The sequence below is a fragment of the Eleutherodactylus coqui genome, chromosome 2 (assembly GCF_035609145.1).
Source record: "Eleutherodactylus coqui strain aEleCoq1 chromosome 2, aEleCoq1.hap1, whole genome shotgun sequence".
Lineage (NCBI taxonomy): Eukaryota > Metazoa > Chordata > Amphibia > Anura > Eleutherodactylidae > Eleutherodactylus > Eleutherodactylus coqui.
Window position 1 is genome coordinate 247490780 of NC_089838.1, and position 288358 is coordinate 247779137.

Here is a 288358-nt window from a genome sequence, read left to right on the forward strand (position 1 = left end):
GTGTCCAGTGATTGGCTGCAGTAGTCAAAAGTCCTGATCAGCAGCAACCAGGAAGTACAGAGTAGCGCTGAAGCAATTTTAGGCAGTGGGAAAGCCCCTTTCAGTTTTATCAGTAAGAGTAAACAAAAAAGTTGTACCAGTCCTTGTGACTGCCTTTGATAGTGCTTGCCCAGCCCTTGTGGATCTGTTACGGCACTCTGCCCCCCAAGCGTCAGGTGGGGTGCCCTGATCTTCCCGCACCCCACTGTTCCTGCCTACTTGCCTTGGCCCTGGCTATCCCCAGGCGGCGGTCCCTGCTCTGGCTAGGGACCTGGCAACTACCTAGGTGGAACTAACTAACGGGGGCAGAGTGCCAACAGAAAAGGCAGGTGGAACAGACCAACAGAACTTACAAGGCAGAGCAAGGCTGGAGATGGAGCTCACAGGCAAACTGGAAGGACACTGACTAGCAACTAGAGCAGACTGAGACAGACCTGACTAGAGGCTAACAGAACCAATAACTGGCAGTCAGCTCCGGTCACTGCCAGCCTTTTAACTTCAAGCCTCCGCCCATGGGCGGAGAGTGGGAGGAGCCGACTCCCCCACTGTTGCATATGGAAGGTGGGGGAGAGCGGGCGGCCCCCTACGGGCGGACACGCCCACGCTGCCGCACGCTGGCTGCCCCACGCTGCCGGGAGAGCCCCGACTGCTGAGCTCCGGGACGCTGAAGCCGATATCGGAGCGGCGCGCGCCGGCCGCAGGACCCAGCGCCGCCCTGCATGGTAACAGGATCCTTTCTATGTATAGTGATATTGAGGTAAATAAGCTAAAAAAAAGCACCATTGGTATGGTACTAAAGGGATACCCTTCGTGTATCACTCAGTTTGTCACATTGCCTATATCAGTTGATTGCTGCTTTGTATTCTCTATGTTTGTACCATGGGATTTGAATGACTGACCAGTCGATTGTAGTTATTAACACCATCCTGTGTAATTAATATTTCTGTGGGTATTGTTGCTTACCTGTTCCTTGATGTTGTTAGGGGTTCAGGTAGTTGTTTATATTTTTAATCATTTTACATTTCTCCTTTTTTTTCTTGACATGTTTTGTGCTTTTTGCAATAAAAGTTTTTTTCCATATTCTTTGCTATTTTGCTGTGCCCCATGCCTTTCACGGTGATCACAGTGGATTATTCCACTCTCCAGACTTCAGTAGTATTCTGAGGAGCAGTGGATAGCTATGCAAACGAAAATTTGGGGGGCTCAAGGCCCCACTAGGGTTAAATGGTAACCAATCACAACACAGCCTTTGCTATAAGCTGAAACCTACAGTAGGCTCCCCTTAAAAAGAAACTTTTATTGATATGTAATAAAATATATTAGAATAGCAATGAATTAAAAAGATCAGAGTCTCAATGTAGTGTGAGTGACTAATACAATAGACAAAACCGGTCTAATAGAAACAATATCCTGCCTAGCTGATTATGCACAAATATCAGGGTCATGATTAACACTTGTTGCAAATGGTGTGCTCATTTGTAGTGGCCTGGGGGGTCCTAAAGGGTAGTCACCCAATCTACAGTCCTGTAACACCTATCTATGTGCTCCTAGGAGACATAGAGGGTGCAGTACGTCAGAAAGACCCTATCTTTTCCCTTTTGTTCACAAGCTTAAAGGGGTTGTCTCACGCCGAAACGTTTTTTTTTTTTTTCCCCATAGGCCCCCCCGTTCGGCGCAGGACAACCCCAAAGGATGTGTTAAAAAAAAAATTTTTTATTACTTACCCGAATCCCTGCTCTGCGACGTCTTCCTTCTTCTTCCTTCACCAAGATGGCCGCCGGGATCTTCTCCCATGGTGCACCGTGGGCTCTGTGCGGTCCATTGCCGATTCCAGCCTCCTGATTGGCTGGAATCGGCACACGTGACGGGGCGGAGCTACGAGGACCAGCTCTCCGGCACGAGCGGCCCCATTCACCAGGAAGAAGACCGCACAGCGCAAGCACGTCTAAAAAAGCAAGAAGACATCAGAATTAGACGGATCCATGGCGACGGGGACGCTAGCAATGGAGCAGGTAAGTGAATAACTTCTGTATGGCTCATATTTAATGCACGATGTATATTACAAAGTGCATTAATATGGCCATACAGAAGTGTATAACCCCACTTGCTGCCGCGAGACAACCCCTTTAAGCTAACTACGTGGCAATAGCTGGCTGCTGATTGGCTGCTTGTCATTCTATCTCTGATTGATAGAGGGGGAAGGGTCAGAGCCAAGAAGAGGAAAATGAGCAGGGCGAGGCAGGATGTGGAGAGGAGTTTGGAGAAAGCGGGGGAGAGAGGACAGGATGTGAAGGAGGAGTTATAGGGAGTAGTGAGGAGGTTGTCAGCAGAGTAGGACATGAGAGGAAGTGCACAGCAGTGTGGAGAGGATTAACGTTGTCCGGAGGAGGAAGCAAGCATCTACAAGCTTCCCAATTCAAGTGCAGTGTGGAGTAAAAAGTTTGCGACCTATCTTCCTAACAGTGAGGTTCACGAGCCCCTGTTAAAACTAAAGCCAGGGAAAGTGAAAGAGGCCAATCTTTAATCTAACTTTATCAATTGCATTATCATTAGAGATGAGCGAACGTACTCGGTAAGGCCGATTTCGCAATCGAGCACCGCGATTTTCGAGTACTTCACTACTCGGGTGAAAAGTACTTGGGGCGCTGTGGGGCGGGGCGTGGTGTGGTGGAGCGTGGGGTAGCAGCGCGGAACAGGGGGGAGCCCTCTCTCTCTCCCTCTCCCCCCCACTCCCCTCTGCAACCCCCCGCTCACCCCCGAGTACTTTTCACCCGAGTAGTGAAGTACTCGAAAATCGCGGTGCTCGATTGCGAAATCAGCCTTACCGAGTACGTTCGCTCATCTCTAATTATCATCTTATAGAAGTCAACCCTCAGGTAACTAGGACTGTGGGAATTCTGCTGCGTAACCTTTCAATGCACAAAGAGAGAGAGTGTTGAAGTTTAATGTGTTGTTGTACTAAACTGAAACCTGGAGCAACGTGATTTAAATGCAAAGCAATACCTCTGCACATTGATGAACTGTACCTTTTGTTTTCTCAAATGTACAAAAGCTGAAGTAAACAGAGTACCTCTAGTTTGTAAATCAAAGATACCAGGATTCATGTCAATTATTTTCTCTGTTAACCCTTTGAGTCCCTTAAGGAAGAGGTACTGGCGTCACGTGACAAACCACCATTGATAATTGCTAACCATAGTAACCCTTTGCCACTGTGCGCTACTGAACCAGGCCTTCACTGTCTTTTCAGGGAGAGATTGCAGAGACACCCATGACATCCATCTTGTTTACCCGTGGTCTCCCCCACATTAGCGCGCTCCGCTCAGGCACTGCACTGCCATGCAGCAACACACTGCTATGTGCTAAAGGTATCCTGCAAAAGCTCATCTCAGACTTAGTTTATCTGGCAGGATTTATCACACATGCTGGCAGTTCATGCATTGATCCAATAACTTGCCATATTTTTAGCACATAGCAGTGTACTGCTGCATGGTAGTGCGCACCATTTGCAGCAAGTATTGGTCGTGACCCTGATGTTTGTGCATAATCAAGAGGCAGGATGTTGTCTATTGTATTACAGTCACTCCCACTACATGGAGACTCTGATCTTTTTAATTCATTGCGACTCTAATATATTTTATTACATATCAATAAAAGTTACTTTTTAAGGGGACCCAACTGAGGGTTTCAGCTTATGGCAAAGGCTGTGGTGGGATCAGTGGATAGCTATAACTTCTGTATGAAGGAAAGCTAGTACATAACATTTATGGTTATGGTTATGAACGTCAGTACTGGTTGCTTTTCTATTAGGCCAAGATAACTCAAAAATGAATTAAATACTTGACAATAAAGTACTCAAGAATTTATAGCTATAATATTTCTAGGCCAATTCATTGGGAGATGCCCTTATAAGTAACATAGTAACACAGTATGTAAAGCCGAAAAAAGACAAAAGTCCATCCAGTTCAGCCCATTGCCCCCCAATGTTGATCCAGAGGAAGGCAAAAAAAAAAAAAAAACAATGAGGCTGAAGCTCATTTTCCCCATTTAAGGAAAGAAATTCCTTTCTGACAACAATCTGGCAATCGAAATAATCCCCGGATTACTGACTCTTTTAAAATTATTAAATTATTAGTAAAACATATAATATTGTATCGCTCAAGAAGGACTTCCAGGCCCCTCTTGAACGCCTTTATCAAACCTGCCATCTCCACATCCTCAGGTGAGAATCTATGCTGTCTATGCACTTTATATGTAATTACTGGTGGATTATAAGAGAGGCAATAGGGGTGTCCGCCCTAGGCCTGAGACTCCAGGGAGCCGACGGCTAGTCAGACCTTCCCTATTGCAATCTACCAACACCCACTCCTAGAAGTCCAAGCACTACTAGAGGAAGAGGTTAAAGTCAAGAATATACACACACAGGTTGCTCTCTGACACTGAGGGCAGTCTTGGCAGGTGCATAGCATGATGTCACCACTCCCCACCCCGGCTTCAATGCTCCAAGTACAGTAAGTGCGGGAGCCAGGAGAGGAGTGATGATGTCATGCTGTGCACCTGCCAAGACCATGCACAGCATCAGAGGGCAGCCTGTGTGTGTATACTTATGATTTTAATCTCTTCTTCTATCAATGGTCAGACTTCTAGGAGCGGGTCCGTTGTGGCTGTGTATGAAGGTAATCTGCCTGTTACGGTATACTACCCTTGATACGCCAGCCCGGGTTGCCCTGGATCTCACCCACAACCCCTGTTTCTGCCTGCTTGCCTCCACTCCTGGCTAACCCCAGGCGGGCAACTGGGCGGCGGTCCCTACTCTCACTTGGAACCAAGAAGGGACGCTGGCATACCTGATGGAAGGGTAGAATACTGACAGAAAAGGCAGATGAAAGGCAACCAACACGAACAAACTAATCAGAACCGAGGCAGAAGGGATAAAAGGTTTCAATAATGACTTATGAAAAACCCTTTGAACCCTCCATGTAGCTGACAAATCAAGTTCATAAGCAAGCGGATTTACTACATGCGTGATGACAAAGGGACCCATGTAACGCGACACCAGTTTCAAAGACGGAACCTTCAATTTGAGATTTCTAGAAGACAAATATACCTTCTGTCCCATCCTGTAAGGTTCAGATACTGACAGACTCTTCCCACTACACAACTGCGTACGAGCCCCCATTGCTTCCAGGTTCTTCTGTACTTCCTTCCATACTCCCTGCAGCGCATCTGTGGCGACATCAGCTGCAGGACAGGCCGACGGAGTAGTAATACATGTAAGGAAGCAAGGATGCTGATCATATACACAAAGGAATGGAGATACCCCAGTGGAAGAAGAAGTACGGTTGTTTAGCGCAATCTCTGCCAAGGGCAGGAATTCTGCCCACTGATGAGCCTTTTCGCTAGCTTTCCCTAGCTTTACGGGCCTGACGTTCCTCTTTTCTAGATCTCAGCCTCCTGTCAACTTTGACTGCCAATTCCATCGCATCATTGAGTGTCACGGGGGCGGGATGAGAAATGAGTAGATCTTTGACAGCGTCAGAAAGACCCAACAAAAACACGTCTTTAAAGGCGCTATCGTTCCAAGAGGTTTCACCTACATACTGTCTAAATTTAGAGCAATAGTTCTCTACCCACTGCTGCCCCTGACGTAGAGACATGAGATGGGATACCGCCAACCCTGCACGGTCTGGCTCATCAAAAATACCTCCAAGTTCCCGAAAAAACAAGTCAACTGACTGCAGGCAAGCCGAACTCTCGGGTAAGGAGTAGGCCCATGTCTGGGGGGAACCCCGAAGTAAGGACATAATCAACCCAACTTTCTGGGATTCTGAGCTGGATGAGCGCGGCCGCATCCAAAAATACAATCTACATGCCTGCTGAAAAACAAAAAACTTGCTCCTCTCTCTTGAAAACACCTCAGGAAGAGGACACTTAGGCTCAGGAATAGAAGGGGCGGCAGAAACAGGCATTAACTCCCGCTGCTCCTGGGCCACCATACAACAGGACAGGTCTTGGATTACGATCACCAAATCCTGCAACTGACTGGCAAGGGTACTCATGGCCTCCATTGGAGAGCAAAAAACCCACTGAGTAATTTTTAAGGTCCAGTTATTATGTTGCAGCATACTACCCTTGATACGCCAGCCCGGGTTGCCCTGGATCTCACCCACAACCCCTGTCCTTGCCTGCTTGCCTCCACTCCTGGCTAACCCCAGATAGGCAACTAGGTGGCAGTCTCTACTCTCACTAGGGACCGAGAAGGGACGCTGGCGTACCTGATAGAAGGGTAGAATACTGACAGAAAAGGCAGACGAAAAGCAACCAACACGAACAAACTAATCAAAACTGAGGCAGATGGAAAAACCTGGCAGATGGTAGCAACTATAGCAGACAAGCTGATAAAGGCAGGAGACCTACAGAGGCAGACTAGCTAGCACACTGAGGGAAACCAATAACTGGCAGTGATTGCAAGTCCCAGCCAGACCTTTAAACAAAAGCCTCCACCCAGGGGCGTAGAGAGGGAGACAGCCCACTCCCAACAGATCATAATGAAAGGGAGCTCGTGCACGGCAGCTGCACTCACAGGTCTGCGCACGCTACCAGCACACCGCTGGCCAGGCACCCGCACCCCCAGCAGCCGGACAACAAGCCGGGGGGATGCGCCCCAACCACGGGACCCCGCACACTGCCCCCCCGGGAGGACCAGCAACTGTCGCATGGTAACACTGCCATCTCTACCATGTGCCCTAGAGGGTCATATTAATTGGGGCAAACAAGGGGTACTATTACTACCGTAAGTGGTGGCACAGTAGGGGGTCCCTATTACTAAATGGAGCACCCATGAGGTTCTTTTACAATGTGAGGCACAGAAGAGATCTTACTATATGGGCTGCACATAAGGTTCCACCAGTAAGTGGTGCCACAGAGGGAGTCACTACCAATAAGTGGGCCACAGGGGGGTGACTATTACTAAGTGGAGCCAAAGTGGGCATATTACTACTATTGGAAGTGCATTGAATAGTTGATTAGCTTTATCAGCAGCAGATTCAGGAGAGTGTGCAGAAGTGAGTCATGGATGATACAAATCTCAATGGCCCTCTGGGCCAAGAGAGAAGAAAACCGAATGCGAACTACAGAGATGACATCACCTATCATCACTGGAGGTAACTGCACTGTAATCACTATCGCTGCGTAAAGCTCCAAAATATGTACAATATACATTTTTTCAGTGTGGGGAGCCAAATTCTGCTTTTAGCTATTGTACACCTCTGCTACTACTCTCAGCCTACTTACTTCACATATCTACACTGTGAGTTTGGGTCAGTAGACCTACAGGCAGGCTGGGACACTCATCTGTAAAATGCGCCAGTAACACACTCATTTGAAACTAGACATGGTATTTATGCTCTGTGTGTACGTATGCCTGTGTGCCCATGTGAAATGTATGTATCTAAAAGCAAGCCTGTGTGTGTGCATGTATGTGTAACAGTGTTGGTAAGGCTGGGTTCACACTGCAATTCAGTATGCGTATAGCATTTCCTTCCTGTTTTGTCTGAATCACCAAAGCGGCATGCAGATAGAACCCTGCACAAAACCATAGACTTTCGTTAGTGAAATGGTGACCAAGTTGGTCTCCGTTTTGGTAGGATTGCAATATGGTCAGTGTTTCATCCAGGGCTCCGTCTGCGTGATGTTTTCAGTGATTCACATTGAACCCTGACACGGAAAATCTGGGCACACACTAAAATGCAGTGTGAGTTCAGCCCAAGACGTGTTGCTGTGTGTCATCTGTGTGCATGTAAAGTGTATCGCCCCCTGTGTGCGAGTAAATAAAAGTGTACAATTGTGTAATCACGTATTCAGATGTTTAGAACATATTTACTAAATCTGTACTTTTGGCGAGGCTTGCACCATGATTTCTAATATATAGATATAGTACGAAAAGGGACACAACTCTGTCATCTATATGCTGTTTTTGATGGATTTGTTTTTTTAATTTAGTTTTGTTTACACTGGGAGAAAACCTATTGGGCTAGTGCTACATGGTGACATTTGGTTTCAACAGGGGGTCATGTGACCCAAAAAGTCGCTGTCTAGTCCAGCAACCTCATGCCATAGCCCCTCTGATCTTAATGAGATTGCACTGGGCTACACAGCAATCTTTGGTCATTCAACCCCTGTTGTGATTAAAAGTCATAGTGTAGCTCGGTTCTGGTTTCTATGTAATAAGCTTGGTTTAGTTATCGTATCTATGTAGTAAGCTTGGTTCCAGTATCGTTTCTATGTAGAAAATGTCAGATTATTTTAGATTTTTAGCGTAGTTTGGGGCCAACAATTTTCATACAGCGCCAGGCCCTTGGTAGCTTTACATCTGTTCCTCCTGACTCCCCCACATACATACATACATGCTTGCTTGAACCAAGCGTACACATTTCTTCAGCAGGGAACGGAAAATAAGCTGCTGCCAGACATCTCTGGAAGAGGCTAAAGGCCCATTTACACACAATGATTATTGCTCAAATTTTGTTCAAATAAACGGATTTGCACAATAATCATTACATGTAAATGTGGGCAGTTGTGCACTGTTCGTTCACTTGTCGTTTATGGCTGGTTTATAGTTCAATATTCTTTCCATTTGAATGGAAATTGTTTAGTCTTTTGAGCGGCTAGAGGACATGAGGGGAGAGGTGAATGTTTACCTTTCCAAACACAATGAGTACATTTTTTACTCATGCCTGCTGAAGACAATGGATTTCTTCACACTAATTAAAATCCTCCTGGCCAGATAACCACACGTACACCTGAGCAGATAACTAAAGGACCATTTACACGCAATGATTATCGCTCAAAATTTGCTCAAAAGCCAATGTTTGAGTGATAATTGTTGTGTGTAAATGCTCCCATCGTTCACTCTTTGGCTGAATGATGATTTTTAGGTGAGCATAAAATCCCTTGTTCAGTCGGAGAGAAGATAACACAGACTGCATGCTGTGTTTGCTGTCCATGGTGCTGTATTCTTCATGGGAGTGCTGAGTACATTGAATTCAGCTTGCATCCCCTGGCAGAGCAAAGGAGCTGAATGCAGAGAACAGACCACCTGCTGTTCTCTGCATATAGCTCCCGGAGGCTCAATTACATGCAAATGAAGGTGATAAGCTGCTAATGGACATTAGAGTCCTTTAGCAGTTTATGCAAAATGATTGCTTAAAACCTATCTTTTGAATGATTTTCTTTGCGTGTAAATGGTCACTAATATTGAATTTACTTTAGCTTTTGAAGGAAATAGAGATGATTTCATGCAATTCTATTTTATGCAAAAAATTGTTGCGTGTAAAGGGGCCTTTAGTTCTCTTTGGAAAAAAAGATTTGGCATGTAAAATTTCAACACACCTTATCCTTCTTTCCTCCTGTAGTCAAGAAACTCCCATACCCATCATATAGATGGATCCTGCTGAAATCGGTGAATTCGTTCTATCCGTCCAACCTTCATTTAATGTATATGCTTACCCTAAATTTTAAATAGGTACAAAAAACTTCCTGTGACCTAAGAAACCTTCACAGTTAGTACATTTGCCATTAAACGGCAATTGTTTATATATTTTTTTTGACCATAAAGATTTTCCCTTGAAGAATAAATTTGAGCCTAACAAATATTCCAGCAATCCCACACTTGCATTGCTTCACATAGGAAGTCCTTGGTCTGTTTTTATATGACCACCTACCTAGAGACATTTTCTACATTCCTGATTTCTCTGACCAATTGAATCACTTCTGTTGTAAAGAAACAGGAACATTTGTTAAAATAGACTCTTACACTAAAGGCGCACTCATCATTATACTAAACCGTGACTGGTTTCTGACTTCCAACATGTTCCCTGCTTGGTCTCCTACACATTTTCTTGGATCTCCTGATCAGCAAAAGGCCCGTTCCTGCTTAGAATCAATCAGTGTCTACGATTTCTAAATGTGGTCATGACCCTAGTTTGAGAACAAATGCTGTCAAATTCAGCAATTAATTCTGTGTTGACAGAAGAAAATGTGAAAGTGATTGCACTTGAGTGTGACAGCCTGACATTTGCTATACATTAGAGCGACCCTGATATGGCCAGAGCTGCTGACAATGCTGTACTCAGGCGCAGTATCATTAATCTCCATGTGCTGCTACAAGAAACGTCCTCCACAAAGTTTCTACAGAGGCCAGAAATAAAAAGTATTAGCTATTTTAATGTTTGACAACCAGATTACTGCAGGCATTTAGTATATGGATGATACTTCATTATGTTTAAAGGGAGTTTCCAGGACTGTAACACTGATGGCCAATCCGTATCCCGTTGAAACCCGAAAGATGTTGTTACGTGTACCCGGAATAAAATTGTTACATTTGCCTGCTATTCAAGAGTCTTCAACGTTCCTGTTGTGTCGTGCCGATCCTGGAGTGATCCTATCCCTATTGTATCCTCAGGATAGGCCATCAATATCTGATCAATGGAAGGTCGGGTTCCAGCACCCTCGCTGGTTTACCATGTAGTGTCTTTGACTGCATGCTGCAGCTCTGTCCCAGTCACTTGTACGAGACTAAGCTGCCGTGAGCTGCGCCAAATAAAGCAAGGGGGAAAGATGGCGCTTAACCGAGCAGCATTGTAGAGGGGGTCTACAAGGCCCCTTGCTTTTATTGGACTGCATGAAGTAATGTATGAAACAAAGGAATTCCAGCACATCCAAGGATAAAATAAAACTTCTCCTTTGTTGAATCATTAAAAGACAGCAAAAGAGGTCCCAAAAAACATGAAAACCTCTAATGTGTTTTTCTGGTCAGTATGACCCTTGATCACAGCTTAAAAAGCGGAACATTACTTGCAAATATATTAGAGCAAGAGACCAATGGAAGCCATGATATTTGTATATATTGACTATACATTATTCATCATCTGTCAAGTGCAACAAGAGCACATAACAAAATATTTATAATACTATATAATGATACAAAAAGCTAATAAATATACAATAAATCACTTTTATAGTTCATCCCATTAGGAAATCTGGTTTGTAGATTTTAAATGCAGAAAGTTTCTCTATTTTGCACATGTTCACGCCAGTCACCTCCTCTAGAGGGCTTGTTAACCATTTCAATGCCCCTTAAGCTGAATCCCTGAAGGAAACCGTTATGTTTTGCAATAAAGTGCTTTCATGCACCAGACATGTACTGTAGTCTTCTCTCTATCCCAGTTATACATTCCGATATCCTGACTTTTAATTTACGGATTCTGCATCCAATGTACATTATGTTGCACAGGTTGCAAGTTATCACATACACTATATGGTGCAAATCGCAGTATAACATTTTTTAGATTTTATATGTTTCTTGGCTGTCACTAGATGTAAAAACCTGGGATTTACCAACATATCTGCAGAGAATATGCCTAGTGCTGCCACAAGAAAAAAACCTTGAAAACTTAACTAGGTTTTGCCCCACTAAACAGAGGATTTAAAGTTGCTATTTGGAAGTATATTGCCCAAAGTTTTCCCTCTCCTACTGTAGCAATCACTCGAACTCCTTGGTCCAAAATGTGTTTTTACTTACCATCCGGTGGAAGCAGGGGAAGATGTTTTAAAAACATGCCGCGTATCTGTTTGAAATTATTACAGTAGGGTGAACAAAAAACAATTCCCATATTATTTCTATGCATTTTAGGTTTGGTTTCATTTAATAAATCCAACCGATTCAGATCTCGCATCCCTTCTTTAGCCCTGTCTATCATCCAGGTTTTATAGCCATGCTTAAGTAAACACTGTTGTATGTCTGTGTGAACTAGATGATAATCTGACTCACTTGTGCATACTTTTTTTGCCCTAATCAATAATCCCACAAGGATAGATCGTGTATTGCGTTTAGGATGATAGTTCTCTGCACTGAGAATGGGATTCTTAGATGTTGGTTTGTGATATAGAGATGTGATAACCTGATTAGTGTGGACATTACCCAAAAAACTTAGATCCAAAAAAGTCATGTAGGAATGATCAAAATGGCCTGTGTTACTCAAATTACAAGAATTCTTGTTAAAATAATCCAAAACCAAATGAATGTCTATGGCACTCACAACAGAACCCCAAACAAGTAACAGAATGCTAATGACAAATGGATTAGTAATGAAAAAAATATAGTTCCCCTCCCACCATGCTATGTACAGAGTGGCAAGGAAAAGGGAGAATTTCGACCCAATAAGGGCTTCCTTAATCTGCAAAAAACTTGTCCATTGAAGCGAAAAAAATTGTACTACAAAAGATATTCAGCCGTTTGAGCTAAATCATGTGCAATACATATGTATAAATTAATTGCAATGCATGACATCCCCAAAAAATCCTTGGACCAATTAAAATCTATAAAGATATTGAGAACCGGTTACTGATAACTGAGTAGCCTATAAACTGGCGGTTGTAGGAGACCATCAACCCAGGCAGTCAGACCCTCATTCAGGGATCCAGCTCTTGCAATGATGGGTCTGAGGTGAGGTGGAAAAAAAACCCTTTGTGAGTTTTAGGGAGCCCATAAAATATAGGCATATCAGGATGCTATGGTAATAGGAACCTGACTTTCTTACCAGATAACACATCTAATCCTACAGCCTCTGATAGCAAATGTTGCAATTAAGTTAGACATTCTGAAGTCATAGTCATATTGCCCATTAATTTTCTGAGCACGCTGAAGTCATCAATGCTGTTATATGCTTGTTTCAGATTTATAGCTTCATCTAAGAATACTTCTGGGCCCCCCTTGTCCACATTCTTTATTACCAAGTGCTTATTTTCCTATAAAGTGCGTAGTTGAAGAGAATGTTGAAATTGAAAACCATTGGTAGATTTATTTAGCAGCGTAGAAGGGAAAATAAAGTTAGAAAGAGACTTCAGACCCCATTAAGTCAAAAACTGAAAGTCATCTACTATGGAAACTCTAGAGCTAATAGGATAAAATGAAGAATTAGATATCTTTAAATTTACCCTCTGATTAGCATGATCTAATATGTCATCACTTTCCATCTGTAATTGTTTAAGTAGAATAATTGAAAATTGATCTTTGAAACAATACACCAGCAAATTCATTAACTGGAATATTAGAATTACCTGCAACATTGTAACTTTCATGTACTTGAGATGAGGAATAAATGTCATCGCCAAGAAAATGTCTCATAGTTGTTAGCACATGAACCAATTTGTTAGGATCAAGAATGGTTTGAAACAGATTGAATTTCTGTGAAGGAACAAAATTCAAACCTTTCGCAAGACCCTCAATCTGCTCTGAAGGCAGAACCGAGGGGGTTAAGATTATAATGCTTGGAACTTATTTACACTCTCCTGTGGGTCAGATATCTTTTTATTTTTCTTGTTTCTGCCTCCTCATCCATTTTTTGATTGGGGAGTAGAGATATATAGTCTAGAGGATATTTAGCACTACTGTCAGAGTCTGCACCATCTGTATAATCGGGTGATTCCATGTCAGTAGAACTAAATGTCACTCGTGAATTATTACATGGTTTAGTGGAGCTTTTATTGGATTTCTTTAGAATGGATGTAGGATTCCACCTTTTCTTCCAAATATATACCTGACTGCTATTGCAATCCTCAAGATTCTCTTTGTATTTGTTGTGTTTAATTTACATAATAGTAGATTCCAATTCGTTGATGTTGGAGTGCATTTTTCCTCATATGTAACCTATTCATTATTAGCAGCAAACTTGGAAAGAGATTCACATATATCCACAATAGTTTGCTTTAATTCCACACATTTCGCAGCCTTAAACTCCACAACTAAACTCATCAGGACAATTGACCAGTCAGTTCCACCATCTGTCCATGATCTTCTGAGTAGGAGTCTTTTAAAGCCTTGGACGATGTGGAATCATTCTTCTTTTAATGTAGGTTTTATAGTCTTGAAGTTTACAGTATTGTGGTCCCACTGTGTTTTAACTCCAGGCTTGTGGATTTTTCAAGTTTATAAAATAAACTCTTGCACCCGGATTGTGAATTCAAGGCAAGCAATGAGTGATGATACACACTGCGTTAATAAGATGGCACATGTGTATGGGTCCACGGCCTCGTATGTCACGAAAACATCGGAGTGCAAGAGTTATGTTTATAAACTTGAAAAATCCACAGGCCTAGAGTTAAAAACATGGTGGAACCACAATATTTTAAGACACCTACATTGAAAGTAGAATGATGACTCCTACTACTATTCATTTTAGCACTTCTTTAATGTAACTGAATTTACATGTACTAACACGGTAGTAAGTTGCTAAGTGAACAATATATCTTTAACACGCTGAGGTAAACTATATATATATATATATATATATATATATATATATATATATATATACATACACTGTAGCAAGTGGGGTGCACTTGCCTCGGGATCGCTGACCTCTCGTACATGAAATGGCGCACCACCTGTGTAAAAACAGCTCAGGCGGTGTGTATTTCTTTGTCTGGCTCCTGCCAGCCTTTATTCCACAGCACATCACACAACGTCAATATATACAATGCAAATAAGCACCCCAACTTGGGTGGGAGTCCAGGGGCGTCATCCCTGTCGGACTCTGGCCTTTGCTAGGCCACCAGCCTGCAGCACCTTTCTATGCTGCACTGGTCCTCTCTCTCTCTCTCTCTAACTTGATTCTGGCAGGAACTGGCCCTTTTCTAGTTCCTGCTCCACTCCTTTGTGTTAATCCTCGCACCAGAAGTCCTGTCTGCAGCCCTCTACAGGCCCTTCTGTGTACTGCACTACTACAATACACACACACACACACATATATATATATATATATGTATATATATTTTTTCTCTGAAATGCGTTGCAACTATGTTTGCACTTGCATTCTGAATAAATTGACTTGGACTCTAAGAACGCGGATATAAGATTGCATATCAGCATATATGGCTCTAGGAGGGCTTTCCCATCAGGAGCCCCCCTATTAAGTAAGTCCTTTCTCTATTCATTGATTTTAAACTGACTCCTATTCTAACCCTCTTACTTGACCTCTGGAGCGCTAGAATTTATTTTCATTGTGATTCTGTACGCAGTGATGCCATTGACATTCATTGTTATTTCTGTTTGGTTTTGGATTATTTTAAGGAGAATTCCTGTAATTTGAGTTTCATGGGCCCTGTTGGTCATTTCTATAGGATCTTGGCCTTTTGTGTGATGCTTATGTTAATCAGGTTATTATCACATTTCTACATCGCAAACCAACATCAGTGGACAACATGTGCATTTAGAAAGATAGTTTTAAAAAATCGCTGTATCGTTTGAATTTGAACGCTATTCTTTCAGTGTAAACACAGCCAATGATCGAACAATGAATGATAATTTGTTCATTTATCGTTATTGGTTCATTTTATGCAAGCATGAAAATCATTGTTGGCTCGTTCGCTAATCGCTCGGTTTAAATACCGATCGTTTAGTGGTTTTCATTCACTTATACAGTGAATGTGAATGACTGAACAATTTAGTAATTAAATGAGCAAATGATTTATTTGCCTGTATGAAGAGGCTGCATGAGTAAACTATCGAACTCTGACATCGTTCACTCGTTTGTTCATCCCATCTTAGGGTCCCTTTAGACACGATAAATGTCGGGCAAACGATGCCCGACACTGGTCCCTGTGTGTCCTCACTCTCGTGCACCTGCACAGGAGCTAGTATCGCTGGCTCACAGTGGGGCAGCAGGAGGAGATTTCTCCCTTCGCGCTCCCCCGCCCCTCTCCATTGACTTAACATAGCGGTCGTTCAGTACTGAACGGCTGCTATTTACACTGCAGCATAAACAATGGACTATGAGCTGATCGCTGATCGTTCAGTGTTGAGAGCAGCTGTTCATTAGTGAATGGCCGCTATATTAAGTCAATGGGCGAGTGAGCGCTAGGAGAGAAATCTCCTGCAGCCGCCCCGCTGTGAGCCAGCGATACTATCTCCTGTGCAGCAGCAGGGGAGTGAGTATGTGCGGGAACGAGGGGTGGGCATAGTTTGCCCGTCTAAATAGGCCTTTAGCGCAGAGAACTGTCATTGTAAGCGCACTACACTATCTATCCCTGTGGGATTATTGATTAGGGTAAAAAGAGCAAGCTCAAATGAGTCAGATAATCATCTAGTTCACACAGACATACAACAGTGTTTAATTAAGCATGGCTATAAAACCTGGATGCTAGACAGGGCTATAGAAGGGATGCAAGATCTGAATTGTTTGGATTTATTAGATGTAACCAAACCTAAAATGCATAGAAATAATATGGGAATTGTTTCTTCTTCACCCTACTGTAATAATTTCAGATACACCGCATGTTTTTAAAACATTTTCCTCTACTTCCACCGGATGGTAAGTAAAAACACATTTTGGACCAAGGAGTTTGTGCTGCTGCTAGGAGAGGAAAACTTTGGGCAATATACTTCCAAACAGTGAAATTAATTTCTCTGTTCATTGGGGCAAAGCTTTGCTACATTTTCAAGGTTTTTTCCTTGTGGCAGCACTAGGCCCAATCTCTGCAGATATGTTGATAAATCCCAGGTTTTTACATCTAGTGGTGGCCAAAAAACATATAAAATCATAAGTTTTTTAAATGCGATTTGCACCATACAGTGTATGGGATAACTTGCAACCTGTGCAACATAATGTGCATTGGATGCAGAATCCGTAAATTTAATGTCCGAATATCTGAATGCATAACTGGGATAGAGAAAAGACTACAGTACATGTCTGGTGCATGAAACTTGTCAGGTTTTAGCTTTAGGGACATTGAAAGGGTTAACAAGCCCTCTGGAGGTGGTGACTGGCGTAAACATGTGCTAAATACTTTAAGGATTTCACATCTACAAACCAGATTTCCCAATGGTATGGACTATAAAAGTGATTTATTTAATATTTATTGTATATTTATTAGATATTTGTATCATAATAAATACGCAGGAAGATAGCAGGTCCTATTTTTTTGTGTGTAACAGAAATGGGCGCAAAAAAATCGTTAATGTGAAAGAACCCATTGACATGCGTGGGTACTGTTCTTTCGTGTATTGTGCATGCAATTTTTGGATGCGCAAAGACGTGAGCAAATACATCCGTCTGAAGCAGCCCTTAGAGTTAGAACATTTTCACATGGCAGTATTTTGGTCAGTATTTGGAAGCCATAATGTGGAGTGAAACCTACAGAGAGGAAATGCACCTATTCCATGTTTTGGACCCACTCCTGGTTTTGGCTCAGAGACTGTTCAGCTCATGTTTTCAATGTCGGTTTTAGCCTATATGTCAGGAAAAAAACAGATGGGCGCGTGTGCTAATACGCTCGTCACCGCGAAGCGTATTAGCTAAGGAGCTGTTTCGGTTTTTTTACACATTCAAACTCTGCGCTAGTGCAAATGAGTTTCACAAAAAGGTAGGAAGATATGTCCTGCCCTGTCTTCCTCACACATAGTTTTACTGCGTGAGAATCCCGATAGTGAAACGAAACCATTGAAATCAGTAGTTTTGTTTCGTCCCGTTATGTGGCCATGATTTTCACGGCCGCATAACTGGACTAAAACACACCCATCTGTTTAAGCGCTTAAATGTATATTTATAATTTCACATGTTTTTGTCCATTCTAACGTATAAATGTTTACGGTTTTCACTGTAAAGTCTTTATTTTTAAAGTTTTGGAGTTTTGAATGCTTTTTTTTCTTTTTTTGAGCAACAAAAAAGTATACATTAAAAATACAGAAATTCAAAGCGTTACATGTCCATATGTTTCCTACTGACTGTAATGTGAAAAAAAAACACAGCACATACTTTTTTTGTGGGACAGGGAAGTGTGTCTCTTGTATCACATAAAAAACACACACAAACATAAGAGTGGACAAACAGAGTCAACAGTATGCATTTTTGAACTACTCTTGACCAATTAATCTATGGGTACATCAAACAATATGTATTAATACGTGTTTTGTATAAAAACATACAGGCTTGACACCTGACTAAACAGTGATGTAAATAAATATCCCCTTACAAATATCGCTGCAAAATGCTATTGTGGCTTTATGTTTATTTAAATAAGAAAAAATTCTAAACACATTTTTTATTTACATTCATTAATAAAACATTCAGTAAAAAATTATGACATTTCCTTCCAAAGTATAGCGCCACCTGGTGTTCAAAATGTATAGCAATGTCATCTCCACCCAATTAGCCCAGTGCTGGTGGACATACATGGGGAGTAACTCTTCCCACAGTCAATATTTTGGGAAGTGACCCTCCATTGACTGTAGGACAGCCCAAAAAAATGACATTCCACCCTGCTTGTCAGAGAAACACTGGAGTCTCTATAGTAAGATGGCGATGTGGCAGAGAATACTCCTTCTCATCATGGTAGCATTGTAAGACCCGATTTGGAAGTAAGAACAGGCAATATGGTCAGCTGCCTGAGGGAGACGGAAACCAATTCTGGCCAGAACCTACCCCCAGAAGCACAGATAAGCAGCACCAATGGGGACACACGGAAGCAAAAAATGCTGAAAATGTATTTTATATTCTAGAAATATTGTAAATTACTTTAAAACAGCAGTTAAAGAGGTATTCCCATCTTAGACATGGGATATGCTATAAATGTCTGATAGATGCAGTTCCTCTGGAGAATGGAGTCCTGCAAAGGTTTGGGCCATCTGGTATGGAAAGTCATGGATCCCCAGACTCCCATCCAGCCTGGTGAGACCCATTTTCAGTTCAAATAAGTATTTATTTGGACGGGAGAGCATGTAACAATAATCAAGACAGAAGAGCATCGCATGCGTTGGTACAATTAATACGTATACATACTTTTTGATGCGCCCACTCTCCCACTCCGCTACCTCACCTTCGTGGAGTTCGTTACTGGCCCGCCTCCGCCCAACCTTTTTCTTTTAACTAACAAAATTCAATCCCACCTCAGGGTAGGGGTCCGCGAGATGGAGTAGAGAGAAACAAAGAGAAAAACGAAGAAGGGTTAAACAAGGAAGAGGCTCCAGGGAGCCCGTTGGGGGGGATGGGGTGTGGGTGGTCCGGGTAATAGGTTATGCCCACATGTTAGAGACCAATTTGCGTAAGCCTTATAGTCTGGTTAGGCATCTCCACAAGTGGGTGGGTTCCGGTATCGTCATGTCTGATACCCCCTGCGCCAAAGGGAGAGCAGTGTGGCCCGTTCAGCTCGCGAGGGGCTATCAGGATACTGAGTGCTTACGACGCATTTGTCGTCCTGGAAATCCAGTCTCCCAGACCAGGGGACGACCTAAAGTCTAACCATGGCCTCCATGTTGCGTAGAACTTCTCCACCGTAGCATCCTCCTGTGCCCTCATCTCCTCAAATCTGGCCAGCGTGTTTACTGCCTCGACCCAGTGAGTCTTAGTCTGGTGAGACCCATTTTGCTGACAGCTCCTGGTTCTAGAGGTGCAGCCTGCATCTATCTCCGATATTCTCTGGGTATGCCTTACATGTTGAAGATGGGAATAGAATTCTATGTTCTCTGGCCGAGAAGTGCTCTGCTACTCCCTGTGGCTGCTCGGCCTCTGAATAGACGTCTATGGGCTCCACTGGACTCAACTGAAAGCAATGGGGCCCTAAAAGTCTATTGACAGGCCGAGTTTGTCTAATCAGTAGCAGAGCTCATCTTGACTACAAAAAATGTTCTTGGAGGAAAAGAGAAGAGTTGATCTGAGCAGCCTTGGCTATCTTATGTTTCTATTAGCAAGATGGAATCGGAGTATCCCTCCCACTTTCTGAATTGACCCAGGTACACTTAAGTCTCAAAAACAGTACTTTTTAAATACAAAAATTTACAAAGCTATTAAACTTTTGAAAAGGGAATTTATTAAGTGTATTTACATTAATGGGAAACCCCCTTTAAGTGATGTAATTAATTCAATTTGAGATACAGTAGTAGCTGATATAATGGTAGCCGATAAAAGTTCTCATCTTTAGATTATATTTACATGGTAGATCAGTCACTTCATATATGACTGCTGAGCATCACTCAGACATCAGGACTTCCCTTCTTGTATCTGAATTCACTCTTATCACTTTCATTGGCAAAATAAAAAGCAGAGCCAATTTTTATTTTATCATGATCCAGGAAGTCTGTCTGAAAGACCCGACACCTCTGAGTTCAAACAACATGAGGGGCCGCTGTCAGAGGCTCCAGCTAATCAGTTCTGTCAGCACTCAAGAGTGTTTCTGCTGATACTTTTTTGAGGGGTCTTCCTCCCTTTATATCATGCCAGGAAATGGGCCAGTTTAGGTCTGTAAGGAATTCCGGGCTCTGCACGCTACAGGATGCTAACATTGTATATCCACTTGTAAGAGTCTGACCTGTCAGAAATGGACTAAACATCTATTATCAAATGATTAAAGGGATTTCCTATTATGATTTTTATTCCCTATCCACTGTGTAAGGGACAAATGTTAGATTCCTGGGATCTGACCGTTGGGTTCCCTGGTGATCCTAAGATCTATGAACCCTAGATTCTTCATGAGAATGGACCGGTGGTATGCATGCATGACCATCGTTCCATTCGCTTCCATGGGATGGAGGAAGAAGTGGATAGAGTAATGGTGACGCATTTGTACCACTACTCCCCTTTGAAGGCACACAGATCTCTGGATCACTGAGAGTTCAACTGATCAGATTCCCAATGATTGGGGGTTTATTCCTATCCAGTGAATAGGGGATAAATGTCATTCGTGGAACAACCCTTCTTTGCTGGCAAAGACATATAAAATTGTAATGTCTAAAAATGATGTTATTCACCTCTTTGGATGTTTTCAGATTTTACTGTGTAATCAGATTAAATCACAGTGAACAAAAAATGTAAAAGCTTAAAGAAATCTATACAAGTGACCAATAGTCAGTAGCAAATATTACTTGTGTGTTCACTGATATTAAAGTGCCTTTCTCTGTCTATCAGTGTATAAAAACTTATAGGGAACCTGTCACATCCCCAAGCACTTAAACTAAGTTATGGTGCTGTTAGAGGAGGTGACACGGAGGCGGGCAATGTATCTTTTATACTCCCCCACTCCGCCCATCCAGCGCTGTCACCTGGTGAAGCCGGCACATTGGGCACATTTTAATCGAGCATTCTTATGTATTTTCAATAGTAAATCTGCCCCAGTGTTCATACCATAAAGGCTCTAGCTTCTACAAACTAGGAAATATCTATTCATCCCTAGACTGGGAGTATTATGAGAAAAGCTTAGCAACCTCTTGAGCTCCTCCAGCTGGCTCAAGGCATGGATGGGTGTTGAGTGAGCCCACCCTTTTCTCTCACATTCCAACATCCAGGTTCTATTCCGGTTTTAGACCCAACCCAAACTCCAGAGAACTGTCTTTTTTTCTGTTGCATACACCCTGGTTGTGTGCAATACCGCAATCGTAGTGGCACAAACATGGTTGGCATGCCACAGTATACAAGACATGCGGTACTTAGATTGGAAGCTCCATTGAGCACAACGTGTAAATGGTCACAAGCTCTTTACAGTCCTACAGAATATTATGGTACTATATTAAGGGCAAGTAGTAAATAATAATGCTGTATTTCAGTCCCCAGATGTCAAGGGCTGCTACTGTAAGGGGGTGTATATGGTCAAGCATGTGCAAATAAATATACACAAAGGGTGGCTATGAAGATCTTGGTTTCAGGCACTAGAGTGGAGCCTCAGGTGTAGTAGCTGCATGTCTGAAGAGTAATCGGGAGAAAGCTGGAGGTCGTCAACAGGTAGTCATGGTTTGCAGTACAAATGGAGGAGGTGGGTAGAGTAGTCAGAAGGGAAGCCAAAAGTCAGCAACGGGAGGTCTCGGTTTGCAGTACAGATGGATAAGGTGGGTAGCGTAGTCGGAAGGGAAGCTAGAAGTCAGTATCAGGAGGTCTTGTAGAAATAGTGAAAAAAAACAGGCAAGTGGAGCTTGATTAAACGGTGCTGTAGAGTAGAATAATCATGCACTAAGAGAGTGGCAGGGCCAGGCTTTTATAGGAAGTGCAATCAAGATAGAGGCGGGGTCAGAACCTGGAGGCAGGAACTAGGTAACAGAAAACACGGCTGAGAGTCATGCAAGGGAACTGTCCACATGCTGGATAGCTCAGTACTGAGATCTACTGACTGGAGCACAGGAGGTCCTGGGTTCAGTCATTGACAATCTTTATTCAGGGGTTCAACTGCAGTATCATGTAAAAGATAAAGTTCCAGTGTTTCTGAAGAAACTCCCATTGATTGCATGGGAAGCACCTCCATTGTTCCAGCTTAGTTGGGTTTTTAACATGTTTGACTGCCATGTCACAATAGAAATGAGGAATTTAGGAAAAATGTTTCCTTTTAAGTGTATATTACATCCTATCTATAACTTTATGAATGGCATAGTCTCTGTTTTGTTTGTCCAAACTTCCAAGTGCAATAGTTGCACGATTTACTCAAAGGCCCCTAGCCTCTAAAATGCCTAGTTCATGATAGGTCATTAGATGCTTTAGGCTGTGTTCCCATCACCATCTGAGATCTGATTACACAGGTTTTGTCAGATTTGTTGGGAACACTGATTTATAGCATATGACAGATGCCACCAGCACCCAGTGGACACTATTGACTTTTGACCCAACAGGTTCCATTGTGGTGTCCATCTATTGACAGGGCTATTTTTCCTATCAAAACGATGGACACCACCAGAGGCGCAACGTGAAGCTCCTGGGCCCCAATGCAAAATCTGTTACAGGGCCCGAACTATAATGGTTTATTCATAGTACTGGGCTTTTTATATGGAGAATAGAGGCCTTATGGGCCCTCTAAGGCTCCTGGGCCCGGGTGCAACCGCATCCCCTGCATCCTCTATAGTTACGCCCCTGGACACCACAATGGAACCTGTTGTCCCAAAAGTCAATGGCGTCCACTGGGTGCTGGTGGCATCTGTCATATGCTATAAATCAGTGTTCCCCAAATTCCATTGCGACCTCCCAGCAAGACATGTTTTCAGGATTTCCTCAGTATTGCACAGGTGATCATGTAATTATTGTCAGTGCCTCATGTGTTCTTTCTATAGGATATTCTCAAGTCATGACCTGTTGGGGGTCATGAGGACTGGAGTATGGAAAACACTGTTACAAATGCAAACCAACATGCAGATGTGAAGAGAGTAATAACTCAGTGAGCCATATTTAATTATTGCCTTGATAATCCACAAAATGATGGTTCTGAGAAGATCTGTGGTTGTGTTTTCTGAATGTGACAGTCTCATGAGTATAATTATAATTACTACCATGTGAGAGCTGTTAGCTTCTGCTCTTTATTAATTTACTCCTAATAGAGAACAAGCCAAAAACTATGAATTATGTGAAAATATGGAGAGAGACACGTTTTACCCTTGGAACATATAGCAGAAATCCCACTAAGGGCTCTTTCACATGGACGTATGTGCATACTCCAGCACAACGTATTAGCGCTATGAACGAGGCATGCAGGGCTTGTTCATATGTGTGCGCTACACACCCCGCTCTGATATAAAATCCTATTTAGTTTAATGAGGGGCACGTGTATTATTTTCTCAGCGGTTTTGCGCTGCATTTTATGCATCCGCTTGTGTATTGCATGTGCATTTGTGCACCTAAGGCTTCTTTCACATGAGCGCATATCGGCTTGACGTTTTCACGGGGTGGGGGTGGGGCGAAAAACCTGGTGAAGGGGAGCACAAATCAAACGTTTGTGCGCCCGCTTATATGGCCTGGTGAGGCCAGCACAAATGCACCGACCTCACCAGGCCATCTCCCATTTCCCCTCCCTCCCTCCCCATGACAGGTTTACCTGTCTTCCTCCCTGCTTGGTCTGTGCAATGGGAGGGGCCGGGAAGCTTAGCTCTGCCCATGTCCCAACCCTTGTCTATAGCCATCAATGGGAGGAGGCGGGGCAGATTGGCGCTTAGCTCCACCCCTCCCCCTCCCATTGCACCGAACGAGCGAGGAGGAAGTCAGGTAAGCCTGCACGGGGAAGGGGAGGAGAATAGAGGGAGGGAGTTTAGCAGCCAGCCTGCTAAACTTCCTCCCACCTACAGCTGATGCAATGAGCTCCCATAGGAGCCCATGCAGCGGCCAATGTATTCCAGCCCAAACATAGTTCCAGAACTATCTTTTGGGCCCGACGTAAAAACGCCCGGCGCTATATTGGCCGGCCGGGTGTTTTTACATCTCGCAAATATGTCCATGTGATCTGATGCATTGGAATCCAATGCATCCGATCACAGCGCATATCGGACGGCCTTTTTCACGGCTGGCCGATATGCGCTCGTGTGAAAGAGGCCTAACATAGACTTGCATGTGAAAAAAAGGAAATGAGAACAAATGAATTCAAATCAACGGGTTCTTTTCTCTGCGTATTGCAAATTTTGCGTGCACAAATACACCCTAACGCTTCATTCACACGAACATTTTCACACGGCTATTTAGCCGCGTTTTTACGCCGGCCAAAAATTGCAACCATCTGAGGCATTGGATTCCAATGCATCCATTCACATGGGCAATTTTCCAGCACGTAAAAAAGTCGTGCCGGAAAAAATAGTACATACGCCGCCAAAATCGGCAAGCAGAATTATACACTGATGGAAAAGATAGGTCTTGCTCTATCTTTCAATTGGTGGCTCCCATATACTTCTATGGGAGCTGGAAAAAAGTGAGGGGATGTATGCCGAGCGAGGGCTTTCTGGGCCGCAGCGTATTTTTTTTGATAATATGTCACACCTGGACGTTTGAATGGATGAGAAAAAACTAATTAAGGTCAGGACTTAATCACGTCTTTTCTTCATTCACGCGATTTAACAGAGTGTGCGGGCGGCCGTAAAAATGCATACACTTGTGTGAAGGAGCCCTGAGGCTCCTTTAACATGGAGTGATTTATCATACGCACCAGTGAACCATGACGCAATTCCCTCGTTTGCTTGTGTAGGTTGTTTATACAGGCAGATAAATCATTCACTCACAAATCATTTAGTTGTTCACATTCATTGTATCAGTGAACGACTTAATGATTGCTGTTTACACGCAACGATGTGTAAACAAGCGAACAATGATTTTTATGCCTGCATAAAATGAATGACAGACGAGAAGTTATTGAATTCTCTTTCATCATTCAATCGTCAATGATTACCATTCAAATTCACGCGATCCATTGATTGTTTTGAACAATATCGTTCCATGTAAAAGGGCCACAAGCAAGTATGAACTTGTGTTTAGTCTTCAGCCAACTTTTCTGTTGACTGATGGAACTATAAAGGACAGCTAATTAGCTAGTAACAATACGGTGCAAGTAGGTAAAGGCAACTGGAGCCTTAACACTAATAGTAGATTACTTTGGTAACCCCTTGTAAGTGGTCCTAATAAACCTGACAATGTGACAGAGTAAATATACTTTCCCTTGATAAGCACACACACGCTGATCAGAGTCAATAGTGGTACTTATAGGAACTGTGAACCCCAATGGCCATGTAAACGGAAATCTATCATTAAACTCCCAAGGCGCCTAAAACTGAGAAAAATATTTCACCCCTTTTGCTACTTTGAAATCTTAAACCTTTGTTGGTAAATTCTTGTGAACCTAAAAGTGTAATTAACTACGTTGATACAGCTGGACTGTGCAGACTCAGCAAATACTGGCCAAACGTACTCAACGATTGGTCTAAGTACCTTGTATGTCCGAGTTAACAGCTCGCTTCATATCTAAATACGATTTGGTTTTTTTCCACAATGGGACCAATTTTTGAAACTCTTCTACGTGAAGGTCCAGGGTATATAAAGGTAGTATAACATCCAACATTGGCTGTCTGGCGTGCTGGGAGTTGTAGTTTCGCCACAGCAGGAGAGCTACTAGTCAACAAACCTTTAAGCAAAAGTCTACAAATATATATTTTGTATGTTGCAGACAGACATGAATAGATATAAGATAGATAGACAGACAGACAGACAGACAGATATGAGACAGTTAGACAGATATGAGATAGATAGATAGATAGATAGATATGAGATAGATAGATGGATAGATAGATGGATAGATAGATAGATAGATAGATAGATAGACAGATAGATAGATAGATATGAGATAGATAGATAGATAGATGACATAGATAGATATTAGATAGATAGATAGATATGAGATAGATAGATAGATAGATAGATAGATAGATAGATAGATAGATAGGAGATAGATATGAGATAGATAGAGGGATGATAGATTGATAGATATGAGATATATAGATAGATAGATATGAGATAGATAGATGGATAGATAGATAGATAGATAGACAGATAGATATCAGATAGATAGATAGATGACATAGATAGATATTAGATAGATAGATAGATAGATAGATAGATAGATAGATAGATATGAGATAGATAGATATGAGATAGATAGATAGATAGATAGATAGATAGATAGATAGATAGATAGATAGGAGATAGATAGGAGATAGATAGAGGGATGATAGATTGATAGATATGAGATAGATAGATAGATATGAGATAGATAGATAGATAGATATGAGATAGATAGATAGATAGATAGATAGATAGATAGATAGATAGATAGATAGATAGATAGATAGATAGATAGGAAATAGATGGATCTGAAACATCACACTGACACTGATGGGGGAATAAAACACTCACTTTTTTATCATCATAGATTTGATATTACCACAGCAGGAGAGCTACCAGTCAACAAACCTTTAAGCAAAAGTCTATAAATATATATTTTGTATGTTGCAGACAGACATGAATGGATATAAGATAGATAGATAGATAGACAGATATGAGACAGATAGATAGATATGAGATAGATAGATAGATATGAGATAGATAGATGAGATAGATAGATATTAGATAGATAGATAAGTAGATATGAGATAGATAGATAGATATGAGATAGATAGATAGATATGAGAGAGAGAGAGATAGATATATAGATAGATATGAGAGAGAGAGAGATAGATAGATATGAGAGAGAGAGAGATAGATAGATAGATAGATATAAGATTGATAGATAGATATTAGATAGATAGATATGAGATAGATAGATAGATAGATATGAGAGAGAGAGATAGATATGAGAGAGAGAGAGAGAGAGAGAGAGAGAGAGAGAGAGATAGATAGATAGATAGATAGGAGATAGATAGATCTGAAACACTCACTTTTTTATCATCATAGATTTGATATTAGCCTCTTTTTGATTTTGTATTATTGAAGAGACCCGATGTCAGGGTCCTGGGGCATGCATCCTTATACTTATCAAGCTTTCTATACTGTTCTAACAAAGGTAATTGGACAGCTGAGCAAGAATCAAAAGTAGTATTTATCTCCACATGTTAACACTTGTTGATACTTTTTGTGGCATACAATACTTTCTGCTCAGGTCTGATACACTTCAGCTGGTATTTCCCTCCATTCATCCTGCAAACATCTGGCGAGTTCCCTCAGAGAAGATGGACCCTGTTCATATCGCCTGGCCCGATGTTCCAGTTAGGCCCAGAGATGTTCTTTAGGATACATGTCAGGACTTTGTGCAGTACAGTCACATCATGAAACATGCATATCCCCAAACCAGCTTGAAACAGTGTTGGATTTGTGACTAGGTGCGTGTATCTTGTTGGAAGTATTGTTGACCATTCCCAGAGTATTCTTGGCAGTGCATTATTTTCTAGAATGTCATACTTATCCTCCATGTTCTTGCCACTACAACCAACAGACCGAGACCATGCTACATAAAACATCCCCAGACCATAGTGGTACCTCTACCTTACTTAACTGCTGACACAACACACTCAGGCAAAAGGCATTCCCTAGGCCTCCTCCATACCCAGTGACATCCATCTCATTCGAAGACGTACATGATTCATTACTCCATAGAATGTTCTTCCATTACTCAATTGTCCAATTATGATGCTCCTGCCACCATTGTAGATGGAGCAATGCATCTTTTCTCAGAGAACTCACCAGACATTTGCAGGACGGATGGAGGGAAATACCAGATGAAGTGTATCAAACGTTAGTAGAAAGTATGCCACGGAGAGTATCTGCTGTCATTAGGGCCAAATGAGGCTTACCTAAGTACTAACAATACTTACTACTTTTTGTTCTTGCTCATGTGTCTAATTACTTCTGGCAGGATAGTGCAAACAGCTTGAAGCAGGCATTCTATTCTGCTGAAATGTTACATATTACTGTACTGTGCCCTTCTATTACATCAGATTCTTGTAAATTGCATTCTACGGTTATTTGCACAGCAGGGATATGTCCTTGTGCTGTCCTTTATACCTGTACTGTGGTAGGTAGATATTACATAGATACAATGATGTTTATGCCCTTTCAAGTGCAATGCAAGCAATATTCTATTGTTCTATGCCTGCTACAGTAGGGAGGTAATTTCATTACATACAACAGTAACTTACTCACATGAAATTGATTTTCAGATTCTAATACTCCATATGGTAATATATACATCTTGTTCCTGAGCTCTAGAGAACAAGGTCATAAAAACATGTTCTGCAGTACAAAGAAGACAGCGGTAAAATGCCAGTGTCATAACCCTACAGCCCCTAGAAGTAAACCCTGCCTGAACTTGCACATTCCATGATTCTCCCTTTCCTGCAGCTCCGGCCCATGGTCTTCATACCAGCTGTTACTTGGGCTGCACAAACCTCCTGGGGGCACCACAGTCAGTAGGCATGCCGACTATGCAGAACGGAAGTCATTGAGCAAGGATTTGGTGTTGGTTCATGCAAGACAAAGAATTTTAGGATTGCTGTGGACAAACATAATCGTAACCCCATTAATTGGGAGAGGTCAAGAGAAGACTCCAGTGTCACATGGGGAAGTAGAAGAATATGCCATGGGTGTCCCTCAGAGGTTTTACTTACAATGAATGGGGTATTTATGTCCACAGTTTAACCTTTTAGATACTGAGACCGCATGATTTCAGTTTCACACGTTTAGTTGACTTTTCATGTTAGGGCTCCTTCATACGTGCGTATTTACGTGCGCACAATTTGCACGTGCAATATTAGAGAATAGAACCCGTTGATTTCAAGGGGTTCGTTCTCATTTCCTTTTTTGCATGTGCATTTCTTACACCCACAAACAAAATAGGACCTGTTTGCACACAGAAGTCTATGGGAGGTGCGCAAATGCGTGTATAGATGTGCAAGACGCTGCGTGATTCTATGAAAAAAGAACCCATCTGGGACCCAATGGCTAAATAGCCATTTAAATTGGCCATGTTTGTCTGCTGCGCGCAAATGAACATGCCATGCGTGCACAAAAAGTACAGTGAAATACGGTGATATGCGCACAAAAAAGTCAGATACATAGCACAAATATGCTATGCTGAGGTGTGCGCAAGAATGCATACGCCCGTGTGAAGGAGCCCTTAAGGTACTTTCAGATGGAACGATTTATCGTTCAAAAAATCGTTCGACAAGCGCAAGTGAATGACAATCATTTACTTTTCGTTCGTTGCTCATGTCATGCAGGCATAAAAAACATTTTTGGCGCGTTCACTTATCTTTCGGTTTAAACAGCAATTGTTCAGTCCCGCTCATCCACTTATACAGGGACTGAACGATTCTTGTTTGAATGGGCCAATGATGCATTTGCCTGTATAAATAGGCTGAACGAGAGCAAAAGAGCTAACGATGATGTCCCTCGTCTCTCAAACAGGAATCGGCTCGTCTAAAAGTCTTCAACAGAGAAAAGTATGCGCAAATACGCTCACTGCAGTGGAGTGTTCTTGTGCATGAGCAAGGATTAACCGCAGGGTCACACCCTTCACCGTGATTGTTTTTAACCTGCCATAGACTTCCATGATAGATTTTTGCGGAACACACAGGAAGACAGAGCAGGTCCTATCTTTTCTCGCACGCTCATGAGAACGAACCCATTGAAATCAATGGGTTTGCTTTCTGTGGGCATGGGTTTCACACGTGCAAAAATTTGTGCATATTGAGCACCCCTTCTGAAATTTAAATGGCTATATAACCTAATGAGGTCCGGATGCATTCTCTTCCCTGTGGGTTTGCGCAGCCTATTGTCCATTTGCACACGTATTGAGTGCACATTTGCGCACTTCCAAAAGACTTGTATGGGACCTTTGTTGCGCACAAAAATAGAGCATGCTGCAGAAAAGAGAATGGCAGGGCACCCATTAAAATGAGTTAAACTTTTCTACATATTGTGCACACAAATACGTCCGTGTGAAGCCGCCTAAGCGAACGAATTATCGTTCATCGTTTAATAATTGGCTGTGTTCACACTGAACGATTATCCTTCATTCTCACACTTTTAAACAATTTTTTGAACAATATCATTCCCTGAAAAAGAGCCTATAGTGGAGGACTATAGCATTGGCATAGTCCTATCACACAAGTGCTATCACAAGGGTATATGGCAGAGGTAACCGACCTGGTAGGAATTTAGTCAAGCATTTTAGGTTTGCATAGTTAGATCTGGCAGGATCAGCATCATGCAGGAAAAGAACTTGTAACTGTATATTCCCACGCCAGTAAGACGTCACATGAATGGAGACGGACTTTGGATAAGTTGCGCTGTCTATTCACCCTCCTGGCTTGACTGGCTAGGTATGTACATCACCACAGGACCTATCTGACACATGCACAGTGAAGCCATGCGTAGTTGGGCCTTGACTTCATCGGTGTACTTGGCTTGTGTCAGTGCAGCTTGGGATGAGATTCACGGACTGTGGGATATGAATTAAGAGGTACTGGCCATCATTACGTCTTTGGAGGATCTCCGCCCCTGTAGTGGAATACATAGTTCAAATGTCTTTTGGTGCATAATGATGATCCTTCCAGAAAATACAGTAGAAGTACATCCTTTGGAACCTGTTACAGTACTAAATAACGCATAATTGGTGGATTGGGGCCTAATATCCCATGATGGGTTTCCTTTAAGTGTTTGCAGACCAAACAAACACAACCACAGTCTGTTTAGATATACTACATGACAATGGTTCTTCCTTTGGGATGTACAGCTGACTAACGGCACAGGTATACAGTACCAATGAGATGTGCTCTTTTACACATATGTTGTATGTTCTTTTTGAATTTTGTGCTCTACTTTAACTTTGGCTATTAACATTTAATACAATCTCAATAAACAGAACATAATGAAGAAAGAAATAAAAATACATGAATTTGCATTTGTTTAAAAAGTAATATAACTCACTTTTAGTGATGGTTTGACTTTTCTTCACTTGGGGTAAGTATTCAGTTCACTGCCCATTTAACTACCAGAGTAAGTCAGAGTGTTTTTTTGGCTATCCCCTCTTGCACCCATAAACACAAGTCCGGCGTATTCATATTCTGGCCTTGGTATAAAAGTAGATATTTTGAAGCCAAACATTTTGCAATTTACCGTACAAGTCACAAAAAGTGAAAAAGTCTTGTTTTCATTAGCACAAAAATACATTCCTAATCCAATCTGTTTCCAGTCAGGTTCACCTCTTGCTACATACCTATTAGGCATGCAGAAGGTTACAGGAAGCCTTTGAACAGTATGAATCATTTATCCACAATCAGAATGCCACATCCAGCCCCTGGTACATCTGGACAGGAATCACTGGTTTTTATATATTTTTTTCACATTCTTGTTTCACTCAAATCTATTATTTAGTGAAAACTTCAGGAAACCCATCTCTGCAATCATATGGGAAAGGTCCCAACTAAAGCCTACATTTTTTCTTTACTTGGAGATTCCCTGGAATGATGGCACACACCGACTGCCCGGAATATCCACTTGTTTCCAGGTAAGACGTGACAGTCTAGACATTAACACACAGGATCCAATAGATCATCTAACTTTATATTAGGGAATGGAATGTGGAGGCAATTCCATCTAAGCATTAAGCATACACTGCGACATGAAGGGAAATCTGAAGGAAGGCTCAGCTTTTTCTTACAGTGAAACAATGGATTGACAACTTTTGTACTGATGACATTTTATACTCCAAAAATAGAAGGATTTCCTGTTAAAGGAGCATCAAGTATATATATATATATATATATATATATATATATATATATATATATATTCCGGAAAATACTGGGACCAACTAAAGGCATAAATCAATGTCTCCTTTTAGAACTATAGTATAACCCAAGCATCACCTATCTCATATATGTCAAACCTAAGGCTCATGGGCTGAATCCGGACCGCCACTTCTTTTTATGTGGCCCACCGCCTGTGCAGCAATCTAATAGGCATTCCACTCACCCAGCCTGCAGATCCGGGCCGGCGTTGGCAGTGACCTCTGACCTCACCTCTCGGCATCTGCTCGCACCCTGCTATACGCAGCACAGATGTTGAAGGGAGAGGTCTGCCATACCGGAGCTGCATGCTGGGTGATCGGAAGGCCTGATGGGATGCTGCCTGGCGAGATGCCAATAGGAGTGGTCGCTATTACTGCTGTGACTACTATTAATACTGAGGCCAATATAATGGACACTGTTACTAATTGCTATTACTAATGGAGCCACAATGGGCATCACTTTTACTACTGGGGATACTATGGGGGTCATTATTACTACGGGGGCAAAAATGGGGGCCTTTTACTACCAGTGCGACTATAGGGGTTCCTAGTATTACTAGGATCACAATGGGGGTCACCTTTACTACTGGTGCCACTATGAAGACCCTAATACTACCGGGGGGTCACTATGGGGGTTCCAAGCATTACTGGGATCACTATGGAGGTCGCTATTACTACAGGGGCCACTATGGGGTCACTATGTAGGTCACTATTACTACTGGAGTACTATAGAAGGCAACTACTAGTATACAGTCTAAGGCCTTATTCACATGATTGTATATACGCAGCTATTTAACTGCGCCCAAAAATTGGGCACAAAATGTGACCACTTGAAGCATTGAATTCCAATGCATTCATTCAGATGAGCGATTAGTAGCCATTTAAAAATATTGTGCAGGAAAAAATAGCATTTTATACGCTGCGTCCAAAGATTTTGCCCCCTCCTTGGTCAAGATACGCTGGAAGCTCCCGTAGGAGTCTAAGAAAAAGAAGGGAGGGGGAGGGAGTTTAGCCATGTCCAACGTTGGGAAAAGGAGTCAGCTGGCTCTATTTAAGCATTAGCAGTCATTCCGAGGATTTCTGCCAATTGAGGGATTGCCGCTCTGCAGTGTATTTTCTTGCTGATACGCTGCAGTCGCCCGCGTGAACGGCAGAAAATACGCGGGCAAAGTTCGGGACTCGATTGTTGCAATTCTTCATTCATGCGATCTTACGGCGTGTACAGGAGACCGTAAAAACACATACAATCGTGTGAATGAGGCCTAAGGTTGATGTGGCCTTCGGTGAAAATGAGTTGGACACCCCTGATCTATCTAATCTGTCGGTCTAACCTAATTTACCTCTTTCTCTCTCTTTGTTGTGGCAGTGCCGTAAAAAGTTATAATTTCCATTACCATTACAAAACTGCCATGTTCGTTTGCCTGTACACTATCTTTGGTTTTGTAATCATCTTCCATGTCAAATTGGTTAATACCGGTCAAAAAGATAATTAGGACACTTGTGACTTATGGAAAAAGATGTATGTAAGGGCCTCTTCACATGAGAATATGCGTTTATATGTTCTCTCGGCCACACTTTAAATTTGCATGAACCGGCAATTTTCCGCGATCAAGTCCCGTGCTTAATTAGCGAAATAACACGTTGCACCCCAGAAATCCCTCGCTCGGCATAAATCCTCTGAATGCCTATACATGCCTAAATAGAGGCACCTGTAAGCTTTTTGCGCGTTGGATGATGCTAAACTGCCTCCCCCCCCCTTTTTCCCCCAGCTCCCATAGGAATCTATGGGAGCTGCCAGCGTATATCGGTCAAAACATAGAACCAGAGCTATCTTTTTACCCACTGTATAATAACCGGCCAGTATTTTGGTCGCGTATGTTCCATTTTTTACGGTGCAACAATTTTACGCGCCGTAAACTTGACGTGTGAACGAATGCACTGGAAACTAATGCCTCAATGTATATCGGTCGGCCATGAAAACGTGGCGACATAGGCGCATATATGCGCTCGTGTGTATAAAGCGTAATTGTTATACTCATAGTTTATTTGACATCTCTTGATATATAGAATCTTCAACGTGTGTCTTTTGCCTGTACACAGAGCCCCCCATTACTGTCCTTGAAGGTTCTTTTACATTGGCCAATAACTGAGCCCAAATGCTCCTATGAACATTCGTTTGCCTGACGATTGGGCCATGTAAAAGGGTGAAGCCAATGAACAAGCAAACTCTTCATCAGCTGATTGTGTTGTTTAGGTGAGCATGAAGATACTCGCTGGTCATCTACACATCTCCGGTCGTGCTAATAATCGCCCGTCCCCATAGCGTAGATATTCTGCCAATACATACGTTGAGGAACAAGCCCTGCCGGACATGCTCATTGTCGGTCACTGGTTGCTAGCACCAGCAGATTATCTGTCCATGTCTTAGAACCTCTATAGATGGCATTGCTTGTGTAGAGCAATCCCAAAGATAACTTTGTAGACCCGGCCCCACCAGCCAAGGTCAACATGACCAAACGGTTCCAGATCTGCCTCAGTGACAGGAAAACATCTGTCACAAACTGATTAAGGTCTCGACTGCTGGTTTTACACTGCAACAAAGAAAGTGAGGGATGAAGCAACCCATGTCAGGCGTGCTGTTTATTTAACTTTATGGTAAAACCGGAGATGTGTCCGTGATAACTGGCAGACGCCACCAGCGCCACATTACCTGTTTATTGTGTAACGTAATCTTGTTTTCTCTTCCCATTATTAGTGTCCCTAATCCTCCTGAGAAGTCCGCACAGTGATGTGTATCTAATGAACAGATTGTTCTCATACCAGAGGTATAGATAGTCTCTGATGTGTACCGGGCCAGTAGTGATTCACTCATCAGTCAACTCATCATTTTCAGGCCGTTTTACACGGCTGAGAAACTCACACGAGATTTGTACATTGCAAAGCCTTGTTTCACGCATGTCAGAGGATCGGCAAGTGTTTTTCATTGATTTCAATGGGAAACATCACATCGCACTCGCATACCCATCACACAATGTGCTTGACTGTCCTATTGAAAACAGAAGCTTGCAGTTTTGTTTGATTTCCTGGTATTTGGGTACTGGTGTATCTTGATGCCACCGGAAGCTAGGGGTTTGACAGGGCTAGCATGGAGGGATGCCCCTGTCACACCCCTAGCTCCCGATTGGCTGTATTGCAGAAGGTCCCATGAGCTGCCCTGCAGGGTTATGTCTCCAGCAGGACTGTCTGGTGGTGACAAGATACAATAATTGTGTGTGACAGGACAGCCACTGGGAGCAGGGTGACTACAGGAGAGACGGGGAGAATGACAGCGGAGCCAACAGCAGCACACGTCGACACGGACAGCGGGGAGGGTAAGGGGAAGAAGACAGGCGACGGGAGTGTGGCCACTACAGGGGAGATAGGGCGAGTGACAGCGGGGACCGCAGTTGGGAGAGGACAGCCGGCAGCAGCGGCACCAGTAAAGGGGAGAGTGAGAAGGGGAAGTGGTGTTGGAAGAGGACTGGTGGCGGCAGCGCGCTCAGTGCAAGGCATTGTGACAGCAGGGAGCGGAGGTGGCACAGGACTGCCGGCAAGAGCGAGGCCAGTGTGTGTTACTGTTCACCTGCCTCCTGTGGGAGACAACAGCTGGGGGGAGCAGGAGGAGTACAAAAGGCAGTGTGAGAGCGGTGAGCGGAGGTGGGACAACACTGCCGCCAGAATTGAGCCCAGTGTTTTGTAGTGCTCACCAGCGTCCTGTAGCTGCTGCACCTCTGAACGTCGGTGCTGATTTCCACGACGCCCAGGCCGACAAGTTTTAGCCTCGCTGCCAGGACCTGTGAGCCTGTCAATCAGCCGGCCAATCAGCATCAGGGGGCGTCAACCCCCTGTCAATCTTGTCTCCACCAGGACTTCCTGGTGGCGTCAAGATACACCAGTACTGTTCTCTTGTCCACTTCTAAGGGCTTGGTCAGATGAGCATATGTTTTGCTCATGCACAATGCTCACTTCTAAAAGAGCACAGGCAGATTCAGATTGTGGATTCTGGGATCGCCATCCGCGCAGGTGATCCATGGTAAAACGCGGGCATCTTGGATCTTCCGCGATCACTCGCAAATGATCGCAGGCCTTTTGTTCTACAGAAATCTACATGCAGAATCCGACTCGTTCATGTGAGCTGAGCCTTACTGTGAATGGAAGTAGGAGGGCCCAACTGATTCCCAACTACTCCACCTTCATTCACTTGAAATTTGTAAGACAAATGGTATGGCTGTTGGGCGCTAATACTCCCAACAACTGTACCATGTAAAGGCTTCCTCACATGGCAGTATTTTGTGAGCCAAAACCAGGATCGTGTCAAAAATATGGAAAAAATGCTAAACTTTCCATCATACTTTCTCTCTGTACGTTCCACTCCTGGTTTTGGCTCAAAAATACTGATGAAAAATACTGCCATGTGAAGGAGCCCTAAAGGTATCTTAGGGTAACAATACACATAAGATGCTTGTTCATATGATAGATATCTTGCTGTAGTATCCCATGCACATACATGCTCGGCTTGATTGTGTGGGACCTGTACTTCTATGGGTCTCCAGAAGCACACAGCTGCCAGTGAGGATGATTTGGCTGTCTGATGTTGTGGAGTTCTCCAACCAGCCAGTCAAAACTGGTCTGCTGCATGTAAACACCAGCCCATCTTACTAGAGGGTGCTGTTTTTTTGTCATTTATCTTATTCCCTCTCAGAACCCTGTTGCTTTGTGTCATGCATGTTCTGCTTTGGTTTGATGGATGAGGTTCTGGGTGGATTCCCTGTTTGTTGCTGTATGTCCCTTGTCTGTTTGTGCGTGTGAATGGTGTCCTGTTCAGCATATATGTTGTACTCCATCTATGATGAACCAGGCCCCTAGGTTCCAGCGTGGGGCCGTCCCTATTGGGACGATCACCCCACTTGAATGCAGGACTCCTGATGGTCTTGTTAGAGTAGGGTTTAAGAGACAACGGGGACCCGTGATGCGGGCTCGTATGTACTTTGGCGAAATTACTAACTAATATCTTATACTTTAGCTGTTTCATCTGTTTATACGTATTGGAATTATTGGTGTTTTGTCTGTTGTTGGTCATTTGCTCGCACGTCCGGTTTATCTGTCATAACATTACAGTACAGATTGCTGTTGGTATCTGTTTGTGTTGTTGTGTGGGCTCATTCTCTTTCCCTGTGTGAACACAACCTTATTCTCATCCTGGGCGTGGTGCGTCTTGCAATCTTTGTGAACGTAACGGTATGTCCAGCCCTTGTTTGGGTTGTGTCCATGTAGGTCGTTGTCCCCAGGGCCTCCACGGATGTGACCGTGTGCATGTGTTCTGAATGGGGAAAAGCTGCTGGCAGACCCCTCTGGCAGTGACTTATCTCCTGAAAACAAGAAGAACGCACAGCAGAAATCCAACTGTCTGATCCTTATTTTCCCTGATAACTGTTGTCATGGGGAAGTCAGGAGGCCCTTTTATACATTAGATGATTGTATAGAACCTTACAAATTGCAGAGTTTGGCTGATCTACATCTAATATGCCTGATCAATATCTTAAAGCTAGTCTTCTTGCCCTATACAAGGGGCTAACTTGACATATATGAAACACCCTGAAACTGATGTCTTGTACGTAACCTTTAGGACTACATAAGATAAGCATGTTACACTATACACACTCTCCTGTGCAATTTGAATGAGTGTATTTTGCATGCATGCCTGTGCAAATACTATGTATTTGCGCAGGCAGTGCTCATTCACATTGCCATGATTTAAATGCCTAATTAGCCTGATGTTTTGCATACCCACTTGTGCAAATGAGCATGTTTGCACGGCTCCCATAGACGTCTATGGGGCTCTTTGGTGCGCAAATAAGCGCAAAATAGAGCAGGTCCTACTGTTTTCACAATCGCGAGAACAGTAGGGGCAAAAATGAAAAGTAAAAGAGAAATCAATTCTCAGTGTTTTGCAGACGGGATTTTCCCGCGTGCAAAGACGAGCAAAAACACGCTCCTATGAAGATGCCCTTATATAGTATTTATTTCTACATCTCTTCATCCTAACCTTACTAATCCACTTTGTTCCAAAGATGACACAAATTTTGGCAGACAGAATTTACCCTGGGACAGAACAGGCTCCATAACACAAGTCATGGAAATGACACAAGGGAGACTCGGTCTTAATTTTACATCCTTTTTGCTCTTCTTGGTATTGTTATGCATTTTGGCTCTAACTAGAAGCTAACTTTAACCTAAGCCAACCAATGAGGACAGTGGCCGTCTTCCTAGGTCGATGCTACAACTCTGTGCATCAGATTTATAGTCTGTAATAACAATTGACACTATGCAATTGACCTAGTTAATAACCCTTAAGGGAACTGACTATACATTGCTAATGATCCATGTTGCAAATGTTCATTACTACAGTGGAATATATTTACAGGATCATGCGCCGGTCTCTGATATTCTTCACATTACAGCTGCAAACTGAAATCTCGCCTGTGTGGACATGAATCAGTCCAAAGAAAACAGTCTTGCAGCAGATTGAATAACCTATGGCAGTGAGAACTTTCCAGCCCGTACCGAGATGCAATGCCATATGGCAGTCAGGACTTTCTAAGAGTCTTCTGCAGTATTTCTCAGTAATGTATGGCCAGAAGAGAGATGTGTAATTCAGTTGTGTTATTTTTGGCGGATGCAAACTGAATTATCTCTTGGTATAACCATTTGCGCAAATCCAAAAGATACGAAATATATTTACTTACTGGACTCTGGAAAGAAAACACAGTTGTGTAATAAGAGTAGTGGCCAGAATGCAGTCAGCACCCAAAGTGACGTGTACTGGCCCGTTTATTTTTAAAGGGAGTAAAGGAGTCCTTTGTTTTATGTTGCACCTTATTAAGTTTGCAAGTGCTTATTATAGGGTCTCTCTGGTGAATTTTTGTATTCATTCATTATGCAGCTGTCCCCCAGTATATATAAGTGGGCTAGTGTTACCTTGGTTAGTTAATTCTTTCTGTCCGAAACTTCCTTCTCAGATGGTCATGTGATCTCAGTTCTGACCAGCTCAGATCTACTTGGGGTTATGTGTGTAGTTTGTAGTCAATTTCTTAGTTTGGCTGGCTGCACACGGCCGGATTTGCATTGCGGAATCGGAGCGGGCGTACGCCTCTGCATTCCGCAGCAAATACTGCCCATAGCATGCTATGGAAAAGCGTTTTTTCCTGTACACGAGTGGAAATCAATTGCGATTCCCGCCCGCAGAGGAAAAATCACAGCATGCTCTATTTCAGTGTGGGTTCTGCATAGACGGCTTCCATTGAAGTCAACGGAAGCCATCTGATCCGCGTCCCTTCCGCAATGACATTGTGGAAAGGTTGCGGGTACCTGCCTTGTTGCCTAGGCATAATGAGGGAAAAGCAGGGATTAAAAAACACCCTGTACTGTGCATGTCCAACGGCGAGCCGTGCGGACCATCCGCAGTACAGAAAGAAGAAAGAAATGATAGGTATGCGCGGATGATGGCTGGGCACAGGGTCAGAATCCGCTGCAGGCTCCCGCATGTGGAATCCGACCTGCTCGAGTGCAGCTGGCCTTTGTGTGATACTGTTACATGAACCTACCAAGAAACTGCCTAGAGGGGCTCACAGACACTCCTGTTACAGTTACTGATGATGATCATACAGTTATAATAGAGGAGATCACAGCTCATTCTCCTGACTATACTTATGGTCTGTGGCTTATTTAGGTGAATATGGAATGTAATGGGAATTAAATACTCCCTTCCCAGCAGGCAGAAATGGTATAGTCTCTAGTTAAGGCTGTGCTCATGCATCATGGCGTTGATTAAAAGTGAAGCAACATTTTCAACAACAAAGCACATTCTAAATCCATAACATGTCTACTTATGACATGCCTTTAAGCAGTACGCAGAGAATAGAACCCAATGATTTCAGTGGGTATTTTTGTGCACATTTGCGTATCTAAGGCCCCAATGTGCACCCAAAATCTGTGTAATTGCACATTACGCTGTGTAATTCCGTATGAGTAAGAACACATCTGCAACTAATAAGGCTACATAGCCTTTTAAATCATGTCACGGTGTGTCCCGCGCCCAAGTGAAATTTCCCTGTCAGTGCAAAAAAGTACAGTAAAATGAGTCAGATCCATCCAACCAAGATCATTGTGATGCATCCCGGTTTATGACAATTCCAGTGTCATGTATCAGTGTTGGCTCTAATATGTTACCAGAAAAAAATCCTATAATACTTAGCCACAATCTGTAAAATAAAATTGCCACGCAAAGACACATTCAAAGGGACCCTGTCATCAATTCTACAGCTAGTAAACCCCGTACACCAATAAGAATGACGTAATGCACATTTATAGAGTTATTTTGTTAGACATCTTTGACAAAGCATACCTGGGCAAACTAAGGTATTTATATTTCCTGCGCCAATTGCAAATTATTACCTCTGAACAGTCCAGTGGGTGGACGAGTCTGTCTGTGGTGGGCTGGCTGGACCATCTCTTGAGGCCTGCGTACCTCCCCTAACACTATTCCCAGGTCCGGCGCACGCGCAGTTGAGTCTACTCAATCTGCCCACAAAAGGGACAGATGAGCTGCACATGCTCTGGTCCCAGATCTCTTGACACACGCAAAAGAGTTTGATCTCCTCGTTGATGATGTGGAGGACATTCATGTCATAGTAGCAGAGAGGGGCGGCATTAGGTAAGGTACATAGGCCTGCAGAGATGGTCTTACCAACCCACCAGAGATGCAGTTCGACCCATCCAATGGAGTGTTTGGTGGTAATTTGCAAGTGGGAAATGTAAATACCTTAGTAGTAAAAGTATGCTAACAAAATAACTATAAATGTGCATTACATCATTGTTTTATCAGTGTAGTGGGTTTAATAGCTGTAGAACTGATAACCGGTTCCCTTTAAAGGGGTTGTCCTGCGCCGAAACGGGTTTTTTTTTTTTCAACCCCCCCCCCCCCCGTTCGGCGCGAGACAACCCCGATGCAGGGACCTAAAGAAAGCTTACCGGAGCGCTTACCTTAATCCCCGCGCTCCGGTGACTTCTATACTTACCGGTGAAGATGGCCGCCGGGATCCTCTTCCTCCGTGGACCGCAGCTCTTCTGTGCGGTCCATTGCCGATTCCAGCCTCCTGATTGGCTGGAATCGGCACGTGACGGGGCGGAGCTACACGGAGCTACACGGAGCCCCATAGAGAACAGGAGAAGACCTGGACTGCGCAAGCGCGGCTAATTTGGCCATCGGAGGGCGAAAATTAGTCGGCTCCATGGGAACGAGGACGCTAGCAACGGAGCAGGTAAGTATAAAACTTTTTATAACTTCTGTATGGCTCATAATTAATGCACAATGTACATTACAAAGTGCATTATTATGGCCATACAGAAGTGTATAGACCCACTTGCTGCCGTGGGACAACCCCTTTAATATCTAACAAAGTAACAGTATGTAAGGCTGAAAAAAGACACCTCTCCATCCAGTTCAGCTTATTACCCCCAATGTTGATCCAGAGGAAGGCAAAAACCCAATGAGGTTGTAGCCAATTTAAATAAAATTGCATAACTATTATATTTACTAACCACATAACAATGTAAGGCTGTTAGTGCACATTTTGATCAAACTATGTGAGCCCATCTGCCACATAAAGGTGACCTTTATTTAGATGGGAACCTGCACTGAAAATCAAAATCACAGAAAAGGGAAATATAAACAGACAAAACAAATGCCATATACTTACTGATATGCTGATACAAGAGGGCAGGAACCCCCCCCCCCCCACATCCCAAACATGCAGGTGGCCAAACTGCTATATGGAGGAGCAATGGCACAGGTGAAGGTATCGATGAACAACCCCTCACACACCTTCCTTATATTGAGGGGGGCGGCTGCTTAGCACTATTTTTTCACAAAAAAAGGGCATTTAGAAGTGTCCAGCCACATAGTACATTTAGCTTACATCCTATTAATGATGCCATCTGTGCAATTGCTCCTCCGTACAGCAGTTTGGCCATCTGCATGTTGAGGGATATGTGGTGTTTTTTCCTGCCCTCTTGTATTTGTATATCAGTATTTGTATATATGGCCGCTTTCAGGAACCTCCACTGAGACTCACCCCTCTTTGGGCTTAGGCCTGCTAAAGCATTCAGTGAAAGTACAGTATGACCCATCTATGTACTCTAGTTAAAATTTATAACTATAGCTTATAACTGAGGGGCGAATATAGGGATCACAATAGATATGAAGGCAGGAACTCTTCCACAAATGCAAATGCAGCAAAAACAAATTCAGTCAGCACTTCTGGGCTTAGATCCAAAGAGAGGTGGGCCGTGGTGTAGGTTCCCATCTAAACGAAGGTTGGCTTGAAGTGGCTGACGTGTTTTGATCAAAAATGTATGCTAAGAGCATTGCATTTTTATGTGGTTAGTATATATAACAGTTATGCAATTTAATTCGGATATCACTGTGTACAAGTGCTGATGCTACCTAGTTTTGCTTGTGCTGTATTATCGCACCCGTGGCATACATCAACCTGCACAATGAATTTGTAGGAAATATAACTTTTTTGTCTTTTTTTAATTGCCCACCTGAACCAGAAATCTGTTAAGTGTGCAGGTGATTTTGGCAGCATCTCTCTTGCACTTGCTGTCCCTCGATCTGCAAATATGGATGGAAGGAGCTGGCCATTCATGTTAACTGGTTTCAGAGGGTTATTTGGCTAGCAGAGTCTACCTGAATTGACATGGCTTAAAGATTTTTCATGCTGTCTGGTTCCTATTTACACATCACTCAATTTATTTATTTTGGGACCCATCCCCATAGGGGTTCGCAATCTATATTTGCTTATTAGTATGTTTTTGGAATGTGAGAGGAAACATGAGTTTCTCTAATAAACCCATGCAAACACGTGGAAAACATACAAACGCTATGCAGATGTTTCCCTTTCATCAGACTTGAACCCAGGACCCCAGTACTGCAAGACCATCGGGTTACTATGTAAAAAAATGCAAGATACAGCAGTGTTGCATCATATATGCATAGAAACGCAGAAACATAGAAGATTGATGGCAGAAAGAACACTCACAACGCATCTACTCTGCCTTTATATTGTTTCCTTTTTATTTTTCTCTCTTAGGATAGACAGCTCTATACTTATCCCTTGGTTCAAAAATTGACCAGGCTGTAGAGTTTATGCCAGGGATAAAACGCAGGATAGCATTGGGGTGAAGCTCGATGCTAAACATGGACAAAATCTGGAAAAGTAGTGATATCGGTATAGCAACTAAATACAGGATAGTGCAAACCACCGTTCTCCTCATAGCCATGTATGGATGTGAAAGCTGGACTGTGGAAAAAGCTGATAGAAGGAGGATTGATGTGTTTGAGCTGTGGTGCTGGCGAAAGCTGCTGCGTATGCCCTGGACAGCAGGAGTAACAGAGAGGTCCTGAATCGTATATATCACTGGAGGCCAAGATGGCCAGACTCAGACTCATGGATTTTGGCCATGTAATGTGAGCAGAGTCACTAGAAAAATCTATAATGCTTGGACAGATCAGTGGCAAAAGAAGACCGGACCACCAAAGAACACGATGACTGATACTGTCAGAGCTGATACTGGCATGGATATCACACAACTGAAAGAAGCAGTGTAAAACCAAAAAACATGGAGGGAGCTCGCCTTTAGAGTCGTGGAGGGTTGTGAGTGACTAAACGGCTAACAACAACCACAATATACTTATCCCTGGCAACCTGACTTTATTTATTGTTGATTTCCCTGAGAAAGACCATAGACACTTTGGTCGAAACGTCGCTTTTCATGTGGACTACGATTTAAGAAATGTATTTTGACATTTAAATGACTGGTAAGGAGATTCATTCCTACGTGCTGCCTCTCATCGTGTTTCACTCAACACTAGTTGTGACCACTGGTGTACAACAATATCTAAGAGCCATAAAAGTCCTGTATAACACTCTCAGTGTTATACAAGGCTTTTATGGTTCTTAAACAGTGTTATACACCAGTTTTAGAGTTTTGCTGAAATTCCAGTTCGGTTTGAACTAATCTGAACCAAACCAAATTTCTTTGCAACAGTTCAACGAACCATCTGAATTGAACTTTTCAAAAGTTCGCTCCTCACTACTCTATGGGCATAGGCTGAGGGCCTTTGCAGGCACCAGTTTTAGGTAATGTCAAGTCTCCCCTTCCTGTACTTGTCATCTTTGTGGCTGCGACACCTTCCATTGCCACTACTGGTGCTGGCGTGTCTCCTACAGTGGCCCAGGCTGGGGCCTCTGCATGACCTGCAGTGTAGTGTATGGGAAAAGAATTTGGATAATTCTTCTCGATTCATGCTGGAACTGGAACACTTTTCTTGCAACGGATTAGCAATTGGCATACAACTTCCATTGATTAGTGTGAAGAATGCAGGTGGCTTGAACAGATAGTCCCGTTTTCCTCGGCTCCGGATAACTGCTGCGCTGCAGCTCATTCCTCTACCACTCTCTACCACGGTGCTGCGGTAGTCAATGGGGAAGCATTCACATAGCCAACCCCTTCTACTCTAGTAAAGGAACCTTCAGTAACAGATATGCTCACTTGAGCGACTAACGCATGACTATACGAACAACATGCCATCTGCCCAACTTCCTTTTCTGGTCCCTCTGTCAAATCACCTGCACAACCTCCTTAAAGCATATTTTTAAAGTGACATACACCTGATAAAAAAAAGTAAATTTAACAATAATTAGGAACCTTATACAGCAACATGATATTTGGTTTTAATTATAGGGTCCTTTTAGCTTGTTTACATAGGCAAATCTGCTTACAAAAGAAGATCTAAATCTTATGAATTGATACTGAAGGCAGAAAAAGCCTTTGCTTATATTTGTTGTAATTTGGTCCACAGACATGCAACTTTCTTATTTAATTAGATAATTAAAATTCCTTTTTTACATTGCTATGTTTAATATATGAAATACTGCAAAGTAAACACATAGATCATAATCATCCCCTCGCCGAGCCCCATGAACAGAAAAAAAGAAAGAGAAAAAGTGACTGAACGTTTCAAACTTTGATGCTAATCATTCTGAAAGACTTGTTCTTATAAGAACAAAACTTTTAAGACGTATTTCTTACAAAGATGAAAAGCAAATATATTAAGAAAATAGAAAGGTGTATTCACATGGGGCAGAATGGTGCAGTGCAGTGGAGAGCTAAAACTAAGGCTTCATTCCCACGAACGTATATCGGCTCGGTTTTCACGCCGAGCCGATATACGTCGTCCTCATGTGCAGGGGGGGGGGGGGGAGAGGATGGAAGAGCCAGGAGCAGGAACTGAGCTCCCGCCCGCGTGAAAACCGAGCCGATATATGTTCGTCGGAATGCAGCCTAATGGTGTGGCTCCATGTGATTGTACCCATACTTCTTGATTTGAAGTCTTTTGTCAACTACTAATTGGTTCCTGAAAAGATGGTTGACAACCAATATAAATGTCAGTAATGCACTATTGTGGTCGCCAGTTATCCATAAGTTGGTGGATACTTTGTAAAAATAGGGGACTTTTGAACACCATCTGTAAGGAAAGAGGAGAAAGGAAGTCCTCAATAGTAAATCTGCCTAATAATGTAATGATACACACTTTTAGGTGGCTCAACTAAAGTATCAGAAATGGCACAGGTGAGTTGAAAGAGCTACTGAATAGTACAGTATGGGAATTGAGTAGCACTGTAAAGATCCTATTCAGGGTTGGAGTCTCTTAGTCGTAACCAGTGCAGATCAGTAGAGTAGTCAGGAAAAGCTAGAGGTCAGTACACAGGTAGTATCAATTCGCAGTATAAGAGGAGCAGCTGTGTAGCATAGTCAATGGAAGTCAGAGGTTGGTACATGGGTAGTATCGGTTTAAAGTACAAGAGAAGCAGACAGGTAGCATAGTCAGTGGAAGCCAGAGGTTGATACATGGATAGTATCAGTTTGCAGTACAAGAGGAGCAGGTGGGTAGTGTAGTCAGGAAAAGCCAGAGGTCGGTACACAGAGCAGTATTGGTTCACAGTACAAGAGGAGTAGGTGGGTATGTTGTGAAAGAATCTTAAAGCCTTTATTTCCAAGTGTTTCACATATAGTTCGGTACAATATAGTTTGTACTGGACTGTGTGTGAAACACTTGGAAATAAAGGCTTTAAAATTCTGTCACGGCTAGGCAGCTATTCTTTTTTCTTCAAATATATCCTACATAGAATGCCAATGCGGACTGAATGGCAGGGCTGCCAGTTCGTGTGGATCTAGCCTACGGAACATAAAGGTGCCAGATCGAGTGAGGTCGTGAGCATTTCCCCCTTTTTTTTGTTGCTTATGAGTAAGAAGGGAGTGTAGTCAGTACACAGGTAGTATCAGTTCGCAGTATAAGAGGAGCAGGTGGGTAGCGTAGTCAGTGGAAGCCAGAGATCGGTACACCTGAAGTATCAGTTCGCAGTACAAGAGGAGAAGGCAGGTAGCGTAGTCGGGGAAAGCCAGAGGTTGATACACATAGCAGCTGTTTGTAGATAGAGGAAGAGACGACGACTGTAGCATTGGAGTTCCCAGGTTTGAACCCTGACAAGCGCTATAGTGGCACTGTATGACACTTAATATCCAGATCCTACTATTTATATGTTGATATATATAGCATATAGACACATTACATAGATTCGTGTATTACCTACTAAGACATTACATATTGAAACAATGTGTATGCACCTTCAATGACATTACATACACAGATATTATTTACACTTACTATAAAGATAGACATCACAGATCTTAACTACTGTGTAATCTACCAGATTAGACTTTCATGATTCATTAAGCTGCATGACAACAACCTTTGGAAGCTGTTATTGGCAATCATATTGATTGTCAGCCAACTTTCCAATAACTGGAAAATAGTTAAATAGCACGAAGGGCGCAAGAACTGCATATCCCAATCCATGGCCAAAAGTGAGATTTCATCAGCAATGTACTCTTCCATCATGTATAGATTGTGTTAAAAATAGAAATAAATCAGTTGGCTGCACGCACTACATGAATACTTACTTCAGAAAAACTTTTAGTACACATTTCTCAATAAACAGTCTGAGTTGGGATGGGCCATTAATACACTGAGCCCCTCAACTTCACAGAAGGGGCAAATCAAAAATGTGCAATGTTTGTGTTCAATATTGGTAAACTATATTAATATATGATATTTATCCTAATGCATTGCTATAAAACCCCCATCTGTATATACCTTTAGTCCTATCTCTGTTTCTCTTCAGTCCATTTATCGGCGACTGACTCGAGCTATTCCCTCTCTCACTTGACAAGCAGCAGGATAACAAAGAACGCTGTACACTGCATGGTATCTCATTTCACTCTTGAAATTAGCATTATCACCCTTGGACCTTCCTGTACCACAAATCCAGTCTATGCCAACTATTGTCAGAATAACAACAAGCTGAAGGGTTTGCGAGACAGAAAGAGTCAGACACAGGAGCAATAAAATAAAGTGACGGAATATAATAGCTTCATTGAAAATAAAGCGAAAATGTGGAGAAATAGAGCAAAAGATAGGTAAACAAGGAATATATGTATTCGGGCCAGGAAAATGTGAAGAAATGCTGAGCATCATACTTTTATTGTTCTTTGCTGGAGCAAAATGCCTTGGTTTCTGATGAATGATTGTCCTCTACTGGAGAGGTCTTCGTGGTTGCATAGGTCATAGAATACTTCTCGCGTTAATCACTAGTACAATAGCTCTCAGCAGATGAATGGTACCTGTATCCTGCAACCACAGGAAACATCAATTCCCCTTTATAACCTGATTGTAAAGATAGAAATGTAAATAATTCCTTCTTATTAAGGACTTACCAAGCAATTCCTTATTTCCTTGCACCTAACCACCAGCAGTGGTGATAAGTGGTATGTCCTCCAAAACTGGAAATATTCTTGGTAACACCTCTGTATGGGGGCTCCTCTCTTTTAACTTACATGCCTTAAAGGACATTTTAAAGGTTGTCTGGTTTACACAGCCCATTTTCAAATAGTGTTTTAAGTCGATTTATAATCTTACAATGTTATAAAATGGACTGATTGGATGTCAAGTCCTATGATGTGGCTGTTCCTCAAGTATTGTAACAGCTTCATTTAAAGGGATCGTGTCATCTGCCTAAAGCATCATAAACTAAGTTATGGTGCCTACCTGTGAAGTCCGCATGCGGGTGAAAATCGGACTCTTTTCAGAGTCCTGTGCACACACTCTCTTATACAAGTCTAGAGGACAGCGTTGTGCCTCAGATTTTCAGCCGTCATGTGGAACCAGGAAGCCAGTATGAAAAACCCATTAACCCGCTCCCTGTCACCTCCCCTAACAGCACCATATTAGTTCATGGTGCTTTAGGTTCCCCTTAAATACATGTGTCAGCTGCGGAACTATTATTGATTAAACATTGCCGACCTTACGTAAAGTCACTGATGCAGATTAGATATGTCAATAGTCCACATGTGTTGTAGCAGCATCCAGGGGTATTTCCAAAATATAACTTACTCACATCATCCGGTGAGGATAGATTTTATTATGCCCATACATAGCGGCAACGTATCGACCGCATTGTCCGCGGTCTTTGTCAAGTCCATGCGTATACAAGACCCAACCACATTAAATACAAAACAGACATAGACCATACAACCAATCACCACCGCTAGTGCGGTCAAAACAGTTGTCTATCTAATATGTGTGGGGGCTTTCTAGCTATTTCCCCACACACAGTGTCAGGGGAGAGGAGGAGTGGTTCATGTTACATTTCAATGTCTGATACTTTTGCTTTGGCGGGAGAGGAGCTGTTGCCAGAGGTGTTTCGTGGTGGTTTAGGACCCTATAATCGTTCAGCGAATGAAAGATGAATGGTAATTTGTTCGCTTATCCCTTGTCATTCAGTTTTTTGCCAGTATAAAAATCCTCATTCAGTTGCTTGCAAGTTGCTTCGTGTAAAAGTGATTATTTAGTCATTTCCATTCGCTGGCCCAGTCCTATGAAAGACCAATGATCGAGTGAACGAGCGAATGATGAAAAAAACCTGTCTATGCCAACTGACAGTATTTTAAAGCAAACAACTCTGTCAACATTCACTCATTTCAATCTTTTCTCGTTTTGTGGTAAAACTTTAGTACCGTGTTAGCTAGTAGAACAAAATGTGATTGCTCACAGTAAGAGAAACCAAGTAAAAACGAAGCTACAGCAAGCTTTCAACTCTACTTAGGATTCTTCTTCAGGCATAATAGGATAGCTCGGAAGAAATATATATATAGGCACATGTATCTAAATTGGTGTTAGGGGGTCACCAGGCCTGTGTGTTATCTCTGCTCTGCATTTCTCAAACCTTTAGAAATATTCTGACTTGTGTTGAGGGTGTCAAAGATGGTTATAAGATCATACTCCCAAATTCTCCTATGACGTTGAGATTTGAAGTTGCCTTTTAATATAGTAATTTTAATATGTTCTAAGTTATGTCCATGGCTATAAAAATGGTCAGTCATAGGTTATTCGGGCTTTCTTTCTTTAACTGTGTGGTGATGAGAGCTCATCTTTGGTAGAGAGTTATCAAGACTAGTGCAGTTGCCCAAAGAAATTTTGCCCACTTTTTAATGTTACTGGAGTCCAAAATAATTACATCTTTAATACTGATCTGAAAAACTATACAATGTAGATCTGTATTAGGGCTTATTCACACAAGCGTATATCGGCCTGCGCTTTCACAGCCGGCCGATATACGCTACCATCTGATGCATTGGATTCCAATGCATCAGATCACACAGGCGTATTCCCGTAACATAAAAGTGACCCACTGGGCGCTTTTACACCGGGCAGGACAGATAGCCCTGAAACTATCTTCCTGACCAGACTACGGCCACTGCTATAGACTCTTATGGGAGCCAATGACAGCACCCGGAGAAGAGAGGTGGGAGTTTAGCAGCGTGACTGCTAAACTCCCTCCCCCTTGTCTCCTCCTTTCTCCTCCCCTCCAGCTGTTTGCAAACAGCCAGAAGGGAAGGACAGAGGAGGTGAGCCGGTGAGTGGGAGGGAACGGGGAGATAGCTTAGCAGGGCAGAACTAAGCTGTCTCCCTCTGACCCGACAATATATACGCCCAGCCCGTGCATCACATGGTAGCGTATATCAGCCGGCCGTGAAAACACCGGCCGATATACGCTCGTGTGAATAAGCCCTTAAGGTGTATTCACAAGGCCAATTTTTCCATCCGATTTTCAGACTGAAAACATCTGACCGAATTTAAATGGAGAGAAAGTACAATATTTTAAATAGTTAAATTCACATCAGTGATTTTTTAAAATCTGATGAACAGTCCGAGCCAAAAAAATTGCAGCATGTCCTATTTTGTTGCGCTTTTTGGATTTAAATTGCCTATTCAAGTCTATGGACGCATTAAAAAAATGCATTCCACTTGCTTAATGCGATTGCAATCGGTTTTTAACCAGTAACAATAAAATAAAGAAAATCTGGCAGTGCCAAGCCTAGACACTTATACATTTTTTTAACGTGTGTTAAAACCGGATGCGAAACAGATGAAAATTGACAGAAAATTGCATAAACACATAAAAGTCTCATGAAAGTTGTAAGAAAAATCTCACTAATTTTTCAGGACTGAAATAAAAATACCTGAGTGCATACTGCCTAAAGGCTCCTTCACACAGGTGCAAACAAGTCTTTTTTGCACGCATATCAGTGTATTTTACTGTACTTCTGGCGCTCGCAGAACATGTTCATTTGCGCGCAGAAGATGGACACGCCCCAATTTAAATGACTATTTAGCTTGAGTTCCAGATGTGTTCTTTTTCCTACAGAATTGTGCAGCGTATGGTGCATCTCATTGCATTTCTGCACTCCCATAGACTTCTGTGGAGACCTTTAGTGCGCAAATGTGCACAAAAGAAGAGTAGGCTGTTTTTTGCGCACAAAAAAAGGAAGTAAGAACGAGCCAGTTGAAAACAATTAGTTCTACTCTAAGTGTATTGCATAGAAACTTGCCCTTATGTAGCTTCCCTTAGGGTGGATTCAGATGAGCGTATTTATGTGCGCACAATTGTGCACACAAAACCACGCATGTATTAGAACCATTGGTTCCCTACGGTGTGCTCACATGTCAGTGTTTTACAGGCATGCAAGCACGCACCTATAAAAGATAGGACATGTGTGTATGCATAGGTCTGTGGTGCATGTAAATATTCCCCACAGTGTTTAGTGGCAGCGGATCACGATGTTCTCCCATTGCTTTCAATGGAACCAGCGCTTCTGCAGCCCCATTGAAAGCAATGGGCTACCGACAAGCCCTGCAGGGATTTTTGGGAAAGGGTTTTAAATATAAGCCCTTCCCTGAAAATCATCCCTAGAATGTGTTAAACATACAAAAAATATATACTCACCTCTTCTCAGCTGCCGGGGCTTAGGTGCATCCAGCCTGTCTTGAATTGAATACAATGAATGGCAGAGTGCTGCCTGTGATTGGCTGAGTGCTGTGACCAATCACAGGCAGCACTCAGCTGTCATTCAATAAATGGCTTAGTGCTGCCTGTGATTGGCTGAGAGCTCAGCCAATCAGATACAGGCCACTCAGTAGGTGGGGATTTTAAATCCCTGGCTACCGAAACAGATTCAGGGCAGTGCAGGGAAAAGACAGGCTGGACACGCTTGAGTCTCAGCAGCTGAGGAGAGTATATATATATATTTTTTTTTTAATTTTTATTTTTTTAACACATTCTAGGGATGATTTTCAGGAAAGGGCTTATATTTAAATTTCAATTGGGCTGCAAAAGTGCCAGTCCCATTGAAAGCAGTGGGGGAACATCGCGATCCTCTGCCGCAGCTGTGACAGGGGATTCTTTACTCCCTGTGGGGAGCCCCCTTGTCACTGAACACTGTCACAGTGTTCAGTGACAAGGGGACTCCCGGTGGGAAATATTTATATGCACCATGGACCTGTGCGTGCACGCATGTCCTATCTTTTGCAGGTACGTGCGTTTGTGTGCCTGTAAAACACGGGCATGTGCACACACCATAGGTAACCAATGGCTCTAATAGATGCATGGTTTTGTGTGCACATAAACACGCTCATCTGAATCCACCCTCACGCGTGTTTGTGCACATATGTGGCTGTGCGGTTTTGTGTGCACCAATGTACGCATACGCACATGCTCGTGTGAATGCACCCTTAGGCCGGCTTCACACGAGCGTGACGGGCTCCGCAGCGGAATATTCCGCAGTGAAGCCCGTCACGGCGCCCCCCAGAGACCCCATACTTACCAGCGGAAGATAGCGTGAAGACGCTTCCCCACCCACCACCGTCGCGTCATGTGACACGCCCACCGCGTGTCACATGACGCGGCGGCGGTAGGCGGGAAAGCGTTTTCACGCTATCTTCCGCTGTGTTACAGCGGGAGATAGCGTGAACGGACGGCTTCCATTGACTGCAATGGAAGCCGTCAGCGCGTACACCCGCGGCAAATAGAGCATGCTGCGGGTGAGGACGGGAGATTTCACGCTGCGAAATTCCGCGGTGGAATTCCGCATCGTGAGCATTGAGCTATTAGGTTCAATAGAACCTAATAGCAGGGGGCAACGCAGCGGATTTTTGCCGCAAATTTACGTGGCGTAAATCCGTTCGTGGGAAGGAGGCCTTAGGCTGTATGCAAACCGGGGAGTGCGATGTTAGGTCAGTGAATGATTGTTCTACCTGCAATTTTACTACGCTTTTCCTGTATGTGCATTGTGTTCTTGTGATAGAAATACACAATTTACATGCGTTTTTCATGCACATGTGGTTCCAAATGTAGAATGCTTTAATTATGGATGACACTTTGCATGCAAATCACATGGCATGTGAGCGCAATGCATTTTTTTTTAACACTCCCATAGCAAATAATGGGCAATTCTTGAACATGTAGCGATATTTCAAACTATCGGTCTGAGTAAAAAATTGCTTGTGGGAATTAACATATTTAAATGAATTCTCTCCCTCTCGGAATCAGACGAAACTCGTGCGGGAAAATCACCCATATGAATACAGCGTTGGTATTATGTAAGTGTGGGACAACAGAGAATAGATTTTTGTATTATTTCTATGAATTTGTGCAGATAGAAAAACAATCCGATCCAACGCAGATCTAATACGGCCCAAATACAGGCATTACATGGACATGCTTATGTAACTTAATACATATGAATATAGGTCTGTCTTTTCAGGGTGCCATAGAGGCTATTTTCATACAGTGTGAATTAACTATCAGACTCCATGTATTGCATCACTGGACTGAATGATACTCTTCGGTCCTGCCCTTATGTTTCTACAAGCATGACTGAAGACCTGTCTGTAAAAGCATTCCCAACCAGAAAGTATCACATTACATTCCTCACAGTGATAAACTTACTAACAAAGGGAAAACAAGCTGCAAATACCAAACCCTGCCAGTAATAACTGTTGATTTACCTGCAGCTGCCTAAAAGTAACAAGTTATCCACCTATAATGCCAATACAGCCAGCAGGTACCCATGTACCATGCCCAGCACACCACATCTAATAATGAAAACCTTCCCAGGTATAAGGCACATTAACCCTGTGCTGGAGGGAATCAGTGCAGTGTAGGGTTACATTACAGAGGGTGATGGCACAGTGGATGGCTGTGGTCACTGGCACACACCCAATCTCCACCTATCCATTCACAGCAGCTCTGGAAGGAGGTATGCTTTCTGTGAAGGGGCTGTATCTCAGAGCTGACTTGGGGCTTGGCTTGTGCTGACGTCCTGTGCTTCCCCTCATTAAGACTAGAACCCAAACATTTTACTACAGACCTGTAGAGCCAGTCACAGAGGAGGGTGCCCAACACATACCCCTGATTTACCCAGAACTGTGAGTATATGGCTGCTCAGATCTTCATCCTCTGTAGCAGCCTCCTATGCATTCATTCTTTTCTAGTCAATGGCTGCATATTCTTCTGGATACTTGCGGCTCTTCAGTAGATTGCTGCATTCCAAGCAATCATGGTGACAATAGCAGAATCACAGTTAATATGCATATATAGATTTGCAAAGACCCTCTTATGCATAAGTAGATTTGCAAAGCCCCTCTGCAGTATGTTGCTGAGCTCATGTTACAGCTGATTCTTCTATTTTGATACTATTAGTTATTTGTTATTATTTATAACATCATATTTACATTGTTGTGTTTTTATTATGTTCACTTTTAGTTGCTTCTATTGTTACTATGTTGCCTTTATAACAGCAGAGCAGATAATGCTCACACATCACTGAAAAAAGGCTAAATTACTAGTAATCTGTTTGTTTTACAGGGGCCGTCCACACTGGCACTTTCACGCACGTTTCACATATGCAAGACGCGTGCATAAACAATACATATAAAGTGCAGGCTTTTTAAGCATAAGTTGATGTTTTTAAAATCCCTTGTGCTGTTTACTTTTCTCACAGTTTTCTTTTATATGTAAACTCTGTTTTTTTTAATAAGGTTTTAGAGTTTAACAGTTTTTCCGTGATCACCAAAAATGTATATGCTAAGCGTACGGAAACGTAAAGCCATATGTTGCCATACGTTTTTCATTGACTGCAAAGTTAAGAAAAAGTCTACATTTATGAACGTTTTTTTTTGGTGGGCACAAAAGCAGGCTACAATCCCACAAAAAGTTGCACAGAAACGTATGCAAGCCAAACGTAGTCAAACGTATGCATAGTTTGACTATGTTTAACCCCTTATAGCTTATGGATCTGTGAAATGCTACGTTTCCAAACTTTTTTTTAGTGTGGATGGCCCCAAAGTTAGGAAAGTATCTTTTAATATTTCTATGAACAAAAGAGATCTTGTTCTCTATAATACTTTGTACAGAGAAGACAAGCATTTGAGGAATTTCGGATACTATGTTTGATGTCTTGCGTATTGCAGGCTGCAGTATCTTTCTGCTACTTTTAGATCTGATTTCCCTCTTTTTACTCATTGTGAATTGTTTCCTGAGTAAATTTCACCTACTATTTCAAACAGATGTCATTTTGGTTGCCCAAGAGATGGGAGGACTGTGAGAATGTGTCCCCCTCTACTGGTGTGACGCTGGAAGCTAAGGAATTCTTATGTATGTGTGCACAGGCAATTTCTAGTAGTGTGATCCTCCTTGTTTGCGATTAATTGTGCTTTTGAACGAGCATACGCGCAGGTATGCTTGCCTCATCGCAACATATTTGCACAGTGAACTAGATTGATTTGCGCGCTTATTGGCGCATTGTATTTTACTTTTTTTGTGCTCACAGGGCATGCTAAAACGCTATGTAGCCTAATAAGGGCCAGATGTGTTCTCCTTTTCAAGGAATTGCACAGGGTATTGCTCATGTTCTTGCATTTTGTGCACGCATTTGCACACCTCCCATAGACTTCTATTTGGCCCTCGATGCGCAAATACGCAAGAAAATGAAGCAGGTCTTATAATTTTGCACGTGCCAGAAATAAGCAGGCAAAATAAGGAATTGGGAACGAACCCATTAAAAAAATCAATGGGTTCTATTTTCTGAGTTTCTCACATGCATTTCTTGCATGCGCAAAACCAAGCACAAATACAGCTGTCTGAAGTCGCCCTAAGGGTGGTTTCACATTTTCGATGGGGTTCGTATTGCATATCTCCTTGCATATTGTGCATGGATTCCCCCCCCCCCCCCCCCCCACACTTCCACAGCTCACTACCATAGACTTCGATGGAGACCTTTGGTGTACAAATGCGCACAAAAGTTGAGCATACTGCATTTTTATACGAGCATGCGGGAAAGGGGGTGGGTGAACGAGCCCATTGACATCAATGGGTTGCGTTCTTTGTGAATACAAAAAGGAAAAAAAGAGTTTACATTAAAAATGTATACATTTTTCATATAGAAAAATCAAAATGTATACTACATATGTGATTTAAGAAATCTGAACGTATGCTTTTACCCATTTTTGTCACATTTGTTTCTTGCATAAGTGAAATGTATGTGAAAGTGCCAGTGTGGATGGGCCCTTCCATGTATTTACTTTCATTGGCAGGCCTGTAATCTTATTTAAATTGCAGGTCTGTCAGACTATGGTCGATGCATCTCAGGGGATTCTTGTGGCATGGTTGTAATATCTGAAATAACCAGAGCCACTTATGCAATATATTTAACAATCTCTACTTCTGGAATCAATGCATAATGCACTCTTGACATTTTTTACAGGTTATTAATGTTCTTTCAGTTTGCTCTTCACCAACTAGGATTCCAACTATGGCAACTCATTAAATCAACTTTTGTAACATTCCACCATAACTAAAGGGTGGATCACTATTTGTCACCCAATTTCCTAAAATATATGGTAATAAAATTTGATCCCTGATTGCTGATATCAGGGACTGAAGCTGCAGGAAGAAAGAGATTATACAGGGTGTGGTCAAAAAGACTGATTCAGCGTTATATCTCCTACTGGTGTCCTGTAGTAACATAATAGTGTACTTGAATAGGAAGGCATGGATGTGCTACATGATGGCAGGGGCATAACTATAGATGATGCAGGGGATGCAGTTGCACCCGGGCCCAGGAGCCTAAGGTGGCCCACGAGGCCTTTCTTCTCCATAAAGGGAGCCCAGTACTATGAATAAAGCATTATAGTTGGGGGCCCTGTTACAGGTTTTGCATCGGGGCCCAGGAGCTTCAAGTTACGCCTCTGCATGATGGTATGTATGGCACATGAGCCCCTAGGTGGCCCGGAAGATGGATTTCATTATTGTGTTGTGGTGTCTGTAAGGGTAAAACCCAATTCGAAAGTTGAAAACTAGTATGTGGGACCAGTGCTTTGACTGAAGTAAGGGAAGTGTACTGGAAGTGGCTTCCTTCTGCTATGATATATGCATGGAGTCATTGTTGGACCTGTGCTCATTCCAGGGACTCCCAATGTGGATCGGTACCTGAATATCCCACAGACAATGGTGGATGACATCTTGGATGATCTCCCCCTACCAAAGCAGAAGGATATTGCTATTTCAGTATAGGACACCAGTACTGGGATATAGCGCTGGATCAGTCTTTTTGACTACACCCTGTATATTTATATAGTATGGCTGAAAAAAAAAAACTAAGTTCAGCAGCGAGGAGGCACTTGCATGTATGACTTTTAAGATGCAGCCTCTATGGATATGTGTGTATAGTATACCTCTAGCAAATGAGTTCAGGGATAAAACAGATGCATGCTGAAGCTTTTTTTTATATCTCTTTAAATACTATGATGATACAACCATTGCACCCTCATTATGACAGCCAGAACCCCTTGCAGTGTATTCTGTAATAAGAGTCCCAGCCAATGTCTAGTGATATATAAACAGCTAATGAGTGGCTACATGCAGGTAATGTTCTCTTCCTGAAATATGCAAAGAAAGATAATAGCAGCCCCAGGAACCAAGGAGACTCGCGGTCAGGAATGCACGGAGCCCTCTTCAACCACGTGAATAAGCTCCAGAACATCAAACAATGCAGCGTGGAGTTTAGGGAGTTACTCAGAATTCCAAACTTTATTGTACAACATTAGAAGATAGAATCGAAAAAATTATTGCTTACACGTTTCAGACATAAGACACAAACAACCTTAGTCCTAAAATAAAGATGTGGTTTTTGTCTGAAATGCAAAAGCGACCATTTTTCTTGTTGAAAACTAGAATTTTTTACGCTCTCACTCCATGCTGCATTGTGTAGTTTTCTGAATTTTCCCCTCCTGCACTGATTTCTGTCATCAGATCAGCGCATCAAGAAGCAAAAGATTACCTATACCATTGCTGTGTGGCAAGTTTGTCTTCCTCACTGCTAGTTTGAGGAGTTCATTTTATTTTGGGGCTCTTCCAAACAATCTCATAGAGAAGTCAAGTAGATGTAAGCAATCCCATCAGAAGCTATAGCCTCCAAGATCTACACTTGGGACCAGATATTAGCACTTTGTAGTCAGGAAACTAAAGCCTGTGTATTGTTCTGTCATTTTAGCTTTATTAACCCATTTAATTTCACTTTTAATAAGTGTTACAATAGGAAATAACTCCATGAATGGGGACCCAGCATGCCTGGCTTGTATTATATGGGAGTGGTAGTGAGAGACTGTTCAAAAGGCTTGCCCTCTGGATATAGATGAGTTCATAGATGAAGGCTGAACATCTGCATTGCATACCAAAGGTTTTCTCCAAATTCTGTCATTTCGACTGTTAAAGATTGAAAGTTTTTACTACATTTAGCAATTAAAGGGGCTGCTTGTCTTGGTTAACCCCTTTTCTCACACTGAAATAACAGAGGGATCTAGCATACATAAGATTGCATTCTTCCATTCAAGACAGCAGATGCCTATTAATGTCAAAGTTTGGCCTGCAATACTTTCTTTCCCTGTCGTTAAAAGGAGAATTTTCTTTTTTGGTATCCCATTGCCAAAATGTTCAGATCTCAGGAGATCCCAACAACAGGACCCTTCACTGTGAACTTTTGGTAACCCACGAATTGACAGCCCATTCAATGTGCAAATGTTTACAGTTGCAATCAAAATTGCTCGACCCCCAATGCAAATTAGGTTTAATTGCCAAATGTACAACATTTCAGCTGTTTGCAAAAACAGAACAATCAGATAAGAACATCTTAAATAGCAAAGCAAGTGGTTTCACGAAATTTAATACCAATGCCACTTTTAATGACAACCATAATCTCAGAATTAATCAACCCCCTAAATAGAATCCCTCATAAAAACACATATTTGCAAATTAGATGTTGTCTAAAGCACAACTGATGCAACTAATCAGGGTCTTCATTAGTTACATCAGGTGTGATTGAGATTAAACACATCAAACACTTGGACGGTATTTAATGTGTATTAGGCCTCTTTCACACAACCATATGCGTTTTTGTGTTCGCCCATATGCGCTGTAAAATTGCATGAATGAAGAATAGCCGTGATTGAGTCCCGATCTTTAGCCGCATATTTTCTGCCATTCAAAAAGGCAGCTTCTGCGTATCGGCAAAAAATACACTGCAGCACGGAAATCCATTGATCAGCAGAAATCCTCGTAATGACTACTAATTCTTAAATAGAGCCAGCTGTCTTCTTTTCCCAATGTTTCACGTAGGAAAACTCCCTCCCCCTCCCTTTTTTTTCAGTTTTCATAGAAGTCTAACGGAGCTTCCTGCGTATCTTGGAAAAAGATAGAGCAAGACCTATCTTTTAACGTGACATATAAAACTGATGACCAAAAAGGTTGCCAATGTGCTATCTTTCCCAGCGCGATTTGTTACGTGTCCCAAAATCGTTCATCTGTCTGAATACATTGGATTTGAATACTTCAGATGGTCACGATTTTTGGACGCTTTTTTTGACACAGCTAAATAGCTGTGTATATACAGTCATGTGAATAAGGCCTTAGGGCTTTGTTGACTGTAACATTTGATTGTATGTTAGAAATATAGCAAAGGCTGGCTTTACATGGGACAAATCACTGAAATTAATGATTTATGGCGTTTATGCGCTCGACAGTCGTCACATGTAGAGCCACTCTATGTTGAGAGAGTGGTCCAAAAAGTTGAAAGAAGCGATCACTTTCTTGCACAAGGAAAAGGATACAAGAAGATAGCAAAGATACCAAATATTCCTAGAGATACAGTTGGAAACATAGTTCAGAGGGGCAAAGTTAGAGGAAAACCAGCTACAGTACTTGGACGTGGCAAAAAGAGAAAGCTATCACCGGCTGCTGCCAGAAAGCCAGATGGTCAAAAAACCCTAAGTGACGGCAAAATACCTGCAGCAAGATTTGGTGGCAGCAGCACTGAGGTTTCTGCTTGTACAGTAAGGTACATACTAAGTGCTGAAGCTCTTCATACCTGAACTCCAAGACGTTCACCCAGAGGCGTAATTTAAAGCTCCTGGGCCCCAATGCAAAATGTGTAGCTGGGCCCCTAATTATAATGTTTTATTAATAGTATTGGGCTCCCTATATGGAGAATAGAGGCCCTACGGGCCCCCTAAAGCTCCTGGGCCTGGGTGCGACTACATCCCCTGCACCCACTATAGTTACGCCCCTGCGTTCACCTTTACTGATCTAAAAGCACAAGAAATGTCAGCTCCAATATGCTCAAACCATATAAATAAGCCACAAAAGTGTTGGGATTATGTTCTACGGAGTGAGAAAACAAAAATTGGACTTTTTGGGCCTATGGATCTGCGGTATGTTTGGAGGAAGAAGCACCCTACCTACAGTAAAGCAAGGCGGTGGCTCGGAGATGCTGTGGGGCTGCTTTGCTTCTTCTGGCATTGGAAACCTGCCTTCTATCAGGAAACCTAAGCTTGTTTGCCAATAGACCTTACAACAGGACAATGATCCTAAGCATACATGAAAGTTTATAATGGCTTGGTTTCAGAAGACGTCTTGGAGGATTCTGGAGTGAGTGTTGCTTGACTTGAATCTTATAGAAAATCTTTGGTGGGATTTGAAGAATGTAATTGTAGCACACAAACCCAGAATATTAATGAAGGCCATTGTCCATTAGGAATGGGCTAAAATTCCTGAGGAACGCTCTCAGAAGCTGCTGTCTGGCTATGTATCACGTTTGCAGCAGGTCACAACAGAAAAAGGTGCTGGTCATGAAGAGGTTGATTAATTCTGAGACTATAGTAGTCATTAAAAGTGGTGTTTTGTGTTGAATTTGAAGAAACCACTTGTTATATTAGTTGTGTTTAACTATTTAAATTGTACATCTTTGTTTTTAACCCAGAGGGAAGGAGTGAGGAGGTGAGCGGGCGAGGGGAAAGGGAGGCAATGGCCTCGCAGCCTTGGCGTATATGCAGTGGGGCCATGCCATCTGAACGGGCGCACGTAAAAACCCCTATGGCCATGTGAAAGAGGCCTTACGCATATACTAATACAAGAGGGCAGGCACATACACCACCTAACCCCCAACATGCAGACACTGAGACTGCTAAATAGAGGACGAATTAACACATGTGGAGGACACTAATGAAACAGCCACTAACAAACCCTCCTTATATTAAGGGGGTGGCTGTTTGGTGTTTATTCCTGCACAAAATTTGAAAATGGGGGTTGAATAATTCTGATTGCACCTGTATATATAATATGACATTTTTGCTACATACATAGGAGCATAAGGCTTCCTGTCCATTGGCGGGTTTTTATTGCATTCCCCGCGGCCATAATCCGGCTGCGGGGAAGGCAGTGAAAGCTATCCATAGCATTGCTATGGAGAGTGCTTCCCCCCTGTTCATGAATGGAGAATCATTACGATTCTCCGCTTGCGGACGGCAATTCGCAGCATGCTGCAAATTTACTGCGATTCTCCGCGGAGATCCAAACTGCCGGCTCCTGCTCCTGGGCGGTGGTATCCCGCGGTGGATCTACCGCAACGCCCGTGGACAGGCAGCCTAACTGTAGGGGGTGAAGGGTCAAAAAAGGTTCCTCTAACCCATACGAGGATATACTGTAAATGATGCTTGATCGTTGGAAGGCTGTGCAGATCGACAGACTTTGCACAGCCCTGCAGACGTGGAAGAGTTAAGTGTGTTTTTAATTAATAACAATATATCGTAAAATGTGCTCTATGGCAATAGATAATAACAGAGATATTGCTGTGTTTGTTCACATTATGCAAGTTATAATGGAATACACATGACTGAATTCCATCTCCTCCTAGCATCCTCATCTGGAATGATTGTAATTATATGGCAGGGGGTGCTGGTCTGACCTTCGTGTGTCAGTCTCTCCACTTAAAATTCCTTGGGAAATAACTGTGTTGTGCTGGTTATACATTGGCCAGCTTTATCTGCCTTCTTTTCCTCTTGGTGTGCATAGGTCAACATGCCGTTACCATTATCCCACCTTATTTATTCTGCATTTGTTAGGAAAAGAATATGTGATTTTCACCTTTCACATTATTATATAAAGACACACCAAGATATGTCCGTATTTCTGTAAGGGTGACTACCCACTAGCGGTTTTTTTTTCTGTTGCGAATTTGCTGCGTTTTTTTTTCCAGGTGTCAATGGGACTTTCTAATGTTAAATTTGCAATGTAGCAAAAATGCAAGTTGCCGTTTTTGCTGCGTTGCGAATTTAACAGTAGAAAGTCCCATTGACCTCTGGAAAAAAAACGCAGCGAATTCGCAGCTGAAAAAAAACGCTAGTGGGTAGTCACCCTAAGGATGGAGTGGATTGCAGCATTAATTAGTATAGTGGACATACTATACTGTACTGGTTTATACAATTCAATAAACTTCAATTTGCTCTGTATAATTCATAGGATTCTCTTGGATAATATATTTTCTGTTTCTCCAACATATTCTGTAGTGCTGGACATGCTCAACATCACTCAATTACTCACATCAGTCCCGGTTCCTCACTCTTACATTAGGAACAATTCCATCAGAAGCCAAATAGCCTATCAGTATGTATCCTTTAAAATATAAAGTGCCAATGATGAGCATCGATCAACAATATCAGCATTTTTATGCCAGGCCTTCACTCAGGCGGATTTAAAGGGGTTGTACCAGAATCAAAAGTTATCCCCTATTCTAAGGTTAGGGGAAAACTTGCTGATTGGTGTGGTCTTGTCGCTGAGACCCCCACTGATCCTAAGAACGAGGTTCCTGTATCCCTCGTTTTTCTCACTGTGGGTTTATTACACCACCTGTAGTGAGCTGGAAACGGAATGGAGTAACAGTTGCGCAAGCGCATTGTCGCTCCTTTCACTTTCAATGGGACTGTGAAGACAGCCGAGGGGCAAGCACTCAGGTATTTCGGTCAGCTCCGTTGAAATAAATGGAGCGCTGACTGAGCCTTCTTGGACAGGACTCCATTAACTGTGCTGTCACTGCCAGGGAAGAAGCATCTCCGTAGTGATGAAAAGTAGTGGACATAGGACCCCTGTTCTCACTATCTGTGGGGGTCTTAGTGGTAAGACCACCACCGACCACCAGGTTATTCTCTATCCTGTGGATAGGAGATAACTTGTAATTGTTGTACAACCACTTTAAAGACTGAAACCACCGCCGATATTGAGAATGGAGTTCCCGTGTACCGCGTTCTCCTCACTGCTGGGGGTGCAGTGGTACGCCACTTACCTTCAAAGGGACTGCAGAGATACCCAAGTGAGTGCTGCTCGGTTATTTCTGTGAGCCCAATTAAAATAAATTGAGTGCTGACCGCATATGCTTGGCCAGCACTCCATTCACGGTGGCATCACTGCAGGGGGAGAAGTGAGAACTGCAGTGACAGGAGGTCAGTACACAGGAATCTATGGGAGAGTGCGCGCATGGGACTCTAAAAAGTGACATATTTTTGAACAGCGTTGGATTGCGGGAGCGGGTGAGTCACCACCTGTCACGACCCCTAAAAGCATCATAACCCTTAGTTCATGGAGGCCTTGGGCTAGTTTCACACAGGCAATCACGATTTTGCCCCGAGAAAATCGTGGAAAATCGCATCTTGGTTCCTGCGATTTTGAGTGTCAGCGATGCTTTTTTAAAGAATAATCTCGAATTGCATCACTGCCACCCGCATTAAGATCGCGTGAGAAAATTGCGGGTTTTTTTAACGCAAAAGTCAATGCTCCATAGGGAATCATGGAAGATAAAAAAAAACGCACATCGCTGAAAGATAGAGCATGCCGCAATTTTTTGTTCTCTCAACATTGCATTAGTGAAAACATCGCAGATAAGAAGGAAAGCATTGAAAAGCATTGGTTTCATAATTCTGCGTTTTCCCTGACTCTTTTATCAGGCAAAAATCGTGGGAAAATCATGCAATTTTCTCGCCCATGTGAAATCACCCCAAGGGCTTATTAAGATGACCATATATCGGCCGGATATTCACGCCGGCCGATATACGGCGTCCCTCTCTGCAGGGGGAGGAGGCTGGAAGAGCCGGGAGCACTGCACTGAGCTCCCACCCCCTCTCCGCCCCTCGGCACTATTTGCAATGGGAGGAGGCTGGACGGGGGCAGAGCTAAGTCCCGGAACTGCAGTGTTACGTTGGTGTGCGCAAGTGAGCACTGGGCTCACACGAACAAGACCTAGAGATGATAGGGAACACCAGGTGAAACTAGTACAGAGTAGCACCTCTCCCTATATTCTACTAGGGTAAGTGACACAGGCCTACCTGAGCTGGAACATCGCCCCAATAAAGGGTTGCCCAGTGGTCTTCAGATCTGGGCCCCTGCTGGTCCACTGGGTCGCTGCTGGTCCACACATGCAGGCTAGGACACATTCACATGCCACCACCGATAGGGACAACTAGAAAGAATAAGAAGACACACAGAGCCATAATCACACTATATAGCGGCCAATATGCAACCATTAGTTGCAGATGTAAATGCTATAAATGCCAGGAATTAGTTGACATTTTGATAAAAGTGTGGAAGCTACTGGGCCACGTCACGGCTCCTGAATATACCGCTAGTCCCTACACTAACCAGGAGTCCAGCGCCATAACCAAACAAACACAAACCTTTCTTGCAGCCACTGCACATAGAACCTGCTCACTCCACACACAGAGAATAAGAACAGAGAAAGCTGACCGCACCCACACCTGGGAAAAGTGATTGGCTGACTGGAGACACACACACACAGCCAGCACAATCTCCACACCTGAGCAGGAAACCTCCAGAGAACCTGCAAAACCACAGATCTCAGGAGACAGACATGACATGCAGATTACAAAGTCATATCACTGCTTGTGAAATTCCATGGAGCACATTTTTCCAGATTAGCAGTGGTGGTGTTTTTGAGGCATCATCATCTTCAAATAGCCACATAATTTGATCGGTTAGAAAAAAGACGGCTGAGGGGCGACCTAATAACTATGTATAAATATATCAGGAGACAATACAGAGATCTCTCCCATTATCTATTTATACCCAGGTCTGAGACCGGGACAAAGGGGCGCCCTCTACACCTAAAGGAAAGAAGGTTTCTACACCAACATAGAAGAGGGTTCTTTACTGTCAGAGCAGTGATACTATGGAACTCACTGCCTGCGGATGCGATAATGGTGAATTTGATAGGAGTTCAAGAGGGGCCTGGACCCCTTTCTTTATCGATACAACATTATATCTCATAATCACTTACGACTTCAGAAAGGCTGTTGATCTAGGCATTACTCCGATTGCCAGATTGTAGTCCGGAGGGAATTTATTTCCCTAAGATGAGTACAATTGGCTTCTACCTCATTGTTTTTTTTTGCTTTCCTCTGGATCATCATTGGGGGTAATAGGCTAAACTGGATGGACATGTCTTTTTCAGTCTAACATACTATGTTACTATGAAAATGTTGTTATAACACGTTGTATAAGTACAGTTCACAGAATCGTGCAGGAACGTGCCCCATCCTCATTTAAAACATTTTTGAAGTGTCAGTGATCACGTGTTAGACGTAATGTAGGAAAGAACTAAGCCTGCGGATGCATATAATGTAAGAAACTGGAGCATCTATGTTACCCTTGAGGTAGACTGGATGAACATATCCTTTCATTTGTACAGCTGTTGTGGTTTCATTAAAAAACATGTGGGTGGAAGAATATGTGAAACCTCGTCTACTGCTTTTTCTGCTTCTCCTCATTTCCTATAGTGAAAATATAATTAGAGTGATGTGGCCTTATGCCGTTCCTTGATATTTGGCGCAGACAGTCTTGCTGTCAATTATTGCATCTGTGCACGACAAAATGCACAGTTATCCCACGGTTCCAATTACACAAACAGTCCATAGCAACCAGTCATAGAATGCTTGCATCAGCAGAATCGTACATATTTTTTGCCATCGGGTTTCAGTTTATTTCATGTTATTAAATATGAAGGCGTTTGGGCATTGAGAAATCACACCTTTTACAACCATGAAATAAAAGAAAATGTAGAACTCTGTGCCAGACTTAGCTTCTCTTTAAACCCATTTTTGGAAGCGGCAGTAGATGTTCCATTTCATAGTAGTGTCTCAGCTTTCCAGTGCCCTTGGGGTAAATGGGTAGTGAAGCCAACTATCCTCATTGTCTATTATACAGTATCTTCAGTTTCATACTATCACTCAATGCTTTACTGTTGATTTTCTTCACATACCGTGAACTTTGTGACAACATTTTTCCATGTTGTCAGATTAATTTTTCAATGTGCTTTGTCTTTTAGTGGAACAAGCGCTAAGTTGGGATCTTAAAGTTAATGGGGCACTGTGTTTTGTGTATATAAGTCAATGTAAGAGCATTGGAACAGATGTACTTTCTTCAATTCTGTAAACGACTCCTTAGAGGATTCGATTGCCGTCTGCTTCTTGTCAGTAAGGCAGTGTGTGTGATGAGAACATACGGGATACACCCTTCCAGGTTATAACCTTTACTAGTAAAAAAAATATATAGATTTATTATGGAAATGTAGTCGATATGACATCATAGCGGTTGATTGGAGTGGAGCTTGGTTGAACATATGTTAAGATTATAGGTCCTGGAAGTCTATTAACAGGGTCCTTAAGCTTAAACACGAGTGTAACAATTAACAGCTGAGGAATTCGGATTGACATCCTGGGGTGGAACAAGGGAGAAGAGGAATAGATGCATATGAAGTCTGTTACCTCTACTACAAGTAGGGTCTTGGTGGACTATTCAAGCATAACTCTAACTTGCAAGTCAGATCTTAATTTTTATGATAGAAGGGACACTGGATTTTTTTTTAAGTAAGTAAGACCAGTATACTTCTTAAGGGGCCTACATATCAGTGTGTTATGGTAGAGATGGAGAAATACAATTTGTTGTGGTTCCAGCAATGGGCAAATATCCTATTAAGGAACCATATTTCCATCATATAACATTATGACGACAAACATGTACTTCAGCGCCCACACATTTAGTATCCCATTAAAAATGCTCTTTTTTCAGATATTATTCTTGTATGAGTACTGACGCAGATGCTTCGGTTACTGTATTTGTTGCAACCAAAAATGTATTGACTTTGTTTTTTGTTACATATAAGAATGTAAAGATGGAAATCTTTTAAAACACATCCGTATATTAACTTCCATTGCCTTAAGGAAAATAGCTCTGTAATCGGATCCTCTCATCATTAGCTTATTGTTAGTTAATGTGTTAAGACAGGGGTGGACACAGAGTGCAGAGGGCCCCTGTGTAAAGAATGTGGCTGGCCCCCTTTCCCCATAGCAAATCTACTAAAACAGGTGATGCCGCCTCTGATTACAGCCAGTTTTTCCTTTTGCTTTCTATCAGGGTTCAAACCACTATGAAGACTTGTTCATGACTTGTCTCTATACATTCTCCCATCCTGCTGCTGCTTGCAATGCCCTTCTCAGGCTCAGGCCTCTTTCACACAAGTGGCTATTAATAAGGGCAATTAATAATAACCATCTAGATTTCAATGCATTTGTTCAGATGGGTGATTTTCCGGTGTATATTCCATCCGCCCGCTTTTACACGTGACTTGAAACGATAGGACTTGCCCTATCTTTTGCCAAAATACGATGGCCGTTCCCATAGACTCCTATGGGAGCCTATGAGAACCATTAGCAAAAGGGAAGGGGGAGGGAGTTTAGCAGTGGCTCATGTTGCTAAAGTTCCTCCCCTTACCGGTAGCTCCCATAGGCTGGGAAGGGAGGGGGGGGGCGGATTTAGCATGGCAAGCACTGCTAAAGTCCCTCCCCTTGCCGGCAGCTCCCATAGGCTTCTATGGGAGCTTCTATTGCTGCCATCAACCAGTAAGGGGAGGGAGAGAGACCTTAGCAGTGCTAAGGTCTCTGCACCCGGCCAATGAAATTCCCAGCTGTGGTGTATATAACCCCCAGCCTCGCCGTGTGACTGGGTGAGAAAACAGGAGATTTAGCCGTGACTTTGTCAAGGCTTTCTCCCATTCATGCGATTTTTAGCTGTGATGCGGGCGGCCAAAAATCGTGATGCCCGTGGGAAAGAGGTCTCACACAGTGATCACTCTCACATAGGCACTTGGAAAAACGCTGCATTTTTTACGCAGCATTTACTGCGTTTTCAGTTGCATTGACATGTGTTTTGACAGCGTCTGACTGCTTTTTCAGCACAGTTATGAACGCAGCCAAGCAAGCTGATAATACTGGAACTGAAAAGACGCAGTCAAAAATGCGGTAACCACATTCTACCGCATTTTCGGCAGTGCTGAAAACACACTCCATTCATTTCAATGGGCAAAGCATTGCTTTTTAAACCGAAACACAAATTTTGGAACCTTGTCTGCAGCATTGAGTACCTTATATTGTACAACAGTTGACTTGTTACCAGGACTTATACTGTATATATGGGTATTGACAGATTGCATTACACATTAGTATTACCAAGCTCTACTAAGTTAGAACATGTTCTATAGCATTGTATACGTAGCTACTGAAGAATACAGGGAAAGGCTTACAGGTGCCTCTATTAAGGTATTAGAAGTCATTCCGAGGAATTCATACCAACAGCGGGATTTCTGTGTTGCGGTGTATTTTTTTGCTGATACGTTGCATCCGGCCGTGTGAATGAACGAGAAAACGCTAATTATTCTCGAAATTTTATCGCGGCTTTTCTTCATTCACACGATTTAAAGCATAAAAATGCATACGGTCCCATGAAGGAGGCCTAAAGCTTTGCTAGTTTATGATTCAAGAGAATGAGACATTTTTGACATAGGCATGTAAGCAGTGAGTGGTCTGTTTTCCCATCTACAGCACACTGGATAGGAATACCCCTCTAATGGCATACTACTCTGTCCTTGTCTATTTCAGCTACTGCAATTGAATGTAATTTAAATATTTGATGGTGATAAGAAAATAAATAATAACGTGCATTTGATACATTTTCCAGCCAATGGAGCATATTGATTAGAAACACTCATTATTGGTTACTATTAGTTATATAGATTAATTAATGTTTCATCTGTGGTCATCTTTCAGACTAATCTCCACTTTTAAAGGAGCTTTCCAGGACTAAACTATTGATGATCTATCCTCCGAATAGGTCATCAATAGTTGATTGGTGGGCGTCCACCGCTCAGGAACCCTCCTGATCAGCTGATGGAATTGACAGCATTACTTGGGTGAGTGCCATACCAGGCACATTGCCATACATTGCAACGGAACTGAATTGCTCTTAGGCCATGTGACCAATGAATGTGACATGATCACAACGATCACCTGAGTACTGCAGCCTCTTCAATTAGCAGATCAGCAGGGATCCCGAGCTGTGGACATTGTTTAACATCGAATGTCTTGCTCAGCCCTTCACATTCGATGTTAAACACTGACCGGGCAGCGTTTAGATGCAGCAAGAAGTCAGTGAAACAGCAATGATTTTTATGCTGGTTGAAAGTGAGTGACAAACGCAAAGTAAACAAATAGTACCCGATGGCTGTGCATTTAGATGGAATGATTTTTGCTTATTTTTGTTCGTTTGAACAAATTTTGCGTGATAATCAACCCAGATAAAAAGCCCTTACGAGTGCATTTACATGGGTAATTCCCCTTTTAGATGGGCCAAGAATCTTGTTTACTCAAGTGCACTAAAGGCCCATTTAAATACAATGATTATCGCTCAAAATTCGTCCAAACGATGTCTTTTGAGCGATAATCGTTGCGTGTAAATCCTACCATCGTTTGCTTTTCTGCTGAATGATGGATTTCATGTGAGCATAAAATCCACAATTTCTGATAGCAGGGACTGCACGCTGAGTTCTTTGTGGGCAGCACTGATAACATTGTTATTAGCCAGCAGCCCGCAGCAGAACAAAAGACATGTATTTAAAGAACAGACCGCCTTCTGTTCTGTAAATACGTCTCCCGGAGGCTCATTAGTATGCAAATAATGTTAATTAGCTCCTAATGGACATTATTGCCCATTAGTAGCTATGTAAAATGATCACTTAATACTCACTCAAACTGTCTTTTGAGCGAATTTTGAACGATCATCTTTGCATGTAAATGGGGCTTAACTGGTGACATTATCACTTGCTCGAGCACGCTTGGGCAGTCTGTTTAGACTGCACAATGCTCATTGAGAATGGTGCAGTTCTCATTCACTAATCGTTCAGTGTTTTACATTAGTATGTGAAACACTGAACAATTAGTACTTAAACTGCACTATAAGTGCACGAGCCGGCGCTGGTTCTTATGCCGGCTGAAGCTGAACAATCAATGAGAAGCTGGCAATTCTTGGGTGCAACTCACATCCCAACCAAGTGCTGTGTGAGACTCAAAAATAGGACCTTCTGAAATGTTTCAAAGTCGGATCATCAGTTCGAGTAAGAAAAAAAAAAAAATTGCTTGCGTACATGAACCCTTTTAAATGAATGGATTCTTTACTCATATGCGAGTTCCATCTGTATTACATCGGACGGAATTAGCATGAATTTCTCACCTGCACAAATAGAGCCCTAAGTAATTGAAAGGGTAACCAATCCGTGGCACAGTGTTAAAATTATGTTAAACTTTGCAGCAAATGTAACACCCTGTCTTGACTCTCCTTGCAGAGACCGTCCATCTGGAGCACCGCCCTTTTGAGCCGCCATGCAGACTGGAATAGCCGTCTTCCTCGTACTAGTCAGCACGTGTCACTGCCTTCCTTTCTATAATGGCTTCTACTATGATCATATCCTGAATAACAAATCTGGAAATGGCAATGGAGACGGTAAGACTGTCAGCAACACTACATGATTTAATTATGTCTTGTCACATGAGGACATGTATTGGGCACGTTGTTTGTGAAGCGGATTGACTGCACGCATCTTGTATATAGAGTCAGTTAATATAAGCACAGTAGGTAGCACTAACACTATGACAATGCACAAGCAAGTACATCTTGTACAGAATTCCATTTCCAAGATCCGAGTTGAAATTCAACTAAGGAAATTATAACTGGAAGTGCAGATTTGGGTTTGTCAATGTACGTTATGGAAATATATCATATATACTCGAGTATAAACCTAGTTTTTCAGCACATTTTTTGTGCTGAAAAAGCACACCTCGGCTTATACTCGAGTCGGGAAAGGGTTAAAAAAAACAACATAAAAAAAACCCTCCATACTCCCCTCCCAGCCGGCGTCTGTGTCCATGGTGGTGGTGCAGCAAGCTGCTTGAATTCCTCTGTTCCCAGCGGCAATACGGCAAGTTACTGGAAATCTCCCTGCTGTCATCCCCCACCGTCTCCTCTGCTCGGTTCTGTCATCCCCCGCCGTCAACGCTGTGATTGGATCGAGCGCCAGCCAATCACAGCCAGCGCTTGATCATTCACAGCCAATTAGAGATGAGCGAGCATACTCGCTAAGGCTAACTACTCGAGCCAGTAGTGCCTTAGTCGAGTATCTTCCCGCACGTGTCTAAAGATTCGGGTGCCGGCGCGGGTGACAGGTGAGTTGCGGCGGTGAGCAGAGGGTAGCGGTGGGGAGAGAGGGATCTTCCCTCCGTTCCTCCCCGCTCTCCCCCGCCGCTCCCCACCCCCCGCCGGCACCCAAATCTTTAGACACGAGCGAGCAGATACTCGACTAAGGCACTACTCGCTCGAGTAATTAGCCTTAGCGAGTATACTCGCTCATTTCTACAGCCAATCACAAGCTGCTTTAAAATTTTCCCTGCTGTTATCTCTCTGCTCGGCTTTTAAATCCCCTGCCCTCAGTGCTGTGTAAGTAAGCTCTGTGATTGGATTGAGTGCCGACTGTGATTGGCTGGCACTCAATCCAATCACAGCGCTTGCTTACACAGCACTGACAGAGATGACAGAGCCAAGCAGAGAGAATGGCAGGGATGACAGCGGGGAGAATTCACGCAGGTTGCCACACAGACACAGACGCCGAATATAGCTTATACTCGAGTCAATAAGTTTTCCCAGTTTGTTGTGGTAAAACTTATTGACTCGGCTTATCCTCGGGTCGGCTAATACTCGAGTATATACGGTAGTTAAAATCCCTTAAAAATTCCTTAATCAATGATTCCTGAGAGGTGTCAAGTTATCAAAATTTGCTACTATAAATCCCCATGAGAATGTCTCTGTTTTGTACCAAGGTGTATTAGGGCACCCTCAGTAGTGCATGACGCCTTTACTGTACCTCCATACATCTCTGATTTCAATTTCAACAAAATGCAAAGTAAATGAACAACAGCAAAATCTAAATAAAATCAATATTTGGTGTGACCATGCTTTGCCTTCAAAACAGCATCAGTTCTTCTAGGTACATTTGCACACAGTTTTGGAAGGAGTTCGGCAGGGAGATTGTTCCAGACATCTTGGAGAACTAAGCAGAGATCTTCTGTGGATGTAGACTTGCTCAAATCCTTCATTTTCTTCATGTAATCTCAGACTGACTCAATGATGTTGAGCTATGTGGAGGCCATATCATCACTTCCAGGACTACGCACTGAAGATAGTTCTTAATGACATTGGCTGTATGAGTCGTTGTCCTGCTGCAGAATAAATTTGGAGCCAATCAGACGCCTCCCTGATGATACTGCATGATGGATAAGTATCTGCCTACATTTCTCAGTATTGGACACCATTAATCCTGATCAAATCCCCAACTCGATGTGCTGAAATGAAGCCACAAACTTACAAGGAAGCTCCACTATACTTGACTGTTGACTGCAGACACTCACCATTGTACTTCTCTTCAGCCCTTTGGTGAACAAACTGCCTTCTTTTATAGCCAAATATTAGTCCCAAGCACCTGCTGCCATTTTTCTGCACCCCAGTTCCTATATTTATGTTCATAGTTGAGTCACTTAGCCTTGTTTCTATGTCAAAAGTACTCACTGGTTTCTGCTAGTTCTGAGTTGATGGCATTGCTGAACATTTTCAGATTTCGAAGAGAAATAAGCATGATGCCTTTCACTTGCTGTAGTAACTTTCCTTGGACGACCACTGGGTCTATGGTCCGTTTCTTTATGCTTCTTAGATAGAGCATGAACAGCACATCATGAAACCCCACTCTGCTTTAAAATCTTTGCCTGGGAGAGACTTTGCTGATGCAGTATAACCACATTGTGTCTAGTTATGTGCTCAGTCTTGCTATGGTGTATGACCTGTGACATGAAACTGTCTTCCACTACCTCACCTTTGTAGCACAGTTTTACTGTTCCTCATACAGTTTTAGGCCTGTTTCAATTAATAACTGTATTTCAACTTGCATATGAAAATGATTGTTATAGTTTGGTATAACTGCTTAATCACACACCTACAAACCCCCCGACTTTGTGCAAGTGTACCTAGAAGAACTAATGCTGTTTTGAAAGCAAAGGCTGATCACTAGAGATGAGCGAGCATACTCGCTAAGGATAATTACTCAATCGAGCATTGTCCTTAGCGAGTATCTCCCCACTCGGAAGAAAAAGTTCGGCTGCCGGCACGGCTGAGAGGTGAGTTGCGGCAGTGAGCAGGGGGGAGAGAGGGAGAGAGAGATCTCCCCTCCATTCCTCCCCGCTCTCCCCCGCCGCTGCCCACCCGCCGTGAGCAGCCGAATCTTTTCTTCCGAGCGGTCAGGTACTCGCTAAGGGCAATGCTCGATCGAGTAATTGCCCTTAGCGAGTATGCTCGCTCATCTCTAGTGATCACACCAAATATTGATTTAATTTAGATCCCTCTTTTGTTCAAAGAACAAAAACTTTTGCACAGTACTGTACAATGCAGTACTCTACAGTACATACGGCACCTCACAGAGTCTGTATGGCAGTACACAGAGGTCATGTTACTACATATTAGGCAGCCATGTAGTCTTTGTGCACTTCCATAAGACTCCATGCACAGAGCACTTTATGGTGGCTGAGTGGCGCCTAGCTGTTGCGAGGGGAGGCCTCAGGTTAAGATTGTATTGTCAACGGTGGCTCCGTAGCCTCTCCTACTGCAATGGCCGCGCAGGGCCTAACTTGACTGCCCGCAGTGGTAATAACATAGAATGGTATTGGGGTATGCGAGTGTAATATTATGCGATGCCAGTACCTTTTGAGGGGGAACTTGTGTTGTCTGAGGATGAAATAATGAGAGGAACCCACGTAGCTTTTGTGGTAAACTGAAGGTACACAGTTTACTCAATGCTGATAACAGTAGTACAATACACAGCTCACATTTGGTAGGTTTTAGTCATTGACTCTTACAGTAATCCTGAGGGTAGGAATATCTCACAGACTTCCTTTTACTCTCGCTCTCACTGTTAGTAAGGATGAGCCTGCCAGTCTCAGTTATCTGGGGGCTTCCTCCAAAGCGTTATTTGTAGAAGTATGGGGTTGATTAAAACAGGCTGACTCAACTGAACTTCCTCTGATACTTGACAATTTCAGGGGCAAGTTAAATTCACAGTTATGCAGACTTGGTTTAGTCCTTTTTCTTGTTCTCTGTGGCTTGCTCCTAGTTTTTTCCTCCTGCTTGTAACCTCTGTTAAGGTGAGGGTCTTCTGTAGCTCCCCAGACTACCCCCTCTCCTGATCACCTCCATACCACTAACTATTCTCTGACTTCTCTCTGACTCCTCCTTCACTTCCTGTTGTCTTTCACACACTTTTCTCCCATTTCCTGACTCAATTCCTGCCTTGCTCTGCTCATTTTCCCGGGCTTGTCTCAACTCCTCCCCCTCCTACCAATCAGGAATTTATTAGTAAACAGACAATCCGAAGTGAGCCGTTGCCGGGCAGACTAGTTTTAGCCCGTAATTTGAATGTACAATATGTGTATATATATATATATATTACTAAACCGAATGCCCAGATGATTGGAAACTAGGAAAACCATCTGTCTACAGTAAAAATCAGTTGTGGGACAATTACTGTAATACTCTTTTGTGAGAACTCCAGTTTCCATGTACATTATGCATTTTTCCTATCATTACTCGATAAATTTCCTCCTCAATAAATGGCCCTGGCAGAGGACAAATAGATCATAGCAAATGTGGCCACTAACATTAGGAAACAAATTGGATTGGATAATTAGCATGTGTCATCTTATTTGGCCGCTACATGGGCTGCTATATTAGACTATTTGTATGCTTGGTTGGCATGAGCTGATTTGACAGAATATTATTGGAGACAGACAATAATTTGGTGCTTTGAGGGTTAGAACTAAAAACCCAACTATTGCATAGAAGTCTGAAGGGTGCAAAATATATTGGTCCCAAACTCATAAAATATTGGTCCATAAATCTTAGTAACTTCAATCTATACAGGTGTTAGATTGTCAGCGGTTCATCCAGCTGCCATAGTAAACTCTAGTATTTGTAATGAAATTACATGCATGTAGGAGCCGGGTTAGAGCCGCTGCAGACGAAGCAGTAATACCCTGACCCCGCTACCGCATAAGAAGGTATCAGTATTGTAAATAACACCTGGAAATTAGGAACCCCATTTTAGATTTTGTATTGGGCTCAGTAGCTGCATTCAAGTACCAGTAAAGCACCATCTGTAACTACATCTCTGCACACATGAGGTATTAGTGTATCTTGACTCCACCGGAAGCTAGGGGTTTGACAGGAGGAATGCCTCTCTCACATCTCCAGCTCCCAATAGGGTCAAGCCTACAAGGTCCTAGCAGCACATTGTGCATTGCTTGTTGACGGCTGTGGTGGCTTAGGGTGAGGGTAATATTTCAATGTAGGCTTACATTATGAGCTGTAATAAGAAAATGAACCCTCACCCTAAGCCACCAGAGATGGCAAAAAGCAATCAACAGGCTTCCCCTCAGACTCGCTCACCGCTCTTGTCGTCGGGCTGCTTGTGTGTGATGGCTACTGGCCGGCCGGAGGATGAGGGCTCAGTGACGCCTGGCGGCAGTGTATTGCGTGCGTGTCTCCGCCTGCCTGCTCCGAGCAGCCCGCTGCTGCAGTGGTCCATTACTTCACTTCCTCTCGAGCATACTTACTATGCATGTTTCGGCGCCGGCGTAGACTGTCCTGCTGCTGTACCGCGCCGCACTGGGATCCCTGGTGTCATGCTGCTGTCCTGTGTGTCCGCCCGTCACAGTGGCTTCCCCCGTTGCTTTGCCCTCCATTCTGCGGCCGTGATGTGAAGGTGAGATGCGGGTGGGAAAGGGGTCCGCTTGTGGGCCGCAGAAAAAAAAACTTCACTGTACTTTTGCTTCGGTGTTTTGTAGGCCGCACTCCAGTAAAACAGGGGCTGCAGCGGGGCCTGCTGCATGGCTTTTAAGCACATGTCTAGTGCCCTTCCAGGACCTAGAGCCTTTGCATCTGGCCAGCCAATCAGATACAGGGGGCGTCACCCCCCTGTCAATCTTGACTCCACCAGCACTTGCTGGTGTGTCAAGATACATTAATACTGAACTTGTGTGCCAACAAAGAGTCATAGTCATGTCCATTTGATGCTTCTTGGTTAATCAGCCCAGCAGCTGTCATAATTACCATACAACATACACTGTTGGATGGTGTTCTAAACAGGAGTATAATACCAAAATGCAATTGCACCCGCTAAGCACATTACCATGAGGTTCTTGTTATGAGAACAGTTGACAATGTTGGAGTTGGAGTTAATGATGGAGTTAAGAGATACAGCTATTAGACAATTGAATGTTCATTGACAGCAATCTTAAAGGTTTTTTCCCAAAATTTACTTTTATCACCAATTCATAAAATAGGTGATAAAAGTCTGATTAGTGGGGTTCCCAAGAGTGAGACCCCCACCAATTCCGAGAACAGGAGTCCTGTGTCCCACTCTCCTTCTCACTGTGGGCTTAGTGCACCCCCAGCGGTGAGGAGGGGATTGACTAGACTGGTGGTTGAGCATGGGCGGAGCCACTTTATTAAGGTTTAATTGGATTGCCGAGGTAGCTGAGCGCCTGTACTCTGTTACTTACATCAGCCTAATTAAAAAGGAATGTTGTGGCATCGTGTATGCTTGATCTCTGCTCCATTCAATCTGACGTCACTGCAGGTAGAATAAGAGGAGAACAGTGGACCCCTCTTTTCAGGATTGGTGGTGATCTCAGCAGTAAGACCCCCACTAACCTGTGTCAATTTTGGGAATACGACTTTAAGGTTAGTTCACACTAGCATTTTTTGCTTCTGTCTAGCTGTTGTCTTGTGAGAGCAGCTAAATGGAAATAAAATGGAAAGGAAAAACATTTAACATAGTAATATAGTATGTCAGTCTAAAAGAAGACAATATCCAGTTAATTCAGCCCGTTTGTACTCCTTCTTGTTGATCTAGAGAAAGGCAAATAACCCTAAATGAGACAGAAGCCAATTGAACCCATTTGGGGGAAAAAATTCCTTCCCGACTCCATAATGGCAGTCAGAATAATCCATGGATCAATGTTTGAAAGTTCCTATCTGACTGCAAGATCAGATCAACAACTTTGCACTCTAAAAAGATGTCTACTCTCCTCTTAAACTCCTATTGATTTTGCCATCACTGCGTCCTCTGGTAGAGAATTCCACAGTCCCACTGCTCTTACAGTAAAGAATCCCCTTCTGTGTTGGTGATGGAACCTTCTTTGCACTAACCGTAGCGGATGCCCACTTGTTACATCACAGTCCTGGGTATAAACAGATCATGGGAGAGAGCCTTGTATTGTCTCCTAATGTATTTATACATAGTTATTTGGTCGCCTTTGAACCCTTGGGTGTATTCCATCTGGGCTCGGTGATTTGTCGATTTTATTCTTTTTTAGCCGGCTCTGTACTTCTTCCTGCATTAGGCAGGTTATATTTAGTGGGGAGGGGGGGTCATATTATTCCCCTGCATTTTGTGTGACATTTCCATTTCCTTCGTGAATACATTTGAGAAAAAACTATTTAGTAGATTTGCCTTCCCCTCATCGTCTTCTATGATTTCTCCTGCATTATTTGTTAAAGGGCCAGTGTATTCAGTGCAAATCCCTTTACCATTTATATAATTGAAAGATAGTTTAGGGTTATTTTTGCTTTCTTTGGCAATCAGTCTCTCTGCTCCCTCCTTGGCAGTTTTAATCTTTTGCAGCGCCCGTGTGGAGGAGCCCTTAGTCAAACCAATGTTTTGCTAATTTTCCCAATGCGCTCTGATTGGCTAGCTGTAGAATGAACAATAGCCTCTATCTAACATAGCAATCAGTCTGCCTAATGAGTCCTAATGGCCAAAACCTAGTGAATTGGCGAAGTCTGCAACAGACTCCTGAGCAATAAACTGTGCAACATTGAATTTTGCTACATTTGCAGGACCTTCATGCTCTCTCTATACACAATTCTTAGAGTCCCTTCACACAAGCGCATACACATTTGCTCGCACCTCAATACTGCGTTTTTTTCAGAATGAACGATGCTTTATGCATGCATATCGGCCTATTTTACGGTACTTTTTCTGCCCAAAGGACTTGTTCATTTGCGCGGCAAACAAGACGCACCACTTGAAATGGCCTATTAGTTCCAGATGTGTTCTTTTTATAGCAGAATTACACAGCGTATTACGCATTTCCTTTCATATTGCACATGCATTTGTGCGCCCCCAATTGACTCTAATAGGGACCTTTGTTAAGCAAATGCGCAAGAAAATAGAGCATGCTTCATTTTTTTGCAGGGCCGGCATGCAAGTGTAAAATATGCGCAGAATGTGAAATGCAAGCGCAGAACTGTGAATGAACCCATTGAAATCAATGGGGTCTATTCTCTGCGTATTGCGCAATATGCAGGGAATAGAACCCCTTGACTTCAATGAGTTTGTTCACATAAGCGCAAAAAAAAAAATACACAGCATGCTCTATTTTCCTGCAAAAATAGCACGTATTGGACTAATTAACTAAATTGCCTATTTCAATGAATGGGAGCATGGTTGAGTGTTTTGGGTTTTTTTCACGCACAAAAGGTACAGTAAAACACGCACATGCACATGCAAATGTTGAAAGCTCATTGTGTAAATATGCAGCACAAATGCGCTTACACCGGTCTTACACAGGAGCTAGTATTTGAATATCAGACTCCCGCACCTGTCGTATGACTTTGTATATTTGTACAACGTCAATAAAAAATGATTTGCAGAGGTAACGAGCGTCGTCACTGCACAATCCACCCGGTGTCTGCGCTGTCTTCAGCGTGTCGTAAACAGCTGCAAACAAGTAGAGTAATGTCCCCCGGCGAATTAGTCTGCAAACCCTATTTGTAAGGACGCATTCATTTTCTGTAGTTAGAAGTAAGATGTCTGTCTCCCTCCAATAGGAAATAATTGGATTAAGTCAAGTCGCTTACACTGAGTGCCGCTCCATCTAATCACAACTTACAATGTTCCAGTTCCCGCGAATGAAACTTGTGAAAGGACAGGTAATGAGCATATATGAAATATACTTTATAGACTGCAGCGACTGCTACAATCATAGTGATATGTCAAGATGCCACTCCGCTGCGCCTGCAGTAGACAGGGTGACTTCAAAAATGACAGCGTTTTCTAACACTCATTATAGTCAGACATAATCCAGGACGGTGCAAAGAGAGTAATGATGAACTGAGGGCCATTTATCACCGGAATGGTGCACATTGACCTTCGCCATGATATTTAGGGCACATCTCAGTCCCACGATTCCAGAATAAAAGATGCCTTCGTCAGGATGTAGTTGTTATTGTAGTATTAAGCCAAAGCAAGACGATGATAAAGACCCATCACATGGAGGAGTGTAGGGGCTCTCTAAACAATGCCAGGGGCAAATAGTTTACCTTATAAATTGCTCCTTAGGGGATATTAGAACTAAGAAAACTTTCCTGTTGCAGAGATAAATTTTACTTGAAGGAGTCCTAGCTGTAAAGTGTCGCTATGCTTACCATGGGCAACTTTTTAGACGATCATATAACAAATGGGAACATTTAGTTACTAGATCACTGGCAAAAGGCAGCAGCACAATTCCCTCTGCTACCGGGAATCTAGACTTGGGGGAACACCTTTTGGTGTAAAATAGTCACACAATTTGGCACAAGTCCCACTTGTGAAAATTTTTAAAGCTCTGCGCTCACCTTTTCTTCTCTAGACGATCATTCTTCCAGCTGTCCCAAACAGTCTAAAGAGGGCTTCATCAGAGAAAATAACTTTACCCCAGTCTCTGCAGTCTAATCCCTGGACTTCCTGCAGACCGTCAGTCAGTCCTCAATATTTTTCTTGGCATACTTGCTGTCCTTCTTGAAACAAAAGCCTTTGGCTTATTATGTGTGCAGATGCACTGACACCTGCCTGCTTTGCACCGGTGCTGAGCCGGTCCTGTAGCTGAATCTCCTTTAGGAGGCGGTCCTGGCACTTGCTGGACTTTCTTCAGTGCCCTAAATTCTTCTTCTCAGCAATTAAACCTAGCTCCTTGAAGTTCCTGATGATCCAATAAATGGTTGGTTTAGGCGGAAGCTTACAAGCAGCAATGTCCTTCCTTGTAAAGCCTTTTTGATGCAAAGCAATGATGACTGCATTTCCTTGGAGGTAACCATGGTTATCAGAAGAAGACAATGATTTCAAGAATCAGTCCCCTATTAAAGCAACAAGTCTGCTTTTATAATTCAGTCAGCATGACAGAGTAATATCAGCAGCCTTGTACTTTCTTCTGAGCTAATGAGAGGATCACTGAAGTGTTAGCAAGTCATTTTATGGCAGGACCCTAATTGGAATGAGGTACCAGATACCACTAGGCCAAAACAAAAACTGGTTAACAAGCACTGACAGTTTGTAAAGAAGGCTCTCTGGAGGCAGTCACTCAGGTGCAGGCTGCACAGGAAGTTCCTCCATTTCTAGCAAGTAAATGGACGAGGCATTACCAAACTCCAGTTTCTTCTGATTCAGTTCTCCAGAGGTTCCTCTTGGTAGCTAGGAACCATCCCACTTGTCTAACGGTGTGGGCCATAGCTCCACGGACAGCAACCTGGTGGAAATAGAGTCTACCACAATGTCTTCCACAACTGCTTAGCGTAGACAGACGCACTCTCTCCATGGGTGTCAAAGGTTTCATTTATATAAACCTTGCCATGCGACTGTGCCTTCCCATTGTGACCAGCAACCCATCGGATTTATTTGCATGCCTTAAGGTGCTTTTAGACAGTTCGTTCAAAATATTTTTCAAACGAGTGAAAATGAACGATAATATATCATTCGGTCTAAACGCGGCCAACGACCAAACAATGAATGAATTGGGTTTTTTTAGCTTATCATTCATTTTATGCAGGCATTAAAGTCATGGTCGGCTCGTTCACTTATCATTCAGTTTAAACAGTGCTTCTCATTCACTTATACAGACTTCTTGAGCCAATGATGTATCTGCCTGCATGAGCGAACAAGCTAGCGTTGACATCACTCGTTCTTTTACTTGTTCAAACGATAAATTGGGGCATCTAATGTGACTCTTAGCAATAGAGAGATAAAAAAAACAAACATTGGGCTCGGCTCGTTCACCCGAGCTTCGTTTTGGTGCTGTTGACCTGTATAGGTAAGTAAAGCTGCAACATGAATCTAACAGGAGGGGAGCAACGGAACCCCTATTACATTAGGAACAGTGGGGGCCTGACGGGTTGGAACCCCACTGATTATAAAGTCATAGCATACCTTAGTGCTATACCATCAATTTATAAGATGGAAGAACCCCTTTAAACAGCTCATTAATTGGGCAACATTTATAATGGCCTGTCATTGGGTAATTAATGGCATTATATAGGTCCGTCTATTCTTTCTAAGAAATTGCTTTCTTCTCCTGGGAATGTTCCAATATTCCAGCTTGAAAACCTTAGATAACTCAAATTCTCTTTTGACTTTCTGTTAATAAGACAATTTTATGGCAGCCTTATTATACAAGCTGTTCTTATTATAGGTCTATATTAGAGAATTGGTTTATCAGTTGTGATCATATAAAAAAGGGGGTTCACAAAGCCGGGTTATTGTGAGTTGATTGGCAAAATTCTCATAGCTGGTGGGTCAATGATGGTGATTGTTGATGCTCTTATAAACTTGCAGACCCTCAAGGTTTAAAGAATTCCATTTTGACAACTACTGTACTTATCTAGATTTAAAAAAAATGTTCAATGTGCAGCGATTATAGTCATTTCTCCAGTTTGAAGAATTTGCCAAACAACGCTTTGCACATTCAGATTTTCAAGTTTTTGCATACTTTTGTTTAGGATTGGGAACTTGTTAAAAATCTCAGTTTGGTAACATTTTCTAGGGTTTTGATGAGTTGCACGCGTATTGATTAAATTATATAGAGTTCTGCAAACTAAATAGTAAAATTACAAATTGGCTCCCTCTAGTGGCCAAACATCACAATGGATGACATCGTAAAATTGTGTAAAGTGTTTCAGGCAGAGCGACCTTATCCTTCTGGAATAAGTGAAGCATTTCGTGCCACCTCGTAGCTTGGTAACGTAAATTTTACTATAGTCCACTGTACCATTGTATATCATGCCTAAATGAACCATGTTAAGTTGGTAACAAACTCTAGATCACTACTTAACAAGGTGTTTTATTGTTTATAAAGCCCCATTTGTGTAATTATCAGGGTAGGAGCTGCTATGGGGCTCAACAACTAAAGTGTTGCGTCTTCACTCAGAGGTAATTGTGGCTAATGGAAGTTGAGAGTTGGGAAAATGAATGCAGATCACTTTCAAAATTCCCAGAAGGCATCCATACTTGTGGGTATAGTGATACAAAATACAAGGGCAGGTATAGACACCACATCCCTCAGCATGCGGACTGGCACATCGCTTTATTGATGAGCATTGCACAGGTGCAATATACTGATGAACAACCATCACATATCTACCACATATTGGTGGGTGGGCTGCTTAGCATTATACTTGCACATAGATAAGTTATACAAACAAGGACCCCTGATGTGGGGTTCCAAGCTTGCATATAATGGCCAAATTATTAACCAATACTTAGTATTAATCATTATTTTTGCAGCAAGCAGTAGGTCTGGCTCTAAATGTGGGGGAGTCCAGGGTGTCAGTCCAGTGGGCTTCACTTTTGTGGTGCAAGGCAGTCAACTGGGCTGAATCGTGTATGGCGTCAATTAGTGGCAAGCCTGCATGGTGTACTACATGTACTGGGTAGACTTTGCATATAGCACTGTGCCCATCTACATGCTGAGAGCCATAGTGTCTATATCTGCCCTTGTATTTTGCATCAGTATACCAGTAAGTATGGCCGTCTTCTGTGATTTTTCCATTGATATGTCCTTTTTCTGTGACTTTTCAGATCACTGTCGCACACAAAAAACACAGCCTTTAATGTCTTAATGGAGTTGTGCCCATTCCAACTTTCTCTATAAGCCCCAAGCTTACTTTTTTCTCCCTTATATAGCACCCCTCTAGTTTGCAGTGTATTATAGAATACATTGTATTCACCCACACAAGTCACTGTCCCCAGGCTTCACAAATGATGTTATTTTACATACAGACTATGAAACCCTTCACTCAGATCCAGAGACTGCTAAAGTGGCTTTAAAGTACTATTCTGGCAGGACTGTAAAAAGTTTTCCTTCTGAACTCCCCATTCCCTCACAAACCAATTCAGTCACTCCTCAAGAACCACAGAATTAACCCAGAAATCCAGATTTCTTCTAATGGCAACAATGTAGACAATAAAGCACATTGTAATTCCAGTTCTATAAATTCTCTTCATGTTTGCTTTGTGTTACAGTTATTCATTTCAATGGTGTGAAACTCGTGGTTAATACTCCTGAAGATGCCCTCTTTGCCTACCGTGGTGGTAACATCACACTGCCATGTGCATACCATTATGAACCAGACATAGGGTCTGCAAGAAGACTCCGTATAAAGTGGGCAAAGCTACACAAGGACAACACCAAGGAGAAGGACGTGCTGGTGGCTATTGGTTTGAGGCACCGAAGTTTTGGAGAATACAAAGGGCGAGTCTACTTACATCAAAACAAGCCTAATGAGGTGTCCCTCGTTATTAATGATTTACGTCTGGAGGATTCTGGAAAGTATAAATGTGAAGTCATCGATGGACTTGAAGATGAAAGCGGCATTGTGGAATTGGAATTACGAGGTGAGCGTAAAATAGAATTACAAATGGCACTGAATATTAGTTGTCAGTGGGAATGTAGACCTGCAGTCATATGTACAGGACTGTGAAAAAGTTTGAGGCAGGTGTGGAAAAATGCTGCAAAGTAAGAATGCTTTCAAAACTAGAAATGTTAATAGTTTGTTAACAAAATTCAAAGTGAAGGAACAACAGAGAAATCTAAATAAAATCAAAATTTGGTGTGACCACTAGAGATGCGCGAGCATACTCGCTAAGGACAATTGCTCAAGCGAGTATTGCCCTTAGTGAGTACCTGCCTACTTGGAAGAAAAGGTTCTGGTGCCGGCGGGGGGCAGGGAGTGGCGGGGGAGAGCAGGGGGGAGCGGAGGGGAGATCTTTCTCCCTCTCTTTCCCCCCCGCTGCTCACTCCCGCAACTCACCGCTCACCCGCGCCGACACCCGAACCTTTTCTTCCGAACGGGCAGGTACTCGCTAAGGACAATGCTCGCTCAAGCAATTGTCCTTAGCGAGTATGCTCGTTCATCTCTAGTGACCATCCTTTGTCTCCAAATCAGCATCAATTCTTGCACACAGGGATTTTGTAGGATTATAGTTGGGTGTATGATTAACCAGTTATGCTAAACAGGTGATAATGATCATTATTTTCATATGTAGGTTGAAATACAGTCATTAACTGAAACAGAAACCGCTGTGTAGGAGGCTTAAAACAGGGAGCGAGCACCCACATATATTAATGCAGAAATAATAGATTTCTAATGTGCAACTCCAGAAGCATATTGTAACATTTCAGATTAGCAACCATTTTTAAGCTGTACAAGAATAATATAATGAGACATAAATTATATAAACATCTCATGCACAAGCAGAGCCAATATCACGAGCCAGCAATGATACAATGAACCTTGCATGGAGACTAGCATATGCATCTGTACAGATTTCTTTTTTTTATTTTTCTGTGAAAATACTTGCTACCGCCAAACATGATATAGGAAAATGCATATTAGACTGGATAGTGAAGACTCATGGCATAGGTTGTGATGGAATATCGCAGTTGGGAGGTAGCTATAATGAATACACAGGATTAGCATAGGCAAAAGACATTAAAGCACAGGGAAAGCAGAAACAGGCCACTCACACAAGGAAAGAGTGCTGGAGCCCATCCAGCCCAGGTAGCAGTGACCTGGCATGGATTGAGGTATACAAGGAGTTAATGCAAGACCTGAGACCAAGATAGGTAAGGAAGTAAAGGCCATAAAAAAATGACCTAGAGGAGTGAGCAAGAATAGGGCAATTACCAGGTGCTTGTTGTGGGATAGGTGTCCGCTGGTCACCAGGAGTGTAAGGCCTCATGTCCACGGGCAAATTATGAATTAGGATCCGCAGCGGATCACCCGCATGTGGATCCGCAACCCATAGGGATGCATTGACCACCCGCGGGTAGATAAATACCCGCGGATGGTCAATAAAAGGGATTTAAAAAAAAATGGAGCATGGAAAAAAATGGAGCATGCTCCATTTTCGTGCAAGTCTCCCACGGGGACGGCTCCCGCAGGCTTCTATTGAAGCCTATGGAAGCCGTCTGGATCTGCGGGAGACCAAAATCGGAATATACTCACCTGCTCTGGATCTTCCCTTCTTCGCGACTTCATCTTCTCTCCGTCGCGGCCGGATCTTTTTTCTTCGGGCCGGCGCATGCGCGGGGCACGCAACCGACGTGCCCTGCGCACCCACCGGGCCGAAGAAAGAAGATCCGGCCGCGACGGAGAGAAGATGAAGCTGAGGCGAAGGGAAGATCCGGAGCGGGCGAGAGGTGAGTTAATTCTTATTTTTATGCCTCATGTCCGCGGGGCAGGAGGGACCAGCTACGGATTCTCCATGGAGAATCCGTAGCAGGCCTGATTTTCCCCGTGGACATGAGGCCTAATGGCGCAGAGAAAGAGAGATGGTTATATAGCCTAGAGTTTCAATTACATGTGGTTATGGTGACGTAGACTGGAAGTGACGTGATAGCATGGGGCGGAAAACCAGAAGTGGGGAAAAGCGCTGTATGAAGTGCGGCAGCTTGATGGATGGGGCATGTTGAAAGGAGAATGACAGGGAAAGGGGGAGCGGTGTAGAGGTAAATGGAGAAATAGGCTAAAAAAAGAAAAAGCAATAAAGGAATAGTTACTTGAAGGGCGGGTAGGAGTGGTAAAAGTAAAGGACACAAGAGAATTAAAGGGAGAGCAGGGGCACAATAGAGGGAGTGCACAGGGGAGCAAGGAAGGATACACTGTACCTAGTAGGTCCAACAGAGGGAACCCTGCATAAGAAAAAAAGAGAAGGAGGGAACAAGTTAACAAAATTAAGCAACGATACATAATGGATATGATGAGAAAACGGGGAATAATGAGATGTAGGCAGGGGGAAAGGAGTAGAAGGGTGAGAGGGGGTGCGGGAAAAGGGTTAGGGAGGGAGGAGAGAACCCCAGGGGAACGGTAAGGGCTAAAGTGGAGCCACACAGGGTTAACCTGAACAGGATGCAATTTTTGACATACCGCCTTACTGCCTGACTAAGGGCAGAGATGCAGGAAACTCTTCTTGAGCAGATTATTTTGCGGGATCCCAGTGAGTGTGTCCCTATGTTTCTGGAGGACCATGTCGGGTAACCAGCTTTCTCGAAATCTTTCTTGCATTTCTACTAAGCGCGCTTCACCAGTGGCTCGTTTGGAAGCTATTCTTTTCACCCATATATATTGATAGAGCAGAAGGGTGGATTCAAGAATAGTGTAGGAGACTGTTCCTGTCTGTAGGTTTAAATCAAAGGATAGCTGGTTATTATTCACCTCCTTCATGATGTGTGGAAAGTTGGCTCTCGAAGGATCTGCTGACACGGTGAAGTGGAAAGAAGGACATGAGTGATTGAGTGAATGGTGAAAACTCTCCAAACTAGGTGTATCAACCTGCTAAATCATAAATAATAAATCAATGTAGCGTAAATACAACTGGCAATGATCAATAAACAGTGGAGATGGGTACACAAAACTCTCTTCAAAAACCTTCATGAACAAACAGTGTAAGTAGGTGTGACATTACTGCCCATCGTGGTCCCAGAGGTTGGTAGATTATAGTTATCTTGGAAAAGAGAAGAATCTTTAGTAAGAATAAATGTAAGCAAGAGACTTTGTATGTCTATAGTGACCAAGAGGCAGCCACCAAGACATCCATCAAGAACCTGCAGTTTGTTGATAAAGTCGGTTGTATTCAACAGGAACGATCGTCCTGTATTGACAAATGGCCATAGTAGGTTATCCAAGAGCACCACAGAATATTGGAATAGTGAATCCATGCAGGAGGCTATAGGATGGCCAGGAGATTATGATAAAATGATGTGAATCTTGACTATTTAGTACCCCAAACATACAGACGATGTCATTGAGAACTATCTTCAGCGTAAAGAAGAACAAGGAGTCCTGGAAGTGATGATTTGGCCCCACAGAGCCCTGATCTCAATATCATCATGTTCGAATCTGTCTGGGATTACATGAAGAGATAAAAGGATTTGAGCAAGCTACATCCACAGAAGATCTGTGCTTAGTTCTCCAAGAGGTTTGGAACGACTTCCCTGCCAAATTCCTTCAAAAACTGTGTGCAACTGTACCTAGAAGAGTTGATGCTATTTTGAAGACAAAGGGTGGTCACACCAAATATTTGACTTAGGTGTCTCTTTTGTTCATTCACTTTGCATTTTGGTAATTGACGAATATAAACTATTCTATTTTGAAAGCATTCTTACTGTGCAGCATTTTTCCACACCTGCCTAAAACATTTTCACAGTCCTGTACACTGAGTCCTATTGGGATTTATTATAATCTATGAGTCTAGGATTAGGTAATCTGCTTTTAGTACAACTTTCTCTCTTCTCTTAGACCCCACGTTAATGAATCTTGTCTTAACTGATATAGTTTAAAAATGCTGCTGAAATCTGAACATTTCCAGCACAAGTTTCTGGACTCCGAAGGTAAACAAGAATGTTGCAAGAAAGTTTCATTTTACTACCAGCAGAAATCTTCAAAAGATGAGGAAATTGAAAATATATTAGAAAGTTACAGAATGTGCAGATTAAACTTTATGTACATAAGGTTTTGTTCACGTGTGTCACAGATATGGCAGTAATTCCCAGAAAATAGTGCAGCATGATGTGCTACTTTGTGTGGTAGGATGGCATAGGGCATGACAGAAACCCTGTGGACCCTTTATAGCCAATGGAGATCGTCAGGTATTGTTCATGCCAATTATGTTTTTACTGTTCGGTTCCTAATTAATGTAAATGAATAATACTGGTGTGCAAGCAGACTAGACAAACCTCTTAGTTGAAATTAAAACTAAAACATATTTCAACATAGGGTTTCTCCCTCTCCTCAATTCAAAGCTTCAGTTTTCTTTGCCCATCACGGATGACCAGAAGGTGAACTGAAGGTGAAGAAAATACCTGAGGTGAATCACCATTATACTGTACACTATCTTGCCAAAAGTAATTGCACACCTGAGTAATAATCAAAAGTTGCATATTTTCTACTAATATCTGATACACTTCAGCTGGTATTTCCCTCCATTCTTCCTGTAAATGTCTGTAGAAATCTCTCAAAGAAGATGCATTGGCCCATCATTGAACAGTTGAGCGATGGAAGAATGTTCTATGGAGTTATGAATCATACTACTCTATCTTCAAATCAGAAGGACGTACCTGAGTGTGGAGGATGCCTAGGGGACGCCTTTTGCTTGAATGTGTTGTGCCAACAGTTATTATGGTGCAGGTTCCTTTATGGGCTGGGGATGGTTTATGTGGCATGGTCGCTGTTTGTTAGTTGTTGTGACAAGAACCACAAACACAGAGGTGAACCCTTACTCTCTAAACAATAATGTGCTCCCAACAAAGTGACAGTATGGCAATATTCCAGGAATGGTCAACAGTACTTCCAACAAGACAACACACCTTGTCACAAATCCAATGCCGTTTTACTTTGGTTTGAGGATATGGATGTTCCATAATTGGACTGGTCTGCACAGAGTCCAGACCTGAACCCTACTGAACATATTTGGGATGAACTAGAACGTCGGTCAGGAAAATGTAAACAGTGTCCATCTTCTTTGAGAGAACTCACCAGAAGTTTGCAGGATGAATAGAGGGAAATACCAGCTGACGTGTATCAGACATTAGTAGAAAGTATGCCATAAAGAGTATCTAATGTTATTAGGGCCACATGGGCCCCACTAAGTATTAACATATGAATCTTTCTCAGTTGTCCATTTACTTTCTGTAGGATAGTGTATGACATGTGTGAATCTGTAGACCAGAGGGTTGGTATTGGGATCTCCAGAGAAGGCCTAGTTACCATGCAAACTATGGGACTGATTTCTAATTAAAAGCCTTACCAAATTAATACCTTGCCTAACAAACTCATGTGATGGAAAATAATTCATTTGGGATTTAAAAGGACCCCACATAAATAATTACAATAGAAAGTTGTAATTTGCTTTTATCTGTTCAATTGTCTAACAGCGCTTTTACACATAATGGAAATATCCACAACAAACAAAACACCAAAATCCACAAGTTTTAAATTAAGATTTGACCATGGACTTGCAGTGGAATTACTGCGTCTTTGCAAAGTGAAAATCCATAGAAATTCCACGGCACATGCCTGGTAAAATCAACATGGAAGTTAGGCGGATTTTGGTGCGGTTGTTTCCATGGCAGATTTTACACCTTGATAAAAAAAATACATCTACATACCGGTAGTGCTTACTAGGTCATGTTTTTATAGAGTGCCCTCCTAACAACCGCCACTAGATGTCACAGTTAACAAGAGATTTGAAACGCGTCGCTACAGCTAGATTCCTCCTCTTTATTGTTAATACATTTTGAAACAGACAGAAAATCTGAATTGGTGGATTGAACGAAAATGTGACCGCTAAATTGCATTGTTGCAAAAATGTTCTTTGAGTGGAATTTGTTCTTTGATTTGTAAAGGCAAATGTGAAAAAATTCAAAACTCGTTTCAAAGGTAAAACTTACTGTACAACAGTTTCCACATATCTAATAGAAAGGAGCAGGTAACTGTTACTACATATATGGAATAGATAGGAGCAGGTAACTGCTACTATACATATGTAAATGATAGGTATTGGGTAACTGTTACTACATATATGGAATAGATAGGAGCAGGTAACTGTTACTATACATATGTAATAGATAGGAGCATATACCGTAACTGTTACTATACATATGTAATAGATAGGAGCAGGTAACTGTTACTATACATATGTAATAGATAGGAGCACATACCGTAACTGTTACTATACATATGTAATAAATAGGAGCAGGTAACTGTTACTACACATATGTAATAGATAGGAGCAGATAACTGTTACTATACATATGTAATAGATAGGAGCAGGTTACTGTTACTATAGATATGTAATAGATAGGAGCAGGTAACTGCTACTATACATATGTAAATGATAGGTAGTGGGTAACTGTTACTACAGATATGTAATAGATAGGAGCAGGTAACTGTTACTATAAATATGTAATAGATAGGAGCAGATAACTGTTACTATACATATGTAATAGATAGGAGCAGGTAACTGTTACTACACATATGTAATAGATAGGAGCAGATAACTGTTACTATACATATGTAATAGATAGGAGCAGGTAACTGTTACTATAGATTTGTAATAGATAGGAGCAGGTAACAGTTACTATACATATGTAATAGATAGGAGCAGGTAACTGTTACTATACATATGTAATAGATAGGAGTAGGTAACTGTTACTACACATATGTAATAGATAGGAGCAGATAACTATTACTATACATATGTAATAGATAGGAGCAGATAACTGTTACTATAGATATGTAATAGATAGGAGCAGGTAACTGTTACAACACATATGTAATAGATAGGAACATGTATCTGTTACAATACATATGTACTGTAATAGATGGGGGCAGGTAACTGCTACTATACATATGTAATAGATAGCAGCAGATAACTGTTACTATAGATATGTAATAGATAGGAGCAGGTAACTGTTACTATACATATGTAATAGATAGGGGCAGGTAACTGTTACTACACATATGTAATACATAGGAGCAGATAACTGTTACTACACATATGTAATAGATAGGAGCAGGTAACTGTTCTTACACATATGTAATAGATAGGAGCAGGTAACTGCTACTATACATATGTAATAGATAGGGGCAGGTAACTGTTACTATACATATGTGATAGATAGGAGCAGATAACTGTTACTATAGATATGTAATAGATAGGGGCAGGTTACTGTTACCATACATATGTAATACATAGGACCAGGTAACTGTTACTATACATATGTAATAGATAGGAGCAGGTAACTGTTACTATACATATGTAATAGATAGGAGCAGAATGTGATTGTTCTCAGCAAGAGAAACGACGTAATCTTGTAGATATGATACCTTTTAATGGCTAACAAAAATACATGATGTAATAATAGCGAGCTTTCGTACCAACGCAGGGTACTTCTTCCGGCTTAAATGGATTGGATCTGAAGAGGCATGCATATTTATACACACTTATAACATACATACTTATGACAAGGCACAGATATGGATGTGATTGGTTCGCACTTAAAAGGAATTCTGCAAACCAGAAAACAAACTTTTTTTACTGTTACTACACATATGTAGGAGCAGGTAACTGTTACTATACATATGTAATAGATAGGGGCAGGTAACTTACTATACATATGTAATAGATAGGAGCAGGTAACTGCTACTATACATATGTAAATGATAGGTGTAGGGTAACTGTTACTACACATATATGTAATAGATAGGAAGAGGTAACTGCTACTATACATATGTAATAGATAGGGGCAGGTAACTGTTACTATACATATGTAATAGCTAGGAGCAGGTAACTATTACTATAGATATGTAATAGATAGGGGCACATAACTGTTACTATACATATGTAAAAAATAGGGGCAGGTAACTGCTACTATACATATGTAATAGATATGAGCAGGTACCTGTTACTATACATATGTAATAGATAGGGGCAGGTAACAGTTACTATACATATGTAATAGATAGAAGGTAACTGTTACTACACATATGTAATAGATAAGGGCAGGTATCTTTTACTATAAATATGTAAATGATAGGTGTAGGGTAATTGTTACTACACATATGTAAAAGATAGGAGCAGGTAACTGTTACTATACATATGTAATGCATAGGGGCAGGTAACTGTTACTATACACATGTAATACACAGGGGCAGGTAACTGTTACTGTACATATGTAATAGAGGCAGGTTACTGTTACTATATATATGTAATAAATAGGAGCAGGTAACTGTTACTATACATATGTATTAAATAGGAGCAGATAACTGTTACTATACATATGTAATAGATAGAAGCAGGTATCTGTTACTATACATATGTAAATGATAGGTGCAGGTAACTGTTACTATACATATGTAATAGGAGCAGGTAACTGTTACTATACATATGTAATATGCATTTACTATATGTAAATGATAGGTGTAGGGTAACTGTTACTACACATATATGTAATAGATAGGGTCAGGTAACTGTTGCTGTACATATGTAGTAGTTAGGAGCAGGTAACTTGCTGTACATATGTAATAGGTGCAGGTAACTGTTACTATACATATGTAATAGATAGGGGCAAGTAACTGTTACTATAAATATGTAATAGATAGGGTCAGGTAACTGTTGCTGTACATATGTAGTAGTTAGGAGCAGTTAACTGTTACTACACACATGTAATAGATAGGAGCAGGTAACTGTTACTGTACATATGTAATAGGGGCAGGTAACTATTACTATACATATGTCATGCATAGGGGCAGGTGACTGTTACTATACATATGTAATAGAGGCAGGTAACTGTTACTATACATATGTAATAGATAGGAGCAGATAACTGTTACTATACATATGTAACAGATAGGAGCAGGTAACTGTTACTATACATATGTAATAGGAGCAGGTAACTGTTACTATACATATGTAATATGCATTTACTATATGTAAATGATAGGTGTAGGGTAACTGTTACTACACATATATGTAATAGATAGGGTCAGGTAACTGTTGCTGTACATATGTAGTAGTTAGGAGCAGGTAACTTGCTGTACATATGTAATAGGTGCAGGTAACTGTTACTATACATATGTAATAGATAGGGGCAAGTAACTGTTACTATAAATATGTAATAGATAGGGTCAGGTAACTGTTGCTGTACATATGTAGTAGTTAGGAGCAGTTAACTGTTACTACACACATGTAATAGATAGGAGCAGGTAACTGTTACTGTACATATGTAATAGGGGCAGGTAACTATTACTATACATATGTCATGCATAGGGGCAGGTGACTGTTACTATACATATGTAATAGAGGCAGGTAACTGTTACTATACATATGTAATAGATAGGAGCAGATGTCTGTTACTAGACATATGTCATAGTTAGAAGCACGTATTTGTTACTATACATATGTAAATGATAGGTTTAGGGTAACTGTTACTACACATATGTAATAGTTAGGCACAGGTAACTGTTACTATACATATGTAATAGATATGGGCAGGTAAGTGTTGCTGTACATATGTAATGCATAGGGGCAGGTAACTGTTACCATATATATGTAATAAATAGGGGCAGATAATTGTTGCTGTAGATATGTAATAGGGGCAGGTAACTGTTGATATATATATGTAATAGATAGGAGCAGGTAACTGCTACTATACATATGTAATAGATAGGGGCAGGTAACTGTTACTACACATATATAATTATTACATTGGACATTTGGTGAAGATTTGTCCAAGGACTCCACTGCAGATGGTGATGTGTGGACATTGTTGCATAACCAAATGTTTTCCTTGCAGGAGGGTGACGGGAAAACTGCAGTGTCTGCAGGGGGTGAAAAGTCCCAAAATAATATTGTGAATAATATGTTGCAGAAAAATTTCATTAACCCTGAAATGTGTGTGGCGGATAGTGGGATGTTTTCTGTGTATGTGTAGAAATGTTTCCCAAATGAAGGTAGGGTGTGAACAGGTTGCTGTAGGGAGTGCAGCCAATGCCCGTGCTGGAGTTAGTAATACTATGGCTCTTTAGAGAGAGCGAGGACAGATAGTACTAAATGTGCAAAGAAAAAAAAGAGAAAAACTGCTGCTAGTGAGACAAGTGAGGTTTTCAGGGCAGATCCTGAGGTCCAGGGTGAGACAGCAAGAGAACGCTTGTTTAAAATTCAGGAGGTATCTGTACCAATGCAGGCTTACATAAGGTTTCTTGAGGAAGCATGGCAAACTGCTAATAAAAGATATGATGCGCAGTTGTAGAAAGAAAGGGCCAACTTGTGTCTGCTTGGAGAAGAGGCCAAGAGGCAAAGGCTGTTAGCAGAAGAGCAGACAGATAAATTCCTAAAAGGAAAGTATTCTCCAGGAAGCCGAGCAGCTGAAAGCAGAGAATGCAGCTCTCAAAGGAGAATGAGCACCTTGAGAGATTGGCTAAGGAGGAAGCTGACGTGTTGTAAGTTAGAAAGAGCTTCTACAGATGCATGTAATCAAACTACAGGGTTGCAGAGTTGAAAATGCAGTTAGCAAAGAAAAATGGTGAATTGGAGTGCCAAATAAGTCAGCTCAAGGAAAAGCTGGAAATGGAGAAAGCTGCTTGCAGCCAGGCAGAGAAGCCCTGCATGAGAGACTGGTATCCCAGCTACAGATGAGCTTGGATGACTACAGAGCTTCCTTGTTTTCCTTGTACCCCAGTAAGTCTTTCAAGATCTCTGCTTGCTACACCTGAAATCCTAGAAGGAGTGGAAGCGATAAATCAGCTGTTTTGTCTTCAAACTGATGTATATGATGAACTTGAAGTTTACAGTGAGTCTTCATCAGGAAGTTGAAGAGATTAGTGTGGAGCTTGGTTACCAATGTCAGATAGTGTCCAACTGGAAGAAGAAACAAAAGATGTGTGAACAGTGGCTTACTGAGGAGAAATTAGTGTCTCCTAAAGATGCAAAAGAATGGCTTAACAAGCGGGTATGCACTGAAATGCAAGATTGGATTAGTGCCAAGACAAATGCTGAAAAGAGAACCCTAATAGGGGAAAAGCTAAAAGGTGTGTTCCAAGAAGAAAGAAGAAATGGAGACTGAAGTGCTAACCTTAACGTGCACCATGAAGGTGGTGTCAGAAGAAAAAGCGGTATTTCAAAAGTCTGCTAAGAAATTTAACATGAAGATGAAACTCTGAGAGGCAAAGGGTCATACTGCTGAAAAGAAGGTTCCGAGACTAGAGTGGTCTAGGGCCCAGTTCAGACAAGTGAAAAGAGAGAAGATCCTGTTTAATTCTACAAAGCAGAATTGTGAAAGTCATTGAAAAAGTGAGAGCTGAGCAAAAGTTCAAGACTGAAAAGACCTCTGAAGTACAAGAAGCCAAGGAGAAAGCAGAAGGGGAAAATGTTAAAGCAAAAAAGGCCACTAAAGTAGAGATTAGGAAATGTGCCCCAGAAGTTACAGGTGAAGAAAGTCCTGTAAAAGAAGTTGCAGAGGTGATGGCTAGGAAAGGGCCAGCGAATGATCAGATTGAAGAGAAGATGGTTAAGACCGCGCAGAAAAATGACAATGTTGTTAGTGTTTCAGAACGTGAAGAAAGTGGAAGTGACAGTCCCACACATGAAGATGCCCCCCCCCCCTCCTCCCGAGCCTGGAGTTTTGACCCTGGAAGGCCAAAAGAAAGTGTAATACGCCTTTTATCAAAGGGAATGGGGGGGGGGGGGGGGGCAGGGATGTAGCAGTGCAATGTCAGACTGGCCTGCAAAGGGTGCTAGATAGGCAGTCTGATAGCGAAAGAGAGGACAGGTAGAGGTTAATACCTGATGGGTGTAGCAGGAAATGGCTACAAAAGAGCCATGAAAGACCAGCAATGAAGCTCATCATGCAGTTTAGAACGGCCATTGTGTTATCTCAGTGGATGGAGGCGGAGGAGCGAGAGGAGAGAAATCTCCTGCACTGCCCCACCCCCTGTTGGCCACTCTGTAAACCATCCAGCTCTGCTAGCCCAACACTCATCCTGTGTAAATGGGCCTTTAAGGCCTTTTAACACAGATAATTCTTTCAAAGGACTGAAAGATTAAAAGATTTAAGCTTTTTTTTTTGTATAAAGTGTTAATGGCTATTAACACATTATCATCTTCATTTACATGTAAAAGGACCTGCAGGACTTGTTTGCAAACAGCTGCCAACACATTCCTTTGTTCTCTCCTGGATGTAGGCAGATTGAATTGTTCCCCCCAGGCTTGTGTAAACATGCTGTAGGGAGAACAGCATGCAGTCTATTAAAAGATAAATGTGTTAGCTTTTTCTCCCAGTGGCTGAATGATGGATTTTAAGTTAACCTTAAAATCATCGTTCACACGAAAAGTGCATGATGCCTGCGTTTACATGTAAGGATTATCACTCATTTTCAACCATTTGAACAAATTTTAAGCAATAATAATAATAATTGCGTGTAAAAGGGTCTTTAGCCTCATGTTGCTTCTCCCAACGGCTGCCTGAAAGCGTCTAGGGGGAACCACTTCTGCTGCTCACCTAATGAGCTCCAGTCTTTTCTGGGTGCAAAAAAGTTCCTAAAACCTGCACTGCTGAAGCCTGCCTACCTCCTGGGTAGGCTTCTTCCAGGTTCTGCTGTCCCTAATACAAGAAATCCAGGCAATAGAAGTCAGTTTCTTATTAGTGGGCTCCTTCATGTGGCTAAAGCTGATATTGCAGTCCCATGGCATTGAATTTATCACTGGTACCTTCTGCTATACTAAGCCCATATAGGTGAGGCAAATGGTGGCATATAGAGGTGGCATGTAAAGATGGCAAAGTATGGCCTACCTATGTGAAAGGTAGCATCTATATGTTAAAGGGGCAAGAGGGGTCACTTGGTATTGCATTGTCACTGGTGTCATCGCTGGGGAGTTGGCCAACGGCTCATTAAACTAAGTCAGCCTCCTTCTGGCTCGGCCCATGCAGAGATAGAAAGAGGGGTCCATTAAGACTGTTATCACCCAAAGTCCAACATAAACCTGGAGCCGGCCCAAGCTGTACTCTACACCGTAGAAGGGTTGGTGTCGGGAGTGCATTAATCCATACTGCCATTGATTTTTGGATGTCTTCACTGAGAGAAGATGCCTCCAGGCTGCACTAGAACATGATTTTTTTTTAGTATTTATTTGTTAATTTAATGTCTACACAAAGGGGATGACTAGTTTGAGACATTCTGCCTCACTGATGAGATAATGAAACAGTTTACTAGAAAATCGAAGCCGTCGATTTTTGTGACAATGCTACAAATCGCATGTATGTGAAGCCCATGCTTTCCTATGGGTTACTTTACACATGCAATGTTTTGTAGCATGCGACATCCCGACACAGACCTGACGTGTCCCGCGATATGCCATCGACACGCAAGGTTTTGTAACCCATGTTGCCCTATGGACACGTTAGGTTTTGTAGCCCATGTTTCCCTATGGAGCCTTCCTCTCTGTTGCATCGCCGCGTACGAAAACGCAATTTTTGTGCAGTGCGATGCAACTTTAACTGTAGGAATAAAAATAAATAAAATAGAAATAAAAAAAGTATACGTCACCTTTTAGAAGCCTGACCGCATCTTCTCACCGGGACCCCAACACTATTCTGCTTCATCTCTTCTGGCTGGGGATTGAAAAATCCCCGCCTCCTGAAGTGCTGCCTCTGATTGGCTGATGCTTGGCCAATGACAGCCAGCACTCGATGAAGCAATCACAGCCATTTGTCGAGTACTAGCTCTGATTGGCTAAGCGTCAGCCACTAACAGCCAACGCTTCCAGGAAGCAGAGATTTTTCAATGATGATCAAGAAGACCACTGCTGGGGACGAGGAAGAAGCTGCAGCTGAGCCTTTGACAGCCCTTCTAGGTGAAGTGTGTATGTATATATATATATTTTCTTTTTTCTTTAATTTCTGCAGTTAGGGCTTATTTTCAGGGTACAGCTTATATTTCAAGTCCCCCCCTAGAAAATTCTCACATGCGGTGCTACAAAATTGCAGTATCACCGCAAGAATCCACAGCGATATCTCACGGACCAGCAATGCAATATTGCTGGGATTTTCTCGCGGTGATGCCATGTCACCCGTGTGAACGAGGCCTAAGGCTGTGATCACACGTGGCGTTTTTTTTTCTTCAGGCCTTCAAGTCAGCATTTTTTTTAAAACTGCATGTATTTTTAAAAGCCTCATGTGGTTTCTTGAGAAACACATGCATTTGAAAACCACAACAACAAATGCCACGTGGGTGCACAGCCTTAGGGTGCGTTTTTGGACGGGCCGACTGTAGGGTGCTGCTTACACAGCCCGGATTGGTATTTTGGATTTGGGTGACTATCCACCCGTGTAAAAGTAGCCTTAGCTCTGACCCGTGTAATAAACACAGCTCTGATACATCTGAATTATTAACCTAAAGTCTTGTATATTTCAAGAAGTTGTCCGGTTAGAATACAACTTTTTAAAAACCGGTCCCACGTTGTTAAAATAGTAAAAACATATATACTTACCCATCCTCAGACCTGGCAATCCAGTGCTGCAGCGCCACTGTTATCCCGGTCTGTGACAGCAGAAGTCAGGTGACCACTGCCTACCAATCAGAGACCGCAGAGTCACCACCCATTCTGGCATCAACGCTCACATCCTGGGTACCATGATGCTAGATGGTTGGAACGTTGATGTTGTGGCCTCTGATTGGCGGGCAGTGGTCACCTGACTTCTGCTATCAACAAAGATTGGGACGACAGCGGTGCTGGATCGCCAGGTGTGAAGACAGGTAAGTACATCTGCTTTTATTATTGTAACAGGGGTTTTTTAAAAAGTAGTATTTTAACCAGACATGCCCTTTAAATGTTGCGAAAGTCTAATTTCCCCTTGTCCACTGCATATTTCATTGCCATTTTCTGCAGGTGGACAGATATTTTGGACCTCCTGTGTCTTACTAATGCAATGTTCTTGTGTGCAGGTGTTGTCTATCCATATCAGCCATATCAAGGAAGATATCAGCTGAATTTCCATGATGGAAAGAAAGCCTGCGAAGCTCAAGACTCCATGATGGCTTCGTTTGAGCAGCTGTTTAAGGCCTGGGAAGAAGGGCTAGACTGGTGCAATGCTGGGTGGTTAATAGATGGTACTGCCCAGTACCCCATTACTTTACCCAGAGAACCTTGTGGTGGAAAGGATATAGCACCGGGAGTAAGGAACTATGGAGAGCGTCACAAACGCTTGCACAAATTTGATGTCTTCTGCTTTTCTTCAGCACTGAAAGGTGAGGTCCAAGACCCAGATACAGTATGTAAAATGCCTTGTATTGTCTACGAGTATAACAATAGGTGAAAACTGGGAGAGGTTCTATATAATACAGGTTGAGTGTATTATATCATCTAGAGTGTGGATTGACCTTGATTCTTAGATGGCTTGGTTTCAATCTGGCCTTACACCTGGTAAGGGTTGTGGACTGTATCTTCATTATAGATGTAAAGGGGTTGTACAGCAATTGATGATATTATGCACTGTCCATGCAACCTGTGACAAACCTGTCCTAAAATGCAACTAGGATGGCTTGAATGCAGCTATAAACCAGTGGGTGATACGGATGGCACCTCATGCCACACTATTTGTTGCTGTCAGGCTGAATGGTAAGCCTGACTGTAACGAACCTTAGGTTCGCGGTTGCCACCTCCAACCCTTCCAGTCTACAGCTGTATTCAACTCCCATTGTTACATTCTAGGATGGGTTTCTCACCCATGGTCATTTCTGTACAACCCCTTAAGCTACCCCTAGACTTACAATAGCTGTTGGCTGAAAGTTCATTTGGCAGAGCTATACTTTCCAACCCCCCAGTCAGGGGCACATGTGTTAGTAATGGGGAGAGGTGGAAAGATCTGCCAGCGGCTTTTCTAACCGAGATTCCTGCATGCTTTAGTACAAAATGGCCAATCCTTCTTTCCCCCAACATCTGCCACTGAGCGAAGCATCCAGACACTGCAGACAATATTACTTAGTCAGTCAGGCTTGTGTATGGGCAGTGCATATATAGAAGATAATTAGCATCAATTAAAATTTGAGATGTGGTTTAACAGGTAGTGAAGGGCAACTTTTACTCTTTTTGTAAGGCCTCATGTCCACGGGCATGCACGAATTCCAGCGACCCTGCGTACCTGTCCAGGTGTTGAAGTTCTGTACTGCGGATATGTGTGGAAGTGTTGGCCGCTGCGCCGGCGCACATGTGCAGTACAGATTTTTTGTTTTAAATCTGCTTTTCCCCTCGGACTCCGCGGCCTGTTCGGCTTCCATTAACTTCAATGGAAGCCGTCCATGCGGGAATCGCAGTAAAATGGAGCATTCTGCGGTTTTTCATCCGCGAGCGGAAACCGCAATTGGTTTCCACTTGCGTACATGAAAATTCTTTTTTCCATAGCATGCTATGGAGGGTTATTGCTGCGGAATCCGGAGCAGAACGCCCGCTTCGGATTCCGCAGCAAAAATTGAATGAATGAATGAATGAATAGCTAAGCACTATCTGTAATTGGCTGAGCACTCAGCCAATAGCTAAGCACTAGCTGCTATTGGCTGAGCGCTCAGCCAATCAGCACAGCCCTTTCAGGAGGCGGTGATTTTTAAATTCCCACCTGCTGAAAGTGCTGGACAGCAGTGTCGGGGAGCCAGCCGGAGGACGCATGTGAGCGACGGAGAGGTGAGTAACTTTTTTTTTTTTTTTTACCACTTATTGATGCTTTTCAGGGAAGGGCTTATATTTCAAGCCCTTCCCTGAAAATCATACTGCAGGGTTTGCTACAAACCACTGCTTTCAATGGGACTATCAGCAGCGCCGATTTCATTGAAAACAATGGGATAGCATGCTGCACTTCTGCCACAGCTGTCACAGCTGTGGCAGAGGATTCCTTCATCCCCCTCGATCCCCGCGGGGATGAAGGAAACTCATGCTACATCTGTCACAGCTGTGACAGCTGTGGCAGAAGTCCACGGTATCCTCCATATCTTTTCAATGGGGCTAGCGCTGCTGCCCCAGGCATGATCCCGTTTTTACTCTCGCTGAGCAGTGGAGAAAAAAACGCCAGTGGGTGTCCACCCTCAGGGCTTATTCACGCAGGCGTATATTGGCTGGATTTTCATGCCTGGCTGATATACGCTGCCCATCTGATGCATTGGCTTACAATGGGCGTTTTCACGCCGCCGCCAGCAGCTGCATAGGTTCCTATAGGAGCTTATGCTAGTTGCCGGAGAAGGGATGTTCACTTTCACTCCTTTGAATAATTTTTTGAATGATCATTCCATATAAAAGGGCCTTTACTCATACTGGGCTTAAAGGGGTTCTGACATGACCAAAAAAAAATTTTACTTGCCTGGCCAGGACCGTTCGCCAGGCATGTCCCCTCCTTCTGGCATCTTCCTCCGTGTCTTCTTGAAGCAGAGCTGGAATAGTCAAAATGACCGCTTCCTGCTCTGCTCCGTCCGTCAGCTCCTTTCAAGGTGAACGGACGGGCCGCCCACAGCAAGCATATCACAAGCAGTGCTTGCTGTGGGCGGCCCGTCCATCCTGGCTGAACTGCAAGGTTTTCGCGCATGCACAGTGGAGAGGCGGCCCATCCTGACTCTTGTCAGAGGGCACCTCTCTGCTGCGCTTGCGCGAAATCCCGGAGGGGGCGGCCCGTCGGAGGAAGAAGTCTGCTGGGAGATGACCTCCGGAGGACAACAACAACAGAAGAAAAGGTAAGTTTTAGGTTTTTATGCTTTAGCAGCCAAAAATCGTGGGTTCCCTGTGTCCATTAGGCAGACCAGGGAACAATGGCTGCTAAAGCATAAAAACCTTATTCGTGTCAGAACCCCTTTAAGTACTATCTCAACTGGTCATCATCACGTTATTTGTGACCCATTGTTAATGAGGAAAGTGAAACGTACTAGTCAAACCATGAGCACCTTAGGCTTTATTCACACAAGCACATATCAGCCACCGTTTTCATGACCGGTCAATATACGCTACCATCTGATGCATTAGATTCCAATGCATCAGATCACACAGGCAATTTTCCGCCACATAAAAGCTTTTACGCCAGCCAGGAAAAATAGTCCTGGAACTATCTTCCTGGCTGGAATGTGGCAGCAGCTCCCATAGACTCCTATGGGAGCCTATTACAGCTGCCAGAGAAGGGAGGTGGGAGGAAGTTTAGCAGCATGATTGCTAAACTCCCTCCCCCTTCTCTTCTCCTCTCCGCCCCTTGCTGCTGTTTGCAATGGGAGGGGGCAGAGTGGGGTGCAGCTAAGCTCCGCCCCTCCCTATTCCATTGCTGGCTTTAGCCAAGGAATGGGAGCCTAGCTCCGCCCCTCCCCCCTCCCATTGCAAACGGCCAGAGGGGAGGAGAGAGGAGGTGAGCCGGCGTGGGGGAGGGAAGCGGGAATGTCTCCTGAGGCCCCACAGTATTGCAGCCTTGGCATATTAGCGCTGGGCCCTTTGCTGTTCAGGTGGTTTTATGGCACTGGTGGACGCACGCAAAACGCCTATGGCCGTGTAAATGGTGCCTTAACTTGGTATTGTTGGAATCCTGCAGACCCAGAGGATAATTTCATCACAATATTTATTCTGTGGCTGAACACCGTAAAAATGAAACTAAGAAACAATTGCGGAGTTTCGTTTTTTCCCAAATACCTAAAAAAAAAAAATTAATTAAAGCTATATAATACATGAGATGTACCCTAAAATGATACCCTTAAAAAGTATAACCTGCCCCGATGGAAACAAGCTCTCACATGACAATGGAAAAAATTAAAAAGTTATGGCTCTAGGAATGCAATACTGAAAAAAAGCGAAAAAAAATTAGTTGGTCCTTAAGGCACAAACAGGCTTCAGTACTAAGGGGTTAATTAGACATTTAAAGCAGTCAAATAAATCAATTCAGTCAATTTGCAGTGACTGGCTTGCCTCCTGGAACATCAACATGTAAGGCAAACAGCAATCCATCTCTGAAGTTTTTATAGACATGATAAGTCTCATTAGAAGCTGCTTTGAAGCCTGTCTTGTGCTATTAGTTAATCTCCAGCTTATTATGCAGCAGTTGTACCTGATTGTGTTTCAGGTTTTATGTACACTTAACTTTGTTCTTTAGACATTTACTACCTGTGATGTAATGTATCCTGGTGCAAATAGCTTATCTCTTGCATTTGTAGAATTTAGAATCATTAGCCATTAGTTGTCCCATATAGGCAATACACTCTCTACAATGTACTGTTCAATATTAATGTCAGTAATGTAGACTTTCTCCAAAATATACAGTGTAACCAAAAGTATGTGCCATCTTTTCTGATCATTGGGTAATAGTCATCTCAATTACAGAATAGTCATCTCACATACAGAATGGGAGGAATTGAGCTAAGCAGCAGCACATGTGAAAAAGACTTGGGTATACTAATAGATCATAGACTGAACACGAGTCAACAATGTGATGCAGCAGTTAAAAAGGCAAACACAATTCTGAGATGTATTAAGAGAAGCATAGAGTCTAGATCACATGAGGTAATTATCCCCCTCTACTCTTCCTTAGTCAGACCTCATCTGGAATACTGTGTCCAGTTCTGGGCACCCCACATTAAAAAAGAAATAGACAAACTGGAGCAAGTTCAGAGAAGAGATACCAAGATGGTGAGCGGTCTGCAAATCATGTCCTATGAAGAACGGTTAAAGGATCTGGGAATGTTTTGCTTGCAAAAAAGAAGGCTGAGAGGAGACTTAATAGCTGTCTACAAATAACTGAAGGGCTGTCACAGTGCAGAGGGATCAGCCCTATTCTCATTTGTACAAGGAAAGACTAGAAGCAATGGGATGAAACTGAAAGGGAGGAGACACAAATTAGATATTAGAAAGACTTTCTGACAGTGAGGGGGGTTAATGGGTGGAACAGGTTACCACGGGAGGTGGTGAGTTCTCCTTCAATGGAAGTGTTCAAACAGAGGCTGGACAAATATCTTTCTAGGATGATTTAGTGAATTCTGCACTGAGCAGGGGGTTGGACCTGATGACGCTGGAGGTCCCTTCCAACTCTACCATTCTATGATTCTATGATTCTAAGTCTGAAATGTTGCTACAAAATGTTTTTGTAATGTTTTGGAATCCAAGTACATCCATGTTCAATAAAGATCTAATCTGAATTAGCATTGTAAAAGAAGTCTGTAGAGCAGTTTCTTCCACTCTTCGGCTTCATTCACACAACCGTATATCAGACTACCCATCTGATGCATTTGTTTTCAATGCATCAGTTCAGATGGGCGTGTTCCGGATGCGTAAAAACGGCTGGCCGTAAAGATTGTGCATATGGTGCTCATTCCGGCCGGCCAGAAAAGTTAGTTCCGGACACTGCATGGGGTTTGGAGCGTACCTTGTGTTGTGGCGCTGACAGCGCATGCCTAAACAGCTGATTGTTCGTGTTCGAATCCCAACTGATTAACTATTGATGACCTATCCTAAAGATAGGTCATCAGTAGTCTTTGCCTGGAAAATCCCATTAAGAAATAGTTTAACTTCAGTTATATTGAATCTATTATCTACCCTATTTGGGTGCCGCTTATTTGCCCCTAATTTGGACTGTCCCCGCCAGTTCCTTCACAAGATACTGAAACGTCTGAACTTCAATTACAAAGAAAAGTATCAACAGATACCAAGGCATGGGACTCAGACCTCTTTAGCTTGCGCTTTACTGCGGCTTGCAATGACTCTGGCGTCATAGATAACTGTTATTTTACCTATATTTGCATATGTTTTTTTTGGTTACTATATAACAAAAATGTTAATAAAAAATCTGATTTAAAAAAAAAAAAAAGAAATAGTTTACTATTAATTATTATAATATTACTATTAACCAATAATAGTTCTGGTTACATTGTATTGCAGGCCTTATCGCTTAGCATACTTGACCTCTGCAGCCAGTACTTGCGATTGGGAAGCCCATTTCATATTAATGTTCATACATTTTGAGCTAGATATAGAATAAACACATTATGGATATGAATTTTGGTGTCAATATACTTTTTATCATTCTATGTTTTCCTGAAAATAAAGCATTATACACAAAGGGCAGCTACAGTACGTCTTTACATGATATGACTAAATTTGCATTCATTCCATAATTAAATATTTAACTGTTAGCAAATGTAAGTAACTAGAGTTGAGCGAACATACTCTGGCGAGCTTGATGCTCGTTCGAGTATTAGCATACTCGATGGTGCTCGTTACTCAAACGAACATCAAGCCGTGTTCGACCCCGCCCCAGTTTTTGGCTCCTCCCCACTGTGTTTTGGCCCCTCCCTGCCGCAATGCAGCGCGCGTCATTGGCACCTGGCATCCCACATACAAAAATACTCGAGTCTCCCATTGTAGTCAATGGGGTTCGTTACTCGAGTAGAGCTCTCGAATTTTACAAAAAGCTCGACTCGGAATAACGCGGACCCGAGCATTTGGGTGCTCGCTCATCTCTATAAGTAACACCTACATTGTTATGTTAGTTTCATGTATAGATAATTATTTTATTATTTGTTATCTGACAGGTCGCGTTTACTACCTTGAACACCCTGACAAGCTGACTTTCCAAGAGGCCAGAGACGCCTGCATTCAAGATGGTGCCCAAATTGCCAAAGTTGGTCAACTCTACGCTGCATGGAAGTTTGTGGACTTGGACCGCTGTGATGCTGGATGGTTAGATGATGGAAGTGTCAGATATCCCATTGCTTTCCCTCGTCTTAACTGTGGACCACCAGAACCTGGTGTGCGGAGCTTTGGTTTCCCAGGAAAAGACACGAAATTTGGGGTTTTTTGCTATAAGATGAGTTAAACGCTGCAGTGAACCCATCGGGGGACTGTGACCATTTACTTCATGCAGTATATTCTCTTGTTCCACCAGAACAAAGGTGGATGTACAGATGGAGAAGTCCTGCCGGATAACCTTGTCTCACAGCAAAGACTGTCATAAAAGGAACTATGAAAACATGAGCCAAAGGGCTACTCTCCAGTATTGTATTTCTGTCAAGTTTCAGACTATAATTTTTCACAGTTGTCATATGGTATTTGATGTTTAAAGGAGGCAAGAACGATACTGACTATAGTATTATTGCAACATCTCATTTTCCTGCGAGTCAAGTATATAGGATAAATTAAAACAGAATTGTATAGAGCGCAAGTTGAAGAGTCGGAGAATATTTGCATATTAACATAACTGTTTATTCTTGAGTTACTGAGCCTCATGTTGGGAAATATCGTTTGCAGAAAGGTATATAGGATATAATGCACAGCATTGTACTTTACAGTGTTGAGGACATATGCAATAATGTAGTTTACCAACAGAGGGCGCATTATGAAAAAAAGAGGAAAACTAAGTCATTGCAGAAGGACAAGAGCTTCCAGTAGAGGTGTTGTATATTTATTTAAGAGAAAAACCATAAAATGCCTTTTTTTATGAAGGAAAATATTGAAAAAATCCTGAAAAAGCATAAATCTTCAGTACTGATTAGTTTCTGTACCTGTAAGAATAAAAGAATAAAACCATCAAGTTATATGCATTTACTTTAAATTATCCAGTTTTTTTGTATTTTCTCTGGATCTATACTACTTCATCAACACATTTATTACATTTTAAAGCCAGAAAATGGGACAAAAGCAGCACAAGTGTGCACCTGCTCATTGCACAAACACATTTCACTTCTGCCTTCAGGACCTTCCAAGACACACAATATTTATTTAAGGTGTGCGCTGCTTAAAAGGATTCTATCACCAGGGTCATGCTGCCTGATGTCTGGACAGGGATGACTATTGCCACTATGCAAGTATTATTTTGAAACACTGTGACACTGCAGAATAAACACACTTTGAAGTTTGACTCAGAGCTGAGCTTCGAGTCATGGAGGCGGGCCCCACTGCTCTTTTCCCACCAGTAGCATGAAGACTGACCGCTGTCTCCCTATACAGGCAGGGAGAGGGCGGCATGGCCCCCCTCCATGACTCAGAGCTCAAACTTCAAAGTGTGTTTATTCTGAAATGCCACAGTGTTTCAGAATAAGGCCTTAGTCAGACGGGCGTTTTTTGCCGCAATTTGCGCATGCGCATGCGTCCGGCGATTTTATAAAACCATTGCTTTGCAATGGTATCGGACACATGAGCGCTTTTTATGCGCTCGTCCGATAAATTATAGAACAGAAATCGCAGATCGCACCTATCTGCGATCTGCGATTCCTGTTCTCTTCTCTATATGCGCTCAATGGGGCCGGCGGCAGCAGCGCCGACCCCATTGAGAACATATAGAAGACAAATCCTTCTCTGCCACAGCTGTTACAGCTGTGGCAGAGAAGAACGATGTTTGCCCATTGAATTCAATGGAGCCGGCAATACAGCCGACTCCATTGAAAGCAATGAGCTGCCGGCGTGCGCGGGATGAATTGTCGGGAAGGGCTTAAATATATAAGCCCTTCCCTGCAATTCATCCAGAAATGTGTTAAAATAAAAAATATATATATACTCACCTGCTCCCGGCAGCCGGAGTTCCGTGCTGAGCCAATCAGGGGGCAGGTCTGACTCACACCCCCTTCACACCCACTGCAGGCCGGCCGCGCGGAACTCCGGCTGCCGGGAGCAGGTAAGTATATATATATTTTTTATTTTAACACTTTTCTGGATGAATTGCAGGGAAGGGCTTATATATTTAAGCCCTTGCCGACAATTTATCCCACACTCGCCCGCAGTGCATTGCTTTCAATGGAGCGGGCTGTATTGCCGGCTCCATTGAATGCAATGCGCTGGACAGCTCCGGCCCGTTTCTAATGAAACGCAGCTAGGAGCAGATTTTCGGGCACCGGTCACGCGATTTGCGGATGCGCATCCGTCATGCGATCCGCAAATCGCGCGAAAAAACGCCTGTCTGACTAAGGCCTAAAACTTACACAATGATAGTGGGTATATTTGTTTCGGGTTTGTGCTGCCCGTAGTTCGAGCAACATGAACCTGGTGATGGAATCCCTTTAATACACTTGGCGCATTTTATTCCGCCACACTTCAGATTAATACTGGTGTGCACAATACGAGTCTTAACAAACTTCCCGCTATGTATATGCAGCTAGTCCAGTGTTAGACTCCCGTTAAAGCAGAACATCTGCGGGCAGCACAGTATAGCAGTGGTCTGTCACATAGACCAACCTGCTCAGCTGTTCTTTCTTTTGAAAGTTTACAACATGTGTAATAAGATATACTCATATTTCCAGTGTACTTTAAATCTGGTTTGTTAGTTAGTGTTTTATTCTTAGTGTTTGTGCCTGTACTTTTAAAAGGAGGAGTTTTCCAGCCAGAGGAAGAGGAAATGGCAAGGTGCCATGTTGAGTGGCATAGTTCTACTTAGGGAGCGTGGCAAGCTAGCAGCATGTCTTTGTGGAATTGTAGGTTGATTGTTGTTGGCGCAGAATTGGATTGCACTGAAAGGGACAAAAGTCTTCACACCCCTTGTACTGCTTGCTGCCTGATGGGCAGTAATACTCACTGGCAGAAGATTACTCCCAATTTTCTTGAGATATTTTCTTCCGCAATAGCTTTACTTCCTGCTGTTTCTCGGGATCCTCCTTCATATGTGCCCAGTTTTGCCATGCTCACCAGTAAAAGGCTTTGAGGCTTTTAGTATTTGTTATCAACGACTATATTACTACTTCTGAACTGTTTCTACCATTTCAATAGACCAAGCTGAGTTTTTAGCAATATGTGGAAAAACAGAGTTGTTATGTCATCCAGCTCAGCCCAGGATGCAGGCGAGAGCCCAGGGCCTTGCACTGACACCCACTGAACGTGTCTCGACCCCATTTGGACCCAAAGCCCTAAATGTTGCGTCTAGGGACAAGGTAGGCCCACAATTCAAAACTGAGCAGCCTATTTCTAGAGTCATGGGCTTGTCTATGTGGACTGTTACATGTATGGCAGAGCGAAGTCTAGTGTATCTCTTAAATATACATATATTCACTGCCTTCCATGTCTTCCTCTGCTACTGGTTGACAGATCCCTCCATATGGAAGTGATTCAAGTTTTCTGTGGACTATTGTAGACTAAATGCCTGTACGCATAAAAATATGTATTCCCTCCCATGGGTTGAGGTCTTAATTATGGTTCTGCGCCTAGTCAGATATTTTACTATCCTTAAGTGGTCCAGCAGTTATTGTCATGTACCAGTGAAATAGGAAGATCATGAGAAAACAACGTATATTATACCCATGAGCCTACTTGAATTCAACTGCACACCCTTTGAACTGAATAATTTAATAACTCCTCCAGCATGTTTTATCACGTAATAGATCATTGCTTGGACAATATGAACTTTGAATATATCATCATGTTATCCAGGTAGACCATCACCAATTCAGAGATGTTCTATGACCAGTTAACACATGTGGATACTGTGCTATGCCAGTTGATCTGTCAGGGCTGAAACGGACAATGCTAAATGCTACATTGCATGGACCAAAATCAATTGCACGAGCTTAGTGATCAATGCTGAGGCTATCCCATGATCCAGACAAGATGCAGGGAGTAGGGTCCCCAGAGAACAGTGGGAAGTTGGGCAGTTGGTGTTCCCAGAGTGAGAAGTGCAAGTAGTCTGCTGACTCTTACACATAAAGGTAGGACATTTTTGCCCCTCAATTTGGAGGCCTTAATCCACAGAAACTTTTGCAGTCTTCAGAGAGATGAAGCACTTGAAAGTGTGTCAACATTGTGTGCAGTATGGTATTAACAAGGACTTGGTGCCACAGAATCAGATAACTGGAAAGCCCTGTAATGTATTCACCATAAACGTCTTAACAATGCAGGAGTTCATGTTGGTGCATAAGTATGCATTGGTGTAAAATGACCATTTCTTAAAATTTGCCATAATGAGTCCCACTAGAGACAAGATAATTGTGATGATGAGCAGACCCTTGGGGCTCCACATAACATAGCTGTAACAACGCCAGCGGGATGCTAAACTATTGAACTTGACTTCACCTATAGCAGTTGACTTTTCGGGGTTTTAGCTATGTCTTCCAGTACTCAGACATCCTCAGGACTTACAGTAGAGACCAAACAGTGGACACCAGATCGTGGCAAGGATAATAGATATGAAGCATGTTTCAACACAGTCAAAAACAGCAATAGAAAACTTGGGACTCACCATTAGGTGTCAGAGGATGGTAATGGTAACCAGAGGATGAAGATAATGGTGATGAAGTTGATGAAACTGGCAGTGGGGACTAGAATAGAAATATCAGAGAAAGCTTTCGCTGATGCTAGCTCTCCCTACGGCTCTCCTTAATATCTCTATGGCATCGGTTCTTCCACCGACACTACTGTCCTTCAGTAGCTCTAAGCTCTCCCTACTAGAGGCCCTAACTGAAATAGTATTCCTGAGCACAAGAGGGCACTAGGGCCCAGGCAAAAGCCAAACAAGTTAGCTGAATAGTGATTCCCAACTGAGGGCTTATTCACATGGATGATTTTAATGCCTGAGTTCTGTCCGAGTTTGAGACTATTCTGATGCGATTCTCGGACCAGAATTGCCCATTGAGGTCAACGGTTGCATTAAAAAAATAGGTATTTACTTGTACAGCATGCAAGAATGTTCCTTTTTTTCATGTACCCTATGATTCAGTGGGAGTTTTAACTAACATCAGTTGGGCTCCTGTTTTTTGTCATGCGTGTGAAAAATTGATTGCACTCTCATGACACTCGCACGTTGAGGGCTTAAACAGACGGCCGTGTTTGCAATCTGACAAAGCGAAGCCATTGATTTCAAGAGTTTCGTTTTCATGAGCGGGTTTCTCGCGCGAGAAAAAAGAGGCCTTGATCTATTTTTCTTGCATGTAGGTTCTAAAAATTTTTTTCCGCTCGTCCAAGAGCGCAAAGGTTGAACGGTAAAATGAAAAAGGCTTTTGACTGGTTCATGTGCAAATATGCTCCGTAGCAGCGAGCGTATTTGCACATGCACTTGTCTGTTACAGCCCTAAAAACTGAATAAAAGCTGATGCAAAATCTATATTCACTTGTAGTGAAATCGGACAGTTTTTCACTGAGCAAAATCCCCCTCACCCATGTGGATAAGGCTGAAGAAGATGCAAGCAGGGAGTGGAAACAATAACCAGAGGCAAGGAAACAAGACTGGACTAGACAACCCTAGGAGCAAGACCGCACTGACAAGAACTAACTTCTAAGGGGGTTGGTAAGGTTAACCCTTTTAAATTAGAGAAAATGACTGTGCTTGATGAGCTTTGGTTAGAATGTATCGTTAGCTAGTGGTAGGACAATCCCATATTTCCAGAGTACATTAAACCATAAACTAGTAATGCTATTAATTGCCAGAGAAATGCTGTAGTTGCTAGATTATTTACTTGGGCTAACTATGTATAGAAATTATATGTAATATTCTTGCATAAAAAGGCATATACAAGTGTCCGGCCACATCATATGTGTAGTGCGCCATGCAGGCTTGCATCCTATTATTGACGCCATACTGCAATCCAATGCCTCGTATTTATTGGTATTAGTAACAAGCAATGCGGCTTTGAACGTGCCAGTGTGGTTGAACTATGAGTTGCAGGGCAGTCCGCTGGATTGAAATGTGGCGTTGTTAATGGGTTGTAAGCCTGCATGGTGCACTACATGTGGTCTGACACCTTGTTTATGCTTTTTTTCTGCAAGAATAGTACTAAGCAGCTGCCCCATCAATATATGGACACTTTCCCCAATGTTTGGTTGTTTTTACGTGCACCCGCCGGCACCGTAAAAAATTGTGAGCCAGCAGTTCAGACGGCACGGGGCCGAGGCTGCAATGCTGTTGCCTTGCCTTCCCTCCCCTTCACTGGCTCACCTCCTCTCTCCTTTCCTCTGGCTGTTTGCAATTGGAGTGTGCATAATGGGGTTGGAGCTAAGCACTCACCCCTTGTCTGCAGCCAGCAATGGGAGGGGCAGGGTGGGGCGGAGCTTAGCCCCCATCCTGCCCCATCCCATTGCAAACAACTGGAGGGGAGGAAAGAAGAGGAGCCCATGCAGCAGCCGTTGTATTCCGGGCACAAGCATGGTTCCAGGACTTTCTTTGCTGCCCAGCGTAAAAGCGCCCAGTGCTATATTGGCCGGCCGGGGTGCTTTTACGTCACGGGAATACGGCCATGTGATCTGGTGCATTGGAATCCAATACATCAGATTGTAGTGTATATCGGACGGCCGTGAAAATGGCGGCCGATATACGCTTGTGTAAATAACCCCCAAGGAAGGTGTGTGAGTGGTTATTCATCAGTACCTTGTACCTGTGCCATTACTCCTCCATATAGCAGTTTGGCTGCCTGCATGTTGAGGGATCTGGTGTATATACCTGCCCTCTTGTATCAGTATATCAGTAAGTATATGGCCGCTTTCTGTGATTTTTTTGTCTGTTTACATTTCCCTTTTCTGTGATTTTGTGTCTGTTGGTTGGTTGGTTTCCTCAACAGGACTGGACAGGCATGACATTATGGTTACAAGTTAGGTTCTGTTCACATCTGCGCCGGAGGCTCCATTCAGACTCCAGTGCAGATTTGGCACGAAATACCGGACAAAAAAAGTCGTGATGCAGGACTTTTTCATCTGGCAAAAATGCTGGACAGGGGCAAGAACTTAACAGACCCCATTTTAGTCAAACTGATCCGCTAATCCAAGGGATTCCATTTTACTGCTTCCATGGATGTATTTTACATGCGCATTTCGGACTTGCAATGAAGAATAAAACATGCTCTATTTTCCTGCATGGTTACGCACCATATGACCACATAAAAGTCAATGGAGACGCAAAAAAGCATGCACAATACACAAGTAGATGAGTGAGACACTGCATAACTGTTCTGGAGAAAGAATACATCTGGAACTAATTAGATATTTTGATTGATGCCTTTGCGGGCAGAAAAAATGCGATAAAAAAAGTCAACATGAGCACAAAAAAGCCTCTTTCATAGTGCAAAAATGTTGCACTAAGGTGCGTGTAATTGCGCATACGCTTCTATGAAGCTGGCCTTGGAGGTTGACAGGCTGTGCTGTAACCTGTAGTCCTATAGCAGTGAGATTGGCTCACCCATTGGATAGTTATCAGCCAATGACTATAGCTAAGGATTAATAATAGAGATGAGCGAGCGTACTCGGAAAAGCACTACTCGCTCGAGTAATGTGTTTTATCCGAGTATCGCTGTGCTCGTCCCTGAAGATTTGGGTGCCGGCACGGAGCGGGGAGCTGCAGGGGAGAGCGGGGAGGAACGGAGGTAAGATCTTTCTCTCCCTCTCTCCCGCCCGCTCTCCCCTGCTCCCCGCTGCGACTCACCTGTCAGCCGCAGCGGCACCCGAATCTTCAGGGACGAGCACAACGATACTCGGATAAAGCAAATTACTCGAGCGAGTAGTGCTTATCCGAGTACGCTCGCTCATCTCTAATTAATAACATTAATAGTCTGCTCAGATACTTCGTCCGGGGAGTGCAGCACCATAAGGAACATCATCAGGCCAGCAATACTATTAGTTGTCTGGTTTCTCTTCTCCATTCTGAAGGCGAACAATTGACTCTTACATGAAGCAGAAATGACATTCTTACATTGTAAAATCAGAGCGCAGCACTTCTTACTGCTCTGAAGCCATGTGGGCTCATTTCCCCATAAAGCTATTGCTGCCAGTCATTGTGCTGTCACACCTACTATTTCAGAACAAACGCACAGGAGGTCCGGGCTGTCAATGCTTCTTTAATAGACTTTTCAAAGTGATTGCAGGTCACAGGTTACAGTGTTTCTCCCGAAGTAGGAAATTGATTTTGCCATCAGACACACAGAGTTATTTTGTCAAGGGATCAAAAACCTACTTGATGCAAAATCAATGAGCGTGTATTTCATCTGTACCACTCTTTCTTTTTAATGAATCCCGAAAAATCAAAGATTTGGAACTCTGACAGTCGCTCTATTGATTACATCATTGTGCAGTTTTCAGCATTTCACCCATCAAAAAGACCCTAAAATGTACTTACATGATTAGCACTCGCAGACTTTTTCACAGAGAGCAGAGAGAACTTAAATAAGATAGGTAGTTCATAAATCATATCAGTATTGGGGAAGTAGCAAGGACCCTATGCCAACCGTATTCTTCACTAAATAGGTACAAACGTGTCAGTATTAGAGAAAACCTATCAGCCCTCCTGACATCATGTGTGTTGTAATAAATACTTCTATTTTCCATAAAATCAACATTCTGTAGTCTTTTTTACACTTGTACATTGTGTCATTCCTCCATTATTCCTCCTGGAAATGTAGAAATAAATTTACATCTGGGCGTTAATTTTTTCCTTGTCATAAGGTGTCAGTAAGGTGTTTTCCTGCATCTTGTATATCCCCACAACTATGTTTATAGAAATTATATTAACACCTTAAGGGCTTATTCACATGAACATATATATATATATATATATATACACTGCCCCTCTCTGCAAGGAGAGGAGGCAGGACACTAGCTCCCGTCCCGCCTCCTCCCCTTGCAGAGAGGAGCAGCGTATATCGGCCAGGCATGAAAGCCTGTCCGATATACGTCCATGTGACTAAGCCTGAACCTTTTTTTTTGCATGTTTGTTTTTTTCTCCTTACTTTCTAAAAATCTTAACTCTTTTATTTTTCTATTGACGTAGCTGTTTGAGGGCTTGTTTTTTGGAGGAATGAGTTGTATTTTCACTGCTACTATTTAATGTACCATATAATGTACTGAAAATGTTTTAAACATTTCTAAGTGGAGTAAAATGGAATAAAAAAACACAATTCAGCCGTCTTTTGGGGGAAGGTGGGTTGTTCTTGTGTGAATTCATTGCGGCAAAAATGACATGATAACTTTCTTCTGTGGGTCAGTATGATTATGATGATACCAATTTTATATAGTTTTTCTTTTGTTTTACTACTTACATTTTTTTTTCATTTCATCATTAATATGGGAAAAGTTTTTTTCTTTAACTTTTACTTCTTTTTAGTTTTTCCAATAGTTAATAAAACTTTTTTTAAACTTATTTTTGCTCTTTTTAGTTCCCATAGGGGACTTGAACTTGCAATTGTTTGAACGCTCATACAGTATAATCTAATCAGCTGCTATAGAAACCAATTGGCACAACACAATCTCAATACAGCGAGATCATTTGGAACCCCCAAACAATGATCGAGGCATTTAGAATTAACAGCCTAGAATGTGGATGCCTAATATAGCAGGTACCATGGCAGGATTGGAGGGGGACAGGTTTAGGGAAAGCACACTGGCTCTTTAAGAGAGGGGGCAGGAGCAAATGCAAACCCTAAGAGCAGACACCAGAGATCCAGTAGAGGGGAAAGCATGGTGTACAGCCTTGACAGCTTGAGTCAGAAAAGTCTTTTGAGAGCAGTTACAAAGCTCTTTAATCCTGAATATACTATAGTCTGATTTGTCAAATTTCTGAAAATGTGTTCCATTACACCACAGATTACATAACGCTATTAGGTTTCTTTTTTTCACCTCTGGGTAAAATTGGCGCATAGTACTAAAGGAAACTTTTTACATCTATTACATTTCCACCATATTGTAGGTTGAAGAAAACCTAGTAATGGACTGTAATAATTAATCCTCTTTTGGGTTACAATAAATGCTAATATCCATTGATTTGGCCTTGGCAGATAAGGCGTTAACCTGTGTGTTGATGTTGCTACACCCAGTTAACGGTAAGAAGTGGAGATCCTCAGTGCACTTCCTGATGTACAGTGTCCACACTGCAACATCTATTCCAAGTGGACATCCACGTGGCAAGCGGTAAAAGGGCCCCTTCATGAACAACCTTGCTCTGTATTCCCAGGATGGCAACATTCCAAGTTTGTCAATGAGCTTCCCAGTTTGTGTATAAACCGCGAGGTCTCCAGGTGGCCAACGGCAAATAGATAAACAGAACAGATCTACACAAGACCACTTAGCTGGAAAGGCGCTACACTGTGTGTGCCTACCCTGTCTTGTACATCATGGTGTCCAATCCATACATGGGCAAGACGTTAATGCTTTCTTTATGAATTTAGTCTTGTTAAAGGTCCATTCAGTCACCTTTGCAGCTAATACGTGCTTTCATGCTTATAATATACTGTACGTTATTCGAAGCGAACAGAAAATATTTTTCTTAAAAGTTACCAACAAAATTAAGTTATTAAGCATGCTATAAATATAAGTCAGAGTCGTGTAGATGCAGATGAAGTCAACAGAGAAATGAGCCTGTCCGTATACCAGAATGGCCTTCTGTTGGTGGAAGTGCGTTGGACAAACCATTTAAATGTTAAGTTAAAGTTTGCTATCTCTGTAACATGCATTTGTTACCCTTCCCATGTTACATTATGTTTTAGAAAATAACTTTGGTTAGTTTGATTACTTTTTAGCTAGTGATAAAGCAAATTGTAGCTTTTTCTATGTAATGCATGAATAATGTGTCTATGTGGAATATCTACATACAAAGTATGGCATTTTGAAAATCATTTAAAAAGACATTTTAGATCTCTGCAGGAGCACATCAGCACATTATATGGCTTATTTTTTAGAAGACTCATAGAGCCCTTTAAACCCCAGTTTTAGTATGTTTGCTAAACTCAGTAGTAATGTAATTTGGAACATTTAAAGTACTACTAATAAAGAATATGAAGAATTCAGAAAGCCGAAAATCGAGAGAGATCTACATTAGAGATGAGCGAGCATGCTCGGTAAGGGCAGTTACACGAGCTAGCCTCACTCATCTCGAGTAACTGCCTTCTCCTCCGAGTGGGGGGTAGCAGAGGAGAGCGGAGGGGAGCAGGGGAGAGTGAGCTCTCTCTCACCCCTGCAACCCCCTGCCACCCGCCGCTCACCCCCGCCGCCCCCCCGCTTGGAGGAGAAGGCAGTTACTCGAGATGAGCGAGACTCACTCGAGTAACTCCCACTACCGAGTGTGGTCACTCATCTCTAATCTACATCTAATCAACAAAAACATTCAGGGCAATCGGGGTGTTTGAAAAACAACAAAAAATTCAAAAAAAGGAATTTTATAGCCAATCTGTAGAACTGCGGATTGTCCATTTTCTAGGGTAGACCCCATCACCATCACAGCTACTATCTCCTATCCCATTTTTTATCTTCAACCATGCAATTTATTAGCCATGCTCGCCATTCTTCTAATCACTTGACCCACATCATCAAACCTTCTTGCCAATATCATATTCTTCCTACCATTTTGTTGATGCCAATGTCTATTGACCAATTGGAGATGACTACATGTATAAGTGGAGTATGGAATTTCCTAATAGTTGCTTGAGTCGCCCACAAAGTGATCAAACAATATATAAAACTCCACTTCATCCCTCTGTTACCCTACCCATAGGGACAGAGTTCTAAAAAAATAGTACAGCTAAAAAAAGTGTTGCAAACATAGCATATATACAGATTTATGCTTACTGTTACAAATTACGTTTTTTTTTTTTGTACAAAAGTCCCAATTTTCTATTGCTGTAAACAGGAGCCAAACTATATACAAGAGCATGTAAAAAACTGATTTTATTTAAAGTGGAGTCCATATAGGGGAAGGCAGGAGCTCTTGAACCAAATTTGGACGTTCATAACAACGGAAGCACAACAAGCACACACGTAATGACAAAGTGATTTCCTCCTTAATCATTTTATACTTTGCAATCTATTTATTAGATGCTCCGAAAATGACTGCCCATGCTTGCTTCTTCTAAATCAATAGATTGCAAAAATACAGTCTTCCATAATTGCATTTGATTGAGGTCTTGTACTAGAAATAGGCATATAATTAAGAATGTAGCATGTTCCAAATACAAGTAAATAATAGCACTTCACAAAAGGGTTGTTATTTTTGTTTTTTTCATTTTATGTTTTGAATTGTTTCTAACCCCGAATTTAGTTGTATAACCTGCTGATAGAAACAATATATTATGTCCTAAATACCTAAATTGGAGTCTTTTCTAATGACAGAATATTCAATGAAAAAATATTTCGTGAAGACCAATTTAGGTTAATAACATCAGCTCCAATAGTGCTCTTGCAGTTAGGGTGACATTAGTTTTTGTAATTTTGCTAAGTCTAATTGACCGCTCATAAAATGAACATTCGAACATTTCATGGATTTATTCTTTTTTTTTTTTTTTATTCTTGGAAAAACCTATACTTTCATACAAGAGCATTAGAAATCTTGGGTTCATACTGTAACACTATGCAACCTCTTATTTCCTAGGGGGTCATACAGAATTTGTTTTCTGTTTGAATAAAGTCATAATCCATTGGATTCTACATTACAGAAGTATTCTCCAGTGGCAATATGTATATAGTAATAATTGCTTGAAGAGAATATGTGAAAATGTGTCAGTAGTTATTGCAGAATGCAACACAATGATCTGAATATATAAAACTCACTACTATATAGATGATGTATGTATGCATATACATAGATTTACGTTAAAGGGGGTTTTCTGGGCTTTTACTTTTGATGACCTGACCACAGGATATGCCATCAATAGTTGATCGCAATGGATCCGCTGCTTGGGATACCTGTCAACTAGCTGATTGCCTGACCCACTGTCTGTGCAACAGGGCCAAATGGTGACATCGGGGTTGGAGCTGGAAGTGTAACAGGTAGCTTTGCTTCCATTGATTTCATTGGGTGTGAAGTCACCTAATACACCTTCAGCTCCAACCCTGATGAAGACATCAAGCTCCGCTGCGCTAACAATGTGCTAGGGAATTAGTTGATCAGCAGGCCTCAATAGTAAAAGCCCAGAAACTAGGGATGAGCGAGTATACTTGCTAAGGCACTACTCGCTCGAGTAATGTGCCTTAGCCGAGGATCTCCCTGCTCGTCCCTAAAGATTCGGGAGCCACCACAGCTGACAGGTGAGTTGCGGGGAGCAGGGGAGAGCGGGCCGTTCCTCCTTGCTCTCCCCTGCAACTCCCCATCCCGCGGCGGCACCCGAATCTTTCGGGACGAGCGGGGAGATACTCGGCTAAGGCACATTACTCGGACGAGTAGTGCCTTAGCGAGTATACTCGCTCATCCCTACCAGAAACTCTTTTTAAAGTGTCCAAAAAGTAATGCTAAAGGCAACGTGTCACCATGGCTTGTGTTATTTTTGGTGTACATGGTGCTACATTTTTGCTCTACCAGTCACAGTGGTTTACACCGTTATGACACTTTTTTCTTTTTTTCTCCCATCATTGCTGAAAATTATGCATATTGACCTTGTTATTGACTTAGGGAATAGCCACATGTCTGTCCAACAAGTATCCAAAGGATAGGGCATAACTTTATGATCAGTGGGTTTTCACCCCAGCAATGCCAAGAACGGGGGGTCCTGTGTCCCTCCTCCTCCTTACTGCATGCCTACTGCACCCCATGCAGTGAGGAAGTGATTGAATGGAGCAGCGTCACTCCATTAATTTTTAATGGGACTACCGGAGATAGCCAAGAACATAGCAATCATCAATTTCTGAAAGCCCCATTAAAATGAACAGAACAGTGGCCACATATGCGTGGCCAGTGCTGCATTCACTCTGATGTCCCTGTATCTCCACATTGATGAGAAGAGGGGGACACGGGACCCCCTTTTTCAAGACTGGTGGATATTTCAGTGGTGAGACCCCCAACAATCATAAAGTTAGATAGGGGATAACTTTTGATTGTAAGATAAGCCCTTTAAAGAACTTCAGTATACTGATAGAAGTATATAACATGTACAAAAGTTGGTTTTATACATTTCCTCTGGTAGTTTTTTTTTTTAACTGGGCCTTATAATTCATAAAACCAAAACACCCCCTGTCTGCTTGTGTGGCATTTCATGTGTTGGCTAGAATTGACGCATGTGTTGACAATTTTAGGACATACACTGAAAGTAAATGTTTGATGAATTGTTCTGTTCCCAAGAATGAAGTCCTGTCTCTGGTGGTAGGCTACAACAATTCTGAATTCTGGACAGAAATCAAACACTGAGCTGTCCAATTTTCCATGATATCAGCTTCGACTTAATTTTGTCCTTCATCATTCTATGAAGTTTACCTTCAATATGCCTAATCTACTATTTCAACCTATTGATTACTTACTAATACCGAGAAGTCAAGAAATGTCGAAAGAAGGAAAAAAATGAAATAAACATACTGGCATTGTTGTATTTCCATAGGCGTATGCCTGTTTTTTTCTTGGGCAACTATGGCAATGTATACCAACTTTGTATCCCGGTCACAGTTACTGTTCTCATCAGTAACATAACTAAAACAGAATAGAAAATTATGTTTTATTGGCTCAGTGCTTTATTTCATAGGTGTTACATGGTACAGAGTACAGTGCAAAGACTTCTTTGGACAATGCTCATTTGTAATAATAATGGTTATATGGTCCTATTATAAATCCATGGCTTTCAGTGTATGACGTTTGTGAAGAATGTTATGAGACTGTGTCAGACACACACAAATTTAGCATTTCACCTTGTCTGCAGTACGATGGGTTAACAACAAAGCATTACTGAATTAAAAAGCGGTAGGCAGATGCCCGCCAAGTCTTATTGTAGTGAGAGTCCAAATGCACTTGATTTCCATAAAGCAAATACTTACGCCACAAGGAGGCAGATAAAACCTAATGACAATAATTTGCAAACCATTTTTATTACCAAGTTCGGAAATGAAATTCTAGAGTTTATTTTTAAGTTAGCTTTTCGGCATTTTGTAAACAGTTTTATTATAGGACTTGTCCACATCTAGTGGGACTTCATAAGGTTAACCAAGCTGATCGGAAGCCAAATTTAAATCGAATATTTTTGGGAAATGACCACCTTTCTTCCGAATTGCAGACGGCCATAAATAGACAAATAACACCTATTTCTGGAAGGAAAACACTTGGGCATGGCCAAAACACTAGAGGCCCATTTACACTGGCAGATCTCCTGCCATTAACAACTGCCAATTGACACTATAGCTGGCATGGAGCCATCATTTGTACTATATATGAGTGAATGATCATTAGTACGATTGCACAAAGACATGTCCTGCCGAAAACATGGCCAAACGCTCAACATGGGGCAAAGATCGAGATTGAGAGCAAGTGTTCGAAATGGCAATGTTTTTGGCCAATCCTTAGCCGGTGTAAATGGGTCTTATGCCTTTACATAAAATGTTGCCACTCATCCATATACACCCAGTATTCACACACGGTTGGCTGGCAACATATTCACACATTGGTCAAAATATATCACTGCAAATCCAGTAAAATAAAATACAACAGGTTTTGCTTTTTATTATACACATTTCACAATGTTTTTTCTGATGTTACACATTCTTTACTCTGTCTTCTCTCTATGCACGCTTTTATAAAATATTTCTTTTGCTTTTTACAAAAAAATATAGAAAATGTTGTACCTGACACACAGAGGCTCCTCCAGAATCCCAGGAGAATATTGCAACTTCATTTAAATAAAAATAGTATTCCAATTGTATTTTTAATAACATTACATTATTTTTAATATAAATAGGTGCACGGAAACATCATGCACTGCACGGTCCCCGGAGCAAAGATGGGGCAATAGAAGCAAACTGTTTCAGTCCTACTACGGGGAGTCATGAGGTTCTATCAAAGAGACACAGGCACAGGTGACAATGCAGGGGAAGCAGAGTGACGGTGGATTGTGTTATCTGTCCACGTTCTAGTAATAGTCCTCGCCCTATTATAGAGCTGTAGTTATAGTAGCCCCACTGCAGATTTTTGGGAGAACATAGCATTGGTTTCGGGTGTATGATAGATACATTATCTTGCATTCAAGGCTATAGATGAGTTATGAGACACAGACACGCATCTGTCAAGCATTTCACAAATCCACAGGGTGTCCCAGTGGTCCAATAGATTTGCACATTATAGGGCATGCCAAAGCTTTATCCGAATAGTATCATAAGTTGCCAATATAACACTAGCATAGGTAAGAAGCATTACTTTATAGGAGAATGGAGATACATAAAGGATGGGTCACAATGACGATGATTTGTCCAAGTGACGCATCTATACATAAAAGAATGAAACAAACCCTAAAGACTTGCAGAGCTGGTTATTAACAGATGGGTCAAATCTGCAATGATGACTTTTTTTTTCTTTTTTCTTTTTTTGCTTAAGACTAGTTAAGTGCATTGTTACTTAAGTGCAGAATTAGTATATAATGTGTGTGCAAATATTTCAGAGCATACTTAGTGAGAACCTTTTAGATGAGCAGCGTTAGGCCATGCATGAGTGAATTGTCTGTAGTGGAAAGCCTCCTCTAGAGGTCATGTAAGGTCTTGTCTTTGCGGCAAGCTTATCACTATATGGTAGGTCCATACAGATCTATGACATATACTCCAGCAAAGGCTTTCTGAACATGACCTTAGTAATCTGGGTAATAAGTGCAGTGGGAGAGGACTATTCATGGTAACACATGGAAAATGTGTCTACTGCTTGTAGCTCAGATACAATAATATAGTACAAGCACATACGTGGACATTCTGTCTTCTCAATCTCTCACCCACCCCACCCCTTTGTCCTCTCACATTTGAGATACATTCAGCAATTTTTCACAATTTTTTTTTATTTAAGGTCCTTAATGTGCAATGTATTTGTTACTATATTTATATTTTTTTTATTAAATTCGGCCAGCCTGGAGTTTAAATAATAAAAATATTACATTATTATCACATTATATTTAGTTAAGACAGGGAGGGAGATAGTCTTTATGGCTTCACATAGCCTTTCCTATTTGCAATCAACTCTTCCACCTTCCATTAAGAAAGACACAACATGATCCCTGACAAAGGCACTTCTTTGACCATTAGTAACAATGCTGAAACCTAATTTGCTTTGGTGCTTTTTTTATATACAGCTTGGGTTTTCTTCAATATAAACTCCTTATATGACAAAACAAAAAGAAATTGACATTGTTAATATAAATGTTCTTTACAATAAATTTTTTTGTCTCTCTCTTTTAATGGGCCGTGTTCTGTGCAACTCTGCTAGTGGATTTCGATCGACGTCTGGGGCTTCTCTTGTGTCTGTAAGTAGAAGCTGCAGGAAAATTAATATAGAGGAAAAGAAAAAAAGAGTTATAAGTCAGCTTTATTTCGGAATTATAGTTTATTATACTTGTGATTGATATTGGGTTGGCTTATTAAATGACACACTAATTTACAAAACTCTATCTATCTATCTCCTATCTATCTATCTCATATCTATCTATCTATCTATCTATTTATCTATCTATCTATCTCATCTATCTATCTGCCTATCTATCTATCTATCTATCTATCTATCTCATATCTATCTATCTATCTCATATCTATCCATATATCTATCTATCTATCTATCTATCTATCTATCTAATATCTATCTATCTATCTCATATCTATCTATCTATCTATCTATATATCTATATATCTCATATCTATCTATCTATCTCATATCTATCCATCTATCTCATATCTATCTATCTAATATCTATCTATCTATCTATCTCATATCTATCTATCTATCTCATATCTATCTATCCATCTATCTCATATCTATCTATCTATCTATCTATCTATCTATCTAGCTATCTAATATCTATCTATCTATCTCATATCTATCTATCTATCTATCTATCTATCTATCTATCTATCTATCTATCTATCTCATATCTATCTATCTATCTATCTCATATCTATCTATCCCCTATCTATCTATCTATCTATCTATCTATCTATCTATCTATCTATCTATCTATCTATCTCATATCTATCTATCTATCTCATATCTATCCATCTATCTCATATCTATCTATCTATCTATCTATCTATCTATCTATCTATCTATCTAATATCTATCTATCTATCTATCTCATATCTATCTATCTCATATCTATCTATCTATCTATCTATCTATCTATCTATCTCATATCTATCTATCTCATATCTATCTATCCATCTATCTCATATCTATCTATCTATCTATCTATCTATCTATCTATCTATCTATCTATCTATCTATCTATCTATCTCTCTATCTACTTTTGTCCCTTACTTTACTATATAATTCTTTCATTGGGTTGAAACAGTGAAACAGTTTAATTGGCACATGTAGAGATGAGCAAACTGAATCTGTAAAACTCCAGTTTGGATTGAAGTTTGCTAAAAAATTGTTTCCGCGAGAACCTGAACCTCAGGCAGTTCATTTTTGCCAAATGAGAAGCTCATAAAACCCCCTAAAACAAGTACTGAACATTGTCTAAGAGCTCTGAGATAATGACGGTTCTTCAGTGGATGTAGCTCAGTGGTTACCACCATACTTTTCCTTCTCTGGACAAGGAGAAGAGTAAGAACAAGAAGAGAACATAAAAGCTCAGTGCAGATGTTGTCATTGGTCAGATTTGAACCTAGGACTCAAGCATTGCAAGTGCTAATCACTAAACTATTAAGCTTCTTTTTTTCTACTTTGGAGGAGTAGAAGAACAAGAAACGTACAGAGATCGTACAAAATCCATGTAGATGTTGTCTTTGGTCAGATTTGAGCATAGGACCTCAACACTGCAGGACAACAGTGATAGCAACTCAGTTGTCATGCTTCTTCTTTGTTTCTCCTCCTTCTTCCTCTTGTTCAGAGGGAAGAGGAGATAAATAAGGAGAAGAAAAAGAAGGTGAAGAAGTAGAACCAGAAGAAGAAAGAGATGGAAAATAAGGGGAGAATAAGGAGAAAATTAGAAGAATAAAAAGAAGACAATCTTCTTCTCATTCTCCTTCTACTTTTTCTCTTTCTCCTCTCATCCTCTGGAGAAAGAAGCAGAAAGAAGCAAGAAGAGGAAGAAGGACAGCAAAGCATAGTGGCTCAGTGGTTAGCACTGTTGCCTTGCAGCACTGGAATTGTAGGTTCAAATCTAAGTCAACATCTGCATGGAGTTTGTATGTTCTCCCTGTGTTTCTTGTTCTTTGACTCCCACAGAGAAGGAAGAAGAAGCATGATGGTTTAGTGGTTAGCACTATTTCCTTACAGTTATGGAGTCCTAGATTTGAATCTGAACAAATACAACAGTAGCGTGGAATTTGTATGTTCTCTTTTTTTTCTTCTTTTTGTTCTTCTCCTTAAGAGAAGGAAGACACATAGTGGCTCAGTGCTTAGGACTGTTGCCTTGTATCTCTGGAGTCATAGGTTCAAATCTGATCAAGGGCAATTTCTGCATCGAGTCTTCCAATGCCATGCAGATGTCAACCTTGGTCAAATTAAAACCTAGGGCCTGAGCTCAGCAAGGGCCTAAGCATTGAGCTACATCCATTGAAGAACTACATCTGAGGGCTCCTAAGGCTCCTGCACACTTGCATTTTTTTCACGCAATTGTCAATGGGACTTTCTAATGTTAAAAATGCTTTGCAAGTTGGTGCATTTTTAACATTAGAAAGTCCCATTGACAATCGCGTGAAAAAAAGCCAGCTATAACACGTGAAAAATTGATCTTGGGTTCAAGAAAATAATCTACCGGTAGTACTGTTTGCCAAATATGACATCCTTACACCTACTGCAAACCAATAGTGGTAACTTACGTTTGGGGCTATCTAACAGGAGCGCATAGTTATACCATATTACACATATGGGTTTTGTTTGCGTAACATGCTATACCAATATCCTATAAGCAGCCTAGTTGCCGCTCACGCGAATTGCATAAAACACGCAAGCAAACAAAATCACAGCATGTTCTATACTGGCACGTATTATATGTGCATACACGCCAAGATAGTAAATGGCGAAGGGCGACACGCAGCCAGTATACAATGTCATTGCGTATTGTCTGTGTGCCCCATGTGTATCTCGCAGCAGCCGAAACACTGCGAGATATGCTGGTGTGAGCCTAGCCTTAACCGCAGTATTGGCAAACCTAGCTTATGCATCATTTTATTTAATGGTTTGATGCTACAAAGTATTGTTTTAAGAGGGTAAGAAAAGTTGTATTTTTCCTATGAGTGCATAAGTATGTAAGGTTTGTTTTGGAACACAGTCGGTATATAAATAACGGTGCCTGGCATCATTTTCTAAAACCTGCCATTAGCTGGAATAATCACAAAATCATTAGGGCATGTGCCAAAAGGAAAATTAGTAATTATGCACAACGAAAATTAACAATTGTGCTGAAATACATGTACATTAACGTGCTTAGCAATAGTACTGGAGTGAACGCAATTAGACACGCCGTATTATGAATCTCCCCACCAAAAATCCCCAATCCCTAAAAAACTGTATGACAGACATAGAGGCGTACTTACGATCTATGCACTGTATTCTTGGCTCTTCCCATTGCCCACTTGGTAGGCACCGAATTATAGGAACGTGACGCTGTAGGAGACCTTGGTTACATTGATACCGGACTAATGAGCTGATTTCATATCGCTCCTTCTTTCTTCCTAACGTATAAGCATTCTCAACCACTGGAGGATCATTACAAGCCACTGGGGAGGAGGAAGAGGAAAAGAAGATTACTAATCTATTTTCTTTCAAATTTCTTTTTATTGGGAATTTTAAAAGAAGTCATACGTTAAGTTCAGTGCAATTGTCATGGCTCCACTGGTGTCAATGTACATGCACTGGTCTGGTGTGATGTTACAGCGTCAGTGCAAAACCATGTGATGTACTTGTCAGTGCATACGAAGTGGCGCTGGACCCCAAGGGAGAAACATGTCCTTTTTGTTCTAGTGCTGATAGGCTGGCTGAGATGTCTATGGTCTCAGTCAGTCCAGAAGTAGCTTGCTTAGGATATTCCAGCTTCTCTTTGCAGAGCAGGCAAATAATACATTTGCATGCTGGTTCTGCTCATTAAGTGGGTTTGTTCACCTTTGCACTTCTGAATGTTTCTTGTAGTGCCTTCCCTTTAGTACTTTGTGTTTTGGACTTTATGTGTCTGCTATTCTCTCTGGTTCTGACTATTGTCACTTTTGTTTGTTCACTTGGCTATTCTGTTCTGCCCTGTCCACATATATTTATTCTGCTTCATTTAGGGATGATTAGGAAAATCAAGTGGGGTTCCAAAACTGGGGTTGCTCTTTTCTGGTCAGGTGCTCCTCTTAATTAGCAAGTTCAGTCAGAACAGACCAGGGAAAAATCTCAAGCCTCACCTCCATTTCTACCACCGTCAGTTTTATTATCTTGCATGTCTAGCTACACAGTACCCTGCTGTATGTTACACGACAATTAGCCTGTCCCTATACTTTATCTATATTTGTTAGTTTCCCTTGACAGGACTAGACAAATGTGACAGCGATATTGATTAAGTAGTGTATAAGTAACATAAACATAATATACTGAAGAACATACATGTAACTTGTTCACATAGTCTATCAGAGAGAGTAAGTTATCTGTTGTCACAATATTAATAGTTTACGTAACACATCTTAGAGGAATGAATGGTGTTCTAAGAAGTCTTACATATTACTATAAACAAATGAAGTAAAAAGAAAATGTAATCCTCTCCTCCAGGCACAACATTCAATCATACTGCATGGTTGAAAGTTCTGCAATCAAAGTACTAATGACCACTTGTCCGTGAGTGACTGAGTGAGTGAGTTACATGCTCCGCCCTTGATCATATGACAGTGAAGTCACCACAGGTCCTTCATCGAGTGAGTTACATGCTCTGCCCTTGATCACATGACGGTGACGTCATCACATATCCTTCATCTCAGCCAGTATTTCACCTCAGCCAGCAGCTGAATCACCGATGCTCTGAGCTCCACCCCTGATCACATGCCAGTGACGCCATCATAGTTCCTTCAATATTTTGACCAACTCCACAACTATCATCACAGGTCCTTCAGTGAGTTACATGTGATGACGTCATTCACTATATTATATTATAAGTGGCGCATTGTGCCACAGGAAACACTGGTACTATAAATAATACTAATAACTAGTCTTATGTATAAATTCACAAAGGAGCCAAGGAGTCTACGTCGTCTCATAACTGAAATGCTTCCCTTTTTTCAATGTGCACAGCTTCTCCAACCTTGCAATTTGAGACACCTTCCTTACCAAATAAAAAAATAAAGGTGTTAAGCCCCATTTACATGATTATCACTCAAAATTCTTTCAAACGATGGCTTTTGAGCAATAATCGTTGCGTGTAAATCCTCCCATCTTTTACTCTTCAGCTGAACAATGATTTTTAGGTGAGCATAAAATCCATCATTCAGCCAGAGAGAGATAGCAGGGACCGCATGCTGTGTTTACCACAGGAGCAGCTGATTACATTGTATTCAGCTGAAAGCCCGCGACAGTCCTTGCAAAGACAAAGCAGCTGAGTGCAAACTCCAGACCGCATGCTGGGATTTGCAAACAATTGCTACAGGCTTATTTACACGCAAATAAAGGTAATAAAGTGCTAATGGACATTAGTGTCCATTAGCAGTTTATGCAAAATGATTGCTAGAACTGTCAACCCTTTAATCGTTTGGAAGATTGTCTTTGCGTGTAAATGGGCATTCGGTCTACTACGCTAATAAAATGGAATCAAGGCTTTAGTCGCTATAGTAAACTGGGACCATACCATAAGAGTCTGTTCAAGGAGGGAGAGACTAAATTTAAAAGGAGTAAGACAGTAATCAGTTTAGGAACCAGAGGAGAAATTATTCCAATTAATTCTGCTATATTAGATCAATCACAGCAGGTATGTCTAGAAGAGTCTGTTGAGGACAGGTATCTCTAACAAACTTCGGACACTGATTTATAAGTCTTGTCAAGTAACTCAGCTGTTTTACACCATAGGTCAGATTGTGGCATACGTTTTGTAGATTGATATATTTAGATGAGCCACAACTGTTTCTGTAGATTTTATCTATTTCTGAATATAATAGCGCAATACTGAGTTCTTTCTCTCATGGTTTAATGTAAGAAGAAACCACATCATCAGACTGAGTAATTAATGCTTTATAGAGCCTTGAAAACACTCTTGGGGTTACATTTTTGAAAGCGATCATTTGTTCAAACTAGATTAAACTTCTTATGAGCAAATCCTTCGCAGTTAATTTTTTGAAATTAGATATTAAATGGGTACTAATTTATTTTCAATGTGAAATGTTAAAGACTAAAGGCAGAGAGTCTCTCTTTCTGGCTAAGATGATATGAAATTGGTCTAGCAGGGTGTATACACGTGCCAGAAGATGGATGGAAGGAGAGGTGGTGAAAGGGATACCAGCCCATGAATGTTGTCCCATGAACGCCGTTATAAGTAGGTGTAGCAACCAAAATTATTCAACCTCCATTACAAATTAGGTTTATTTGCCAAACTTACAAACTTTTCGTTGTTTGCAAAAAACCCCAAAACAATCAAACAAGAACAATTTAAATAGTTCAACAGAAGTAATATAACAAGTGGTTTCTGCAAATTCAAGACAAAATGTCACTTTTAATGACTACTGTAGTCTCAGAATTATTCAACCCCTTCATGACAAGTATCTCTTGTACTTAGTATAGCACCCTTGTTCTATTATGACTTGCTGCAAACATGATGCATAGCCAGATACCAGCTTCTGACAGTGTTCCTGGGGAATCCTAGTCTATTCCTCATGGACAATGGCTTCCACTCATATTATTGGGTTTGTGTGCTGCAACCCTCTTCTTCAGATCCCACCAAAGATTTCCTATGGGGTTGAAGCCCGGCGACTGTAAAGGCCACTCCAGAGTATTCCAGAATTTCTTCTGAAACCATGCCTTGGTGGACTTTGAAGTATTTTTGGGCTCACTGTCCTGTTGGAAGATGCAATGACGTCCAAAATTCAGCTTTCTCACAGAAGGATTTCCGATACTTGCCCTCCACACACTGCAGGCTTCCAATGCCAGAGGAAGCATAGCAGCCCTGGAGGATAACAGAGCCACCACCATTCTTTATTGTATGCACGGTGTTCTTTTCCATGTATGCTTCATTCTTCCTCCTTCCGACATATCATTTATCCATAGGCTCAAATTTAAAGGTTCTTTGATCTTGCAAACTTATGCTTCCAGCTGTATCTATCGGAACATTCAATGTCTTTGCTGTGGTTTTGTATCCTTTTCCTTGCTTGAGCAAGACAATGATCTCTCCTTTTAACTTATTAGACCACTATCTTGACTGAAGGTGGTTTCACACGAGCGTGTTTTTGTGCATACATAGGTGCATACATAGGTGCGCACCCATGTACGTGCAAAAACACATGTGAATGCAGGTCTGTGCATTGTTTTCAATGAAGCCGCGGCTGCTGCTGGCAGCTCCATTGAAAACAATGGTCTGCCACACCCCTGCATTCTTTTTCAGGGAAGGGCTATACATATAAGCCCTTCCCTGAAAAAGAAAAATTTTAGTGTAAAAAAAAATAAAAAATATACTTACCTGTCCGCTGCTGCCGTGACCCCCGCAGAGATGAAGTTTCCTTCATCCCCGCTAGTTAAAAGAATTCCCTGCTGCTACATCTGCCACATCTGTGAGCGATGCAGCGGAGGAATTCTTCTATTCTGTACCGCAGCTGTCACACATGTCAGCTGCGGTGGAGGATTCTGCTGCCAGCAATTGATTACAGGGAAGGGCTTTAAATATAAGCCCTTCCCTGAAAGTCTAGTAAAAGTGGTTTAAAAAAAAAAGAAAATACATACTCTCCTTGCTTCAGCTGCCGGGGCTCAGCCACGTTTTCTCCTGCTGTTCCCTGCACTGTGGTGCTGATCTATCAGCAGGCAGGGATTTAAAATCCCCTCCTGCTGAAAGAGCTGAATGTGATTTTCTGAGGTGCTCAGCCAATCACAGGCAGCTCGTCTTTCATTCGGCTGAGCCCCGGGCAGCTGAAGCAAGATAAGTATGTACTTTTTTTTGTTTTGTAAACCACTTTTACTTGAATTTACGGGAAGGGCTTATATTTAAAGCCCTTTCCTGAAATCAATTGCTGGCAGCAGAATCCTCTACCACAGCTGACATGGGTGACAGTTGCGGTAGAGAATTGAAGAATTCCTCTGCTGCATCTGTCACAGATTTGGCAGATGTGGGATGAAGGAAACATCTGCCACATGCAGCAGATGTGTTGTTCATCCCTGCTGGGGTCACAGCAGCGGCGGACAGGTAAGTATATATATATATTTTTTTTACACTAAAATGTTTCTTTTTCAGGGAAGAGCTTATATGTAAAGCCCTTCCCTGAAAAAGAATGCAGGGGTGCCAGCAGAGCATTGTTTTCAATGGAGCTGCCAGCAGCAGCCGCGGCTCCATTGAAAACAATGCGTGCATTCCCTATGGTGCACGCATGTCCTATCTTTGCAGGCACACGCCTGTAAAGCACAGACATGTGAACACACCATAGGGAATGCATTGTTGCAAATAGAAGCGTGTTTTTGTGCGTGCGTACGCACACACAAAAACACGCTCGTGTGAAGCCACCTTTAGTCATATTTCTAACATGAAATGAAACATCACAGGTAACAAAGCTCTAGCCATCCTAGGTATTTGACAAGTTTTATCTAAAGTACACCTAAAGAAGTTCCTAATTAGTTGCATCAGGTGTGCTTGAACAACACTGATTTGCAAATATGTGCCCTTATGTGTTGACTAATTCTGAGACCTCAGTAGTTATGAAAAATGGAATTTTGTGTGGTGCTATTTAAAGTGTTCTTGTTTAATTGTTTTTTTGTTTTTTTTTGCAAAGAGACAAAAGTTGTAATATATATATATATATATATATATATATATATATATATATATATACATATATATATATAAAAAAAAACTTTTGTCTCTTTGCGAAAAACAATCATACAAGAACAAATTAAATAGCTATATATGTGTGTATATATATATATATATATATATATATATATATATATATATATATATAGCTATGTAATTTAGAAAAGAATATATATATATATATATATATATGTTTTTAAAAATCGCTCAATATACAGTATAAATAACACAGATTCTTGTTAGGCATACATTCCCTAAATTTGGTTGCTAAGCTATTGAACACTGCAGCTGCCTCATTGTACTGTGTCGGCCATGGGAATTAAAATCAACAATTCCTAGGCTGCCACTGAACTGGTACTGTGCTATAAATAATAGCCACCTTCATTAATTTTCTTGTAAATAATTATGTCCCTATAATCCTTCCCTAGATGTATTGGTCAGAATCATTATATGCCAGTCTAGGCTGTTCTGAGTCTTCAGTGCTTAGCAACAATATTTGAGAGGGTTTTCTTTAAACAAAACAAGTTTCACTTGAAAGCGGCACAAGACTTTCCCCTTTGTAAGATGTGCTGGAAGAAAGAGAATAATGGGAAAGTACCCGCAAGAAATAACTGCTGCTCCATTGAACAAAGACATGGCTATAAATTTTAGGCTGCGCCATTTTACGGTCTCCTAAATGCTGTTTGCAGTGGCACAGTTTTCGCCATCTAAAATGGTACGTTCTAGCTCTAAACTTTAGAATTAATATTTGCATAAGTGCATGGTTGCCAGAATTAGACTCCGTTCACATCATATCCCTGGTGCATGGTTGGTGTATATGTTGGGAAGAGCAAAGTTCCAACATGTATAGTATATCTGTATAGTATAGAGTTGTATAAGTTGCCGATTGATGTACACTGGAAAAAAACATATACATTCTTTCGTACTAAAAAGTATAGTTAATTATGTGTTTCAAAACAGTAAAGAAGGCATCCTGAAAAACATATGCCCATACTGTATTATCATATGTCTGGCCCATTATTGGCTATGGGTAAGGTCTGCATACAGAATAAATGCACACTACAAATGTAATGTGAATAGAGCCTTTCCTGCCTACTTCAAGGGATTCTGTCACCAGGTTCCTGCTGCCCTAATCACAGGCAGCATGAACCCAGGACAGCTATGCTCATTATTCCCATATATGTTTAATTCTGAAAGGCTGCGGCATTACAGAATAAACACACTATGAAGTTTGACTTGGGAACTGAACACTGAGTCATTCAGGTGGGTTGTGCCAGCCTCTTCCTGCGTGCAGGATGTAGACTGATAGCTCTCTCCCCTTTAGTGTATAGGGAGAGAGCTGAAAGTCTATATGATGGGAGTGGGGAGTGGGGAGTGGGGAGAGGCTTAATTCTTTGATCTACAGAAATATAGAAATAGACTAGAAATATAGAAAGAGAGAAGTCATGCTAAACCACAGCCCTAAGCCTAGCTCCCTCACGGGACTCTACGTTATATATTGGTGACTGGGCAATTATGGCTGTGAAAAGTGACATAAAACAACCAATTAGTGTAGAGAAACAGTAGATATAATTTGCTTGGATGCTATAGACAACTTTTTTGTAGATTTTTACGTCCTTTAGGTTAACTAAGTGGACTTTTAATTTTTTGTGTTCAGGGCTACAATAGATAAAAGCAAAACTACACCATGATGATTATGTTTTGCTTAAAGAGAAGCTGTCACCACCTATGAGCACTATAAACAAAGTTACGGTGTTCATAGACGAGGTTCACAGTGTGAGTGTGCATGCACAGTGGACTCATCTCTGCAGGCTGCACATGCATATACTGATCTCTATGGAAGGGTACATGCACAACTGCAGAGATGAGTCCGCAGACACCAGCCTCCACAGGTGACAGCGGAGCAGAGAGCCCGGTGAGTATAAAAACTACTTCCTTGGAACCTGGTCTTTGAGCACCATAACTTAGTTTATGGTGCTCATGGATGGTGACAGGTTCCCTTAAAGAGTAACTCACCTCAAAAACTTAGAATTAAATTTTGATTATAGTATATTACCTTGATATACTGTATATACCGTATGCTATACTTGGTAAACCTATACTCAATACGCTTCATTCTAACCTACATTTCAGATATCGTGTGTTAAATTCCAAATGTAAAACAAACTTTAATTGTATTTGCACATTTGTCCACTTTTAGTTTTCTAATTACCTGTTCCCTTCTTGCAGGTAAATGGCAGGTGGTAATTGCAGGGCACATCATTCCATTCGCCTCTCTCGTGCCAGATCATCACCACACAGTCTTCTCCTGTGGCAAAGAAGTTATCTGGCTGGTTTGGTCTCCAATTTTCATACAGCTAATAGCCAAAAACATAAAAAATATAAAATTGTATCAGTCCAGACTGTTAATTATGTAAAGGCCACGGTACATATACTGTATATGGAACATATATTATCAACATATTAGACACACTGAAGAGTTTCCCGATAGAAAGCTCCAGTTCTATTTTATACCCACGGCACTTTTCCAATTCCAATTTAAAAAAAATGTTAACTTTTTACAAGATAATTCATGGACCTGATCTTGTAGTCTGGGTGAAAGGACGTTCTATTCCTCATGTAGCCAAAGCAAAGCTTTATTACAATACTACCATGCTACTTCATCTGGTCATTTGCTTGTCAGTGAGGATCCCTCTAGGGTGGCTTAAAAGGGGTTATCATAAAATCTAAATGTGATTGTTCTCAGCAAGAGAAACCAAGTAATCTTGTAGATATGATACCTTTTAATGGCTAACAAAAATACATGATGTAATAGCGAGCTTTCAAACCTACTTAGGGTTTTTCAATCATATCTACAGGATTAGGGTGCCTACCCACTTGCGACTTTTTTTCCTGTGATGTTTTGCGTTTTTTCTCAAGAGCAATTAGTATAGAATGTGTTCTTGTCCATCTGGGGTTTTTTTCCGTTTCGTGGGGTTTTTTCACATAGGAACTGTCAGTTGCATATGTGTCCTTATTTTTCTCTTAATGCACCCATGATTGTCAATGGAGGGCTGCAAAAAACGCCGCAAAAAACACAGAGAAAAACGCGCAGAAAACGCCGCGTTTTTCACACGCGAAAATCGGCAAGTGGGTAGGCGCCCTTACTTGGTTTCTCTTGCTGAGAACAATCACATTTTCCTCTACTGGCTAACACCGTACCAAACTTTTTTCTTTTTACCCAATGGAGGATACCAGAATGTACCGTACACAGATGGAACTGAAACGTCTTCTGAAGAACCCTAAGTAGGTTTGAAAGCTCGCTATAACATCATGTCTTTTTGTTAGCCATTAACCCTTTCCAATCCACGGTCTGACGTCTGAAGACATTCTGATTGAAGGCTGTACAGCCCCGATGTTGGAAGATGTCCAGCAGGGTATTCTTATTGTATATTACTGGCTGCTCTGCTGTCGGGAAGGGGGGAGGGCTCTCCAGCATGTCCCATACCACAGTACTGGCTCCAGCCAGCAGATTGCACCATTGTATAATGGCAGAAAGAGAAAGCCCCCTAGGAAACCCTGAATTCAAAATTGGATTGCAAAGGGTAAAAAGGTATCATATCTACAAGATTACTTGGTTTCTCTTGCTGAGAACAATCACATTTTGCTCTACTAACATGGTACCAAACTTTTTTCTTTTTACCCAAAATCTAACTGATATGTTGTGTACTCTCTAAGAAAGACTGTGAGCCCGCATTGAGATACTGCTCTGTTGCTATTAGTAATTGTGAAGCTCAGTGCTTTTAAGAGACTCTGTAACCGTCAAGCTTTGTACTTATTTTTGCCTGTAACCAGCAAGTCTTGTGCCTTGTACTGTGATCATTAAGACTTGTGTTTCCTGTTGGAGTAACAATAAATTAAAAATTACTGCTGTGTGTCTACCTCTTCACTGTGACATCCATGAGTGAGTTCCCGCCATTTGGGACAAGATATATATATATATTTACTAAACTGACCCTATTGCATGTTTCATTAATTATGGAAGGGTGTCATTTAAAGCCCAACTGACATGATACAGTCTCACTTAAAAGTTAGGGTTTACTGGAGTTAATTACAATACTGAACTCTACTACAGTCTTATAAGAGTCCTGGAAGTGAAAATCTGGAATGCTGTGTGTAGTCCTTGGTAATTTTGTTCTCCATGTGTTTTTCGTATGCAACGGGGTAAAAAAGCAGTCAGCATGGGCATGGAGTTTGCATGTTCTACATATAGGTGCTTTGGCTTCCTTTGGGTACTTTGGCTTCCTTCCATACCCCAAAACATACTGCTAGAAAATAATCTTCCTATGCAATTGGCCCATGTGTGTGTTTCAAATAAAGAATTTGGATTGTGAGCCTCCATGGGGACAAGGACTGATGTGAGCGATGACAACCTCTGTACAACTTCCCATAATATGTTGGTGCTATATAATTAATTATTAATAAAATAGAGAATCAATAACTAGCATGTTTTATGCACCTAACAGGGAAATTTTGATTAAAGCTTTTCAGACTGCCCAACATGCGGTATGTAACAATTAAAAGGTTACAGCTTACAAGTGGTCAAACTTTTAAAACTGTTAATGTGTAGCGAGGTTCTACTCCCTCCCTTTAAGTGTTTGGTTTACAGCTGAGACTTGTTGTGTACCATTGGTAAACTACTTATATGTATATTATTAGCATTTATGGTGCATTATTTATCTCTCAACTCCTGGCAATCTACTGGATTTGGCATATTTTTTTACTAGTAGTCTCCTTCAGTATTGCATCATGTGTTTCTAATGTATTCGATTAAGCATTTTTGATCTTGGATGGCACTGTACTCTTTTTTTTTGGCATAAATTGAATGTATAAGGGCAGGTGAGGTAGGGCTATAAAACGTCCTCTCACAAGAACATTGAGAAAAGTCAAAAAGGGGAAGTCTTGCAAATTTAAGCATACAAGAGTGGAGTTCTCAAAGTGTGCAGATACTCTGTTCCCATTGGCTGCTCGGTTGTGACTCTAGTAAGGATGTCAGAGGCTGTTTTAGGATAGAGCCTCTGAACTCTTGCTTCCCGGTTACACTAACCGGGGTACACTGCCAGTTTTGCTTCATTGCCAACTAACACTGATGAGATATGTTATGTTCTTCATTAAAGTTGAGTTTGAGAGCAACAAACCTTTGAGTCATGTGGTCAAGACTGATAACCTCCCCATGCATGTCCAGTATGTCAGTAACCAGAAGCCAGAAGGCATCCACTGGTCCACCCACATGCTGACACCAGATCCCACACATCATGTTGCTCAGGTTCTATCTATTTGTTGCCAGCCTATCCACAGACCTTACTTTAAATGTCTGATAATTTTTCTAGTGACTTAGCTTGTTGTATCTGAAGTAACAAGTATTATTGTGATGAGTCGTATTATTACACTATAAAATACCATTATGTCTATAGCTTGCAAGTTGCGAAAAATTCCATATCTGGTTTTGAAACTACCAAGAGCTAGATACTAAAAGCTGAATGAAATGTTTGTAAGTAAATCACAGTGAAATGCAGTGGTGAGAACCAACAATATTTTAGCTATCAACAAATGCCAAGAACATCAATACAATGGTACAAAGTGTGAACCATGCACTAATGATATATACTATTCACACCTTTTTTGTTTTCTGCCTTGCTACATTTTCCTAGATAATTTTTTTTCTTCTACAGGAAGTGTTAAAGGGGTTGTCCGGCCAGAAACATTGCATGTCATTACTTCTGTTTGCCCATTTCCATGCACTTTGTAATATACATTGTGCATGGAAAATGAAGCAAACAGAAATTTTGGACTTACCTGAAGGGGTGCCCCCCCTGTGTTGCTCCTCTGTCGTCCCTGGTTACGACAAGAATCTTCTCCTCTGCTTGTCGGGCCGCAGCAGCTCTTGTCGGTGCAGGAACGAGCCTCTTCTCATTCGCGCATGCGCAGTTCTCTCTGCAGCCGGGGCCGATATACGTTCTCCTTGTGTGCAGGGGGGGGGGGAGGATGGAAGAGCGAGGAGCAGGAACTGAGCTCCCGCCCCCTCTCTGCCTCCTCTCCGCCTCTCTGCACTATTTTCAATGAGGAGAGGCGGGATGGGGCGGGGCTAAGGCGCACGCATTAGCCCCACCCCATCCCGCCTCTCCTCATTCAGCCGCTGGGAAGCTCAGTTCTGCCTGCAGGGGAAGCGTGAGAAGTCGCGGGGGGAGGGGGTGCGGGGTGCGCTAGTGGTGTGCGGAGACCCGGCTGTCAGAAGTCGCGCGCGCGCGCGCGGGGGGGGGGGGTCACATAGACTTGTCGCGGTGGAGTGTACGGTCACATAGACTTGTCGCGGTGGAGTGTGCGGTCGCATAGACTTGTCGTGGTGGAGTGTGCGGTCACATAGACTTGTCGCAGTGGAGTGTGCGGTCACATAGACTTGTCACAGTGGAGTGTGCGGTCGCATAGACTTGTCGCGGTGGGATGTCCCGTCACATAGATTTGTAGCTGTGGGGGGTGGTCTGTCACAGTGGGGTTGGAGGGGGGCTGTTGCAGTAATTTGCCGCGCTGGGGGGGTTAGCGTGGGGCTGTCACAGTAATTTTTCACACTGTATAATCTTGCCTGTGCAGGGAGGGGAGGAGGTGAGCTGTGTCTGTTGTGAATGGTGGATCCTGTGTTATCTTTATATAGGTATCACTGTACTTGTAGGGGGGAGGGGCAGGGGGTGCTGTTAGTGTACTTGTGTGTGGGCACTGTAAAGGGGGACTCTGTGGGGGAGGTCTCAGGGAGGGCACTGTATAGGGACGCTGTGGATGGGAGGACTGTGGGGGGCATGTGGAGGGGGGCTACTTTGGAGGGCACTGTAGGGGTGACACTGGGGGCATGTGTAGGGGGTACTGTGGAGGGTACTGTTTGTGGCTCTGTAGAGGGGGACTGTAGGGGGGTGGTCATTGTGAGGGGGGTCGCTGTGGGAGGGGCACTATGGGGGCATGTGTGTGTGGGGAAATGTTTTGTTTTACTTTACTTTAGCAGGGTGGGGGGGCAGTAGGTAGCCTTGCAGTGGGGGGCTGCAGGAGAGTTCTCTCTCGGCTCTCCCCAGCCCCTCTCCATTCACTATACATAGTGCTGCTGCTTTCATGGTAGGATTTTATCCTGAACCATGAGTGTATAACAGTCTCCCCTGGCCACAACCCCTCTGATTATAGTATGCAGCAGGGGGCGGGGCCTGGGCGTGGAGAGACTGTAGATCAGTTCAATAGAGGTGGGCGTGTCATGGGTGGGGCTAGGACATGAGCTGAGGGAGGCCATGAAATCCTGCCTTTTCATGCCTCTTACTGCCATCGGGAGCGCGCACACAGAGGAGGGAGAGCGCAGAGCATTGTGGGAAGGCAGCACAGAGGCGCCATCTTTGAAAGCTGCAGTGAAGATCAGATTCTAAGGTAATAAACTGACATTGCAGCTGATCTGCCTGCCGGTTTGAGCCCCGGTATGCTGTGTGTTACTATCCTTACTGAAAGGGAAGCAGTAGCATTATAAAAATTTTTTACCCTGTGTGGCCGGACAACCCCTTTAAGTTTAAAGGACTTGTCCAGGGAGGATATTTTTTTCTCAAAAAAGCTCAGATTGATATAATAACATAAAAAAGGCATACTCAGCTCTCCTGCTGCAATTCCGCTGATACCTGGTCTCCAGCTGCCCATCACTTCTGGCTGAAGAGCCTTGTTGCCCTGACAACGGGACATGTGACCACTGCAGCTAATCACTGGCCAAAGTCAGCTGGTGATTGGCTGCAGTGGTCACATGGTCCTGATGTCGGTGATATAATTGCTAGCTTGCTGCAGTGAAGTGAAGACCGGAGGGATTCAGGAACAGGAGTAGTGAGGGAGTAAGGATAGTAAATGCGACGTCTTAGTAAGTATAACTTCTTCATAGTAAGTATGAAAGCATGGTGCTGTCTATTCCTTACGGCAGTCCAATAGAGATGAAGTGTGCATGTTTGACTGCGACTCCATTCCTACAGGAAGATATGGGATCCCTATTCTTGTGAACGGAGAAAACTCCAACAGTTGGAGAACTCCATCCCCTCACCAATCAAACACTTATGCCCTATCCTGTAGATAGGGGATAAATGTAAATCCTTTAAAGGGTTTTTATATGAATAGAGGAAGTTTGCTTTTGTTCCCATGGGTACTGAAGTGAATATAGCTTAGCTGCAATACTGGACAAAACCCATGGACAATAGAGGAGCTTTATGTGTAATCACATAATTAATAACACTTACCATGGGACTGCCATCAGACCAACGGAAGTCATTCTCGAGCGTTTTATCGTTGAGTCCAATCCACTGATAGTCTTGGGCATTGCCTGTTATTCATTAAATATAATTAATAAACATACATGTTAGGGCAACAGGGTAATAGAAGGATTCATACAGGTGAATGTATATTGTAGCAATAGTAGTTTTAATTGAATTGCTATTAAGGTTCATTTACACGTGACAAAAGTTGGGCAAACGATGCCCAACACTGGTCCCTGTGTGTACTCACTCTTGTGCTGCTGCACAGGAGCGAGTATCGCTGGCTTGTTCAGCAGGGGGGTGGAGCAGCTGGAGAAGATTTCACTCTTCGCTCTCCCTCGCCCCTCTCTATTCCCTTAACACAGTGCCCATTCAGTAGTGACGAGCTGCTGTTTACAGTGAACAATCACCATTCAGGGTTTTAAGCTGAATAAAATTCTGAACAATGGTCATTCAGTGTAAACTGTAGCCGTTCAGACATTCCCAGATTAAATTTTAAGGCTATGGAAACCTTTGTGCATGAAAAAAAATGGTGCACTTATCTGTTGTTTTTATTTTAATTGAGATTTCCTTCTCATGCATTTAGAAAGCCTCCTACTTGGTTTGCAGGTTCTCCTACATTGACGTTTCTGGCTTGGGGGCACTTCCAGCACTGATCAGCTGGTCTCTCTCATGAAGGAGCACAAGCTCAGTTCCTAGTCCCATCCCCATTTTCAGAAGCTGCATAGCATCATTGTGCTCACTCAATGCTAGACAGCTATCTCTCCATCCTCTCTCTGAGTAGCTGCTGATCTCTTCCCCCTCACTACTGAAAATAACAGAAAATTGACCTGGGGTGAATTACAGCCCGCTGTAATAGTAAGTTTCTCTGCTCTCTGTCCTTCTGATCTCCTCGACCATCCTCTGGCACTGTCATATAGCTCTCTGTAATAGTAACTTTCTCTGCTCTCTGTCCTCCTGATCTCCACCATTCCCCAACACTGTCATATAGCCCTCTGTAATAGCTCAGTGGAAAGGCAATGAATGCACATTCACAACAAGGGAGCAGAATAGGGAAATTTATTCTGACTGACAGAATTTGCTAGGATTTTAGTTCTCCAGTCTGCATTGCCGTGGAAAACATTGCATAGAAATCAAACAATCAGAAAGATTTAATGAAGACCAATTACAAAACAACTTCATCTCCACAAACAATAAAGAGCACAAAGGTGTACATAGCCTTTAATTCCATATACTTGGAGGGAATCAAAACATGATATATTATTTAAACCAGGTATTCATTATTAACAGTTTTTTAAATATATGTTTCGGTTTTCTTTTTAAGTGACTATCCCGTATAAGAAAATCCTTAAAATATTCTAGTTTTCACTATGGCCACTGATTGGACTGGCACATTGACAAGCACAATAAATGTTTAAAGGCTCACTGTCATACTGCCACACTAGCAACAAGACACTCAATGACTAAAATACTACTTACCATTCACAAATTCTTGTTCTTCAGAGCTCAAGATGCTAGATAAATGTGACTGGTGGCTACGACAAAGGTTTTCTGCATCAACCCAGGTTTCCCTCTCTGAGAAGTGTTTATAGCAGTGTCCTTGGAATTTGGTCCATCCTTCATCACATACCTCAAGATCTAAGAAAAGCAAGAAAGATTTAAAGTGAGGAGAAAACATCAATAAGGTGAAGTTACCGTGTCCACCTCAAATCTTCTTTCGGGATTCCCAAAGAGAGATCAGAACCTGTAGAATCCAAAATGACAGAGACATCTGGGGGGATGGAGAGAACGTTATTGAGTTTCTCGTACCTGAGATTCTTGAGTTACAAGAAGAAAGAATCAGACCACCTCACTCAGTCATACAGAAATTCATGACTTACAGAGGTAAAAGAAAAAAAGAAATGTCATCTGCAGGTACCTTTCAAGATGCTTAGATGCATGTAGAGAAATCTATGGATACATATCATCTACATAGGCAAGTTAAACAGTGATGGTAATCTGCGGAGGAATGTGCTTTTGCTTTAGATATCGATGTGTCTACTACTAGTATTACCCCATTTGAAGTAGTTAGTATTATATCTACCGAATAGAATGTTTTTGATTCCTTTACTTAAATAATGTAACCAGTTACCGCTGATTGGTTATGTATGTAGAGCTCCATCATCTGCCTTTCGTCTAAACCTGTGTTTCCTAATCCAGTCCACAGGGAGCCACGACAGATCATATATTGAGGATTTCTTTTATATTGCAAAGGCAGTTTAAGATGTTTCACTAAATCAACAATTGGCAGATGTGCTTTTATTCTGGGGTCTCTTTGAGATAGTTTGAAAAACACGAGTCTACTTCCCTTTTCCGGTATGGTAGTCACTACTTGTTATTAAAGTTGGAAGCAGTGTAAAGCTTGACACAGAAGACTCGTAGGGAGCAATTTAGTATTGAATTTGCGTCACAATGTTTGGTGTTAAACTGTTGCAAATTATACAGCATGCCATATTTGCATGATCATTTGCAACTTTTTGCTGTTTCCTACTCTCTTGCTACTTTTTAAAGGTGCTCAGAAATGTGGAAGGGATTTAGTGGAAGGGGCAGTGCCTTTGAAGACTAACTAATATTTTTTTATTAATAATCACTAGAGATGAGCGAGCATACTCGCTAAGGACAATTACTCGATCGAGCATTGTCCTTAGCGAGTATCTCCCCGCTCAGAAGAAAAGGTTCGGCTGCCGGCGCGGGTGAGTTGCGGCAGTGAGCGGGGGGGGGGGACCCGCTGCCGGCAGCCGAATCTTTTCTTCTGAGCGGGCAGGTACTCGCTAAGGCCAATGCTCGATTGAGTGATTGCCCTTAGCGAATATTCTCGCTCATCTCTAATAATCACCCTTATTTATATAGTGCATGCATATTACGCAGCACTTTAAGTCAATTGATATTATGGGTTTTGTCCCCATTGGGGCTCACAATTTTGAAACTCTCCTATTAGCATCTTTTTGGATTGTAGGAGGAATCCCACGCAAACACAGGGAGAATATGCAAACGCCATACATTTTGAGGGACAAGAATACAACATACAGTGTGCTGTGTCCGTAGATGGGGGTGCGTGTACTGTCCAATGTGAGTTTGCCTAAGTTTCCCGGTTGCAACTCACAATACGGCTGTGTGAACATGACTTAAGTAAATCTCCTGCATAGTATCTAATGAAATCATACAAGTAAAAAACTAGAACTCAAAAGTGGTCCTGCGTTCACTTAGGAGAGGCCACATTATCTTTCTACTACATAGGTAAATAGAGGCAGTCAATTTTGATAGTGTTTGGGGAAGTGTACTGTCTTGTGTTATAGTCTGTCTGTACAGCAACAGTAAAATAACTAATTATTTCACTTCACTAAACATTTCGAAATGCTAGGAATATAAAAAGAAATAAAATTCCAATTAACATACTGAGTCGCATTGACTTTCAATTGATTTGCTAGAAAAGTAGAGAAATGCACATAAAAATAATTACTTTTAATTGGTCTACTTCAGTGTAAGGTCTCAAAATATTTTTAGCCCTTATTGCTTGTAACTTGTTTTATTCTTTTGTGTGTCCTTTTTAACTTTTGATCAGGTATAAGTATAATTTTTTTATTAATAGGAAAACCCTTTTTTTAACGGAATTGAATGAGCACAGCCATATATGATTTTATGGCACTGCCAAATATCTCTTGACTTCACTAAAGTTTTGGTTATTCTTAACCGGACCCATCAAAACAGAGTCCGTGTATAATTTTTATTTTACTTTTTAAAATGAGTCACCTTACACCAATAACAAGGATTTTTGGTGGAGAACATTTTTAGATATAGTGGTTCATCCTGGGAAAGGAACCTGCAGGTGGTTTAATCTTTCAAGAAAAGAAGTGTAAAAGTGAAAGTCTGCCTTGATGAGGACCTATAATCTGGAATAAATCACATTAGAAGTGGAGGAAGAGAAGAGAAACTGAAGGAAACAAAAATAGGTTATTCACTTTTCGCTCACAGGTAGGCTTGTATTAGCAAACAGGCCAATGACAAACAAGCACAACCATTTGCTTTCGAAGGAGGGACGTTCTGTTTGAGTGGAATGCAGTTGTTAGTACAATTAGCTCAAGCCACATTGGTCGTACCGATCTGACATAGGTCCCCTCCGTAGCTGGGAAGGCATAAGCATTTGAATGAGTCGATGCCATCAACGCAGGTAGCTCCATTCACACAAGGGCTTGGGAGGCACTCATCAATGTCTGTAAAAAATCAAGGTTTTGCCATTAGGACTCCTAGTCTGCTACTCTGATAAAAAAGGAGGACTTATGAGGTTACTTGGGCTTTGCATTTAGCTGCTGGTTCTACTGGGCAAAAATATGTGCCTACACTGGTTGCTACAGGTCTGCTTGTGAAGAGAGCATTCTACACAGCATTCAAGTTCATTGCAAACCATCTAACATAGACCACTGTTCTAGTTTATGTGTTCTATCGATCTGATATATAATGGAATATGGACACTTATAGTTCTTTGTGTCCCAAACAGGGCTCTATTCACATCTGCATTGGAGGCCCAGCAATTTCATTAGATTTGCAGCACTTTTCTTGTCATTTAAACAACATAAATCACAATAGAACCCTAGCCTCATTATGAGTCAATGGGAGCTGTTGGATATCATTGGGATTCATGGTACAATGAATTCGCCTCAGCGTTCTGGCTTCCAATATGAATCATATATTTATTATACTCTATGAATTCATTTCTAATTATCAAAGAGTATATCTTTTGATATAGAAAGCTTATGGAATGAGGGTCCTCTTCCTTTAAAAGGGAAGATTTATAAAAAAAAAGTGAAGCAACCAACCAGATTCTAAATGTTATTATTCACAAAGCGAAAGAAGAAATCTGGTTCTATTCTATTGGCATCCCCTCCATTTTTCCTTGGGATCAGTTTGGATAAATCTCATCTACTGTGTCTTGTCTACTTTTAACGGACACTAATGTTGTGTATCATTGTGTGTAAATGCCTGTCAGTAAGTGTCTGTGTGTAATTGTCTGTAAGTGCCTGTGTGTAAGTGTCTGTGTGTAATTGTGTGTAAGTGCCTGTGAGGAAGGTGTAAGTCAAGCAGAATTGCTATTTCTTATATTTATGGACACTATTGAGCCTGGGGTTGTACCACTGGATTGGCACATTGCCAATGTGGTTCCAATATACAAAAAGGGGTCTAAAAGAGAGCCTGGTAACTACAGGCTGGTAAGCCTCACTTCAATAATTGGAAAAATATTTGAGGGGTTTTTGAGAGACGCCATCCTAGAATACCTCAAGGAGAACAATGGCATAACTCCTCATCAGCATGGGTTTATGAGGGGTCGATCATGTCAGACCAATTTAATCAGCTTCTACGATGAAGTAAGTTCTAGGCTGGACCTGGGTGAGTCTATTAATCTTGTATATCTGGATTTCTCTAAAGCATTTGACACCGTGTCACATAATAGGCTAATATACAAAATGAGACAGCTCGGTCTGGGCAAAACGTGTGTATCTGGGTAAAGAACTGGCTCAAAGATAGAAAGCAGAGGGTAGTAATAAATGCTTCATACTCTGATTGAGCCACCGTTGCTAGTGGGGTGCCATGGGGTTCAGAATTAGGCCCCATTCTGTTCCATATATTTATCAATGACCTGATAGAGGGACTGCACAGTAAAATATCAATATTTGCAGATAATACAAAATTATACAAGATAATTAATACAACGGAGGACAATGTGCGGCTACAAAAGGACCTAGATAAGCTGGGGGCTTGGGCAGAAAAATGGCAAATGAAGTTCAATATTGATAAATGTAAGGTTATGCACATGGGCAGAAGAAACGGATGTCACCAATATACACTAAATGGGGTACTGCTAGGGAAAAGTGAGATGGAAAAAGACCTGGGGGTACTAGTTGATTGTAGACTTAACTGGAGCAATCAATGCCAGTCAGCTACTGCAAAGGCAAATGAAGTCTTGGAGTGCATTAAAAGAGGCATAGGGGCGAGGGACGAGAACATTATTCATCCACTATATAAGGCACTTGTCAGGCCTCACATGGAATACTGTGTACAGTTCTGGACACCGGTGCTCAGGAAAGATGGTATAGTGCTGGAGGGAGTTCAAAGAAGGGCAACTAAATTAATAAATGGAATGGGAGGGCTGGAATACCCAGAGAGGCTATCCAAATTAGGATTATTCACCCTGGAAAAAGATGGTTAAGGTGCGACCAAATAACTATGTATAAATACATGAGGGGACAATACAAGGATCTCTCCCATGATCTGTTTGTATCCAGGACCGCGATGGTAACAAGAGGGCATCCGCTACGTCTAGAAGAAAGCAGATTTCATCACCAACATAGAAGGGGGTTCTTTACTGTAAGAGTAGTAAGACTGTGGAACTCTCTGCCATAGGATGTGGTGATGGCAAAATCCATAGAAGAGTTTAAGAGGGGACTAGACATCTTTTTAGAGTGCTACGATATTACAGGATATAGACATTTGTTGACCAGCAGGGTTGTTGATCTCAAATGTTGATTCAGGGATTACTCTGGCTGCCATTATGGAGTCAAGAAGGAATTATTTCCCCCCAAATGAGCTAAATTGGCTTGTTGACTTTTTTTTTGCCTTCCTCTGCACCAACAAGGTGGGGTGGGGGGTTGAAACAGGCTGAACTAGATGGACAATGTCTTCATCCAGCCTAACATGCTATGTTATTATATACAATCCTACCAACAGTAATTGGGCACCTGAGCAAGAATCAACAGTAGTATTTATTTACATTTGATAATATTTAGTGGGGCCTCTTTGGGCCTGATGACATTGGATACTCTCCATGGAAATAATATTTACATGCAAAGAAAGTGTGTATAAATACACGGTGTATATACTCTTATGTGAATAAGCCTTAAATTACATCAGACTTGGCAGGAGGAATAGCCCTGCAGTCACTGGTTGTATCCATTAGGTGACAGTACTGAAGTAATGATGCAAGTGTGAACGATGCCAAGGACAGTAAAATGAATAAGCAGATGGCAATTGTCTCTGATAGTATCAACAATAAAACCTGCTAGTATTCATAATTAGGGATGAGCGAGTATACTCGTTAAGGCACTACTCGCTCGAGTAATGTGCCTTAGCCGAGTATCTCCCGGCTCGTCCCGAAAGATTCGGGTGCCGCCGCGGGGCGGGGAGCTGCGGGGGAGAGCGGGGAGGAACGGAGGGGAGATCTCTCTCTCCTTCTCTCCCGCCTGCTCTCCCCTGCTCCCTGCCGCAACTCACCTGTCAGCTGCGGCGGCCCCCGAATCTTTAGGGACGAGCAGGGAGATACTCGGCTAAGGCACATTACTCGAGCGAGTAGTGCCTTAGCGAGTATACTCGCTCATCCATATTCATAATATAAAACAAATGTGAAGCCATTATATACTTTTTCACCTATGTATGGCATACATAAAATCGCCACTATTCTTTTAATGCTCCACAGTCTCTATGATAGCCGAATGATGCCTAATGCATTACATTAAATAGTCGAATCTGACTTGCAAAAGTAAATAAATTAAGTTTAAAAAAATCTGGCATCAGATGTCTCTGTCATTATCTGACTGTCTAACTTCCTGCGACTAAGTGCATTCCCATCATGAGCGAAATAAAGAAATTGTAGTGTTTGATGTTCTGTTTACAAAAGGCTTCTCTAGGGTCATTTATCACTAACCAGAAAGTAATGCGGATCACACAAATACAGACATGAACTGCATTCAGTTGTGTTGGCATTAGCATAAAGCCTACTGTTTATAGCACATATTCCTCTTCAATTGGACTTGGAGATATTTTTTTCATTTTTTTTAAATGTATCAAGCGAGGGTAAATAGCATTTTTTCAATGAGTGCTAAATGGTTACTGATGAATGAACCCTTTTAATATTTGAGTCAAACTTACTAATTGGAGAATTAAATGTCATTTACATAAGTGATGAGCCTGCTCTGCATCTGAGAGAAAAAGTTAAGTTAATATAACCTTTTAGATCAAGCCAGTAATTCAACGACACCACAATGTAGACTCTCTATCGCCTTTTTCGTTCCACGGCAAAAAGGGTTACATTTCTAGGGCCCAGCAGGCTCTGTGTTTGTCAGCAAGCAGCAACAATTTGAACCAGCTCTGAATGCACACCAGCTGACCAAGTAACTTGTTCTCCTTTTTTATTTTTTAATTAGCAACAATTAAGTTTTAAGCACGCTGTAAAAGGGAAAATTAGGCATTTAGCTAAAGCAAGGCATACAGCGGGGGGAATGGTGGGAGTTTTAATAGGCAAGAGATTAAGACTTTTTAAGCTTCCTCTTTGAATCTAGCAGGTCACTTGCGAGCTCTTGCACATTATTCCTGAGGGGGAAAAAAACAAAATAAGGAGAGCAACACATCACAGTGTCAAATAGCAATGAACAGCTCAAATATTAACTCAAATTCCATAGAGTCCTTGGATTTGGATTTTGGTAACTTTCCTTATTGTAATACAGCATAGTTACATTTTTAACCTATATGGTAATATATGCTAATATTATGCCTATATGCTAATATTAAATAGGTTATGATAAATGACCCATTGTTTGTTAAGACAGAGGGATCAAAATATCAAGATAAAGAAACATCACCATCAAAATATACTTCTAATCCACAGAGAAAGAAAAAATGTAAAAAAAGGGCAAATATAGAAAATATTTTTTGGACAAGATACTGGTCCTCGTCTCATTCATTAGGCTACACTAAATAAATAAATCTTGTTATTTGTAGAGTGCCAACTTATGCCGCAGCACCTTCAGGTAATTTATTAACCCCCCACCAAGCTGGGTACTCAACCTGGGAAGGATGGAAGACTTGAGCTGGCTACCTGAATCATGCAGGGATTGAACTCACAACCTTCAGAAGAAAGCTTTAAGAGTGCCTTTCTGCTTTTCTACTAATTGATTTGGAATTAGTGACAGTTGAAGTCCACAAGGTTGCACTCAACTCTATGTATTGGTACACCTCGAAAGTTAAAGAGAAACAACACTTTTGATATGGAAAAAGTTTTGATCAGTGAAGGTCCTGGTGCTGAGACTTTCACTGATCGTTGTAATGAAGGGGCTGCAGTGTGCCCCTTTGGCTGTGTTTGTTGCTCTTCGGCTGTTCTTGGCAGCTAAAGATGACCTTATAAATGTTTATATACACTTCTATAAGCCCGTCTTCAGCTTCCGAGAACAGCAAAAGGGTAATTAACACTGCTGAACACAGACAAAGGAGCACAGTGATCGTGTGAGCGCTACAGCTCCTTCATTTCAGCCATCAGTGGGGGTCTCAGCACCAACACTAATCAAAACTTTTCACGACTCTCTATGACATGTCAAAAGTTTTATGGAAGTGCAGTTGCTTTTTAAAAATCAATCAGTATCACTACAAAGTGTCTGGGTGTAGCCCTAGCTTAATGGTGTGGCCACACAGAGACTTTTTGTGATTTACCCATTAAATTCTAATTATCAAGTGTCAGCAACAGTGTACTGTGTAGTACATATGCATTGGACTTTGGCTGCAGCTATAGTTTCATAGTTATAATTGAAAAGCCGCATTTGGGTCCACAATATAGAAATCTCGCTAGTACCTCCTGCGTGCTTGGTCCCCAACATTAAATCCGCATGAACAGAGGATGACTCAAAACAATGATTTCTTCATATATTGATATACACCAGACAGAATGACTTGAAAAGATAAAAGAACTCTTTTAGTTTTTAATGCCCTTTACAGATGTTCGATGTTACGCTGCTGGTGACAAGGCAGATGTCAAGTCTGTATTCTAGTTCTGCACAGACACGTCCCAGCATATCCTGAGGTATTGATTCCTCTGCTGCTGCTGAGATACATTATTTTAGGTTGTCTAGTGTAACCGATGGTGCCCACATTAAATATCTGTAAGGTGCAATAAAAACGTGAAGCTCTTCTATCTTTTCATGTCATTCTGTCTGTTGTATGATAACTCATGTAGGAATAAATCAGTGTGACTTCTGCACCATTCATTTTGAATTACGCTATACATTCTCCTTTTCCATAAATCCTGTAGGAGGTCTTTATTTACAGTAGATCACTAAATTATTATTTATTTTTTTTGCATGTATTGCAGCTGTCATAAGCCATAACAATCTCAGAAGACAATTCGAGCACAAGAACAAAAAAACAAGTACTATTCGTGAGAGTGATATATTAGCTTTATGCGTAGGCAAAGGCAGAAAAATATATATTTTCATGTGAAAGTGCACAGGATGACCTGTTGGGCTTAGATGCCTGACCGGTCATCCCAGTGATGATCACTCCTGTGCTTTTGCACAGGAACAATCATCGCTAGTGAATAGAGGCAGAGTGGGTGGGGGATCATTCTTGCCCACCTACCTCTATTCACAGTAAACAGGCAGTCCGTTCATAGATGGATGACTGCCTAATTACATTGGCCAATGCATGCAGAAACTGAACAATGAATGAATTTATCGTTTGTCGTTCAGTCAGTGCATGCATTTAGACTGAACAATAATCATTCATATTCTCATTGATTGCGGGAATTTGAACAATTTCTTGATCGGTGTAAAAGGGCTCTAAATTCCGTTTTTTTAGGCTCACTAATTCACTGTTTCTCAGGAGAATACTTGCTGACTAGAGATCAGCGAGCGTACTCGCTAGGGCAAACTACTCGAGCGAGTAGTGCCTTATGCGAATACCTGCCTGCTCGTCTCTAAAGATTCAGGTGTTTTCGGGGGAGAGCGGTGAGTTGTGGGAGTGAGCAGGGTGGAGAGAGTGAGAGAGAGATCACCCACCCATTCCTCCCCGCTCTCCTCCGCCGCTCCCTGCCCCCGCTGGCAGCCGAATCTTTAGAGACGAGCGGGCAGGAACTCACATAACGCACTACTCGCTTGAGTAGTTTGCCTTAGCGAGTACGCACAGTCATCTCTATTGCTGACTTCAGTATCATTTATCCTGTGTTCTGCTTTGTGTTGCATGTTATTCAAGGAAAGCTTCTGAAAACTGTAATAACATAATCCTTAACGATTAAACATAACACAATATAATGTTGAGATGGAACGTAGTGCAAGAATTTGGTTCGTATAATATGTAACCAATCACCTTTAGTTTTCAGAGAGCATCCTAATTACTTCAGTGTATACTTCCATTACAATGGCTGAATTGTGCATATTCTTATAATATGCTGCGGAATAAGTTGGCGCTATACAAATAACGATCATTATTATAATGGTTTGGTAGAATAAATAAGAAACAATTGTTTAGGAGCTGTTGATAGGCACTCTACTAGAGATGAGCGAGTATACTCGCTAAGGCACATTACTCGAGCGACTAGTGCCTTAGCCGAGTATCTCCCCGCTCGTCTCTAAAGATTCGGGGGCCGCCGGCGGGCGGGGAGCGGTGGGGGAGAGCGGGGAGGAACGGAGGGGAGACTCACCTGTCTCCCGCGCCGGCCCCCGAATCTTTAAAAATGAGCGGCAGATACTCGGCTAAGGCACTACTCGCTCGAGTAATGTGCCTTAGCGAGTATACCCGCTCATCTCTACACTCTACCCAATCAACGATTCCCTAAGTCAATGCTTTGATTGAATTCAAGCTTCCTGAACAGATGACTAACAAAATTATATTGTCAAACAAAGTTTTCAAACTTTTTTGGAAGGATATTACTTGTATCACTTGTTGAGCTCTAACTCTTTTAAAGAGATTGTCTACTATTGCTATTTATGTACCAGGTCATTTTGCACTCTAAACCACTGGTTTTCCTCTTGAATTTCATGCATCCATATAGGTTACTTACAGGATTTCAAGATTATTAAAGAAACACTAAACCAGATATGAATAATATATAAGTAAACAGAAGATAGCCTTGCCCCCGGTGGTTGTCAGTCTGCAGGGTTTTGCAAACTTTTCTGAAACAAAGCTTTGTAGAAATTCTACAGAGAGCACAGGGGTTAATGACCTGGTCAGTTCCACTTTTGGCTGGGGAACAAATGAGCCTAGCCAAGTGGTGGGCCTAATACACTGCAGTCAGCACAGAGGGGATAGTCTACTACGGCAGTGCCAGTTGCCTACAGACAGACATAGGTCAGTGTGGAGGAAATGGGCATGGGACATACCCAAAAAATTGTTAATATACAGGTATTTATCAGTTTTGATTGTAGGAAAGGACAAGCAAGAACTGGCTCACTTTTGATGCTTATTCTGTCCATAGTAACGGCTATTGATGTTATTCTTGCACTCTATCTACCATATTACCATACAGTAAAACGCTCAATATTACCAAAAAATGGAAAACTAAATTGCATAATCATTTTAAAAAGTCCCAAATGTTTATACACAGATAAAAAAGAGATCTACAATAATTTTATTGCTACAGTGGATCAAAAGCAAATGATTTCATAATGCTGAGTACAGAGCCATGTTTTCCATACCTTTTTTTACCTTGCAATTTGCTCTTATGGATATTCACCAGAACCACCATCTTTCAGTAGACGTTCTTCGGTAATATTCCTTTGACTTATGGCTGAAGAAGCTTGTTGTAAGCAGTTTCTATACATCTCTTTAGTTAACCCCATGAAATAAACAATACATTTATACATATGTCCGTAAAATAATGAAATGATATAATTTACCTATATCACAGCTGTCTCCTCCATATCCTGGTGGACATAAACAATGAACTCGCCCTTCCTTTTCTATACATGTTCCACTTCCACAATGGATGTCTGCACATGTCCCAATAATTCCTGCAGTCACCAGAAATGCATCAGTTATCTAACCATCTCTTAAAGGATTAATATTAGGACAAGAATGACTGTTATTTCAGAAGGCAGTTAAATGCAGTTTAAAGTCTTATGAACTGTATTACTGTTCTGTATAACATTTGAGTTTTACGGGGCCACAATAAGGCAGTTATAGACTTCTATGTTGGGCTTTATACCAATGATATTAGAAAAGAGAATTATAGTACCTTCAACATAAGCTACATCAGGAAGAACTTGTGGTGTAGCTTCCAGCAATGGTGCTGGCGTTAAAGCTGCTGTCTCCTCTGTAATATCTCCTGACGCAGACGTGGACAATTCAGTGTCTGTTTTTGCTTCCTCGGGTTCTTTTGAGACAATTTTTAATTCAGATTCTGGTTTTGATGTACTAATAATTATGTCAGGTACTGATGTTTCACCGGACAAGTCTTGTGATGAAACAGTTTGGTAACCAGATGTGTCAACACTGGCTTCTGTACTTCCATCAACAGGTTCTCCACTAGTTATAGGAATTCCAGATGGATCTCCACTGACTTCAGGAATAGAAAGTGGAGCCTCACCACTAATATCCCCAGAAGCAGAGCTTTCAATAATGTATGGAACAGTCACACCGGCTAACTCTTGTGAAATTGTTGGTTTCGTAACAGCTTCAATTAAATCATCAGTTATTAGTTTGATTTCGGGAAGCCCTGATGTAAATCCAGAAATATCTCCACTTTCTTGTGTGGTAGATGGCTCTCCACTTAAATCTCGGAGTCCAGATGTCTCTGCAGATGCCTCTCCTGAAGGAAATCCACTTATCTCAAATACTCCTGATGGTCCCTGACCTGCCTCTTCTGTAGTAGGTCCAGTTGTTGGGGCTTCTACTAAGGTAAAATCTATATGAGTTATTGTAGGGATACCAGATGCAAGTCCACTTATATCTTCAATGCCGGATACGAAACCACTAACTAATCCAATTCCAGATGTCTCACCACTAAAGTCAATGCCACTTGAGAGTCCACTGATGTCTGCCTCTCCACTAGGAATGTCTCCAGATAGTTCACCACTAATGCCAGAAATTCCAGATACCTCACCTGAGAAATCTCCGGAAAACAAACCACTAGTTTCTACTGACCCTTTTCCCTCCATTTCCTCTACTGATGGTCTTAAAAGTTCAGTTAAACTACTGTCTATTAAAGTAACTCCAGATGGTTCACCACTTTCGTCAAAAATACCAGATGGTTGTCCACTAATATCAAATTCACCACTTATGCCAGACGAATCCCCACTAACATCTAATAATCCGGATAGTTCTCCACTGATATCAATCAATCCAGATTCTTCACCACTGATGCCAATTATTCCAGATGCTTCACCGCTAATACCAGAAAAATCCCCACTTGCATATGGTAAACCTGAAACATCTCCACTACTTCCAGACCATCCCGATGGAAATCCACTAACATCTCCACTTAAATCAAAAAATCCAGAAGGTTGGCCACTAGTATCTAATCCACTGATTTCTAGACCCGAAGCTATGCCACTGAAATCACCTGATGGTAACCCAGATAACTCTCCTGATGCACTGATCTCAGTCAGACCTTTTCCTTCTGCTTCTGTTTCTGGTGTTTTTGTTGCACCTTCTATCCAAGTTGTATCCACATGTATAATTGTTGGAAATCCAGAAGGCAGTCCACTAAAATCTGCACTACCTGAAAACAGTCCACTAATATCTCCACTACTAGATGGCAGCCCACTTCCAAACTCTAACCCTGAAGGTAAACCACTAACTAGTTCTCCACTCATATCTACTGATGACAGTCCACTTATATCTAGAATTCCTGAGGCTGATCCAGATATGATGTCCTCTCCAGAAGGTAATCCAGAAGGCAGACCTGATGGTAATTCACCAGAAACATCTCCAGATGCACTCGCACTTGTTTCTCCAGAAATCTCAAAACCAGATGGCAATCCACTTGCAGATGGTTCACCACTAATTTCAACTCCTGAAGGCAACCCACTTGTTTCTACCCCAGAGAATTCTCCACTTATTCCAGAAATTCCAGATACATCTCCACTGGCATCTCCAGATGGGACACCACTAACTCCGCTGACATCAACAGATGCAACTCCACTGCCGACTTCTGGAATAGTGCCCAAGGGGGGAATTGCTGAAGGCCTCACTTTAAAAAAGAGCAAAGAAAAGTATTGTTAGACATGGTAGTTAATAAAAGGTATATAGAGAAAGCAATTAACACACACAATAGAATATACCATTTTTTTATTAGAAGACTTTTTTTTGTTAATTCATGCTCCATAAATCTTTTCTTGTATCAACAATAACAAAGGGACAATTATTTGAATGTTTATTTAGAGCCCCCAAAATTTACCAATGTAAGTGTATGTTGATGATTATTAGCACATAGGCCATGTTTTTATAGATGACAGACCAAGACTTTTTTGGTACCTGTTTCTAGTATTTCAACAGTGGGAATGGCTGTGACATTTGCCAGCCAAAAGTCTGTCTCATTTTCAAATTCAGAGGCAGTCACAGGTTCTACAGTCATCTCCCCAGAAGGCAGCCCCTCCAAAATAGGTACTACTCGAGTTGCAATTAATTCTTCTTCGAATCTTGGAGTACTTGGAGTTTCCTCATCTTCAAATGGACCAGCTACAATGTGAAGAAAAGGAAAACAATATTATTTTCTTTCTGGAAACTATAAATATCACGTCATAAATACAAATGTTTTGTGGCAGTATGCTCAACAATTAATTTATGATGTCTAGCTAACCTCCCAGTATATATAAATCAGCTAGTCTGAAAAATTCCCTGCAGTTGGGTCCTGTGATGTCATTAAGACCCCTCCCCCCTTGAAATTTCAAATCTTTAACTTCCTGTGGATGGCCTGTACCACACATACTGTTCTCAGGAGAGGGGAAGGGGGGCAGAAACTACTATCACATTACTGTAATTAAACGTTTCCTGTCACACAGTTATAATGAAGGAGATGATAATTCATCCTCCATGACTGTATACTTCTGGTATTTAGTTTATTTAGGTGAATGCATCATAGGATTGATGTGAAAGTGAAACTAACATCAAGATGGTGCCTGATAAACATCAGATAGGAGGCTGCACTGCATGTAAGATAGTACAATATACATAGGAAATGTCCGGAGTGTGACAGGCAATTAGGTGAGGGGGGCAGGGATGGAAAAATCTGTTTTCTGCGGAGCACTTTTTTAAAGGAAAAATGTAAATGGATAAATTTACAGTTTCTGTAATCTTATGGCACCTAAAGAAGGTCGCTGCTCTGATGAAGTTTTAATTCCTTTATATCTTATGTTTATTAGCTCTTTTTCTATAGGACCACCCTGTCCATTTCTGTGTGGTTGTTTCATAGGATTTCACTCTACAAGGATGTCACACATTAATCTTCTGTGTGTTTTTTGAGCAGACTTGGCTCTATTGTTTCATTATATCCCTACATCCTGGTGTGGAAGTTTATGTGTCTATGTACGTACTGTACATATTTACAGATTTTTGCCCATACAGTATCTATAGCAAAAATGGCAATAGCATTGCTATTCTTGTTGTCAAAACTACAGAATCCTCAGCAGAACTTTGGTGGATACCATTCTAAGTCAATGTAGGTGGTTGGGAGGCAACTTCATTTGTTGTATGTTTTATCCGATACAGTGTCATGGCTTATGTTGTAAATGAGAGCCATAATGCAGAAGAGAACAAAGCCTCACGTGTTCTATAGTGTCTTTAATGTATACATAACATGATACTACATGAATGTACTATGTAATTACTGCAATAACTGTTTACCCTTGCCAGTGCATTTATCATAATTCTTGCCTCGTTTTCCTTTGATTCTGTGTTGGTCTTGTGGCACAGATAAAGCAAAGTTTAACTTGACACTTATCGTGTTAAGAAAAAGTTTATTTCTTTTCTTTGTCCTTTTCAATAGCTTTCCAATGGATTTTGCGACAACACGTTATCACAGTTAAGATAAACTTGGTTACATTTTTACTTAATTTTATTTTGCAAAAGGAGCTGATATAGTAGATGAAACAACAGAAAAGCATATCAATCTGCAGGAAATTACTAGTTTACTGCAACCACATAGAGACAGGGGCCCACCACCAATTTTTGCACAAAAAAGTGTCATAACATCATATTTCAATCACAATTACTGATAAGATGATTTTTTTTCTGTGTACTTTGTAGAAACATGCAGCTCTGATTATATAACTTTTTTCGCATTTACCGCCCACGAATTAGCAGCTACCCAAGAACATTTAGCCGGATTATTTCATTAACTGTAACAAAAGTTATCTTAAATAATCTTTGACAAATATATGTTGTTTATTTAACATAATGTGAATTTTAACATTAAGTATTTACCTCTGAAACAAAAGGCATGGTATTTTGACAGCGGATCCGGAAATCCTGTCTGATTTTCATGGACATAGACTGTGCGCACTCCAGCTTTGCCGCCTCCACAAACTTTACGTGGTCTCACAATAGGGTAACGCACGCTACCATCAGCCAGCCAGCCTGCTCGGCACTTGTCAAATCCCAATTTCCAGGCGGCATAAATTTGTCCAGTGGAAGCTAGTGTGGCATTCTTGCTCTCGCAAACTTCAGCCGCTTCTTCTAAAGTGAACTTATCTGGCTGAGTTACAAAAAACACTTCACCTATAAAGTACAAAAATTCCATTTAATTTAAAATTTTTATAGGAAAATTCAAAACTATTTATGCATGTACGCTATTACATGGATGAGCTGGGCAACTACCGTTCACTTGATAATTGTACCTGGCACGTATTTTGCCTTTAGGGTAAACACCTGTATGTAATTAATGGACAGTCCATAAAAACAGGGAACTGTTGGTCTGTGTCTAGTAAAATAACACAAGTTTGTTTCCAAATTTGGCCATAAACGATTTTGGTTGTCAATAATTTTTGGTTGAGTTGTTTTATTGGCCTTCACAACTCAGAGCTAGACTATAACTAGACTACAGAAAAACATCTGTACCTTGTTAGCCGTGGCAAAGGACAAGTCTGGCAGTCATGTTCATAAACTGATACAGAAAATGACCCACTTTTACGTCTATGGAATCCAGTGCTGACAACCTGCATGCTTCTGCTACTATTTAAATGTTTTTCACTGGATTAGTTAGATTATATTTAGTAGCAACAACAATATGTCAGTGAACGACACCTCCACCATTATTATCCTCCCACAAGCTCTTTATACTTGGAATACCAATAATCTTCAACACTCCAAGTGTCCTTGAGATTAATATTTGCCTTAAGCCTATTTCACATGGCCATAAGCATTATTTCGTGTGCCTGCTAGTGCTGTAAATTGCATGAACGGGCGCACAAATCTAACATTTGTGCGCCCATTCAGACAAAACGAGCCCCGGCGCATATACGCCGAGGCAGCAATGCCATTGCCTCCCCTTCCCTCCCCCTCACCGGCTCACCTCCTCTCTTCTTCCCTACGGCTGTTTGCAATGGGAGTGGGGGTGGATGGGGGCAAAGCTAAGCACCCACCTCCTCCCCGCCCCTCGTCCGCAGCCAGCAATGGGAGGGTGTGGAGCAGGGTGGCACGTAGCTCCGCCCCATCCCCTCCCATTGCAAACAGCCAGAGAGGAGGAGAGAAGAGGGAGGGAGTTTAACAGTCATGCTGCCAAACTCCCTCCCACCTCTCTTCTCTGACCGCTGTCATTGGCTCCCAGGACTATCTTTCGGCCTGGCATGAAAATGCCCGGTGCTATATTGGCCTGGCTGGGTGCCGCGGGAATACAGCCATGTAATCTGATGTGTTGGAATCCAATGCATCAGATCGTAGCGTATATCAGCCAACTGTGAAAATATACGCTTGTGTGAAAGAGCACTTAGATAAATTTATACCATTAAGATACAATGTATTCAGTGCAAAATAATGCATACACTCTAATAAAATACATACAGCTACAAATATGTGTATAAAGCTCAAAGTAAATTATTACATTTTCTTATATGTATCCATTAAAACCACACATCTCTATATGGTGAATGTTACAGGAAAGAAGCATTCTTCCCACGCTAGTCCATTTAATGACACTACAACAAAAGGAGGTATGTTCAGTCAGTAATGCAAACAGCTGTAAAGTAAGTCGACCCTTTGGATTTACCTGTACTTCAGCATTGTTTTCTAATAAAATGTGGTCTAATGGTAAAAAATATGGTCAAACACAAAAGTCAACAAACTCTTACATTTAAAAAGCTTAAAAAGCTTTAGCAGCAATCACCTCCACTAAACAGCTCTTGTAACTGCAAATAAGATTTGCAGAATGCTGAGTAGAAATTTTGTACTGCTCCTCCCTACCAATGGGAATTAGTTCATCAATATTTCTGGGATGCCTTGCATGCACAGCCTTCTTAAATTCTTGCCACAGCATCTCATAAAGGTTAAGGGGGGGACATTGACTTGGCCATCTTTTCCTTGGTCAGATTTGCTTATATACTTTGGTTTACTGTCCAAGCCCTGATGCAGCAAAGCAACCCCAAACCATGATGCTTCCTCCACAGTACTTCACAGTTGGGGCTCAGTCACAAGGGCGCATTGGCACCCGTACACCGGCGCCGATGCGCCCGTGTGACTGAGCCGTTACTGCAGAAAGAAGACGGCCGTACCTGAAGACGGACGTCTCTGCAGCACTGATGAAAGAACACATGACCGGCAATGAAGTCCGTCTTCAGGTATGGCCGTCTGCTACCTGCAGTAACACGGGCGCCGAAGCGTCCCTGTGACTGAGCCCTTAGGATGAGGTGTTGGTGATAAAGTGCAGTGTTCTTTTTCTTCAACAATACCATTATGCATTTGTGCTAAAATGTTCAATTTTTTTCTGGTCATTGAACTTTTTCTCAAGTAATTGTAGAAAATTCAGGTGGACTCGGTAATTTTAAGAAGGATTGAAAGTTTGTCTTTTTTGGGCAGCAGTGGCTTCCTTTATGGTGTTCCTCCCTGAACATTGCCCTTACATTCTTCAGTGTTTTTCTAACAGTTTGTAGTGTCTTTTGAGGGTCCTTTACTGTTACCCCTGGGTTGTATTTTACAACTTTCAGGATTGCCAGTTGTGCCGAATTTTCTCCATTTGTACAAAATTTGCAAAGCCGTTGATCGATATGCTTTCAGGTCTTTAGCAATGCTTTCATAGCTTTTTGTATATATCTATATATATATATATATATATATATATATATATATATATGCAAGAACTGAGAAAGTCATGTGAAGGTAGAATGTTTTCAAAAATAGAAGTTTTAATAGTTTCCTTTTGTTAATCAGCAAAATGCAAAGTGAATGAACAAAAGAAAAACCAAAATCACAGCAATATTTGGTGTGACCACTCTTTGCCTTGTAGTCAGCATAATTTCTTCTAGGTACACTTGCACAAAGTCAAGAATTCTGTAGGATTATAATGAAGTGCATGATTCACCAATTATACTGAACAGGTCATAATTATCATCGTTTTCATTTGTAGGTAGAAACACAGTCATTAACTGAAACAGAAACAGCTGTGTAGGAGGCTTAAAACTGGGTGAGGAACAGAAACTCTGCTAAAACAGTGAGGTTTTGGAAGACAGGTTCATTTCACAGCTCATACTCCATGTGGGACTTAGCAAAACAACAAGACACAAGGTAGTTATACAGGATCAGCAAAGTCTCTCCCAGGCAACGTCAATGAGCAATCAAGGAAGCCTAGTGCAGCAGATGAAAGACATCATGCTTACTTCTCTTTGAAATTGGAAGATGTCCAGCATTGCCATCAGATCAGGTAGTAAGCAGTGGGACCCAGGTACACCCAACTACTGTTCAGAGAAGTCTGGCCAGAAATGGCCTTCATTGAAGAATTGTGGCCAAGTCATACCTTCGATTTAAAACATGGCCAAGCAACTCAACTATGCATGAAAACATAGGAACTGCAGGAAAATGGCAGCAGATGCTCTGGACTAATGAATCAAAATCTTGAGTATTTGAATATAAAAATATGGAAGTTTGTTCGTCGAAGGCCTGGAGAGCGGTACAATTATGTGTGGCTGCAGGCAACAGTGATACATGCTGGAGGTTCCTTACAAGTTTGGGGCTACACTTTAGCAAATGGAGTTGGGAATTTGGTCTTATTGCTGAGAGATACAAGAAGATACTTGACAGTCATGCAATACCATCAGAGAGGCGTCTGGTTGGCTCTAAATTTATTCTGTAGCAGGACAACAACCTCAAACATACAGCCATTAATAACTATCTTCGGCGTAAAGAAGAACAAGGAGTCCTGGAAGTGATGATATGACCTGAGTCTGTCTGGAATTACAGCAAGAGACAGAAGGATTTGAGCAAGTCTACATCCACACTAGTTCTGTGGTTAGTTCTCCAAGATGTTTAGAACAACCTCTCTGCTGAGTTCCTTCAAAAATGGTGTACAAGTGTACCTGGAAGAACTCATGCTGTCTTGAAGGCAAAGGCTGGCCACACCAAATATGGATTTGATTTAGATTTCTCTTTTGTTCATTCACTTTGCATTTTGTTAATTGACAAAAATTAACTAGCTATTTTTGAATGCATTCCTACTTTGTAGCATTTTCCACACCTGCCTAGATATTTTACTCAGTACTGTACATGTATATTAAATCAGCTCAATAGAACAGGTGAACAGTACAATTGTTTGTGAGTTATTAGTTTAGTTGAAATGCATTTATCTATAATTGTAACTTAAATAACATATAGGCCACCTGCAATAGGAATCAATGCAGAAATACAGGCTATTCCAGAAACATGTGTCTGTATATATATATATATATATATATATATATATATATACAAGATGTATGTGAAACTGTTCAGTGACACATATTTAAAGCACATGCCTTTACTGAGTAGCAGCTATAATGAGAGCCTATACTGGATGTATGGTTTACCACATACCAAGAGTGTACATTTGTATATAAAAGCAAACACCTACTTATATTAAGCATAAGCCATAATAATGGTAATATAACTTGCAATAATGTGGGTAAATTATCATAGGAAACAAGTTAGCAATTATCTCAGCTGTAGTTTGGCATAAGCAGAAAAAGTACTTTGTATAAATAAGGCTTATTTCCCCTTTTTTCCACTATTGCTAAGTATTTGGTCACATACCTCGTAGCTTGTCAATATAACAGTATACATCATACTCTTCTGATGACTCCATCACTCCATAGTTCCTGACCCCTGGGAATCCATTCCTATCTCCATGGCAGTTTTCACGAGGAGTGACAATGGGGTATCTGCCCAAAGAGAAATAGATTTTAAATACTTTTACATAGTTGCAGCATTTAACAACTCTTTAATGATTCTCTTAAATTGGTAGCAAATATTTGACTAATATTCTCGAACTACAGACATTTTTCATACAGATTTTAATATCTCCGGCATTGTCAATTTCTGTTATGGATTTTCATTGAGAATTTCCCGCCTCTCAATATAGAAGAGTTGAAATCTGCATGTCAGGAAAAAGTTCTCCTGCACTCAGGGATCAGAAACCCATACTTAAAATTGGTAAATAGAGATGAGCGAGCATACTCGTCCGAGCTTGATGCTCGTTCGAGTATTAGGGTGCTCGAGATGCTCGTTACTCGAGACGAGCACCACGCGGTACTCGTCTCGATTAAACGAGCACTGACCATTGAATTCAATGGAGCCGGCAATACAGCCGGCTCCATTGAAAGCAATGGGCTGCCGGCGAGCGCGGGATGAATTTTCAGGAAGGGCTTAAAAATATAAGCCCTTACCTGAAAATCATCCTAAAATGTGTAAAAATAAAAAAAAATGTATACTCACCTTTCTGCTGCAGCCGGAGTTCAGCCGCGTCTGGCCGGCAGTTCTCCTGAACTGCTTTCTGTAGTATTCAGCAGGTGGGGATTTAAAAATCCCCGCCTGCTGAATGAGGTGCCTCTGATTGGTCACAGCCTCACCAATCAGGGGCAGCTCTCAGCTGTCATTCAGCTGAGAGCTGCCTCTGATTGGTCCCTGCGCTGAGCCAATCAGAGGCAGCACTCACTCACCCATTCATGAATTCATGAATGGGTGAGTGAGAACTGCCTCTGATTGGTGAGGCTGTGACCAATCAGAGGCAGCTCATTCAGCAGGCGGGGATTTTAAATCCCCACCTGCTGAATACTACAGAAAGCAGTTCAGGAGAACTGCCGGCCAGATGCGGCTGAACTCCGGCTGCAGCGGAAAGGTGAGTATTAGAGATGAGCGAACGTGTCCGTAACGGACACATCCGCACCCGGACACCGGCTTTAGCGAACACTGGAGTGTTCGCGCGTAAGTGTCCGGGTGCCGCCGGGGGGCGGGGAGATGCGCGGCGGCGCGGGCGGCAGTAGCGGGGAACAGGGGGGAGCCCTCTCTCTCTCCCTCTCCCCCCCGCTCCCCGCCGCACCCCCCCGCGCTGCCACGGCGGCCCCCGAACTTTTTCGCCCGAACACCGAGGTGTTCGCAAAGTTCGGTGTTCGGGCGAAAAAGGGGCGGGGCCGAACGTGTTCGCTCATCTCTAGTGAGTATACATTTTTTTTTTATTTTTACACATTTTAGGATGATTTTCAGGTAAGGACTAGAGATGAGCGAAAGTACTCGGTAAGGGCGATTTGGCAATCGAGCATCGCGATTTTGGAGTACTTCACTACTCGGGTGAAAAGTACTCGGGTGCGCTGTGGGGCGGGGGGTTGCAGAGGGGAGTGGGGGGTAGCAGCGGGGAACAGGGGGGAGCCCTCTCTCTCTCCCTCTCCCCCCCACTCCCCGCTGCAACCCCCTGCTCACCCACAGCGCACCCGAGTACTTTTCACCCGAGTAGTGAAGTACTCGAAAATCGCGGTGCTCGATTGCGAAATCGCCCTTACCGAGTACGTTCGCTCATCTCTAGTAAGGGCTTATATTTTTAAACCCTTCCCGAAAATTCATCCCGCGCTCGCTGGCATCCCATTGCTTTCAATGAAGCCGGCTGTATTGCCAGCTCCATTGAATTCAATGGGCTAACATCGTTCTTTTCTGCCACAGCTGTTACAGCTGTGGCAGAGGAGAACGATCTTTATGCTGACAGTGCAAGGGGGGGGGATCTCACTCTTGCCACTATTATGGCCTAATAGTGGGACCTGGGAACTTGAGATGCAGCTCAACATGTAGCCCCTCGCCTGCCCTATCCGTTTCTGTGTTGTTCCCATCACTTTCTTGAATTTCCCAGGTTTTCACAAATGAAAACCTTAGCGGAGCACCAGTCATATACAAAAATGCTCGAGTCGCCCATTGACTTCAATGGGATTCGTTACTCGAAACGAACTCTCGAGCATCATTGAAAGTCCGACTCGAGTAACGAGCACCCGAGCATTTTGGTGCTCGCTCATCTCTATTGGTAAAATGTAACCTCACTTACTTGAGAGGGTGGAGTCTAAGGTGCAGACCCCCTCAGCCTTCTCAAGCAAGTGAGATTACATTTTACCACTTTTATGTATGTGTTTTTGATCTCTGAGAGCAGGAAAACTTTTTCATCACAGGCTTTCTTTTGATATTGCTGCCTTAGTATTCTCCCTGCATTTGCTCTCCTTTGCATGACCCCAGGACAGAGGTTCTCCAATAGCATCCCCCGTGTTCTGCTCACTTGGACCCAAGGCGTGACGGCTAACCCTTCCAGCTTGTGCCGTACACGCCAGGTGAGTCCTTTTCCTTATTTCTACATTTTAATATCCCATTACAGAGGTGCTGTCCTGATTCTTTAGCTGTTAGTTTTTCATATATATATATATATATAAAAATAACCATAATTTATATGTAGTAGTTAACTAGTTACATAGTTGATCGTGTTAAATATAGACACTGGCCTAATAAATCCTACTATGTTGATCTACACGAACACCCCCCCCCCCCCTTCCATGAGGCTAAGCCAATTGCCCTATATTAGAGAAAAAACTGTCTTTCTCACTCCAAAATGGCATTCAGAATAAATCCATGAATCAACATCACATCATCAGTAATCGAAAACCTGTTTAAAAACATTAACCCTTTTCAATCCATGGTCTGACATCTGAAGACATTCTGATTGAAGGCTGTACAACTCTGATGTCGGAAGACGTCCGGCAGGGTACTCTTACTGTAGATTACTGGCCCTCTGTTGTTGGGGACCTCTCTAGCATGTCCTATACCGCAGTACTGGCTCTAGCCAGCAGATGGCGCCATTGTATAATGGCAGAAAGAGAAAGCCCCCTAGGAATCCCTGAATCCAAAATTGGATTGCAAAGTGTTAATAGCAGCAATCACTGGTGATGGGTTATAATATTTTTACGTCCCCCTTACCCTTCATAGAGGATTAATCACATAATAAGTTACAAGTACCATGGCTGGATATGTATAGACATTAAATAATTATAGTTGCAGAATCTGACGAGTCTTGCATATACTGTGACATGCTTCCCAATTCAATACTGAAATACATTGGCTAACAACCAATACACATTAGAACAAACTCCCAAAGTAAAGCCCATACACCACATTTAAAAATAAGCAACAGTACAGAAATCCCCAATAAGGAAAAATGATATAACAGAGCAAACTATCAATGTGTGCTAATGGATTCCCACCATGTTAACAGGGTTTCTTGTGTCTTAAAGGGATTCTGTCAGCTCTTTGGAGCCTCAGATGCTAAGCTTATGGACTCATGGAAGTTGACATGTTGAGTCCGGGGATGAGAGTAGCCCAGTAGCCTCAGGGGGCCCATAAGGCCTCTCCTCTCCATATAGGGAGGGCAGTACTATGAATAAAGCATTATAGTTGGGGGCCCTGTTACAGGTTTTGCATTGGGGCCCAGAAGTTTCAAGTTACGCCTCTGCCCTTGGTGTATTCAGTGGTGGTTTCACAGTGCACAGCTACAGATTGGAGGGCAAGGTAAGTATTGTACTTACACCCCTGGACTCAGCATGTCAGCTCCTATGAGTCCATAAGCTTAGCATATGAGGCTCCAAAGACCTGACAGATTTCCTTTAAGTAAAAGTACTTGAATTAAACCAGTACTTTTTTAATAATTAAGGAGAGCGTTAGCTTGATTTCATTTAAGGGGTAAAAAATTGACCCCTTAGATGAATTCAGGAACCCGGTAAGAGAAATATAGCAAGAGAAACTGTAGAGAAAAAAATCACTAATGTGCAAAAAACAATGAATGCCATAAAGCCAGAAATGTGTCATAATAACATTTGTTTCAACACTTCATTGTCTTCAAATAAAGATTTATAAAATGGATTGTTGTCCAGTAAAAAAATATATTTAGATACGTGTTACAATTTTCGTATATCTATCATACCTGACAGTTTGATCTGATAGCCACCCAGCATCGCATTGATCGAATCCGGCTTCATAAGCAGCCTGGAGCTGAGCAGGGGTTGTAATAACAGCACCATTGTCCAGACAAGCCTGCTTGGCTTGGGTGAAGTTGAGGGAATATCGACTGGTTCCAGCTCGGTAATGGAATACAACACCTTATTGGGAAGACACATCATTGATTATCAACATAGGCCTCGAGGACACACATAATTTTAAGTATTTTTCAAAATTTAGACTGTATTTATTTAACCCTTTACTATAAGGGTGCCTTTCCAACTGAAACTATATTTTGTGTGTTTTTCCTGATCAACACAAGTTCAAGTCAAGAGTTAATCCATAACTGTGAGTTATTGCATACATGCGTGTATGTAACTGTTTTATTATTTATATATTGCTATTGCTATACTGCCGCCTAGTGGCTAAACTGCGTTATTAACTCTTATTGCTTTGTAGTGCATGCAGCAGGACCCGTGGTCACATGCTCTTTTAAATCAAGCCTCTCGTTTCAGTACAAAATAGTGTTCCAGCACCAGAGGGAGAGGGGAGTATATCACGTGCAGTTCTGCTTCTTGGCTATCCCTCTGGTCCACCGATTCCAGGTCCTCTTTTCAACTGTCCAACATGGCTGATATAATCTTCAGACTATCAAGTCCCCACAGTACATTGAAAGTGTTAGACTACCAATGCACTATATCTGCTCTGTAATTGGCCGGATCTGTTCATGTGATCAGCACCAGGCAATCAGAGAGCAGTGCACAGTGTGCATTAGGAAGTTAGAAAATTGCTGAAACCATCAAGGATGGCTGAAAACGGAGCCTGATACTAGTAGATCAGAGAGGCAGTAGAGAAGAACAACTGCACCTAATATACCCCCCTTCCCTTCTTGTCCTGAGACAGAATTTTGTCCTGAAACTTGAGGGTCACTTTAAGCCAAAGTGCTAATTGGGGCATATATCCTCAGTAAGTACTAATGCCCCTATGCAAAGGGGGTAGAGGGCAAGATGTAACGCAATATACTAGAGGAGGATAAGCTGTTGAGCATACACTCTGTTCTTTGCACCTTCTTTTTTAGGAGAGTAAGAAGTTGACTCCTCTGCTGCCGCAGGGATTAAAGGGGGGTGCAATATACACCGCAACACCATATTGCGTGTTATAAGAACCCTCTGCTGATTTATCTGAATTTAGTTGGTTAGAAAAAAGGCAACAAAGAACAAAGAGCAGCAAACCACAAAGGAAAGACATTCATTGCACTCCAGTATATCAGGGAAGTATCAGAACTGTTTATATTTGGTGCACAACTGAGAAGACACCACCATTGCCATGCTGGCCATACCGGCATTTGTAGGTCAAATGTTATTGCGACATTACAAGCTGAATGTAGAAAGATGCTTTATCTATTTAGCTTGTTTGATACTCTAAAGAAGCTGCATGTCAAGTAATCATTTACTGTTATTGATCTGCAGTCATATAGACACTCACCCGTGTCAGATATGGGTTTTGATGGCGGAACTGCGTCAATAGCTGCTGTAACTGGTATTATTCCCTCTTCTCCGGTGCCTGTGGCTTCAATGGAAGGAACAGCTGTGATATTTTCCATAAGTCCATCTTCTGTAATGTTTTCTAATAAGCTTCCTGTTGGCAGAAAGTCCTGACTAAAAGGCGTTCCGGGGAATTCTGGAGTTGCTGTAAAGCCATCTTCAGAAGGTGTGAGGGTGAAGTTTAGTCCTTCTAGATCAGTAATGCTGCCACGGGCTTCCTCTTCAGTAGCATTTCGGTGAAAGATGAGTGTCAGGCCCGGCTGTGTCACAGTTTGAATAGTAATGTTGTCAGCATCATCTGTTCCAGGAGCAAAATAGTTTAAGAAGCAAATAGTTGCTTTCTACATAAACAAAATTAATTGCTGCGCTACAAAACAACCTCAAAGAAAGGATGTTACATGTTTACGCCTAATTAGAAAGAGTCTCAGTATCAACTGGTGGTTCTCTATGTTACGGAACTGCAGTGCCAAAAATGCCTTAATTAGCTGCGATGTTATTAGAGGGATAGAAATTCTTTAAAAAAGACTAGGCAAACATGAAGCTCTTGTTTGGATCGCCAAATATCCATCTTATATTAGACAGTAGGGTTGTCCCAAAATAAAATATCGGATGATCATTAGAGGTTGTCCCTACGTAGGGGAGACCTCAAGTCTTCAAGTCATTTGCATTGAATATTCTGATGACGATCAAAGGTCTTTGGTAAAACATAGTACATACTCAATAAATGGATCTACTAGATTTAAAATTGTAACATTAGGATATTACATGACCTGTATACTGAAACATCATTTCAAGCTCTACATAAATGAGATGTATGGAGTTTAGAGTAGGCATTGTTTCACAGAAGAGACGGATCTACAGTTGAATATCCGAATTATGGTATATGTAGGTTACAGACCAAACAGATCCAACATTAAGATTAAAAATACCAAGACCGCTTTAAAAACCTTTAAACTGTCCACACACACATTATACAGTACATCTTCATAACCGACTAATTAAGAAAAGAAAAGACTTACCTTTGTAGCAGATAGCATCATAACGAGAAAGTGGATCTGGATATCCAGTCTGGTTAGGATGGAGATAAACTGTTCTGACTCCAACTAAGTTTCCGCCACAGTTGGGACGTGAAAAGGCAATTGGATATCTAACACTGCGATCTGCCAGCCAACCGGCACTGCACACATCCATACCAGTTTGCCAAGCTAAATAGAGTTGTCCTGTGGTGGCAAGCTTGGCTCCTAAGTTTTGGCATTGCTTTTCTGCTTCGTAGAAAGTAAACTTTGCATGAGATGTAGCATAAAAGACTTCACCTAAGGAAGTGAGAAAGATATTGTGGTTACCAATGTGACAATTACAGATAGATACTGTAGATGGATAAATAGATAGATATGAGGTAGATAGATAGATAGATAGTAAGATAGATATGAAATAGTTAGATAGATAGATATGAGATAGATAGATAGATAGATAGTAAGATAGATATGAAATAGTTAGATAGATAGATATGAGATAGATAGATAGATAGTAAGATAGATATGAAATAGTTAGATAGATATATAGATATGAGATAGATAGATAGATAGACAGATAGATATGAGATAGATAGATAGATAGATAGATAGATATGAGATAGATAGATAGATGGATGGATAGATAGATAGATAGATATGAAATAGTTAGATAGATAGATAGATAGATAGATAGATAGGAGATATATAGATAGATATGAGATAGATAGATAGATAGATATGAGATAGATAGATATGAGATGGATAGATAGATATTAGATAGATAGATAGATATGAGATAGATAGATATGAAATAGTTAGATAGATAGATAGATAGATAGATAGATATGAGATAGATAGATATGAGATAGATAGATAGATAGATAGATAGATAGATAGATAGATAGATAGATAGATAGATAATGTCTTACCTGGCATGTGTTCAGCATAGCAATATACATCATAAGTTTCATCAGTTTCTCGAACACCATATGTCCTAACGCCTGGAAAGGTTTCTTTATCACCATAGCATGGCTCACGTGGACTATGGATTGGGTAACTGAAAGAGATATATAACATGTTAAAGATGTACTTCTCATAGTGAAATAAGAATTTTACAGATGTTTTACGAGGACTCCCAAAACATATATTTTTTGTGTATAGTAAGCCTATTTTCTTTTATTGTATCTAATTAGTTTAGGATAATACTTTAGATTGCCTGTATTCCACAGCATGGCACTCCATACGTTAGGGAGCGTTCCCACAGTAATCTTACTATGTTGTGGGATTACGTCAGGGGTTTTTGTCAGAGCTGCAGGAAACAGCACTGTGATGGAACCCCTGAACAGAAAGGAACTGACCCATTCACTTGCATTAGTTAACAGGCATCACTTTGGTGTCTGTTTTACATGGGCTCCATTAGGGCCCTTTTATATGGAAATGCCTGATAGCCATCATAGCGATGATCGCTCCTGTGCTTTCACACAGCGGCGAGGATCACTCGGTGAATGGAGGGAGGTGGGGCGGCCCAGAGATCATTCCTGCCTACCCGCCTACATTCACTGTAAACAGGCCGCTGTTAATAGATGAATGATGACCTGTTTATATAGGCTGATTGTCGTTTGATTTGTATGAACAAATTATTGTCTGTCGTTCCGATTCTGGAGGCATTTACACTAATTGATTTCCTTTCAGGTTCCCCCGATCCAGCAAGAATATGAATGATAATCATTCAGTGTAAAGGGGCCCTTAGTCTCTGTTCTATTTGGAATTTAGAATCATAGAATGGTAGAGTTGGAAGGAACCTCCAGGATCATCGGGTCCAACCCCCTGCTCAGTGCAGGATTTACTAAATGATCCCAGACAGATATTTGTCCATCCTTTGTTTGAAGACTTCCATTGAAGGAGAACTCACCACCTCCTGTGGTAACCTGTTCCACTCATTGATCACCCTCAGTGTCAGAAAGTTTTTTCTAATATCTAATTTGTGTCTCCTCCCTTTCAGTATCATCCCATTGCTTCTAGTCTTTCCTTGTAAAAATGAGAATAGTGCTGCTGATCCCTCTGCACTGTGACAGCCCTGCAGATATTTGTAGACCACTCTGAAGTCTCCTCTCAGCCTTCTTTTTTGCAAGCTAAACAGTCCCATTTTAGAATAATGTAGTCAACTGTGCTATTCTGTACTCTAAATATAACAGAAAGGGACAGAAAGTAGTGTCCGTTTCAGTAAAGCAAGTGAATGGTTCCGTTTCTTTCCATTTGGGGGTTCCACCACAATGCTGTTTTCGGCAGATGTGATGAAACCCCCTGATGTAATCCCACAGAGAAGTGAAAGACGATGTGCGAACATTTCCTTACTGAACAGTACCAGGGCTTACCTGCCACTGTTTATTAACACTTTTCTCACAGGTGTTATAGATGCTGGTGAATGTGTTAGGGAGGGTTCAAGTTTTCAAGTTAAGGAATATCTAATAGAAGAATAAGAATGCCCCTGCCATAATTGTAAAACTAAATATTTAATGAACAAGTGTCAGTTTTAAGACCGTACCGTACAGTCTGATCAGAAAGCCAACCAGCATCACACTGGTGGTATCCATCGTCATATGCAGATTGGAGTTGCTCTGGTGAAGCAATGGTGGCACTGTTCTGAATGCAGGCTTTTTTGGCATTTTCAAAGTCCAAGGTGTATCTGGTGGAGATGGCTCTATAGTGGAAAACGATCCCTAAAGTAAATTGATGAACAGGTTAGAAAAAATATGATTACCTTTGGGTTTTATTACGAATAATTAGAGATGAGTGAGTGTACTCGCTAAGTCAAATTACTCAAGCAAGTAGTGCCTTATTCGAATACCTGCCAGCTTGTCTCTAAAGATTCGGGTGCCGGCGGGAGAGAGTGGTGAGTTGCGGCGGTGAGCAGAGAGGGCGGGGGGGGGGGGGGGAGAGAGAGTGAGAGAGAGATCTCCCCTCCGTTCCTCCCCGCTCTCCCCCGCCGCTCCCCGCCCCCCGCCGACACCCGAATTTTTTGAGACAAGCGGGCAGGTACTCGCATAAGGCACTACTCACTCGAGTAGTTTGTCTTAGCGAGTACGATCGCTCATCTCTACAAATAATATATGTTATGCTATGGATATCTTTAGGACATTTTTAATTGAGATATGCCTTTTCTTGTTCGAAAAGTGAGTTTTATTAAAAGGAAAAATGGCCAACTATCGGGCCTCTCCATCATCCATATATCACAATACATAACAAGAAAGTCACAATACATTCACAAGCAAATCTGGCTTTCTGATGGCTCGGTCTCTAGCCCCTCTTTCTTCTCCTGAACCAACTTCTAAGCTGATTTATGATCAAATCAAACTTCATTGTTGATTTGATCATAAATCAGCTTAGAAGATCGTTCAGAGAGGAGAAAGAAGGAAGGTAAAGAAGACAGCAGAAAGCCAGTCTGACGATTTTGTTAGGTAATGGCATTTTGCAGCTCGTTAGGTATTGCGATACACAGAAGCTGCAGAAGCCAAATGGTTTAAGAATTCGAATCAAATCCAATTAGAAAAATTATTTTTAGAGAAAAATAGACATAGTTCAGTAAAAAAATGTTCAAAAGTGTTCATAGTCTTTATGGAAGCATATATTAGAGGTTATGAGACTAAAGATAATCTACCTTTCACATTGACCTCTACTGTGTCTTGACTATCCTCGATTCCATGCATGACTTCACAACGGTAGATTCCTGAATCACTGGATAACAGATTTGCAATTTCCAAGCTGACATCAGTAGGTATGAGAGGATAATTTGGCATTGCAATACGTTCTTTGTAGGCTTCATTCACACGAATCTGCCCATCAGTGGCTACCAGTAGAACTGTCTCTCGTCCTTTGTTGTGTCTACTCCATTTGATTCTTGGTGTTAAAGGAGCCGTTGAAGGGACCACAGTCACATGTTCCAATGCATTGATGAAGTAGCAGGGGATGGTAATTGAGTGTCCTAGCTGAACGTTCAGTGGAACTTCTGTAGGTATGCTCACACTTAATGAGTGATCATGGTCTGTAAATTAGTTTTAAAAGAAGTTAAATCGTACAAAAACATATTATATTGCAGCTGTTCAGAACATTATTTTATTGGTAGCACAGATATGATTTCCTTTTTTCATGACTATGAGACCCTCAAAGATGTTATTTTTTTAAGATACAGAGTATTCTCTAAAATGTGAAAAGATAAACAAGGTTTTTATGGATGACAGATCATAGAATGATGCAGCTACTGAGATATATAAGAGGTAATTATACATTTTACATGTCTGCATAGGATAAACCACACTGGATGCAGTCATGCAGAATCATGCTCAATAGAATGAAAGACTGAATCACTTCTAGACTTGTAGTAGTTTTTCTTTCTGCAATGCAAATATCCACACAAATATCCACTTTTATATCTTTATATTTTAGCATTAAAAAAAATAAATATATATATATATACTAAAATATTATTTATCTATATCTATATATCTATATCTATCTATCTATCTATCTATCTATCTATCTATATATATATATATATATATATATATATATATATATATATATATATATATAAAACACCAATATCTTTATACATCATGTTGAAGGATGAATTATTGCAAAATTGTAAATGTGAAAACATCTAATTTCATGTATACTGTTTCCTATGTAAGGAGGACCTGTCAGCTCTAGACATGTCTGTTTAGTAAATACTTAAAATAGTTATGCCATGAAATAGTTATGCCAGAGCATTTTTCTTTAGGTTTAGACATTTTGTCATTCCTCTGCTATTGCTCCTAGAGATCAAGTTGACAACTGGATGTTACCATACTCCTTGTTGGAAAGTTATGTCTCCAGAAAGTCTGGTGCTGTGACACTGATTGGACAATATAACACTCAGTAATACTCAGTTGTCAATTTATTTCTAGGAGGAGTAACAGAGGAACAGGACAACTGAGTTCTAAGCAAAGATGCTCCAAAATTGTTGTTTCATGTGAAGTTCAAGTAATTATTTAAACACACATGGCAGGAGAGCTGGCAGATCCTCTTTAAAGATGGAAGATACTCCTTTTTAGTGAAAAAAAGGCTTAGGCTTCTAAAATTCATTTCAAGATACAAAGGGGGACATCTTGGGGCGCATTAAGATATTATAGATTTACTGCACAGAAAATCTGTTTTGATACTGAAAAAAGTAAAACACACTGGAATTCTTCATGAAATCCACTACGAAATCCTCAACACAAATTTAAATATGGGATTTCCTAGTACTTATATGCTTCCAGCGAAGTCAATTAATTCTGCAACAAATGTAAAGTAAATCTGCTAAGAAATAAACATGCTGTGGATTTGAAAATCGGTTCTGCAGGATCTTTCCACATGGAATTTTTATTTTTAATTACCGTATATCAAATTACGTTGCACTCTGCCTTTTCACTGTGGAGTTACTGCAGTGGAAATCCACAGCAAATCTGCCTTGTCTGAACTCATCCAAAATTCCAAACACATATTCTCTCTTGTACCCCATGTTAGTCTTTAAAAGAATTTCCAAAAAAAAGCCTTACCTGAAACCTCCTCTGATATTGTTGCAGCGATGACACGCAAACACGCGAACACTAATAATAGAGTGGTCATAGTTTACCTGTCAAAGAACAAAGATTAAGTCATATTAAGACAAATTCCAGAGTCATATTGTAATTGTCAGAGATTTATCTCAACTCATGTTCTTAAAGCCCTTTTACACGCAACAATTATCACTTAAACAACCACACGACTGACCAAACTGCCGTCATTTTTTAATAAAACTACTCGCACCTAATAATCTGTATTTTCTCTCATTAGCTAAAGCAAACTCAGTAGCAGTTGGGTGTATGTTTGCACACACAATGAGTACATTGTCTTCTCCTGGCATGAGTAAACACTGCACTCATTGTGTATGCAAAGCAAACAAAAGAACTATTAGGCCAGTGAAAAGACTGAACAATCTGCATTTAAATGGAATTAATTCTGAGCAGCTTGCCTATGGATTTTATGCTGGCTAAAAACCAGCACTGAACGACTTTTGAACGAATAGTGCAGGACTGCCCGCGTTTACAGGTAAGGATTATTGCTCACTTTCAGACGTTTGAACAGGTTTTGTGCAATAATCGTTGCATGTAAAAGGGCCTTTATTGAAGTAATATAGTATGCTCCCTTTGTATTACGTAAGCACTGTCAACAATGACTGCTGTCCATGTTTTGATGACTATTTACAATAACAGTCCTATTTGTAGAACTTTGATATTTTGGTAAGGCTGACCAATACATAGTACAAGCACTTTTACTTATTCCCTCCTTTTGCAATATTCTTTATATTATAGAGGCTAGCAGATTTTAAAGGGCTTTTTCAATCTATATAAACACTTGCAAGTGACTCCAAATCAGAGAGTCCTCCCCTTCCTTTTTATGTATTCTTGGGAGTCAACTGCAGTGAGAAAATCTTCTTATCCCTTTCAGGGTTTTTTTTTCTATGCCTGCCTGGAGCTCAACTTCTAAAATGAGAAATATTATTCGACATCAGTGTTCAAATTTGTTAGTCCATTTTTGTTAGTCCATTTGAAATATTTCCAACACACCACCGCCCTCACAGTAATTCATAGCCTATCAGCTAATATTTTTGTTTCAGGCATGGCAACAGCTAAGGTTAAACAAATGTAACAGTTGTATGAGGTTGAGGGTGGCTTTATACGGGATGACTATCTGGCATATAAGCGCCCAACAATCATCCCAAAGATTTAGAGCTGCTCTGCTTTCATACAGGAGCGATGGGCGTTAAATTAATAGAGTTGGATCACGCCAGAGATCTTTTCTGGCTGCCCGCCTCCATTTACTGTGAACAGGCAGTCATTCAAGGATGAACAACTGCCTGTTTACACCAAGCAAGAACTTGCTTACTAGTCGCTTTGCTTTAGTGAGCTGAAATGAAGCGTCTACTAAACGATTTCTGGCTTAGTACTCTGTCAGGTCCTGTGTTTACACAGGACAATTATCACTGAAAATCGCTTGCTTGCGCAATTTTTTTTTCGCTGATAGGTGTCACGTGTAAAGCCAACTTAATACAAATGGTTTTACAAAATGAATGACAGATATGACAAATCTGTCTTAAATAGCTTTGTAATGGAATCTAAGAAATTCCATTGCCTTGTAATGAACCTAATAAGTTTCTGTTCGGTTGGGTGCACATTACCCGTGTGTGTGAGTTGCAACTGTCCATGTGTTGTCTGATTTACACACAAGCAGCACATTTACATGCACTAGCATGCCCTATTTCTTGTCCGTGATACAGACAGGAATAGGGCATTCGAGGGTCCATGTGAAAAAATGTCAGGGTGCATGTCTTCATAACCCTATAATGGGGCCATGGCCTTAAATATGGTAGTGAATAGAGATGAGCGAGCGTACTCGGCCACGCCCCTTTTTCGCCCGAGCGCCGCGATTTTCGAGTACTTCCGTACTCGGGCGAAAAGATTCAGGGGGCGCCGTGGGTGAGTGGGGGGTTGCAGCAGGTAGTGGGGGGGAGAGGGAGAGAGAGAGGGCTCCCCCCTGTTCTCCGCTGCTACCCCCCGCTCCGCCACGCCTCCCCCCGCCCCCCGGCGCCCCCCGAATCTTTTCACCCGCGTACGGAAGTACTCGAAAATCGCGGTGCTCGATCGAGTAATTACTCGAAACGAGTACGTTCGCTCATCTCTAGTAGTGAACTAAGGGACCTAAGTGCCCTTATAAAAAGTCTAATCTAGGCATTTGCACAATCGCTGATCACGATGATTAACGCTCGTTTGCCTAACCTTTATATGGGCCAATTCATACTCTATGCAGGAAGAATAATTATTCATGCGATCATTCATACCCACAGAAATGGTCATAGCTGTAAGTGCCCAGTCAGATGCATCCTCACAGCTGTAGGAGCTGTGTTGCTGAGCAAATGCAAATCTGTCATTAAAAGACTGTAAGTGCATACCATGGAGAACCATTGAATGTGTCCCTGGAGCTACACTAGACTACTAGACTAGACTACTAATAGCTATAAAACTATAAATAACTAAAAAGACTGAGACTTGATCCTGCGTGGGCTGACAAGCCGAGACTGAGTTGCCAAGTAATAAAACCAGCATTGCCAGAGTATTTAAAAAAGTGTTGCAACGTTCTGAAACTATGTGCCAAGTTAAAGTAACTGTAATGCTAATTCAGCTGCCAAGTTAAGACTGTTGTTGTTTACCACAACGTATGCTCCATCTCTCAATCCACCTGCACTGTGGGACCCCCCCTGCAGGTCTGCACAGGAGCTGCAGACACAATATAGTAGGAACCTTTATATGAAGGCTATTGACAAAGTAGCCTAATCCTCCATTTTAGCAATATGACAATATAAGAATTGGTGCAAAAGTGGACATACCCTTTAATTTCTTGTTTTACCCTATACATATAGCCATGCTTGTTCTTGTTCTTCCTGTAATCTTTAGGAATGTCTACATAGCAGCTGTGATGCACAACTGGCAGCTGGTAATACAAACACTTTCTTTTATCATTAAAGAGGTTGTCTGGGACTTTAACCCCTTAAGGACCAGGCTGTTTTGTACCATAAGGACCAGACATGTTTTAGGGATTTTACCCATATTGTGGTTTAACTGCCCTTTTTGTTTCCTTCAGCTACCAAAATTATTTTTGCTGCGTTTTTTCCCCCATGACATATAGGGCTATTTTTAAATATATTTTTCACTGACTTTTATTTCCGGTTTTTAGCTTTATTGGGAGTAAAAAGCTAAAAAAAAAAGGAGATATTTTCAACATTTTTAGTTTTTTGTTTTTTTTAAAATTAGTATATTTATGCTAAATTAAAGTATGGGAACGGATTTCCCATTCTGTTTTGGAAATTTTGATATATAATATGTATGGTTTTGGATCACAGGCCGCATATAGTGACAGTTTTGGTTGGTGTCAGCTTTGGGTTATTTTCTTTTTTATGTGTATATTTTTATTTTACTTTGTGATTTTGTTTTACTTATTTCCGTAATTATTTCTTTTACTATCTATATCCCTTATGTTCCTCTGTGGGACATTCACATGTTTTTTTGTATTTGACACTTTTTCCATTGTAGCTGGGGCATCCATAGGAGCAGCATCCATAGGAGCCCCAGTTATAGGGAAAACATTCCCCTGTAGTGACAATAGTCACTGGCAGAGCTGGTCAGGGTCTGCTGGGACCTCATAACTCTGCTGTGCCAGGGGACCCAAGTGGTCATGTAATCGCTGGCTTGCGTAGTGGAAGAAACACTTCAACTTTCACTTTTTAGTACATAGCACTCATTGAGTGATGTGTACTTGGGAAAGGAGAGAGCAGAAGGTGTTAAAAAATACTCCTGCCTACTTTTTCGGGTTCTCATCTGTGATTAACAGCTGACAACCTGACCTGCTTCTGATTGATTGCAGAAGCAAGGGCTTTAATCCCACGCCATATTTTTTCAATTGGCTGCGATTAAAGCCCAGGACCAAGTGCCATAAATTTACAGTGCTTGGTCCTAAATGGGTTAACTATAGATGACCGATCATCGGGATAGGTTATCAATAGAGATGAGCGATCGTACTCGGATAAGCGGTACTCGCTCGAGTAATTGGCTTTATCCGAGTATCGCTGTGCTCGGGGCTAAAGATTCGGGTGCCGCTGCGGCTGACAGGTGAGTCGCAGCGGGGAGCAGGGGAGAGCGGGCGGGAGAGAAGGAGAGAAAGATCTTACCTCCATTCCTCCCCGCTCTCCCCTGCAGCTCCCTGCTCCGTGCCGGCACCCGAATCTTTAGCCCCGAGCACAGTGATACTCGGATAAAGCCAATTACTCGAGCGAGTACCGCTTATCCGAGTACGCTCGCTCATCTCTAGTTATCGATAATTGATCACCAGGAGTCTGTCACTCAGAATCTCCGCCAATCAGCTGATCACTAGTCTACTGTCAATGCAGACAGTGCTGGAAGTATATAGTGCTGTCCATAGTGCAGCGGCCTGGTTTAGTGCTGTAGGCACAACTCCCATTGAGTTGTACCTGCAGTACCTTGCCGGGCCACTGTAATGTTGACAGCACTATCTGCTTCTAGCGCTGTCTGCATTGACAGTAGACTAGTGATCAGCTGATTGGTGGAGATCCCGAGCGGTGGACACCTGACAATCAACCTGACTATCTTGAGGATAGGTCATCAACAGTAAAAGCCCCAGACAACACTTAGAATTTCAGTGGACCGTAAAATAAAGGAGAAAACTGCTATAATATTCTAACATTCATATTGTCTGTTTTTAATGAAAAATATTGCATCTTAATAGCTGACCCCATCACATCTCTGCAAGGAACTTTGATTCAATAGCGGGGAAATATGCCCTAAATTTCACTTTCTCCATTAATAAAATCTGAAATGGAACAAGATAGAAGCTTTTAGAAGCTTTTTTATTGCAATTAATGAACAAAAGAGCTGGATTCTTTTGAAAGTAATATGTCCGCCATGAAAATCAGATTCTTAGAATTATAAATTAATGAAAGCAGCATAAAAGAAATCATAAATATACAATAAATACTCCCAACCAACCAAGTAAAAAGCACACCGCTAGTCTAGATGATATAGGATGTAGTTTGTTTATCCCAGAAGATGTGAAGGCAGCACGGCCGGGGGCAATAGTTGTACATGCAGGAACACTTAGCAATCAATTAGCAATTAACTTTGATGACATTAAATGACTACTTCATTGATATGTATAGCTGAAAGTGTGTACTTGTGCTGAAAGTATCCATGATATTGAAAATGTACTAAATCCTCCTGCTTTTTTTAAAAAAACATCATTGTGAAAACTGGCATCAGCGATAATTTCTTCTCCATAATGTGACTGATGCATTATATTGAATGTTAAGGTGTCCAGACACGATTTATGGGATATATATTTGTCAAAAAGCCATTACAGCACATTTTAAAAGGAAGCAAAGTGAAAAAAATAGACCTTAGATATTAACCCCTTAGTGATGAACACTCTTCGCGCATTAATGACCAACTAGTTTTTTTCATCGTTACATGGCAAGAACAGTAACATTTTAACTTTTCCATCGACACAGCCATAGGAGGGCTTGTTTTTTTGTGGGACAAGTTGCATTTTTATATATAATGTACTGTATAATTAATTTTTTTAGGAAAAAATTAAAATTCCTCCATTTCTATTTTTACGACATTTCACGTGCAAAATAAATAATGTTTTGCCATTTTTGTAAACTAAAAACTTTTTTTTTAATTTTTTTAAAGACTTGCTTTTGTGTTGCCGCATTCCAAGAGCCATGGTATTTTTATTTTTCTATCAATGGATTTCATTGGGGCTTGTTTTTTTTTTTGTGGGATTAACTTTAGTTTTGATTTGTTCAATTTTTAGGAACATATAAGATTTTGATTGCTTTTTATTCCATTTATTTCTAACGGGAGGATTCATAAAAATCTGTAACTCTGATTTGTGATTTTAATTTTAATAAGGCCTCATCCACACGAGCATGCAATTGCATGTACGTAGATGCGCACAAATCCGCGTGATCATGCACGTGCCAAAACACATGTGAACGAAGCTCCTTGCAGCATTGCTCTCAATCATTGAAAGCAATGGCCTGCTGGCAACCCCTGCAGTGATTTTCAGGGAAGGGCTTTAAATACAAGCCCTGAAAATCATTCCTGAATTCAATGAATGGCAGAGTGCTGCCTATGATTGGCTGAGCAATGTGATCAATCACAGGCAACGCTCAGCTGTCATTCAATGAATGGCTGAGCACTGCCTGTGATTGGCTGAGCGCTCAGCCAATAAGACGCAGCCCTTTCAGCAGGCAGGGATTTTAAATGCCTGCTAAAAGAACTTCATTACACTGCCGGGGACCAAGCGCATCCCCATTGAAATCAGCCCTTTCAGCTGTGGCTGGGGATTCTTTACTCCCTGTGGGGAGTCCTCTTGTCACTGAACACTGTGACAGTGCTGTCACAGTGTTCAGTGACAAGGGGACTCCCCATGGGGAATATTGACGCACAGCACGGACCCATGGTGCACTCATGTCCTATATTTTGCAGGTACGTGCATTTGCTCACCTGAAAAACATGTATATGTGAACACAGCATAGAGAACCAATGGTTTTAATTGATGCATGGTTTTGTGTGGACGTATATACGTACATAAACACGCTTGTCTGAACGAGGCCTAAGGGGGGAAAGGTAGGGTTTTGATGTTTTTTTTTTAATTGTTTTTTTACTATTTTTTTTTATACTTCTTTAAAGGGGTTGTCCCGCGAAACAAAGTGGGGTTATACACTTCTGTATGGCCATATTAATGCACTTTGTAATGTACATTGTGCATTAATTATGAGCCATACAGAAGTTATTCACTTACCTGTTCCGTTGCTAGCGTCCCCGTCTCCATGGTGCCGTCTAATCTTCAGCGTCTAATCGCCCGATTAGACGCGCTTGCGCAGTCCGGTCTTCTCCCTTCTGAATGGGGCCGCTCGTGCCAGAGAGCGGCTCCTCGTAGCTCCGCCCCGTCACGTGTGCCGATTCCAGCCAATCAGGAGGCTGGAATCGGCAATGGACCGCACAGAAGACCTGCGGTCCACCGAGGGTGAAGATCCCGGCGGCCATCTTCACAAGGTAAGTAAGAAGTCACCGGAGCGTGGGGATTCGGGTAAGTACTACCCGTTTTGTTTTTTTTATCCCTGCATCGGGTTTGTCTCGCGCCGAACGGGGGGGCTATTGAAAAAAAAACAAAACGTTTCGGCGCGGGACAACCCCTTTAACTTTCTATTTTTGTCCCACTAAGGGGACTTGAATATCATCATATTTTATAATTCTTATAATACACTACTATACTTCAGTACAATAGTGTATTTTTAAAGTCTATCAAGCTCAAGCATTGTGTCTTCTCTGTATGTGTCTACAGAGGGAATCCTCGTGATGTCAAATGAAGGAACAGTCTGTCAGGAGGAGACTTGCTCGTAGCGGTGGTTGTGCGCGGGCTTTGTGGTTCTGCCGGGTACGGCAGCTGCCGTGGGGGCGCTGCTTGGCTTCCTTCTGTGCCTCCTGGCGTTCTGGTCGGCTTGCGGCGTGGGGTCCTCTGTGTTGCTGGGCGGGGCCTTGGCGGCCGGGTTTGGAGTTCCCCGGTTAAGGGCCGTGGTGGGAGGAAGGCCGGACTTCATGCATCCCTGGTCAGCCTGTCACCAAGTCCCGCCCCGACCTAGGCAGGGCTTGGGGTATTTAGCCCCGCAGACACTGTCAGTCCTTGCCAGTGTTTGCTAATGGTCCACCAGCTAACACCCGTTTAAGTTGCTCATTCCAGTCTGCAGACCCGGTTTGTCCTGACCTTGATTTTGCCTGTCCCTTTGTTACTTGATAGTTCTTTGGTGGTATTTTGGCTTGCTAGTTCTGACTTGGATTTTGTTATATTCTGTCTTCTGGTTAGTTGGTCTCTCCTGTCCCTGGGGTTCCCTCAGTGCAGGGTAGGGACCACCGCCCAGTTGTCGCCCTGGGGTTTAGCACAGGAGGGCAAGTAGGTAGGGACAGGGGAGAGGGTTGGTTGTAGGGACTTCCAGTCTCCCGTTCCTAACTAGCCCTGACACAGTCCTTAAAAAGCTGATGTATATTCTACTTATAAATTTGTCTTATGCAATGCATGGACCATGTGTTAACTATCTGCCATGGTAACATTTCTGCAAGAGCCAGCTTTGATTTTAAGAAAACTTGATGAAATTTCCAAGTAGTAGATAATCTATTACCTGTTTACTGGATTGATATCAGTAGCATTAGTAAAATATATTGTGATGCTATTTATTAATTACTAGCTTACCCGTCGCGCTGTGACTTCAGAAGAAAGGAAATTCAAGGCAACTTGTTATGATAACATTGAATTTACATTGTGTCATTTTTATTGAAACATTCATTTTCATGTGAAAAACCTTTTTAAAGTGTCGTTTTAATTTTATGTATTTATTCAAGTGCTTATGGATAAACAATTTTTTTTGTTTTTCCGTCTGGTACGAATAAATCCAAAGGTTTTCCAAGGCGTGAGCTGGCCACATACAGTTGTTCATGTGAGAAGCACAGATTCTCCAAATCTAGCCCACACACTTTCAACGATTGTCCTTGTGCTTTGTTGATGGTTATTGCAAAAGCGAGTCGCACCAAAAACTGTAAACGTTTGTATTCAAATGGCATGTCTGTTGGGATCATTGGAATCTGTGGCAACAGAACATCTTCCCCCTTGAATTTTCCATTCAAAATTGTAGCTTTGATGACATTGTTCATCATCTATTTCACTGAAAGTCTTGTACCGTTGCAAAGTCGTGGTGGATGGATGTTTCGGAGAAAATGATAGGCACTCCAATTTTCACTGTTAAAATGTGCGGTGACATACCTGGAAAATCAAGTGAATTCAAGAAATCCGTTGGGTAATTGACAACTTCGCCTTAATTCATCACAGTATCGATGGACTTATACGTTGTGGCTTCGCCTGGTATTCCGTTTTGAATGCTGAAATTGATGGCATTGACATCGTTGTTGGTAGCTGGTAATATAGCCTGTGCGCTGAGCCACTGATTGTTGTAATTCTGCACGATATTTGGGAAAACATTTTGAATCAATTCGTATTTGCTTGATGTCATCTTACCAAAGTGTGTTGGCAATGTTATACATTGTGTAGATCTGTCGATTGGCATCTTCCCATTCCCAATATCCAGCAATTGTTTTGCGAAACGTTCGGCGGATGCATCATTTTGTAGTTGAACACACATATTGCTTTTCAAAGTCAATGTCTTTACATGTCGCCATAGAACTGATGATTTGAGACACGCATTAAGTTCATCAGCGGGTGTTGAACGTGGTATAACTGGCAGAGTTTGTCGAAAATCACCAGACAATAAATTGAGTGCTCCACCGAAGACCTGTCGAAGGGCTGTCCATTTCCCCTCAAATCTAACAGTGTACGATCAAGCGCTTCCAATGCTTTTTTGTGAGACATTGTGCATTTGTTCCATATGATAAGTTCACGTCTCAGTGGTTTGCAAATTCAAGGGCAATTTCAGTGCTGAATGTGCTGTTCAATCACCATCCAAAAGTGTTGCCGCAATTCCAGATGATGCAATTGCCAGTGCAATTTTATTCCGTGATCGTATGGTTGCCAAAATGATTGAAATGAGAAAAGTTTTGCCTGTACCTCCGGGCGCATCTATGAAGTACAATCCTCTGCTTTGATTTGTAATTGCTTTCATGATTGTGTCTTATACAATGCGTTGTTCTGGAACCAATTTTGGAAGATTCTTTTCAATAAATGTACCCAAATCATCGACATCGAAGTGTGTTTCACGATCATAAGTGTCATTTGCCGATTGATTCGGTGCACACATTCCCAACTGCACCAATCCTTTGTTAGCGATTGCCAAACATATATCCTTGATCGAAACTAACGCCTCATTATACACATTTGTTGTGAATTGCATGTCCGGATTCGCTGCTCGCAAACGACGTAGGATGTCTTCACTCATGTAATCTTTGTATTTTTCCCAAAGATCTTTTGTATTGGATGGGAAACACGTTGTCAATATTATTGCAAATAACATGCGTATTTGCTGTGGTTGAGAAGTATTCAATGCATCAGCGAGTGCTGTGTCGCAATGGGCATCGTTTTCAATAAGATTTAATTGTTGGCAAGCTTTTTGATTGGTCGCACATACTTCACCATTTACTGTTCTCAGTTCTTGGAAGGATTTCGGTCCACACACGTTAACTAACAGTAATCACAAGTGAAAACATTCCTGATTGTTTGGATCAACTGTATACAGACAACCTAACGCAACGGACGAATATAAATTGTGTGCCACCTATCGTAGGATAGATGGACTATGCCAGAAACCTTCGCGAGAGTGTACTCAACAACTTCCCGAAGATTCATGGTGATCGGATGAATGGTGTAGTAATGCATAAAGGACAAACAGACAGACAGACATAAATTTGTTTTTATATATATAGATTATTCTTAGAATAACTGCCTAAGATGATTACTGCATGGACGCTCAGAGATAGATAGATAGATAGATAGATAGATAGATAGATAGATAGATAGATAGATAGATAGATAGATAGATAGATAGAGTCAAAGAATTCAAAGGGATCTCCAGGGTCATCGGGTCTAACCCCCTGCTCAATGCAAGATTCACTAAGTCATCCCAGATGTCTGTCCAGCCTCTGTTTGAAGACTTCCACTGAAGGAGAACTCGACACCTTCTGTGGCAACCTGTTCCACTCATTAATCACTCTCAAAGTATTTTCTAGTATCCAATCTGTGTCTCTCCTCTTTCCGTCTCATCCCATTGCTTCTAGTCTTTCCTTCTACAAATGAGAATAGGGCTGATCCGTCTGCACTGTGACAGCCCCTCAGATATTTGTAGACAGCTATTAAGTTTTTTTTTCAGCCTTATTTTTTGCAGGCTAAACATTCCCCGGTCCTTTAATCATTCCTCATAGGACATGGTTTGCAGACCGCTCACTATCCTGTTAACTCTACTCTGAACTTGTTCCAGTTTATCAATGTCTTTTTTAAATTGGGGTGCCCAGAACTGGACAGAGAATTCCAGATGAGGTCTGACTAAGGAAGAGTAGAGGGGAATAATAACCTCACGTGATCTAGACTCTATGCTTCTCTTAATACATCCCAGAATTGTGTTTGTCTTTTTGGCTGCTGCATCTCACTGTTGACTCATGTTCAGTTTGTGTATATTCAAGTCTTTTTCACATGTGCTGCTGCTTAGCTCAGTTTCTCCCACTCTGTATGTGCTTTTTTCATTTTTCTTGCCCAGATGTAGAGCTTTGCATTTCCTCCTGTTAAATATAATTCTGTTTGTTGCTGCCCACTGTTCAAGCTTGTCTAGATCTTTTTGAATCCTCGCGCTTCTCTAGTGTTAGTTAGCCTTCCTAGCTCTGTGTCTGCAGCAAATTTGATCAGTTACCCCTCAATTCCCTCCTCTAGATCATTTATAAAAATGTTGAGCAACACTGGGCCTAGGACAGAGCCTTGTGGTACATCACTACAGATATATTTCTAATTGGATGTGCAGCCATTTATGCCGATTCTTTGAGTAAGATTACTTAGTTGTGAATCCACCTAACAGTTACCTTGTCAATCTCATATTTAATCATTTTTTTGATAAAGACGGTATGAGATACTTTAGTCAAATGCTTTACTAAAGTCAAGATATACTATATCTATTACATTTTCCTGATCAACTCAGTCCGTGAGTCTATCATAGAATGATATTAGATTAATCTAGCATGACATGTTTGCCACAAATACATGCTGGCTCTGGTTAATTACTCCAGTCTCATCCAAGTACTTGCATACATGATGTTTAATAATTTGATAGATAGATAGATAGATAGATAGATAGATAGATAGATAGATAGATCGATCGATCGATAGATAGATAGATAGATAGATATGTCTGCATCATAATATAAAACTACTCAGGAGATCACAACAGTAAGAAATGAAAAATAAAAAAATCAGTCTAGCTACTATCATTTCAGCAAAGCCCCCTTTAGATACAGGTAACCTTTGTTGATGTAAAATCAACTTTTCCAACCGCAAAAACACACTAAATACAGTAATTGGTAAAATTGGGGAATACTTTGTTAAAGGGAAAATGTCATCAGAAAAAGGCCTATTGTATAAATCACATTTTGTGTTAAACATTTTCAGGCCTTGGTCACACGGTCGTTTTTTCCCGTGATTTGCGGATCGCATGACGGATGCGCATCCGCAAATCGCGTGACCGAGGCCGAAAAATTGCCCGAAAATACTGTTCCTAGCCGCGTTTCAATAGAAACGGGCCGGAGCTGTCCAGTGCATTGAATTCAATGGAGCCGGCACTACAGACGGCTCCATTGAAAGCAATGCGCTGCGGGCGATCGCGGGATGAATTGTCGGGAAGGGCTTAAATATATAAGCCCTTCCCTGCAATTCATCCAGAAATGTGTAAAAAAAAAAAAAAAATACTCACCTTGTCCCGGCAGATGGAGTTCAGCCGCGGCCGGCGGCAGTTCTCCTGAACTGCTCTCTCTAGTATTCAGCAGCCGGGGATTTAAAATCCCTGCCTGCTGAATGAGCTGCCTCTGATTGGTCACAGCCTGACCAATCAGAGGCAGCTCTCACTCATACCCATTCATGAATGGGTGTGATTGAGAGCTGCCCCTGATTGGTCCCTGCGCTGAGCCAATCAGAGGCAGCTCTCACTCACACCCATTCATGAATTCATGAATGGGTGTGAGTGAGAGCTGCCTCTGATTGGTCAGGCTGTGACCAATCAGAGGCAGCTCATTCAGCAGGTGGGGATTTTAAATCCCCGGCTGCTGAATACTACAGAGAGCAGTTCAGGAGGACTGCCGCCGGCTGCGGCTGAACTCCGTCTGCCGGGACAAGGTGAGTATATATATTTTTTTTATTTTTACACATTTCTGGATGAATTGCAGGGAAGGGCTTATATATTTAAGCCCTTCCTGACAATTCATCCCGCGATCGCCGGCAGCCCATTGCTCTTAATGGAGCCGGCTGTATTTCAATGGGCAAACATCGTTCTTCTCTGCCACAGCTGTTACAGCTGTGGCAGAGAAGAATGATTTGTCTACTATATGTTCTCAATGGGGTTGGCGCTGCTGCCGCCAGCCCCATTGAGCGCATATAGAGAAGAGAACAGGAATCGCAGATCGCAGATAGGTGCGATCTGCGATTTCTGTTCTATAATTTATCGGACGAGCGCATAAAAAGCGCTCATGTGTCCGATACCATTGCAAAGCAATGGTTTTATAAAATTGCCGGACGCATGCGCATGCGCAAATCGCGCGAAAAAACGCCCATCTGACTAAGCCCTTAAAGAATTTTTGGTGATTTTTAAAAATATTTCAGTCACATTCTATATCTATTAAAACCCCCTAAAATCCTGCATTTTTCACATTGACCAGAGAGCCTATTACTAGTCTGTTACTTTCTGATCTGTGGAGAAAGCTTTGCAGCAGTCATCTCACTAACATCACAGGCAGGATTACACTGAAAGGCATCACAGGATCCACCATTCACAAGAGGTATAAGTTGTGACTATCTACTCCCCCTCCCTGCACATTGACCTCTGTCACAGACTATGTCTCGAACAGTCTCCAATACAAGTCAATAGGTCAGCGCCTGTCCATTGTGTGAATGGCCCATGAGGCTGCTATAAAGCATTTCTCTAAATCATGTAATGCTGTTAAATTTATTTCTCTCTTGTCTTTCTACTCCTCCACTGATCCACCATCCTTCTTCCTCCTCTTTCTCATTCATCCTCTTCTTCCTCCACAGGAGCAGAAGAAGGAAGAAGAAGCATGGTGGCTCATTGGTTGGCACTGTTGTATTGCAGCGCTGGGGTTCTTTGTTCAAATCTAACCAAGGACAACATCTGCGTAGAGCAGATAAAAATAATCACCTTTATTGATGTAGTGCATACATTTATTAAGGAGAAGAAGGGAGAAGGAGACATTTTATGGCTCTTAGGCAATGACAAAGCCCAGTTTTAGCAGTTATGGTGGTTTTGGTTTGTTTCAGACTGCATCAAACGTTTTGCTGAAATTCGGCAAACTGGCTGAAACAAACTTTTGAAAAGTTCATTTAATGCTGCTAACAACCTACAAGCAGCACTACTCAAGTAAAGGTCACTGTGGAGTTAAAATCATGGTGGTGACATTATACTGCATGACAACAGTTTTGGGCGAAGCATAAAACATTTATTGCATAAGTACAAGGATTAGGAAAACATGTAAAAAGTAACTATATTCCTACAGATTGGTAAAGCTGATTACTGTATTTTTCTTTGCTATATTTGCTTTATCTACATCATATTGGCTTTTTTTTCTTTTTAGCTTTGGTGGCTATTTTTGTTAAGTGGCAACAATAAATGCTGCCACTTGGTCAACAAGTGAACTTCTCAATTTCGGTAGAAATGCCCCAGTATATAAAAAGAGATCGAAAATTACTAAATGTTGGTTATCATGCTAGGATCTTTTTTATTTGTATGTGACGGTTTTTATGTTTTTTGTTGCTACCGGTACATCAATAGATATTCTGATAAGGGAGATGGAACAATACCTCTACAGTGCCACCTATGAAAAATAGGAATCTTTATAATTTGTATAATATCCCACAAAACTCCAGAGAGCCTATGATTTTTCTTCTTCTTCTTATAGATAGGGGTGGCCATCCTGAAACCTGCAGTGTTCTCCATATTGTGACAGTTCTTAACAACTGTAGCTATCACTCCATTCTGCATTATTCCAACATTTCTGCAGGTTAGAGGATCAAACTCACTAACTGTACTAGAGCTACAGATGGATTGACTGGAATATACATTAAGCTGGTCATACATATACCTAAGCTTTTGTTCCTAGGTTGATTAGCATTCACTAATCTTCTTTAACTATGGCAGTAAATATGAACGCTGATCCGATTTGCACCCGATTATTTATCGAGGAGGTCTCTGTAGAGAAAGCTGTCAGCTGAATGCACAGTCAACCAATGTAAATGTAATGACTGGTTTAAGCCACTGGTGTAACTCTAGGGGATGCAGGGGATGCGGTTGCACCTGGGCTCAGGAGCCCTAGAGCACCTATAAGTCCTCTCTTCTCCATATAGGGAGCTCAGTATTTTGAATAAAGCATTATATTTGGGGGCCGTGTTACAGGTTTTGTCTCTGGTTTAAGCCAATGAATTTGAAACATTATTGGTATCAATTAATTAAAATATCTAAAGATCTAATTTCTTCCATATTTTTGGACCTATGCTTCCTTTCATATTAGAGAAATACACAAATGTGAGGCCACAGGGTGAAGCATAACTAATAAGTAGTAAACTGCTGTCCATTATAAGACTTTCTTAATGTAGACAAGTGGATTGTTTTTTTCGGTTATGCTGGGTCCTGTTTCTCTGCACACTACATGTCTCAGAACTGCAGTTGATTGCCTGCCCCAGAGATCTTCATAATTTGTTTCTGCTTGGTATCTGCTTGTGCTGCATATCATGTATGTTGTATTCCTAAATTTTATGTATTAAAGACAATTTCTTAGAAGAAAATTATTGGTGACCTATCCTGGGGATAGGTTACCAATAGCAGATTTGCAGGTGTCCCCCGCTCAGCACCTAGGTCAGCTGATTAGAACACCTGCAGACGCCTGTAACTGTCAAAACGCCATCGGTAGCACAGAGATTTACTAAAATACAGGCCATTGCACCAAGGATGGCATTTTGACATTTCAGCCACCTGCAGCTCTTTCTATTCAACTTATGGGCAAGGGTTACAAGTGAGACCTGCGGATAGGTCATCAATAGTTTTCTCTTGAAACACTCTTTTAAAGGGGTTGTCAGGCTAGCAATTCACTTTTTTAAATTTAACACTACTTAAAACAATAAAACAAATGACTAATTACCCTCCTCAGCCCTGGCAATCTAACACTTCAGCCACACAATTTTCCCGGTCTGTTTAGACAGTGGAAGTCAGGTGACCGAGCTGAAAATGTCTGATGGAGCAGAAGTACTCCGAAGGTGAAAGTGCGAGCACTCTTTAAGGCTGGGTTCACACTGGGCAGATTCCTGGTGAAAATCTCGCGGCTGGGCCGCAGTGAAAAATTGCGAGGTTTCCGCCGGGAGAAGCGCTGCTTCAAAACCCGCGGCACTCAGTGGAAGAGCGCGGCCACAGTGGAAGAAGAAAGAAAAATGAACATGCTGCGGCCAGCGAATCCGTGCCAGACGGAATTTCCGGGGCAAATACGCCCCATGTGAACCCGGCCTAAAATGTGAACCCTTTTAAATGCACACTTGTCATTGTTTTACTGACATATGAAATAAAGTGCAGTTTATATATTTTGAACTATTACGGTATCTAGTATTTTAAGTAGGTTAAACTAATGCGTTTTAAGAAAAACAATCAAAAAAAATCTGTGATACTAAAACTGGACTTACCCTTTAAATCCCTCTACAGACAGGATGTGATGTCATATTAAAAGTAGGATAACGGTCTACGTTGACCCTTACAATGAAAACCTAGAAAGCCTATAAAACTGATTTACTGAGTCAAACATCAAGTAGAAACTTTTATAAGGAAATCTGTGTACAGAAAATGAATTTGATATTTTTGCAGCTGTAAAGCAAAGAAAATTGTGCTCTGTGTGTTCCAAGCAGGTCTCTCAAAGAGAAGCACTGTGTACGTTTGATCTTGGCATCCTGCGTGCCAGAATAAGTTTAGCTGGCTGCCTCAAACAATGCGGCCTTTTGAAATTCACTCAGGACGAGACGTGGCAACGTTGGGTAAATCAATGATTACCACGAGGCTCTTGGAACTGCACTTTTCTGTTTATTTTTAGTAGAACATCTCTCAATAATAGAAGATATTTGTACTCTTGTATTACTCGGTGCTCCTGAATATCCATATCTTTCTGTCGTTTCATAAGAATCACAACCTCAAAGATTCTTTGGAGTAACTGATAATAATTCTTACAAGAGCATCACCATGGGTGTATCATTTTCCCGTGGATATAGCGGTTATGTGTTTACATGGAGACATATATTGTATAGTAAAAGAACAGTAAAGTGCCTAAACTTTCTTTTTTGACATAAAAGATTGTGTCCGAATTTAACAGACTTCAATATTTATGCCGTGATTTTAGAGGATATTTAGCCTAATGAAGTCCAAATATGTCCTTTTCTCTGTGGTGTTTCGCATTCTGATGCGTATTGTGTGTGCATTTGCTCAGCCCCCCATAGACTTCTATGGGGCTTCTGGTGCTGTATTTATGTTACGGTATAAGCTTGGGCAAAGCACTCGGCCAATCAGAGGCAGCGCTTTTAGGAGGCGGGGATTTTGCAATCCCCAGCCAGCAGAGCATGAAGAAGAGGAGTGTCGAGGACCTGGGGGGAGAACACGTGCCAGAGCCCGATAGCTCTTATAGGTGATATATTAATTTTTTTTTTTTTTCCTGCAGTTAGGGCTTATTAAAAGGGTTTGACAGTAGAATTTCCTACTGTCAAAGTTGCATCGATTTGCACGAAAAATGCGTTTTTGTGCAAATCGAGAAATTTTTTCCCAAAAGCGAATTTTAAATGCGTGTAAAAACGGACATGTGACGGCTTTTATTGGAAAGCATTGATTCTAATAGATCCATTTTAAAAACCCGCCTAAGGCCTCGGTCAAACGGGCGTTTTTTCACGCGATTTGCGGATCGCATGACAGATGCGCATCCGCAAATCGTGTGACCGGGGCCGATGATTCGCCAAAAAATCTGCAGCTAGCAGTGTTTTCGGCGAAACGGGCCCGATCAAAGGAGCGCTGTTCGCCCATTGAATTCAATGGAGCCGGCAATACAGCCGGCTCCATTGAAAGCAATGGGCTGCCGGCGGGCGCTGGATGAATTTTCGGGAAGGGCTTAAAATATAAGCCCTTCCCTGAAAAGCATCCTGAAATGTGTAAAAAAAAAAAATTATACTCACCTTTTCCCTGCAGCCGGAGTTCAGCTGCGGCCGGCCGGCAATTCTCCTGAATTGCTCTGTGTAGTATTAAATGACAGCTGAGAGCTGCCCCTGATTGGTCCCTGCACTCAGCCAATCAGAGGCAGCACTCACTCACCCATTCATGAATTCATGAATGGGTGTGAGTGAGAGCTACCTCTGATTGGTCAGGCTGTGACCAATCAGAGGCAGCCCATTCAGCAGGCGGGGATTTTAAATCCCGGCTCCTGAATACTACACAGAGCAGTTCAGGAGAACTGCTGGCCGGCTGCGGCTGAACTCCGGCTGCAGGGAAAAGGTGAGTATAATTGTTTTTTTATTTTTACACATTTCAGGATGCTTTTCAGGGAAGGTCTTATATTTTTAAGCCCTTCCCGAAAATTCATCCCCTGCTCGCCGTCAGCCCATTGCTTTCAATGGAGCCGGCTGTATAACCGGCTCCATTGAATTCAATGGGCGACATCGTTCTTCTCTTGAGAACGATCTTTAGTATATGTTCTCAATGGGGTCGGCGCCGCTGCCGCTGGCCCCATTGAGCGCATATATAGAACACAGCGATGTGCAGAATGCACATAGGTGCGTTCTGCGAATCGTTGTGTCCTATAATTGATCGCACATCCGCATAAAAATGTGACCGATCCCATTGGGATGCATTTGGTCTATAGATCTGCAGATCGCAAGGGCGTCTGCAGATCAGACCAAAAAACGGTTGTGTGACCGAGGCCTGAGGGTGCATTCGCATGCAGTTGATTTTCTGTAGCTTAAAAATCTTATTTTGTCTTTGGGTGCAGATTTTGGTGCAGATCGGCAGTAGATTTTACCGCTTCAATTGAAGAGCTGAAATCTGCTGTAGATCACAACAAAATCCATACTAAATGGTACGGATTTTGGTGCAGATTTGCTGCATAACATCTGCAGCATAACTTCTACATGGAAACATACCCTGTGGGTTGGCAGCTACTCGTGGGCAGCAGTCAGATACAATATTATAAAAATATAGTATATACAGTGTTTAAATAAGTGCCATGGGGTACATTGCCACAAGATGTTTTAAACAAAAGGTTATGTGAACATTGTCCCATGAAAGTCTATGGGAGAGCATGTGCAACGCAATCTGAAAAAGCCAGATTTTTGTGCAGTGCGTGGACAGTGCGGCAACGGGAAAGTGGGTAAGTGTAAAAAATACATCACCTGGATCCTCATCACCTCCCCTAAAGGCACCATAACTTAGGATATGGTGTTGTTGGAAGGTGAAAAGTTCCCTTTAATATATCGCACATACTGCATACTGTTATGTCTTTTTTCTCTCTATGTACAGGAAAAAATAGTTTCACATAGCAACATAGTTCATAAAACTGAAAAAAGACATACATCCACGTAGTTCAACATATTATTCGGCAATGTTGGTTTCGGAAAAAGGTCAAAATCCCCTTGTATAAGCCAATTTTCCTCAATTTCAAGAAAAAAGTCCTTCCTAACTCCAAATCTGGTAATCAGAATAAGTTCTTGAATCAACAACCCTACTGAAGTAATCCAGGGATTATAACTTGTAAACATATTAGACTCAGAAAGACATCTAGGCACATTTTGCACTGTTAGTGAATTTACCATCACCACTTTCTCAGGCAAAGAGTTCCACAGTCTTGCTGCTCTTATAGTAAATAACCCCCTTCTATGTTGGTGTAGCTATATGTAGAGGATCTGTAAGGATGGTGAGCAGTTCCCTGCACCCCCCTCCCCTTACACAGTTTGCAGTGGCCCAAGTGCATTTGGTCTGGGGCTTGGTTGGGGGTGAAGAACCGGCAGAGTGCCTGGTTAGTGCAGTGTTTGCCAGTGCTGTGTGAAGTCCCCTTCACCAGCCAAAGTCATGACTGGCAAGTGGAGGGAGAGCAGTGCCAGGGCTTGGGGAGTAAAGGAAGTGATGTGTAACACTGATGAGTGTAGGGGTAGGCTCTGACCCCCAAGGTAAGCAGTGACATGGGCATGACCTGGCTAGCATGTCACTGCCCAGAAGTTCAGGACAGTGGTAGACCAGTGTGAGAGGGAGGGATGCAGAGGTCCCACCTTCTCCTTGGGACACCTCAGGAGTCCGATCTAAATGTAGCTCGATCATTGGAAGAGAGAACAGTGATGCAACAAGGGTGAGAGAGGCTCAACAGCCTGTGTGTTACAGCAGAGCTGAATGATCGCAGAATCAGATGTGACAGCGGCCACTCAATGCTGAGAGGGGTCGGGTGCTAGACTGTGTAACCTGGGACTGATAGCAGCCCAGACGGGGGCAAAAGTGAAGGACCATAAGGTCCTGATGACCGGGGGCAAAGATGGCAGACAAAGAGGGCCCTGACGACCAGACGGCTGAAAGTACCAGCTCAGTTACAGTCCAAGGGACTGAGCATCTGCATTATGGTCCTAGTATGGAGACTGTGGTTTGATCAGGGTGGCATGGGCCACCCATCAGAAGGATACATAAGTGAGACTCAGCTTTAATAATAGTGTGCACATTGGGCTTTGTAAAAACTAGCAAGCCTGCTATTAAGACAGAGAAAAGGATGCTAACAGGTTAATTGTTTTGTGTGCAGTAAACCACATGAATTGTTAAGAGTTTTCAATTTACCTTATCTTATGTGTGATGTATATAAGTACATTGAGATACCTGATGTTTTTTAAGTGTAGCGAGGAGTATAGTGGAGTGCATTACATGATTTATGATAGTGGGATGTCAAGGGTGTCATGAGTCACAGTAGGAGAGACTCAGCCCCTATGGGGTGGAAACAGGTCTAGGCTGCAAGAAGTAGAATGCATAATGGCCTGCAGTCAATTCAAGTAATCAGGTGGCTCGCTGCAGCCCGGTTCGGAAAAAAAATGTATCACACAGTAAATAGTATCTTATGTTATAATGTAATGAGTAAAATGCAAGATTGGACTATCTGTGCCCTCCTATTAAGTGTTAAGTTAACATTTGTTTCGTGAAGTTCATTGTTTAAAAGACGTGTTGCCTCCTCCTGTCATCTCCAAGACATAGTATCATCCACCTACAGATGCCCCCGTCTTATAAATACAGTCCTTGGTATAAATAGATGATGGGAGAGACTCTGTATTGACCCCTTATATAGTTATACATAGTTATTAGGTTATGCCTGAGATGTCTAAGTTTGATGTTTAATTAGTCTCCACTTGTTTACTTTCCATCTACTTCGAAATTACTGAAGTAAATAACTAGATCATGTAGTGAGGTAACTCTGCTGATTTCTTGTGGTTGTATATTAGATATTAAATATCTATTTTGTATCATTATGTAGATAATCACATACCTCACATGCGTTATTTCCTACTTTCTTTTGGATTGAGGGTCTAGTACTAGTATAACATCAAAGGAAAACTGACCCTTGTAGAAGAGGTGAGAACATGCATGAAAGAAATGTGATATTTTAGACAAGGAAATACGACATAGAGGACATAATCGGAGAAGTGACAAACAGGAAGGTGGAAAGGATGTATAGGGAAGTATTATGTTGCCATTTAGGCAGTGGACATTTAGTATAATGTTTCGAATTATGCTTCAGAAGCCACGACACATGGGAATTCAACCACAACTATCTAGAATCTAGGATATGAACATGCAGCTCTGATTTAAATCAGATTCAATTTCCTGGACAAGGAGGGAAACCAGATGTCTTCTACAATTTCTTAGTCTATCCTTTTGTTCTGAAATACACATTAAAACGGTGGTTTCACAATGTGCGGTTCTACGTATGTGGCGGGTCTGTTTAGTACCTTGTGGGTTAATTCACAGAGAGAATTTATGACAATTATAATAGATGAGTGTTTGATCCTCTGGAGGCTTTTAAACAAGTTATCATTCCATGTTTAAATGATTTTACTAATGCTTACTGTAGGAACTGTACAAGAGAACTAAGAACAATGGTTCCTGATCTCAGGTTCTCAGCCTGAGATACATGTATCCTATGGGGTGCACGCTGTGTTACTATGAGTTGCTTGATCTGCTCTCATGCTGTACTTTTAATAGATGTAACCCAAGATATGATCATGAAATACGGGTAATTGATTTATTTAGGGGGCTACAAGTGCCTAAACAGAAGAGAGTTTAGTTGACTGTCTCAGTGCCCCAATGCTGAATCATTTGGCATGAAGTGTCAGTGCATACTGATGTGTTTGTTAGTTTACTATTAGTGATGAGCGAGCCTACTCGCTAAGGGCAATTGCTCAAGCGAGCATTGCCCTTAGCGAGTACCTGCCTGCTCGAGAGAAAAGGTTCGGCTGCCGGCGGCGGGCAGGGAGCGGCGGGGGAGAGCGGGGAGGAATGGAGGGGAGATCTCTCTCTCCCTCTCCTCCCCCCCCCCCCCACCCCCCTGCTCACTGCGGCAACTCACCTGTCATCCGTGCCGGCAGCCGAACCTTTTCTCTCAAGCGGGCAGGTACTCACTAAGGGCAATGCTCGCTCGAGCAATTGCCCTTAGCGAGTATGCTCGCTCATCACTATTTATTATCTATGATTCTAAATAGGATCATTATTATCTCTGCTAATTTTTGGAGCCACATTGTTTCACTGTACAAAGAAATACTTGCGATGAAAGAACTTTTCAAAAGTTCCGTCTAGCTAGTTCGCCAAATTTGGGCAAAAAGTACAGTTTGAATCAATTCAAATTAAACCAGAACCATAACTTCACAAATACCCCTAAAACTAGTGTGTAACCGTCTTAGAGCTATACAAGCCCCATATAGCACTCGTAGTCACCTAGAAGTGTATCTAAGTGCTTTTGAGCTGCTTTTAAAGAAAGATAAAGAAAAAAGAAATAAAGAAAAATAAGAAAAAATATTCAATTTTTTCCTTTTCTTCAGAAAAAGAAGGAAAAACAATCCTCTCCTTTTTGTTCTTCTTTTCCCGAAAAACATGAAAAAGAAAGAGAAAGAGGGAAAGAGAACCACAACCAAGGTTATGGTTCATGCTGAATCGAACGTTTAGCAAAGTTCGACCCAAAGCAGGAGTCGACTCTTTTGATTCGCTTGACGCTACTCATAACGTTCCTCTAGAAATTTGTCTTCTAGTTTTTGAAATTCAAAATAGACGTTTACCATTTTTGTTTTTACCATTGCTACATTGAGCAATATGTAATGTATTTAAGGGATTTTTTTAGTTTCACCCTCTTGCATATGAGTACTGTCAAATCATTAGAGTGTTAAAAGATATTCCAAAGACTGGAGGTCCGAGACACCAGTGCCTGAAATAGCTACATTTAAACCATGTTTATTTGGAAATACTGAGTTTCAGTTTACATATCTCTGAACATAGGAAGTAAATACTAATAATCCACACAATTTAGAATCAGATAGTGAATCAGATTATAAAAATGTCCGGTTAATTAGTGTTTTAGTAAATAGCCCACAGATCAAACATCCGTCATCAGTTTGGGTTTTATTTTCGTCCTACTTCTAAGCAGTCTTCATGTAATCAGACTTTCACCTCAAAATTTCCAAATCACTGTGTTATTCAGGATTAACATTTTTTTACCTGGATAATACGGAGTACTGAATACTTATTGATTTGCATTGGAACATTCAGACATGTGTTTTTTACGTATGTATTTACGCATGTGAAAAAAAATCGGAGCAATGACCTAATTTGGATCAAAATAGCCCAATTGAAGTAAATGAAATTGCGCAAATACACAGTGAGAAGAAGCACTATAACATATAACCTTGTGTGGCGCAGAGTGTTAAGGCAGCAGAAATGCAGTCCTAAGCTCTCGCTCACGACCTGAAGGTTGTGCGTTCAATCCCCACATGGTTCAGGTAGCCGACTTAAGGTTGACTCATCCTTATGAGTTTGGGGGTAATAAATTAAAATGACCTGAAAGTGCTGTGGAATAGTTTGGCGCTATACATATAACAAGTTTTATTTATTTTAGTGCCATAGGGAGGTGACAGGTTACCTTTAAAAGGCAATTCCCATCTGAGACTTTCATAGCATATCCACAGGATATTCATTTCGATGGGAGCTTGGCCTAGAAAACCAAGCTAGGCCACTGCAGAAATCAACTCAGTGCACTGACACACCAGCCCAGAGAAGAGCTGATCGGTGGGATCCCTGGCGACATATCCCCACCATTCTACTGTTGTACACCTGAGGATAGGCCATCAATAGCTTCAAACTGGACAACCCCTTTAAGTCTAACAACTGACATGATCATCTGAATATAGTTTGCCTGCTGACAATGCAAGGCTGGTTGAAAAGTAAAAGACACTGCTGGTAATAAATGGGCTATGGAGAGCATTACATCATGTACTAAATTATCCGATTTCAATGAACTTTGATTTTAGATTATTTTATAATGTAGTATAATTAATGTATAAATCATACTGAGAACCAGCATTTATTTTACCTCACTAATCTAGTCAGATTTTGGAGTCGCAGAAGATATTATTCACATGAAAATGATGGACACTTAATCTTGAACCCGTTAGTGACCAGCCTATTTTGTACCTTAACCCCTTAAGTGGCACACCCGGAAATTTTCCGGGACGAGCTCCACTGCTCATAGCCACATAGCCCGGAAGATTTCCGGGCTATGCATCACTATGGGAGCTGCAGAGCACAATGCCACAAGCTGTGGCAGTGTGCTCTGCCTGCACAGACCCACAGAGAACAAAGCAAGGGCTTTGAAAAACCAGCAGAAGATATTGCCGATATGCCGGCAATCTCCTGCTTCAGAGTCCTGCTTTGTTTATAGGTTGCCATAGAGACCATCGGCTTGTCAGAAGCAAGCCGATAATCTCTGTGGCAGGGAGAGCTTGGTGCTTGGCTGTCAGAGGACAGCTAGGTACCAGCTCTTACAGCAGAGATCAGAGAAAACCTCCGATCTCTGCTGTGTTAACCCTTTACATGCGGCAGTCTATGTGACTGCAGCATGTAAAGGGCTGTCACTGCAGCATGTAAAGGGCTGTCACCATCAGACCCCTGGAATGTGATCAGGGGGTCCTGATGGGTCCCTGTGGAAGTCCCCTAAAGGGACAAAAAAAAAATTAAAATTAAAAAAAAAAAAAAAGGTAAAAAATTATAAAAAAAATTATAAAACACTTGTCTCCCTTTACTTTGTAAAAAAATCAAAACTACAATCACACATGTGGTATTCATGCATCGTAGTGACCCAGAGAAGGAAGTTAATACATTATTTAACCCCTTAATGACATGGCCCCTTTTTTTCTTTTTTCCCCATTTCTTTTTTTCCTCCCCCCTGTTTAAAAAGATCACAACTTGTCCCGCAAAAAACAAGCCCTTATATGGCCATGTCAATGGAAAAATGAAAAAGTTATGGCTCTTGAGACGCAACTGCAAAATTAGTTGAAATTCAATGATTAGACCATTTTAAAAAACCTTCCCTGGTGGGCACGACAGGGTGGTAGGAAACCCGCCACTCAAGGGGTTAAGGGCCAAGCGATTTTTATTGCTACATTGCAAGACCCATAACTCGTTGACATAATCGTATGAGGGGCTGTTTTTAGTGGAATGAGTTGTATTTTTTAATGACACCACTCTGGGGTACATATAATCTGTTGTATAACTATTATTACGTTTTTTTTGGGTTGAGATGGAAACCCTCCCAGAAATTCTGTCATTGCTTTGGTGTCTTGTCTTAATGGTTGTTCTACCATATGGTAAGAAATAACATGATCATTTCCTCATCTGGATCAGTACAATTACTGCGGTACGGGGTTTATATAGATTTTTCTTTTTTTTTTTCTACATTTGCACAATGAAGACAGATTTGTTTTAAGTATTGAGAAGAGTTGTAGTTTTTATTGGTACCTATTTGAGGTACATGTGACTTTTGGATTAATTTTTAATGTATATTTTGGGAGGTGAACAAAAGATAAATAACAATTCTGGCATTATTTTTTGAAATCACTTTTACAGCTTTCACCATGTGAGATAAATAGCAAAATATTTTCATTGTTTGGGTTGTTACAAATATGGTACTATATACTATGTGTTGTTTTTTAAAACATTTCTTTGACATTTTTGCATGTTTTTTAAACTGGATTAAAACATTTTTTAAACTTTATTGAACTTTCCTTGACACTGTGATTAAGTCCCTGAAGGGGACTTGAAGATATGATTGTTTGATTATTACTAGAGATGAGCGAACGCGTTCGTCCGAGCTTGCTATTCGTGCGAATATTAGGGTGTTCGGGATGTTCGTTATTCGTAACGAACACCATGCGGTGTTCTGGTAAATTAAACTTTCTTCCCTGAGACGTTAGCGCTTTTTTTTGGCCAATATAAAGACAGGGAAGGCATTACAACTTCCCCCTGCAACGTTTAAGCCCTATACCACCCCCCTGCTGTGAGTGGCTGGGGAGATAAGGTGTCACCCGAGTATTGAAATCTGCCCCTCCCGCTGCTCGCTATGGATGCATTCTATATGCGCTCAATGGGGCCAGCGGCAGCAGCGCTGACCCCATTGAGAACATATAGAAGACGAATCCTTCTTCTCTGGCACAGCTGTAACAGCTGTAGCAGAGAAGAACGATGTTTGCCCATTGAATTCAATGGAACCGGCAATACAGCCGACTCCACTGAATGCAATGGGCTGCCGGCGATCGCAGGATGAATGGTCGGAAAGGGGTTAAATATATAACCCCTTTCCTGCAATTCATCCAGAAATGTGTTACACTAAAAATATATACCGGCGTATAAGGCGACGGGGCGTATAAGACGACCCCCCAACTGTCACCTTATACGCCGGTAATACAGTGGAGCAAAGAATAAAAAGCATTACTTACGTTTTTAGATGATCTGCGGCGCTCCTGCAGGCTGTCGCTCCCTCCTAATCCACGGCAGAGTATTCCTTTCTCCACGAAAGACTTTAAATCCCTGCCTCCAGAAAGACACGTGCCTTCAGCCAATCACAGCCAATGACAATGATGTCATTGAATGGCTGTGATTGGCTGTGTTTCTGGAGGCGGGGATTTCAAGGCTTGAAATCCCCGCCTCCAGAAACACAGCCAATCACAGCCATTCAATGACATCATTGTCATTGGCTGTGATTGGCTGAAGGCACATGTGCTTCTGGAGGCAGGGATTTAAAGTCTTTCGTGGAGAAAGCTTGTCTGCCGTGGACCAGGAGGGAGTGACAGCCTGCAGGAGCGCCGCAGATCATCTAAAAACGTAAGTAATGCTTTTTATTCTTTGCTCCACTGTATTACCGGCGTATAAGGTGACAGTTGGGGGGTCGTCTTATACGCCCCGTCGCCTTATACGCCGGTATATATTTTTAGTGTAACACATTTCTGGATGAATTGCAGGAAAGGGGTTATATATTTAACCCCTTTCCGACCATTCATCCTGCGATCGCCGGCAGCCCATTGCATTCAGTGGAGTCGGCTGTATTGCCGGTTCCATTGAATTCAATGGGCAAACATCGTTCTTCTCTGCTACAGCTGTTACAGCTGTGCCAGAGGAGGACGATCTTTATGCTGACAGTGGGGGGGGGGGGGGGGGGGCACTCTTGCCGCTATTGTGGCTTAATAGTGGGACCTGTGAACTTGAGATGCAGCCCACCATGTAGCCCCTCGCCTGCCCTATCCGTCACTGTGTCATTCCCATCACTTTCCTGAATTGCCCAGATTTTCACACATGAAAACCTTAGCGAGCATCGGCGAAATACAAAAATGTTCCGGTCGCCCATTGACTTCAATGGGGTTCGTTGTTCGAAACGAACCCTCGAGCATCACGGGAAGTTCGTTACGAATAACGAACACCCGAACATTTTGGTGTTCGCTCATCTCTAATTATTACTTTTGTAGTGCCTTCTACTATGTCTATGACATCAGCCTATTAGATTCTGCAGGAGGCGAGGTCTTATAGGATGAGTTACATAGCAGACATGGAGGCTTTTGTCAGGCCTCTGGCTGCCATAGGAACTCATTGGTACCTTTAGGTCGTGTTTTGGGGTGCTGATGGGTGACTGGAGGAGCCTCCTCCCCCTGTCATCTGCCTACACACTACTGATGCTATTGATTGTGGCATGTAAGGGGTTGAACTGCCAGGATCTGAGGTTTCTCCGTTCCTGGCTGTTTGAGCAGGAGCCTAGCTGTCAGTAGTCAGCCAAAGCCATTGCCTTAAAAGGATGTATGTTCAGGTTTAAGCCCATTAGTGAGATGGACGTGTAAATGGGCTGCTCCGCAGAGCTAGGGGCAGCCTGTTCACGCGCGTAATTCCTTGCATGTCAGGAGCATGGTTTACACATTACTTAGCAGCGTGTAAACCACGCTCGTCTAACAAAGCCCTTAGGATGCATTTACACAGGCAATACGAGTTGCCCTCGACATTCTTGGGTGAAATCACATCGCACAGCTCATGGACACTCAGTGCTGTGTGAGGTGGGGGACACCACAAGTTACAGGTCCCATTCTCATGTGAAATTCCAAGTTCTGCCCATGTTGGACAAGACAAACGTTGTACAAGTTTAACAGCCTTGTGAAAGTATGAAGTAGTTTTATAAAACCGTCATTTTAAACAAGAAGTGGCTGGAGATAAGTCCAATGCAGCTTATGACTATTCATATATTCATACTCCCCCCTATCCCTCCCTCCACAGGTCTCTCCATATTACTGTATATTGGGACGGGGTCTGTTATGTCTGGAGGGAGGGGTGGCGGGTGAAACATGAATGTATGAATACCAATGAGCCACACTGAACGCATCTCAGGCCGCCTGCAGCGCTATTGAAAACCAAAGTTTTAAAAAACTGCTTCATGGATCGTGGGAAGTGACAGACTGCTTACCTCTGCCAGCGCAGCGTATTTGCGCATAAACGCGGTTTGAAGGGGTACATAATCAGCGTGTCTGCGCATAGTACTGTATTTTTTGCGCACCCAAGGCCAGTTCATACTCACGCATGACACTCCCTTTCCGTGAATTTCAAGGCTATTTAAAGCCTAATGAGGTACAAATGTGTTCTTTGAACCACATTTTGCACGGTGTCACAGCCTTCCGTTTGCGTATCTTTGCACCTCCCATAGACTTCTATGGAAGAGTGGCCTTAGGATTAATGTGTTTACTGAAAGCAACGTAAAAACAGCTCAATTTTCAAAGTGACTCTTAGAATCCGGAGTATCCGCTCTGATTATGACGGCCGTATAAGACGAGAAAAACACGCTCGTGTTTTTGCCTTGATAGTTAGACAAAGCAAACTTAGGCTTCTCACACGTGTACAGAAAACGCAGCTTAAAAATTGCGGCATTTTTACTGCGATTTTGAGCTGCATTTTTAAACGCATATTGCAGCGTTTGACTGTGCTTTTTAACGCACCCCATCATTGTGATGGGTGATGAGGTGCATTAAAAAGTGCTAAAAAATGTCAAAATAGATCAGAAAGCACTTGAAAGTCTCGGTGTTAAAAATGCCACTTTTGAGCGCACGTCCGCAAGGCCCCATTAATAATCAATGGTGGCATTGTACTGCGGTTAGTGCCGCACTTGGGTCGTCATGCTAATCGTGGTAAAAAGCAGTGTGAGTGGCTCTAGTGTTAAAATGTGCCAAATTTATAACGATGATTCTCATGGATGATAAATCTGGCACATCTTTAGACTGTCTAGTCAAGTTTGTACCACCTATAAGTTGGCTTAGTAGTGCATCAGTCTTTGTGCCAATACTTTGGCACATTTTGGCATGTAATATTGCGTTTAAGTCAAACCCCTTTTCCACAAAGTGATGGCTCTTCTACACAGGTGCAACTAAAAAAGTCTTTAAAACATCTCATAAGGGTTGTGCAAATAATATAAGACAGATTTTTTTGTGCAATTTCCAGAAAAAAACTAGTATATTTTCAATAGCAAATCTGCCCCATTAGGTGAACATTTTGTGAGAAAGTCAAAAGAAGAGGCGCTAGACCGACCTAGTATGTAGCAGCAGACCTACCTAGTATGTAGCAGCATGGTCTACACACGGTTCTTTTTAATGATTCCAACAAAAAATTTTATGTTTTGCCTGATGTAACAGATAAATGTAATATTTAATCATGAGTCAACCCCATTAGGTTTTGCTAAGGCTCATCAAAACCTCTAGTTGAGCCTGACTTTACTAATGTATGCATTGTAAAATGAAATGAACCAACATCATCAAATTCCATCAAAGCTAATGGCCATTTACAGGTACTTGCAGACAATTCTGTAATAACTCATATTTTTGGATGAAATTAGGAAAATGGTCTTCTTCCCATGGCATGCGCTGGTAAGGGACACTCTGAGTCACTTCAAAAATACAGCATCATATGTAATCAGAGGCGAAAACACTATGTTAGTACCGGCTGGAATTACAGAAATAAATAGCAAACGAACTCTACTTTGTATTCTATTTGCAGTAAATTTGATTTTCCAGGTCTATAGCGCAATGTTTATACTTATCCAACAAGTACAGTATAATATTGTATATACAATACGCAAGATATACCTGTTGTACGGAGTTAATGAGGGGCACTCAGAGAAGATTGAATCCCATTGGTAATAAATAAGTGTCCGTTTTGGCAAGAGTACCTACATCTCTGAAGAACAGCTTCCATGCATTTACGTAGGCATCATAGGCCCACAATAAAATGTCATTTTGCTAAACTTTGCAGAATTTATTTTGTAAAGAAATAATAGAAGACAACTTTTGTAGAAGACAACTGTATGACTTGTGTGTAGAGGGGGAAGCGTTTTATTATTGTGGGTCCATACAGTAACGATTTCTGGTTAGTTTCCATTTGTAGATACAATTTGTTATGTAAGTGTGACCTCTGATGGTTATTCTCTATTATTGCTCTTTGTACATTTCTCCATAGTGTGTTATAGAAGGGATATGATTGGCTGTGGTGGTCACAGGGGGCATCTGGATGCTTGTGGCAGTCTGGCGCAGTAAAAAATGCACTCACGTTCATTAGGGTGTAGTTCACGCCAACTCTCTATTGAAGTGTACATGACTGCCAGTTGGTGTCCTGTATCAGGCTCTTCGGCACAGCCTATTGTGATTTCACCTAAGGCCTTCTAAGAAAAGATGCAAGATTGCTGAGAGAGCCCCTGGGGTATTCCCGCACTGTCGCTCAACAGAGATCGCTGCAAGTGTTCAGACTATCATTGTCCACACTGCTGCTGTTACTTTTTTTCCTCAGAAGAAGGGTCTGTGTTCCACCAACTGCTTTTCACCAATTGTGAAAGAAGATCCCTTTGATGGACTTTGTTGGACTTGTGAGCCTCTTTAAATGAACAGTTTAAGTTTATTATCTCCAGAAGATTGGGCTTGAGAGAGACATTATAAAGAACATTTAGGCATATAACCTTTGGTGATTCTGGAAGCTACATAGTAACATAATATGTAAGGCTGAATGAAGACAATGTCCATCTAGTCCAGCCTGTCTATCCTCCTGTGTTGATCCAGAGGAAGGCAAATTAGCCCTTTTGGGGAAAAAATTCCTTCCCGACTCCCTAATGGCAATCAGACTGTTCCCTGGATCAACCCCTAATAGTTCCTACCTGCCTGTATACCCGGATTGACAATTAACCTAAGATTTATATTCTATAATGTCCTTCCTCTCCAGAAAGACATCAAGTCCCCTTTTAAACTCCTCTATGGATTTTGCCATCACCACTTCCTCCGGCAGAGAGTTCCACAGTCTAACTGCTCTTACAGCATAGACTGTTTTGTATTTGTTGAATAAATATTTTGTGAAGCATCATGGCCAGCCCGTTTGATGTACAATGTCATAAACCACTCTCTACCATGTTGCATGGGTTTGATTGAATGCACTTTAGTAAATATGGCCTAGTGATAGTGGAACAGGTGTTGGTTCCTGAGCCGACCCATTGGAAGGTGCCTGCCAGCCAACAACCTAATATGACAGACCCAGATAGCCCTGCATCCCAGTCTATAATTCCCCTATCTCAAGACATACTGGAGGCTGCCAACACCGACCAGGGGTCACTCTTTTCAGGCGGACAAGTTCTGTTTGGGTATTACATTCAATGGGCATTACAGAATACATAGCAGATCAACTATGGCATTGAATATGACCGAAAATATAAAAAACAGCCATCAATTGCCATTACAATAAGTATAGTTCACCAGCTTTGTACAGGTCCCAAATGGCTTTGAAAATCTGCACTGTTATGCAGAGAGGTTCTGGCAGTATATCCATAGACCAAGCAACTCTGCATGAAAGAGTTGCATTATTGGGATAAATTGGCTTTTACCTCATTGGGCTTTTTTTGCCTACCTCTGGATCAACAGTGGGGGGTAATAAGCTGAACTGGATGGACATTTTTTTTTGGCCTAACATACTATGTTACTATATTATGCAATAAGACAAAGAAAGGATTGAAGCAGCACGATGAATATTAATAAATACGGCATGACTACCATGCTGAAAATGCAGTCCAATCCGTAAACAGCTTATTATAGGGCATTAGGAGGGGAGAAGATTGATTAATAGTTTTAAGAGAAAAGATTCAGTAGAACATGTTTTTTACACATTTTAATCCATGCTCTTTCCATGTTCAGTCCAGTGGATGGTTCTATCAATGATTGACAGCTATTTCTGTATACACACTCATACAGGGAAGACTTGCCTCCTTCTACACTCTATCATGTTGCCCACAGATTAAACTGTATTTTCAATGTCAAGGGGTTTGCTTCAATCATCAGTAACCAATGTTATATTAAGATACATTTACACATAGCAGAACTGGTCTGAATTTTGCACAGTGGAAAATCTACACCAAAATCTGTGTCAAATCCGTGACATGCCATAACGGGCCGTGGACTCTGTCTTGCCTAACCATGTTGATTATGCATATCGAATATACTATCTCGGTTAAATTTGGACTCATGTGTCCATATGATGAAGGCTGCAAAAAAATTTAGATCCTTTTCCACCTTTCATAAATAATGCGATGCTCCACATCTCCATGGTAAAGTTGCCGCTCGGTTTTATCAAATGAATACAGATTGTTCCTCTTCAGAATCTGATGCACTTTGGCTTTTGGAAAACCCATGTGTCATGCTGCTGCCCGAATGCTGGACATTGTATTTTGTTGGAAGTGGCCTCTGTAACTGCATAGCCATGTCATTGCCATCGTTGTCTTGGGAGTTTTCCAGCATGGTACAGAACAGCTTGTCCTGTCAGGTTGACTCTTCGAATAAGTTGGTTAGTAAACATCTGTGATATTCTTTGACGATTAGGGTACTTTCTCCAAACACTTGTTGTGCCCTTCTGGCATTTCATCCACAGTCACCATATTAGTAGATTGCATAACTCTGGGTTCATGTATAGCATTGTTTATTGCTTGCCACAGCAACAACCACTCCATCGGACAGCAGAGCACCCACCTTGAAAAGAACGATCCAAGCAAGATGTACCAGCAGAGTAATCGCAAACTGATGACCAGGGCTGGAGGAACAAGGCAAGCCAGTAGATAACCAGTAGATAATAGAGGACAATGAAAAGCACAAACTAGAAGCCCAAACCAGGCACATCATGGCTGGCACTTTCCTAGGTAAGTGCTGGTTTAAATAGGCAGTAGGGAAACTTGGACTCCAGGCAGGGCAAGAGACAAGCCCATTATACAGCATATAAAATAGTGCTTTAAACTACTAGAATGTGACAGCTCAACAGCATTAGCAATGTGGAGAAGCCTGCCTCACTATTTGGCCTGTCACAACACAAACTGTACGTATATGTGATACTACATGGACTGCACATGGGCCCATTATAGGCCTATGAGTCTTTTATAGGTTGTTTTTTACATGGTCTTTATCCTGTCCGTTTAATGGAAGAGAAATAGGCTGTGCCAATTTATGTCACTGTGCAGAGTCCTTGTATATTGGATAGTACAAGGACAGTTATCCATGTGCTGTCCGATGCAAATTGCGTCCCAGTCTCTTGGGTGCAATTTGCATTACAGATAGTGTGCACCTAGCCCTAGAGAGCTCTAACTCCTTATGAAGAAGTAGTCAAAATGAAATAAAAACTCTGGCATTCTGAAAATGCAGCTTCCACAAATGACTAGAACATATATTGCTTCACATATATTGCTTCACCATAGGTGAGTATAGAAAATAACCAAGATATAATAATATGCAATGTTTGCAATGCAGTCTTTTTATGTGCATTTATAGACAAATTATATGGACTTAATACTACAAAAAAGTCCTCTACAGGGGCTCCTCAGTGGCGAGACTTGCTCTTTTAAATCAATTTGTCCTAATAGTCCATATGGACAAGGAATGTTCTGATTAAACAACTACTTTAACTTTAGCTGCATAGCCTATACCTAAAGAAGGTGAGATGTAGCAAACGTAGTGTAAGGGAATTCAAGTAGGAGCATTTATTGATGTTAGAGAAATATTCTATGGCGTGAAGTGGAACTTTATTTTTGTACTGAAGGTTATAGGGGATGCCATCAGTTGTACCCAGGACTAGTAAGTGGAATGATTCTGAATCAGGGCCCAGAAGCTTCAAGTTACTCTTCAATAAAAGCAATACAAATGAAAAAACAATTTAAGGTTCCCTTTCATTGAAGTTATATAAATTATAGTGCCTGTCAAAGTTTATGATGGAATAGTGTCCCTTAATAAAAATATACTGTAATATAACATGATGGTAAGTATATACAAGAAGAATGGATGCTTCATACATTTATAAGTAAAACGTCACTTATAATTACATTTAATAATATAAGATCTAAACCATGAGGTGCCCTTTGGATAATTATGGGGAGTGTAAAAGAGGTAGGTATTACTAGGACCCAGAAGAGTATTCCTTAATGAAAAGTAGATATTTGTTCACACAGCTGACACTATACCTGAAGGCTAATGGGCCATTCTGGTGAAAACACATTTTCCTATGCCAGCTCCCCTCACCTGATTGCCTGTCAGAGTCTAGAGGTCTACTCTGTGTGTTCCAGTCACCTCCCTGTAGTGCAGCCTCCTGTCTGATACTTATCAGGCACTATCTTGAGGCTGCGATTTTTTTTACTTTCAGTTTCACATCAGTCCCATGATGCTTTAGCACAGTATTAGCTATTTCTCTGTCCTGGAGAGCAAAACTGTCCAAATCCTGCCATAGAAGGTGTTATAATGCAGTCTGTTCTAACACTGGTTATATAGAATAAGAGGTTTGAAAGTAATCTACAAAAGTTGAGACATCTGTAGGAAGAGTTTGCATCCAATTTCAAACCATAATTTGCTTTCTCTGCTGCAGAGCAGCTGTCCTTGATGTGTTCCCAGGAAAAGGCACTTTGGCTAAAATCATAAATTCAGACTAGTAAAGACAAAGATCAGCTCCTACTCACTCAAAACAAATTTCAAAACTGTGAGATACTTTTTAGCACTCACCTGGTGCTCGGCCGAACCTCCTACCCAGAAGGTCGACCGGCACCTTGTATCCTGGCTGGCTTATAACGTCTCTGGAGTCCCGAATCCGATCACCGGAGAGCGTCACTGGGGTTACAGCCGTGGTCGGGCTGTTTACAAATCACAGTCGTACTTAAAAGAAAAATTACCCCCGTGCTCGTGGGTTCCAGCAACAGTAAAGGACGCAATGTCCGCAAGGTAACTTTAAATCATTTATGCCTTCGGTTATCCCGCAGAAACGCGTAGCAACCGAAGGAATAAATGATTTAAAGTTACCTTGCGGACATTGCATCCTTTACTGTTGCGGGAACCCACGAGCGCGGGGGTAATTTTTCTTTTAAGTACGACTGAAATTCAGACTAGTGTTATTTCATGTTAAAATTTCATTATATTTGTAGGTTTTTGACTAACTTTTGAACCTTTGAACTATTTTAGGTTCTTTGCTGGACTTAAACTGTGGTATTGTAAAAAACAACTGGAAAAATTGAGGAGTTCTAAAACTTTTGAACAGTAGTGTAACCCCGAGCAGAGCTGGGCAAAACTGAGAACTATTGATCATCCAAGGAAAAACAAGCGGGGAGTTTCAGACCAAAAAGAGGTAACACTAGCTCACTTATATATACTGGGGGGAAAATTACATAATGGATGAGTTAAAAAAGTCGGGGAAAAGGCGAGAGAGGCCCAGATTGTCTAATACTACAGTGTATATAATACTTCTGAAATCTTTGCTTTGTAGGACGGTATATTCAAAATCGGCTGTACCTTTATAAAATTCATTATATGCAGCAAGATAGTTGATATGGTCAGTCAATATTTCTTCTAAATAGAAAAAAAATAACTCCTAAAAGTTTAAATTTCTTGATACCGATATGAACAAAATAAAAACAATTCCATACAAAAAAAGCATAAAACTTCAAGAACTTTAAATGGCATAAGGGCTTCATGATCTGTTTTCATGTAAAATATGGCCAGTTGTGTTTCATAATTTTTACTAAATAACTCACATTATGCAAAAATAGTGTGGTACCCCCCATAATATTTGCAAGCTACCTTGGCCTCTTCGTGACTTTGAAGTAACCTGAGCCTGATGAAGAGGCGTAAGTAGCCTCAAAATCTTGCAAATATCATTTTTCTGGTTGACCAATAAAGGTATCTCCTCTAATACAGTACATTTATGTTTTCTTCATACAATATACACATTATACAAGTTATATTAGGGCTGTCAACAAATGTATAGTTATAAAACGTAATATATTGCATAGAAACAAGAATCTGAAATCTCTGTGATTGGATCGAGCGCTGGCCAATCACAGATAGCGCTCGATCATTCACAGCCATTTAGTGAATGACATAACTGAATGGCTGTGATTGGTTTATCGAGCGCCGGCTGTGATTGGCTGGCGCTGGATCCAATCACAGTGCTTAGTTACACAGTGCTGAGGGTGGGGGAATTCAAAACTAAGCCGGGTAGAAGTCTGAAGAAGCTTGCTGCACCGCCAGGGACAGTATCGAGTCGGGGACACAGACTCTGGCTGAGAGGTGAGTATTGCATTTTTTTTTTACCTAGTATATACTCGAGTATAGCTAGTGGTAAAACTTATTGACTTGGCTTATACTCAGCTCAGCTAATACTCGAGTATATACAGTAGGTTGAAAGTCTATTTCTATGTATGAACTATAAAATGCGTGTCAAAAGAAGTGAAATCTTGCACTTTGCGATGGATGTGGCAGTGATACTTCCTGGCAGTAGTGTAAAATGTGCCCCCTCACTTATATTTAGAAATGAGCACAGTACACTGATTGAAGCCGGCAGACACAGCCGATGACATCACTAACCAGCGTCTACCGGCCACTCCATTCTGATGTATTAGATGGAAATGAAGCCACAGGAAAATAGAAGCTGGGTGAATATAGATTTAAAAAAAATATTTTTAACCAACCTATGTTTAAGCCACCCTAACGGGGGCCCAAATGGCTTCCGGTCAGGAAACAGGAGGTCAATTTCAGCAATACCTGCTTTATGACCCTGGAATACTTTGTCAAATTTAGACTCAGTTAGAACCTATTTCATTTGTGTGCTAACTTTTGACATACAGAAAGTTCAATCTTTTTGACATCTGTTGTCAGGATTTTATTATTTTCTATTGAAAACAAAATTGCTGCTTAAATGTGTTTTGACTGTTTTCCAGTGTATTTTTTTTCAGAATGATGCTAGGAAAAAATGCTGCAGAAACATCTAAGGCCGTTTTCACACACATGATTTGTGTGTTGCGAGACGCTGCCAACCGCAGCGAGAATCGCTACTTCCCCGAAGTGATGCGAGGCAGTTTTGATATAAAAAACGCCTCGCACCCGTGGGAAAATCGATCTTGCTCAGTAGTGCTGCATGGTGGGCACTTAACCCCTTGTTGGGGGTAAGCGCAAGAAAGAAAACCAATGACTAGAGAACCCGGGAGTCCCTCCATAGAGACCAGCTACTGGATTATGTCAGGTGCAGGGGGAGTGCAAAAGAACGATGGCCACAAACACCAGTGTGGCCCCACGAAAAAAGAGGAGTTTCCCTCCTAGTTTGACGACTGGTTGCAGATGATGATGGCTGCAGTTGACAGTCACCATACAGTAGACTGAACACAGATGGACGCCCATAGCAATGTGATGGTGAGGTGACCTCCAGCTAGAGAGTGAGAGATGGGTCCAGAGACACAAGGACTTGTTTGGGGCTTCCTAATAAGTGAGGCAAGGAAATGTGAAAGGAATTTAACCTACTGGATTACAGAGGTGGACAGAAGCCTCTCCCCAACCTGTGCAGTTAAACACATACTAGTGGCCTGTGATAGAAAGTATCAGGGTAGGTTTTCATCAGCTAAAAGGAGAATCTGTTAAGTTAGTGAACCTAGGTCCTGCATCAGGAAGGTTCCCTTTGGAACTACAGGATGTCTACAGAATGTGTATATAGTAAACCATTGAGGTTGCAAGCCCTGTGAAATAGGGCTGTGAACCATTACCCCATATGGCAGTAAGGCCATGATTAGGAATGGTTATATGCAACATTTAAAAGTAACAGTGCCTTACCAGGGAGTTATTATATATTATATATTGTACGGTTAAGTTTAAAGTTGCTGCAAATTATCCATCCTTCGGCCTGACTTGTTACTGCACCATCCAAAACAAATGCATCAAAACTGCTGCATATGAACAAACCATAAAGGATCTAGAAAACTTGTTGAGGCCTCAGTACTATGGCTTATTGATGCTTTGCCCCCAAGGCCGGACTTACATGCACAGGTCGAATTCCAGATACCTGCAGCAGAAGACTTGCGAATGATTGCGAAAATGAATTGAGTATGGTTGCATTTGTGTGTATATGGACAGTGTATCATCCGCATGGAAGAACAATTGCAAACAAGGAATGACATCAGAAAGTAGATCAACCCCCTGGAAACAACCTTCTGTCACCTAGCCAACATTTTCTGGGGGTGTTGTGGAGAAAGATATTCTGAGAGCCTTCAGGACGGAATACTGCTCTCTAAACTTGGCTGGTGTTATACTACTTTTTTTGGAAGTAGTATCAACTATTTTAAAGGAAAAATACTTATTCTTGTGGAGGAAGAGCCCAGAAGAATTAGCGAAGCCAGCAGTTTGGATGGTGCGTTGCTCCCCAGACTTCGTCCTGTATCGTCTGCCCACAAATTTCTGCTTTCTTTATTCCATTTGTATCTGGTCTCCTAGCAACATGCGTAGAAATCCCCGCCCATACGTAATGTTAATTGCACATGCACTGCAGATCAAATGCATCCATATAGATCAATGGAGCTTATATGTGCGAAATCCATGGTAAAATATAGCATGCTCTAATTTTACTGCAATTCCTACCTGCAAGTGTGAGCGAAACTTCGAAAGTTCATGCCTTTCAATGTCCACGTATTACCGGAACGGCAATCACAGAATCTGCAATTCAAATCTGCTCATGTGAGGCCCCCCTAAGGCAAAGTCTCTTTGAATCTTTGGGCCTCCAAGAATGGTTTTCATAAATATGTCTGATGAAATTACCAGTACATGTCCGAACAATCTCTATGGTACTAGTATGGCACGGTAACTGAACTACTCCCTACTATTACATGTAAAGTGCTGTATCTGAGTTGACCTCATAAAAGTTAGCTCTGTCATTTCGTAGACATAAGGCCTTAAGATGATGAAACGAAGGGTTAATCTGAAAATATTTGGTAAAGCTGGTCAGTTTTCCCTTTTCCACAGACTTTCTCTATTCATTCAGACATTGGTCTTTCCATTGCAATACTGGCATTCCAACACTTCCCTTCCTGCATTAATTTGAGACTAAGCGTAAATACAGAACCTCCACTATAAATGAAACCATTTTAGTTCAGCCGTGCTGCCAAAGTAAAACATACAGAACTCTCAGTATTCTAGATCGGAATATTTGGGAATCTAATCATACTTTTATCCTATGTATTTACTCTGAAATAGGAAGGAATTCATTTTTTGTATCTATTGAACCTAGTTCGTGGAAATGTACTTATGGCTTAGAAACAGTCAAGGCGGCCATTTTGTGACCTGCGCTAGTATTTTTAAAAAAGGCTTAAAATATTAGTGAGAATGAAATTTATTAGTTCACCGGAAAACAAATGTCTCAATGGATACATGGTGCCACAGATATTGATTGGGGCCGTGCAATGGTTGTGATTGATGGTCACTCTCAGGTATCTTGTAATGGGTGGCATTATTTTATAGTTGACAGAAATGCTCTTCCTATCTCCCTTTCTGGCTAAAAACTTACACCCTCTTGTTGCTATCTGCAATCATTAACTATCAGCTTAGATGGGTAAAACAGGTTAATATCCATTGCACAAGCGAGTGAGGGTAACAGTCTCCTGCTTTTAACACCTATGTTCAAAATGACATGTATCAAAGTGCTAATAACCACTTGTCCATCTTTCTCTGTGACGTGTGCATTAAATGCAGAGCCTGACAAGAGCTATGACTGTCAGTTACCGACTCTTAGCTCCGCCCCCTAATCACATGGCGGTGACGACGTCACAGTCCTTTATCCTTGTGTACTGAATGAGGGATTATGAACAGACTACACCCCCCACACACCTGTGCGGCCTCAGCTGCTATGGATACAGCAGTACTCAGTGTGGAAGTTTGTAGTTTATTGTGAGACAGCTGTCCACCTGTGTGGAGACTCCAATAAATGACACCTCACAAATGTGCACATACATAGCTTGTGTGCTCACAGGACCTGTGATGATGTCACCATCATGTGATCAATTACATCGTCTCTAAGCTGAATGAGGGATTAAGGGTGGACTACATTCCCCACAAACCCCCATGGCCTCAGTTGCTATGGATACAGCAGTACTCAGTCTGGCAGTTTGTAGCTGCACACCTGTGTGGAGACTCCAATAAATTACACCTCACAAATGTCCACAAACAAAACTGGCGGTGCATACTGACCAACAACATTTAAGCATAGATCTTCATATCTCCTGAATGTGATATCATGTTATCTCAAGTGCTAATGCCGCCAACACCAGTCCAGCCTTCATCTAATCGTCAATGGTTGTCCAGTGTTGAAACAAACCACCGCTGTCATGTAAACATGTCACCACAGAGGGGTTAACGCCGTCGTTAAGCTAATGCAGCTTACATGACACAGCGACAAGCCACGATGTCACCTCAGCCACCAGCTGAAGTTTGTAAATCTCGCATGGCCGATATGTGAAAGCTACGAATGAACATGTCTCCTTGGCGAGCTGCTGAAGTTCATAAATCATATGCAGCTCATATGCGAAAGCAAAGTAGCAGAGCTGTGTGTGTATGTGATGTACATGTAGCAGAGCTGTGTGTGTGACGTGCATGTAGCAGAACTGTGCAACACATTGCGCCCCCAGAAACACGGGTAGTATAATTTCCTAATAATTACTAGTTGGCTATTAAAAGCCTTAAAGGGATTGCACCACAATTACATAGGATAGGGGATAACTTGCTCATGACTGAGACCGCAGCAGATCTCAAAAGAGGACTCCAGTGTCCTACTCTGCCTTTCACTGCAGGGGTTGCTTCTTCCCCTGTAGTGACATCACTGTGAATGGAGCGCTGAAAGATCATGTCACCGGAAGGTATGTGACTGCTGCTGCCAATCAGAAGCTGAAGTGTCCCTGCTCGGGTTCCTGGCATAGGTGTTAACATCCTGAGCACCATGATGCTGGGACTTCAGAACAGTGATGCTTCAGTGGTGAGGTAAGCCCACAGTGAGAAGGAAGGGGGGCATGAGACCCCCCGTTTTCAAGATCGGCAGAGGTCTGAGCAGAGAAACCTAGACCAATCAGTAAGTTATCCATTAGGGAATAAGTTGTAATTGTCATACTACCCCTTTAAAGCGAAGCTGCCAGCTCATGTGAGAGCCATAAACTAAAGTTATGAGCTCATAAAAGCTAAATTGCTTAATCCAGTTTTGTGACTACTATGCTGACCCTCCTCAGTGTTCCTCTGCCGTCCTCTTGCAAAGCCACAACTTCATGCATACTGCAGACTACATAGGTGTGTACATAGAATGAGAGAACTAGTAAAGTCATTCTATGTGAGTGACTATGTAGTCCACGACCTGCATGCAAGCACGTCTTTAGAGAGTGAACAGTGGAGGAATGCCGAGGAGGATAAGGCAAACAACTGGATTAAGCATTTCAGCGTCAATGAGCCCATAGACAATCCCTACAACATTATATATTACAATCCTGCACCCGTGTGTCGCTCCAATTCCTTTGTCTTCTTTATTTGCTAACTTACAGACAGTAGAAAAAGATGGCAAGATGGAAAATATGACTGCATGATCAAACTACGTGGTTTTTTTCGTAGTCTGAAACCATGGGAGCATATAAAAAAAAAACTTGTTATTTGTATAGCGCCAACTTGTTCTGCAGCCCTTTCAGGTAATTTATTTATTACCTCCACCAAGCTGGGTACTCATTTTATGGACCTCAGAAGGATGAGTAAACCTTAAATTGTCTACCTGAACTTGCAACCTTCAGGTCATGAGCGAGAGCCTTGGACTGCATTTCTGTTGCCTTAACACTCTGGGCCACACGAGGCTCTAATGAGCATATTAGTCTTCGCAAAAGCTGGAGATGCAAAAAACTATGATATTTTTAATGATACTCTTTAAATCCAAGCAAATTATTTATAAAAAGTAGTAATCTATGACCTTTCAGGATTACTCCACTGGTGGCTGGTTATTTCCAACATTAGGTACATTTGTAAATGGTACGTATATCAACCTATACACACTGGCATAACTATAGGGGAGGCAGGGGATGCAGTTGCACCTGTACCCAGGAGCCTTAGGGGGCCCACAAGGCCTCTCTTCTCGATATAGGGAGCCCAGTACTATGAATAAAGCATTATAGTTGGGGGCCCTGTTACAGGTTTTGCATTGGGGCCCAGGAGCTTCAAGTTACGCCTCTGCCTATACAGTATATCGTGTAAAACAAGACATTGGTAATCTCACTAGTAATAATATGGTGGTATTAGACAGAGTTCCTTCTGTTTGTGGATATTGTACAGGGTGTTTCACTCAAAGAGCAACCCGGTAAATTCACAAAATTTGTGTTCGGAGCAATGAGATCTCATAAGAGTGACTATGGACGCCGACCTTTGTTCTTGGTGAGCTCAGAAATGTCACAGAAGATGTTGAAAGTGGTCATGGCCGATCTACAAGTACTTCCAGAATTAGTGTACATCACGAGTCTAAGGGCCTCTTCCGACAAGCGTATGCGCAAATATGCTCAGCTCAGCGCAGTGTTCTCTTTTTCACAACATGGTGCAGCATATTGTGCATGTTCTTGCATTTTTTGTGCACCACCTTCTTATAGACTTCTATGAGACCCTTGGTGCTCAAATACACAGAAAAATAGAGCAGCTCCTATTTTTTTGTGCATATACTATTGGGCCCCCTGGGCGAGGAGCACTGGCAATTTCATGAGCGGATATTTCTCACTAAAGTATTGTTTATGGCTTGCAAGACAATAGCTTTAAGATGGATGGATAGGTGTCCCCCAATGCTCTCAAAGTGGCAGAACATTGTTAATTCCACCTTGCCATACGAAAAGATAGTCTATAAAAATAGAAAATGCCCGGAGAAATTTAACAAGGTGTGGGGGAGATGGTGGGGCTCGTCAGACGCAACTATCACGCAGGATCTGCTTCAAGGCATGTTGAGTAGGATTGTACCTAGGTCTGTCCAGTAAAACGGGTATCAATTGTTAAAATTCTACTGTTATGGAAACCTAATGTACCAGTGTATTGTATTTATATATCTGATGTGGATATTGTATCTGTGTAATTCCCTCTTAACCTGAAGGATTTATGATGTATGCAAAGTTATCAAAGTATATACTGTATGGTATATTGCTTGTTCAATAAAACAAGTTTAAAAGAAAAAAGGAGGAGGTGCAATTTGTAACTCTTATTTTCATACTAAAGGAAATGGGTTAGATTGAATGTTTTTGCCACTAGTAAAACAAGGGCAGAGTATGTAGAAAATTCATTTGTGGTGCAAACAGCCTGGCAGTTTACCATATTAGGAATAGTAGGTATGCAGTAAAATTTGGGTAAAATGCTTGGATTTATCATATTTGTCTGTCTTCTTGGGTAGTGGGAAGGAAGGAAGGAAGGAAGGAAGGAGGGAAGGAAGGAAGGAAGGAGGGAAGGAAGGAGGGAAGGAAGGAAGGAAGGAGGGAAGGAAGGAAGGAAGGAAGGAAGAAGGGAAGGAAGGAAGGAAGGAAGAAAGTAAGGAAGGAGGGAAGGAAGGAAGTAAGGAAGAAGGAAAGGAAGAAAGGAAGAAAGGAAGGAAGGAAGGAAGGAAAGAAGGAAGGAAGGAAGGAAGGAACGAAGGAGGGAAGGAAGGAAGGAAGGAAGGAAGCTGGTACAACTCATTGGGCAGCATGGTGGTTCAATGGTTTTGCATTGTGGCGCACATAAGACCAAGGACAACATCCAAACTGATTTTGTATGTTCTCTCTGTGTTTGCGTGGTTTTCCTCCCACACTCCAAAAACATGCTACCAGGTGAATTCAAAAATTGTGAGCCCCAGTTGGGACAGAAGCCATAAAATTAAGTGCTATGAAATATGTATGTGCTATATAAATAAACATAAGTATTAGTAACTTACAAGTCCCTTACTTTGATTTATCGCACAGTAGCCGTTGATTGAGCCTCGTGTGGTCCAGAGTGTTAAGGCATCAGAAATGCAGTCCTAAGCTCTCACTCACGACCTGAAGGTTGTGGGTTCAATCCCACCTTGGCTCAGGTAGACATCCTTCTGAGGCTGGTAAAATAAGTACCCAGCTTGCTGGGGGTAAAAGATGACTGGGGAAGGCAATAGCAAAACAGTCTGCCAAGGAAATGTCACGATGTGATGTCAGTCATGACTTTGTGCTTGCACCAGGGGACTTTACCTACTTAGTCCTTGATTATCTTTTTAATTTAGCAGAGCTTTAGTCAACTTTTATAGAAGTATTTATCAACAAAACATCAAAAAGAAGAAAGAATGAAGGAGGGGAAGGAATCCTGACAAGAACAAAGAAACATGGGAAGCACAGAAGAAAGGAGGATTGATAAGATGAGAGGCAGAGAGGAAGGAAGAAAGTTAGTTGAAAAGTGGTGCAACTCATTAGTCCTGTTAGACAACTTTCTTTCCCTTACCTCATAATGTACACATCTACCATGATTTTGATCCAAAATAGCATGTATGCTTTTAGTAAATTTGGAGCATTTTATTATATCTTACACATGCCCTCTTTTCTAAACACTGTTCAAACTGCTGATGGAGGCAGAAAAGTGTCTAAAATATCTAAAACACATCAAATACTCATAAAACGCCACATACTTAATTATTCTGCTGCATTTTGCTTACTAAATCTCCCAATTAGCTTTTGTTTGTGCTATTTTCAATGTATTAGCAATGGCAGTTAAAAAAAAAATCATGGTCATTTTTTGCCATTTTCTTCTCTTGGGCTACCATACTTAAAAATATGTCAAAAGGAAAACCAGCTTTTATGTGCCCTTTTAAAGGGCATAAATAAAGAGGGGGCCTAATCGCCTTCTATATACTTTAATGGGATTGTCTGTTAATAAAGGATATTTAACAATCTGGCATGTAGCATGCCCCTTTAAATAAGACAGTTCAGCTCTCTTGACTAGAGATGAGCGAGCATACTCGTTAAGGCGTTTTACTCGAGAGAGCATCGCCTTTTTCGAGTACCTGCTGGCTCGTCCCTGAAGATTTGGGGAGGCAGGCGCGGGGGTGAGTGGGGGGTTGCGGAGGGGATCGGGAGGAAGAGAGAGATCTCTCTCAATGTCCACCCCATTCCCCTCCGCCGCCCCGTGCCGCTCCCCGCAGCCCCCCCCCCCGAATCTGCAGGGACGAGCCAGTAGGTACTCGAAAAAGGTGATGCTCTCTCAAGTAAAACGCCTTAACGAGTATGCTCGCTTATTTCTACTCTTGACCTTTTTACTCTAAGTACTTGTATTTCCCATAAAATAACATTTCTTTAACATCTTTTCTTAATTCTTTGTGTTTTCGCTATTCTTCTTGCCAATGAGGGAATGTCTTTAGTGGGCAGGACTTTAGTCCTGCACTGGTCTGCGTATTGTTGCTTTATATCTAGGGCTGGCTTCATACAGATGTATTTGTGCGCGCAAAGTTTGAGTGTGCCATATGCAGTGAATAGATCCCATTGATTTCAATTGGTTTGTTCACATGCGCATATTTTGAGTGTAAAAAGACAGAACATGCTCTGTTTTCCTGCATATTTGCGCACTAAAGGTCCCCATAGAGGTCAATGGGCATGCGTAAATGCGCGCAATACACAAGGAGATGCATGAAATACTACGTAATTCCGCTGGAAAAAGAACACATCTGGAACCAATTAGGCATTTAAATCAGTGCGTTTGTTTGTCACGTTCAAATAAACATGTTCTTCGGGCAGAAAAGGTACAGTAGAACTCAGCGATATGCGTGTCAAAAAGCCTCGTTCATAGCACAAAAACGTTGTGCTAAGACGCTGGCGCCCGTGTCCAAGGGTTATATGCTATTGCTCCTTATACCGTGTTTTTTTGGAAAATAAGCCCTATCCCAATAATAAGCCCTAGCTAAGCTACATGAAAAGAAAACAAAACAGCAATACTCACCTAGCTGATGTCGGCTGAGTCCCTCGTGCTGGTCTTGGCGCTGCGGCAGGCTGCCGTGTCCTCAGCATTGATGCAGCACTCTCTTTCTGGTGACGGTGCTTTGAATACCCCACCTCCATCTAGCGAGTGCTTTGATTGGATCACGAGTACTGCTGGCTCAGCTAATCAGAACCGGCGCTCGCTCATTTACGGCGATTCAGTGAATGACATCACTGAATGCCTGTGATTGGTTCATTAAGTGCCGACTCTAATTGGCTGAGCCAGCGGTGCTAGTCATCCAATCACAGCCCTTGCTTGCTGGAGACGGGGTATTCAAAGCCTCGTCACCAGAAAGAGAGTGCTGTGTCAGTGCTGAGGATTACAGTGCCACCTGCCACAGTGCTGGAGGCCAGCGTGAGGGACCCAGATGCCGCGGCCCATGTGAGTATAAGACCCCCCCGAAAATAAGACACCGTGCCTATTTTGGAGCAAAAATTAATATTAGACATTGTCTTATTTTCTGGGAAACACGTAGTTGCACAATACAACTGATTAGGTTCCTTCACAAGCCTGTTGCTCCCAAATGCAGTAGAAACTCCTCAAGAACTAGCAATGTAATGGCAATTTTCGATGCAGTTTTTATTCGATATGAGGTCAGTGGGTAGAGAACACCCTCATACATGCCAGAGATTCCCAGGGCCAAAACTCAAATAAAACATTATGAGGAGACAAGTATAGTCCCCATGTATCAATCTTGTGGCAGTTTTATTTTAGTTTTTGTTTGTTTGTAGCAACTTTTTGTAGTTTGTTTAGCAACAAATGTAACTAATATCTCATCCTTCCATTTTAAGCTATTTGGCTAGTGGCATGCAAATGTGACTTACTTGCACACCTTAAAAAAGTTTTGTTTGATATATAAGGCGAAAAAGTTATTCTGCCAAAAAAAAAAATGCCCACCTGGCTCTCATTAACCACAAAGTGGCACATGTAGGGCAAACATTAATTCTTTTTGGCACAAATCCTTATGTGTAGAGAACCTCATGCTCTCCTATGAAAACCTAAATGCTGTGTAAATCCATCCTCATCATATTCTATAATGTCACAGGTAGGAATGGTGATGGGTCAAGGCCAGATATGGAAAAGTGATTAATCAGTTTCACTGTTCACATGCTGCCTGGCATCGTAAGTGAATATCCATTAGCCTATAAAAACTTCTACTGCAATATAAATGGGAATGAGCATGTGACGAGCTATGAAGCAGCCATTGTATATCACTGAACATGCATTAACGCTGAGCAATTATGGCCAATTACCATACTTGGTCTCAGTTTGTATCGTTCATTGGATCAGAACCAGAACCAACACGTCTACCACTCCTTCATAGAAAGTAACCGATACGACGCACGTTTATACAAGAGGACTGTAAAATGCCCTTTACAAAACTAGTCTGCCGGGTTAAAAAATAGTAGTGAGTTGCATCTGTTCCTTCTCGAAGAAGCAGCAGAATTTTTTTTAAAGGATAGTTTCACATGCAGCATTCTTTTTGGAAAAATTCTGTCTTTTTTGTGTCTTTCTCTTAGAGTTTTTTTCTTAGTTCCCCCCCCCCCCCCCTAATATGCTATGGACATGTTATATGAAAGTCGAGAATGACATAAAATGCCATACAATGTTTTTTTGTTTGTGAGGTTTTTTGAATATTTGGTGAATTTTTGGGTTCAGCATGTTCTAGGTATAATGTTTTCCTAGTACTTTATCCCTAGAGGTGTCTATAGGAACAGAAAAACAGCAAAAAAAAAAGCATGTTAAAAATGTAATGAATAGGAAAATTGCAAACAAAAATATATTGCGGAAAAAAAATGGCTGAAATTCACAGCATTAAAAATAAAAAAAGGACAAAAAAGTATGGGTGAATGGAGCCAGAAAAAAATGGAAGACCATGTAAGAATGTGTATTAAATTAAAACATTGGAAGAAAATTAAGTCAAACATGTCTGGTATGATCACCATTTTTGTCTGAGGGTTGTATCCTAAGTAGTGTTAGGATATAAGAAATGTGCAGGAAAATGGAACAGGCTGCAAATTAAACACAAATATGGTTGTGCGAATCCGGCCTAAGTACTCTTTTAGACAACCATATGTGAAAAGGGGCATGATACAGCGTAATGTATTTGTGCAATGAACGAGGGCGATGAGGTAGATTTGTACACGTATCGCGGCGTGGTACTGTACTTTTTGCTCACACAAAGCCTGTTCACATTCAACCCCCCCCCCTTCCCGCCCCACCGATTTAAAAGGCCATTTAGCCTAATGAGGTTCAGATATGCTCTGTTTTTCACGGAATTGCGCAGTGCGTTACACTTTTGTGCACCTCCTATAGACTTCTGTGGGGGGCAATATGCAGAAAGATAGAGCAGGTCTGATTATTTTACACATGCAGATTCATGAGAACGAACCCATTAACGTCAAAAGCCTCGATTTGTTTCACATTGTGCACGGATATATTTTATGTGCACAAAAATGTGTGCAAATATGGTCGTCTGACGAAGCCCCAAGGGCTTAAACAGATGACGTGTTTGCAGAGGTTTTTGCGTGCGTGATCTTCATGCCCATGAAATGTGACACAGCAAACTATTGATTTTAATGGATTCATTCTCGCGAGCGCGTTTCTCACACGCTAAATCTCCATGCAAGAAAAGATAGGTCTCGGGAGCGTGCGCGAAAAGATAGGTCTTGCTGTATCTTTCTGCATGTTACGCAGAAAACTGCCATATGGAAGCTTAAAAAAAAGGAGGGTGTGAAAAAAAAAAAGACAGCTGGCCGTAATTTGGCTTTAAATAGCCATTCTGTTCCACAAGAAGTAACGCGTGCGTATGAACTGGAATTTAGAGCGCAAAAATTACAGTAATATACGCTGACACGTGTATCAGCCTGTTTAGGGCCATCGCCAAACCTAGTTCATGCGCGAATACGGCGGGCATATTTACGCATACGATCACCTGTTTAACCCCTAAGGCTACCTTTACATGGAGGAACTATAATTCAGATAATCACTTTGAAAAGTCATTGAAGTCTATGAACAGCAGTTGTTTGCTTTTACACAAGCGATGGTTGTCATTAGTTGTTCGCCAAGTTATTGTTCGTAGGGAAAATCTATATGCAAATTTGTTCACAAGTAATTCCAATACGAATGACTGTGACTTTACACCAGAAGACTTTTGATCAACTAGTAACTATCTTTTTGGTAAGCTGATACTAAATGACGAGTGACTTATTGCTTCTCACCCGGGTTCAGTGTAGATGACTATCCTTTGAATCTGGTCTTTCAAGCGATTATTTAGCTACTAGTCATCCTTTGTAAAAGTACATTTACCTGCTGATGAAGGAGAAAATGTGGAACAACGCATTGATCCTCATCAAAATAATCAATAAAATCCTTATACAGATAATCTTAGTCCAACCAACCAAAGTTTATTGGGGGTGCAAGACCTCCGCCCGTTTCACATTTAAGGCAAATGAAGCTTTGATCCAAACTGATGCAGTCCGCCTTAATTCATTACTCACTATGTATCTTATGCCTTAAAACTTTTTAGTAACTTTTTATATGAAAGTCAGCTATTTTAGTGGCTTACTGGACCTTGATAGTATATGATTGATGCCTAAGCGATGAGAAAACATATAGAAAAAAACCCCTAAATAACTGTATCTGTGCCATTTAAATGGATGTGTATAGGACATGGATTCATCATCAAATAAATGCATTCATAGGATGGAAAAAAACTTCCTGGGTTAGTACTGTAAGCCCATTGAAAGTGACTGAGGAGTCATACACTGGACTCATACACAGGCAGGCTGTTCTGTCTCTTACAAGCAGGCAGTGATTACTCAAAAGTAAACTTGTAAGGTTTCCGTTGCTCCAATGAACCCATTCCCTCCCCCTTCTAACGGTCACATTTCTGCCTGCGATTTTCTCTGTCCTTGTCTCTCTCTCGCCCTTTCTCACATTTAAACAAGCTTTACTTTTCTTGGCTTCTATGGGCCCTCAGTAGCGGAGTGCTGGCACACTATGTGGTCCTAGAGGCTGGATGAACACAGCTTTTGTTACTGGTGAGAAGTTGGACATTGGAGACACAGAGCCGGGTTTGTTTAGTAGGGGAGGAGGATGGGGGAGGAGAACGAGGGAGTGGGCTTGGCGTCATCTTGTGGTAATGAAGAAAAAAATCTTAACATTGGAAAACGTAATAGGAACGAAAAGAAGGAAGTGCTACATTTAAATGAAAACTTTTTTAAACTGTGGTTTTCAGGGATGGTATGGATAGCGATATTATAGACCGCCGAGTAGTAGCCATCAGTGATAGCTGAATGTGCGCTCAGAGCTGCAGGTAGGATGCGATGGGTTAATAAATGCAACACGAGTGCCAATTTGCTTATGTGTATACAGATAGAAGCTTAAAGAGATTTTGTCATCTACTTTTAGCCTATTATGGTAAGCTTATGGGCTGAAAGTAGTTGACCCACGCAGTCCGGGGATGTAAGAGTTATAAATTACCCCCCTGTTGTTACCCCAGTGTCAGCATTGAAAGCCAAGTGGCGGTTTTCAGTGCTCACAACGGTGGAACATCGGGAAAGGTAAGTAGAACACTTACACCCCCGGACTTAGAGGGTCACCTACTTTTAGCCCAACAGAGCTAATAGAAGGTGACAGGGTGTCTTTAGACTTGATGGCACAGATGCCGTTGCCACGTTAAAGTGCAAAAAAAGTTATCTAAAAGAAAATCTAACTTTTTTGCCCACAGCAGCCAATCACAGCACAGCTTTTACTTTACTTTAGTGGTATAATGAAAGAAAGCTGCACTGTGATTGGTTGCTGTGGGCAAAAAAGACAGATTTTCCCTTAGACAGCTTTCATAAGAGTGTGGTGTCGGGCTACTTGGCCCATCCTAAATATTCATGTCAGAGCACAAGAAAACATAGAACTATGTAGCTTATGAGCCTTCTTGTAACAACTATTTATTGTCATCTGCTCCTGCCATTTTTGTACTTGAACATGGTGCAAGATACGCTTCATGACTGCGTCTCACAATATAGGGGATCGTCCAGGATGAGAAAAAAAGTTTGTCCAGAAACAGCGCCACCTCTAACCATGGTCCGTGTCTGGTATTGCATCTCATCCCTATTCCTGTAAACTGAACTGAATTGCAAAAGCAGAGAGAATTCATGCATAATATGGCACTGTTTCTGGAAAAGGAGCAGCCCTTTTTTTTCTAGCCCTGGACAAACCTCTTTAATGTAGTTTTCAGTCTTATCCATTCGCCTTGTCACAGACTGAGATATATAAAGTCTCAAACTGCAATTTTGTATATGCTGAAGATGTAACTTGTGCTGCTTATAAGGATGGAACAAGAGAAGTTCCCATCCTGGCAATTTAAACAAGATTCACTGTATTTGCAGTGGTGTATTGCATTATCCTGTAGGGGGAGCACAAGAGCAATCCGTTGTGGCATAATAGGATTGCAATGTCTAACTGGAAGCAATGGAAGATAAAGTCTAACTGGACACTATCTATCTATCTATCTATCTATCTATCTCATATCTATCTATCTATCTCATATCTATCTATCTATCTATCTCATATCTATCTATCCATCTATCTATCTCATATCTATCCATCTATCTATCTCATATCTATCTATCTATCTATCTATCTATCTATCTATCTATCTATCTATCTATCTATCTATCTATCTATCTATCTATCTATCTATCTATCTATAACTATCTATGTACTTACTTTTCCACCAATCCATTCATTCCTGTTTCCATCACTGATATATATAATGTCCTGTATAAATATACAATTAAAGTGTCTTTTCCGTGGTCAGAGTACCGTGCGTTCCGTCCTACACAGTCCATACCTGTGTTCTTTCTATCGTGATGACAAATGTTTCTTCTTTCCACAAGTTACACAAATTCCTCAATATTTATTTTCTTTTTTTGCGTCTCTATTTCCATATCATCTTAAAATAACCCAACTCCCTGATTTTCCATATGAAATGCCCACTTTGAATAGCTACTGCTGAACGTATTCAGCCTCAACTGGAATGCTGGTAATACAGGAAACCTTAATATAGTGGTTTAAGGGATGAAAGTGGAAAGTTTGACAGACAGAGCAGTCATAAGTACGTTAGCAGCTTTCCTGTATGTACCCTCTCCTCCCTCCACCTTGAATAGAGATTTATATTCCAGCCAGCCAATAGTCAGGTCTTTGCCTTTCCGCTATAAACCCCTATTTTCTGTCACTAAGAATGATGTAGTGTGTGCCGATGTCTCTCTCAGAGAGTGCTACGTAGTCTATGTACAGAATATTTGCATCTAGTTTAATAATACTTTACACCGTCTATTGTCACTTATTCCAGAATGATGTGTCTCTATACCTAATAATGCCTTAAAGATATAGCAGAGTAAAAATGGGAGCTGTGGTATCTTACCTGGGATTTTTACATAGTTAGAAATTAATTACAACCAGTTAATCAGCCTAACGAGTTCAATGATAAGTCCAGCTCTCCTACGTCTATATGCAGTATTCTTGTTTTATTGACAGACAATCGTGTCCAAGTTAAAGCATACCTGCACTTTAACTTCGGAGCGCTCCTTCTCTGTCGGCTGGTTTTGGCTTCTTCTAGCAGCTGGAGACGGCTCTATATAGCGCTATATATCCTGCACTGTCAGCTGTTTTCTACTCCTTCCGGCAGCTGAAAATGGCTCCATATAGCGCTATATATCCTGCTCCTTTGGCTATTTTCGGCTCCTTTCGGCAGCTGAAGGCGGCTCTATATAGCGCTATATATCCTGCTCCGTTGGCCATTTTCATCTACTTCTAGCAGCTGAAGGTGGCTCCCTATAGCACTATATATCCTCCTCTGTTGGCCATCTACGGCTACTTCCGCCAGCTGAAGACGGCTCCATATAGCGCTATATATACTGCTCTGTTGGCCATTTTTGGCTTCTTCCGGCAGCTGAAGACGGCTCCATGTAGCGCTATATATACTGCTCTGTTGGCCGTCTTCAGCTACTTGCGTCAGCTGAAGACAGCACCATATAGCGCTCTGTTGGCCATTTTCAGCTACTTGCGTCAGCTGAAGACGGCACCATATAGCGCTCTGTTGGCCATTTTCAGCTACTTGCGTCAGCTGAAGACGGCTCCATATAGCGCTATATATATCCTGCTCCCTCAGCAGTTTTCAGCCCCTTCCGGCAGCTGAAGACGGACCCATAAAGCACTATATAGCGCTATATGGGGCCATCCGACTCATGGAAGGAGCCAAAAACGGCTGACGGAGCAGGAGCGCTCCGAAGTGGACGGTACTTTTTAAGTTCAATTTGGCGATCCTGTAGAAGTCGATAAAGCGCATACCTGGACCACAATTACAGCATTATGAATGCACTGCTTGATGCATCCATAAGATTAATACCTACTATATATCAGTGCATTTATCAACTACTAGGCGACAAAGAAAATTAATTTATTAACATTGATAAATCGTGAATTTACTAACTATGTGAAACCTCGTCATCTGCGGCTGTAATGGGTATATTCTGATGAGCCAGGAAAGGCTGTCATGAATCAAAGCCAGCAGAGCAATAGGTCCAACAGCTCCACTTGTTGGCTGAGAGTGCACTCAGCACATCTTACCATACAGTAAGATAAATGACTGGCTGGAGCTTGCATACATTATATATTGGGCTTACACCAGTACATCCATTTATCATACACAGTATAGATGTAGCAGAGCTGAATGTGTCATTTAATACTTTGGCACTGTCTTCTCTGGGCATTCTGATACATATATCAGCACAATTCAGTTGGTTTACCTGCAGTCCTATGTAAAACCACATATAAGGCTACACAATGAGACACTGTCACCTGTAAGTCACTGTAAACGTCTGTTTCTCTATCCGAAATAAAGTTGCTAGTAGCCTGGCGACTATTGCAAAATGTCTGACATTGTCAGATTTATTGCAATGGTCACAAGGTCATTTCAGATATTTTTTCCATTAGAGACCTTTCATACTGGACGGAATATTCCGCTACACTCTTGTGGAATATGCTGTCCCTAAATTCTCCACCAAAATCTGCTCAGCTGTGGATTTTGGTGCAGAATTGCCGGCAGGATTTTGCTAATTTCAATTCCGCATGTTAGCATTATGAATTTTGGGGTTGACTGTTCCCCAGGAGGGCATACATCACAATGCTGTTGCGAAATATTCTATCCTACACGAAGGGTCCCTTAGAGAGACACTGAGATTGCTGACAAGTAGCAGTTTTCAGTACCTCAAGGGCGATGTCGCATCACCAGTGTGTCCTAATCACTTGGTATCACAATGAATTGTACCAAATGACAGTGTAACGTCTATGACAGCCGGAATTCCATTCATTTATTTCCATGTTATTGCCAGTTATATCGCTATATTTTCGCACACCAGCAAACACACACACACACATGTATATATACATAAGATATATGAATTCTATAAAAGACATTATATAATAGAGTGAATACAAAAGTTGTTACCTTTAAAAGTTCAGTGCACTATTTGAATATCTATGTCCCATACACCTGGCAGAAAACTTTTGTGTCGTTGGGTTACTTGTTGGAGTCTTGTTTCTTTGAGGAGAATATTTATCTTCTTTAGGATATTTTCTTCAGCAGCCTCCAGATGTTTCCCAGCCTTCCCACCTTTAGAATGCAAAATCCCCCTTATAGGTATAGACTGTCAGGTCCTTTGCAGGCAGTTGAGGCAACAGCAGGAGAAGCAGCAAGGCTGTAGTGTATTGTAAGTGAGTGTGAAGGAAAGAATTTTTTTTCACAATCAGACCAAGTTTAGCAGGCACTGACTTTCAGACTCCTCCTGTCAACTTTTTTTCTCCCCCAGATAACTCCTGGAAATGCCTGCTGATTGCTAAGTCTGCTGGACCCTCCTGCAAAGGTAGCCAGGGGTAGCAGACTGGAGGCAGAGGGGTTGCAAAAAGGAGTAGGAGTGTTTTACACCAATGGGACAAGCTCCTGCCTCCTGGGGTGTCCCAACTTTGGGAAAGTTTTATATATATATATATATATATATATATATATATATATATTTCAGGGTTTAAACCATAAGAGGCTCAATAGATCATGTATTTTAATGCAGGTAATAAAAAAAGCACATAGATCTACCATAGCAGAACTGAATTTGTTCATCCAGCCAAGGATTTAAAAGGATGCACTACCTTTACCTTCAGTCCTAGGATATGTCATCACAATGCTCGGTTCCAAAATCAGATCACATTTAGTCTCCTATATCTATATAACCAAAATGTTTCCACTATGTTTCATTACTTTGTATTACCTGCCGTGATCTACCTGATGCGTAAACCTATGTCCCTGCATGTTCTACTTGATACAGGGACTAGTGTTGCAAAATGCTTTAAAATATCATTTAGATCCATGACATTATTTTATACATTGAGGGTAAAGGTATTGAAGTCAATTAAAAAGGCAGCAAAGGTTTTCCCTCTTTCCATTTGCTCTTCGGTCAGATACAATCTATTTCCCTGTTATCAGCCAGATCAGGAAGGTTACAGGTTGTAGTGTTGCTCACTGCAATTACTGATAGAAAATCATTGCTGCTCTGATAATCATGACTTTATCTCATATATGTCTGGGTCAAATCAGAATGTTCAGAAGACCTGAGAACGATATTAGCAACTTATATCAGTTTTGCACTTTAGTGTAAATGGCCCTTTAAGTTAATTTTTTCACCCTGAATATAATACAAATGTAGCAATAATTTCACAATTTTGTTAGTTAAAACATGTTAGATCAATTGCCATGAGTCAAGATAATGTAGTGGCAAATTCCTGTAGTAGGGATGTTAGCAGAGAGCTCATAAATTCTTCAAATTCACCTTCAAAAATGTTACTGGCCATGTAATAGCTTTGGTAGCTGTAGGTCAAGTGCTTGTTCGACCATTAGCCTTTCCTCCTAGCCCTTAGTAGAAAGACAGATTAGTAAGTTGCTGCTAGACACCTCTGGCAGCGGCTTCTCTCTCTTGAGTACAGAAGGATCACTGTGTTAAAATCCAAAATCGGTAGAACTCAGTCCACATTAGGTGATCAGCTGGTTCATATATTGTGTATGGCCAGCTTAAAAAGGTTGTCCCGCGCCGAAACGGGTTTTTGTTTTTTTTTAACCCCCTCCCCCTGTTCGGCGCGAGACAACCCCGATGCAGGGGTTAAAAAAACAACCCGCACAGCGCTTACCTGAATCCCGGTGGTCCGGCGTCTTCATACTTACCTGCTGAAGATGGCCGCCGGGATCCTCTGTCTCCGTGGACCGCAGGGCTTCTGTGCGGTCCATTGCCGATTCCAGCCTCCTGATTGGCTGGAATCGGCACGTGACGGGGCGGAGCTACACGGAGCCCCATTGAGAAGATAAGAAGACCCGGACTGCGCAAGCGCGGCTAATTTGGCCATCGGAGGGCGAAAATTAGTCGGCTCCATGGGAACGAGGACGCCAGCAACGGAGCAGGTAAGTATAAAACTTTTGATAACTTCTGTATGGCTCATAATTAATGCACAATGTACATTACAAAGTGCATTAATATGGCCATACAGAAGTGTATAGACCCACTTGCTGCCGCGGGACAACCCCTTTAAATGGGTTGCCTGGGATTTTTACTATCGATGACCTATCTTCCAGACATTGACGGCAGTGACGGCAATCAGATGATCAGTGGTGATCCCGAGCAGTGGACCTGAGCAATTAATATTGATGACCTAACCTGAGTGTTAGGTTCACTGTTGAGACACAATCTTCTGCTTCAGTGTCTGACAGAAATGGGCGTTATCCCATTTTCTCTGTTCCCTGAGCTTATATTTATTCTTGTTCAGCACTCCTAGGGTTAATGGTTTCTGGGTCTTCTGCTCTAATCACCGCTCTATATAGCCGCTCTGTGCCTTCCAGATCTTGCTGCAGTGTTGATGTGACATTAGTTCCCTTCACTTCATATTCAGCCGCTGCTTCTGTAGTTTCCATGCTCCCTGCTCGTGTTCTGTGTTCTCCGTTCGTGTATCCTGCTGTCTGTTATCCTCGTGAGTCTGCCTCTCTGTTCATCCCTGTCAGTTTGTACCTCCTTTGTTCCTGTATGTCCCGGTATTGTTCTGTAGTTTATTTTATAGGTTTCCTGTCCTGTCAGCGTCAGTCAGCACCTAGAAGAAGACTGTGGGGTCGTCATTATTGGGACAAGTGCTCCGCTTATAGGCAGGGTCTCCCCTCCTGGTTATTAGTTCAGGGCAAGATACCTTCCGTAGTTTCTACCTGCAAACGGGGTTCGTACATCCGGTATCTTACCTCCTACGCTGGGGTCGGCTGTCAGCCATGCTGGACTGGATCATCATTTACCCGGTAGGTTGACACAGTGGTTCCACGTCCACAGTCCTTACATTGAGGATAGTAAATTCAAGGACTTCCAAATAATGGACTTCTCATATGAAATGGTTGTGCTTGTCTGGGTACAACTCCAATGATTGCCTGATTTTACATGTTGCGCCTTCTGAGATTATAGTTATATATTTGAATATTTTCTGATATTGATTTTTAGGTCTGAATATATATTTTGAACCTAAACATGAGGAGGGGCAGGTTGTGAGGAGTCAAGTCTGTAGAGTAGCCAAATGAGATCATATAAAATTCTGCATTGTATCCAATAAAGACTCTTGCGAGGATTGAAATGCGTTACATTGTATCATTTATCCTCATGGTTCATTAAATTTAGCTGGACCTAATTGGATAGTGTCAGGTACTTCCAATCTTGGTTTCTCACACAGCAGCGCCATTGTTGGTGTTCTTCTACTTGTTTCATCTCTATCCTGGGCATAGGTTGTCAATAATAAGAGTTTTGGACAGCTCCTTGACGAGTTCTCGGGTATAAGGTAAGACATGAAATAAGCCTTGCTATATGGTTAGATGGATGGTTGAATGTACAACTCTACAACAGAAGGTGGATGTTGTATGATTGCTTCAATAAGAATTGTACAGTACAATACATAAAGAACAGATCTACATATGTCTAGAACTTACATAGAAAATACACCAATGTATAGGCAAGATGTTACTTAAAACTTGTAAAGTTCTTCTGCCTGTGAACTCGTGCCGTATAAAGCAGAGGTGCACAACCTTTTTTGGACCGAGATTTGCAAGACTGCAACACTCCTAATGGCCACAATAAATGTTAGAGGCAGCGGTGTACATAGAAGAGTGGGTGCCCCATAGCAAAGATGAAAATGGGCCGGCCCCTTATTAAGGTACTCAATTTTAACACCCAGCATAGAAGGGTCCCCTCCACTCTTTTTTCATGACCCTAAAAACAATTTCCAATTCCCTTATTTTCTAGCAATTCAGTTCCTCTGAAGGGAACATTCTGCATTGTTTCTAGCACCCAATAGAAAAGGAGGTGGAACCGAAAATCATTGGATCCCTTTCAACATGGGCCGCATGTAGAGATGAGCGAGTGGACTCGCTAAGGCAAATTACTTGAGCGAGTATTGCCTTTTGCGAGTACCTGCTCGCTCGTCTTAAAAGATTCGGGTGCCGGCAGGGGGCGGGGAGCGGCGGGGGAGGAACGGGGGGGGGGGGGGGGGATCTCTCTCTCCCCGCTCCTTCCTGATCACTCCCGTAACTCACCGCACACCCCCGCCGCTCCTCGCCCCCTGCCGGCACCCGAATCTTTTGAGACGAGCGGGCAGGTACTCGCAAAAGGCAATACTCACTCGAGTAATTTGCTTTAGCGAGTACGCTCGCTCATCTCTAGCCACATGGCAGCCACGTAGTCTGCCTCTGTGGCACATACACCACTGCTTAGAAATGTTCTCATTAATGGGATATTACCAGCATAAGCCAAAAATGTCTGATGGGGGTCATACCTCCGAGATTACTATCTATCTAGTAGAAAAATAAGTGACAACTGCTCCCTTGTTTGGCTCTCTGTTGGAATACTCCTTATAGGCTAAATCCATATGGGATGTAATTTCCACAATGGAAAATCCCCTGCAGATATTTTTGCAGACTCGCCGTGGTTTACACCTCCTCATTTGAAAGAGTTAATTCTGCAGTGAAAATCTGCAGCACAAGTGCCTCTTCAGACTACCGTATCTGCAATTACGCACGCTTCAGCGCAAGATACTTGCGTAGTGAACAAGGTTGATGAGGTGGATTTGGGTGTGCATCGGCACATAGTACTGTACTTTTTATACACAGAGCCCATTCACTTGCATACCCCCGTCGTGATTTAAAAGGTTATATAGCCTAATGAGGTATGGGTATGATGTTTTTCATGGGATTTGCACAGTGTATTGTGCATGTTCCTGCATTTTACATACCTAACATAGACTTCTATGGTGGCCTTTGCTGTGTAATGCGCAGAAAGATAGAGCAGGACCTATTTTTTTGCACGAACACAAAACGAGCATAAGAGTTGATATCTATCTACCTATCTATCAATCACGTTATTAACATTACCAGAGTGCAAGGTCTATCAGTTTTAATGTATAACAGGGGAATTTAGGTGTAAAAATATACGCTCTTCTCTGTTGGAATAGACATTTGTGGTATATACAAAATATTGGCATAAAAAGTGGTAGATTTCCAAAACAAGTCATCTTAACCAAAAATTATATGTGTAAACAAGCAAGTGTAAACAAAGTTCACAGTTGGTCGATTTGCCAAACTGAGCTTTTTAGAGGCGGCCAAAGCTTCTTCTAATCAAACCTAAAGGCTTCTGCATTAAGCATTTAGACTTATGACATTTAATTCACCCCTTCTTTTCTGTGTGTGGATCAGAAAAGTACCCAGAAAATGTTCGTCCTTGTTTTCCAAGGGCAGATGTGGTGTTTGGAAAAACTCAGTATTTAGTGAGAATAATTTACATATGATAACACCCTCAATGATGTGTAAATTGCATAGAAAACATATTAGATTGGACATTTCAGTCAGCGCATTTTTAGGAAAGCAGTTTTACTTTCATGAAAAATATGGTTATTTGTCGACGTTTTCAAACATTCTGTTTGGGTCTTTTTTCTTACTGAGATAATTCTGAAATGCACTTGTTATGTCTGTGCAGGCCATGAAAACAACGACCTACACAAATGCAACTAAAATAAGGGCTGAATGGGAGAAAGGGGAGTTAAAACACAATCGGACACCAGCAACAAACAAAAATAACCCAGATGTGCATACAAACTGTTAGGGACTCTAAGTGTGGACCCACTGTGCTAACCAACCAGCCTGATTTTTGGACCAGACCTGGTGAGGCTGCCAGCTAACCCCAGTTGCAAGGCAAACTCAGATGGGGAGTCTTGCCCTTAGCAAATAAGAAAGATGGGAAGACCCCTGCCTAAAATCAGGGTAGGTGTCCTGATAAGATCGGCCCTGCGCTAGAACCTCAGGGCTAACAGGACACAGGGACGAAGTACTGAACACAGGTCACATAGAACACAGTACAGGACTGACTTACCACAGAGATGGGAGGAATGTACAGACTGGAAGGAAATGGATAAACGCACACAGGCAAAAGCACAAGGCAAAGAATATACAGAATAAACAGATACAGTGTCTGAGACAAACACACATCAATACTGAGGCAAAGAGGGAGGATTCTCAGCTCTCTTAAATAGAAAGGTGATTGCTATTTAAGCTGCAGCTGTGCTGAGAGCACTGAGCGGGGTTAACTAGTGCAGTGCTAATAGAAAGTAGAAGAAACAAGTACATTTATACAGAAGGAGCAGAGTGATGCCCGAGTGCGCCCGGAACAGCAAGAGGACACCAGACATAAGGTAGCAGACCTAACAGTATCTACCCCCTTACACCCCATCCTCCCCCTGGAACTATAAGCTCTGGCTTCAGCTCCTGGAGCAGTGTAACTACTAATATCATCAGAAATGGTGTAATTTGAGAAAGAAGTAAAGTCTTGAAGTTGCTTAATGCTACAATTCCCTACAGTGGAACCATTCTGGAGAAGATCCATGGCTTGTTGTCAATAACTCCAGTAACTTGCTTTGCAATGTCCCCCTGAAGACAGAGAACCCCGTCTAGGACTGAGCCATCCACATCTCCGCTTTCGATGCCTGTTGTCTCCTGGGAAACAGGAGGAGTTATTCGATTGTTTGGGAGGAGTGACATTGTCAAGTCGTTGCTTCCCTTTAGGTGACCAGAAAGAAAACCAAGCATTGTCGTGACTGACCGGGATTCTCTGTGTCACCTTTGCAGGATACCGTAACAAAGAAGAATTCTCCGGCAGACCCTGGAGATTCTGAGGCAGCCAGGGGCGTCAAACAGGTTGCATTGAAGCAGAGACTGAGAATAGCAGGATAACCTCCAATGTACATCCAATAAGTTCTCTTAAACCCTGATGTATAAATGGAGCTCCATGCCTAAAATCACACACATAAATACATTACTCTTACAATACATATTCGTTCTTGCTCAGATTTCAGGAAAACAGGTGATTTTGTACATGGCAGGAGAGCCAAGTCAGACAGTTACTTCAATAATTCACCCTCAAATAACCCTACACTCCCCCTACCTTCCAATTGAATTTTTGTCCTGAAAAGGGCAAACATCATCAGTGGCGTAGCAAGGTCACCCCTTCCCCCAAATTTTGAAATTATTAAAAGAAGAAAAAGCTGTATCTCTTCTCTAATGTCTCTCTGCTCTCATTCCGGGCATGTCAATCTTTTTATCCTCTCTGTCTCATTCCAGTCATGTTTCTCTTTTCTGCTGTCTCTTTCTACAATGTCTCTCTCCTCTCTCATTCCTGTCACCTCTTTTTTGTCAAGCTGTCTCACTTGTCATGTCTCTCTTCAGTCTTGTTTTTGTTTCTGCGGTCTCTTTCCTGTCATGTTTCTCTCTCTTCTCTGTCGTGTTTTCCCTCTAGTCTCTCCTTTGCTCTCTCTACTGTCTCCTGTTTCTAAGCCATCATGTTTCTTTCCTCTGTTCTCTCTCCTGTCCTCTTTCTTCTGTCTCTTCCCTGTCATGTTGCTTTCCTCTGCTGTCTCTATTTTGTCATAGTCATCTTTCCTGCCATGTCTTCTGAATGTTATATTTCTCTGCAGTTTCTTTCCTCTGCTTGCTCTACTGTCTTTCTTTCCTCTGTCTCTTCCCTGCCATGTTGCTTTCCTTTGTTATCTTTCTCTGCTGTCTTTTTCCTGTTATGTCTCTCTCCTTTGTTGTCCCTCTCTCTCCTGTCATGTCTCTCTCATGTTATATTTCTTAGCTGTTTCTATCCTGTCATGCCTCTCTCTGCAGTCTCTTTTGTGTCATGTTTCTCTCCTCGGCTATTTCTCTTCACGCTGTTTCTTTCCTGTCATGTTTCTTTCCTCCGCTGTCTCTGATATCCTGTCATTTCTATTTTTCTCCTATCTCTCCCCTTGGCTGTCTCTCTCCCGTCAATCTCACCTCTTCTCTCTCCTCCGTCTGCAGCAGGACGGCCCCGATCCTCCTCCCAGGGAGGCTCCTCTGTGCCTCGCTCCTCCTCTGGTCTCTTTGGCGTAGCTCCTTGCGGTGGTCACCGAACCCAGCTGATGCTGCGGTGAGTTGGGGAGGAGTACAGGCGTGTGCAGAACCATAGCTCACCTGTCACGCCCTCACAGATAGCACCCGGAGCGGGCTGCCCCTGCCGCACCCACCTTCCTACGCCACTGCCCTACATTAAGATGATTCAACACTGTTAGGAAGCCTATTTACCTGTATTTCCAGACACGGAGCTTCAATTATTCCTCAGGATATATGATAAATTGTTTGCCCTAAATTACTGTGCAAAAAGTTTAGGCAGGCGTGGAAAAATACTGCAAGTTTATTTAGTCAATTAACAAAATGCAAAGTGAATGAACAAAAGACTAATCTGCATGAAATCAATATTTGGTGTGGCCTGCAATACTGCATCAATTCCTCTAGGTACACTTACACACAGTCAGGGATTTGGTTAGTTTATAGTCAGGTGTATGATTAACCAATTATATCAAGCAGGTGATAATGATCATCATTTGCATATGTATGTATGAAGCCAAATCTGACCCTGTGCCTGGCAACTTTCCACGCGTACCTCTCATATCTTCGGCTTTTCTGTACTGCTGATGGTCCATATGGCGAGCCGTCAGACATGCGCAGTATAGATTTTTTTTTAAACCCCTACTTTTTCCACTTCATCGTCTATCGATGACGCAGAATCCACAGCCAATGAAAGGGCCGCAGGTCGGATGGCTTCAATTGCCGTTTATGCAGAGCCCACACAATGTTGAGCATGCTGCAATTTTTCCTCTGGAAGCGGAAAATCGCAATAGATTTCCGGTCGTGTGCAAGTAAAAGTGTTTTTCCATAGCATGTCATGGGCGGTACTTGCTGTGGAATTCAGAGATGAACGCCCACTCTGGATTCCGCAATGCAAATATGCCCATGTGCAGCCGGCCTAAGTCCTCAGCAAATGGAGTTAGGGATCTGGTCAGGATAACTATTCTGGTCAGGTGCCCTCAATGCTGAGAAATACAGGCAGATAATTCTAAATATCCATCATGCAGTATCATCAGGGAGGTGTCTAATGTCTCCAAATTTATTCTGCAGCATGGCAACAACACCAAACATCCAGCCAATGTCATTAAGAACTATCAGTGTAAAGAAGAACAAGGAGTCCTGGAAGTGATGATTTGGCCCCACAGAGCCCTGATCTCAACATCAACCAATCTGTCTGGTATTACATGAAGAGATAGAAGGATCTGAGCAACCGTACTAACCACAGAAGATCTGTGCTTAGTTCTACAAGATTTTTGAAACAACCTCCCTGCCGTGTTAATTCAAAAACTGTGTGCAAGTGCATCTAGAAGAGTTGATGTTGTTTTGAAAATAAAGTGTGGTCACACCGAATATTGATTTTAGATTTTCCTTTTATTCATTCACTTTGCATTTTGTTAATTGACAAAAATAAACTATTAATACTTCTATTTTTTGAAACCATTCTTACTTTTCATTTCTACACCTGCCTCAAACTTTTGCACAATACTTTATACTGTATGTTAATTCCACGAGAATACTTTCAGAGGGTGTGATCGTTATTTTTGATAATGAAATGTTTATTTCTCAATTAAGGTTAGATTTTAATGCACATCTGATAAAATGATTGGTTTTAATAAGGAGGTGTCCATTATAGTGCAGCTTTTCTGTTTCTTGCAGCATGTCATCCCCAGCCTGCTTAGCTATGTTAGGGGGCTCATAACAAATTCCCATTACTAATTTAACGCTATTGCCCATTCCTTGGATATTTAGTAATAAAGTGTCCCAACTGACACAGCTGTTTCCAGTGTCATCGTTGAGCAGAAGTGACCCTCAAGTCCCAGGCCAAAGCTTTGTCCTAGGATCAGAGTGTGTCTGGGGGAATAAATTACCTAGTTTCCTCCTGTATAACAGTACAACCACCAATCCGCGCGTCTTGGGGTCCTGCTCCAATGATCTAAGATAGCCACATTGCTCCTTAGACTGCTCAGTGTCCTCAGAAATTACACTCTGCTTGCCAGAGCTACTTTACGTGAACAGCCCTGACCAAGCAGAAAGAGCATGCAGTGGCTGATTACTCATGCATAATGTAAATAAGTTAGCCTAGGAAGAGGTGTGACCATCTTGGAATACCACAGTTGGGTCCCAGCAACCAGGTTGTACATAAAGGAAGGCACAAGGTAATGTAAACCCCTTTCCAGTCTGGGGACAACATTTTGTCTTGGGACAAAAAGGTCACTTTGACCATTTATGGTCTGCTCATAGACTATAAATGTCCAGGCAATCCAGATCTATCTCTGCAAGGATGTCTTAAAACATCCCTGCAGAGATTTCCCCTAATGTCCTCCATTGTGCAGGAGCCCCATGATTTCTCTGTTTAATGACAGCCAAGATCACAGAGCATTGGCTGGAGACCAGTCAGCATGGTCACTAGGCATGTGATCACTATGATAGCCAGTCAAAGTGATCACACTGAGGCGGCACTGCTGTGCCCTCCCCCTGTATCTCGAGCTCAGGCAGATTGTTCTGCCAGCTCCCATCCATGCAGCTCTGTGACTCCGCTGTCCCGACACAGCTGGAGTCACAGAGCTTTACCCAGAGACTCATCGGTGTGCTCTCTGACCCTGTGATTGCAGTGACAGCAATCACAGTAAGGTTTAAAGGGAATCTGTCATCATCTTCTTGCAGTGCTCACTGAGGGCACCATAAGGTTGTGTCTGTCACACTAATTACACTGATATGTCTACTGTTTGTATCTGTGCAATGGATTGCAGCTTTTTTAGTGACAGACAGACGCAGAACTAGTCATGTATATTCATGAGCTGTAGGCTAGCCACACCCACCCTGCCCTCCAGCCAATGACTGCAGTTAATCAATGGCTTCAGAGTGGGGTGGGTGTGGCTAATCTTCAGCTCATCAATATCCAGGACTACTTCCTGTAGTCCTTTGTGCATGTACTGCTGAAAAAATCTAATTTTCTCCCAAACTACTGCACAGATCCACACAGCAGACATATCACTGTAATCAGCAAACCTGTCACTACCTTGTACTGACCTCAGAGAGGGGTGCAAAAAAATGGCGACAGAGTCTCTTTAATTCCAAATAAAAAACTTTTACAACAGCTTTCACTATCTCCCTCTCCTCACAGCATGTCAGGGAGGGAGGTACGTACAATCATTACATACACAGTAAGGCCACGGTCACACAGGGCGGATTCCCAATGGAAATTTTGCGGTTTGACCGCAGCAAAAACCGTGAAATTTCTGCCGGAAGAACCGCCGCGGGAAAAGCCGCGGCGGCTTTGAAGCGGCCCGGCCGCTCGCTCTTCCCCTGCGGCCGGTGCTCCCATAGAGGAGAGCGCGGCCGCAGCGGAAAAAAAAAAATAGACATGCTGCCCTCGGCAAATCTGCGCCGCAGCGGATTTGCCGTCCCGTGTGGACGAGATTTCTGAGAAATCTCGTCCCCATGGCTGGCTAATCCCGGGATTAGCGACCGCATGCGGATTTGCCGCGTCAAAATTCCACACGGAATTTCCACGGCAAATCCGCCCCGTGTGAACCCAGCCTAAGGGTATGTTCACAGAGCGGAATCTGACATGGAGTTTCTGCATCTAAAACCGCAGCAGAAACCTGTGGTTGAGCTGCAGATTGCTGCAGTGTGTTTTGCAATGGATTTACATGCATATTTACTTTAGCCCTGTTTATGGGTAAAATCCATGTGCGAAATTTCCATTCTGCACTGATCCGCAATCGCGTCAGAAATTCTACATGTGGATTTTCTCCATTGGCAGGGCGAAATCTACATTCAAATCTCCGACAGAAACATGCGGCTAAGACATCGACTTCTGCTGTGGTTTTAGAGATGGAATCCATGCAAAAAAATTTATGTCAAATAACGCCGTGTGAACCTACCTGAAATGATGCCAAGGAAATGTCCCAATAAAAGGGAAACTCCAAGATCCACAAGGTTGTCCCTCATTTCTGAACCCAAGCTGTACATTAGGGCCAAATGTGGAATATTTCTAAAAACTGCAGAGTAAGAAATATTAAACTTAGTTTCTCTGATAACTCTGGTGGGATACAGAAAATACAGTTAAAATATGAAGAGGCACACAAATGTACCGGGCCGATGTCCGTGTGTACCTGCTTATTTTGTTGTACTGCGTATGGTCCACACTAGAGATGAGCGAGTATACTCGCTAAGGCACATTACTCGAGTGAGTAGTGCCTTAGCCGAGTATCTCCCTGCTCATCTCTAAAGATTTGGGGGCCGGCAGGGAGCGGGGAGTGGCGGGGGAGAGCAGGGAGGAATGGAGGGGAGATCTCTCTCTCCCTCTCTTCCCCCCGCTTCCCACCGCAACTCACCTGTCACCCGCGCCGGTCCCCGAATCTTTAGAGATGAGCAGGGAGATACTAGGCTAAGGCACTACTCACTCGAGTAATGTGCCTTAGCGAGTATACTCACTCCTCTCTAGTCCACACGACTCGCCGTTGGACATGTGCAGTACAGTTTTTTTTTTCTTTTTAAATCCCTGCTTTTCCCGGGCTGTCGCTAGGCGATGACGCAGGGGGTACCCACGACATTTCCACAAAGTCATTGCAGAAGGGTCGCAGGCTGGACGGCTTACATTGCGTTCAATGTAAACCGATCAAAAATAGAGCATGCTGTTTTTTTTCCTCAGCGAGCAGAAAATCGCAATTGGTTTCCGTTCAAAAGCACTTTTCCATAGCATGCTATGGGCGGTATTTGCTGCGGAATCCGGAGGCGGGCGCATGCTTCGGATTCTGCAATGAAAATCCAGTTGTGTGCAGCTGGCCTTGTAGAAGGTTTCTCATCCACAGGCCCCTCAAACCTACTTCAACTGAACTGAACTGGTCCTTGAAAAAATAGAGTTTGGGAATGTTCTTCCAATTTTGAAAAATTGCTGCTATATTTATAGGGTCCAGGAAATAATAAATGTTAAAACATGATTCTTGGTACATTGCTATTTATTAACTGTTTAGGGTGGGGCGACTATCTGTATTACAAGCAGAAAATGTAAAATTTTTAAAAATGCAAAGTTTTCCAAAATTTTCTTTAACTTTTAGTTGTTTTTTTTAAATGACAAAGCATACCAGCCAAAATTTACCAGGGATATAAAGTAAAATGTGTCAAAAGAAAACTCTCAGGAAAAAGAAGCAGCCTGGCAGCCCAGATAGGTGCAATAGCGTGGATACGTTTATTCTCCCATAACGCACAGATACAACTACGTTTTGACCGGAACGGTCATTTTCAAGCTAGAAAATTGTTAAAACTGTACAATTCCCTCACAATCCTACATCTTGTGAATGAACTGCGTCCCTATAACAAGTTTAATTGTGTTAATCAGCAATCTCTGCTTGTACATGGGGGAACAGCTGAAGTTTAGCATTGGTTGTTCCTTTGAAGTAATATATACCTATGAACAATAAAGTCTGTGTTTTACCAGTATGACGTACTGAACAGTACACTCCTTTATTTCAGGAAACATAGTAATTAGCGACATTTGTTTTGATCTGACATTCATAAGTTGTGCTAATGTGGCTAATGTAGGATGCAGGTCCTGAAGAAACTGGCATCTACAGCAAGCCTGCAATTATTCTTATTAAAGGAGTCTCAGAAGTCTTTAGTACTCGTGTTTGAGTCTTTATTGTAGGGATATTAAGATTGCTGATATGGTCTTTACTAGGATGTTCTTTAGAACTAAATATCAAATGAACTCAGTTGTATCATTCTGACAGGAAAGTTAAAAATTCTAAAAACCTTTCATTGAAAGATAAATTCTAGGTACAGTAGCAGATGTAGAAAAAGATGGGGCGGTCAAGGCTGTAAGATCAAGCTAACCAGTTGGCACTATCATTTTGGAGGTACATAATAGTTATCTATGTTTAATTTGTGTCAGCACCCTGGACAGAGAATGAGTGATAGGTCAGATAATAGAGACGCTAAGAATGAAGAGCTGAGAGAATATACACCCTAGTGCCCAGCCAAGGGATTACAAATGAGTCAATAATACCTCATTTTCTGTAGTACTTACACTTTGAAAGACAGCAAAAAAGCAGTAGTTACTGATGCACCTAATGACAATTTTCAAGTGCTGCTGAAGTCAGATAGATAGATATTAGATAGATAAATATGAGATAGATAGATATGAGCTAAATAGATAGATAGATGATAGATAGATAGATAGATAGATAGAGAGATAGATAGATAGATAGATAGATAGATAGATAGATAGATAGAATGGAGATATGAGATAGATAGATAGATATGAGATAGATAGATGGATAGATATGAGATAGATAGATATGAGATAGATAGATAGATAGATAGATAGATAGATAGATATGAGATAGATGGATAGGAGATAGATAGATAGATATGAGATAGATAGATGATAGATAAATATGAGATAGATAGATAGATAGATGATAGATAGATAGATAGATAGATAGATAGATAGATAGATAGATAGATAGATAGATAGATAGATAGAATGGAAATATATATGTGCTAGATAGATAGATGGAATGGAGATATATATGAGATAGATAAATAGGAGATAGATATGAGATAGATAGATAGATATGAGATAGATAGATAGATGATAGATAGATAGATAGATAGATAGATAGATAGATAGATAGATAGATAGAATGGAAATATATATGTGCTAGATAGATAGATGGAATGGAGATATATATGAGATAGATAAATAGGAGATAGATAGATATGAGATAGATAGATGGATGGATGGATGGATAGATAGATAGATAGATAGATATGAGATAGATAGATAGATAGATAGATGGAGGGATAGATAGATAGGAGATAGATAGATAGAACTAGTTATATAAGTTTTATAATTTTGTACTAGCAGACTGCATCTGAATTGCTCTCAAACTAAAATCCTGCAAGAAATCCAGAAATGTCTTTGGCAAACAGATAATTACACACATTAGAAATGTTTTTGCATGTTGCATCGTTCATGTTTCAAACACATACTAAGCTTAAAAAATGTCACAAAATTATCTAGGATAATTTTCAGGTACTGCTGAAGTTAGATATATGATAGATAGATAGATAGATGGAATGGAGATATATATGAGATAGATAGATAGATAGATAGATAGATAGATAGATGGAAGATAGATAGATAGGAGATAGATAGATAAATAGATAGATAGATATGAGATAGATAAATAGATAGATAGATAGATAGATAGATAGATAGGAGATAGATAGATACATAGAATAAAGATAGATAGATATAAGATAGATAGAATAAAGATAGATAGATAGATATGAGATAGACAGATAGATAGATATGAGATAGATAGATAGATAGATATGAGATAGATAGATAGATAGATGGATGGATGGAAGATAGATAGATGGATGGAATGGAGATATATATGAGATAGATAGATAGGAGATAGATAGATACATAGAATAAAGATAGATAGATATAAGATAGATAGAATAAAGATAGATAGATAGATAGATATGAGATAGACAGATAGATAGATATGAGATAGATAGATAGATAGATAGAATAAAGATAGATAGATTGATAGATATGAGATAGATAGATAGATAGGAGATAGATAGATATGAGATAGATAGATAGATAGATAGATAGATAGATAGATAGATAGATAGATAGATATGAGATAGCTAGCTAGCTAGATAGATATTAGATAGATAGATATGAGATAGATAGATAGATAGATAGATAGATAGATGGAAGATAGATAGATAGGAGATAGATAGATAGATAGATAGATAGATAGATAGATAGGAGATAGATATATACATAGAATAAAGATAGATAGATATAAGATAGATAGAATAAAGATAGATAGATTAAAGATAGATAGATATGAGATAGACAGATAGATAGATATGAGATAGATAGATAGATAGATGAGAGGGATAGATAGATAGATAGATAGATAGATAGATAGATAGATAGATGGAAGATAGATAGATGGATGGAATGGAGATATATATGAGATAGATAGATAGGAGAAAGATAGATACATAGAATAAAGATAGATAGATATAAGATAGATAGATATAAGATAGATAGAATAAAGATAGATAGATAGATATGAGATAGACAGATAGATAGATATGAGATAGATAGATAGAATAAAGATAGATAGATTGATAGATATGAGATAGATAGATAGATAGATAGGAGATAGATAGATATGAGATAGATAGATAGATAGATAGATAGGAGATAGATAGATAGATAGATATGAGATAGCTAGCTAGATAGATAGATATTAGATAGATAGATATGAGATAGATAGATATGAGATAGATAGATAGGTAGATAGGAGATAGATAGATAGATAGATAGATATGAGATAAATAGATCGATAGAATAAAGATAGATAGATAGCTAGATAGATATTAGATAGATAGATAGGAGATAGATAGATATGAGATAGATAGATAGATAGATAGATAGGAGATAGATAGATATGAGATAGCTAGCTAGCTAGATAGATATTAGATAGATATGAGATAGATAGATAGATAGATAGATATGAGATAGATAGATAGATAGATAGATAGATATGAGATAGATAGATAGGTAGATAGGAGATAGATAGATAGATAGATAGATATGAGATAAATAGATCGATAGAATGAAGATAGATAGATAGATATGAGATAGATAGATAGATGGAAGATAGATAGGAGATAGATAGATAGATAGATAGGAGATAGATAGATACATAGAATAAAGATAGATATAAGATAGATAGAATAAAGATAGATAGATATGAGATAGACAGATAGATAAATATGAGATAGATAGATAGATAGATAGATGAGAGGGATAGATAGATAGATAGAAAGATGGATGGATGGAAGATAGATAGATGGATGGAATGGAGATATATATGAGATAGATAGATAGGAGAAAGATAGATACATAGAATAAAGATAGATAGATATAAGATAGATAGAATAAAGATAGATAGATAGATAGATATGAGATAGACAGATAGATAGATATGAGATAGATAGATAGATAGATAGATAGAATAAAGATAGATAGATTGATAGATATGAGATAGATAGGAGATAGATAGATCTGAGATAGATAGATAGGAGATAGATAGATAGATATGAGATAGATAGATAGGTAGATAGGAGATAGATAGATAGATAGATAGATATGAGATAAATAGATCGATAGAATGAAGATAGATAGATAGATAGATATGAGATAGATAGATAGATATTAGATAAATATTAGATAGATAGATAGATAGATATGAGATAGATAGATATTAGATAGAAATGAGATAGAATAGAGATAGATAGATCGATCGTGAGCGAGAGCTTATGACTGCATTTCAGCTGCCTTAGCACTCTGCACACACGAGGCTCTATTGTTCTATTCTGCCGCGTATATTTGTGTGATAGAGCCCATTGTTCTCTATGGGCATGTATATACACACTCCCATACACAATTACATTGCAAAGCAGTGGTGCAAGAAATATACACACAAAAATACGTGAGATACACTACCATGTTCAGTACAATTTCACCACCACACGTGAGAGTATGCTGTCTCACGTCTGTCGCCAAAACTGTCAAAAACTGCGTGACCCACGCAATGTTTTACACTTGTGGCCGTGTGGGCCAATCTTAAGAGTCACAGAAATTCTAACACTTAAAGGCCTCCCTTACACACAGAGTTGCAGGAAGCACCACAATTTAAATTGCGGCGCTTTACCGTGCCTTACTCTTGCTTTCGGCCGCGGCGATGCTACAGCTGATGCCAGCATTTTGCATTCCTTATCATTGATGAGGAACTCTAAATGCCGAGAAATAGAACAGACAACGTTCGAAAATGATGGCACTGAAAAGCGCTGTGATTAAGCATCTGTCTGAGCACTCCCATTGAAAACAATGGGAGTGTTATACTGCGATTTAATCGGTAAAAAGCGCCTATGTGAGGGAGGCCTAACGAGTTGCCGGAGAAATAGAAAAATAATAAATAGTGAAAAAAAAAACTGTATGCAGTAGGATAAATAAATCTCCCAATACTTTTTCTTATTTCTAACTGACCAACATTGGGGAATGAAAACGGCAAAAGAAATTAAAGCCTTTCCAGGTATAGGCCCAGCTGGTGACCATAAGTGAACGTTTATTAAAAAAATAAGTAAAAAATAATTAAAAAAGTAATTGTCACAATGTGCATGCAAATTTGTGCAACTCCTTCCCCCATGTTTTCCTCTTTATATTTTGCAATATGAACAATCTTTAAAGATATGTATTCCTTTGGAATCTTAGAATGGTAGAGTTGGAAGAGACCTCCAGGGTCATCTGCTCCAACCCGCTGCGCAGTGCAGGATTCACTAAATCATCCCAGACAGATATTTGTCCAGTGTTTGTTTGAACACTTCCATTGAAGGAGAACTCACCACCTCCCGTGGTAACCTGTTCCACTCACTGATCACCCTCACTGTCAGAGAGTTTTTTCTAATATCTAATGTGTCTCCTCCCTTTCAGTTTAATCCCATTGCTTCTAGCCTTCCCTTGTATAAATGAGAATAGGGCTGTTCCCTCTGCACTGTGACAGCCCTTCAGATATTTGTAGACAGCAATTAAGTCTCCTCTCAGTGTTCTTTTTTGTAAGCTAAAAATTCCCAGATCCTTTAACCGTTCCTCATATGACATCATATGCAGACCGCTCACCATCTTGGTAACTCTTTTCTGAACTTGCTCCAGTTTGTCTATGCCTTTTTTAAATTGTGGTGCCCACAGAACTGGACACAGTATTCCAGATGAGGTCTGACTAAGGAAGAGTAGAGGGGGATAATTACCTTATGTGATCTAGATCTATGCTTCTCTTAATACATCCCAGAATTGTGTTTGCCTTTTTGGCTGCTGCATCACACTGTTGACTCATGTTCAGTCTGTGATCTATTAGTATACAAGTCTTATTCGCATGTGCTGGTCTACAACTCACATTGGTCTACAGCTTATGCATCAGAGTCACTACCCCAGCTGTCATGCTCCAAAAACTTTCCTTGTTACCCTGGCTTGTAGGCTCGGGTTGTAATTCTCTCTGGCTAACTTCCTGCACTTGTATGTGTATATATTTACTGGTGCAGTAACAGAAAGCAAATATTTGCTTATAAGGGCTCAGTCACACGGGCGCCGATCCGCCCGCGTTTCTGCTTGTTAAGACCACTGCACTGCAGGTGCGGACAACTCTCCGCACTGGCCAGAAGAAAGAACACATGGCTGGCAATGGAGCTGGATCGGCGCCCGTGTGACTGAACCCTAACTGTATTTAACATATGCCACTATCTAATCCCATTGTTTGCATTGTCTAACATCTGGCTATGAGCATCATCCAACAGGGTTATCTGTGAATCTTAACAAGACAAAAAACACTGTGGTTTTAGTTTTTTTTAAGGAAATTTTGGCAAAATGCAAGCTTATGGAAGCAAAATTCCTAGACAAATGCCATACCTAAAGTATGCTATGACTTCAATAAAATACACAAAAACATCATAAACAAAATTGCATTCTTCATCTTACAGCAAACATTTGGATACAACATTTCTATATAAAAAGCTGATGAATAGAAATGTGCAAAAACACAACAAAAATACTGTTATAGAGGGGAAGCAATGTCTTGCCTCTACACGGTAGCTGTTCCCCGCAAGTTGTATCAGAGAGCAGAGCCATGGCAGACTAATGAGTGCTGCAGGCCAGCAGTGAGAGAGTGCTGGGATTCTAGCAGCCAGGTGCAACAATTAGCAGGCACCAGATTATGATTTCAAGCAGGAGAAGGGGCTCCCACAGTGAGGACTAAGGATTGTTGGTGCCAAGTAGACTTAAAAATGGGAACTACGCCATAGAGAGATCCCAATGGCAGCTACTAGTGACCCAGAGTTACTACACAACTCAACTTGAACCAAGAAAGACATTTCAGAGGACTTCTACATCAGATTGTAAGTGAGGTTGGCCTCATTAGAAACCAAAACAGTATACATACTAAGAGTAACTTTTAGGGACTAAGCAGGCCTATTGACAACGCAGTAATACAGGCCCTTTCTTTGGGACACTAAACATTGTAAGACGTGCATATTTTATGGAGAACCTCAACTGTAACTAGAGATGAGCGAGCGTACTCGGAAAAGCACTACTCGCTCAAGTAATTTGCTTTATCCGAGTATCGCTGTGCTCGGGTCTGAAGATTCGGGTGCTGCTGCGGCTGACAGGTGAGTCGCAGCGGGGAGCAGGGGAGAGCGGGCGGGAGAGAGGGAGAGAAAGATCTCCCCTCCGTTCCTCCCCGCTCTCCCCTGCAGCTCCCCGCTCCGTGCCGGCACCCGAATCTTCAGGGACGAGCACAGCGATACTCGGATAAAGCAAATTACTCGAGCGAGTAGTGCTTTTCCGAGTACGCTCGCTCATCTCTAACTGTAACTGTTGTCAGAATCGTGCCTGGGACAACAGGGAAAAATCATTGTAGACTTTGCAAACCTACCGGTCACAGCAAATGTTTTTATTGTTTACTACTGGTCAGCTGCAGTTATTGTTCTAATGTACAGTGTTTAAAGTTTAACTGATCTTATCTACTATAAGTTGTTAGTGTTGCAAGTATCCTCTATGGAGGTTGAAAGATTGTTATACTAGTGAACGTACAGTATTTGGTGTAGGCCTTAGTTAGCCGTAGATAGAATTGCATAACGTTACTGTAATAGGTTATTTAGCTCCTCACGTGTTTCTCAAACTGCCTAACACTGTTCTTTCTTGAGTTATTTGTCTTAAAATAAAAGTTCTACATTTTTGTAACTCCGTCATCTGCATTGCATTCTGTATCCTGTGTTGCATCCTGCCACCCATTACATTGTGGGTGAATGTACCCTAAAAGGGTTACTGAAAGTTACTGCTGTTTATGAACATATAATTTGCTTACATTTCTAAAACACCTGGGTTTTCTAATTAAAGAAAGATAAGTGTAAAATTAACTAAAAAACACAATATTTCTATATAATTGACAGCTACTCTGCCCTCTGTGCCAGTCTTTGTGTACATTGGCTACAGTGATGACATACTTGTACACTGCAAATAAGGGAGATCGAACAATACCTCTGCAGCATGACCTATTGGAAGGCAGCATTCCTGCAAGTCAGTTCCCAGTCATTGTTACAAGGCTTGTATAAAGAGTCTAACAGTGACTTGCAGAAATGCTGCCTTCCTATAGGTGGCGCTACAAAGGTATTGTTCCATCTCCCTCATTTGCATATTACCCAGAGGAGCATGAACAACCTTATAAGTCTCCTTACTCACCTTCGAGGAGAAAAGATAGCGTTCCTGATACTTGTATACTTACATACCAAGTAAAAAAATGTATGCAACATTCTACTTTGTATCCAAAGCAAGGACCATGCACAGCCACAAAGGCCTGAATTCCATAAAGCCCTACATATCCTAAGATTAAGCCGTTGTGGCAGCGTAGACGATGCACAAAATATTCTTTTTACTCATCACAAGTGTGATGTTTTGACCATATTGAGCAAAGCTTTGCTAAAGAATGACCATGTTTGTAGAAACAATGCACTCATGATAGAGGAAAAAAATACCTTTTTTGTATTTTTTATTCTGTCTCAATTATTTAATGCTTTTATACGTATATGACTACTACATCCAGTGTTCTGATAGGTGCTCATCCAAATGGAATGTCATCAAGCATGCTGTCCATTGAGCTGTGATTGCTGTTGTGTCCAAACAGGAGACCACTACAGACTACGGGCTTATTCACACGTTCATATATCAGCCGCGTTTTCACGCCCAGCCGATATACGGTGTCCTTTTCTGCAGGGGGAGGAGACGGGCTGGGAGCAGTGCACTGAGCTCCCGCCCCCTCTTCACCCCCCCCCCCCCACCGTTTGCAATGGGAGGGCAGGACAGGGGCGGAGCTAAGTTCCATCCCGCCCCTCCCCTCCCATTGCAAATTGTGGCAAGGGCCGGAGAGGGGGCGGAGAGAGGGTGGAAAGGGGGCGGGAGCTCAGAGCATTGCTCCTGGCCCAGCCCGCCTCCTTCCCCTGCAGAAAGAGACACCGTACATCGGCTGGGCATGAAAACCCCGGACATTTGAATAAGCCCTGAAGCTGTATATCCTAGCCATAGAGCAGCTCAATGGCCAGATAGGGAGAACAACTGAGGAGGAAGCCCTGCCTCCAAAATACTTGCAGCAGTCTGAAATAAAAGTTTACTATATCAGTCATAGTAGTAGTAACAGCATTAATAAAGGAATGCTCTAGCCTAAGGGTACTTTTTCAAATGCCAACTATCAGCTGAAAAATCACTCAAATGAGTAATTTTAGGTGATACTTGTCCCATGTAAACGTGAATGGGACCCGACAGGGTAATGAACAAGAAATCGCTCATTAGTCGCCTTGTTTCAGCTCACTGAAATGAAACAACTACAGAGTTACTTCTCATTCAGTGTCAACAGGCAGTCATCCGCCTTTGAGCAACTGCCTGTTCACATTGAATGATTATTGATCCTGTGTGAAAGCACAGCAGCGATACTCATTGAGATGCCTGTTGCACCTGGCAATCGCGCTGTTTGAAGCAACCCTTACTCCTCCACCCTTACATTCTGCTGTCAGCAGTTATGCATTGGCTAAATTGCTACCTAACTCCCTTTAAGATGTTATTAGCTTCCCGCTTTTAAATGTAACAAAAGAAAATGCCCCAAAAGACAGAAACATTGTAAATTATCACAATATCTCCAATTTTGCATAACTCATAACAAACTTTCATAAAATATAGAGAACATTTTGAGCAAGGTCAGTAAATGAACGTGCATGGTGTACTCATGTTTTTTTTTTTTCTCCCAGAATTCCATTTTTTTGAGTCTTTTACAAGATAAACAGCGCTCTGTTAGCCTTGGATCCATCTATGATACTACATTGGCTTTTCTGTATTTACCTTTCTGACACCATTTACTGAACGAGATGGAACACTTGTTTAGAGCTCTTATGTATCACTCGTAATGTTAAGCAGAGTTGTTACGGGAAATCTAAAACTAACTTACTAGCAAAACAAATGCATTAACTTTTCACTGTACGCATTCATGGAAATAAAGTGGTTTCTTCATAGCTGAAAAAAAGCCCTTTGTAATAAGAAATGTTTCCATGACATAAATTGAAAAGTTTTCTCCACTGTGTTCAAATGGAAATCTTACCTAATGTAGAAAAAAACTCCCTATATTTGATGAGCTTTAAATAGCTAGTTTACCATTTCAGACTTTCTACCTCCTTTTTTAAGTGACTTTCTCCCCTTCAAAAGTTAAAAATGAGAAGGTAAGATATTACATAGCCAAGGAACAACAGGAAACATTAAGTCAGGAGTAATGCGATAATTATTTTTGGAAGATTTATTCCGTTTTTGTAAACATGTTTAAGGTGACGGCTCATGCACACAATGATACTACAGCCTGTAGAGCTGCGTTGGCCCGCCACTATACCTTTGTATACCGCTGATTTCATGCGGAAGCATTCAGAACTTTTTTCTGCCACAATCCATATCATTTAGGGCTTGTCCGGATGACCGTGGGCGCAACTATGCTTGCCGGCTTTTCAAACTCCACGCCAGAGTACCGGAAGATAGGTGCTGCCCGATCTTTCCTGCCCATAGTGTTCACTACATGCGGGATAGATAGGGAATGTCTTGTCTTTTCTCGCCCATACAATTAATGAGCGAGAATCCCCATAGTTAAAATGAAACCACTGAAATCCATTGATATCAGTGGTTTCGTTTTGTCCCATTACATGGCCGTGATTATCCGGACTGCATAAGGGGAGAAGACAACGTTCATCTCAATCCGCCCTTAGATAGGTATTGTCCACTACAAGTATTGTTACTAGGGAAGAATATCTCCATACATACAGTTCTCATGCATAGTCTATGTATCAGTGCGTGATGGCTACATTGTCATTCTGCCTCAGTGCACTGCTCTACTAATTTCCATGCCTGAGTCGTTAATTACCACGACTATCTAGATAATAAATCAGGTTCGTCATTACATAGCTATTCACTAGAGATGAGTGAGCATACTCGGTAGGGCGATATACTCGAGAGAGCATCGCCTTTTTTGAGAACCTGCTGGCTCATCCCTGAAGATTCGGGGGGGCCGCGAGGGTGAGCTGGGGGTTGCAGAGGGGATTGGGGGGGAGAGAGAGAGGGATCTCTCTCACTCTCCTCCCCGCTTCCCCTCGCTGCCCCGCGCCGCCCTCGACTCCCGCGCCCCCCCCCCCGAATCTTCAGGGACGAGCCAGCAGGTACTCGAAAAAGGCGATGCTCTCTCGAGTATATCGTCCTACCGAGTATGCTCACTCATCTCTACTATTCACACATACATTTTTCAAAGCAGTTTTGACAGCTTTAGTTTTTTGTAAAAAAAAAAGTAACGCGGTATAGTTTGTTAGGCTGAAGGGTTCTCGTACATTGTTGTTTTATTACTTTTTTGTACTTTTACATACTTTGGTATTTTTGTTAACAGTAATAAAAAAAAATACAGATTTTTTTCAATTAAATTGTTTGTTTCTTATTTCTATTATTTTTCTTCCTTCTCCCCTTTCTCTATATTTTGAACCAAGATTAGTTGTTTTCGATACCTTCATTACAAGACAATCCCTTAGCTGTATCCATTTTGAACCACCGATGTACTGTATATTTAATCAATTTTCAGCCAAATGATAAATAAAAGCAAAGTTTTCAATGGAAGGAGACGACTTTATAAAAAAATAGCCTCTTGTGGAAATTGAGTAACTTAGAAGTTAAGTACCAAAAATCACTTCAGTAATGTGACTCAAACATTGCAAATATTTGTTAAGTGGGCAGAACTGTGAGGCAGTGTTAGGTAATTATAAAAAAATGAAATCTAGCATAATTATAGAGAAAGCTAAAGTAAAGGCTGGTTGTGTTTGAATTAACATTAACAAAAGCTTTGATTACAAAAAAACATTAAAATGTTACAAATATACAAAATTATAATTTGTATTCTACTATCTAATTTTTTTTCCTTTTAGACAAAGCTCCACTCTGGTGACTTGTCATTTTATAGGTTTTTTTTCTTACCGCATTAGGAGTTGGTTTGAATCATTCTTGTGGGTTTGTGTAAAATGGATGTGATTTTCTACACAATGTAAAGTCTCTACACATTCTCCTGTTGCTAACCCTGCTCCTCTCAGAACTATCTACACAGTAATAGTTCCCCTTTTTGTGTCCCCCTCACAGTAAAGCACCCCTTTTGTGCCCTACAATATAATAGCGCCCAAATACAGTAATAATTTCTTCTTTGTGTCCCCACATAGGGTAATTGTGGCCATTTTCATCTCTCATTAGGGTATAGTGCCCCCTTTGTTCCTCATAAGGGTATAGTGCCCCTTTTATGCCCCAAAAAGTAATAGTGCCCTTGTTTGTGCCCCCATGGTGGAACAATGCCTCCGTTGTGCCTCTATAAGGTAATTGTGTCCCACCCTCTTTCACCACACTGATACAGCATTCAAGTAGTTTTAGTTGCTCAATATGCTCCTCACTGACCCCGCATTATGTCCAGCAGTGTCTTGTGTACCTAGATGACTCATTCTTCTCCTGGATAGGTCTCCTCCCTTCTAGCTCTTGCAACATTAGAGAAATGAGACAGAACCAGGAGAAGAGTGAGTCATTTAAGTACACAAGACACTGGCAGACACAGAGCAGCGTAAATGAGGAGCATATTGAGCAAGTAAAGCTTCTTGAACCCTGAACTAGTATGGTGGGGTGGCAGTGCCTGTAGTCTTTCTAAGCGCTGCAAAATAAGTTGGCGCTATACAAATAAAGATTATTATTATTGTTCGGCAGACCTAAGTCTCAGTGAATGGGTAATGAGAATATCCCTGGTGTTCAGTGGAAGTGAATGGGTTAATGGGCAAATTTTATTAATCAAGTAATGGGAGTCTGTTGATTTACTTACCTCCTCAGGCTCCAGCACTATCTGGTGCTCCAATAACTGGTCCACAACTAAGCTGGCAGGACATGAGTGTAACAGAGTGTGTTGTGGATCCATTGTGTCGTCCTGCCAAGTGCGATGACCTGGCAGGATAAACAGCTGACACAGAGGAGAAGACAGAGCAAAAACAGAAGTTCGGTACAGGGAAGGAGAATGGGCCTTATCCTGAACTCAGGAGAGCTAGATGTCCCTGTCCCAGAGATACCCCTGGTGGTAGAGAGATCCAGGCCGCATTTCCTGACCCTGGCTCCTAGACTTCCCTACCTACCTGGTGAGGATGGAAACCAGAGTCAGGTGTACAGAGCCATGCTGATTTGCAGAGATGGAGGTTAGATGGAAGCCAGAGATTAGACCTATGCAGAAATGACATATACAGGAAGAAAGCAAAGACAAACAGAACCCAGCGGAAGAACAGACAAGGAACTGGGAAACAAAGACACAAAATAAACTAGTAGAAGAGAACTGTCTACAAACAGGATAGCTGCTTCTAGCAGCTTGCATGCAATCACTCAGGGAAAGAGTAAGAACAGCAAGGCATTGTGGAAAAAGCTTTGGAGGGTTTATATAGATAGTTTATTGCAAATCTGCACAGGCTGGGTGAAAGACATAGTAACCCTGAGACTGATAGAAGAAAGAGAAGCAGACTCAGAAGACAGGGTGATGCCTTGGTCTGCTGCACCTAACAGTACCCCCTTCTCTAAGGTCTCCTATCCTCCTGCCCTCCTCTGAAAAAATTCCCAAATCAGGCATGAGGCATTGATATTCTCAGAGGGCTCCCATTACCGCTCCTCAGGCCCATAGTCCCTCCAGTCCACTAAAAAATAGGTCTTTCCCCTAACGTTTTTGGCATCAAGAATAGCTTTGGCCTCAGAGGTGTTCTCTGCCTGGATCTGGTATGACACCAGTCTGGGTCTTCTAGAAAACCTATTGAGTACCAAGGGCTTGAGCAGGGAAACGTGAAATGAGTTAGGAATCCGTAGGGAGGGGGGGAGATTCAACTTGTAGCAAGCGGAATTGATTGTTTCAGTTACCTCAAACAGACCCAAGAAACGTGAAATTGTTAGAGGATACCTTTGTTATCCTACAATTTGCTAGAGGATACCTTCAACCTAATATTCCTTGAGGACTGCCAGACTTTAGCCCCTGGTGTAAAGTTGGAAGGTGGCCTTCGCTTGCGGTCGGCAAACCTTTTCATGGCCACCACCGATTTTCCAAGATTCGCCTTGGTTTCTTGCCATATCCTGGAAAAATTCTCCATTGAAGATGCAGTCGGAGAAACAACAGAGGTGGTAGAGATGGGCAAGGGAATCCCGGGTTGCTGGCCGTAGACAATAAAAAATAGAGAGGCTTTAGTGGAGTCACTGACATTCTGATTGTTTGAAAATTCTGTCCATGGCAGAAGGCTGACCCAATCATCCTGATGCATATTAATGAAGTGCTGAAGATACCCCAATAGAATTTTATTCACGTGCTCCCCCTGGCCATTGGATTATGGGTGATAGGACGAGGACAAGTCCAAGGATATGCCCAGCAATTTGCAGAGGGATCTCCAGAACTTGGGTGTAAACTGCACTCCTCAGTCCGATACGATGCTGTGCTCAATAAACTTCACAGCAAGCTGTCGTGCAAAAGGCAGCCCAGGTGGAGGCACAAAGGTAGAGGGATCAGTCCACCACTACCCATATGACAGTGCAGTTGTTGGAGGGTGATGGATCTGTGATGAAATCCATGGCAATGTGTTGCCATGGGGTCTCCGGAATGGGTAATGGGCATGGCAGGCCCGTGGGCACAAGAAGTACAGACCGACACAAACACATGAATATCTTGGCCAATGGACAGCCATCAATACTGCCGGCGGATGAGTTTATTGGTCTTTTGTAGTCCGGAGCATCCAGCTAACTTGGACCCGTGGCCCCAAATGAAAACCCTCCTTTGTATTGACGTTGGGTACGTAAGTTTTCCCAGGTGGCACGCTTTTGTAACCAGACAGGTGCCACAGTTATCAACCTAGCAGGATCAATGATGTACTGAGGAACATTATCTACATCCTCAACATCGAAGGTTCTGGAAAGTGCATCTGCTTTGACGTTCCGAGCCGTCGGTTGGAAATACAGAAGGAAGTCAAAGCATGCAAAAAACAAGGACCATCGAGCCTGCCGAGGGTTAAGCCACTGAATGGTCTGCAAGTAGGTCAGGTTTTTATGGTCTGCATAAATTATGACAGGATGAGTCACTCCCTCCAATAAGTATCGCCAGAATTCCAGAGCCATTTTAATGGCCAACAACTCCCGATCCCTAATAGAGTAGTTCCACTGATGAAAGGTCTTCGTCAACAGAGCCAGGAAAAGGATTTTGAGAAAAACCTGCAGGTTCTTTCCTTTCCTGATGCGGCTTTATGTGGATAGAAGGCCGTCTTCCACTCATCACCCTCTCAGATGCAGATGAGATTGTATGCATCACGTAGATCGAGTTTGGTGAAAACCTGAGCCCCTCGCAACCGATTGAATAGTTTGAAGATGAGTGGTAGTGGGTACTTGTTCTTGACCATGATTGCATTGAGTCCCCAGAAGTCCATGCATGGTCTCAAAGATCCGTCCTTCTTATTTACAAAGAAGAAGCCTGCCCCTGCTGAAGAGGTGGATTTGCGAATAAATCCTCTCTGCAGGTTGACCATGATGTATTCGGTGGTAGCCTGTACCCGGAAGAGACATGGAAAAAACTCTGCCCCATGGCGGTACCTGGCATCAGCTCGATAGGGCGATCATAAGAATGGTGTGGTGGCAGATATTCTGCCTCTCTTTTATCGAAGACATCTGTAAAATCCTGGTAAGCCTTTGGAATGCCTTATCGGCTAGAGGATAAGTGGGCGGTGCATACTGGACGAACATGATGCAGGCACCTGGTGTGACAAGTCTTTCCGCACTCGAGGACTTTGCCCGTCCTCCAGTTCAGAGTAGGACTATGATGCCAAAGCCAGGGTAACCCCAGAAGTTGCAGGCTGGTGGTTTTTGAAAGAACCAAGAAAGATACTCTTGAGTGAAGAGTGACAACTCTCATCTCTAAGGGCTCCATGGTCCACTAAATGGTCTGGGACAGGGGACTGCCATCCACCGTGGTGACCACCAGTGGGCTCTTTAGATGCTGAATGGGAATCCGATGTTGGTCCACAAATCCCTGTTGTAAAAAATTCCCAGCAGCACTGGAATCAAGGAAGGCCACCAGAGGAACCTGGACACCAGACAGAACCAAGTTTACCGGGAGGTTCAACTGGAAAAACGAGGCAGCCTCACCTAGGGCTGCCTCTCCAACGGATCCTACCGTGTTTCCCCGATAATAAGACCGCTCTCGATTTTCGGGAGAAGGGAGGGGGTCTTGAATGGCATTGAATAGCTGTGATTGGTTAATCCAGCACCAGCTCTCATTGGCTGATGCGGCGCTCAATTAACCAATCAGAGCATTAGCTTGCTGGAGGTGGGATATTCAAGCCCCACTTCCAGAAAGAACTGCTCTGTCAGCTTGCAGGAGGTTGCGGCAGCCTACAGCAGCAACAGAGACCAGCGCAAGGACCGGAAAGCTGGCAGTAGGTGAGTATTATTAGTTACTCCCCGAAAATAAGACACTGTGCCTCTTTTGAGGCAAAAGTTAATATAAGACAGTGTCTTATTTTTGGGGAAACATGGTAGGTGGCGGAGTCACGGTCTGCAAGAACACTCACTCACTAGATAGACACAAGCCTCTGCTTCGCCTACGCTCCTGCTCCCTCCAGGACAGACGGAGGTGACAGGCCTGCATGAATTCAGGCTTGCTAGCATGGTCTGTATACTAGGATGATAGAGGTCTCCGAGCTCCAGAACTTGCCCGGAAGAGCTTTTTCTCCTGTAAAATCTCCCTGGACCTTTCCTGAAACCGCAGGTCTACCCTGGTAGTGATCAGGGCATCCAAGGAAGAAGGGAACTCACACCCGGCTATATAATCCTTGATAGGATCAGTAAGCCCCTCCCAGAATCCGACTACCAGAGCTTCATTATTCCACCCTAGCTCTAAGGCCAGGGTGCGAAACTGGATGGCCTACTGGCCCACTGTCAGATTCCCCTGGCGGAGGCATAGCAGTGCGGATGCGGACGCGGCTGAACGGCCTAACTCATCAAAGAATTGATGAAAGGTCTCCATGAACAGAGCCAGATTATTCATTACGGGTTCGTTCCGCTCACACAGGAGATTGATCCATGCCAGCGCTTGACCAGAAGAATGTGACATAATAAGTGCAATCTTAGCGTGGTCAGACACAAAGAGGTGCGGGAACAGCTGGAAGTATAATGAGCACTTGTTCAAAAAACCTCAACAAGTTCCGGGGTCTCTCTCATAGAGAGGCAGAGCTGCCAACCGGGCTCCGACACCTGAAGTGGCTCCCATAAACGAGATTGGTGCAGCTGCAGCAGCAGCCACCGCGGTGGCAGCGGGCTGTGAAGCCTCCAAAGCAGCTGATACACCATCGAGCAGAGTGCTTATGATATGCAAAAAAGATAAAATCTGACCAAACCTTTGTCTCTGCGCAGTCAGGAGGAGGAGGCAGTAGGATCCATGGCTTTGGTGCATTGGAATACAGGAATCCTGCCATATGTAAAACCAGTGACAGGCATTCGGTCACTAACTAATATGGACAGTTAGGAATAGGCGTACAGTCATTAACGCTCATAGGAACAGTCAGACACATGCCTTCACTTGTAACAAGCATCTGCATATGCAGCATACAGTAGACATACTGTAAGATTCACACACACCATACTTGCCTACTTTACAATAGTTACATCAGTGAGATACAGAATTTAGGTAATTTACATATCCCATGCCTCCAAACATTGGACCCAGACCCTTGTATAAGCATATAGATGCCACAGTCAGCAATGACTTAAGCATCTGTGGGGTAAAACAGTGTAAAGGAGAGATTAGATAAGCAAGTCCTCATCATTTCACTCCTTTTCTCAAAAAAGGAAAAACCTCAAATGTGACATCCTAAACTACTTGGGGGTAAAAGAGGGTCTGTCACTTCTCCAGACATGTCTGCTTCAGTAACTACTTGCATTCCTTTAAAGCATATCTGAAAGCACTGCCCCCTCTCCACTGACATGTATAGAAAATCCATTGGCAAATAAGGTCACCATACTCTTCTTCTCCAGATAAGTGATGATCTCAGGAGTATCATAAATGCCTGAGATAAGAATACCCCTTTACCGCTATCGTAGGACACATTGGTGTTTGCCACATTTGTAACATAAAGGGAAGCTTATAGAGGCTCCTATTTACTTTGTCACAAATTGAAAATACAAAGGGCAGAAACTGTCTAAAAGAAAAACTGTCTTTGTTGCCCCTAGCAACTAATCACAACACAGCTTTCATGTTTCAAAAGCTCTTTAAGAAATGCCACTGCGCTGCGGCTGGTTGCTCTGGTCAATAAAGACAGTTTCTCTTTTGGAGAGTTTCATAAATCTCCTTCCAAATTCTTTAAGGCGCACAGTTGCAATCAATAATTATTCAACTCCCACTGCAAATTAGGTTTATCATGCATCATCAGATTCAAGCGCCCAAGTGTTATCGAAACTTCTGCATCCCCTATAGTTACATATCTATTTATATCAGAAAAAATGGCATACGTATACAGTTGCAGTCAAATTGATACCACCTCCACTACAAATGAGGTTTATTTGCCAAATTTACAAACTTTCAGCTGTTTGCAAAAAAACAATGAAACAACAACAATTCGAATAACTCAACACAACTAATATAACAAGGGATTTCTCCAAATTCAACATAAAAAGCCACTTTTAATGATTACGCAAGTCTCAGAATTGTTCAAGGACTTCCTGGCAAGTGTCTAAAGAACTTATTAGAGCAGATTTTGCCATTATGACCTGCTGCAAATGTGATGAATGTCAGACAACAGCGTCTGACAGCATTTCTGAGGAATTTTAGCCCATTCCTCATCAGCAATGACCTTCACTTCACGAATGTTCTTGGGTTTATGTGCTGCAACGGCATTCTTCAAATCCTACCAAAAATTTTCTATGTTCAGGTCAGGTGACCATGATGGCCACGCCAGAATCTTCCAGGAATTATTCTGAAATTAATTCTTGGTGGACTTTGAGGTATGTTTGTCATTTTTGTGCCGTTGGAAGGTCCGATGGTGCCCAACCTTCAACTTCCTCACAGAGGGCATGACGTTTTTTGCTAGGATTTTCTGGTACTTGATTGAACCCATTTTGCCCTCCACACACTGCAGATTTCCGGTGGCAGAGGAAGCAAAGCATCCCTAGAGTATCACCGAGCCACTGCCATGCTTCACTACAGGCAGGGTGTTCTTTCCATCATATACTTCATTCCTTCTCGAAAAGTTAATTTCATCACTCCATAGAATAGAATCCCAAAACTTCTGTTGCTAATTTATATGGTTTTGAGTATATTGGAGCTGACTTTTCTTGCACTTTTGGGTCAGTAGAGTTGTACATCTTGGATTTAAGGTATAAAGGCTATCAGCATTTAGTGTGCACCTTACTGTGCAAACAGAGACCTCAGTGCCTGCTATCACCAATTTTGTTGCAGGTCCTTTGTAGTCACTTGAGGGTTTTGAGCCCATGCCTGCTCTGGAGTCTGGTGACAGCCAGTGATAGCTTCCTTTTTGCTGCATCCCAGTAGTACAGCCAGTATTCCTTTAACATTGAGCTTGCAAACTGCACTTTTAACTGTATCTCTAGGACATCTGATGCAACCTATGAAATCCTTGATTAGTTGCATCAGATGTGCTGGAGTCAACCAACTGAGTTGCAAATATGTGCTCTTATAAGGAATCCTATTCAGGGGTTTCAATAATTCTGAGACTGCAGGGGTTATTAGAAGTGCTGTTTTGTGTTAAATTGGGAGAAACCACTTGTTATATTAGTTGTGTTGAGCTTTTTAAATCGTTCTTTTTTATTTATTTATTTTTTATAAACAGCTGAAAGTTTGTAAATTTGGAAAACAAACCTAATTTGCTTTGAGGGGGTTGAATAATTTTAACTGCAACTGTAAGTAAAATAGTCTTCAGGGAAACTAGGAAAGTAGAATGGGTTTGACTGAGAAAAAAGTGTGCATTTTCCAAGCTAATAAAAGTTCAATTGAAGATACAGTTGAATATGAACAAAAAATTGTAGGCGGTAACAGTACCAGCGCAAAACCACCAAGGATGAGAAAAGCAAAGGGCAAGCAGGCAAGCTTGTGTCAGAATGTGAAATAGCAGTCAGACAATTCAATAATTCACAAACCAATGTGAGAAAGGGACAAGAGATCAATCAGAGCAAAATATAAAAGTGAATCTGAACATTTGGCTGGAAAACAAGGGGCAGCTCACTAGAATAAAACGATGTGCCTGAGATAGCTGCCCACATGAGAATACATTATAGTAGTATTGGAAAAGTACATTAGAGGTACAAAGGAAGTGTATTTCTCAAAGTTTTATTCTGTTCCCATCTTGTGGATCTGTAATGTATTGTCCATGTTTAAATATTTGCATGATATGTATCGATTTGTATATTTATATTGTTAGCAAATTCTCTCTTGACTTCTACAACCCATGCAATTAACGATATTCAGAGCTATATGCATTTATACACTAATTATATGGATTTTACATGCCACTAGGGAATACGGGGATCTATGTAGGATAGCATTTGAATAATTTGGCCGTGATCATAGAAAGAAATGGTGAGCTCTACATCATATTTAGCAATATTTAAAAACCCAACATTCTAATGAAGTTGTATTGTAATGGGAATATCCAGCATAAAACATGTGGTACATTGCTGAGAGCGTTTATTACAAAATCCTATACATGTTATGCATAATTACAGAGCTGCAACACACAAACACTTCCTTAAAAGTAACTTTCAAGGAATGAAAACAAGAGAATCTTGTGCCGGACAGTGATGGATTGATTACACGAGCAAGTGGTCTATGCGGCAATGCTGAGATTTGACACTTAAAAGTTCCCTCCTATGACCTGACTATAAGCCCTTCTCAGAACAAAGAAAACTGTATATGGAAGAAATGTATTCTTTAGATGAAGTGAAATTGGGCAATGACAGGCAAAATACATTTTGACAGAAAATAGCAAATGCAAACTTGAAGAAAAATCTCAAGAAGGCTGTTCACTACCATTAAACTAATGAAAGAAAAAGTCACACCCGCAAATTACAGCACTGGCTGATGTTAAGGTTAGGTCCTGATGTGGCTACCTGTAATTCAGGGTTATGCCGCTCATCTGCTAAACTATACGAGCAGAAAATGGAGAAACCAAAGGGGACTCGGCTCTAACGTAGTGTTTATATGCAAATTACACACTTTAATATAAAATATACAGACTATTTACTGTACCTCGCAGTGAAGGTCCCTTTTAGAAGACAATTTAGTTAAAAGTCGTATTTTGTGTTGACTTTGGAGATACCATTTGCTATATTAGTTGTGTTAAGCCATGCAAATTGCTCTTTGTTGACTGTTTTTGCAAGCAGTTGAAAGTTTACAAATTTGGCAAACAAACTTATTTGCAAAGGGGAAAAAAATTACAGAAAGCGGCCATATACTCACCAATATACTGATACAAGAGGGCAGGTAGAAGCAGCACATCCCTCAACATGCAGATAGCCAAACTACTCAATGGAGAAAAACTGCACTCTTGGTATGATTTATCTATGTGCAAATATATGCTAAGCAGCCACCACCTCAGCAAAAGGAAGGTGTGTGAGGGGTTGTTCAGTAGTATTTCGCACCTGTGCAATGCTCTTCTATTTAGCATTTTGGCTATTTGCATGTTGAGGGATGTGGTGCTTCTACCTGCCTTCTTATATTAGTACTCTGGTAAGTATATTTCCGCTTTCTGTTATTTTAATCTGTATAGCCCCTTTTTCAGTGGTTTTAATTTGCAAGGGGAGTTGAATAATTTTGATTGCAACTGTATATACAGTATATTGGAGACAGTATATCTATAAGACAGCTTAGTTACAACGGTTCAGCTCTAAAGCTATATGTCTCTAAATATTCCAAGCACCGCCAATAGCCAGATACCAGCTCTACACAGTGATAGTGATTACAAAGCAGTTACCTCCAGTGATCACGGGTGACATCTTTTGTGAATGGAGTAGTCCACATTCACTTTCCTTTTATGTGCAGACCAAGACCACTATGGAGACTTCTTCTAGTCAGAACTTCTCTTTATACATTCTTCTGCTGCTACTTCTGCCCCTCTCAGTATCATCTACACAGTAATAGTATCCTCTTTGTGACCCCCACAGTACAGCACCCTTTTTGTGCCCTACAATGCAGTAGTGTCTAATTACAGTAATAATATCCCCCATGAGCCCACCACAAAATAATAATGCCTTCGCTTTTCCCCCACACAATAAAAATTCCCCCTTTGTGCACTCTCACAATAATAATACCCTTTCAGTGCATCAGTTATAGTGCTCACACAAGGTAATAGTACCCACTGTGCGCTTCAAAAGGTAATAGTGCCCCCAAAATGTAGTAATGCTTCCTTTATGTACTTATACTTTAATAGTGCATCATTAATGGCCTATAAGGTAATAGTTCCTTCTTTATGCCTCCATAATGTAATAGTGTCCTATAAGGTAATTATGCCCCCCTCTAACACCCATAAAGTTATAGTGCCCTGTTTATATACAAGACGGAGGTGGAGGCAGTTTGTTATAACAGCAAAATAAACTTTATTAAACCATAACTAATATTTACAGCATAACACTCCAATAGAGGCTTTGTATACTTTAACCCTTTGCAATCCAATTTTGGATTCAGGGCTTCCTAGGGGGTTTTCTCTTTCTGCCATTATACAATGGTGCCATCAGCTGGCTAGAGCCAGTACTGCGGTATGGGACATGCTGGAGAGGCCCTTGACAACAGAGCGGTCAATAATGTACAATAAGAATACGCTACCGGACGTCTTCCGACATCGGAAACTGTACAGCCTTCAAATCAGAATGTCATTAGACGTCAGACAGTGGATTGGAATTGGTTAATGTTACAATACTCACCACAATAGAATGTGGCAGCAGCAAGTCACATGTAACTCATGCATTTCCCATATATACCTGGTCTACACCAAATTTTGCCAACTTTCTCCTACATGGTTCCAATGAATATACATGCAGGGCTCAAACTATAATTTCTGACTTGCAGCCATTGGGATTTTTAAGTCTAGCTTCCTCCAGCCCTGGTTGTCTGGAAGCTCTCTAGCTACACACAATTAGCACATAACATATGTACCACATGCAGGGGCCTTACACATCCCTAAGGGCATTTTAGCACACAATTAATGCATGGAAGTCTTTACCAAAATGTGCACTTTTTGCAACTTCTATGTAAGCAATTAGTCCACACTTCTCAGAACCACCCATTGGGACTCCTTGGTAGATGCAGCAGAAGCCTAGTGTGGAATAGTGCTGTCCATGGCTTTATCACAATATCACTAGAGATGAGCGAACGTACTCGTCCGAGCTTGATACTCGTTCGAGTATTAGCGTGTTCGAGATGCTCGTTACTAGAGGCGAGCACCACGCGATGTTTGAGTTACTTTCACTTTCATCTCTGAGACGTTAGCGCGCTTTTCTGGCCAATAGAAAGACAGGGAAGGCATTACAACTTCCCCCTGCGACGTTCAAGCCCTATACCACCCCCCTGCAGTGAGTGGCTGGCGAGATCAGGTGTCACCCGAGTATATAAATCGGCCCCTCCCGTGGCTCGCCACAGATGCATTCTGACAGAGATCAGGGAAAGTGCTGCTGATGCCGGAGCTGCTATAGGGAGAGCGTTAGGAGTGATTTTAGGCTTCAAGAACCCCAACGGTCCTTCTTAGGGCCACATCTGACCGTGTGCAGTACTGTTGAGGCTGCTTTTTGCAGTGTTGCACTTTTTTTTTTTTTGTATATCGGCCGTGCAGAGCATTGCGTCCTGCAGTAATTTTACATAGTCCATGGCCAGTAGTGGTGGTGAGGCAGGGACAGTGAAAGACATATCCAGTCTATATACGCAGTGGGCTTTTCCCCAAAAATTTGGGAAAAAAAATCTATTTGGGCTGCCTGTGACCGTCCTGACTGTACTGTGTCTCTGCTGGGGGTAGTTGTCCTAATTCATATGCAGCCAGCTAAGTGTTACAGCAGGCTTGCGCAAAATTCTTTCCTGCCTCTGCGTTGCCTCTTACATCACCGCTGTCATCCTGTCCAGAGTGAAACAGTCTGCAGTAATTTTACATAGTCCACGGCCAGTAGTGGTGGTGAGGCAGGGACAGTGAAAGACATATCCAGTCTATATACGCAGTGGGCTTTTCCCCAAAAATTTGGGGGAAAAAATCTATTTGGGCTGCCTGTCACCGTCCTGACTGTACTGCGTCTCTGCTGGGGGTAGTTGTCCTAATTCATACGCAGCCAGCTAAGTGTTACAGCAGGCTTGCGCAAAATTCTTTCCTGCCTCTGCTGTGCATTCCGTAAGCGAAGTCAGCCTCCAACCACAGGCCAATAAGCGGCACATTTAATTACAGCGTTCTGTTTCTGCACTACTGGTAATACAGCATGCTGAGGGGTAGGGGTAGGCCAAGAGGACGTGGACGCGGAGGCCCAAGTCAGGCTGTGGGCACAGGCCCAGCTCCTGATCCAGGTGTATCGCAGCCGACTGCTGCGGGATTAGGAGAGAGGCACGTTTCTGGCATCCCCACATTCATCTCACAATTAATGGGTCCACGCGGTAGACCTTTATTAGAAAATGAGCAGTGTGAGCAGGTCCTGTCGTGGATGGCAGAAAGTGCATCCATCAATCTATCGACCACCCAGAATTCTGCGCCGTCCACTGCTGCAACTCTGAATCCTCTGGCTGCTGCTCCTCCTTCCTCCCAGCCTCCTCACTCCATTATAATGACACATTCTGAGGAGCAGGCAGACTCCCAGAAACTGTTCCCGGGCCCCTGCCCAGAATGCCCAGCAATGGTTCCTCTCCCACCGGAGGAGTTTGTCGTGACCGATGACAACCTTTGGAAAGTTCCTGGGGTCTGGGGGATGAGGCTGGGGACTTCCGGCAACTGTCTCAAGAGCTTTCAGTGGGTGAGGAGGACGATGACGATGAGACACAGTTGTCTATCACTCAGGTAGTAGTAATTGGAGTAAGTCCGAGGGAGGAGCGCACAGAGGATTCGGAGGAAGAGCAGCAGGACGATGAGGTGACTGACCCCACCTGGTTTGCTACGCCTACTGAGGACAGGTCTTCAGAGGGGGAGGCAAGTGCAGCAGCAGCAGGGCAGGTTGGAAGAGGCAGTGCGGTGGCCAGGGGTAGAGGCAGGGCCAGACCGAATAATCCACCAAATGTTTCCCAAAGCGCCCCCTCGCGCCATGCCACCCTGCAGAGGCCGAGGTGCTCAAAGGTCTGGCAGTTTTTCACTGAGAGTGCAAACGACCGACGAACAGTGGTGTGCAACCTTTGTCGCGCCAAGATCAGCCGGGGAGCCACCACCACCACCAGCATGCGCAGACATATGATGGCCAAGCACCCCACAAGGTGGGACGAAGGCCGTTCACCGCCTCCGGTTTGCATCGCTGCCTCTCCCCCTGTGCCCCAACCTGCCACTGAGATCCAACCCCCCTCTCAGGACACAGGCACTACCGTCTCCTGGCCTGCACCCACACCCTCACCTCCGCTGTCCTCGGCCCCATCCACCAATGTCTCTCAGCGCACCGTCCAGCCGTCGCTAGCACAAGTGTTGGAGCGCAAGCGCAAGTACGCCGCCACGCGCCCGCACGCTCAAGCGTTAAACGTGCACATAGCCAAATTTATCAGCCTGGAGATGCTGCCGTATAGGGTTGTGGAAACGGAGGCTTTCAAAGGTATGATGGCGGCGGCCCCACGCTACTCAGTTCCCAGTCGCCACTACTTTTCCTGATGTGCCGTCCCAGCCCTGCACGACCACGTCTCCCGCAACATTGTACGCGCCCTCACCAACGCGGTTACTGCCAAGGTCCACTTAACAACGGACACGTGGACAAGAACAGGCGGGCAGGGCCACTATATCTCCCTGACGGCACATTGGGTGAATTTAGTGGAGGCTGGGACAGAGTCAGAGCCTGGGACCGCTCACATCCTACCCACCCCCAGAATTGCGGGCCCCAGCTCGGTGGTGGTATCTGCGGCGGTGTATGCTTCCTCCACTAAACCACCCTCCTCCTCCTACGCAACCTCTGTCTCGCAATCAAGATGTGTCAGCAGCAGCACGTCGCCAGCAGTCGGTGTCGCGCGGCACGGCAGCACAGCGGTGGACAAGCATCAGCAGGCCATGCTGAAACTACTCAGCTTAGGAGATAAGAGGCACACGGCCCACGAACTGCTGCAGGGTCTGACAGAGCAGACCGACCGCTGGCTTGCGCCGCTGAGCCTCCAACCGGGCATGGTCGTGTGTGACAACGGCCGTAACCTGGTGGCGGCTCTGCAGCGCGGCAGCCTCACGCACGTGCCATGCCAGGCCCACGTCTTTAATTTGGTGGTTCAGTACTTTCTGAAAAGCTACCCACGCTTGTCAGACCTGCTCGGAAAGGTGTGACGGCTCTGCGCACATTTCCGCAAGTCCCACACGGACGCTGCCACCCTGCGCACCCTGCAACATCGGTTTCATCTGCCAGTGCACCGACTGCTGTGCGACGTGCCCACACGGTGGAACTCTACGCTCCACATGTTGGCCAGGCTCTATGAGCAGCGTAGAGCTATAGTGGAATACCAACTCCAACATGGGCGGCGCAGTGGGAGTCAACCTCCTCAATTCTTTACAGAAGAGTGGGCCTGGTTGGCAGACATCTGCCAGGTCCTTGGAAACTTTGAGGAGTCTACCCAGATGGTGAGCGGGGATGCTGCAATCATTAGCGTCACCATTCCTCTGCTATGCCTCTTGAGAAGTTCCCTGCAAAGCATAAAGGCAGACACTTTGCGCTCAGAAACAGAGGCGAGGGAAGACAGTATGTCGCTGGATAGTCAGAGCACCCTCCTGTCTATATCTCAGCGCGTTGAGGAGGAGGAGGAGGAGGAGGGGGAGGAGCATGAGGAGGAGGGGGAAGAGACAGCTTGGCCCACTGCTGAGGGTACCCATGCTGCTTGCCTGTCATCCTTTCAGCGTGTATGGCCTGAGGAGGAGGAGGATCCTGAAAGTGATAAAGTGATCTTCCTAGTGAGGACAGCCATGTGTTGCGTACAGGTACCCTGGCACACATGGCTGACTTCATGTTAGGATGCCTTTCTCGTGACCCTCGCGTTACACGCATTCTGGCCACTACGGATTACTGGATGTACACACTGCTCGACCCACGGTATAAGGAGAACCTTTCCACTCTCATACCCGAAGAGGAAAGGGGTTCGAGAGTGATGCTATACCACAGGACCCTGGCGGACAAACTGATGGTAAAATTCCCATCCGACAGCGCTAGTGGCAGAAGGCGCAGTTCCGAGGGCCAGGTAGCAGGGGAGGCGCGGAGATCAGGCAGCATGTACAGCACAGGCAGGGGAACACTCTCTAAGGCCTTTGACAGCTTTCTGGCTCCCCAGCAAGACTGTGTCACCGCTCCCCAGTCAAGGCTGAGTCGGCGGGAGCACTGTAAAAGGATGGTGAGGGAGTACGTAGCTGATCGCACGACCGTCCTCCGTGATGCCTCTGCCCCCTACAACTACTGGGTGTCGAAGCTGGACACGTGGCCTGAACTCGCGCTGTATGCCCTGGAGGTGCTTGCTTGTCCTGCGGCTAGCGTCTTGTCAGAGAGGGTGTTTAGTGCGGCTGGGGGAATCATCACAGATAAGCGTACCCGCCTGTCAACCGACAGTGCCGACAGGCTTACACTCATCAAGATGAACAAAGCCTGGATTTCCCCAGACTTCTCTTCTCCACCAGCGGACAGCAGCGATACCTAAGCAATACGTAGGCTGCACCCGCGGATGTAAGCATCGTTCTCTATCACCATCAAAAACGTGGACCTTTTAGCTTCATCAATCTGTGTATAATATTCATCCTCCTCCTCCTGCTCCTCCTCCTGGAACCTGACGTAATCACGCCGAATGGGCAATTTTTCTTAGGCCCACAAGGCTCAGTCATATAATTTTTGTAAACAATTTTTATACGTTTCAATGCTCATTAAAGCGTTAAAACTTGCACCTGAACCAATTTTTATTTTAACTGGGCTGCCTCCAGGCCTAGTTACAAATTAAGCCACATTAACCAAAGCCATTAATGGGTTTCACCTGCCCTCTTGGTTGGGCATGGGCAATTTTTCTGAGGTACATTAGTACTGTTGGTACACCAATTTTTTGGGGCTCTCGCCCACAGCATAATCCAATTAATTTTTTGCCCACCTGCATTAAAGCTGACGTTACATCAGCTGTGCTGGGCACTGCAATGGGATATATTTATGTACCGCCGGTGGCTTCCTGCCACCCACCCATGCTGTCGGTCCACACGGAGTTGTAACTGCATGTGTCCACTTCTAAAGAACCCCAGTCTGACTGGGGCTTGCAGTGTGGGCTGAAGCCCACCTGCATTAAACATGACATTACCTCAGCTGTGATGGGCAATGCAATGGGATATATTTATGTACCGCCGGTGGCTTCCTGGCACCCACCCATGCTGTCGGTCCACACGGAGTTGTAACTGCATGTGTCCACTTCTAAAGAACCCCAGTCTGACTGGGGCATGCAGTGTGGGCCGAAGCCCACCTGCATTAAACATGACTAGAGATGAGCGAACGTACTCGTCCGAGCTTGATATTCGTGCGAATATTACGGTGTTCGGGATGCTCGTTACTCTTAACGAGTTCCACGCGGTGTTCCGGTTACTTTCAGTTTCCTCTCTGAGACGTTAGCGCGCTTTTCTGGCCAATTGAAAGACAGGGAAGGCATTACAACTTCCCCCTGTGACGTTCAAGCCCTATACCACCCCCCTGCTGTGAGTGGCTGGGGCGATCAGATGTCACCCGAGTATAAAAGTCGGCCCCTCCCGCGGCTCGCCTCAGATGTCTTGTGAGTTAGCTGAGGGAAAGTGCTGTTCTATTGGAGTTGCTGTAGGGAGAGTATTTGTAGTGAGTGTAGGCTTCAAGAACCCCAACGGTCCTTCTTAGGGCCACATCCACGTGTGTGCAGGCTGCTGTTAGCAGTGGAGAAATTTTTTTTTTTTCTCAAAATCCGCAGTGCAGAGCATTGCACCCGGTATTAGGGACAGAAGTGGTGCTTAGGCAGGGAGAGTGTTAGGAGTGAGTGTAGCCTTCAAGAACCTCAACGGTCCTTTCTAGGGCCACATTTAACTGTGTGGAGTACTGTGCAGGCTGCTGTTAGCTGTGTTGCTTTTTTTTTTTTTTTCTCAAAATCGGCGGTGCAGAGCATTGCACCCTGCATTGATACTACAGGCACAGAATTGTGTAGGCAGGGCCGCAACACAGTTATATTAGTCAGTGAATAGACGCAGTGGGCCTATCCTTTTAAACAAAAGGCAAAAAAGTATATTTGCCCTGCCTCTGTCAGTCCTAAGGGCTCTGGGTACGTGTGTGCTGCGTGGAGAACCTAAAAAAATCAGACGCAACCAGCTACGGTTGAGTGCAGCCTTGCGCCAATTTCTTTCCTGCCTGGGAAATACCTGCTCTGCCACAGTTAATAACTCTGCAACAGTAAAGTTCTGTGACACTTTTGCAGGGCCGCAACACAGTTATATTAGTCAGTGAATAGACGCAGTGGGCCTATCCTTTTAAACAAAAGGCAAAAAAGTATATTTGCCCTGCCTCTGTCAGTCCTAAGGGCTCTGGGTACGTGTGTGCTGCGTGGAGAACCTAAAAAAATCAGACGCAACCAGCTACGGTTGAGTGCAGCCTTGCGCCAATTTCTTTCCTGCCTGGGAAATACCTGCTCTGCCACAGTTAATAACTCTGCAACAGTAAAGTTCTGTGACACTTTTGCAGGGCCGCAACACAGTTATATTAGTCAGTGAATAGACGCAGTGGGCCTATCCTTTTAAACAAAAGGCAAAAAAGTATATTTGCCCTGCCTCTGTCAGTCCTAAGGGCTCTGGGTACGTGTGTGCTGCGTGGAGAACCTAAAAAAATCAGACGCAACCAGCTACGGTTGAGTGCAGCCTTGCGCCAATTTCTTTCCTGCCTGGGAAATACCTGCTCTGCCACAGTTAATAACTCTGCAACAGTAAAGTTCTGTGACACTTTTGCAGGGCCGCAACACAGTTATATTAGTCAGTGAATAGACGCAGTGGGCCTATCCTTTTAAACAAAAGGCAAAAAAGTATATTTGCCCTGCCTCTGTCAGTCCTAAGGGCTCTGGGTACGTGTGTGCTGCGTGGAGAACCTAAAAAAATCAGACGCAACCAGCTACGGTTGAGTGCAGCCTTGCGCCAATTTCTTTCCTGCCTGGGAAATACCTGCTCTGCCACAGTTAATAACTCTGCAACAGTAAAGTTCTGTGACACTTTTGCAGGGCCGCAACACAGTTATATTAGTCAGTGAATAGACGCAGTGGGCCTATCCTTTTAAACAAAAGGCAAAAAAGTATATTTGCCCTGCCTCTGTCAGTCCTAAGGGCTCTGGGTACGTGTGTGCTGCGTGGAGAACCTAAAAAAATCAGACGCAACCAGCTACGGTTGAGTGCAGCCTTGCGCCAATTTCTTTCCTGCCTGGGAAATACCTGCTCTGCCACAGTTAATAACTCTGCAACAGTAAAGTTCTGTGACACTTTTGCAGGGCCGCAACACAGTTATATTAGTCAGTGAATAGACGCAGTGGGCCTATCCTTTTAAACAAAAGGCAAAAAAGTATATTTGCCCTGCCTCTGTCAGTCCTAAGGGCTCTGGGTACGTGTGTGCTGCGTGGAGAACCTAAAAAAATCAGACGCAACCAGCTACGTTTTACTGCAGGCTTGCGCCAATTTCTTTCCTGCCTGGGAAATCAAATCACTGGTAATACAGCATGCTGAGGGGTAGGGGTAGGCCTAGAGGACGTGGACGCGGCCGAGGACGCGGAGGGCCAAGTGAGGGTGTGGGCACAGGCCGAGCCAGTGCGGTGTCCAGGGGTAGAGGCAGGGCCAGACCGAATAATCCACCAACTGTTTCCCAAAGCGCCCCCTCGCGCCATGCCACCCTGCACAGGTCAAGGTGCTCTACGGTGTGGCAGTTTTTCACAGAGACGTTTGACGACCGACGAACAGTGGTGTGCAACCTTTGTCGCGCCAAGATCAGCTGGGGAGGCACCACCAACAGCATGCGCAGGCATATGATGGCCAAGCACCCCACAAGGTGGGACGATGCCCGTTCACCGCCTCCGGTTTGCACCACTGCCTCTCCCCCTGTGCCCCAACCTGCCACTGAGATCCAACCCCCCTCTGAGGACACAGGCACTACCGTCTCCTGGCCTGCACCCACACCATCACCTCCGCTGTCCTCGGCCCCATCCAGCAATGTCTCTCAGCGTAGCGTCCAGACGTCGCTAGTGCCACAGTTTGAGCGCAAGCGCAAGTACGACGCCACGCACCCGCACGCTCAAGCGTTAAACGTGCACATTGCAAAATTGATCAGCCTAGAGATGCTGCCGTATAGGCTTGTGGAAACGGAGGCTTTCAAAAGCATGATGGCGGCGGCTGCCCCGCGCTACTCGGTTCCCAGTCGCCACTACTTTTCCCGATGTGCCGTCCCAGGCCTGCACGACCACGTCTCCCGCAACATTGTACGCGCCCTCACCAACGCGGTTACTGCCAAGGTCCACTTAACAACGGACACGTGGACAAGCACAGGCGGGTAGGGCCACTATATCTCCCTGACGGCACATTGGGTGAATTTAGTGGAGGCTGGGACAGAGTCAGAGCCTGGGACCGCTCACGTCCTACCCACCCCCAGAATTGCGGGCCACAGCTCGGTGGTGGTATCTGCGGCGGTGTATGCTTCCTCCACTAAAGCACCTTCCTCCTCCTCCTCCTCCAACACAACCTCTGTCTCGCAATCAAGATGTGTCAGCAGCACGTCGCCAGCAGTCGGTGTCACGCGGCGTGGCAGCACAGCGGTGGGCAAGCGTCAGCAGGCCGTGCTGAAACTACTCAGCTTAGGAGATAAGAGGCACACGGCCCACGAACTGCTGCAGGGTCTGACAGAGCAGACCGACCACTGGCTTGCGCCGCTGAGCCTCCAACCGGGCATGGTCGTGTGTGACAACGGCCGTAAGCTGGTGGCGGCTCTGCAGCTCGGCAGCCTCACGCACGTGCCATGCCTGGCCCATGTCTTTAATTTGGTGGTTCAGCGCTTTCTGAAAAGCTACCCCCACTTGTCATACCTGCTCGGAAAGGTGCGCCAGCTCTGCGCACATTTCCGCAAATCCCACACGCACGCTGCCACCCTGCGGACACTGCAACATAGGTTTAATCTGCCAGTTAACCGACTGCTGTGCGACGTGCACACACAGTGGAACTCTACGCTCCACATGTTAGCCAGACTCTATGAGCAGCGTAGAGCTATAGCGGAATACCAACTCCAACTTGCGCGGCGCAGTGGGAGTCAGCCTCCTCAATTATTTACAGAAGAGTGGCCCTGGTTGGCAGCCATCTGCCAGGTCCTTGGAAAATTTGAGGAGTCTACCCAGGTGGTGAGCGGCGATGCTGCAATCATTAGCGTCACCATTCCTCTGCTATGCATCTTGAGAAGTTCCCTGCAAAGCATAAAGGCAGACGCTTTGCGCTCGGAAACAGAGCCGGGGGAAGACAGTATGTCGCTGGATAGTCAGAGCACCCTCCTGTCTATATCTCAGCGCGGTGAGGAGGAGGAGGAGGAGGAGGAAGAAGATGAGGAGGAGGGGAAAGAGACATCTTGGCCCACTGCTGACGGTACCCATGCTGCTTGCCTGTCATCCTTTCAGCGTGTATGGCCTGAGGAGGAGGAAGAGGAGGAGGAGGAGGATCCTGAAAGTGATCTTCCTAGTGAAGACAGCCATGTGTTGCGTACAGGTACCCTGGCACACATGGCTGACTTCATGTTAGGATGCCTTTCTCGTGACCCTCGCGTTACACGCATTCTGGCCACTACGGATTACTGGGTGTACACACTGCTAGACCCACGGTATAAGGAGAGCCTTTGCACTCTCATTCCCGAAGAGGAAAGGGGTTCGAGAATGATGCTATACCACAGGGCGCTGGTGGACAAACTGATGGTAAACTTCCCATCCGACAGCGCTAGTGGCAGAAGGCGCAGTTCCGAGGGCCAGGTAGCAGGGGAGGCGCAGAGATCAGGCAGCATGTACAGCGCAGGCAGGGGAACATTCTCCAAGGCCTTTGCCAGCTTTATGGCTCCCCAGCAAGACTGTGTCACCGCTCCCCAGTCAAGGCTGAGTCGGCGGGAGCACTGTAAAAGGATGGTGAGGGAGTACGTAGCCGATCGCACGACCGTCCTCCGTGACGCCTCTGCCACCTACAACTACTGGGTGTCGAAGCTGGACACGTGGCCTGAACTCGCGCCATATGCCCTGGAGGTGCTTGCTTGTCCTGCGGCTAGCGTCTTGTCAGAGAGTGTGTTTAGTGTGGCTGGGGGAATCATCACGGATAAGCGTACCCACCTGTCAACCGACAGTGCCGACAGGCTTACACTCATCAAGATGAACAAAGCCTGGATTTCCCCAGACTTCTCTTCTCCAACAGCGGACAGCAGCGATACCTAAGCAATACGTAGGCTGCACCCGCGGATGGAAGCATCGTTCTCTCTCACCATCCAAAACGGGGACATTTCTGCTTCATCAATCTGTGTATAATATTCCTCCTCCTCCTGCTCCTCCTCCTGAAACCTCACGTAATCACGCCGAACGGGCAATTTTTCTTAGGGCCACAAGGCTCACTCATATAATTTTTCTAAACAATTTTTATACCTTTCAATGCTCTTAAAAGCGTTGAAACTTTAACGTCAACCAATTTTTCGTTCAACTGGGCTGCCTCCAGGCCTAGTTACCACTTAAGCCACATTAACCAAAGCGATTAATGGGTTTCACCTGCCATCTTGGTTGGGCATGGCCAATTTTTTCTGAGGTACATTAGTACTGTTGGTACACCAATTTTTTTGGGCCCTCACCTACAGTGTAATCATAGTAATTTCTATGTTCTTCGCCTGCACTCATGGTACAGAAAGGTGTGTGGGGTTGGCCTACACTTTAGCTACATAAATGTAACTGGGGCCTTGTCTATACTGCAGCTACTGAAATGTGAAAGAGACTGTTATCTCCCTAAACTGCTGCAATGGGAATGTTACTGGGGCCTGTCTTGAGTGCTACTATTACTGAAATGGAACTAAGACTGCGCTCCCCCTATACTGCTGCTAGTGATATGTTAGTGGGGCCTGTCCCTAATGCTACCGCTGAAATGTTAATAATTCTGGGCTCTGCCTATACCGCTGCTAATGGTATGTCACTGGGGTGTGGAAACAGAGGCTTCACAAAACATGATGGCGGCAAGGCCATTTCCCACCAACGCTGTTACTGTTAAGGTGCATATAACCACGGACACGTGTAGAGGACACATAGTGCCTCCAAAACATCCCCCTCCTCCTCCAACAATGAAAACATTCTTGGCAAATACCTTTGCATTGGTCCGTCTGGTGGCAGTCCAAGAATTTCACCTTTAACGACACAACAAGAGAGCACCACCACCATCCCCTGCGGTTCCTCCTCATGGCAGACGCACTTCTAAATAGACATGAGGGTGGTGTGGCATGAGGGCACCTGAAGGCTGCGCAGGGACACTTTGGTGTGCGCTGTGGGGGGGAGGGGGGGCGGTTGGGCAGCATGTAACCCAGGAGAAGTGGCAGTGGAGTGTCATGCAGGCAGTGATTGTGCTTTGTTGGAGGTAGTGTGGTGCTTAGCAAAGGTATGCCATGCTAATGAGGGCTTTTCAGAAGTAAAAGTTTTTGGGAGGGGGGGGGGCCCGCTCTTGCCGCTATTGTGGCTTAATAGTGGGACCTGTGAACTTGAGATGCAGCCCAACATGTAGCCCCTCGCCTGCCCTATCCGTTGCTGTGTCGTTCCCATCACTTTCTTGAATTGCCCAGATTTTCACACAAGGAAACCTTAGCGAGCATCGGCGAAATACAAAAATGCTCGGGTCGCCCATTGACTTCAATGGGGTTCGTTACTCGAAACGAACCCTCGAGCATCGCGAAAAGTTCGTCCCGAGTAACGAGCACCCGAGCATTTTGGTGCTCGCTCATCTCTAAACATGACATTACCTCAGCTGTGCTGGGCACTGCAATGGGATATATTTATGTACCGTCGGTGGGTTCCAGGGAGCCACCCATGCTGTTGGTCCACACGGAGTTGTAACTGCCTGTGTCCACTTCTAAAGAACCCCAGTCTGACTGGGGCATGCAGCGTTGGCCGAAGCCCACCTGCATTAAACATGACATTACCTCAGTTGTAATGGGCAATGCAATGGGATATATTTATGTACCGCCGGTGGCTTCCTGCCACCCACCCATGCTGTCGGTCCACACGGAGTTGTAACTGCATGTGTCCACTTCTAAAGAACCCCAGTCTGACTGGGGCATGCAGTGTGGGCCGAAGCCCACCTGCATTTAATCGGACGTTACCTCAGCTGTGATGGGCACTGCAATGGGATATATTTATATACCGCCGGTGGGTTCCAGGGAGCCACCCATGCCGTGGGTGCACACGGAATTCCCATTGCGGAGTTGTACCTGCCTGTGACTATTTATAAAAAACCGCGGTCTGACTGGGGCATGCAGACACCTTGACAGAATGAATAGTGTGTGACACATAGGTTCCCCATTGCTATGCCCACGTGTGCAGCTCGAGATGGAGGTGGCACAGGATTGGATTTCTCATTGCTTCTGTACAGCATTGTGGACTATCGGCCCGCCCCTTTTATGGGGGGGTCGCTGCCTAGCCATGCCAACCCTCTGCAGTGTGTGCCTGCTTTTCCTGTGGCAGACGCACTTATAAATAGACATGAGGGTGGCGTGGCATGAGGATAGCTGAAGGCTGGGCAGGGACAATTTGGTGTACGCTGTGGACACTGTCGTGCGGGGGGGGGGGGGGCAGCATGTAACCCAGGAGAAGTGGCAACGGAGTGTCATGCAGGCAGTGATTGTGCTTTGTTGGAGGTAGTGTGGTGCTTAGCTAAGGTATGCATTGCTAATGAGGGCTTTTCAGAAGTAAAAGTTGTTGGGAGGGGGGGGGGCACTCTTGCCGGTATTGTGGCTTAATAGTGGGACCTGTGAACTTGAGATGCAGCCCAACATGTAGCCCCTCGCCTGCCCTATCCGTTGCTGTGTTGTTCCCATCACTTTCTTGAATTGCCCAGATTTTCACACATGAAAACCTTAGCGAGCATCGGCGAAATACAAAAATGCTCGGGTCGCCCATTGACTTCAATGGGGTTCGTTACTCGAAACGAACCCTCGAGCATCGCGAAAATTTCGTCCCGAGTAACGAGCACCCGAGCATTTTGGTGCTCGCTCATCTCTAGTCAAGTGCCCATGGAGCCCTGAGAGGTCTGCGTAACCATGAGAGACTGCATGTAACTAAAGTGGCCTGCAACGTAACTAAGTGACTGCGCATATTTGAGAAGCATAACAATTTGCAATTTGGGCCACTGTTTGTGCTAAGCATTGCTAAAGTATTCTGCTCTGTGTCGGAGCATTCAAAACTGTATGTTGAGTTACAGTAAATGCACTGCTGTCAAATAAAGTTTATTGCTAACTTTCAGATTCAGTACTCCATCTTTTATTTTACCAGCACTGGGTCCCTCAGATACAGACACGTGAACCTATTTGTGGAGGTCCTTCAATAGCTCCTGCATGCACCTGTGTCTAGGGATCAATACATATTGCAGATTTGTGAAGTTTTGTTGCCATGATTTGCAGCACAACTGCAATATGCAGTCATCTTTATGAAACAAATGTGTGCAGAACTACAGAACAAGAGGCAATCATCTCTATAGTACAAATGTATAGAGGAGTGCAGATCCTGGGATAGCAATGCCTGAGGCCAGGTGCTCACCTCACCTCATGGTTGGTGCAGCCATGCACCTTAGTAATTATGATCTATAGTTGCTTTTGTATTTTGAGCCTTATCTTTTTGCATGATCCAATTACAGTTTAGAAGTTTAACACAGTAAAGGCCCGTTTAGACACACAAATGATCACTCAAAAGATGGCTTTTGAGCGATCACTTTGCATCATTTGCTAATTGGTGCTAATTAGAGATGAACAAGTATACTCGCTAAGGCTAACTACTCGAGCCAGTAGTGCCTTAGCCGAGTATCCTTCCGCTCGTCTGTAAAGATTCGGCTGCCGGCGCGGGTAACAGGTGAGTTGCGGTGGTGAGCAGGAAGGGGAGCGGGGGGGGGGGGGGGGGAGAGGGAGAGAGAGATTTCCCCGCTCTCCCCCGCCACTGCCTGCCCACCGCCGGCCCCCGAATCTTTAGAGACAAGCGGGAGGATACTCGGCTAAGGCACTACTCGTTCGAGTAGTCGTTCGAGTAGTTAGCCTTAGCGAGTATACTCGCTCATCTCTAGTGCTAATGCCTATTAGTACCAATTAGCAGCATGTGAGCCGCCGGGAGTTGAATTTATTCAGAGGACCGCACAGTGTTCTCTGAATAAATTCCTTTTGTTCTGCCGGCAGGGCTGACAGCTGAGAACAGTTGAGACAATGTAATCAGCTGTTATCAGCGCTCCCCAGGCAGAGCACAGCGTGCAGTTCATCTAATCAGCTATTCTGTTGAATGACGGATTTCAAGCTGAGCTGAAAAACGTTGTTCTGCAGAAAACTGAAAGACAGCCACATTTAGGCACAACGATTATCGCTCAAAAGATGGCTTTTGAGTGAATTTTGAGCAATAATCATTGTATCTAGAGATGAGCAAGCACCAAAATGCTTGGGTGCTCGTTACTCAAGCCGAACTTTTTGTAATACTCGAGAGCTCATTTCGAGTAACGAACCCCATTGAAGTCAATGGGAGACTCAAGCTTTTTTCAAGGTGACCCATGCTCTGCATAGGGGCAGGTGTGTATTTTACCTGAAAACATCAGAAAGTGATTGAAACACCACAGAAATTGATAGGGAACAGCAGGGGCAGCATGCATGGATGCATCTGAGGCTCCCAGGTCACACTATTAAGCCAAATTGTGGGAAAGAGCCTGGTGGTCACCCCCCTAACAATTTAGTTGGGCCAGACCATAATCAGCAAGGCAGGTAAAAACCTGAAAGATTTTTTGAGTGACAGCTCGTACTTTCTTAATGGGATTCAGGTGGCGGTCCACCAACAGGCAAGCTACTGCCTCTCCCCGAGGGGCTTGTTAACCAGCACCCCAGGGAAAGACAGCATGTACTATAAAGAAATTAGAGTGGCCAAACCAGGACAATTCATTCTGTCTTGGAGTCAGATAGCTGGACACTGCGCTGGGATACATTTGTGGACACTGTGGGCGTATGAAGCTGGAACCAGCACGTTTGCTGAACTCTAGTGGTGATCCTCTTCAAAATTGGGGGTGAGAACCTGGAGGCGGTCCTTAGAAAAAATTGTTTTGACAGAGCCTGGAGGCAGGCCACTGAAAACCTTTTGGCCCTCTGAAGAATTGGCTTTTCAGCGTGCTGACATGCTAGTTTAGGAGGAGGAGGAAGATCAGAGAAGGATAGACCAAGCTACTTTTACCCTTTTTGGGGGTGATAGAGGGTGCATGGTTCTCCAGTTCCAGCTTAAAGATACTTTATGTTCCGCTGCTTTCCACCAGTGGAGAAGAGAAGTCTCGGGAAATCCAGGCTTTGTTCATCTTTATGAGTGTAAGCATGTCGGCGCTGGCAGTTGACAGGTGGGTATGCTTATCCGTGATAATCCCCCCAAACAGCACTAAGCACCCTCTCTGATAACACGCTAGCAGCAGGGCAGGCCAGCACTTCCAAGGCGTACAGCACAAGTTCGTGCCACGTGTCCAGCTTTGACACCCAATAGTTATATGGAGCAGAGGGATCACGGAGGACGTTGGTACGTTCGGCTATGTACTCCCTCACGATCTTTTTACACTGTTCCCTCCTATTCAGCCTAGACTGGGGAGTGGTAACACAGTCTGGCTGGGGTGCCATAAAACTGGCAAAGGCCTTGGAGAGTGTTCCCTTGCCTGCGCTTGACATGCTGCCTGTTCCCCACGTGTACCCTGCTAGTTGGCCCCCTGAACTACATCCTCTACCACTAGTGTTGTCAGATGGGAAGTATAGTATCAGCTTTTCCACCAGGGTCTTGTGGTATTGCATCACTCTTGTACTCCTTTCCTCTTCGGGAATGAGAGTGGAAAGTTTCTCCTCTGGGTCGAGAAGGGTGAACACCCAGTAATCTGTGTTGGCCAGAATGCGTCTAACGCAAGGGTCACGGGAAAGGCAGCTTAACATGAAGTCAGCCATGTGTGTCAGAGTCCCAGTACGCAACACATCGCTGTCCGCACTAGGAGGATGACTCTCAGTCTCTTCCTCCTCCTCCTCTTGAGCCCATACACACTGAACAGATGTGAAAGAAGTAACATGGGTACCTTCTGCAGTGTGGGCAGCAGTCTCTTCCCCCTCCTCCTCTTCCTCCTTCAATATGCGCTGAGAAACAGACCTGAGGGTGGTCTGGCTATCAAGCGATGTATTGTCATCTCCCATCTCCTGTTCCATCTGAAAAGCGTCGGCTTCAATACTTAGCAGTGACCTTCTCAGCAGGCAAAGCAGTGGGATGGTTACACTGATAATGGCTGCATCGCCACTAATCCATTTGTGTTGACTCCTCAAAGTTTCCTAACACCTGACAGATGTCAAACATCCATGCTCACTCCTCTGTGAAGAACTGTGGAGGCTGACTACCACTCTGACGGGCATGTTGCAGCTTGTATTCAACAATGGGTCTACGCTGCTCGTAAACCCTGGCCAACATGTGTGAAGTTGAACTCCAGTGCGTGGACACATCGCACAACAGTCGATGAACTGGCAGCTGGAAGCGCTGTTGCAGTGTCCTGAGGGTGGCAGCATCTGTGGTGAACTTTTAAGAAAGCACTGAACCACCAGATTGAACATGTGGGCCAGGCATCGCACGTGTGTTAGTCTGCCAAGCTGCAGAGCCGCCACCAGGTTACGCCCAATGTCACACACCATCACGCTTGGTTGGAGGTTCAGCGGCAAAAGCCACAGATCTATCTGCTCCATCAAACCCTGTAAAAGCTCTTGGGTGGTGTGCCTCTTTTCACCTAAGCTCAGGAGTTTAAGCAAAGCCTGTTGACGCTTCCCCACGGCAGTGCTGCAGCGTCTCGAGCTACCGACTGAAGGCGACATGCTCACAGATGGCAATTGAGAGGTGGAGGAGGAGAAGAAGGAGGAGGGAGGGGGGGTTGAGGAGGTGGCATAATAAACTGGAGAAACCATGACCGAGGTAGGACCCGCAATCCTCGGTGTGGGTAGCACGTGAGCGGACCCAGGGTCAGACTCGGTCCCAGCCTGCAACAGGTTAACCCGATGTCCCGTCAGGGAGATGTAGCATCCCTGCCCACCAGCACTTGTCCATGTGTCGGTGGTTAAGTGGACCTTCCCAGTAACTGTGTTAGTGAGGGCACAGTTGATATTCCGTGATACGTGCTATTGTAGGGTGGGGACGGCACAGCGGGAAAATTGTGGCGACTGGGGACCAAGTAGCGAGGGACGGCTGCCACCATGAGGTTGCGGAAAGCCTCAGTTTCTACCAGCCTATATGGCAGCATCTCCAGCTCAACAGTTTGGAGATATGTGCGTTTAGTGCATGCGGGTAAGTGGCTGAATATTTGCACTTGCGCTCTAATGTTTGTGTTATGGACAGCTGAACACTGCGGTGGGACACATTGGTAGAGGCAGTGGAGGACTGTGCAAGTGAAGGGGTCGATGCAGGCCGAAAGACGCTGATGCCTGTGTCCTGGGAAGGGGATTGCATCTCAGTGCCAGGATGTGACACAGGGGAAGAGGCAGTGGTATGACCCACGGGCAGTGAATGGCCTTCGTTCCACCTTGTCGGGTGCTTAGCTATCATATGCTCGAGCATTCTGGTGGTGGTCAGGCTGGTAGTGGTGGCTCCCCTGCTGATCTTGGTGCAGCACAGGTTGCACACCACTGTTCGTCGGTCATCCACGCTCTCATTAAAAAACCTCCAGACCTTCGAATATCTAGCTCTCTGCACGGGAGCTTGCCACGAGGAGGTGCTTTGGGGAACAGTTGGGGGATTACTTGCTCTGGCCCTGCTTCTCCCTCTGGCCACCCCACTGCCTCTTCCAACCTGTTCTGGAGCTGCACTTGCCTCCCCCTCTGAAGCGCTGTCTTCAGTAGGCTTACCAACCCAGGTTGGGTCAGTCACCTCATCATCCACCAGCTCTTCCTCTGAATCCTCAGTCTGCTCCTCCCTCAGACTTACTGCCCTAACAACAACCTCACTGACAGACAACTGTGTCTCATCATCATCAACAAATACCTCTTGAGACACTACTTGGAAGTCCCCACCCTCATCACACTTAAGTCTAAGTCTTTCACAGTCGTGAAAGGTCCAAATTTTGGGCATCGGTCATGACAAACTCCTCAGGTGGCTGATGAACCATTGTTTGCGACTGAGGGAAGGGACCTGAGAACAGTTCCTGTGAGTATGCCTGTTCTGAATCTCTTCTTTTCCTGAAGTGACCAGGCTGAGAGGAAGGAGGATCAGCGTGAGGATTCACAGGTCCAGTCCCTTGGCTAGCGTGAGTGGACTGCATGGAAGACTGCGTGGTGGATAAATTACTGAATGCGTTATCCGCTATCCACGTCATCACCTGATTGCATTGTTGTGGTTTTAATAATGGTAGACCACGCAGACCTGCAAACTGAGATGAAACTAGAGAGCGTAGATATGCGGCGTTCTACTTCTCCCTCAGCAGCAGGCACTGCCCACACCCTCAGCCTCTACCCACACCCTCATTTGCACGCCCACGTCCACGTCCTCATCCTCGACCCTTACCCCTAGTCTTGATCATGTTGTATAATGCACTGCGTCAAAATGCTACGCAAACTGTGAGGTATTTTACGTACACCTTAAGCCAAAAATAGACAGTGTAAAATGTGTACAGTCTTGTTATATAGTGCCGATCAAGAGGACACACACTAAGGGTATTCTATGTATGTTTTAAACCAAAAATAGACAGTGTAAAATGTGTACAGTCTTCTTATATAGTGTGAATCGACAGTACACACACTGGGGTATTTTGCGTACACTATAGCAAAAAATAGACAGTGAAAAATGAGTACAATCTTGTACAAAAACAAATAAAAAAATGAAAAATGAGAGGCGTTTTGTTAGTTCCTATATAGTCTGTGTACACCAGTAGCAGTATACTGTATAGAATCGGTAACAGTATGCAGTATACAGCGGGGATGCTTGAGAATGCTTTGTGCGCCCACTGCTGGTCCCAGGCAGCCAAACTGATGATGCACAAAAGTGGAGTTGTAGTCCTAAAAAGGACTGTTGGCTTCTTTGAATATGGATCCCTGCTAGAGTTGAGAGAACATACCCTGCCGAGCTTGATGCTCGTTTGAGTATTAGCGTACTCAATGGTGCTCGTTACTCGAACGAGCATCAAATCGTGTTCGACCCCGCCCCAGTTTTTGGCTCCTCCCCGCTGTGACTTGCCTGTTTTGGCCCCTCCCCGCCGCAACGCAGCGCACGTCATTGGCAAATTTTTTGTCTGGCAGGCAGGGGAGAGAGAGAGAGATAGAACACCAACCAAGAAAAAGAATAAAAAAAGCTCAGGACCCGGCGTCCCGCATACAAAAATGCTTGAGTCTCCCATTGTAGTCAATGGGATTCGTTACTCGAGTAGAGCTCTCGAATTTTACGAAAAGCTCAACTCGAATAACGCGGACCTGAGCATTTGGGTGCTCGCTCATCTCTAATCCCTGCCTAAACGCTCCTTCTAACCTACACTAACGCTCTCCCTCATTCACAGCAGCTCTGTCCCTCAGCTAATCCAGCCTCCGTGTGAGGTGAGCATCAGGTGACCTGAGTTTTTATAATCCCAATCACTGCTATAGACGTGAACAGGGTTGGCATGTCATAGCAGGAGGTGCCAAAGCCTTCCCTGCCTGTTCATTGGCTAAAAAAGCCGCTAAACATGTGGGGGGGAGAGGGTGAAATTTTCTCGAACACCGAGTGGTGCTCGCTCGAGTAACGAGTACTTTTGAGTATGCTAATGCTCGAACCAGCATCAAGCTCGGACAAGCATGCTCGCTCATCTCTAGTTGTATCTAAATGGGCCTTAACATAGCAACATAGTATTTTAGACTGAAAAAGTCATATGTCCATACAGTTTAGCCTATTGCCCTCCAATGTTGATCCAGGGGAAGACAAAAACCTCAATGAGGTAGAAGCCAATTTCCCTCATTAAAGGAAAAAAAAAATCCTTCCTGACTCCAAGCCTGACAATCAAATAATCCCTGGATCACCGAACCTTCTGAAGTAATTAGTAACTATAACATGTGTTGGTGTAGAAGCCTCATTGTTGCTATATGTAGAGGCTGCCACCTTGTTGCAGTCACAGTTCTGTGCACAAATAGATGATGGGAGAGATCTCTGTATTCTTCCCTGTTATATCTGTACATAGTTATTAGGTTGCCCATTAGCCATGTTTTTTCTAAACTAAATAACCCCAATTTTGATAACCCCTCTGGGTATTGTAGTCCGCCCATTCCATTTATTACTTTAGTTGCCCGCCTTTGTACCCACTCAAGCTCTGATATGTCCTTCTTGAGTGCCGGTGCCCGAAACTGTCTACAATATTCCATGTGTGGTCTGACCAGTGACTTGAACAATGTTCTCATCATGTACTCTTAGACCTCTTTTGATGCACCCCATGATCTTGACAGCAGCTGCCAGACACTGGTTGCTCATTTAGGTTTATAGTTAACTAAAATTAAGCTTTAGCAGTTTAAGCTTTTTAAGAATTTGTTAGTAGAGTGCAGATTTCATGGTGCCTTGAATAGTAACAAGTTGTACAGATTCTGAGGTAGCAAAGATATTGTCATTGTACAGAAAAAGATGGTGTGCTTATATGAATACTGGTGGAAGGGAGATCCTATCGTGACTACTAATTAAATAGTGAAAGGCACTGCTGTAATCCCAAGGGGAGAAGAGGAGAGGTCCAATTGAATAGGTGTTGAGTAAATAATCATTCACCTAGTAGCATTCAGCTGAAGATCACATCCCCATATGCATCAGGGCCAAATTTTCAATTGTATACAAGAAACCAGTAGCTATGGGCAGAAATGGGTACCATTTAATCAGAGTAAGGCCGCCTGTCCACGGGCGTTGAGGAATATCTCTAGCGATATCCCACCACCCAGAAGAAGGGGAGAGAACTGTCAGTTCTCCGCGGTGAGCCTATCGCTTCCCGTGGAGAATGGCAGCAAATTGCTATGATTCTCTGCTCGTGGACAGGGGGGCTGCACTTTCCATAGCGTTCTCTATGGACGGATTATCGCTGAGGGGAATGCACAATCGTCCATGGCCAGGAGGCCTAATGGGTGAATTATGGTTCACACGATGACTATTGATACAACTGTTTCTAGTTAATAATTGTGAGCACAATGTGCTTCTATAGAATCTATAATTATAGTGACATATATAGTTGTACAGAATTCAGCAAATTTCTGTTTGCACTAACCTTGCTACATTTACAATGGATGATCGATATGGGAATTTTGTAGGACTGTAAATTCAGTACTGAAGCAGCATGATTAACCCCTGCCTCTCTATGTAAGTGCTGATTGGAGCGCTTTAATACTAAGATACATTCATCATCCTCTTACAGAAGCCCAATGTACGTTACAAACTTGTGTTCATGAACGTGAAGTAATGACAACCTTGGAAATTTGATAGAATCATTTTAATGAAGATTGGCCATTCATTATATGCAGTAGATAAGTGCCTTTTCATTACACATTCAGTATTGTTAAGAGGGAAATGTTCTCCATTTTTCTGCACTGCAAATAACCTTGCCAATTTGCATAAAAATAAAAGTATTGTTGACTATTGTAGAAGTTTTATATTTTGTTTTCTCCTACTTCTCAAATCAAACGCATTGTCTTTATTATAATAGATGTCATTCCTATTGTCCTAATTCAATTTGCCATCTTCAATGGATTATTTGTATGCAAATTGTGTTCACAATTGATATACCACATAACAATCAAGATGTACTTTTGGCTTCCTGCCACTAGAGGC

The 288358-nt window shown here is 42.4% G+C and overlaps 2 protein-coding genes across 3 annotated transcripts; one reads left to right on the forward strand and one right to left on the reverse strand.

The window, feature by feature from the left end:
* Positions 1–53996: 53996 nt before the first annotated feature.
* HAPLN3 (hyaluronan and proteoglycan link protein 3) lies at positions 53997–106943 on the forward strand. Its single transcript, XM_066592809.1, has 5 exons — positions 53997–54142; positions 70783–70940; positions 83866–84237; positions 99345–99647; positions 105936–106943. Exons 2-5 carry the CDS (start codon positions 70820–70822, stop codon positions 106217–106219), a joined length of 1080 nt encoding a protein of 359 aa, XP_066448906.1. The 5' UTR covers positions 53997–54142; positions 70783–70819; the 3' UTR covers positions 106220–106943.
* Positions 106944–120693: 13750 nt separating this feature from the next.
* On the reverse strand, positions 120694–230267 carry ACAN (aggrecan). 2 transcript variants are annotated; one of them, XM_066592810.1, is made up of 19 exons: positions 229963–230267; positions 174770–174846; positions 172852–173235; positions 171739–171913; positions 170123–170250; positions 169200–169493; positions 168122–168478; positions 166623–166797; positions 162434–162561; positions 157646–157939; positions 155699–155902; positions 153459–155414; positions 153121–153234; positions 144571–144684; positions 141914–142072; positions 140420–140502; positions 134353–134497; positions 126712–126894; positions 120694–123490 (listed from the first exon to the last, which is right to left on the reverse strand). In XM_066592810.1, exons 2-19 carry the CDS (start codon positions 174837–174839, stop codon positions 123411–123413), a joined length of 5043 nt encoding a protein of 1680 aa, XP_066448907.1. In that variant the 5' UTR covers positions 174840–174846; positions 229963–230267; the 3' UTR covers positions 120694–123410. The 2 variants fall into 2 exon arrangements, with proteins under 2 accessions (XP_066448907.1, XP_066448908.1); XM_066592811.1 differs by lacking the exon at positions 144571–144684 and having other exon boundaries at positions 229963–230266.
* Positions 230268–288358: the final 58091 nt, after the last annotated feature.

Bases quoted from the DNA above. Each gene is read 5' to 3' on its own strand.
- HAPLN3 (XM_066592809.1), top strand. From the start codon at position 70,820: ATGCAGACTGGAATAGCCGTCTTCCTCGTACTAGTCAGCACGTGTCAC. The intron at 70,941-83,865 runs GTAAGACTGTCA...TTTGTGTTACAG, and splicing joins TGGAAATGGCAATGGAGACG to TTATTCATTTCAATGGTGTG. The intron at 84,238-99,344 runs GTGAGCGTAAAA...TCTTGTGTGCAG, and splicing joins TGTGGAATTGGAATTACGAG to GTGTTGTCTATCCATATCAG.
- ACAN (XM_066592810.1), bottom strand. From the start codon at position 174,839: ATGACCACTCTATTATTAGTGTTCGCGTGTTTGCGTGTCATCGCTGCA. The intron at 155,415-155,698 runs GTACCAAAAAAG...TCTTTTTTAAAG, and splicing joins TGTTGAAATACTAGAAACAG to TGAGGCCTTCAGCAATTCCC. The intron at 142,073-144,570 runs GTACGACCAATG...TGCTTTTCTTAG, and splicing joins AGGGGACCTATGTCAGATCG to ATCTTGAGGTATGTGATGAA.